Here is a 288358-nt window from a genome sequence, read left to right as displayed (position 1 = left end):
GTCAGTTTCACTATTCAGTTACCTGATGATTCAGAAGTCTGTTGCACATTGTTAATAAAAGAGAATCATGTGACACATTTCTCCAAAGAAGACATACGGATGGCCAGTAGGCACCTGAAAAGATGTTTAATATCACTAATTATTAGAGAAATGAAAATCAGAACTACAGTCAGATACCACCTCACACCAGTCAGAATGGCCATCATTAAATAGTCTACAGGGACTTCCCTGGTGGCGCAATGATGAAGAACCCACCTGCCAATGCAGGGGACACGGGTTTGATCCCTGGTCCAGGAAGATCCCACATGCCACAGACCAACTAAGCCCGTGCGTCACAACTACTGAGCCCACACACCACAACTTCTGAAGCCCACGCACGTAGAGCCCGTGCTCCACAATAAGAGGAACCACCACAATGAGAAGCCTACGCATCACAACGAAGAGTAGCCCCCACTCTCCACAGCTAAAGAAAGCTTACGTGCAGCAACGAAGACGCAATGCAGCCAAAAAAAAAATAAATAAAAAAAAAAGTCTACAAATAACAAATGCTGGAGAGGGTGTGGAGAAAAGGGAACCCTCTTGCACTGTTGGTGGGAATCTAAATTGGTACAGCCACTATGGAGAACAGTATGGAGGTTCCTTAAAAATCTAAAAATAGAACTACCATACGATCCTGTGAGCCCACTCCTGGGCATATAACTGGAGAAAACTACAATTCGAGAATATACATGCACCCCAATGTTCATAGCAGCACTATTCACAATAGCCAAGACATGGAAGCAACCTAAGTGTCCATTGACAGATGAATGGATAAAGAAGATGTGCTACATACACAATGGAATATTACTCAGCCATAAAAAAGAATGAAATAATGCCATTTGCAGCAACATGGATGGACCTAGAAATTGTCATATTGAGTGAAGTAAGTCAGACAGAGAAGGACAAATATCATATGATATCGCTTAACTGTGGAATCTAAAAAAATGGTACAAATGAACCTATTTACAAAATAGAAGTAGAGGGCTTCCCTGGTGGCGCAGTGGTTGAGAGTCCGCCTGCCGATGCAGGGGACACGGGTTCGTGCCCCGGTCTGGGAGGATCCCACATGCCGCGGAGCGGCTGGGCCTGTGAGCCATGGCCGCTGGGCCTGTGCGTCCGGAGCCTGTGCTCCACAACAGTGAGAGGCCCGCGTACCGCAAAAAAAAAAAAAAAAAAGAAGAAGTAGAGTCACAGATGTAGAAAACAAACTTATGGTTACCAAAGGGGAGGGGGTGGGTAAATTAGGAGTTTGGGATTAACAGATACACACTTCTATGTATAAAATAGATAACCAACAAGGACCTGTACTATATAGCACAGGGAACTATATTCAATATCTTGTAATAACCTGTAATGGAAAAGAATCTGAAAAAGAACAGTTTTATATATATACATACATATATAACTGAATCACTGTTCTGTATACCTGAAACTAACACAATATTGTAAATAAACTATACTTAAATAAAAATTTAAAAAAATTAAAAATAAAACAGAATCATGCGAACATCGTAATGTTAATGTCTGCCAACATTTCCTCATTCTCCAGGAAGCAACCCCTGGTCAGGGCAGTTAAATGACAAGGACAGTTCTACTCATTAACCACGAGGTGGCATATGTATTATTTAGATTTGTGTGTGTGTGCAGAGATTTATGTGCATATATATATATTCAGATATATACACATGTATAATGTGATCTTGAGGAAATACTGAGACAACCTCTAAGAAAAATATATTTTCCTATTACGTCCCCGTAGCCAAGGGGTGGTTCTTACGAGGAAGAGAGGCTGATGTAAAGGGGCAGGAGACGGGTGCCCAGGAGCAGAGACATCGTGCTGGGAAAAAGAGCAGGAAGGACGGAATTCCGCGTGGAGAACGAAGCCATTAAATCTCGCCCCAGATTCCAGAGACACATGGCGAGGGCTGACACCGATCCTGTGTTTTTAGAGGGTCCTGGAAGAAGAGGGTCAGAGGCGCTCACCCCTGTGGGCAGCTGAGAGGGGCTCCTGCAACACCCACCTGCTCCAGCTGCCGGGGGAGAACCGCTGCTACCCAGCCAGGCTGGGCTCCCGGCAGAAAGCATGCGGAGTCATGAAAAGCACATGCTCTCAGCTTCTGTCAAAGCAGCTCTGCTATCCAGCCGTTGGGAGTTAACCACCCCTCACACTGTTTTCCTCATTATTTCTAAAATGGAGCAACTATTTGACCTCATGTTGAGAGAATTAAGGAACAGAATGCACTCAATGTAGTGCCTGCCACAGAGAAAGAAAAGTGATGCATGGTCATTCTTACTAGAAGTTATCATTTCAGGGGAGAGGCTGGATTCTCACTGGAAACAGCTGAGATGGGGGTAGGCCTGGGTCAGCCACGAAATTTCAGGAGACGTTTTACACTTCTTCGCATTCAAAGACTCCTGGGAAGGATAACATTCTCTGCTTCGTACGTTGGTTGGGAAGAACTTGTCCTGACAGCTGGACTTTTTGTATTTTTTTTTTTTAAATTGAAGTACAGTTGATTTACAGTGTTGTGTTAGTTTCTGCTGTACAGCAAAATGACTCAGTTATACATATATATATTCTTTTTTATATTGTTGTCCATTATGGTTTATCCCAGGACATTGAATATAGTTCCCTGCGCTACACCATAAGGCCTTGTTGTCCATCCATTCTATAGGTGAGACGTCAAGTGTGAGAGGATACTGGCCATTGGATGGGGTGATATCACAGGAGGAGTGTTAAGGTACAGGATGTAAAGGGTTGTCAGAAGAAAAAGCAAGCGGCAGATAAGCTCCTTCTACTTGACCATTTTGCTGCTAAGAGGAGGGCCGGCCAGTACCACCCCCAGTCCCCGACCCAGCCCAGTCTGCCCAGTAGGCACGACCCAAAGCACGACTTACTCTTTCGAGGCCCGTAACAGAAATTCCTCGATGGCGTGGTTGAATCCTGCCTCTGCTGTCTCCTTTTGCTGCCCAGATGTGATGCAGAATACCTCAGTTCTCCGTAACTCTCCTTTCCCAGGCTGGAATTAGGACTGAGTAGATGGGATTCAGCCAACTTGAATCTCTGTCAACTTGGGAGTCAAATCGTATGATATTTTCTTGGAGACTATGGTGAAAAACCCAAAATACTCAAAAGACAGTTATTCTTGGGATAGTTCTGATTTATGTGGAGCCAGAAAATTAAAGACATTTATAAAAGGCAGATTTCTACAGAAAAAAAGATTTTTTTTTTTATCATGCCTTTACCTGAAAGCCAGATCGTGTTTAGAATGTGCAAATTGGAAGCAGATTGGGTAAGTGCCGCTGCTTACGGCTTGGGCCTCTTGAAGTTGAGAAAAAGCCCAAATATGAACCAATCGATTTGTCTGCTCTTAGGAGGCTTATCTGTCAGGAGCTATTATCTTATATTATAGTAATAGACACGCCTTGCCTACTGAAGAGAGAGGTGTGGAGTTGTGCAAACTTCCAAGAGGATATTCACTAAGGCAACATTTCCCACAACAGATGTGCTTAAGACGAACTGGTTCCCTGAGATGAAAGTACATTATCTGTGCTAATCAAACTTGGAAACGCACCAGATAAAACAAACGCAACTCAGTTTCTTTTCCTTGGGAAGTTTCAGTCTTTTATATAAACTTAATATATACATTTAATATTTTTAATTATGATTTTTCAAGGGTGAGAAGTCAATACTTAGCATCTCCTAAATTTATTTGACAGCAGGCTTTTTCTCTGAAAATAATTTTCACATAACAACACATGTTGGGAAATATTGCACAAAAGTCATTCATCAGTCTACTGACGGTTAATGCATGGTCAGCTCTTTAAAATAATAAATTTGCTAGCTTTCTAGAATCTTTGGGAGACAAAAGCCCATCACTAATTCTAACCAAATTAACCACCATTTGCTGGAGCTAAGGGGATATAAAACCAACATCATTTCTGCATGGAAGAGATATAAAATAAATATAAAAACTATATAAGGTATATAAAATAAAATAGAAACAACTCGTTGTTTTGGCCTGTGGATGGGGAGAGTGAACCTGGCAGTTATCAACTGAGCGATAATTTTTCTTTGTGGACGATTTCAGCCTGTAGAGACATATGACAGACATCTTGAAACCCAAAAGGCAGTGATTTCCTTTATACTGATTAACATTCATTTCAATCCAAAAGGAGAAATGCAGGGTAATGTATATCCTGATTGAACAGAGGAGTGTAGAGTCCTATAAGACTCCAAGATGATATTCATTGGAATGACGCTGCCCAAAGATATAAGTGTTCTCAGATCACCGTTATATAGTGGGAAACAATGAGCAAACACATACACGGGCATGCATACGCGCGAGTGTGCATGCACACACACACACACACACACACTCACACACATGCTCTACTCCAGGCTGAGAAAAGTAAGACCTAAATATCCTGGCCATTAGCAAGAGCTGGGATTTTAAGCTTACTACATCGGATTCTCATTCCACTGAAAGTAAGAGTTTTTTCTCTTAGAGCTAGCCATAATAAAACACGAGAAAACCAGAGTGTGTTTCTCACTTTCCTGCTCAGTGGATAACACTGCCCAGACTCAGCAGTCAGATCCCATACACAGGAGAAGCCACTGGAGGAAGAGAAGCCCGTAACGTTTGCTCTCAATGAGATCCACACCTCGAGGTAAAACTATGCAGAGGCAGGGCTGAGTGACGTCACAGAAACAAACCACTCCCCGGTCTGGAGGAGGGAGGCGCTAGGTCACACATGGACATCGTGTTTCTCTCGGAAGCCGGGGAGGATTTTAAGATGTGAAAGAAGAGGATGCTGGCTTGGCGGCCATCCAGAGGGTACAGGAATCAGAAAACGAGTGTGTCCTGCGGTAAGCACCCGGACACCGCTGGAGACTGACCAAACCAGCCTGAGGCAAAAAGGCTGCGTGTCCATTCCCAGGCATCTAACTGGGAGTTCAGAGCTAGTGGGGGAGGGAGCACACTTGGAAAGCTTGGAAGCGAATCCCAAGTTACAAACGGCTTAAGACCCAGGGGGTACAGGAGACAAGCACGTGGGGTGCTGGGGTAGCGTTGAAGAGACAAGAGAAGGAGAAGGCAGCCTCTGGCATGATTCTGTTGGATGAGCTGGGCTCCTGGCTTGTTCTTGACTCTAAGGAACTGGCCGCTCTTCCCTCTCTGCCTCTCGAAGGCACCTTCCAGGCACCCCTGGGGGAGTGCCAGGGCGAAGGGCTCAAGGAGTAACCTCTTGGGCTGTGTCCTCCTCTGCTCTGGAAAAACGCTGCATGTGCCTCTAAGAGAAAGTAGTGCAATTACAGAGCAGACCCAGCCTCTGTTGAGGGAATGACCCTCTCAGACCTCTCCAGCTCTCGGCCAGACGTCGCCAAATCCCTCTCCCAAATGAGCCTGAGCTGCCTTCAGGGGCCCCAGAATGACCTTCACACCTGGACTCTGAGTCATTTTGTTAAAGCGAACGCCGGTATTCAGGGTAAGAAGGGTGGGTCCCGCGGGAAATTAAGAAGGATTCCTTCCTCCCTCACCCTGCCCCAGGGTGCCAGAGGCCTTGAAGGACCAGCCCAGTCTGTCCCAGGTCTCATCCCTCCAAGTAGAAAAGACGTGAACAATGTCACAACATAGGAGAGCCTCCTACCAGCATTTGGTCTGGAAAGACAGCAGGAAGAATTCAAAGGATGAATTATGATAAAGGGACTTTAGGAACGTGACTTTGGGGTAGGAGAGATCTGACGGGGTGAGAGCCCTTCCAGTTGGCCGGTGGGAGCCCTGCAAGCCTCAGGACAGGTCTGCTGCCCCCAGCACTCGGATACAGGCGCCACGTGCCAGGGCCTCTGCCCACAGGCTCGGAGGGCGGGGAGGAAGTGATGATGAGCTTAGCTGATGCTGCCTTTGAGCCACTGCGGCCACTGCTGAGCTGAGTCCCAGCCCTGAAGGTGATACGGACCAGGGTTCTTGGCCTTCCCCCCTCCCCCCAGAAATTCAGAAGACAAGAAATTCAGCCAAAGCTTTATTTGCTGCAGGGGGCAGTGAGAACAAGTAAGCGTCCCTTGCTCGCTCTGAGGGGGCGTGGCGCGAGCTTGTTCCTTACAGGGGGTGCGGGTCGCCGTGCGTCCAGGGGTCGGGCCGGAGACGTGGCTTAGGTGTTTTGCCCACCCCTTAGGCGGTGTTGCGTGCAGGGGGCGTGCGCAGTGCCCTGCTTTTGCGCCCGACACCCTGTATTTGCTCCAGGCTCTTCAGAAGTGGCAGTTGGGTTTTTTTGGTCTCTTTGTATCGTTTGTCCAGAATCTGCCCATGCACGCACGCGGTTATTTTTAGCCCCTTATAGTTTCTTTGTATTTTGTTGCCGGAGGAGACGTTTGTCCAGGTGCAAGCACTGCTGGCAAAGGGTCCCAGGTCCCAGCCTAACTCAAAAGGAGCGTGCAGCTGACGGGGACACGTGGCCCCCAGGGAGGCCTGGAACGTGAGTTTCCTCTTCGCTCTGAGTGCGGATGACTTTTACCGAGTGTGTGTTTCAGGGCTCACGGAACAGCCTCGGCCCGCCCCGGTTCTGAGATGCTCCCTGGGAAGGGCCACATGGGGCTTCTTGAGGAAGGAAGTCAGGCTTAGAGGAGAACACGGGGCCCTAGACTCAGCACTCCGCCTGCCAGCCAGGAGAAGTGTGCTGGGTCTCTGGGGTCAGCTTTTCTGAGGGTTTGCATCCTACTTAGAAATGTGTTTCAGTCATGTCGTAACCAAGAGAGAGGATCATCAAAAAGACTTGCAACCAGGCCACACGGACGCTTGGTTTCCTGGAAGTTTGTTAATGAAAGAAGGGCAGGAAAGTCAGCATGGGGCAGGGACATCTGGCTGCCACTCTGGGGTCTTGAAAATGCCCACTGTGACTGGGTGTCCCCTGCAGTTAGAGTAATGTCTCTCCCAAGAAACAGCTCTCCCTTTTGGAACGTCTCATGTAAAGAGCCGTTTTCCAAGTCAGTCAAATTCTTTCTTATGAATGCTTACCAGGTGTCCTATTTGGGGGTATAGTGGCCTGGTGTTCCCATGCGGGTGCTTCAGCAGTGCCCTGATGACCTCGTATGGATTAGAAGCTCTTGTATGCACATTCACCTGTTGATTCCAGGTCATGGACCTGATGGAGACCTTCTAGGCATTATTACCAGTACGTCAGGGAATTCCTTAGAGGGGGCCCTGGAAATCCCATGGAGAGCCAATTCCCCGGAAACGGGTGTGTCCAATTCCTTCCTTCATTCACTCAACAAACATTTAGCAAGTGCCTACTGTGTGCCAGGCACTGTTCTGGGTGGTAAGAACTCAAAGATAAATAGAACATAGTCTGTCTTGAAACAGCTTACATCTGTATAGTTTAAAAAGGGAGCGGACTTCCTTGGTGGTCCAGTGGCTAAGACTCTGCCCTTCCAACACAGGGGAGTGCGGGTTCAATCCCTGGTCGCGAAACGAGGATCCCACATGCCACACGGCGCTGCCCCCCAAAATAAATAAATAAAATTAAAAGGGACCAAAGCCTTTAAAATGAAGAAGGTGGGTTTCCCTGGTGGCGCAGTGGTTAAGAATCCGCCTGCCAATCCAGGGGACATGGGTTTGATCCCTGGTCTAGGAAGATTCCCACATGCTATGAAGCAACTAAGCCTGTGTGCCACAACTGCTGAGCCTGCCTCTAGGGCCCACAAGCCACAACTACTGAGCCCACGAGCCACAACTACTGAGCCTGAGCTCTAGAGCCCGTGCTCCACAACAAGAGAAGCCACTGCAATGAGAAGCCCGCGCGCCACAACGAAGAGTAGCCCCCGCTCGCCGCAACTAGAGAAAGCCCGCGCGCAGCAATGAAGTCCCAACACAGCCAAAAATAAAATTTTTAAAAAATGAAATAAAGTAAAATGAGGAAGGTATTTGATGATACTGACCAGGGCTGCATTTAGAAAATGAGAAGCATGGTATTATTCACTCTGCGACCAGGATAAACTACAGGTATTAGGACCCAGCTTTTTCCTTTTTCAAAATAAGGGGACTGGGCTAGGTGATCTACTTCAGATCTTCTAATCTCTTGAGACCTACCCGTGCCCCTTGGGGAGTCTACTGCCAACACGGCCTTTTCATTCCCTCTAATGCCAGCCCTCTGGGACGACACTGAAGCTTCCTGTCGTCTCAGCTGTCTGGATAGGACCCTGCCCTCTCCCTATATGAAGAGAGACTTGTGGGTTCCCAGCAGGCCTCAGACAGGTGAGGGCCGGCTCCTTAGGAGAGGAAGAAGCCCCTTAGAGCCTTACTGAGCCCCTTCTATGTGCTAGACTCCTCCTTCGCTTCGCTCATTTATGTGAACATCAAAGTTAGGAACGCTGAGGCCAGAGGGGCTTAGCCGCCTGCAGAGAGTCAGGCAGAGCTGAGAAGCCCCAGAGCTGGGGATGGGCTCCACGCACCGTGAGTAAGGGAGTCAGTGAAAATACCCTGAGAAAATGAATGAGCGAGCCCTGGGTGACCGGACAGACTGTTTCCTGCCGGTCTGCACCTGCTGCCGGTCCAGTCTAGCATCGCATCTGGTCTGGGGTAGGGTAGAGATCACGGGCATTAGCATATCCGGTTGGAAAAGCAGATGAGGCTAGGCCGAGAGCACCAGGTTGGTTTTGCCTTCCTCCAGCAATCGGTGGAAGCCTGCGGAGGGTTGTGAGTGTAGGGGCAGGGGTGGTGGGTGTCACTGTGCGGTCTAGGAAGGTCGCCTGGCGGCACTGGGTCTGAGGGAGGTGGAGAGGCTGGGAGAACTCTTCTGAAAGAGGGACTGAGTCGAGGAAAGAGGAGAGACAAGCGAAGAAGCAGCCAAAGTCAGATGTATTACGGAGAATTCAGAATTCATACTTCCTGAGTGAGGAGGAAATATAGGGGAGAAAGGGACCAAATCTAGCCTGGTAGTTATTTCTTTCAGTTATGCTCATGAGCACTTGCAATGAACCAAGTGCCGTGACACCTTACTTACCCCATCTTATCTGGCCTTCCCAAGAGCCCCGTGAGACAGGATCCGGGATTATCCCCATTGTATGGATGAGAACACTGAGGCACACAGAGCTCATGTGAAATGTCTAAGTGCTGGTAGACGTCACCATCTGGAGGGCCTGCCCCTCACACTCAACAAGCTGAATTCACCATTGCCCCCGCCCCTGCTTTCCTCTAAGTTTCCCTGTTTGTTTGTTTGTTTAATATTTATTTATTTATTTGACTGCCCCAGGTCTTAGTGCAGCACGCGGGATCTTTGTTGCGGCATGTAAACTCTTAGTTGCAGCATGCATGTGGGATCTGGTTCCCTGACCAGGGATCGAACCCGGGCCCCCTTCATTGGGAGCGCGGAGTCTTAACCACTGGACCACCAGGGAAGTCCCTTCCCTGTTTTAACCAACACCGACACCATGCTTTTAGAGACTCAGGGCCAGAGCTCAGAAGAAATGTGTCATGTCTGTCCTTTCAATTGTCTGTGTCTCTTATGACTCAAGCGCTGCGTTAGGTGCTAGGGTTACAGGTATCAAAGGTGTGCTCCTGGCCCACAAGACAGGATGCTGGGGGCCAGCGGAGGAGTGTGTCAAGTCCAGGGCAGGGAAGAGAGGCAGGGAGGTTTCCAGAGGAGGCCCGGTGTTCCCCGTGCTTACTCTCTGCACACTGCCCCTTGGTCGCAGTGGTACCATGGAGAGGCCTGGCATTTTCCACCTGCCCAACTCCACCTCCAGTTTCAATTCCTGAAGTGAATACCATTAGAAGTCTCCGAAATAAAGCTATGACTTTTTAAAGTCCTGAGCAATTCAGTTTCCTGCAAGAGTGTTCAAAGAGAGCCACAAATTTGATAAATAGGCAGCCTGGGTTCTAACGCCGGCATCACTGTTGTGCCTTTGAGAAGCACTCGTTTGTTATCCATTGATACCCTGCCTAACTTCCCAAAATGTTAAAAGCCCAAGTACAATAAAACTCTTTAAATGATATGTGTAGATTAAGCTCTGAGTAATGGAGTAGGGAGCACAGGAATCCCAGAAATCTAGAACTAAGAGAAAACTATTGAGCAGAGACCTTAGCTCCAAACTTCCTGGCAGCCAAGAGAAAAATAAGACAAAGGAGCTTTTTAGAAATTAACTAATTTAAAAAAATTTTATTGTGGTAAGAATGCTTAACATGAGGTCTACCCTCCTAATTTTTTAAATGTATTTTATTGAAGTATAGTTGATTTACAATGTTGTGTGAATTTCTGCTGTACAGCAAAGTGAATCAGTTATACATATATATATTCTTTTTAAAATTCTTTTCCATTGTGGTTTATCACAGGATACTGAATATAGTTCCCTGTGCTCCACAGTCGGACCTTGTTGTTTATCTATCCTATAGATAATAGTTTGCATCTGCTAATCCCAGCCTCCCACTCCATCCCTCTCCCTCTCCCCCTCCCCCTTGGCAACCACAAGTCTGTTCTCTACGTCTGTGAGTCTGTTTCTGTTTGGTAGATAAGTTCATTTGTGTCATATTTTAGATTCCACATATAAGTGATATCATATGGTATTTGTCTTTCTCTTTCTGACTTACTTCACTTAGTATGATAATCTCTACGTCCATCCATGTTGCTGTAAATGGCATTATCTCATTCTTTTTTATGGCTGAGTAGTATTCCACCTCCTAACAAATTTTTTAATGCATAGTCCATTATTGCTGACCTCGGGTACTATGTTGTACAGCAGATCTGTAGAGCTTATTCATCTCACTTAACTGAAACTTTATGCCCATTGATCAGTAACTCCACATTTTCCCCTCCTTCCAGCCCCTGGCAATCATCATTTTACTCTTTGATTCCATGATTTTGACTATTTAAATACCTCACACAAGTGGAATCATGCAGTATTTGTCTTTCTAAGACTGGCTTATTTCACTTAGCATAAGGTCCTCAAGATTCATTCATGCTGTCATGTGTTGCTGAGTTTTCTTCTTTTTTAAGTCTGACAGTATTCCATTGTATGTATTTACCACATTTTCTTTATCCATTTATCTGTCAATAGACATTTATGTTGTGCTGCAATGAACATGGAGTAAAGATATCTCTTTGATATCCTGATTGCAATTCTTTTGGATAAATACCCAGAAGTGGCATTGCTGGATCATACGGCAGTTCTATTTTTAATATTTTGAAGAACTTCAGTACTATTTTCCATAGTGACTGCATCATTTTGCATTCCACCAACAGTGTACAAGGGTTTCAATTTCTTCACATTCTCACCAACATTTACTGTCTTTTCTTTTGTTGATAATATCCATCCTGACAGGTGTGAGGTCATATCTCATTGTGGTTTTGATTTGCATTTCCCTGAGGATTAGTGATGTTGAACCTTTTTTTCATATACCTGTTGGCCATTTGCATGTCTTCTTTGGAGACATGCCTATTCAAGTCCTTAGCCCACTTTTAAATTCGCTTATTAGATTTTTACTATTGAATTGTGGGAGCTTCTTCTTTTTTTGGATATTAACCCCTACTCAGATACATAATCTGCAAATGTTCTCTCCCATTCCTTACGTTGCCTTTTCACTCTGTTGATCATATCCTTTGCTGTGTGGAAGCTTTTTAGTTCAATGCAGTTCCACTTGTTTATCACTGGTTTTGTGGTCTGCGCTTCTGGCGTCATATTCATGAAATCATTGCCAAGACCAACGTCAAGACCAACGTTTTTTTCCCCTGTTTTCATCTAAGAGTTTCATAGTTTCAGGTGTTACGTTTAAGTCTTTAATCCATTTTGAGTTGATATTTGTGTATGATGTAAGATTAGGGTCCAATTTCATTCTTTTGCGGGGAGCTATCCAGTTTGCCCAACTGGAAACAAGTCTTAGAATTAGTAGAAGCAAACCTTTTTCCCAGCTCCGAATCTCTTAAAGAGATACGGCACTCTATCTCCTTCACTGGCTTTTTTTTTTTTTTTTGCGGTACGCGGGCCTCTCGCTCTTGTGGCCTCTCCCGTTGCGGAGCACAGGCTCCGGACGCGCAGGCTCAGTGGCCATGGCTCACGGGCCCAGCCACTCCGCGGCATGTGGGATCTTCCCGGACCAGGGCACGAACCCGCGTCCCCCGCATCGGCAGGCAGACTCTCAACCACTGCGCCACCAGGGAAGCCCTTCACTGGTTTTTACACTGACAAAGATGTGTGCGTGTGCCGTGCTCTCCCACACAGGGAGCCCCCTGCGGACAAGGACTGTGCCTTAGTCCCTTTTCTCCTCCAGGTATCAGCACATAACAGACATTTGATCAATACTCTTTGATGAATAACTGGACAAATACTTTTTTGTATGAGGGTCTCTTAACAGCAAAAGACAGAACTTTAGGTAACAAACTTTTAAAAACATAGACGTCATTAATTTGGTCATATCTGATGTGGATTCTCACTGGACAGCTGAGGGATGACATTAACTCCTAGGTCTTTAATCCCTTTCACCAAAGTCACCGAATCTGGTATGCAAAGAGTTGTGTGACTAAAGTTTAGTTATGTAACTAAAGAGTTACCTATGCCCCAGAAGCTACTTTTGCCAATTATTTTAAAGATTTTTGAGTGGCTTTCTCTTCTCCCAGTATAGTGCTTAACCCTATTTTTTCAAATGAAGAGCTGTAATATTTAGTACCATTTCTGTAGCTAACGCTAAAAAAAAATGAATGAGCAGATGAGTGAATAGGTGAACAGACTGCCTTCTCACTTCTCTGGGCTTTAAAAAAACAACAAAAACAAACTATTAAAGCTTCCTAAGTAAAGTTGTATCTCCTTTGAGGCAAGGCCAACCAGACATACACATATGAAACTGTATCCTTTCCCTATATATTTTCATACAGCTTGCAATTGCCCCAGCCTTCCAATAACCCCTTTTTCACAATCAGCCCGGCCCATCCTTTCATTCCGGAATTTTTTTTTTTTTTTTTTTTGGTGGCCGCATCTCGCAGCATGCGTGATTTTAGTTCCCCAACCAGGGATCGAACTGTGTCCCCTGCAGGGCAAGCTCAGAGTCCTAACAACTGGACTGCCAGAGAAGTCCCCATTCTTCAATAGATATATATTAAATACCTCCTATGTGCCCGGTCCTGTTCTAGACACTTGGAATCTATCAGTGAGAAAAACATGGAGCTGATCTTCTATTCTTTCTAAATATTTCCTATATGCATGACCACATCATCCTGAGTGTTTTCAACCTGATCTGTCCCTAGAAGTTGAGCACATGTTGGTCTGGTCTAGGCTTGCTCGGAGAACTACAAGATGCTCCGGCCACCTGGGGTTCCTGCAGAGCAGGGTGGCCTGGTGGAAGATGCTCTCCACTGACCATCTGCACCCCTGGATTCTGGTCCAGCCTCTGACCCCCTCACCATAACTTCGGGCAATTTACTGACCTCGGTTGGATTAGATAAGATATTTTTAACTTGGATTCGTGGTCTGTCTAAAATTATACAGGACATTTTTCTGGGGCTTTTTCTCAGCAGAATGGAGCTAATAAGGTAGGGGAGAATGAAAGGAATCCAGACTGATTTGATGTGACACACACTGAAAATGTCAAAGGGTTACGGTGGAAGAGAGTTGGATAGAGTTGAATGGAGGGTGATGGGAGCGGGAAGAAAGTCAGGGCAAACTGGATGGGTGGACGGCGAATTTGGGGAGGAATGTGAGAGACGACAGAGAGATTTTGGTTGGCATTACCGTCTGTGTGAGAAATAGAGAGAGATGGTGAAAGGAGATGGCTAGATGTTTTCCTGAGTAAAACAAATGAAATTTCCTTTAATATTTGGTGAGAAACTTCAGTAATGAATTGAATTGGTTTATAAAATCTTGGTTGTCACAGAGCTTTGGTTTCTCAGATTGAGATCTTATGTTAATACTGGCTCCATATATGGGTATCAGACAGGATTGTTGGTTGCAGGTAACAGATGGTAACTCACACGGATCAAGAACAAAAGGGGTTTAATAAGAGGATTCAGGATTCTCACAAAATTGCTGGGAAGGCCAGACAACCTGACTTGGCTAAAATTCCAGGGACAATGGCCACAATTATGCTACAGGACAGGCTTGATGAGAAATCGTTACTACTTCCACCCCACTGAACGCTAGAGGACATTACCGTCGTTTCCCACTATGCTACTCTGACGAGGGCAACCATCTCACAGATAATTTCACTTTGAAAACTGATGTCTCTGCCTCCATACATACTAATAAAACGGCTCCACAGTGCATCCTTTCTCTGGTGTCCAATAAAGTCTCACACAAGTGGGTCTGATGGGTGAAGAATAGGTGTCACACCTACACCTTAGCTTCAAAGAAGCAGGTGAGCTTTTATGATCTTCCTTAGGAGGGTCCATAAGACTGATATTCTCCAAACGTAGCTTCTAGGCAGCCTACAGATGCCAAGACCCACTAGATTCATTGATCCCCGAAGTCCGCCATGGAGAGTGGTACCCTAGGCAGATAGCACTGATGCTTCATTAGACGCACAGGTAGTGAGAGACACTTACAGCTGTGTCTGGGCTGAAAGGACACCGACCGAAAACGATTTGTGACTTGCTACGACAGGAGAAAGGGCAACTCAGTTTAGCCACTGATCTCCAAGCTTAGACCTGAGGTGAGTTCTTAAAGGAAAAGCTGTGGAGTTGGGCTGAGGTCGAAGAAAAGAAGGCTCTGGGGCAGAGGTCTGGGATCTATGGGGTTGCAGCTTTCGCTCAGAACTAACCTCACCTTTGAGAGCAGCCTGCTGGCCACACCGGGGCTCCGTCCCTGGGTGCCTTTGACATTGATGCATGCCCCTAGAACCACAGAAATGATTTTCTCATGGCACTGAGACAGCCACCTGCTCTGTTCGGTAAGTTTTTTCCCCACTACTGAAAGAAAAGGGAAAAAAGCACTTACCCTCCTGGATTTTCTCCCCAACTATTTTCTTCCCATCTTCATGTGCCCAAGAACCTCATTTTTGCTTTGCAAAACCCACTTCCTCGAAGTAAAAGTCATTGCCAACATTCAAAGCGTTTTTCAAAGGGAAACTTTTTCCTAAAAATATCTCTGATGCCTTCGGCCAGTCTTAATTACCAACCTCCTTCTGGGCCACCTCAGTTCCTTTTAACCTTCGATTATAGCACGTTCGAGAATTTTGGCGCTTACTGCAGTGTCGTAGCTCTTCTTTCTGTAACTCAGGTGTCCCAGGCTAGATAAGCACTAGGGACTGTGTTTACTAGCGACGTTACTTTGCCACTCATTAACCTGGGGTCAGAGTCTAACTCCATTATAAATGGTCAAAAGAAGGTGACATGGATTTTAATGGCCATTCCACATGAGGAGTTTCAAATTATGTTTTGAAAAAGGTCAGCATTTTGAGATTAACTGGAGAACTCCTCAAGGTGACTCTTTCGGGAGACCCAGTATTTGTCTGGATATATAAATTTTGGGCGTGTCTGTCTCAAAAGAAAGAAGTCTTCGTACCTAAGGTCCTTATTGTCTTTGGGCTCTGTCCAACTGCAAGTGTGAGGGAGGCCAAAACTGTGACTTTCCTGCCTCAACACCCCTGAGGGACCCCAGGGTGCTTTCTCCAGGCCAAGGGGAGGGTGTGGGCAGACCACATGCTGTGCGGTCTCAGAGACCTCCAGCTCTCCAAGGACTCCACGTCTGTTACCCAGGGGTGAAGCGGCAGACAGCCCTCGTATCTCTGTTTCTGCTTTCTTCTGAGATAGGGATTCTTCTTAAGCAGGGCCAGATAAAAGGGCGGGCCAGCCGGGCAGCTCCCCAGGGGCAAATCGGAAGAGAGAGAGCGCATCACTGAGATAAATTTAAACAACGGTGCTTATTAACTTGGGTTTCTCTGCACACCTTCTCCTCTAGCTGGTGAAATGGAAGTTGGTCCTTTCTAATTGAAGTCTGACAGAACCTTAAGGAAGAAAAATTTTAAAACAGCTCTTACCGATGCTACCATGACTACTAAGAATTTTGAGATGAATTCAGGACAAATCAGCTTAAGTTCCGCAGTGAACTGAAACCCTGAAACCATGTAACAGGCATTGGTACTGTCACGGGGAATGACTGTCTATATGTTCAGTCATTCATTCATTGTGTCTCCCCAAAAGTACTCAGATCAAAAGAAATCTGAGAAAAGATTTTTCAGAAAAGCGGGAAAAGACAGCCATTTTGAGATTGCTGACTTGGTTTGGGGCACTCAAAGAGTATTGATTACTAAACTAACATGTTTCTACATAAATGTTTTTTCTTTTTTTTTTGGCCACAGCACGTGGCTTGCGGGGTCTTAGTTCCCAGACCAGGGACTGAACCCGTGCCCCTTGCAGTGGAAGCGTGGAGTCCTAAACACCGGACTGCCAGGGAATTCCCTAAAAATGTTTACTAAGGGAAAATGAGCTTCTTCCTGTTTCCCATTCATGAATGTTGAACGTGACTTTTAAGAATGTCATGCTCCAAACCACATGCCCTGGTTGACGTCTCAGCACCGTTCACACCTGCAAGTAGGAAACCCCACCTCTGGCAGAGCTACAGAGCCCAACTCCATCCTGCCGGCCCATTCCTGCCCCCCACTTAAAGCCCTCGGGCCTGCCCGTCTGACACCCATGTATCTCTGGCCTCCGTCCAGTGTGGCCCTGTGGTGACTCGCTTGTGTCACCTCAGAGAACCTACAGTTGCCTGCTGTCACATGCTTGTGTCCATGTCCTGCTTTTGCCTATCTCAGCTTTTTGAGGTCAGGGAGCATTCATTCCGTTTCCTTATATTCCCAAGAGCTAGCGCAATGCCAGAAACGTGGGAGAAAAACAAAACAAAACAATGTGGTAGACACATGTCTGTTGAATGAAAAAAATACACGGATCAATTAGTTGTGCAGACTCGACCCTTTGCCTGCTGACACTTGTACCTTCTGCCAAACCCTCCTACAACTCAGTCTTTTCAGTCCCTCCAACTACCTGCCCTGCCTGGCTTCGTTGCCGTCTACGCCCTGGATAAGCCTAGTCTTCAGCCAAAGGGAGTGGTGGGTCTCTACTCATCCCTTCAAAAGTGGGGAAGATTTGGATGGGATGGGAACGTGGGGGAGGAAGAGAAGTGGGGACAAGCTTCCAGGGTCCCCGACAGGCCTTTTTGGCATCTACCGTTTCCTCTGTTTCAGATGCATTTTCCATCTCCTCCCGTTACCTCTCTGCCCGCTTCCCCACCTCAAAAAAACCCCCCAGTATGACTGTCCTTCAAAGCTTTTATCAAATGACAGCTCTTTCACGAACCTTCCCTGATGTCCCAGGCAAACTTGTAACTAACCTCCTTCCTTGGCCACCTTAGTATCTTTTCCAAACTTGCCAGTCCTTTCCAGTGCAATCCCAGGACCTTCGTTGTCTGTGTTCATGTCTCAGCTCCACAGTGAGATCACAGCCTCCCTGCAAATGGGTATTTTTTTCATCATTTTATTCCCATAATGGCCAGCACAGTTAGTGTTCAATAAATACTTCTCGGATTGAACTGATATCACCAAAGCCTTCCAGAGTGATTGCTTTAAGGGCCAGCCCTGGACTGAACCCTGATTTACGAGATGTTTGTTGAAAACCGTGCCGATCTGTATGCCACGAGCGAGCGCTGTTACCCCATCGCTGGCTTATTCATGCACTTTTAGCTTCTAGTTACCCATCTATCCAGTTTCAAAGACTCTTAAGTATTTTAATGACTTTTCACGTTGGATTAGATTTATAAACAAAGTGACTTCCTTTAAAATACCAAAATGGGTGCCTGGCAGAGCCAGGAACCCAGGAACCCTGAGTGAACTTCCAGAGCCCTCCCTGCCACGCCCCCCTACAACTGAAGCCGGACAGTAATAATAACGACCTTGCCCTGTCGGCTTTCCATGGAGTTCTATAAACAGTAATTAAGGCAGTTTAGACATTAGTCTCAACTGCTTACCCTGGCTCTCAATGAATTAGCTAACTGCCAAGCTGGGAAGACGTGGTTTGCATATAATTTTATCAGCGTGCACACGCACGCACACGGGTGACTCAGCCTTGCAGATCTGCCCTTTACTGAAGCGTGGAATACACATATGCTATGGCAACAGAAACAGTGGGAGAGCCAGCCCAGCCGCTCAGGGCCTCGGGAGGCAGGTGCTGTTCATTAAAACCTCCCCACTTCACAGAGGGCTGAATGAGTCACCCCGAGGCCAAACAGCTTTTCCAAGGTGTGAGGAGACCTCGCTCTAACTTTGTTTAAAAACGGTTGTGTTTGTTCAAACGTGTTTGAAAGTGTTCAGAGGAAAGGGCTTGTCCTCCTGAAACAACCTGTGTTAACAGAAAACAAACTGTCCCTTCTGCATCTGGCTGGACAGTGTCCATGAAGCCTCCATAAAGCAGGTGGGAGGCTCCCAGCTGAGATGCCTCAGTCTCAGGGGAGCTGAGCCTCCACGGGGTCTGAGGATGTCGGGAGGGAGGGGAGCTCGGAGGAAGCTCTCCTGCTCTGCCCTGGACGGAATGCCAACGGGAGTGCCCAATGGGCTGCAGAACTCAAGACCAGGAGGCAAAGGTCTGCCCAAGGGGTCTTCTAAAGCAGGATAGTGCTAAGAGCGTGGGACAGAGCAGAAGGCTCTGGGCAGGTTGACAGTGGGAATCTGGAGCACTGGAGTGAACATCGGGGGGAGGGTGGGGTGACTTTGAACCTTAGCAGCGCATCTGTGTTCTTTTAGCGTGTATATTCCACTCACAGCACCAAGGACTACATCAAGCTGATTTTAATGTATTTCACATTGAGCATTTTAACGCTAAGCATTATGAGAAACAAATTATAGACATAGCTGCAGATATATAAAATGAGAGGAGGTTCTGAATACTCTATTATCTTGCTAAATCCTTGATTACTGCCTTCTGCGCTTGACAACATTCTGCCTACACTTCTCATTCCATTTTATTCTGTTTCAGTTTTTAACCAAGCAGAGAGAGACCTCCCCAGCTGCTCACGCTTCTGATCTTATTTCTGAATGAATGGGAGGGACGTTGCTATGGTACGGACATGTTATTTCATAAATGTTGACGAATTGCGTAATACCCGATTGCGCCATTTTCTAGGATATTTTCGTAGCTTGGGCAAACTTGGCTGTACGTCAGGGTGAAACCTCAAAGACCTGAGTGGGTAGAGACACGGAGGGAGACAGCACCAGGACACAGCCTTGATGGCAGAGTCAATCCAGCCACGGGCCTTGTCCCTGAGCCCAGAGTCAGTCTAATCTCGATGCCTGAAGCACGGGCATTTGGGCTTGCTTAGACTGGCTCCGCATTTAAGGCGGTTCAAGATAGAGGGAGGATCCGGACAGCGCACGGGGCAAGGATGGCTCGCCATGCCAGGCAGGCGGCACTCTTAGGGTTCTGAGAGAGAAATCTGATGACAGCAGGACCGCAGCTGGTGGCCCTGGGTTAAGGGAACGGAACTAAGATGCCTGAGCCGGGAGGCTGGCAAGAACTAGGCAGACTGTTGAGAGTCTCAGCGAAACAGGTTACAGTGAGGTTCATCTGCATCAGAAACCAGGTACACATGGGCCCAAGGCTCACTTTCTGGGTCCTAGAGACGGAGACCAGGTCCCGGGCTCAGGGTCTCAACCCACCCACTTTTGTTTTGTTTTGTTTTTGGCAACATTATTGTTTTCATTTGGAAATTGATGTTCTTATGCTGCTGCATATTTGTTTTTTTATTGAAGTACAGTTGATTTACAATGTTGTGTTAGTTTCATGTGTACAGCAAAGTGATTCAGTTATGCACACCTATGTATACATATATATATTCTTTGTCAGATTCTTTTCCCTTATAGGTTATTACAAGATATTGAGTAGCGTTCCCTGTGCTATACAGTAGGTCCTTGTTGGTTACCTATTTTATATATGGTAGTGTGTATGTGTTAATCCCAAGTTACTAATTTACCAAATCCCCCCCACTTTTCCCCTTCGGTAACCATAAGTTTGTTTTCTTTTTTCAATAAATTTACTTATTTATTTATTTATTTATTTCTGGCTGCGTTGCGTCTTCACTGCTGCGCGCGGGCTTTCTCTAGCTGCGGCGAGCGGGGGCTACTCTTCGTTGCGGTGCGCGGGCTTCTCATTGCGGTGGCTTCTCTTGTTGCGGAGCACAGGCTCTAGGCATGCGGGAGTCAGTAGTTGTGGCATGCAGTCTCAGTAGTTGTGGCTCGTGGGCTCAGTAGTTGTGGCTCGTGGGCTCTAGAGCGCAGGCTCCGTAGTTGTGGTGCACGGGCTTAGCTGCTCAGCGGCATGTGGGATCTTCCCGGACGAGGGCCAGAACCCGTGTCCCCTGCATTGGCAAGCAGATAATCTTAACCACTGTGCCACCAGGGAAGTCCCCATAAGTTTGTTTTCTATGCCTGTGTTGACACACTAGCTTCTGATGCCATGGTCAGAACGGGTGAGGGCTGGGGAGGGCTGGTGGAAGCAGAGCTGGGCAGCGCAGAAGCAGAGGCCTACAGCGATTCATGTCAAGTCTAAATGCTTTGCCCTTTCACAGCCTTGAGAATCCAAACGGTATTTACCTTGCACGAAACTAATTCTCAGCTGCGTCTTTCTTTAAGTGTTGTTAGTTAAACGAGATAGCAGTTACTGCTTAACGCGATGCTGTCTTAATGAAGGGCTGTATTTGATAGAGAAAGGAACAGTGGTTGAATAGGGGACTGTTATTGCTTACCTCCACGAACCGCACACGAAGAAAACGGGTTTGCTGGACAGAGGCATCCATTAGCGTTCCCCACCGGCTGTTCACCTGGGTGACATTCTTTAGAGCTGGAATTCAAAATTAAACCCCTTTAGAGACAACAAGTCTTAGTGTCCAGCATGCCCTTCCTTCTTTCCCCCTCTTTATGTTTTCCTTCTCGCCTTTCATTTTTTCCCTCCCTCCCTCCCTCCCCCACTCCCTCCCTCCCTCCCCCTCCTCTCCCCCTCCCTCCCTTCCCCACTCCCTCCCTCCCTCCCCTCCCCCTCCCCCTCCCTCCCCCTCCCTCTCCCCTCCCTCCCCCCTTTCCTTTCATCCCTTCAGTGCCTCCTTCCTGTATGCCAGACTGTCGGGGACCAGGGTCAATGACCTGCCTGAACAGAGCTGATGGAAAGAACCACTAAGTACGATGAGAAAAAGAACAGGGATGTCTGTCCCAATCTGGAGGATCAGAGAAGACTCCCAGGAGAGTGGAATCCTTCAAGGGTGTAGGATTCGACCAGGGAGAGAAAAGCATTCTGAGTAGAGGGCATCGCAGACGCGGAGACCCAGCAGCATGAGAGAGCAGCGCACATTCGAAGACGGTCAGGTGTGGGCCTGGAACCAAACCGCAGTGAGAGGAGCTACGCCGGGCATCCAGCTTGTGGTGCAGGGGATTTCAAACCAGCGCTGGCTGGGGTCTCCTCTCTTCCTCCTAGTCTCTGAGTGCAAGCCTTTATGATAAAAAAAATCTTTTCTATGTCACATTTACTCATAAAAGACAGAATGGAAAAGCTCCCACGATGGGGTACAACTTCTCTCACATCCTGAGTTATCCTTATCTAAGCAGGGAGCTCTCTGACACCCTTGGCATGACCTGTTTATTGACTTCACGTATGATCAGGGCAGAGCGAGACGGTGGCTCCTTTCCCATGACCCGCTGGGTAGGGTGCAGGTAACATGGACACACTCCTTTTTCATGGTGACGAGTGGTTCCTGCATGTCGGGGAAGAGCAGGCATGAGCTTGAAGGGCACACTGAGCTCCGAGGTGTCAGCAGTGCCCAGCAGGAGTGGCACCTTTAGTTCTGCTGGGTGGTGGTCCTGATCTCCAGATGCCAAGGGCCCACGAGTGGATGATGGGGACCCCAAGGGGAGAGCTGAAATGAATATCGAAGTCCCATCTTCTGCCTCTGTTGACAATGGCCCCCACTCTGTAACTGGGAAAGAGATGTGCTCTTGGCCAGAAGATATGGATTGAGAGGGAACCACGGGTACTATTATAATGTGGACAAGGCTGCCATCTGTAAAATCTTTGTGAAAGTTTCCTTCTTTCAGGTGGACCTGAGCTGTTGCAGTGTCTGATGTTATCTGGCCCTTAGGATCCTTTCAGTTTCCCTTAAATTATCCCCAAGATGTAACAGAGGTCAGGACCACTGAACAGGAAGGAGATTGGCATCAGTTACAGAAGGTTTTGGGAGCAAGGGTTAGAGTGGGAATGTCTTAGGAGTTTCATTCACAGACACAGGCAAGGACCAGACCTAGAAGAAGGGCTCCAGGAGGTTTTTTTTCCCCCTTTCTTTCTTTAGTATCATCACAATTTCAGACTGCATGTAACAAGGAAGAGAATTTGGGGTAGGGAGGAAGAGGCTCATTTCTGGGATAACATTTCAAGGACAAAGAGAAAAGAGCAGTTACTGGGATTCATTCATGTATAATCCCCTCAACACTAATGGCCCATTATTTTGGCCTAACATTTCTTCAGATTATTATGCTAACTTGCTTTTCAAAAAAAAAAACCTTTAGGTTTGGGTTTAACCGTTCAATATTTTATTTGAGAAACAAGAATTTTTTAAGATTAACTAGGCCCTATTAGTCACTGTTACATTTTCTATCAATTTTTAGAGAAATGTGAAAAGAACAACATAAGATAATGCAATTTTTGACAGCTTTCTTTTGGCTCTCATACCAGGAAAGGGGTGTTATTTTTTTGTGCTAATACAGACCACAAATTTTACTGCCATTGCAAAAGTAAGGATTGGCAAGATTAGACTTCTGATACCAGGTAATAATCATCAGTGACAGAAAACAAGGTTAGCTTCCACTCCTTTCTGTTTTACTGCCTTTTTAATGATATGAAATCACCCTCAGATGAACACATACCCTCTGCCACAGAGAAATGGAGACAATATCCTCCTATCTGCTCATGGAACCACAGAAATGTGTCTCCAGGGGTTCTGAGGAGCTCTGGTTCTCAGCACAGAAAGAATTCAGCGAGAGGCAAAATGAGAGCTAAAAAGTATAGGACGCTTGTGAGTCTTACAAGTGGGCGGGCAAGAGGGTGACGTGCCCGAGAACTTAGAGGGCTACAGTTTTATAATCAAAGGAGAAGTGGGAAGGGGGAGAAGACCACATCCTTCCTCATTCTTGAGTAGACGTCACTCTTCCATCATCAGCTCAGCTTCCACATCGGGCAGGGGAGTTTTCTGGTCCCTACATGGTAAAGCTGGGACTGTCATGGCCCAACGGAGGCAGTAACATATACTAAAAATGATAAATCATTTCAGGTTTTAGTACAATGTCACCCTTTCCTTATATTTTTGCTTTTAGTGTACCCCCAGGAGCATGTCCTAGGAATCATTGATTTACTAAGCTCACTGGGCAGGATGTGGGTCTCATTCCACCATTGTTTTACTGTTTTCGGTCACGTCTCATGCTTCTGCTGCATGATTTTGTTGCTAAGCAAGCCTGCTTGGTTTTGTGATTAAGCAAACCTGCTTTCTTGAGTGATCATTAACTTACAGGGTCTCCCATACTTTTTTCTCTACTTACAATCCCCTAGCGGGATTAACTATTTAATCACTTACTTTGTCCCTTTACTCTGATTAACCAACAGCAGAAGACATGAGATTCTGGTAACTAACTTTTTCATAAAGCTGGCTTGGAACTAACCATTCTTTAAAATGATCATTATTCAGGAGAAGTTTTGAGAATTCTGTTAGTTTTAATCAAATAACTTCCTGCCACTATTGTTGGTTGGGTTACCCAGTAGCACATTTTACAGCTAATCCATGCTTATGGATTCACGACAGACGTTTCACAGAAGCATTTTAAAGATTTTCCCATATCCCTGGAGGGGACCAATGAGTACAATCCATTTTGAACATCTTCCAAGGCGATGTCATCTGAATCTTGCTTGGCACTGCAGCCCTACAGAGACACAATCAAGCTCTGGGTCATTTGCTGAAACAGACCCAAGACTGCTTCCTGAGGAAAACTGTGGCCTTACCTGCAGAAAGACAGGGTAAAGGCATTTGGGGCAGAAAACCAGAAGCTTAGAATAGATCATATATACCAGGGTTGCTAAGAAGTTTAGAGCAGTTAGAGTTTTAAGGTACATTTCTCAGAGGTCAATATTCCATACTAGGTCTAACACCTAGGAAGTTAGTCAGTCACAGGGGGTAATGGAATTCTTGGTGGTAGATGAGATCACCTGGGGCAAGACAGGCTACATAATCTGTGGGATCCAGCGCACAACGAAAAGGCAGAGGCCCTTGTTCACAAATTAGGAATTTCAAGATGGCAAGTGCAGAGCGTCCATCTAAGGGCGGGGCTCTTCTGAGCACAGGTAACTGCCCAGGTTGAATTGCCTATCAAGTGCCCGCAGGGAGGAGATTGAGTGAAAACAAGCCTTAATGATGGAATTCTAGGGAAAACCAACTGTTAAAGGGAAGGTAAAAGAGAAGCCAGCAGACCCTGAGATGGGGAGGCCAAGGAGATAGAAAACGAGCCAAAGACAGATAGACTGTCGGAAGCCAAGAGAAGTCATACTTTTAAACACAAACCACATGAAACCTCTTACTTGTCCTTGTACGTCCAGCATGCTAGCAGAGAATATGCAGCCAACGGATGCATGATGTAATCACCTGTCTAATGTTCTAAAGGCCATCTCATAAAAGGACTCAAAAGCATCCTTGGCATTTTGCATCCAAGAGGTCATCATTGATCTCTTATTGAGTAATAAAAGAGGAACAGCCAGATGCTAGATTGTGCTAATGATGGACAGGAAGGTGAGACAGTGGAGACAGCTCCAAGGACCTGTCTGATGAGCAGGAGGAGAAGGACTGAAAAGAGGGCAGTACCAAAAGGGAGACGCTGAGCTGAGAGACAGGTGGCGGTGGTGGTGGTGGTGGTGGTGGTGGTGGTGGTGGTGGTGGTGATGATGGTGGTGGAGATGGTGGTGGTGGTGATGGTGGTGGTGATGATGGTGGTGGAGATGGTGGTGGTGGTGATGGTGGTGGTGGTGGTGGTGATGGTGATGGTGGTGATGGTGGTGGTGGTGGTGAGGGTGGTGGTGATGGTGGTGGTGGTGGTGGTGGTGATGGTGGTGGTGGTGATGGTGGTGGTGGTGGTGGTGGTGGTGGTGGTGGTGGTGGTGATGGTGGTGGTGATGGTGGTGGTGGTGGTGGTGGTGATGGTGGTGGTGGTGGTAGTGATGATGGTGTGTTTTGTGTCTGTTTTGAAGATGGGAGAGACTTACACATATTTGCATACAGAAGAAAAGGAGGCAGTGGTACTAAGTGAAAAGGAGGAAGAGGGGAGAAAGGAAAAGAAGAGAAGAAAGGGAAAGACCAAAGCCAGGAGGAGAACATTCCTACGGGTTTGAATGGCATAGGATTCAGAGGTCTGAGGAAGCTGTTCACTTTGGGGAAAAAGGAAGGTGTATTGAGGAAAAGAAAGTAAGAATGGGGGTGAGTGTGTAGATACATTTTCAGGAATACGCTTACATTTGGGGGCAAGAGACTTGGGGCTCGGAACGGAACATGCTTTTGTGCTCCTTTTACCTTCTGTATGAGGTAGGAGACCAGGTCAGTAGCTGAGGTTAAATACTGAAATTCTTGCCCAGTAATAAAAAGCTGACTTTGATTTCCATAGTTCCTTCCCTGCAGACACTTCAAAGTCCTTTAGTAACTGCTACCCTCAAGGATCCTCTTCTGGTATTTTGATAGACCTTTTCATTGTGGTATTAATTTCTTTTCCAACTAATTATTCCTTTATATCAAAGAAAAACTTGGAAACTTGAAATATTTCTCCCAAGACTTATCCAATATCAAAAAGAGATTTTCTTTCTATAACATTTTATAGGGCAATCATTTCAGAACACATAGAACTTAGAACACAATGTCTGGAAATATAAGACTATTGGAGAAGGCCCCTTGCAATGCTAGTTTCCCTGAAAAAGAATATTCTGTTTGAACTAGAGCTCTGGTGGGGGAAATATTCTGTTAATTTTTCTCCCATAATACAGTGGCTTCGGTTTCTTTCTTGCAGAGGACTATAGCTTAGTCCAAATGGCAGCTCCTCCACAATGGTTTAATACGCACGACAACTAAGTAAAAATCACAGCCTGAGAGGGCTACCCTGCCAGTGTTTCATACTGAGTCTTTATTGCTCTCGTTACTATTATCTGATTGATGTAATATCTTTCCTTGGCTCCGAAATATTTGCAATTTACCAACATAATTAATTTTCATTCGTCAGCACTCCCAATTGCTTAACTGTGTTATTTTATAGACTTAACCACCTTTTAATTTATATATAGATTTAGGTCTGTGTCCTCAACACCTAGAAGGATTTCTGGCTATAATAGGTACTCAGTGAATATTTGTTGAATGAATAAATAAAAATACATGTGTAATATTTTCTATTTCAGTGTATCACATTAACTTGCATATAGATGATACATGGGATAATTTTCCATTCTGATCCCATTTTTCTTTGCGGAAGTCTATGTCAGTCAGCCTTTTAAAAAACTTTGTCTGGGCTAAGAGGTAGTTACCGCAATTGCTTTGCCCCTTCCAAATCACAAACAGTAGAGGGAAGTTCGACTTGGAAAGGGACTCTTATGTTTGTTACGTCCATTATTGTTTCTCCCAATAACTTTATGAGCTAATTATTATTTCCGTCTTATTGGAGGTAGTAACTGAAACCCTAAGAAGTTAAGTTGCCCAAAGTTAGAAAGTGAAAAAGCAAAAACCTGATTTTGAGCACAGACTTATTCCCAAACCAGAGCTCTTCCCAAAACTGTTTTGAAAATTATTCGATGACTCATGTTGTGTTCAGAAAGAAAGAACAAACAAGACGTATTTCACCTTTAAAAAAGAAAAGGAGGCGGGGGGGAGAAACTAATGCCTGCAGTTTTCATCAGTAATTCCAACCCAGAAAACAAATCTATTTCCAATTTGGGAAAGCAACCAGCTCTCTTAGAGAACTGATATCTTGGCTGGGATCTGAGAAGCTATAGAAATACAATTCAAAAATTATGAGCAATTGAGAAATCATTTCTAGATACAAAAAAGTCTGAGGCAAACGTCCATTTTTCCTCAGTACCACAAAGGTCACTCCTCTTTGTTCAGGGCTAAGTTCCAAAATTTCTGATCCCTTTAATTTCACCCCCTCATAATGATTCACACAGATTCATCCCCTGTAGGCTCTGAGGAGGTGGAGGGCGTGGGTGGGTAGCTACATCTTAAGTCCCTGCCCACTCTCTGATCCTTTCTTTCTTTTTCTTGTTTTCTATTTGGCTTTTATTTATAAACCACCAAGACATCTGGCCAATTCACTTAATATCCAGATGTTTTGGTCTAATTTACATCACTATTTTTTTTGTTTTCTTTTTTACTGAATGTATTGACTTTTGGGGTAAATATAGCCTGAGTGAAAGTGCATGAAGTTGCCAGATGATGGAAAATGGGACTAGCTGGTAATCAACAATCAACATCTGCTCCTCATTTCTCTATTTCTTCCTGGCTCAATCAAAAATAATGTGCCTAATCTTTGAAGAAATTTCTAGAGGAGAGAAAAAAAATCATTTGACAATATTTACCTTACCAGTATCGCAACCATAAAGAAGCTAGACATGGCCAGAGGCAAAAACAGGATCCCTATCTGGGAAATGGCCTGAATAGATGCACACATTGCACCATGGGATAAGATTAAGACCAGAATTCGGCTCCCAAATCGTCAGAAGCATTTGTCACACCATCCCCACCATTCATGTTTCGTTTCCGACTTATCCCAGCATGTTCATGTTAAATTTCTTTTTTTTAATATATAAATTTATTTATTTTATTTATGGCTGTGTTGGGTCTTCGTTGCTGTGTGCAGGCTTTCTCTAGTTGCGGCGAGCGGGGGCTACTCTTCATTGCAGTGCGGTGGCTTCTCTTGTTGTGGAGCATGGGCTCTAGGCGCGCGGGCTTCAGTAGTTGTGGCGCACGAGCTCAGTAGTTGTGGCTCGTGGGCTCTAGAGCGCAGGCTCAGTAGTTGTGGTGCACGGGCTTAGGTGCTCCGCGGCATGTGGGATCTTCCCAGACTGGGCTCGAACTCATATCCCTTGCATTGACAGGAGGATTCTTAACCACTGTGCCACCAGGGAAGTCCTAGATTTCTTTAAGTATCTTGGTAAAATGCTGTCCTGGAGGAACCATAGACAAATGCCTCTCCCTCCTCTTGGACTGAGAATTGAAGCATCATGTCATCCTTCTGGTGCCATGTTTTAATGAAAGTCCAGTCCTGTGTTATACAGTGGTGTTATTCCTTGACCCCAGAGCCCAGCCCAGGCATACAATATGGCAGCTGGATTGAGTACTGAGGTCTAAACTAAATCGTATTTCACGCCCTTCCACACAATTTAAAGGTGGCAATTAGATTGACATAGGTGTGGCCATTCCTATTGCCCTCAGGGTAATTGATTTCTGGTTGATAGGTCACAAGTCAAAATTCTTTTCCTATACATACAGTGTTATCATTGTAGCTCTCTTCCTAGAATCATGTTTGATGCCACAGAGACACCACAAAAAGTCAAAAAGAGAAAACACATATACATGATTTTACAACTATTTATTAATAGTATAAAACAAAGAACTTTATTTTATCTATTTACTTTTTGTGAACTTTGCATGTAAGTACATCATACAAGCAGGAAAATGCAAAAATTGTACATTGGTCACTTGAATTATCATAATTTAATACACCTGGGTCACTACCACCCAGGTCAAGAAGTATAGTATTACCAGCCCCTCAGAAGACCCCTCCCCATTGTCCACATGGTCTATTCCTCCATTTGTTCACTTCTATTTCATTTTTCTCAGTAATGTTTTATGGTTTATAGTAATGTTTTTATAGTTTTTAAAGGCCTTGCATCTCTTTCTTTTTATTCATTACTAAGCATTTGGTAGTTTTTAATGCTAATGTAAACAGTACCATTTTGTTTCATTTTTCTCCTTATTGTTGGTATAAGAAAAGCAAATTTTTATATTGAATTTAAGATCTTTGATAAATTCATTTATTAATTCCAATACTTTATCTGTAGATCCTTTGACTTTTCTTCATAACAATCTTGTCACTGGTGAATAACAAGTTGTCTTTTTTCTTTTTCCCCGCCAGTTCTTATGTCTCTTCTCTTCCTTGTCCTATTTCTCTGGCTAGCTAGAACCTTCAGGAAAAGTTTGAATAGAAGTGGCAATAGTGGGCATCTTTGTGTCTGGGGGAAAGCTTTCAACATTTAACTGCTGAGTAACATGTTTGCTCTGGGACTTTTTAATATACTCTTAGTATCATGGTTAGCCTAGTCTCATTAAAAGACATGGAAAATTTCCCTCTCTCTTCTTGGGGAAGATTTGTATGTAATAGGCATTACTGTTTCTATTTATGTCTGGACGAATTCACCAGTGAAGTCATCTGGGCGAGCAGTTTTTGTTTTGAGAAGGTTTTTAACTATGAATTTATTTTTTGTGTGTGTCAATTTTGAGAGGTTGTATTTTTCTAAGAATGTGTCCAATTCAACTAAATTGCCAAATACACTAGCATTCGGTTGTTCATTATATCCTCTTATGATTATTTCAGTATCTGTATTATAGGTGGTTTTGCCCTGATATGGTTTAGTTGTGTTTTCTTTATTCTGTTATCTATCTTTTGCCTGGGATTTATTGAATTTTGTTATCCTTTCCAAAAAATCCCACTTTGGCTTGCTGATTCTTTGTATTGTGTGTTTATTTTCTTTTTAAATTCTACCCTTATCTTTATTATTTCCTCCCTTAAACTTCTTTTGTCTTTTTCTAACTTCTCGAGATAGATGACAAATTCTTTGTTTTTAGTATTTCTTCTTTAATAATTTTAAACCATGAGTTTTCCTTGAAATGTGGCTCGAGTTCCATCCTACACGTTTTGTCAAGTAGTAATTTTTTAATCATTTTGTTCAAAATAGTAGGGACTTCCTTGGTGGTCCAGTGGTTAAGACTTCACCTTCCAACGCAGGGGGTGCGGGCTCGATCTCTGGTCAGGGAGCTAAGATCCCACATGCCGCATGGCCGAAAACACCAAAACATAAAACAGAAGCAATATTGTAACAAATTCAATAAAGACTTTAAAAATGGTCCACATAAGAAAAAAATCTTTAAAAAAGTATTATCTAATTTCCAGTGTGATTCCTTATTCTATTAATGTGCTATTTAGGCATTAACGCTTAATTTTCATACGTGTGGAGATTTCCTAATTTATTCTACAGAGATCAGAGGACAAAATCTGTAGGACAGTCCATTATAACTTGTTGAGATTGCTTTATGTCTAAACATACAGTTGATTTTGCTACGTGCTCCACGTTAACTTGAAAAGGAAGTATATTTTTCGGTTGTTGGGATCAGTGTTCTATATATGTTACAAGGCCAAGTCTGTTCATCACATTGTTCAGAGTTTCTATATCCCTACAGATTTTTGTATGTGCATTCTATCACTTACTGAGAAGTGTTAAAATCTTTTAAAATCTTCCACTATGATTTCAAATTTTCCATTTCTATTTTTAGTTCTGTCAATTTTTGCTTTATAGATTGAGTCTTATTATTAGGTAGATATGACTGTAAAACTTTTATAACTTCCACGTCATCTCTTTCCCTTTAGTAATACTTCTTTCTTTAAAGCCTGTTATGTCTGATAACTGCACCTTTCCTTTCCTTGGAGTTTGCATAGTTTATCTTTCTCCATCCTTTTACTTTCAACCTCCCTGGTCCTTATATTTAAGATGTGTCTCTTGGGCTTCCCTGGTGGTGCAGTGGTTGAGAGTCCGCCTGCCGATGCAGGGGACATGGGTTCGTGCCCCGGTCCGGGAAGATCCCACATGCCGCGGAGCGGCGAGGCCCGTGAGCTATGGCCGCTGAGCCTGCGTGTCCGGAGCCTGTGCTTCGCAACAGGAGAGGCCACAGCAGTGAGAGGCCCGCGTACCGCAAAAAAAAAAAAAAAAAAAAAAGATGTGTTTCTTGTAAGCAGAATGTAATTGTTTTTATCCAGCCTGAGTACTTTTGTTTTTCAATTGAAGCATAAGGTCTATTTACATTTATTGTGATTACTATTTGTTTCTATTTGTCCCAACATTTTTCTGTTCTTATTTCCTTCTTTCTTACCTATTTTTGGATTAAGTACTTTTATTATATCTATCCCCCATCATCTCATTGTTTTACTACTATCATGGTAATTATCTAGAGATTAGAACATCCCTCCTTGGCTTATTAAATCTAATATAAATCAGTACTTTTCCCACTTCCTGGACAATATAAAGGCCTTAGTATTCTGTAACATCTTTTACCCCATCCCATCTTATATACTATTGTTTTCAAATTCTCCATATATTTTAAACCATATGACATTATTATTGTTGAATTTTATAGCCAATATTCATTTAGATTTACCCATTTATTTACCATTTATATTGTTCTTCATTACTTCCTGAATCTCTAAGCTATCACATAAAATCATTTTCCTCATCCCAGAATTGCTTCCTTTAATGTTTACTTTATTATGGACCAACTGGTGTTGAATTCACTCAAGTTTTTGTTTATCTGAAAATATGTTATTAGATTAATTTTTGAAGACATTTTCACTGGATATTTTCTTCCAGCACTTTGAAAATACAATTATTTTCTTGGTCAAACAACTGATTGAATGAATAAATACTGAATGAATAAATAACTGAAAACAGTGAAAGGATGGGATTATATACATGACAATGAGTAATCCCATTTGGCTGGAGTATAAGGAATTCAGAGGAGGAAAAGTAGACCAAAAGCATGTGGAGATGTACACAGACACAGGCACACACACACACACACATACACACACATGCAAGAAGGTCTCATATCTAATGCATTCATCAATAAATGTTCATTAATTTATTAAATAATTCATATTTGTAATTAGAGTCTTACTATAATAGAATCTAGCAATACAAAATGCATGAAATGTTCCTTTAATTGTTCTGGGGGGTGGTAATAATCTAGTAGAGAAGTATATATTTGCTTATTTAAAAGGTAACTTTATGTTACTTTGAATCTTTCTTAAGGACCTACCATACTTTAATAACTTTAAGAAAAGTCAATATATATATTCATATAGACCCATATAGTAAATCTACAGACTAAACTAGTATAAATATTCACTTAATTGTGGAAGGAAAAAAGGAAGTAATTCAGTATTTAGCTTGCATGAGACAGTCTGATACTTGGAAAAACAGTAATACATTTTAAAAGCATGAAGGAACTAAGACAATACGAATGAAATTAAATACGTTTTAGAAATGAAAAATATAATGTGTTTATTTCATTTTTAATTTTACCATGCTTTTATTTATAACAATAGTTTTTACAAATGCTTATCTTTGGATAAAGATAAGACAATATGGAAAAAGCTAGAGTATTTCTAAGAATATCTGTGTTCAATAGCTAACTCATACTTGCTCAGATAAACTTTGAATTGGGCAAAAATGTGGGGATACATACCTGATATAGTGTACTTGTTGAGGAGACAAAGAATGAATATTCAGACAGAGTGGAAGAGAGCTAATGAGAAAAGCCCTCGTGGAGGGAATGCATCCAGGGCAGGTCTTTCTGGGAGAGAGGCACGCTGCAGGCCTAGTGGAAGATAAGAGTCTTCCAAATAGAGTGTTTCCATCCCGTTTCCTTTCCACAGGTGACTGGATGCAAGGGCAGTAATCAGCTGTCTCAAGCGTCACACAAGGTCCCTCCATTCTCACTTGCTTAAGGCATGAGTCCTTGTCTTGCTTCTCAGTGTATCTCCATCCCTTTGACTCCGTGCTCTAGCTTTTCCATACCAACGTAGGCCCTTGCTTGTTTGTTTCTCATTTGGGGCGCTGCTCTAGTGCTGACTGTTGGTATTGTCTCTTGGACACGATTGATTTGGTGTTTGTTCCCTGGCTCCATGTACTGCGGCTGCGGCTAAAGAAACACTCCTGCTTTCCCTCCTACCCACATACGCTTCACGGGGAGATGGGTTGGAGGGTGGGAATATATGTTTACGAAAGACGTTTCCTAACTCCATAGCTTGGATATGGGACAATTAACACTAATTTTATCTTTTGCTTATTTTTTCAGGTCTGTGAAATTAATATCCTTTTTCTGGGCATTGCTATCGAAAAGTATATATGTTAGACTCTTGTAGTCCCACTGTCAAAGATACGAAAACAATTGAATACAAAAAGTCTAGTTAAAAAAAAAAAGGCTTTAGCGAATTTTTATAAGTAAAAATTCATGTCAAGAAGACAGAGCAGTCTTTAATCCTCTTCTTCTTCTACCCTATATTTAGATTTTAGTGAGCTCTTTCAAAAATAAAGGATAAAGACCTACAAGCCCTACCTCACATTGTGTTAATAGCCTGGATTCTTCTGTTTCCTCTTCTCCATGGTTTTATGGCTCTCTCCAGGCCCATGAATTACATGGTAGTAATAGGCCCTTCCAGAAGAAAGTGACAAAATGAGACAATTGACATCTCCCCCAATCTTACCGCACTTGGGTTCAATTATTCTCTTCTTTAATGGACCTTTCCCCCAGTCTCCCTTCCCCTCACATAAATCAGATGCTATATGCATTTCCAATTAGCTATAGGGTGGTCAGCTTCTGGATCGAAATGAGACAGCAGCAGGAGAGCTGATTCCTAGACTGCCATTCAGAGCAGGCCTTTAACAGTTACCTAATAACCTGCTCTGTGCCCACCAGCCTCATGTCAGATGTGCTTTCTGTTCGGTGCATGTGTTGGGAAGATTCCCCCTGCACCCTGAGCAAATAGCATGGCACCTTTGATGTTGGTCCTTGATTATCTTGCCAAGCGCGAGTGCAATGGTACCCAGATGTAAAGGACTATTCATCACCAGGAACTCCACTCAGTTGTGTTGGATACTGCAGCCCAGTGATAACCAAGTGGCTTGCTCAGTTCTACATAGACTAGTTCAAAGCTCAGGTTTCTCCCCTGAGTATCTTATACTATGGTGGGAGAGGCTGGGGGAAATCCACTCTTCTGTCATTATTAATGTAATGGGACATGGCTTGTGCCTGAGCTTAGGAAGGTAAATAACTCTGACTTGAGGTCATTCATATATTAGGTGGTTCTGTCTAACATAATGAATTGTAGCTGTTGGCCAAGCAGCAGTTAGGTTATTTAAAATATTCTTCAAGTCAATAGTTGCTGTACCACAGAAACCCCTTAGGATACTTGAGGACAGGCTGAGTCAGGTAGACAATTCCTTTACAATCAATTATTAATAAGCTCATGTCAATGCAGTGGTCCCGGGGATAATGGTTTACAGCCTGCAACAGCACTGGTTGCTAAACCACCTACATTCGCCATCTGAGACCTCAGTCTAACATATGTCACCATAAAATACTGGAAATGCCCAAAGCAGAGGTCTCAAAGTCACAAAATGACAGTTAATACTTAAAAATGATAAGATTTCACCGAAAAGTTTCCACTTATAGCTTGTTTTAAAAAATGAGGAGTTCTGGGGGACTTCCCTGGTGGTCCAGTGGTTAAGACTCTGTTCTTCCAGTGAAGGGGGGATGGGTTCAATCCCTGGTCAGGGAACTGAGATCCCACATGCAGCGCAGCGCGGACAAAAAACCCAAAAAACAAACAGAAAAATGAGTTCTGGTAGCATTAGGCAGCAAAGCCTCCACCAACTGAAGGAAAGAAGACACCACCTCCTTCAGACAGGCATGGGCTCTAGGACCCATGTCTGGCTTCCCTTGACACGTGAGGCTGTGATTCCCATAACTCCCTTCCTGAAGTCCAGGTACTAAGTTTGAACTTGACTGCATAGAACTGGGGTTCCTGATAGTCTGTAGGAATGGACAGACAGAGAGACCTCAAATCTTGAACTTTGTCTCCAGCTCTACTCACAGGATCTGGCCCTTGTGACCAGTTCCTCTCATAGAATTACGGGATCACAGAGATCATTTAAATCTCCCCATCCCTCCACCGCATGTGGTGTCTAAGCTCATCTCCTTCTCTGCCATAGGGTTGGATTCTGTGACACTGCATTCCTCTCCTTATTATTCATGCATGCTAGCTTTGCCACTTTCAACATAAACACAAGATCACGAGGTAAGAGACTGTATCAGAGAGTCTCTTTGTAATTCCCATATTACTTTGTACATTTTAAACGTTCACTAGTTATTGAATGGGTTGATTTAAGACAAGTGACTTCACTTTTCAATGCCTCAATTTATTTGCTCACAAAAGAGAGTGTTCCTTTTCAGCCTCCTGAATATCATTTAAATCACTGAACCTGAGGGACACAGTGAGAGATTATTTTATAGCAATTGCTTCTTTACAGAGAGCTGCTTCATGCATGCAATGCATTGAATTAAAAATAAAATCTGATATTTCAGTAAGAGTCTCTGTTCTAAATGCTGTAGAAAGCTCTGGTGGTTAGAATGAATCTTAAATATGGGAGGACATGTGAATTTTGTGTTCATTTTGAAAAAGAGTCAATTGTCCTGGAGGAAATGAATGGAAATAATGGGGAAAAGCGCCTCCCTAGGTATGCTGATGGTTTTAAGTGTGGGTTGTAAGAAGCTTTTTGGAGGGAGAGGAATAAATGAGTGGGGTAAAAGATTTGCTAAAATTTGGTGAACAGGGATTTTGTATACCTCCTTTTTCCAAGTCTCAGTTCTTTCTGGGTCTAGCTTAGATGATGACTACGAACTTCATGGAGATTTAAATTCCTCTTATGTGTTTCAAAGCATGAGGTCCAAAACTTAGATCTGAGTGGGAAATCTCATGTCATTCAGTAGTTCTCCCCAAATATGCTGGACTGTTACCTCTGTTATTATTGTCAAGTTGATTTGAAAGCCTGTAAAAAGCAACAGTTACCACCAAGGGAAGCTGACTCACTGAGCCAGGAGCTGATTTGAAACGTTTCTCCCATGTTAAGTAAAGCCATTTTTCCTCTTTTCATTCAAAGCCTGTGGCTTTCACTGAATTAATAAATCAAAGTTTATTTCACCTGTTAACAAGATTGTAGCGGTTAGAGGTTGGGGACAAAATGGAGAAAGGATACATTTCCTCCGCTCTCATAAGAATGGACTATGGTTATCAGCCTATTGCTTGATGGCTCCCAGTTCTAGGGAGATACCTCTTTCTGCCTAAGTCACTCTCCTTTCTCTCTGAAAGTGAGCAAAGGGTCAACTCAAAGCAAAAGAGTGGGAAGGGATAAATTAGGAGTTTGGGATTAACATAGACACATTACTATGTAAAAAAAATAGATAACCAACAAGGACCTACTGTATAGCGTAGGGAACTATACTCAATATTTTGCAATAACCTATAAGGGAAAAGAATCTGGGAAAAAGTATATCTGAATAACTTTGTTGTGCACCTTAAACTAACACAAATTGTAAATCAACTATACTTCAATTTAAAAAAAAAATCGGTGTTGAATCTGTTCTGCTCAATACATATTAACTATGTGACTTATATCCCAGAAAAACTCCTTTTGAAATTGTCTTGAAGAAGACAAAAGTTCTAGTTCTATGAAGCACACACTTGGTCAGCCTAATCAAGTCCTTATCCCTGACAATAATCAACCAGAGAGAGAACCAGGGAAAACCACAAGTATTTAGCCTCACACAGAATTTTATTCTGGACTGTGTACTATACTAAAATAGTAGGACTACATGAGCTAAGTTACATAGTTATTATATGTAGGATCCTACCCATGATAAGAAATTCATATGCAAAAGCGACATTTTCAAAATAGCAATGCTAACTTAAAATTGCATTACAACTGTTGTTCCAGGGAGTTGGTTCTAGACTCAGTACCTCATAACCCCTGGATGCTGGAATGAGACCACCCTTTATTAGTTTTGCAGTTAACACTGAGACAGGTGGGACGGAGGCCTTAGAATACAGGAATTCAACGTGTGCTTGGTAAATCTGAACTGAGAAAAGTGCAGCAAGGACAGAGGAAAATGCATAAGTACAAGACAAAACAATTATGTGCATTAAAGGTGGGAAAATATTGAGAGGTTACAATAGATCCGGAGCTGACACTCTGTCAGTAGTGTAAGACGGCTGGGAGGGTCACAACGGGGAACCAGGAAGTGCTGCAGCAGAATGAGAACTAAATTCACACTTACAGAATCCTGGGACCAGGAGAAAATGAGCTAGAGAAACTGGAGGGAGCATGACACATACCTACAAGCATGATTTTAAGAAACAGAGTCTTGGCAGGATTCTGTCTCTAAAAGAGTGACCCTACAGGCTTCATGAAAACAAAGGCCATTAATCACATAGGAACTTTTTCATCTTAGGTGAGAAGAAAGAAATGGAGACAAGCCATGATGTGAAGGATTTGGATAGCACATATTTGGAATGTTGCCAAGAACCTTCCATCCTGCAACCTTCTCAACTTGTTTAACTCAGTCTATGAAAACTGAGATGTGATTCTGCTGAGAGCTAGAGCGGGGGGTGGCTGAGATGATTTTCCATGGTCCCTTTTCGAGCAATAGTTGCATATTATTTTCAGAGGCTTTGGGACGTTTAATCCTCAAAACGTCTCCGTTATGGAGGGATTGTTAGTCCCTGGGTATAAATGTGGATACCAAGTCTCAGAGAGATTAAGTTCCTTATTTGGCCTTGAACCCAAGTTTACTGAGTGCAATTCTCATGCATTTTCAACTGTGTCATGTTGCCCACAATTATGTGAAAATATATGTGCCTCTTTCTCTTTTTATAAGTTCTTTATTGCAAAGAAGCAATAAACTGTGATGTATTTCAACGGAGAAATTGCCCCCATTGGTTTCTCTCTCTATAAGGCAGGGATTGAGATAGAATGAGCGAATAGACAGCCCTCTGGTTTAGCGGAAGTGCTGGTGGAATGTGGGCTTTAGGGAATAGCCTATTTCATTTCTGTTTGTTCGTTCTCCAGCACAGTCTTTTCCTGGATCAATCATATTGTTTACTCTTGGAGGACATTCAGGGGCTGAGATATATTTGTGCCTATACCTTCCTGACATATGTCTTCACCTTCTCAGTTTGTACTGCTGGGTTTTGTTTTTATAATATTTTCCTCTATGTCTAAAATTTAGTGATCCAGATTCTGTCTAAACTATGTCACGCCCTGCATGTCACATGGCTGTGCAAATATTGCCACATCCTATTTGTTTAGTTGGAGTGGATCAGAAGATATTCAAACGGTTTTTAAAATTATCTCCACAATTATTTTATGTAGAATTCAAAGTTTTCTATTATCTATTTTGGGGAAAAATCAGTTGAAAAACAGGCTTTCATTTTTGGCAGAGAGAGCAATACAACTTGAAATGCAGTCTCATTACATTTACGGAAAGATTATATCATGGCCATTTCCCAATCTGCAATATGTAGGGCAATTTATTTTCCATCCACAGCTTTCCTTTCTAATACATACACTGCAAATATTCTAAACTGACAATAGGCTCCTCCCTTACAATTATACCTTGCATTTTTCCTACTGATATAGAACCTGTCTGAATGCTTATATTTTGCTGCTAGACTGGCTGTGTACTGCCCCTCATTTGTGCCTGAAACGTAGCCCCTGTGAATGATAATACAGTCGGCCCTCCCTCTCCCCGGGTTCTGCATCCAGGGGTTCTGCATCTGCCAATGCAACCAACCATGGATAGAAAATGCGAGGGAAAAAGAAATCCAGGAAGTTCCAAAAAGCAAAACTTAAATTTGCCCAAACCTTGAATTTGCTGCTGTGCACTGGCAACAACTTACATAGCATTTACATTGTATTAGGTATTATAAGTAATCTGGAGATGATTTAAAGTGCACGGGAGGATGTGCATGGATTATATGCAAATACTATGCCATTTTGTATTAGGGACCGGAGCATGCTGGGATTTTGGTATTCCCGGGGGTGGGGGGCGGCTGGGAGGCGGTGTGGGTCTTGGAACAACTCCTTCTCAGATACTGAGGGACAGCTGTGCTTCAGAACACTGGCAGTCATGGAGAATGAATGTCCAGAGAAGTGAGCTCTGGCTCCTAAATTCACAGCAGCTTCTTTGCACTACTTATTTTCTCCCAGGACCAACCTCTACTCTGGATCTGGGCTTGGCCTCTAGCAAGTACATAGTTGTCTATGAATTTAAAATTGGTGATTGCCGCATCCCAGTATGATACATTGTGGCTGGAGGTTTATGGGGGGAAAAAAGCCAACCAACGATGAATATGCCTTTTCAGATGTTTTCCAATTCTGAGAATATCTGATGCTTCACAGAATTTGTTAGAACAGAAAGTAGCCATAAATGGAATCACTTCCTCCAATCTTCCTCAGTTTGGGGTCAGATAAGAAACTGTCTTCTTATTTTATCTTTAGGATTTTGTTCCGTAATAACATGCATATCTCTTGAGTGATGCCATAGTTCATTTGCTTGGAGGGAGCTGGCTCAATACCACCGTTACATATTTATGTGGTTTTGTGGGGAAGTAAAGATCAATAGAGGCCTTTCCAGCCCTGTGACCACAATGATGGATTTTTTCCTGCTTTATTTATTTTTTATTAAATACCTCTTTGTGAACAACATCGTCCTCATTCTTGAATATGATTGAATGAGGGGACTGTGTACAGGCCTAACCCAGAGTAGCACTATTGCTGTGAAACTTGGGATTTTATTGAAATGTGCTTAAAATTATAGAAGCTATGCCCATTAAAAAACATTTTATCAGTCACTATCATGTTTCAAGATAATGTTGAGACACAAATTCAATGCAGTACATCTCTATTTGTTCTTTGGAAAGCTTCCAAATTTAGTTTGAAACGTTCAAGCTCTTTCTAAAGTCATGAAATTCTGACTGGCATGAGGTGGTACCCCACCGTAGTTTTGATTTGCATTTCTCTAACAATTAGTGATGTTGAGTATCTTTTCACGTGTCTCCTGGCCATCTGCATGTCTTCTTTGAAGAAGTGTCTATTAAGGTCTTCGGCCCATTTTTCGATTGGGTTGTAATTCAGCAATCCCACTCTTGGGCATATACCCGGACAAAACCATAATTCAAAAAGATACATGCACCCATATGTCCATAGCAGCACTGTTCACAATAGCGAAGACATGGAAACAACCTAGATGTCCATTAACAGCTGAATGGATAAAGAAGATGTGGTACATATATACAATGGAATACTACTCAGCTATAAAAGAAGAATGAAATAATGCCATTTGCAGCAACATAGATGCAGTTAGAGATTATCATACTAAGTGAAGTAAGTCAGAAAGAGAAAGACAGATACCATATGATGTCACTTATATGTGGAATCTAAAAGATGACACAAATGAACCTATCTACAAAACAAACAGACACACAGTCATAGAGAACAGTCTTATGGTTGCCAAGGGGGAGAGGGGGAGAGAAACGGATGGACTGGGAGTTTGGGGTTAGTAGGTGCAAACTATTATATATAGGATGGATAAACAACAAGGTCCTACTATAGAGCATAGGGAACTGCATTCTATATCCTATGATAAATCATAATAGAAAAGAATACAAAAAAAGAGTGTCTATATGTGTATAACTGAATCACTTTGCTGTACAGCAGAAATTAGCACACTGTAAATCAACTAGACTTCAATAAAAAAACAAATAAAAATTTAAAAAAGAAAAAGCACAGGCAGAGAAATAGTAAATGACCAAGACTGAGCTGAAGTGTGTCTTGCATCATTGGGCCAACCTTCTCATCAACAGTGTACACTGGGTTCATTCAGTGTAGGTTGTTCTCCAACAAGCATAAGGGAGAGAGCTGCATTTTCACCAAGTGTTGGGGAAGGAAGGGCATGGTGGTGGTCCTGACATGTGAAGGTGGGGAAGCCTAGATATACAAACATCACCAGCACAAGCACAGTGACCCGGTGTGAATCACTCACTGGGTCTGTCAGTGTTGGAGAACTAGACAGAGAAATTCAGGAACTGGTGAGTTTCTTGAAATGGCTCTGTCCTCTCCCCAAAGTAAATGGAAGTGTTTGGCATAGCAAAAGAGCCACGTGTGAAGTTAGTGTGAGGGAGGGTTTTCACCAGGTGTTGTGGGATCTCTTAAAGCCAATCTGGCTTCTCAGGGGTTGGTGCACCTCTGGGTGCAGCCTCACACCTGCCGTCGCCCTTTCACTTGCTCTTCGAGGGCAAGGAGGGAGCTTCTGATTTCATCCTTGTTGAGGTGATGAAGCCATTCATCATTGGTAGCCTGAGTCATTTCCTCTCCAGGGCTATGTGTGTAGAAGTCTCATGAAGGGCTGGACTTACCAAAACATGACATATGATGAGATCTCCAAGTCAGGGGCAACTTGTTTGGCTATATTTACACATTGTATTGGTGCTGCTGGGGGAGAAGGAAAGGAAGGGAGGGGAAGACAGTTTTACAAAGATGATCTCATCAGTCCTTGATGGCCGAAGTGGAGGCGAGTCCCGCTGATTCTGAGTTTATTCTCTCCCGGTGACAGGAACATGTCCAGCTTGCCCGCACGTCCCCGTGGAGGTGAAGCAGCCTCCCTCTCATGCAATTCGCTTGTCCCTGTGACTGTCTCCTGAAGGTCTTCCCAGGTGCCTTTGTTGCCATGGTTGTTCCCAAGCACACACAAGATGCTAAAAATAAATGCCAAGTGAAACTTTCCAGCTGCCTGGAGAAAGAGAGTTTTCTGTTCTCTCTGTATTTACATCCAATCGGCTCACAGTTGATGTGCTCTGAGAAGCTGGATCAAATACAGATGCCATGCCCAGAGTCAGCAGATGGGCTGGGGGTGGAGAGAAACTTTATGGGGTAAAGACTGCCAGGGAAGTCAAGAGCCTAGGCTCCCCGACCTTGCCTAACAGTGTGCCTCTGGGCAAATCGTGTAATTTCTCCGGGTCTCAGTTTCTTTAACTGGAAAAGACGAAGAGCATCAAAGAAGCATTCTCACTGTAAGAGGGTGCTTATGCTTTTTGATTTTGGGTTTAAAACATTTCCGTGTACCAGACCTACCTCCTACATCGACTGTGTGAGCTTTGACAGCTCATCGTCATTACCTTGAATTATTATAAATAGAACTTAAAAAGTATGCTTCATGTGACCTGATGTTAGAATTCACATGACCAAAATTACACACAAACACGTAGACTCTGGTCTTTGTTTTTCCGTCGGTGTTATCATTGCTTTTCTTTTCATTCATTCACTCCTTTCTTCATTCAACAAATCATGACTGAGTTCTCACGGGGCATCAGGCTTTAAAACAGCCAGGTTGGAGCTCACAGCTGTTAAGAAAAGGAAGTGCTGGAGACTCCCCTGGTGGTGCAGTGGTTAAGACTCCGCACTCCCAATGCAGGGGGCTCAGGTTTGATCCTTGGTCAGGGAACTAGATCCCACATGCATGACGCACCTAAGAGTTCTCATGCCGCAACTAAGGAGACCGCCTGCTGCAACTAAGACCTGGTGCAAGCAAATAAATAAATAAATATTAGGAAAAAAAGGAAGTGCTGGAGAGCCTTAGGTATCAAATTAAAAGAACAAAGAATTAGGAATGAGATGAAATTAACACAATAAGCATAAAATGCAAACATAAAATATTTCAATGTTTTCTGATTATAAAAGATGTCTGTGTCAACTCTTAACTGGAAAATATTCAATATTATTCGATTTTCTGCTGGTACTGGTTCTGACCTTATGTCGTTTAACTTCTGAGTTATAGCAATTATATTAGCCTGAGTTTAAGAAGAAAGGTAAAAAGCACAAAACAAAACAAAGTATAATGAGAAATATGTTCATGAATGAAATAGAAGTATTACAGAGGCCATGTTATGTAACTGATTAGAACCAATAATACTTAATACACACCAAACGGGAAGGATTCAACGATACAACTAAAATCAACCTTGTAATCTTTAGCAGTGCCTTTCAGGGCAGCGGCTACTAGAATTCTCTAGTTACAGAAAAGAAAAGGATAGCTATGTTTCTACCATTATCTGGTATTGTTTCCAGAAAGGTTTATGCTGTCTTTTGGTTTTATATGCTCTGTATCCTTATGTGGAGAGATGAATGCCATCTTTTTAAAGAGAGTGCAAGGGATGGTCTTCTGTTATTGGCTGTATGTAAAGTAATTTTAACCTGGTGAGCTGGCAACCTTTGTGTTTCAAAATTAACTCCTCTGGGCTTGGAAGCCCTTCCTAAATTATGAGGACTGAAGACAGTGTAAGAATCTTCATGGGAGACAGTGTGAAGACACAGACCTATAGGGGAGGCTAGAGCTTGGGGACCTCTTGGATTTGCAAGCAAATTTAGAAATAGAGAATTTCTTAAGAACTTTGAAAAATATTCCAATGGAAGGTCATGCTTTGAAACAGAGAGAAGCTGGAGTCTTCTGCTAGCTGCTGATATAAGGCAGAAAAAATGCAGAGAATGAAGGTTGGCATGTCCTAAATCTCAAACCACATTCCAGTTTGCCTAGTTGAAAACCAGAGTGGAATAAGCTGAATTAATGTGGGGGTTGTATCCACTTTAGGAACTGGCTAGTGAATCTGCTTCACTCATGGGACAAGTCAGGGCCAAGGCTGGAACTCCGAGGAGCCCCGTGTACAGGGTCCTGCATGCAGTAGACCATCTGGACATGCAGATACCTCCCCTCCAAGGTTCCTCGGAACTTGACTTCTGATGTGGTATTAGACCAAGTCCTAGAAGAGGTGCCAGGTATACCATCTGAGTATGCAGATGTATGTAGTAGTGGGGAAATGTATACCACATGAATGAGTGGCGATACATCCTGTAATGTAGAGAAATGTCAAATCACTATATTGTGCACCTGGAATTAACAGTGTTGCAGGTCAATTACATTTCCATTAAAAACTAGCATATGAATGACCCATGTTTGGTTGGTGAGTAGTTTATGTCAGTGCAAGCACTGTAAATTGTAACGCAGGACAAATGCCTGTACACAAAGTGGCAGATGGCGGCATCACTGACTATAGAGGACAATTTATTAACCGGGTCATGACTACAAGCATCTTGTAAGTTAGAACCTGTCTGTTTGGGAAATAGCTGGTAAATGAAAGAGCTTACATTCATTTTTTTTCAACAAATATTCACTGAGTACCAAATTTATGTAAGAGTGATGATAAAACTCCTATTATAAAGATGAAGAAGTGGTTTTATTCCCTTATAAATTACTTAGATAAATGAACATGGCTTCTATGACGTCACACATCTTTTGAATTGGATTTTGTTGAGGAAAGAACATGGTTGAAACAGAAGAAGCAGCTTGTGAGAACCACTGTCACACTGCCCTGGAGGTTCGAGGACAGCTGGATGGCAGAGAGGAATGGGCGTGGAGGGGCAGACCTTAGCCCATCATGGAGGGGAAGCAGAGACAGGAGAAGGAGGCGCCGTTAGATGTTTGTGAGCAGAGAGCGGGCAAGACCAGAGGTATACTCAAACTTAATCTGGGAAAGTTGTCTCTCAAGCTGCATTGCTCCAGTTCGTTCAAGTTGATAAATCTGGAGGGAAGAGGGGTAAATATGTTCCACATGTTCCCAGGCTGAAGTAGACATAAGTGTTTTTGGACCCTTCAGCTGGTGAATGCACATCTGAACAAGACTCCCCCACTAACATGACAGAAGATGATAGAGAAAAGTCAGACATTCCGTTTTTCACGTGAAAGATCATGCTATCTGTATGTATTAGCCATGATCGAATTCCCTTTCTTAGGCCCTTGGAAGTTGGGAAGGTGTTTCAGTAGTAAGATTTACTCTGTCTCTCTGCATCCATGTTTTCGAGGTATTAAAGCTGAACCCACTGTTACACCCTTAGAACCTGGCCCGAGACCCCTTGATGAGGAAATGATGTGTTTATTTACAAACGGGCAGACAATATGGCTGGAGAAGCCACTCATATAGACCACATTATCTTCCTAGGAAATTACAAAACTATATCAAACCATATAAAAGTCAACCCTAATATCCCAACTGAGTATAGGATGGATTAGAAAGGAGAGAGAAGAGGGATGACAAAGCCAATGGGTTTATTGTACTAGTTCTAGAGAAAATTAGCAGGAGCCTAAGCTAAGTTGGTGGCAGAGAGGACGGAGAAGCAGAGTTCTCTCATAAAGGTACAAGAAAGGGAAACTGAGGGGGAGAGGCTAAAAGATGGCTGAAGTTTCGCATTAATAGGGGAGACCGATGAGGAAGGCTTCAGTTGGCAGTGAGGTCAGTTAGATGCGCTGGTTCGGAAGTGGTGAGAGGCCATCTGACTTGAGACTGGGGCGAATAGGGGAACTAGAATTCAGGGAGAGGTTGGGCGGCCGACAGAAATTCGGGAAAAATCTGCAAAGAGAAATTTGGAGACCCGGAGGAAAATGCCGATTTCATATGGATATGGAATTTTACCAATTTTTGAAAATATTAAATATTTAACAACAAAACCTAAATTGTATTATTCCTTGAGTGGTAAAACTGACCTGGCTTCTCATTTCTTTTAGTTTTTGTTTCTGGAGGCTCCTCATCTCATGCTGGGACCCCTTGCAAAGTCTTGGGCAAACACTTTGTTCGGTGCTCCAGAGACCAACTCAACTCAACTCCCTTCTGCTTTGTCAGCCTCCATGTACTGAGCAGGAACTCCTTATTCCTGCATCTATTCCAGCTGGAGCTGCACCAAAATGATACAGATGAACTTATTTACAAGCAGAAATAGCCTCACAGACATAGAAAACAAACGGTGGTTACCAAGGGGGAAGGCGGGGGATAAATTAGGAGTTTGGGATTAACATATACACACCACTGTATGTAAAATAGGTAAGCAACAAGGACCTCCTGTATAGCACAGGGAACTATATTCAATACCTTGTAATATTGGAAGATATACAAGATATTCTATAATGGAAAAGAATCGAACAAAAGAATATATATATAAAATGGAATCATTTTGCTGTACACCAAAACTAACACAACATTGTAAATCAACTATATATTTCAATAAAAGTTTTAAAAAAATAGAAAAAGAAAAAGACCCATAGGCTGAGAGAGCTTGAGGAGAAGCTTGAAGTTGCAAATGGGCTGACTTGGCCTCTTTCCCTTCTGCTTCATCCTACCTTGAACACTGCACCGGAGCCAGGACTGCAGTCCTGTTACAATGAGGCAGGAGGGAAAGGATGGGGGAATTTCAGAGGCAATCACCCTGATGGAGCTGATCCTCTAAACCCATGCCAGCAGCCTTCTACTCCAGTTTTCCCGCTATGTGAGCAAAGAAAATCCCTGTCTGTGTAAGCCAGCCTAAGTCAGCGTTGCTATTCCTTCTAGCCAGGTCCATTCCTAATTGATGTACTCTACCTCGGCTTTGGGGGGATTCCCCAAAGGGTGTGCTTGGGTTTCCTACTGCTGTGTAAGAAGCCACCTCAAAGCCTAGAGGCTTAAACAGCAACAACACCGTTTATTTTGCTCACAAATCTGTAATTTGGACAAGGCTCAGTGGGGATGGTTTGTTTCTGTTCCAAGTGGCGTCAGGTGGAGAGGCTCAATGGGAGACTGGAGAATGCATTTCAAGATGGTTCACTCATGTAACTATTGGTTGGTCTTGGTTGTTGGTCTTGGTCTTGGCTGCTGTTTGGGCAAACATTGGGTTTGGAACCAGAGGCCGCTGTTCCCCCACCCTGTGAGCCTCTCTGCAGCTGCCTGGGCTTCCTTACAACATGGTGGCTAGACTCCAAGAGTGAGTGTAGCAAGAGAACAAGGTGCACGTGTGTGGTATTTTTATGATCTAGCCTTAGATGTCATGTAGTATCACTTCCACCACACCCTATTGGTTGAGGCGGTCACACACGCTGGTCCAGGTTCAAGGGGAGTAGACATAAATACCATCTCTTAATGGGGGTGTAACAAGAACTTAGAGCGTGAGAGACAAGAGCTATTGCTGCAGCCATCTTTGGAAAATGCAATCTGCTGGAAGGTGTCTTACAACATCAGAGGGCCATTGCTTATTGTTACTTTTACAGTCACAGTCTAGAGATTCATCTTTGGCTATTTATATTATAGAAAAGAGAAATAGGTCAATATCAGAGTATTGATTTATTGCAAAACTCCTGCCAAAGTTTTTGAATAAGAGAAGTCACAATGGCCTTACAGAGTCCCCGCCTTTTCTGTGAGGTATTTTTTTCTAATTGAAGCATACTTGATGTCTAATATTACATAAGTTACAGGTGTACAGTATAGTGACTCACAATTTTTAAGGTTATACTCCATTTATAGTTATTATAAAATGTTGGCTATACTCCCAGTTTTGTACAATATATCCTTGTAGCTTATCTTATACCTAATAGTTTTTATCTCTTAATCCCCTCCCGTATCATGCCCCTCGCCCCTTCCCTCTCCCGACCAGTAAACACTAGTTTGTCCTCTGCATCTGTGAGTGTGCTTTTTTGTTGTTGTATATTTTTAGATTCCACATATAAGTGATGTCATACTTATATGTGTCTGTGTCTTTGTCTGACTTATTTCACTTAGCATAATGCCCTCCAGCTTCATCCATGTTCATCCAAGTTGCTGCAAATGGCATAATTTCATTCTTTTTTATAGCTGAGTAGTATTCCATTGTGTGTATATATATATATATATATATATATATATATATATATATATATACCACAGCTTCTTTAGTCATTCCTCTGTTTCTGTGGAAGTATTAACTGGGCATCCCAAGACTTGTCTTGGTGATGAAATGCAGTCTATAGAGTCAGAGCTGGATCATATTCAGTTAAAGGTTATAATTGGGCTAGAGCAGCGCAGGCGGCAGGTATGTCCTACCTGCCCCCAGCCAGGTAAGGAAACTCCACTGAGAGGGCGAGAATGGGGGGGGGGTGCGTGCGTGTGTATGTGTGTGTGCGTGTGTATGCGTGTGTGTGTGCGTGCATGTGTGTGTGTTGGGGGTTCTTTGGTGAGTAGGAAGGTTGGAATATAGCACAGGGCCATCTCATAGGAGAGTAAAAGTAATACCCTTTGGTCCCAGAAAGAGCCATACTTACCATTAAATAGTTCTCTTTAAGATAAAAATCCCTTTGTGCAGTTTGTCTAGTTACATCAGAAAATATAAAAGCATACTATGCCGGTCAGTAACCAGTCTGATCTGAGACCCACCCCTGCCCTTGCCCTGCTCTGCTGTACGTAGAACTGCATTTCCACGGAACTGCATTTCCACGACTCTCCTGCCCGTTGGGGGCCTGTAAGAGATGAGAAGATGAGAGAAAGGAAGAGCTAGGATATTTCTCCGCCCCGCTCTGCTTCTTCTGCCGTCTTCTGCGGGGTCTGTGTCTCCCTGCGTGGTAGGCACCTTCTGCCATGGCCCCTGAGGACCCCACCCTCCTCGTATCCATGCTCCTGTATGATCCCTTCCCCTTGAGTGTGAGCTGGACATTTCTAATGAACAGAGCGTGGCAAGAATGACAGGATGTCACGTCCAAGATTAGGTGAAAATAAAAGACTGACTTCTGTCTTGTTCACACCTGTTTGCTCTGATGAAGCCGGCTGCCACGTTGTGAGTTGCCCTGTGTGGCAAGAAACTGACGGAAACCTGTGGGCAACAGCGCAGGAAGAGCTGAGCGCTGCCAACAATCACTTACATCAGGTCTTCAGATGCTGGTAGTCCTGGCCAATACCTAGGTGACAGCCTCGAGGGGGCCACAGCCTGGGGACCCCACTATGGCCAGGCCGGGATTCCTCATCCACGGGAACTATGAGATAATACATGTACTTTTAAGCCATAATGTTTGGGGTGAGTATTTCAAGTTCCCACCAGCAGCTTCTTCCTCTGTTATCGGCAGATCGGACAGGGCCTGGGCTCTGGTGGCTTTACCCATTGTCACTCCTGCCCTGGGGACAGAAGTGGTGTCTGCTCTTGCTAATTGCTATGTTGTCTCCCTGTCTTCTGTTTAGGTTTTCAGGTCCCTTATCTCCTGTATAATGTCCCACCCTGAATAGTTTTTGTTTTTCTAGGTGAATCCTGACTGAAGAGGTTACAGCTCACGATTGTGGTGAAATGCCTCTCTTTTGCATCCATGAGGCTTTTTCTATTTCCATAAAAGTCAGAGGCTTGAAGGTGCTGGGCCAGGGTTTGTATCCCAGTAGGAGTGAGTCCCATGGTATACAGCCCCAGAAGCAGGTAGGTAGTGGCAGAGAAGGGAGTACACTTTCGTACCTAATTTTGTAATATTTTTCTTAAAGGGAGCACCCACATTTATTTAAGCTTCTTTTCCCATAAACCTGTGTCTGCCCTCCTGGTTCAAGCACATTGGACACCCAAACCGTTGAAGGCCTAAAAAATCTATTTAATCCAATTAAAACAGCACTTTAATTAGAAAAAAAATCTAGAATAAATATTTTACTGTCTCTTGCCGAAAGCTTTGGCTCTTTTTTATTTTCCTCTTTTCCCCATTTGAGTTGGTCTTGAAAAGAAGCACATCACAACATAAAGATCAACAGGATTAACTTTTGTTGCAGGGGATAAACTCATAAAGTTAGGCATTTTCTTTGGATGACCAAACTTATAGCCTGTTGCTCAGAGGAGCAGGTCCACAAATCTTTTCTTACTTGTCATGTAGCAGGTCTGATTCCTAGTTAAAATCTTTGACCTTTAGGAAGAGGTTGGTAACTAATGAAAGAAGAATGAGTGAGAGTCAGTACTGCTCCCTGGGGAAACGTAGAAGTCATTCTAGAAGAAACTTCCATGTGACAATCACTTTATTAGTGACAGACAAGGCTGGGAGATACTATCTGCTGAGTCCAATACTTTGAAAGAGAAGATTCCTGCTCAGGCACAGGTGAGAGAGATTAACACCGATCAGTGCTGATGAAAAAATAATAATGAAAAGACACACAGCTACCATGTCGAAATTCTTTAAGAAAAAATAATATTTTAAAGTACTTTTAAAAACGACACCAATAAAATAACGACAGTAATGGTTCTTGTTGTCTTGGATTGATTCCTAGAGAGACCGGGAAACATTTGTAGTGTTCTTTTAGACTTTCAGATTCTGTGAGCCGACTCCACGGCTCAGAAATAATTTCCACTCCACTTAGTGGATCTCTAAAATGAAATAAAGATGATTACATATTCTAGCTGTAACTGCTTTAATTTGTAGAAAATAGCAAGTCTAAAGGAGGCCAACCCAACTCTTTTGAATCATTGGTTTTTAGAAACGTCCTGCCTTGAATATGCCTTTAGCAGAACAAATGCAGAAACACAACCGATTGTATTTAGAAAGTGGCATTGTGTTGAAGAATCAGAAATATTCCTCTTCTGTCCCTGAGCAGAAACCTCTCAGAGTACAGTAGCTTCTGCTAAGCTTGAAGGATTGCATACGCCCCATCCCTTCCTTACATATTCTTACAAGGTAAGAGCCAGGAGGAATCTTAGACATTATTAATTCCCACTCCATCACTGACAGCCAGACAAACTGAGGTGCTCAGTGATGGAGTGAAATCCCTAAACCTCATAGTTAGTCTGTGGCAGAGCCAGGCTAGACCTCAGACCTCCTGGCTCCAAGTTCAATGGGAGAAGAAATATCATTGCCTGCAAATATGGCACTTATAGGCAAGGTTGCCTCAGTACCTGTATCTTCCCTTAGAGGCAAATTCAGGACTCTACATAGGAGAGTTTCAGTTGTCACATTTGGGTAGTAGGACCTGTCTTACTTGAATGACAGAAGTTCTGTCACAAAGAGAATAATCATGGGAGTGAAAATGGTCACAGGTGAATCATTGGGTTGCAACAGAGATGAATAATACCGTCATATTCTCTGAACAATTCCCAAGCTGGAAGCCAGATTGCAGTCTCTTTCCTTGATGTGTTTATTGCCCTTTTAATTAGCCTTATCTATTTTCCTACTTATAAACGGGATAAACTTTAAAAGCAGCTGCAAAAAGGAACACGGTATCATGTTCTATGTCTTGTTTCCTTTAGAAAGAGCCAAAAAGGGTTAGTTAGCCAAGTTTTATGTACTGAAGGATGATGGAAAAGCAGGTTAAAGTTCAGTTAAGTACACAATAGTCGAACCTACACATGGCAATAGAGATAAAATCTATATTCTCTCAAACTAAAATGGAATATCCCTATAAAGTTCAATATCTCTGTTAGTACAAATCCTGACTGAAAATGTCAAGAACAAGAGGTTATGCTAAGGTTGTTATTTTTTTATTAAAAAAATACTCATTCAGATTGAAATCACTGAATGGATCATATGGTATTTAAGAATTTAAGGAGTGGGGCTTCCCTGGTGGCACAGTGGTTGAGAGTCCGCCTGCCGACGCAGGGGACGCGGGTTCGTGCCCCGGTCCGGGAGGATCCCGCGTGCCGCGGAGCGGCTGGGCCCGTGAGCCGTGGCCGCTGGGCCTGCGCGTCCGGAGCCTGTGCTCCGTAACGGGAGAGGCCACGACAGTGAGAGGCCCACGTACCGCAAAAAAAAAAAAAAAAAGAATTTAAGGAGTATTAAAAATTATGGCCATGCCACACGGATGGGTATATACAGGACTCGGAGACTTAGACTTTTACATTTCCTCATATCTGTCAATTAAATTTGATTTTTTTGCTTACCTTCCCAGCCAGAATGTAAAAATGGATGAAATGATAACACAAAAAGAGGTAACCTTAGCAAAGCAATAATTTCAGATAAAAAGACCAGCTTAAAATCTTTAGGGAGTAAATGTCAATTCAGATCCAGGAGATTTCATCTTAAAGAGTAAAAGAATTCTTTTCACATTATCTCTAAACTGGAAAATATTTCCCTGGATTTTGTTCAAAAATAACCTTGATATATTATAACCTTGAGTAGAAGCCAGTAACAAAGTTAAAATACAGGGAACTATTGCCTTGACCAGAGTTAAGGAGTGAATAGGTGAAAATCAGAGAAAAGTGATAGCTAAAAAGGAACTGGGAAAGGCATCTTAATCCAAAACAGGCTTCTTCTGCACCTGGTTAAGTATTTGGCATTTTGGGGGGCTGACTTTCACATCGTGTCTCTTCCTGACTGCTGGAGTGCATTCAAATCCTAGAAACTATCCTACTTTTTAATAAATTACTAATCTACTTATTTTCTCTTCCATAGTGACTGAGCTGTAGCTGATTTATCTTTGGAACCACAGTGCCAAACACAATGCTTGGCACACAACGGCACACAAAGGCTGTTTGATGGATGTTGAGGTGGGTGGATGAACGGAAAAACATGAATGAATAGGCATGTATTCTAGGGTGTTTTTTTTTTAATATCCTTGTCATGTGCCCTATCCTCTTTTGGAGTTTTACAGCCCCAAACTAGATATGAACCAGTTTCACCTGTGAGATGGACCTGTGGTGTAGCACCACTACCCCCAGGACGGTGCTCAGCATACGGTAAGAGCTCAATACATACTGACTTGATAAGTGCCCACGCTAAAGGGAGAGTCTCTGACCTCCAAATAGCAAGTAAGAAACCAAGGACACTGATATTTCTTTACAGGAAAGAGGGAAAACAGACTGTTTGGAATGAATGATCTCAGTGCTTTAACTATATGTTTACAATCGATACAGATGCACTTTCCTCTTTGGTGTCTTCCACTGGTACACGGTGACACCCCCCGCCTCACCGGATCCGCTCTTTATAACCATGAATTGGGCGTAAAGTGCAAGCAAATTTGATTTTATTGTTCCCCATGAATACCAGTCAATTTTCCAAGTGGGAATACTAAAGATGATAATTGTATGTTGTCTAATCTTGTTGGGATGGGTCCCCTCTAGTGGTTTCCCACTGGTAAACCACTGAAAGCATGAAAGGATCAGAACAAGAGCAAATGAAATGTAATGTGGTCTATTCTTTGAGCTAATGTGAGCCTCCTGTTTGAAGGGTATCACTAATGTGTGTACAGACATATGGAAAGGAATAGACAGAGGTATCATTTTTTCCTCTAGGGCAGGCTTTACCCAGGAAGTATACTGAGTAATAGCCAATGGAATGCATGATAATAAATGATCAGACTGCACATTTGGAGCACTTGACTGACTATCTTGACTGTTAGATGTTGTATGATGCCCTCGTTGGTGCCGCAAGTCTTGAGGAGTCCCTTCCGTTCCCTTCCTGGGGAACACAGGCTACCAGAGCTGGTCCCTGGTGGATAATTATCAGGCAATCAGAAACTGTCTTGAACAACACATTAACGTAAAAAAATCTTGTCTGAGACTTCGTTGCTTTGTGCTTTATCTCATATAACTTGTCTTTTGGGAGGAAGCAATCATCGTCTATTATTGATGACTTGTGTTATTGCACGGAGAAGAAAAGTGAATAATGAACCTAATAGGAACCCTAGCGCAATTGCTTTTTGTTAGAATAGAGTTGGAGAGAGCACTTTATCATGATTATTCGCCTACATATACCTTCTACACTCACTCTTGACACCCTTCTCCTCTAATTTCCTATGGGAAACAGCCGGGTAGATAATGGAGAGAAAAGATATAATGAAGAAATGACCATGTTTAAAACATAAGAAGATACTGAAAAAATTGGCATTCTGGCCTTACGTACTTAAGAGACAAAAGCACATTTTCAGACATACCTTGTTTTATCACGCTTCACTTTATTGTACGTCTCAAATATTGCGTTTTTGACAAACTGAAGGTTTGTGGCAGCTCTGCATCTAGCAATTCTATCAGCACCATTTTTCCAACAGCATTTGCTCACTTTGTGGTTCTGTGTCACATTTTGGTAATTATTGCACTATTTCAAACGTTTTCATTATTATTCTACTTGTTATAGTGACCTGTGATCTCTGATGTTGCTACTATGACTTGCTGAAGGCTCAGATGATGGTTAGCATTTTTTAGCAGCAAAGTATTTTTTAATTAAGGTCTGTACCTTGTTTCTTTTAGACACAATGCTACTGCACACTTTATAATAGAGTACCGTAGAGTGTAAACGTGATTTTTATATAAGGTAACTGGGAAACAAAAAAGGTCATGTGACTTGCTGTATCGGGTTATTTGGTTTATTGCCATGGTCTGGAATGGAAGCCACAGTGCCACCGAGGTAGGCCTGTACAGTTTCCAGGTTTTACACCCTTAGAGGGGCAAAAACCTATGAGTCCTGCCTCCCTCTGTATTATATTCTCGAAATAATACCATACACCCATAGCATTCCTCAAAGCTCCTTGAACAGTGGCCAAGTTACAAGACAGATTTATCTCCATCTCTTATCAAATGCGGTTAGAGAGACAAGACATAGATTGTCCCTATTACAATAATAACAAGGAGTTCGAGATAATATCTATAAAACCCAGTGACACATACACTCAGTTTGGACGTGACCGAAGACTCCCTAGTCTGGGTTCAGGTATGGAAGGGACCATATTCAGTGTAATCATTGGTCTTTCATTGGCCTTTCTGCTAATACAGAACACCACCTCTGTACAAAATCATGGGCCGGCTCACAGGTTTCTGGGCATCTTCAGGGCTGAGTCTCAAGTACACATGACTGATTCTTTCCTGTATCTTCCACCAGGTGTATTGTGGCTTCTGGGCCACTGCAGCTGGTAAGAGCTGCAGCTTCCTTTACTGGGTAAAGCCACACAGCCAGACACCACCACTTCCATGGGCTTTTTTTGTCCTCTCCCTCCTGGCCCCAGTCCCTGACACCCCGCTGCTGCTTCTGCAGGGCATTGCTTCAGATGGGAGGCCAGTGCTGTTTGGGAGGCCAGGGCTGAATCTAGGCACAAGCTCACTGTGTAGGCTCACACTGTAATAGAAGAAGACAAATGCAACTTGCTTGTGCCCTAGTGCCACGCTGGATTTCAAATGATAATTTTAAAGTGTAACCCTATTCTTCCCTAGAATGTGGCTATGGGTATATGGAGGCTGGTTCCAAGATAAATTGATATGAGTGATAGACATCATTTTGCCCTAAGAATCACACCTCCCCTTCAACTCTGAGATTCTGTAAGTGGCCAAATACGTCCTTTTCCCTTGGATGAATTGGTTCCCAGTAGGCACGTTCGAACCCCTGCAGAGGCGACAAATCACCCCTGGGCCCATTTTCCCCAGATGCACCAGCAGAGGACTGTCTGGGGTTAAGGTTGGGATCTTTGGCAACAGCGATTGGGAATTCAGATGTAGATCAGGCTGTGACAGAGTATTTCCTAGAGGAGGTGATCGAGGCCCTAGAAACTTCCTGCACTCACAGAGTTTCCATTCTAGTGGGGAAGACAAGGGCCACACACACAAGGATGCAGGGGCGGTTTGTGATGGGCCAGCTCGGGATGCCACGAGAAGACAGGGGTGACGTAACTTAGTGCAGGGTCGAGGAGGGTCCCCCCGAGGCAGTGCTTTTTGAGACCCTAAGGATGGATAGGATTTAGCCAGACAAAGGCGGGGAGAGAGGGGAGCTGGTGGCAGAGAGAAAAGTCGGCTGGGGGCTCCGAGGTCAGGTGTGAGAAGCAGAATGAACTGAAAGGTGCTTGGTAGAGAGCAAGGTGGGAGGTTGCAGAGGGCAGGGGGCCAGACCAAGGAGTTAAGGTTTTATTTTATTTTTTAAATTAAAAAAAATGTATTGGAATATAGTTGATGAACAACGTTGTGTTAGTTTCAGCTGTACAGCAAAGTGATTGAGTTTTACATATATATATGTCTATTGTCTTTTAAATTTTTTTACTTGAGAGGAGTTAAGGTTTTGTCTGGAGGGCAATAGGAAGACTCTGAAGTTATTTTTTTTAATTTTTATTTTATACTGGGGCATAGTTGGTGAACAATGTGTTAGTTTCAGGTGTACAGCAAAGTGATTCAGTTATACATATACATGTATCTGTTCTTTTTCAAATTCTTTTCCCATGTAGGTTATTACAGAATGTTGAGCAGAGTTCCCTGGGCTCTACAGTAGGTCCTTGTTGGTTATCTATGTGAAATTCAGCAGTGTGTATGAAGCAGGGAGGGGAGTGATTTGACTCATGTGGGTGAAAGACTGCTGTGGGGCAGATGGATGGGAGATAACCAGACGGGAGACAGGAATACAGATGGCTTACGAGGTTGTTGCTATTGTCTTGGCAAGATATGATGGTGCGTTAGGACAGGAGAGGCACATATATGCAGGAGAGACCTGGGGCGGGGGGGAGTTGAAGGCCGGGTCATTGACTAGATGAGTGGACGAGAAAAGAGGAGTTCTGGAGAAGCCCCAGGTTTCTGACATGAGAAATACATGGTTAGAGATGGCATTACTGAAATAGAGATCACAGGAAAAGAAGGGATTGGGGAGCTCATAGGATGGTCAAATTTGGGGGTATATTTCGTTTGCGGCATATTGAGTTGCAGCTACCTTTGAGGCATATAGGTAGAGGTAGACTCAGCCCTGAGGTTCAGGGTGAAGAGTGTGAAGATGGTGACTGTAGACACCGGACGGATGGGATTTCCTAGGGAAAGAGGAAGCGTAGGCGGTAACCCCATGGAGCACCAAGTGTGAAGTGGTAGAGGAGAACAGGAGCTTCAGAGGGTGTGGGCAGAGAGGGAGCAGGGGTTCCAGGAGAAGGCAGCATGTGGGGCAAAGGGAAGTGGGTGAGAAAACATTACCAAGAGGTCCAGGAAGCTTGTGTGGGCGCCAGATTGTGGAAGGTCTGAATGTTAGGAAGGGGAGGGGAATTTGGACAGTATCCGGTAGGCCCCAGGTAGCTCAGGAAGGACTTTGAGCCGGAACCTGTACATGTAAAGTACTGTATATCCAGTGATTTGGAAGTTGAGGGGCAGAAAACAAAGAGCTCATTTAGCAGAGTTGTCTATACTTGGGGAGAAAAGCATCTGGGGGAGGGGGTTACACTGGGGGAGGGCGTGACAAAGGAGACTGGTGTGAGCGACCTTTGGGGAAACCAGAGTACTTCCATGTTGCATCACGGAGGGCAGAGAAAGAGACACCCTGCTGTGTCCGCTGTTTAGCAGAGTGACAGCACTGTGGTCACAGAGGTCAAGGTTGACAAGAGGAGCCAGCCTTTGGGGAAACCGGTAGATTTGGCTTTAGGTGTGTGGAGATGTAGTCAGTATTGCAAAATACTGATGGAGGTTTTTTGAAGGCAAATGAAAAGGGCGTTGCTACAGGCTCTCTGCTCCATCACATCTCTGCCTTTCCAGAAAGAAGGGAGTAAAATTTCTCAGTAGTCAAAGTTCATTTTTGCAACCTCTGCACCTGCATTTACAATTTCTGCAAACACGTGATTTAGGAATACTATGGTGTTTTGATTTCGTTTTATCATCCTTTTGGCCTTACTTTTCAATCTTAACATGTGGGCTTATTCTCTCCGTATCAAAAACTGAATGTTCTGAATTTGTGGAGAGAATTTACATGGTTTATTCTTGGCCACTCTTCTCGTATTTCTCTCTCGTTGTCTCCTCGCCCATTGTTCCTTTACGTTCCTGTCTCTCTCCCTTTATTCTCTCTTAGCTTAGGTCTCCCCCAAGAATGCTCAAGTGCAACTATTCTCGGCCTAAATGCCACAGACAACCAAATGTCAGAACGAGGAAGCACAGCCTTGCTAATCCCCCTAGGAACTGGAAAGCAGAAACTCTCTGGTCCTGATCAGACATTTGGAATCCACCTCTATTTCTCCCTTGTAACTCCTCTAACAGTTTCTAAGAAACACCTGTCCTCTTATATGATTTAAATGTCGTCTTATAAACATCTGTCTCTTAATATTCTGACAGTTTTCCTTTATGGGAGAGCAAGCACCTCCTCAGAAGTGAGTCTTATTTACCACTATAACCCTGGTACAGCTCTGGAGCCCGGCCCCCAGCTGTTGAATGAATAAAGGGATGATTAATTGTGGCAGAAGGGTCCGTCTGCCTTTTTCTCTTCTCCCTAGGCTTTCAGCTTTTTCTAACTTTTTCTTTTAACCAGGGGTAAGTTGTCGCATCAACACGATAGAAAGATTTGGAGAGTCATCACCAGGTACTATGAAATGTCTTGCACATTGAGGGTGCTTAGAGTTTAACAACTAAAAATGTTATAGGAGACAAGAAAGCAAGGGTTTGCCAAACTGTTGGCAGCTCTAAATTCATAACCAATATGGAAAAGAAACCATATGTCAAGGGTAAATATATATGCATATATGTGTGTGTATATATGCTTTTTCTGTATTCATTTCTTTAGAATTATTTCCTATCAGAGTATGCGTGGTGTTTTTGGTGTTATTATTGGTAGATGCCATCTAGTGGTGTAGAATAGCATCTGTTCTTAGAGCCATTCAACTTCTAAGTTCTTATCATTATTATTATTACTTTGTTATTTCTTAAAAGTAGAACCAAAAACACTGTTTAAAGAATACTGTAAGTCCCAAGTAGGAATAAAATTTGGAGGATTAAGATATAAACTTTAGGGGGCTTCTCTGGTGGCGCAGTGGTTAAGAATCTGCCTGCCAATGCAGGGGACACAGGTTCGAGCCCTGGTCCGGGAAGATCCTGCGGAGCAACTAAGCCCGTGTGCCACAACTACTGAACCTGTGCTCTAGAGCCCGCGAGCCACAACTACTGAGCCCACATGCCACAACTACTGAAGCCCGCGTGCCTAGAGCCCGTGCTCCGCAACAAGAGAAGCCACCGCAATGAGAAGCCCATGCACTGCAATGAAGAGTAGCCCCCGCTCGCCGCAACTCGAGAAAGCCCACACAGCAATGAAGACCCAATGCAACCAAAAATAAATATGAACAAATAAATTTATATTTTTAAAAAAGATACAAACTTTAAGTCTCCTATGGCAGAAAATTGAAAAACAAGTACAGGACTTTCTCTCTCAGCGTAATCCATCCACCCGCTCTTTTGCTCATTCATCAGATATTTATCAAGCCCCTACCCTGTGCTAGGTTTGGTGTGAGGGACTTGAAATAAAATCCCAGTGCCTACCTTGAATGGTAAGAGGAAATGGTAAACGTTGGTGGCCCACCGTGTTTTTGGCACTCATGCCATGCCAGGCTCTGTGCCACACACTTCATACCCCAACCTAAATCATCTGGAATCATCACCACAGCCCTCTGAGGTATGATTGTCCCCATTTTTCAGATGAGGAAAATGGAACTTGGAGATATAACTTGTCTATAGTCCTGTATCTAAGAAGCATGCAAACCAGTTCAGAGCCAGGGTCTGACATCAAAATGTGTGAGCTCCTAAAAATCCACTCTTTGGGCTACAAAAGCAAGGGCAGAGGAGGTAGATGCTTTTCAATTACATACAGTCTAGGCCTTTTTTTTGGAAGTGAGATGAAGCGAGAGGGCAGAAGACAATTTTAAGGGTGGTTAAGTTTGCACAAGTCATTTAGCTGTGGGTCTGGACTGGAGAAGGTAAGGGGTAGAAATATGAATAGGTATGGCCAAAAGTTTGGATCATCAGAAAAGGAATAATCCATCTGTCTCGGACGATTCTTGGATTACATTGGATTGGGAACATTAGAGCAAAGACCAACATATAGGAAGCATGTTGGTCACTGATCTTTGATCACTCCATCCAATATTGCCTTTCCAGATCTCTATAGCACATGTCTATACAACAGGACATTTTTAATGTGTTGCCTTTGCACTGTTCTTCAAATTATTTCCTATGTAAAAATCCTAGCTCAGCTCTCTCATACTTCCTTGAGGATGGTCTCATTATTTCTAGGTAATAATCTTCTGTATGCTACAGGGCAGAACACAGTAGGCCTCCAAGTATACTTGCAGAATTGAGGGTTTTTAAAAAATTATTAGATGGGTTTCTTCTTAGCTCCTGTGGATAGTACGTGACATTTAGCACACTCTTTTTTTTTTTCTGCGGGATGCGGGCCTCTCACCGCTGCGGCCTCTCCTGTTGCGGAGCACAGGCTCCAGACACGCAGGCTCAGTGGCCATGGCTCACGGGCCCAGCCGCTCCGTGGCATGTGGGATCTTCCCGGACCGGGGCACAAACCCACGTCCCCTGCATCGGCAGGCGGACTCTCAACCACTGCGCCACCAGGGAAGCCCCTAGCACACTCTTTAATAACTCTGACATTATTCTACTGGGTTCCACTTGAAGAGGAACACGTGCTTTCTTTTTATCAGGAACATTTGCATATTGATATGTCGTATCACATCAATATTGTCATATTGTTGACAAGGACCGGGAACCCAGCTTTCTGAGCTTCACCATTTTCCCTTTAATTGTAGCAGAGCTTGGCGCTTCTTAGTTTGCTTCACAAGGCCATATCCTACCAAGTTTCTGTTTCCATTTTGATAGAAAAGGTGAAGGAGTGCCCGGTACTCTTCCACATGGGAGTATTTCTCCTCCAAGAAAACAGGACCTGGCATGGACAAGGCACCACATAACTGTTTGTTACATAAGTGAATAAGCCCATGCTTGACTAAAGGGCACAGCTGCTTCCCAAACATGCATCACACCGTCAGCTCCTGTGGGTTTGCCCACTGTGTTTCCTCTTGCTTGGAATGCTCTTTCCTCCTGGCTCGGCCAGTCTGATGTCCTTGGTGAAGCCTTTACCACGAGGCCCAAGCTTTTTGCCTGCAGACAGCTGGCTCTCCTACTCTCCCTGTGGGCACCACTCATTGATGGTCCTGATGCACCTTCTCATGAAATTCCCAAATGCTCCGAGTCTAACATAATGCCCTGAATGTAGCACGCGATCAATATATATTTGTGGCAGATTATGAATATTCATTTGACTTAAAAGAACTACTTTCAAAAAGTGAGTTGATAGTAGAGAAGGGAAAGAAGAAACGAGGGTGGGAATCTAAGCACTTACTTAACTTGCTCTTCAGGTTTATTACAGTAGATGCATGTCGTCTGTGAGTAGAAGCTTTCTGGAGTGTGTCTAGGAAATCAAGCTCCCGTTCTGCTCCGTTCAAAGGTAAATAGATACAAGTACGAGCCAAGGTCAGCCGACAAGCTCAGAATCTTGGAATGGGGTAGACAGCTGGTATGTCTTTGAACTTTACACCTTTTAGAGGAAGATAGGTAAGATTGATGTTGGAATTATTTCAGCGGGAGTTGATGTGATGATTCAGAAGTGTAAACAGCATTACTCCCTTGAGTTTGTTGCTTTAGGAGCTCTTAGAGCATGATGAAATTCATAGGAGGAAAAAAAGACTTGAGAGACAGAAAGTGAGGTTTAGAGAACAAGGGAGTCTTTTTTTTTCTGAATCTTATTTATTTTTTTATACAGCAGGTGCTTATTAGTTCTCTATTTTATACATATTAGTGTATATATGTCAATCCCGATCTCCCAATTCATCCCACCACCACCCCCGCTTTCCCCTCTTGGTGTCCATACGTTTGTTCGTTCTCTACATCTGTGTCTCTATTTCTGCCTGAGAACAAGAGAGTCTTGACCTGAGGGAAGGTGAAGGTGATAAAACGCAGGATCGTTCACCCTGGCTTTTAGGCAAATACATCTTCACACTTCAGAGTAATATTCTTCTTTAAAACTTTAGGGAAGTTTATAGCTTTAATAGAAAAAAGAATTTTTTTCTGTAAGATATTCTAAGGTCAAAATGATGAACTGGTATCTTAACAGATGCTGCAATTCCACAGGCTCTGGTCTAAGTTTCCCTTCTCTGAAAGAGCAGGAAACAAGAGGGCTGCAGGAAAGAAGACCAGCGAGGGAGGACACACGCATTACATCTAATAGGATTTTTCCAGAATATGTTATTTGGTGAAGAAGGTCCCAAATCATCCCTCAGCTTGGCCTCTTGAAGATCTCACAGTCTGCCAGAAGGTGGACACTTCGTAGGTCTGGCCCTGGGTCGGATCACCACCATCCAGAATTGGCCAGGCCCGGCCAAGAGAATTGGTCATGTTTGCTGAGGCCTAGAATGTTCCGGAGGGCTGCATGTAACCTGTGGTTCTGGGAACGCCAGAAACCCTCAGGGACTTTCATAAATGCACACAACTCTTTACTGTCAACTACAAGCGTTTAAAAAAATACAGCCTCAGCACCTTGGTGACAACCCAAGGACTCACATCGTCACTGCTTTAGGAGTCCAAACTCTAAGGGGGAAGTGGCTCTTTTCTTCATGGCCCTTACAGAATAGTGGAAAAGATAATGACATGTGCAGTTACATGAAGAGTGAGAAGTACTGTGACAAAGTGCTGTGAAGGGGGGCGTTTATCCTCTGTTGGCTTCTGCAGGAAGTGTCCCTCCAAGGCTGCTCCTGTGTCTATACCTCTCGTAGAGCATCTGCCAGATATGGGGATGGGCACAGGTGAGATGGAGCGATGATGAAAAGCAGGGCCCATGTCCTCTGCAGGTTTATATCCTCAGCACCTGGCACCTCTGGATCACCACAGGGTCTCCATACATGTTTGTTGAATGAATAAATGACAACCTTGGTAAATGCTGTTAATGAGGTGACAGCTGGGAGAACTCAGGAGTTTGGTCATGTCAGAACGTTGCTCTCTGATGCATTTTATTATACGCATTCCCATATCGTATGCCCCTATTTTACAGAGATAGAAAAGGCTGTACAATATTTATAGGCTTTGGATCACAAAGAAATATAACATGGGAGGGACCACCTCTAACTTATAAGAGGGTTATGTTTTAGGGCATGTTTTTGGGATAGGGAGGTACAGACAACATTATCTCTCCAGGAAGAATTCTGCTTGCAGAAAAGGAGGAACTGAAAACTCTGAAGCCAGTCTCAGGAAACACAGCCCTAGCAGCTCTCCCACAGTAAAGCCGGCTCAGGAAATCCTACGGTGGGACTGGAAGGTAAGGTAGAGTCTATTCCTGCTACTGATCCCTTAAGGCAGAGTCAACTCCTGTATAGCTTAAAAAAAGTCCTCTGATATCCTTTAATGTTTCAGCACCCAATTCAAGTGTCAAGCAATTTACATGAACAGTTTCAGGTAAAGCTTCCTCCTGGGTGATCGAGATCTCCTAGCAAAGTAGAAAAGGAGGGTAACAAAAGTTCATTTTCTTTCTCCTCGTCAAGATCAAGATCCAACAGCATTTCTCCCTTGGGTGGAGGGCTGCCTGGAGGCGGGGTGGGCGGGCCCAGGGGCTGGGCCGGGGGCGCCGGGACTGCACGCCTCTCCCAGCCTCCTTCCAGGCTCCGCAGCATTCCTGCGCGCTGGCACTACCTGACTTCTTGCGCGATGCTCCGTGCATCCTCCCACCACAGCTCCTGGGGTCAGGGGACCGCCTGGGCGATCCGGGGCGCCCTCGGGGGTCGGCACACAGTAGGGCTTGCCCCTCCCCGCTGTCTTCCTGTGAACACAGCGATGCGGCGATCTTGCGGCGTCCTGTGGCAGGTGCCTGCGCAGCGCCCGGCAGCTGTGGCGACGTTCAGGCTCTTTGCGGTGGGATGGGGGGAGGCGCGGGGACCAAGCGCCGGCGGGCGCGATTCTCTCCACTCCATAGAGTGGAGGCCGGGCAGGGACACTGGCAGGGGGGCGGCGCGGAGCCAGATTCGAGGGCGTGCGTGCGTGCGTGTGTGTTTCTCACTGCCTCTTTGATCAGGTCTTTATTCAAAGTGAGCTGTCCAAAATGATTTGACCTTCAAGGGGTACACACATCTAAGTTTATGCGGCAGGATTCTTCTCCTCTGTGGTGGGTTTTCTTTTCTGCGGGCTCCCCAGTGGCCGGTTTCTTGGTAGCTGCGGCCTCCTCCTCCAGCCCCCCACAGAAGGCTTCTTCTGCTTCTTTATGCCAACGGCTTCCTTTGCTTTCTTCCCTACAAAAGGCTTCTTGCCTGGAACCCCTCCCCATCGGATCCGGCTTCTACCGCCGCCGCTGCCCTATCCACCTGGAGTTTGTGATTCTCAGCCTGGCGAAGAATGATGCCCAGCTGCACGGTCTTTGCACGTGGGTTTAGTTATATCCAACATGACCCGCAGGTATTTCAGCGGATTCTTCTTCAGGACGCTGCGATGACTCTTCTTGTGCGGTGCTCTGGGGTTTTCCAGGGTTCTGCCGAGGTCTGTGTTGAGCATCTTGTGCATGGGAAGGTGGTAGTTACTCTTGAAGGACTCAAGTGCCCTACAGATCATCTGACTTTGCTGAAAGCAAATCAGAAACGCTGTCCACCAGGAGCAAGTTCCCAAACGTCCAGTTTTGCTTACATTAAGCAGAATCATTCCTTTTAAAGGGAGAGGAGAATTAGGGAGCCAGGGATGTTCCTCAAGGCCTCGATGCCATCGTCCCCGCGATAGATGATGCAGGGTCCCCTGCCGTGCACACCCCGTGGTGTCTCACTTTGCCCTTTGCCAGTGCGCATTTGCTCAGAGGCACAGACCTTCTTGATATTATTCCAGGCCTTCAGTTTCTTAAGAAGCGCAACAGCCCCCTTGTTCGTCTCGTAGCCTTCAACGTTACCTTCAAGCACCAAAGGAAGTCCAGGACTTCCTCCGTACAGTGACCTTTAGCCACGACCAGCGCCGGTAAGGCCGAGGCAGCCAGGGCAGAGCAGATGGCACGTCACTGCGGGGCCAACGTGCCAGGTTTGGTTGGCTCAACGTGCGAACCCAAGACACATCTATTTCCCCAGTTAAGAATCACATTTCTCAAACTGTAGGAATTAAAAAAAGATTATGTCTTGCTCAGTAAGAATTTTCGGCAACTGTGCCTGAGAACGCAGGAAGACACCAATTACGACATCCCTGAAACAGATTCGGGGTTTTTAACTTATCGGTGCCAGAGGGAGGGGTGAAAACGAGTCCCGAGGAGGACGGCGACAGCGCCGCCGGACTGCGGATTCAGGTAGGCTGCGCCCCCGCGCAGCGCCCTCCGCAGTAAGACCGCCGAGCCCCTCCCGGCCGCCCAGCTCAGCGCGCCTCGGGGCCTGGGAACCGCGCACCGGCTGCGCCCCGAGCCCCGCGGGGCGGCGGGACGGACGGCGCCCGCGCCCAATCGCGGGGCGGGGCCGAGGGGGCCGGCAGGAGGCTGCCAATGGGAGGCCGCGGGGCGGGCGGGGGGCGGTGCCGCCGGGCGGGCGGGCGGAGGTGTCGGGAGCCGGCGCGGCAGAGCGGGAGTCCGGGAGGAGCCGGCGGAGCGGGAGGAGGACGGAGGAGGAGGAGGAGCAGCGCCGCGCCCCCGCCCCGGCCGCCCGCCCGCCCGCCCGCCCGCCAGAGCGCAGGCCGACCGCTCCAGCCGCAGCCGGCGGGTCCCGGCCGCCTCCCGCCGGAGCCCGGCGCGGGCAGGGTCCGGGCCGATGGGCAGCCCCGGGCAGCGGCGGGCGGCGAGGCGGCGACCCCGGTACGCGCCGCCGCGCGCTCGCGGGCTGTAGCAGGTCCCGGCGGACTGCGTCTCCGAGGTGCGTTCGCGGCGAGGAGGGTTTGGCTCGGGAGACTCCGGGTCGTGTCCGGGGACTGTCCCGAGGTGAAGGGGTCGCCCTCGGGGGCGCCTCGGGGTTTGACGGAGGGCCGGGGCGCGGGGCGAGGGTCCGGCCGGCAGATGTGCCCGCGCTCCCGAGCCAGGGGTGGGAGAGGAGCCGCCAACGCTCGTTCTCAAACTTATCGATCGGCTGAAAGGTTATTCCCGTCTCGTAGACGCGAGCACTAAGGAGGACTCTCCGGGCGCGCAGCGACTCCTCCGTGACTAACCCGAGAGAAGAAGGTTGCCCGGCGCGGTTCCCCAGCTCGCCGGGCGGGGTCACTTGCTGAACTTGCTGCGGGGTTTATTCCCCGGTAAGGCGTGTGCCCGGGGCGCGAGCCCTCGCGGCGCCCGCCCCTCTTTGTAAGGTCCCAGCGGCCGGCGAGCGCCCTTCCTCGGGGCCCGACGGCTCCCCGGCTTCCCCGGCTCCGCGTCTCGCTCCATCCTCGGCTCGCGGTCCTGCTCGGGCCCCCGTTTCGTGGAAGCTCGTTTGGCCAGGTCCCGGGAGTATCCCCACGAGCACCTACGGATTAATTTTCAACCGCGCCACAAACCCAAAGAATCAGTCTCGGTTCATCGTCTGCCAGCGAGAGCCGATCCTTCTCGGGAAGAGAAAACAAGTTGGCATGACCCCTCTGGGAGATATTTGTCATCATTAACCTGCTTCGGTTAAATTAATTCAGCCCAGGATGACTCCAGCGTGAGTATTGGAAACATCAAGTGCATTGGTCACAGAATGGTGGTCACCAAAACCTGATTTTGGTAAAAATTGCAATTGCACAGTCTTGGGATTTTGTTTAGATTTAGACACGGTTTTTAATAAGGATGGACTTTTTTTTTTTTTTTTGTAAACAAAGAATCTTGGGGATTCTCATAGGTTTGCTCAGTAAGTTCAAAATAGTCACTTAGATGTTTCTTTTCTTTGCCTCTTTTGTCTGCAGTTTTCATTTCTAAATGTTAACACTAGATGGCTTTCTTATGACAGGCATTTAGTAAACTGCGCTTTTGAGTTGCCTGTCTGCAATCCAGGTTGTAATTTTTTCCAGTTTTCCAGTTAGTAATGGGAGAAAAAAAATATCTCCAAAACTGTTGCTTTCCTTGAAATACATTACTTCCCTATAAAACCAATATTTATGCAGGCATCAAAAGGTGGCCTATTATTTCTGGCATTCCTAAAGATGGATTTCAAGGGACAACTTGGTTACTGTTTTTAGTCAGAAATTTAAGGATGTCTGTTTTGACTTGAGTAATTCAAAGTGCTGCAGTGAGATTTGCAATTATATTTATATAACATTTCTGCTAAGGATGTTTTCTGCTTAATTTAGTAGTTCATTGCTTGATTCAGAGAAGTATAAAAGAATATTATTCATGAGAAAGTGCAGTCTTTCTTGAGTTTTTGGTACACATAACAATGATTCTTCCTAAAGCCTCTGTTGAGATGCGTTGAAGTATACATGCATGAGTCATACCAAGGATTGTGTTGGGGCCGTCTTTATTCTCCCCAATTGATATCGCGTGTTTCATTTCTAAAGTACAGTGGCCTGTAGTTGGCCATTTTGGTAGCATCAGGTTCTCAATTATGTGTTTTCAGTACTTTTTCTCTAAAACAAGATCATGGCAGCCTGTCGAAGTCTTGCCAACGTAGGCAAACTTATTTATAAGCTGGTGAAATATCTCGACATTCATTATAGCTGTTATTTATTGTGTCATGCCCAGCCTAAAATACGATATGTTAAATTTGTTGGTTCTAAATCAGAGCATATTCGCAAATAGCTGAAGGGGGAAAAAAAAAAACCACAACCTCTCTCGCAAACATCTGGGAAGTTGGGAATGAAATGAAATCAGAAACAGCTTTTATCAGTACCCATATGCTACCTATAGATGGGGTGAAATGAACTTGGGTAAGAAGCAGTGTAAGCATTTGGTCTGGAAAATAAAACAAGAGATAAATGGAAGTGGAGCTTCTGGCTTTAGAGTATGGGCTGCAGATTTTCCCTAGTTGATTTAAGTGTATATTTTCCATCACATACTTTTGATGTTTTTAAATCTTAGTCTTTCTCAAAAAGCTTTAATTTTCTGGAATGTAAGAGGGAAATTATCAGTATCAGGATTTGACTATTATGATACTTATTGTAGTTAAAGCTGTGTAACAGGGTTTGTACGTTTTGTTTTATTTTGTTTCTCTTGAGACTGGAATGGTATTTAGAAGGGTTCCCTGATACCTGAGCTTGGTAAACACCTGCGCACCTTGGGGGATCTCTTTACCTGAGGCAAAAGGGTTATTGGGTTATTCATTTTGAAAATCTGTCTCTTCTTCAAAGTGAGGAAATAATAGTGAGCTACCTTGAAAGGGCAATTGTCTGGTAATTGAAACTGGTTTGAAAGTGCTGTGTTTGGTCATCAAAACTAGTTTAAAAGGGGTTGAATTTACTGCATACTTTGCAAAGAACTGTGTTTATGTTGATACAGCCCCCAAACCCCAGTCATGATTGGTAGATGCAAAGGTGTTTTGTTTGTTTGTTTGTTTGTTTTTGGGAGATTGAGGAACGCAGTGAGCCTTTGAACTTACGATCTACTTAAGGTGACGGTTTAGGATTACAAATCCCTTCAAAGACATGCCGAATTTGAAGAAAATTCAGACTGTTATTGTTAGCTGAAAAGCAAAGGGTTTTTTGTTTTTTTTTTTAATCTGTTTTGAACTTGCATGAAATATGAAGTACAGGCCTAAAGAATATAGGGAACTGTGTTGCAGATTTTCTCCTTCTATTAATGTAATTGGTTCCCTTGCAGGGTGATGGGATAGAAAGAGCATCAGGCAGGAGAGACAGGAACCTCTAGCTTCCTGCCTCTAGTGCCTGTGGCACCAATGAGTTTGGATAAAGTTTTCTCATGATCCCTTTCAGCACCAAGATTTTAGGTTTCTTTAATGTTTCAAATAAATGTATGGATTAATGAAAATGACTGATTGGGATAGTTTATATTTTTTCACGATCGTGTCTTTTCTTTCTTTGGTTTATGATAAGTTTGTATGTGAACATTCACGAGAGTTATAGCTTACTTAGTTTACCTGGAAATCAATGACTCCGAAATTGCTTTTCTGTTGCAGTCATATCTAGCTGTGACCCCTTTTAAAAGAAGGGTTAACAGTGTGATAGGAATTTAAATGCTTCAGAACTTCAGAGGTAAATTATTTTGATCCTTTCTGAACTTGATTCATAAACTTTGGTTCCAAAGAGTGGTCCAGAGGAGCCGGATGTTACCCACAGTAGAGGTTCTGTTTCTTGGGAGATTTCACATTTAGCATAACCTAATTCCTTGAGATATGTGTATATGTACACACACACACACACACACACACACACATATATATATAGATATATAGCTATAGCTATAGATAGATTTTTTTTCTCCCTGTACAACATTGTATAGCCAACTTGGGTGATAGCAAAGAAGAAGAGATGCAGTAATTTGAGTCTAGTTGTCATAGCCTCTCTGTACCACAAAGTCCATAAGGTCCCTTTATGTCGTTCCTTTACTTTTTGTTTTTATCTACCTGTAAATTAAAAATCGGAAACAAAAATCAAATTTTAGGGATTGTCAGATGTCACTATGTTGTGGTATAGATGTATTGAAGGTTTACAACAGCGGTTACTGTCTACTATCAATGCATTTCACACTGATACACCAAAAAGAAAAGAAAAAAAAAAAAAAGGGAAGAGTATGCCTGCTGACTTAAGGAAAGTTCTTCCCAGCCAGAGAGGGCATTGGTTAAAATTACCCCCATGTGCATATATACTCACCCATACACAGACACTATTTCTTTTGCACAGACCAGTGAACACTGCTAAGAACCAGGGTTTGGAAATCAATGACCAGCTCAACTAACCCTTCTTTGATGCTTGGATCCCTTTATATACTCTGCACATGATCTAGTAAGGGGTGGAGAGTTCCACCTTTCTCATGTTTTGACCACTAGGAGGTGTTTACCTGTAGAGTCGAAATCTAATTCTACCTATTTATTTGAATTCCCCCCCCTGCTTGGTGGCCTGCAGAACTAATCCTTCTGTAGAGATGTTCCAGTTGTTCACTGGACAATACCTGTCCAAGTGGGGCTCAGAGCCAAAGTCTTCCCACTCACCTTGACCTGCGCAGAGTAGAATAGGGGTGCCCTTCCTTAAGCTTGCGTGTCCTGCCTGCACTGATACAGTCCAAGTTCACATTCACTTTCCTACCCAGACTTAGTGAGTTTCCTGTTCACTCAAGCCTCTGGGTCCTAATCACATGCTGTCTTGAAGCCACGTCTTCCCGTCCTGTCCTAATGTCACTGCAAGACCTAACATTTATCGGACTTTGTCTAACTTTATTTTAGCTTGTCCTTCCCATGACGCTTTTGGGAGTTTGATACTATTACTTAGCACCTTTGCCTGCCCTCTCGAACAAATGCTGTCTGCACATTAGATCAAATTGTTTTTTATATTTTACCTAAGTTGCTGATAGAATTGTTAAACTGGCTGAACTACGAATGGTGCCTCCGGAAGTTTCCTTCTAGGTTTGGTTATAGTTAAGTACTAATGCTCTTAATTTCTTATAACGAGCCCATTACTGAATGCCTCTTCCGCACAGATATCCCGAAAGAGCACGTCAGGCCATCTTTGCTGGTCCTACCGACCAAGGTACTCTAAGACCTGAGTTCATTTTCAGTGTGTCCCTAGTAACTTGAACTGTGCTCTACGTGGTGGGAGATTAAGAAATAGATGTTCAGTGACTGACTGAGTGACTGAGAAGCGGGGGCCACACTGTGAACTGTGACCCCTGGAGGCTTCAGGCACTAAAAAGATGGTGGGAAGAAGCAGAATGTTGTGCACTTCCCTGAACTCACCTTGCAGTTTGGTATTGTCTTCTTTTGAATTGCTTTCAGATAGTTGGGGACGAGAACCACCTTTTCCCAATTTCCCAGTGTTTTCATTAGTTGGTACTCTTTTTTTTCCTATTTCACAAATAAGCATTCAGCCATAAGGGGTGTCTTGAGTGCCACCGATTGGATTACTCCCTATTTTTCACTGTTGTGTATTGCTACATCCGCCAGAAGAAGCTCCCAGTTAGTTGAGCTGTTGAGGAAATCAGAGGAGTCCAGAGCAGGCTGTTTAGTGGTGTATTCAATTACTCTGAGGTAAAACAAAACAAAACAAAACAAAAAAATCTAGGTAAAGAGCTAGTGTTAAAAATGGTTACTGGAGGCTTCCCTGGTGGCGCAGTGGTTGGGAGTCCGCCTGCCGATGCAGGGGATGCGGGTTCATGCCCCGGTCCGGGAAGATCCCACGTGCCGCAGAGCGGCTGGGCCCGTGAGCCATGGCCGCTGAGCCTGCGCGTCCGGAGCCTGTGCTCCGCAACGGGAGAGACCACAAGAGTGAGAGGCCCGCGTACCGCAAAAAAAAAAAAAAAAAAAAGTAAGAAGTCTTGGGTGAACACAAAATTATGTATGCTGAGACAAACTATTGTGTAGACGTTAAAAAAAAAATCTCTGACTGTAGTGTTTAGGGCACAGTAGCGGGTGCAGTCTGCATAATGATTGCTTTCACTGTCTTCAGGGGGGTTTTGATAATCGTTCGGTTCCCTGTGGAACAGTGGATATTCATATGGTTCAGGAATAGGGTGGGGATACAGTCCTCTTCATAGTGAAGCTTCTAATAAGAAATTTTTTTTTTTTTTTTTTTTTTGCGTTATGCAGGCCTCTCACTGTTGTGGCCTCTCCCGCTGCGGAGCGCAGGCTCTGGACATGCAGGCTCAGCGGCCATGGCTCACGGGCCCAGCCGCTCCGCAGCATGTGGGATCTTCCCGGACCGGGGCACGAACCCGTGTCCCCTGCATCGGCAGGCGGACTCTCAACCACTGTGCCACCAGGGAAGCCCCCTAATAAGAAATTTTAGGAATCACACTTTGGATTCTGCATACAGGACACACGCTGTTGTTTGGAGTGTTTAATGCCCTAATCCAAGAACAATTATTTCTCTGTAGTAGGGTCTCTAAACTTTTTCCAGTGTGCATCGCATCTATACAGAATTTCCTGTGTTTAGTGTCCATATGTGCACATACACATGTCTGTCTATATGTGTTTGTGTGTATATGTACAGTATAGTGTGTGTGTGTGTGTGTGTGTGTGTGTATATATATATATATATATACACACGTATATGTGTAAAACTTTACCATGCTAAGATATGGACACTATAAAACATAATGATATAAATTTTAAGAAGGCTGATAATAAACAAAAATGAATGTTGGAGTATTTTCTTTTGCATCTTAAAGGCTTGCTTGTTACCCTTTGAAATGTGTGGGCCGGGTCCCGAGACCACTGCTCTCCCACCCTCTCTGGTTAGAGTTCACAGCTGTTTGGGAACAATTTCTAGGGGGCCTGAAGGGTCTTGTGAGGGAAGCTTAAGACAGATTCTACCCTTCATGGACCCTCTACTTACTGTATTTATTCTTTTTCCTGAGGACAGTTTTTACTTTGGCCAGTTTTCTTCCAGAGTTGGTTGTGGGTTGCTTAGCTTGAGGTTTGAATTTTTTGGGGGTGCGGGGAGAATGATAGTGTGATGGAGGATACCATCCTCCTTGCAATGTTTCTGCTTGACCTCAACTGTTTGGGAAGCATTGTACTATCGACACACAGCTGACACCAGACCCAGAATCAGGCTAGAAGGACGTAACTCATCATTTGCTCATCCAGAAACTTCTAAAGAGTAAGAACAACTTTGAAAGTGCAGATTAATGTTGGCTAGAACGGTAGCACACGGTCACCCCTCGTGCAAGGGAGACCAGTGTCCCAGCCTCTGGAGGGCAGGTGGGCTGGAAGGGATGATGGGAGAGCAGGGCATCCGCACGCCACCCAGCCTCCCCGTGTGCTGGGCGATTTTAATCTATAGCATTTATCATTGCCTGACATGATATTGTATATTGATTTTTCTGTTTGTCTTCTGCGTCGCCTCAATAGAATATACGTGCCATATGGGCAGGGACATTTCTGGTCATTACTGCTGTAATCCCTGTACTGCCCTGGTTTCTGCCACATAATAGGCACTTAGCAAATGTTTGATAAAGGCACGATTGAAAGCCCAGGGTTTAAGCATGAAAGAGCTGTGTGTCTTGGCTTTTGTTGAACTAAGTAAGTGTTGCCTTAAGGTTCTCATTATTTCTATTGTAAATGATCTACCGAAACAACCTTTTATGCCTCACTTTATATCTTTTCTGGGTCACTTGAAATGACCTGTAATTGAACTCTGATATCAAACTGGTAGAAATGGAGAAGTAGTTTCTGAAGAGGGTAACAGCAGAGTTCCATCTGTTATATCAGGACCTTTATTGCCCGGTTCTGAGGGCTGTGGTTTGGGGAGGGTGGGCACCCTGGGGTGAGAGGGTGTGCTTTACACCTTTCCCAGGTTTCAAAGTCTGATCCCAACTGATAAGCACACTGCCTGGCCTTATTGGAATCAGATGAAGCTGCAGTTCACTTACAAGCCTGGTTTGGACTCCTTAATAAAGATAACTGGAAAGAGAGGATTTCTGAATTGTGCAACGTTCTCTTTTCTCTCTCAATCCGTGATAATTTCTACAGGAAATAATGATTTTTTAAAACCGATCAGTAGTATATTGTATACCTTCTGTTAATTTAGTCCTTTTAATTTGAGGATTGCAGAGTATGTTGGAACATTACTTACGCCTTACGTATAGTAGGTGCTCTGTAAGCATAGCTTTAATTTTACAGGTAGAAGTCTTTTAATATCCTGACCTACTACTAATTCCTATATTGCATGAATTCAGGGGGATATCATTCTAACTCCTGCTTGTTTAAATGTGTGTATTAAGGTATGCTATGATGAGAGCTGCGGGTGAGGCTGAGACACTAGCCTAAATAATACTAAAATCACCGAATTTACCAGCCATTTTGTTTATTTGAGGGTCATCGTAAGTCATTTGCTTGGAATAATGGATCTGTTTTCCTATTTAAAAAGTCTTAAATGATGAGAGGAATGAGAGAGAGAGGCTAATGTTTTTGACTTAGGAACAGGATAAAGAACTGGGGAGAGAGATTCCTGAAGGTAGACTTCAAAACAGCAGTTGTGCTTGAACTTTCATTTATGGTCTCTTGCAGACTGAACGAGAACCTTGCAAGGCTGATGGGATTATCCCCCTGTACTGATGTGAAAACTAAGATTTAAGGCGAGAACACACATGGCTTTATGAATCTTAGTTCTTAGAGTCTAAACCCATCTCTCTGCCCACTGTGGCAGCCTAGATGCTTTGTGAGGTTCTGTTGATCTCAATAAATCATAGAAGAAATGGGGGGGTGTGGTAAAGAAAGTGCATGCAGAGGAAAATGCCAGAATTATCCCACTACTGTCCCTGCAAGCGGGAAGTGGTGGCCGGGGGGCAGGCTACTGAGCCATTGTTCTAGCCTCCAAATGCCTTGTTCTGTCAGCCAGTGGATCCTCTGTTATTCGGGAGAAATTTTGCAGTTTGCGGTGAGGTAGCAGTTCTGATGATTGAGCCGGGTTCTCTCGTCTTTGCTGGGAAGTGAGAGGGCGCTGCTGTGATCCTGCAGAGAACATTTCTTTTGCTCCCGAGTCTTCGCCAGGATGAAAAGAAAGAGCAGAGGAAACCAATTTTCGTTTTGCCTTTATACTTCGCTAGCTTTGCATCATCTTTGTTTAAGTCAGTTGAATGTGAAGCCCTAAATAAATTTCAGGCATTTAAATATTTAAAAGGATTCCTCCACCATACTTTACTCACCCAAAGAATAAGGGCTTGCAGCAAAACAATGGCTCTGCTCACCTTGTCACTGAATTATCAGACATTAATAGTGAATTGAGAATGGGAACAGCCACGGAAATGCTTGGCTGGCTCTGTTCCAAAATATTGTTTCCCTGGTAGAGAAAGCAGGACAATTTGTTGAAAACTGGCAGTCAGCCCGTCAGAAGAGCTCTGACGCCATCCGTGCAGTAACTACTCTGCTCCGACTGCTAATTTTAGGCCGGTTAAATCTGGGTGATGTCTGATGGCTGCTGTTGCTGTGCGTCTGGCTATGTGGCGCTTTCTAAATCCATCCTCCCAGCCTGGCATCACATCTCACAGTTCTTTCCCAGATGAGCTGAAGCGCACAGGGGACGTGGAGTCAGCCTAGGATACGTGGAAGGAGTGAGGAACAGGCCCCCCGGGAGGGTTTTAGGAGGCACTGCCTTTCATCTTCTTATTTTCTTTGCCACTAGGTCCACAAACACTTATCCCGCTGTACCTCCTGCCGTGGGAGGGCCTGGAGGAGGACGCAGACAGGCTCAGCCTCCAGGGAGCAGCCTCGTGACAGCATTCACTCCTTTTCCATCCATCCCTGCAAGCTTTCACCTGTTCAGAACAGACCTTCCTGGGCTTCCCTGGTGGTGCAGTGGTTGAGAATCTGCCTGCCAACGCAGGGGACACGGGTTCGAACCCTGGTCCGGGAAGATCCCTCATGCCGCGGAGCAACTAAGCCCGCGCGCCACAACCACTGAGCTTGAGCTTTAGAGCCCGCGAGCCACAACTACTGAGCCCGCGTGCCACAACTACTGAAGCCCGTGCGCCTAGAGCCCGTGCTCTGCAACAAGAGAAGCCACCGCACTGCAACGAAGAGTAGCCCCGCTCGCTGCAACTAGAGAAAGCCTGTGCGCAGCAACGAAGACCCAACACAGCCAAAAATAATAAAATAAATTTAAAAACTGACCTTCCTGGGGAGTTCCCTGGCGGTCCAGGGAATTCACTGCCGAGGGCCCCGATTTCCATCCCTGATCGGGGAAGTAAGAGCCCACAAACTACATGGCATGGCCAAACACAAAGAAACAGACAACCCAAAACTGAACTTTCTGGGAAGGTAAAAGTAAGGAGAAAGATGAGAATTTTTAAAAAAGCATTTGGAACATCCCATGGCAGAGCAAAGTAGCATTTCTTTGCTGTTGCAGAAGACGGAGGTGGGGTGAGGGCTTGCGGGGGTGCTGCGGCGTCCGTGTCTAACTTCCTTTGCTTCCAGGGCAGTGAGTAGGAGCCAGTTTTCAAGTGGGGACTCGGGGCCACACAGTCTTGAGGTCTCTTTAAACTTTGGTGTGCTAAGGTTTCCAGGTTGGCAGAGGGCGCCCTTACTTAGGGTGTGAGACCCTGGGGGCAGGGGCCTGGTCACTGTGTCCCAGTGCTCTGGCCCAGGGAAGTGTCTGACACAGTCAGCAAATGAGCCAACTCAGTGTTTCAGGCCTCAGGGGAGCCTTAGGGTGATGCTGGAATCAGTCTTCCTCTTGGTGCTGATTCATAAGTACGAGAATGTAAGAGAACGGTTTACCTCCTAGGTCTGCTGATTTTGGTAGAGTGGCTTGCCCTGGTAGTTGATGAACTGTAAGTGTCCTGGCCTAGCTGATGGCCACACATGATGTATGTTAGAAGATTCCTGTGTAAGATGGGCACTACAGCTTCTTTCAGAGGAAAGACCCTGTGGGTGGTAGAGGGCCTGCTGGGTGGGCATAGTCAGGAGAACATTCAAGGAAACGGGAGGACCCGAGTTAGGCTTTGGAAAATGCTCAGGGTTTTAATTTTTGTTGAAGGGCTCTTGTATGCAAGGCCACTCCTGGCTCTGCAGGGGACCAGCAAATACAAATCAAACTGTCTCTTAGCCCTTCGCCTGATTGCAGTACTGTCTCCATGAACTTACTCAGAGGCCTAAAACCAAACTCAGATCCTAGCCTGGTTTGGGTTTTTCAGCCTCTGAACTGAACTTTATTAACAAAAGCAACTTCAAGAGAAGTGATGGACATTATTTTTGGAATGATGATTAACTTGTTTATCACGTAAGGTAGTTCAATTTTTTCCCCATTGTAATTTGCTAAAGGTTATAGAATGTGTCTGTAAACCTAAAGGGGGAAATATTTTGGACTCATCAGAGATAGAAAGTGAACACTTTTTTGATCTGAGATGTAATTGACATATAACATTATGTTGGTTTTGGGCATACAACATAATGATTCCATACTTGTATATATTGTCAAATGATCATCACGATAAGTCTAGCTAACGAAGTCTAGTTAACACCACCACACATAGTTACAAAGTTTTGTCTTTCTCTTGTGATGAGAACTTTTTAAGATCTACTGTCTTAGCAGCTCTTTTTTTTTTTTAAATTAATTAATTAATTATTTATTTTTGGCTGCATTGGGTCTTCGTCGCTGTGCGCGGCTTTCTCTAGTTGTGGTGAGCGGGGGCTACTCGTTGCTGCGGTGCGTGGGCTTCTCATTGTGGTGGCTTCTCTTGTTGCGGAGCACGGGCTCTAGGAGCGCGGGCTTCAGTAGTTGTGGCATGCAGGCTCAGTAGTTGTGGCTCGAGGGCTTCAGAGTGCAGGCTCAGTAGTTGTGGTGCATGGGCCCAGTTGCTCTGCGGCATGGGGGATCTTCCCGGACCAGGGCTCGAACCTGTGTCCCTTGCACCGACAGGCGGATTCTCAACCACTGCACCACCAGGGAAGCCCGGCAACTTTCAAATATACCTTACGCTATTATTAATTATAGGCATCATGCTGTACATTACACCCCCAGGACTTGTTCATCTAATTAACTGGAAGTCTCTACCTTTTGACCACAATGTTTTGGTATAAAATCACTGAATCTGCTTCAGTTATTTGTCCAGAGAATACCACACAGAGTATTATATTTGGGATTCAAGGTCACATTGTTTTGTTTTAAGACTTTCTATTTAGGAATTTATAACTTTTGGTAATTGATGTACCGAAGTGATTTACTTTAAAATTATTTTGAATAATCAAAGTTTTAAACTGAGGCAGCCTTAGGAAGCATGGCTTTGGACAGTGAGAGCTTAGGTAGGCCGAGCACCTTGTCCACCACCCTGGCCTCCCTGGAACATGTGTTCATTTGCTGTCCACATGCTCTTTTTATGTCGCAGGAAGTAGTAGTAAATGCTGGGTAAGATTCACATTCTCCTTTAGATTCTAAAACAAGACATCTCAGCATATTAGCATATACTTGCCCTCAGCTTTTTATCATGCAAAATTTCACACATACAGGTAAGTTGAAAGAATTACTTAGTGTAGTGGACACCCATATACCCACTGCCTAGATTCCACAGTGTTAGCAATTTTTTTTTTTTTTTTTTTTTGTGGTACTTGGGCCTCTCACTGTTGTGGCCTCTCCTGTTGTGGAGCACAGGCTCTGGACGCGCAGGCTCAGCGGCCATGGCTCACGGGCCCAGCCGCTCTGCGGCACGTGGGATCTTCCCGGACCGGGGCACGACCCCGTGTCCCCTGCATCGGCAGGCAGACTCTCAACCACTGCGCCACCAGGGAAGCCCCACAGTGTTAGCATTTTACTGTGTTTGCCTTATACGGATCTATCCACCTCGATCTACCCATCAGTCCCTCTTTGTTTTTTTTTTTTTTTTGGAAGCATTTCAAAATAAGTACACACATCAGTACACTTCACCGCTAAGCACTTCAGCATACATACCATAAATGAGTTTAAAACTCACATTCTGTTTTGAGGCAAAGTTTGTAGAGTGAAATGTATACGTTTTAAGTGTATCATTCCATGAGCTTAGACAAATGTATACACCTATGTAACCCATACTTCTATTAAGTTATACCTGCCACCCCAGAAAGTTCTCTCAGGCCCCTTCCCAGTCTGCCACGCCAGTCTCCGTCCTAGGCAACCACTGTTCCTCCCCCCTCCAACCCCAATGGTAAGTTCTGCCAGTTCTTAAACTTCATATAAGTGGAATCCTGCAGTGTGTACTCTTTGTGTAAGGCTTCTTTCACTCACCATAGCGATTTCTGCTTTGCCATATATTTTTAAATATATTACGCCAGCCTGGCTTACCTCCACCTTGGTCACAAGCTCTTTTCAAAGATCATATTATCAAGTGATATTAGAAACAATTTTGTTTTAGGTATTTGTGTATTTTTATTAAGTCTCATCTTCCCCTTTCCCAACAGAGGTGTGATTTTCATGTTTGATTGGGCCATTTTCTGCCTGGGTTTCTCCTATGTATTCTGAAAACCAGGTGCTTCTTTTTGTTGGCAGCGGGGGGGGGGGGGGCGGCCTCGCCGTGTGGCATGTGGGATCTTAGTTCCCCAATCAGCGATCGAACCTGTGACCGCTGCATTGGGAGTGCAGAGTCTTAACCACTGGACCACCAGGGAAGTCCCACCAGGTGCTTCTTTTGTAAGTTTGCTAACACGTGCTGCAGGGCCAGCTCGGGGCATTCAGCTCAGTTCTCTTGCTCCTGAAGCGATGGATCCTGACACATTATTCACTTATTGTGTCTGCTACTTGGAAAACTTCAGGAAAAGGAAAATATATCTATTTTTGCAAAGCTTATTCTTAGCTTTGTGATTAACTTCTTAAACAAGTTTTTTTTTGTTTGTTTTTAATAAGGCATCTTTGAGGAATACAGTTGATCTTCTGTATCTGCAGGGATTGTTTCCAGGACCTCCCTCAAGATACCAAAAGCCAGGGACACTCATGTAAAATGGTGTAGTGTTTGCATATAGTCTACGCACATCCTCCCATATACTTTAAGTCATGTCTAGATTACTTATACTTCCTAATACAATGTAACTAGTTGCTGGTCCATGGCAAACTCAAGTGTTGCTTTTTTGAAACTTTTGGAGTTTAAAAAAAAATATTTTCAATCTACGGTTGGTTGAATCTGCAGATGTGGAACCTGGGGATGTACAGGGCTGACTGTAATTTCTAGTTCAAATGCAACAATTTGGAAGACTAAAATTTCCTGACTTTTGTTTTATGACACTATATGGAGACTAAGAAAATAAACCTGAACTGTTAGGAGATTTTTAAGTCACTGTGTTGAGATATTGGCTAGTAAAATAAAGTCCTCGTTGACTTAAAAAATAAAATTCTAAGAACCTCCCTGGCAGTCCAGTGGTTACGACTCTGTGCTCCCAATGCAGGGGGCCCAGGTTCGATCCATGGTCGGGGAACTAGATCCCGCATGCCGCAACTAAGAGTCCACATGCTGCAACTGAGAGTCCACATGCCGCCGCTAAGAAGTCTGCATACTGCAACTAAAAAGGAAAAAAAAAGATCCCTCGTGCCGTAACTAAGACCCGGTGCAGCCTAAAATTAAAAGAATCTAATTCTAGACTTAATTAACTGCCCCCTTTGCTATACCCACTATCACTGGAGTTCTGAGTTGCTAAACCTCTCCATCCATGATCAAAACCAGGAAAAATGTTCTCATCAGTACTAGTTTAATGTTTATATATAAGGTGCGCGCGCACACACACACACACACACACACACACACACACACACACACACACACACACGGTGTGTGAAGACTTTGCCTTAGGGCTGTATTGGCTAGGGTAGTTCTCCCTGCTCGAAAAGAGACTCCAGAGTACAGTGTCCAGACAAGAGACAGGCTGACTCCTTTCTTGTGTGACAGCCTGAGATCTGGGCAGGTGGGCTGCTGTCCTCCACCTGACACTCAGGGGCCCAGGTTCCTTCCATCTTGTTTCTCCACCACTGGGCCTGCTTGGAGGGAGCCCACTGGGCATGTCTGCGCTCTGGCTGGCTAGAAAGGGAGGGGGCACCCAAAGACCCCAGAAAGGGTCTGCATCACTTGTGCTCTCATCCTCTGGAGAACGCAATGACCTGACCACAGCTGACTTCAAGGCGGTGCTGAGCAGTGTCATGGAGCCGCCCCTCCACGTGCTTCTGTGCTTATGCTGTGGAATTGGCCTTGCCTGTGGCCATGTGGGCGCTCCGATGGAGTAGCTCGCTTGTCAAATGCTTCCTGCCTGGTCTGTCCTGCCAGGTGCCATCTCAGGGAGGGACTCAGGTTACAAGGGTCGGTAGGCAGAAAGGGGTATTGCTCTTACAGCACCTTCATTCTGGAAATAGAGTCGATCTCCTAATAATATTGTTCTCAGTGGATTTTTTTTTTTTTTAAGTGGAGGCAGTGCTGTCTTCTTAAAGTGCAGCTTAGTTCTGGGTGGTGGAAGGGAGAGTAAAGTCTAATAATAACGAGGTTGCAGGCAGACTCTGTAACTTTGAAAAAAATGTTCCTGGGGATGTGGATTAGGGAATGTAATAAAAGGACCTCGTCCCCTGTTTAAAATTCAGACTCATAATAGAAGGCTTAAGAGACACTTGATGAATGGAATCCCAGTAATCATTTATTCGGGAGCCAGAGGGTTTCTGGGGAGCAGAAACCTCCCCAGAGATGGCAGGGGCTCTGGCTTGCGTGTCATTCAGAAGGAAGTGCCCTTGGGTCCTGGGGTCTCTCCCACTCAGAGACGAGCTGTCACAGGGTCACGGGCGAAGCCTAAGGAAGCGGTTGTGCATGTGATTCCCCCTCCTCTAATGAGCTAACATTACACTGCTTTTCCCCCACAAGTAACTCTGAATAGACTGTTTGCCAGCCGCTTGAAAGGCTCGTGAAGTGATAGTCTGATCGATGGGATTGGCTGCCTGGGGGACCCAGGGGAGCAGATGTGAGTCTGTCCAGGCTTGAGGGGCCAAGGTCAGTGCCCCCTGGATGCCGAGGGTGGTGCGGCGCGGGGGAGTGGCCACCGTGCGCGGGCTCTGAGTTCTGTGTTCTCCAGTCACCCCGGGGGCTTCCAAGGATGTGCAGAGTGATCCCCAAACGTAGATGTTCCTTCCAGGTGGTCAAACTGAGTGAGAGCGTTGCCTGTGTCATTCCCCACTAACCAGTGAAAAGGGGGGAAGAGAAACTCCTGGTTGAAATAAATGACGCTTGACGTTTTTTTAAGGACGGAGAGGCCCGAGTGGTTTTTATTTCAGCAGGCGCGTCACGGCCTCTTGATAATCTGGAAGTTGCCTTGGTTTCCTCTTGCTGGCTGCTGGCTGCTCAGGAGACTATGCAGATGGGTTGTGCGGAGTTTGCTGATTTTTGTTTGTTTGTTTGTTTTTTGCGGTACGCGGGCCTCTCACTGTTGTGGCCTCTCCCGTTGCGGAGCACAGGCTCCGCGGCCATGGCTCACGGGCCCAGCCGCTCCGCGGCATGTGGGACCTTCCCGGACCGGGGCACGAACCCGCGTCCCCTGCATCGGCAGGCGGACTCTCAACCACTGCGCCACCAGGGGAGCCCCAAGGTTGCTAATTTTTGCCAATATCTTAAGCGCGGAAGGATTCAGGGAACCTCCCGAGCGATGAGAGCACAGACGCCAAGGATAACTTGGAGCGAAGAGGAGCGCGCCTTGAGCCTTTCAGTTGGTTTGGGCGCAGTAGCCGCGGCTGAGCAGCTGCCAGTGGTGTTTGCAGTTCACACTGTGGGAAGTTTGGGAGTGTTTTACATCGTTTTGTTTGTAGTGAACAAAAGAGCCGTGTGGAACCTAATCAGCTGATCACGTGTATATCAATTCCGAGGACTGTGTCTCTCTCTCAACTGAAATGTTAAACTTATCTGCAAGGGAGGAAAACTGGCCTGGTGATCGACTGGTGTCTGACTACACCCTGCATTACACGCGCCGAAGGTGTGTGCGCTTGGACTTTACATTAATGGGTCAACATTCGCATTGGACTTTGCCCTTATATCTCACTGTTCCAGCCACCCAAACCCTTTATCTTTTTCTGCCTGGGCTGTTGCACGAAGTATTTGTCAGCCTCTTCAGGGAGCGTGGGCCTGTATTTCATACATTAAGTTGCTTTGATTTGTTGGTGGAATGGTTTGAGAAGGGACTGCTTCTGGAGGGGGGACGGTTTCTCAGGGGTCATGTCTTCGTGGGGAGAGGGGGGAGGAGATGCCAGAGAAATTGCAAATATCCTAATAATCCTCACAGAAGTGGTTTTCACCCAGCACCTCCCACTCAGTGTCTCTGTTATTATTGGACTCAGAATAAAGACCTGCTGGGCCCTGCCTTGAACCCCGGGGGCGTTTCTTACGTTGTTGTGTCCAAAACCATTCCGGTGTCCAAAACCATTCCGGCGTCCTGTTGTTCAGATGCTGTGGATTGAAAAGGCACACAGCACCCGAAAGATCCTATCCTGCACTCCCTCGATCGAGATGAACTAGTGCAGTCCACATCAAGAATTTTTTCGCCATTATATCTTTTCTGTTCTCAAAACACAACTTCGTTGGAGGTTTCCAGAACCTTCTATTTTTGTCTCTAAAGTAGTATCTCTATTTTGTTCACAGTTTTTAATCCTTGTTGCTTTCTTCTGAATGTTTAGATTACAGGTAATTTCCAGAATTGTTGGGAGACAGTTGCATGTTTGACGCCTTTGGAGAATACGTAGAACCTTGTTGGTACCTGGACATAATCCCCTTGACAGCGTAATAGGATGATTGTGAGAGACCATCGATAACTTTGCTTTTTAATTCTGGTCTGGGATTTCTGCAGCTTGGCCATCAGCATACCTTTGAAAAAAAATCTAGTCTGAAGGGTCTTATAAAAATACCAATATTTTCAGTCATACCTTTTGGAATAGAAACGTGGTTGAGTTCACTGAAAAAGTCTTGCTTAGTGTCCCGCTCATTCTGGGTGAGGAGCTGAAGTTTTAGCTGAAGGTCAGAGAGCATCTGTGGCTCTCTGTGTTTTGGGCCTTATTGTTAGCACATACAGATCTTTTTTAAGCTCATTTTAGGAACATAAGTCAGAGTTCCTGCCTGGACATAGGTGCTTCGCCCTATGGTAGCGCCTTTATTTATTTCATTCTATGTATTCACTTTATTCTGCTTTTATCAGACACCTGCCCTGGTGTTCCGCCGAGTTCAAGCTCATGGAGACTGGTGTTGAAGTTCCCTCCCCTCACCACCGCATGCTGAGGGGGCCTGAGCCCTGAGCCAGTTCTGGGACCTGGATTCCCGTCCATTTGCCAGGGTTGGTCCTTGTCAGTGTTGCATGTGGAGTTGTGTTTGTAAGACTTGAAGGCAGATACTGGAGAGCTTACAAATATTTTATTGTTTATCAAGATCTCGTGGTAGAATTTCTCATATATTTCATTTAAAAAAAAAACTACAGAAATAAGCAAGGCTGTTTCCTTCCTGTTGTTTTCAGTAGTCCTTAGACAACCCAGAAGATGACACTCCTATGAATGGGATCACAACACACATAGGAAGAAAGAAAGGCATTTAAAGAATTGTGCAGTTTATTCACTAAGACTGTGCATTGAGGAGATTAATGAGTCACAATCATACACATAACATTTTCTTGTTCTGCGACTGTGACCAAACAGAAGTAATGCAAAAAGGAGCAGTTTCCCATGTTAAATGCTATTAGTTCTGAACAAATACCACGTGGATCAGTATTTAAAGGTTGACATGTAATGCTTGCTCCTTAATTTATCTAATCAGCGTCAGATTGATGACATCCTATTTGCAGGGGATAACATATAGCTAAATAATTTCTACGTTTTGTTTTAGTAACACTGGTTGTAGAGAGACCCTCTCATGGAGGACGTAAATGGATAGAAATGAAGAAGAGATTTTAAAGCACTTTCAGTGAGCGCGGTGTATTCACTTTCAACTTGTTATGTAAAAAGTAAGCAGATAATGTGTTTCACAGTTTTTTATCTTCGGTGGCCAGTTTATTCTGTAAAGTATGGTTCGTTTGTCTTTTGGTGAACAGAAGGCCTTCCAGATTTTGTGTACTTTTGTGTCACAGTTGACAAGCAGCTATAAGATATCACAGTCATAATACTCTCCTAATGGTCGTGAATAGTCCTGTGGTTCACCATACCGGTCTAACAGCTTCCAAACTGCTCTGCAGGTAGTTTGATGTGGGTGATTATCTTGAGTTGGCTTTCAGAAGAATGAGGTTAAAATTGTGGAATACAAACCATTAGAAAAGAGGTCACTTCTTAAAATCAGCTTCCCCTTTTTTAAAATGGGAGATATGGAGTAGCGTTAGGTAATGTCTAACTTTATGAAGACTGGCCTATAGTGAGGAAGTAGCTAGGGGACGGGGAAGTCTTTGGAAGAGTTCTTTCACGCTGGGAATTGAAGATGGGGTAGAGGAAGGTCATATAGCCCCTCTGACCAGGTTGGTCTACCTGGCACTTGGTGGGTATTTCTGGCCCACGTGTCTATCCTACCTGGAGTGCTGGTCACCCCCCGACTGCACACAGGCCACCTGGTGTTTGTGATATGTGCAGGGAGATATGGGTATGCGGCAGGTACAGAAAACCTTTATTAACTTGAGTCACCTAACAATAGCAAAGTGCAAAGATAATTCTTCCAGTGAGAGGAGGACCATATCATTGGCTGAGGTGTGGTGTTAAGAGGGTAGAAGAAGAGATAATATTGAAAGCAGGGCACATGCCTGTGGATTCCAACACATTTATTTGTTTTCTATTATTTCAGAGTCTTTTGTACCTGTTGCAGGCGGTCTGTGCTCTGCCCCAGTCTCTTGCTGGACATTTGCCCCCTTGTGTGAAGCTGTACCTAAGATTCTCTGTCCATTCCCCTCCAAAGGTGAAAGGTGGGGACAGGTAACCCTATTTATACCTGTGCTTGAAGATGTCAAGCAAAGCTGCTCTTCCAGGGCACTGGGTCAAAGGTTAATAGGCAGGAGGAAGGAAGGGATGGTGTAGGTTTCCTTGATGCTCTGTGCTCTGGCCACTCCAGTCTGCTAGGCCAAGCTCTGTGCAGTTTTTAGTGAAGTAGAAGGTTAATAACTGTGTAGGGATTTGGGCTGAGGAATTTACCCCATGACATAATCACAGTCCAAAAGATTTTTATATAAAGATGCTCATGCAGTATTAGTTATACTGTGAGAAACTGGAAAAATATTGGCAGTAAGACATTAAATTATGGTTCTCCATACGATCAAGTAATCTAAATCAATTAAATAGCTTGTTTTATAAGGTCTCTTAATGACATGGGAAAATGTGCACAGAATATTAAATGAAAAAATTTTCTTGCTAGGCAATATATATAATAGATCCCCATTTTACAGGAAAATTAAACACGCATATGCATTAACAGAATAGGATACATTAAAAAATTTATGGTGGTTATCACTTGTGGTTGCGTTATGTCTAATTATCGTATTCTCTTCTTTTTGCATTTGTTTTCCAGTTTTTTCTAAAATGAACATGTTAATTTTGTAACAGGAAAAAACATGATATTAAAATATTTGAGTCAGAAAAGCAGATACTGTATGCTAACACGTATATACGGAATCTAAAAAAAAAAAAAAAAAAATTGGTACTGATGAACGTAGTGGCAGGGCAGGAATAAAGAAGTAGACATAGAGAATGGACTTGAGGACCCGGGGATGGGGGGAAGCTGGGTTGAAGTGAGTAGCATCGACATATATATACTTAGGAATGTAAAATAGATAGCTAGTGGGAAGCAGCCCCATAGCACAGGGAGATCAGCTCGGTGCTTTGTGACCACCTAGAGGGGTGGGATAGGGAGGGTGGGAGGGAGGCTCAAGAGGGAGGGGATATGGGGACATATGTATGCATATGACTGATTCACTTTGTTGTACAGCAGAAACTAACACAGTATTGTGAAGCAATTATACTGCAACAAAGATCTATTTTAAAAAAATTTGAATTATATGCCGGGTATATGTATCCTTTAAAACTATTTGTTTCAATATAATTTTTTGGCTCAATATGTAAATTTGTTTTATTTTACTATAGAATCTTGCTTGATTTTTGAGTTATAAAACAAGTTTTCAAGGCAAGTAATTAGCAAGCATTTATTAGGCACCTATTATGTCTGATAAATATATTTTTGGTACATGTTCTTTACCATCAAAGTATTTATAATTTAAGTTTAATATCATGTAGGTAGATAGCCTTTGAAAATTATTTGCTGATCTTGTATGTAAGAGTTTAAGCATTATATTGTTTTAACCTTTTGACTACCTTCTTTCATTTAAGCTTGTTGCATAGCAAAAAATACATACATATATGTATACTTTTAAGGGATTAAATTTATTTTCGGGAATTTACTTTTTGCTATTAATAATGTAGTTTATTGGTAACGCATTGAATGACTTGCGTTTGAATATATTATTTCATTTAATTCTCACAGCTGTCTTTCCTTAACAGTGGGGGCATCTTTCTCAGTTGGTATTGAGAGTTAAGTTAGAGACTTTGGCATTTACTTTAAAAATACCATTAATACTCTTTGCTTATTTGTGAGAGCAGTGATACCTTGACTCAGATAATACCCGTGTCTTCTTAGCGTTATAATTGCTGACCCTTTGATACTATGCTTTTTGACATTTACATTACAAATAAAAATTAGTTAATTTGTAAGTTATAAGGTCTCAAAAAAAGAGTTCATTCTTCTTTCAGGCCTGTTAGTGCTTCTATTAAAACTCTGAAATGGCTTATTAAATTAAGTGCAGTGTCAAAGGCTAATTGTCTCTCTGTGAATTAGTCTATGTGACTTATGAAAGCATGATTTAAGGATTATGTTTGAATAGGAACTCCGAAGTCAGCTTTTAGTATCTATCAAATTGTACTGATCAGAGATGAAGAGTATTAATAGATTATGAAGTCCGTTCTCCTGCTGTTACAAAAGATGCCTCTTAAATACCTGCAGTGTTAGCGCCCTTGAACTTACTTCACTTGCGAGCCTCCCACGTCTGAGGCACAGATGTATGGTCCGAATGCACTGTGTCCCGAGCAGCCCTGCCCGATGGTCAGAAAGCTGAGAGGACAGCCAGTGCGTGTGTGTGATGTGTGTAGGAAGGGGTGGTGGATTGGTGGAGAATCAGAAATCCCATATTTTAAAAAAAATTTTTTTAGTTTTTGAAATTATATTCACAAGTCAGCGTAATTTTAGTGGCATGAATGAGAGGTTTGGAGCCACCTTTAATCAGCCTGTCTCTCGAGCACCTACCGTGGTGGTTTGGACACTTGGGCAGCCCCGGGTTTGAATCAGAGCTCACGACCACGTTGGTGAGTTGCAACTCGGTTTCCCCATCTCTTAAGTGTGATGGGACGTGATGCCGGTTGTGAAAGCTGGTTGTGAGATCTCTGAGGACGCTTGTGGAAGGGCTTTGCTCGGCACCTGGCACGCAGTGGGTACCCAGTGGCCCCAAGTTACTATTCCTCATTGGCCTTACTGAGCTGCGGGGCTCATATACCGACACCCCAGAGCACAGGAGAGGATGCGCTGGTGAGGAAACAAATACCACTGCCTGTCAGTTAAAGCCAAAACACAAAGGAAACCAAGGTTCTCTTCGAGGATCACTGTTCCTCTCATGAGTGATCGTGGAAGTCAGAGACCAAGGTGATTGGAAGAAACTTGGCTGGATTCTCGCAGGGGACTTTCCCTCAAGCTTACCAGCCTGCTGGAGCCTCTGAAGGGTCTTACCCTGGGGTGGGGAAGATCCTGCGTGCCTTGTGTTCCTCTGCTGGCTGTGATTAAGCCCCATGCGGAATCGTCAGTTTGCTTGAAGAGTACCACTCATCAGGTGTTAAAGAGTGAGCATGTAGGTGACAGACAGGTGTGGGATGACAAGACGCTTTTTGTGGATTGAGTATCATGTCCATTCCTGTTAAGCTTCCTGGTCAGTTCATTTCCTGGATGTCAAAGGATGTCTTTTTGCCAGATACCCTTTTACTTAGGCACAAATAGGTAAACTACCTACCTTTCTGATAGTTTGTGTTGGGGCCTAGAAAAAGAAACTGTCTTGGTAAGAGGGGCGACGTAGTCTTGTAGCTGGCGTTAGAGCGGGGCCCGAGGGCCCCCGCTGCATCTAAATGTCACTGTGCCCTCCCCTGTCACCCAATGAGCGGTCAGTGCCCGGGACCTGCCTGCTCACAGCATCCACCAGCGCTCCCACCCCTCTGGTGCCTCCTGGCCCACACTCATTGCTGGGCTCCTGCCCTTCGCCTGTCCTTCCGCCCATGCTGTGCAGCTCCTGGTCTCGAGAGAATATCCCCGGCTTGCCCTCAGGCCCGCCCTTCATGCTTCCACTGCTTTGACCCCAGTGAACACCCCACCCATTTCAACACCCCCGTCTCCCTCCCCTTGGCTTCCTTGGCAGCCCTCTCTTCGCCTGGTTCTCTGGGTACCTCTGGTCATTTTCTCTCTGCTGTCGCTGGACCCTCCTGCCCTCAATACCTTTGAAATGTTGGAGTTCCCTTGGTCTTCTCCCTCAGGGTGACCCTACCCTCCTAGTGGCCTCTCTCGCTACCTCTGTGATGGTGACCTGCACATCGTTACCTGTCTGACCTTTTTCTAGCCGCCTTCTTGCCGTCTTCCTTGGGTAGTCTTGATACATTTCAAAGTAAATGCGTCCATTCTGGACCTTTCATCTTCCCCCCAAATCCCTGGCACACTCTCTTCTTCCTAGTACTGTAATGTCAGGAGCCACCTAGCCTGCCAGTTACACCAGGCTTGCTGTCCTCCTTAACTCAGTCCTCACAGCGGTGTGTCCAGTTGGTCGCCATCATCTTCCAGTTCTGCTTCAGAAATGCTTTTGAGTATCTATCATCTCCACTGCCCCTGCCTCACTTCAGGAGAAATCGTGCCTCTTAGAACTTTGAAATAGCTCTTTAGCCCCTGGGTCCGATACGGTACACACAGCCACATGTGGCCATTCACGTTGAACTGAATTAGACCTGAAAACGAGCCGCACGTGGCTGGTGGCCGCCGTACTGGGGAGCACGATGCGGCACCCCCGTCCCCACAGATGGCTCTGCTCTGCTGGACGTCGCTGCCCAGCTCACCTCCCTGCTGCCAGTTTCTCACCCTCTCCTTCTCATCCTTCGTATGGCCTCCAGCGTTTTCTTCGCAGAAGCAGCGACCCAGTTATGCCACGCCCCTGCTTAAAAACTTCTGTTGGACACTGGCATGTGTTCTGTGCCCCTCAGCATGGCACACAGGTCCTTCACTGCCCATTCCGCCTGCCCTCCGAGCTCGGAGACCCCTGCCCCTCTAAGCCACACGGGCCGCTCCCCTTTGGCGCCATTCCTCTCTGCTTGCAGTGACCCTTCCTCGTCGTCTTCAGAGGAAGCTCGTCATCCGTCTCTGGTAGTGACGCTTCCCCACTGCCTTGCAACCTGGCTTCGCTCCCCTGGCCTCCCCATCTGAGGGGTGTCGCTAGGGCCTTGTCTTCCAATGTTATTGTCTCTGTACCTTCTGAAATAATCTTTTATAAACTATGTACTCCCTCCCATGGGAGTACACATATGTCTCTTACATTTTATGCAATGTAATGTCAACTTACATTTTAAGTTGACATCTGACCTTTTTTCGTTTTGTAAATCACAAGTTCAAATGATTTATTTTTGGGAAAAGGAAGTCGAAAATATTAAACATCTTATAAGATGAAAATAATACGAGGATTGACTTAGTTGGAATGAATCTTTGACAATATGATTTGAAAGAATTTTCACATTTTGATTTTAACCACGTAGTTGAGAAATGCACTTGTAAATAGTTCAAGTCCATTTGTTATCTGTGGCGTGTCTCTAGCTTGGCTTGAACATTTTGGCATCTTGGGGAAAAATTCCAGGTATATTTAAGAGAATTCATATCATTAACCTACGTCTCTTCTTCTTTCTCTTCCCCCTGAATCCAGGACGTCCCCAAATGGGCCAACTTTTACCCCTAACAGAAATATGTTTAAGACACATAAAATGAGGAATCTCTCTGAGTTCAAGGGGCCATGATTAATCATTAAAGGAAACCTCCCTGATAATCATTTTGACTTACCCCCTTTTTTTGGGGTCCCACAGCTTTCTGAACTTTGAAACAATGCACCCAGGTAAGCTTTCAGTGAGAGGGGAGCTGCTGGGAAGATAGGAGTGTCCTTGCGTTTTCAGGAAGGAGTGCAAGGGCGAGGTGGGGATCCGGAAATTGATTCCTTAAATTACCCTTCAAACGACTCCTTGAACTTTTGTCCGTGGGCTCCTGGGAGTGTTTGGGGCCCTCGGGGCTGCCTGCCTTGGTTGGACGCTGCAGCTGTGGGACGCGTTGGTCCCCATCATGCCCGGCCTGGTGTTCAGATGTGGTCTGTCTCCCGTTGTAACTGGCTACAGCCTCCCCTGGGATTTACTGCTTTCCTTAGAGGGGCGGCCGGGGACCACTGCTTCAGCCTTTTCTCTCCCTGTGGACTTGTCTCGGCCACCGCCGGCCCCAGGAAGCAGGTTCCTTGCCTTATGCTTGGGGAGGAGTGGAAGTATTTTTGTCATGAAAAACAACTGTGTTTATAGAGGCCTGCGTGATTTTGTGGAACATTACATAACCAGTGTGAGCGGCCGGGGAAGATGATCGCGTTACCCCCTGCTGGCTGCAGGGCTGCAGTGTGTCCTGAGGCTTCCGTTCCTTCCTGGAGTGGCTGCATTCCTCCGGCTCTGGAACCAGGAGTCCCGGATCCACGAGGTGGACCGGGCCGTGCCTTCCAGCAGATGCTCTCTTTAACATAGTTTGTCATCTCTTTTAGGAGATTACATAAACAGACACCCCCAGGCAGAAAAAAAGAAAGAAAAAGAAAAAGCCGGTTTCAGTTGCTGTCATCCTAGCAGCTCATCCCATCATGCCTTCACACTCAGCTCCAGCTTCACAGGGGGTCAGGAGTGGGCCCCGGTGAGGCCGTCCTGCCCTTCCAAGCTTGAAGTAACCAGAATAAGTTAGAAGTGCTTGACTGGAAGTAAAAGGGCGTGTTGATTTTGGCCCTAACTTATTAGGGAGGGTAAAGTTGATGTTATGCTTTCTGTTTTCAGAATCTGTTTTCTAATTCTGCTTAATACAGCACAGCCCAGATAGGCAAAGAAATGTTGGCTGTGTTTTGGGAGGGGAGGGATAACTGTCACCAACACTGTCCCTTCATTTGAAAACTCAAAGTGTGTTTCGTGCTTATAGCTCCTTCCAGAGCTGAGCTTAAAGTTCTCAAGCATCCCTGGCAAAAGCACCCAGCAAAGGCCAAGTCTTGCTTTCAGAGCCTGTTCAGGCCAAGGGAAGGCGATAAACTCTGACCTGGATTACTGCCCGTGGTTCTGGCAAGAGCCCTGCACATATGCGAGCAAAGCCCAAGTGTTTGCTTTCTAATCGCTAGTACAGTTCGTTGCTGAATTTTTTATCCGGTTAAGTCTAACACACCTTCAGGAAGGTGCTTCTTAATCTTGGACAGGAGATGCCAAGGTGGAGACGGGATTAACGTATGGTTTGGGGAGTACTTTTGTCTTTTGATTTTTTCATTGTTTGTTTTTGGTTTTGGCCACGCAGCATGTGGGATCTCAGTTCCCCGACCAGGGAGCAAACCCGTGCCCCCCCTGCAGTGGAAGGGCAGAGTCTTAACCACTCGACCACCAGGGAAGTCCCTGGGGAGTACCTTGGAGCAATGCGTTTCTGCAGAGCCTGCTAAGATTGTGTTGTGGCTTCCCTCTAGCCTTGCAGTGTGTGGTGACAGTCATTTTCGTGGGAGGCTCAGGCCTTGCACCAAGCCATTTACTTGGCTCTGCTGGGTGCTCCAGCAGGGCGTCCGGGAGAGAGACTGTCTCAGAGCCCAAAGGGGCCAGTGCAGCCTCCCTCGCTAAACTCTCAGAAGCCATCACGGCTGCGTCCTGCCAGCGAGTCACTCAGGGTGGGCACGCAAGGGCGCACACCATGGACTGTGGGTTTCCCCAGAATTGGTAACCCGTTGTGAACTGGTAATGTACAGCAAGCGATGCAATTTCCTGCAACAGGTAAAAATTTGCCCTTGGCCAACATTCTTCTGGCAGGGCTTCACTGAAAAGCTGCCTGCTGTTCTCTTGTCCTGAATCCTCCAGCCCAGTGGCACAGTTACCGGGAGAAACAAGATGTCAGGAGACAGCCATTGGATGAGGTCCATCGGGAGACTCGGTGCCTACTGGCTTGGGCAGAGTGGGTAGCTTCGCAGCAGCTGCTGTGTTCCAGATGACCAGCAGCAGCTCCGTGGTTTACTTAAAAAAAGAACGGATCTGTAATCCACATCTGGAACTCCCACCCCCGTTCTGTCGTGGTCCAGGTATTAAAGCCTGTGACCCAGTTCTGTTTGCCCAGTGGGTACCCCTGATTTGCTCAGGGAAGGGATGTTACTGGATCTAATGGATTTCAGGTCGTCCAGGAAATTGCTCAGTCAGCAATTGTTGAATTAAGTTTAAATGAACAGGCTAAAAATCTCAAGGTTTGGAAGCGTTTTACTCGGGGCAGGGGGTATCACATAATTCAGGGAGCAGCTTCGAGCCGGAGAATAAGCTTGTATCACGGAAGGCGTCTCAGTGACTGCCTTCACCCCATGAGGCCAGGGACGCTCTCAGAGTTGAGATGCTTCTGAGGCCTGACTGTCTTCGTTCATCTCTGAGCCTGGCTCACCAGTCTCTAAGGCCTTCTGGGTGAATCAAAGGACAACAGGTGTCTTTGAGTTGGGCACAAGCTGTCTTTTTAAAGGAACAGCGACCAAACAGAGCAAGTGTGTCTTGGAGAGCCAGGTAAGAACAATTAAGAGCTCAGGGTGGGACTTCCCTGGTGGTCCAGTGGTTAAGAGTCCGTGCTTCTGATGATGCAGGGGGCGCGGGTTTGATCCCTGGTGGGGGAGCTAAGATCCCACGTGCGGCACGGCCAAAAGATTTAAAAGAAAGAAAGAAGGAAAAGAGCTCAGGGCCAGGCTGAGGATAAAGCCACAGAGACGAGCAAGCCCTGTCAGTTTCAGGACCGGCCGCGTTGCCCATGCCGCTGTGTCTGGCTTTCAGAAGATGGAGGTGTGAAGATCTTAACTGCAGAGAACAGATTTTAAAATGAGGTGTTTATTTGCATCGCAGAGGGGTTCTTTCAGATGCCTCAGACTCATCCTGTCCAAAAGGAATTCAGTTTGGCTCTACTCTGAAATTTCTGAAGTCTTCACTGTTAACTGCAAGGCCAAGAGCTGCCTCTCTTGCCTGGATGGTTCACAGCAGTGGCCTGAGTGATTCTTCCGACTCCCAGATCAAATCTTGGAGTCCAGACCCCTAAGTGCCACCACGGAGGCTGTCGTCGCCTGGCTTCTGCTGGATTCACCATCTGTATCTGCACCTTCCCACCCAGACCCTTGGTCCTGTAGCGCTTCTTCCTGGGGACGCCGCCTCTGCCCTGTGCCCTCCTCCCAGCCCTTTCCACTCCTTGCTTGATTGGGCAGCTCTGCTCATCCTTCAGTTCTCCACTGAGACACCAGTGAAATGAATTCCAAACTTACACCGTCACTGCTGCATAGTTTGCTAAAAGCGTTCTCACCGCTGAGAACACTTTCCTGACCCGCTTGCTGGTTCTGGACTCAGCTCTGCCCGCCCCGAGCATCCTCATCTTCTCCACCTGGCACATAACTACAGCTCACGGTGTCTGCCTGGGGCTCACCTCTCTTCCCGGGCGGGCCGCACGCTCTGGGGCCAGAGACCAAGGGACCACCTTCCTGACCACTAGAGCCTCGGTTTCCAGGACAGTTCCGAGACATAACAGGCAGTCAGCAAAGTTTTGTGGAATGAATGAGGGTATAAGGCTTTCTTTTAAATTGCAAGCGTTTCTAATGTATTTTAATAGCTACCTTTCAAATAAACCAGCCATGATGCAAATTCAGGTATCCTGACTGGGGGCGGTGTGTGTGTTTATAGATACCACATTTTAATTTTAGCTGCGTTCAAAAACTCAAGGATATTAGACGGCACTGTCCTTTTGGGAAATGAAATTGATGCTGACGCCCATTCAGAGATGTCGGGGTCTCAGGCAGGCCCAATAAGTAGAGCCTTCTTTTCCTGCCCAGGCTTTGACAGAGTTGGAAACTATATAAACAAAGTAAGAGTAGAGGCCAAAATACTCATCTGTTATTGGTAGAGGTTAAGTTGGAGGGCTCAGCTTGGGGTGAAGACCAAACGCTGACAGAGTCTCAGGGTTAGGCCGTGTCTCCACCCAGGCCTGGGCAGCGCGGGGCCCACCTGGGGGCCTGGGTCCTGGGGAGCCGCTGTCCCATCAGGCCGGCCCCTCCACCTTGGGAGTGAAAGAGTTCCGGAGTTCACTAATCAAGCCCCAGCCAGGAAGACATGGGAAGAAGCCCTCCTTCCCTCCAGTGATTGTTTTAATATCCACAATTGTTCAGCTTATGTTTCTCCAAATAGGTAAGCCGTGGGGCAGGTTTCCTGGAGCCCCGTGAATGTTGGAAAACTCTTCCCATGAATGCTTTTTAGGTATGGTGCTATCTGATGAGGGAAGATGGGTGAGAGAGAGAGAGAGAGAGATTGAGAGAGAGAGAAGTGAAGTCGGAATGTGACGCTGTGTTCCAGCGTTGCCTGAATTGAATTGAACATGAGTAGCTCTACTTCCAGACTCGCCCCTTGACTTGCTGGAGTCTGGTTTTCTACCCCACCTTCCTCTGTGTGCAGCCACCATCCTCATCCCCACACCCAGCTTAACTTTTCTTTGTAAAGGTAGTATTCTGAAAGCATCATTAGGGAATCAGAGCAGTTTTGAAAACAGCGAGGGAGATCACTCAACCTCTTTCCCAACCAGTGGGACTTGCAGGTGATGGAACTTACCAGCCCCGATGGGGGGCACTGTTAATATTTACACTGACTTAGTCAACGTTTAGGATTTGTGGATCCATTCGTAATGAAACTAGGATCTTTCCTTTGAAATTTTTAAAAGAATAAAACTCAAATTTCAAATGTCTCTGAACGTCAGATGTTCCTTTTTTTTTTTTTTTTTGAGAGCATATTAATTGGGGGAAAAAAAAAGGTCATTGCTGCACAGACTCTAATCCTAAGGATGGAAATATATACGAACATAGTCCCTCCCCCCGCCCCCCACTGAAAAGTTACTTTAGACCGTTTGTATGAAAGTCAGGATTCTGAAAACCCTTATTGCGGGGGAAGCACAATAAATGTTTCTGCAGCCCTCAAGCCCAGTTTGAGCTGGAGAGAATGAGATTAGTTAGCTCGCAGGGAGAGACTGTCCAGGCCACTGGCCCTCTCTCCTTTGTGAGGAAGGTGACAGCTGAAAAGAGCCAGGATCCGCCCAGCGACAGCAGTGACAGTTGAGCACAAAGAGTGGTGTGCTCCCAATGACCTCTGCCTGTCCTTGGTCCCTGCTCCTGAAGCGACGAGTAGGGAAGGATGGAGTGGAGGGCGGTTGTTTCGGGTTGAAACTTTTCGCTAGATCTTCAGTTGTGCTTGGGGACCCAGACTTCGACATTTTCCTCTTAGATGCTTTAATGTTCTTAGCCAGTTGATAAGAGTAAGGCCCTCACTGCCCCAAGGATGTGCTCTCTGGAAATTAAATGCGATGGGGTAGTATCCTTTGTACGAATGAAAGGGAGCGCTGCCAGGAATGACCCCGAGACCCAGCTCGACCCCTCCCTAGCCGGTCAACCAGTGATTTCCACCAGCAGGTGGATTTATATGAAGTGAGAGGGCAGCTGAAAGGTGATCACTGAGGTGATGCAGCAAAGGGCAGTGTAAGTGCCCAGCAGGAACCGGCTGTTCTCAGGTCAGAATCAGGGCTTTGCTAGTGTTTCTGTAGTCTGATCGAACTTGGCTGCCCATTGGAATCACGGGTGGGTTGCTCGGGCCCCAACCCAGAGATCCTGATTGAATTGGATGGGCCCCATGCCTGCCGCATCAGGATTGCGGTCCTTCCGCTGTGAGCCTTTCAGCTCATGACTACTCTTCCTGACTCCTGGACTTGACGTTTTTCAAAAGTTAAATGGTATTAGGTAATTTCAGGAGAGATTCTGACTAGATCTAAGAGAGAGCTTATTAAACTGAGGAGACTCGGGCCATTTAGGGTCGTTGGCCTGGGAGAAACTTTGGTGAGAACATTGGAGCTACTGACGTTCCTGAAAGCTCCAAGGGGATACAGCAGGCTGAGTGTCCGCGGGTTCTGTGGACATGGAGGGCCAGCTGTGAAGGCCTTGAGCACCCGTGGATTTAGGTATCCTTGCAGGGGGGGCTCGGCCCTGGAACCGGTACCCCAATGACTAGTTAGAACAAGGCTGGGGACGGGAGAATTGAACTCCGCTCCCTTTGGCGCTGGTCCATGACGGTTCTCCCGGGAGGAGGATGAGGACGGAACTTTTGGGAAAAACAGTTAGTTATATCACACAGTCTCTCCAGACAGAGCTGTTGGGATGTGTGGCCAGGAGCCCAGAATGGAGTTACGGTAGGGATCCCTGCCCTGGTCCTTGGGGCGTTGGCCGCGTCTCCCCTGATGTTTGATCTTGGACACCAGACCCCCGGACTCAACTTCTTTGTTTTCATCCTCTTCCCAGCACCAACTACTCATTTTTATTCATTCACTTTCCCCTCCCCATAGCCTGCTTCGTGGGCCTTCGCCACTTTGGGACTCTAGCTGCGTTTTCCTTTTCCCTTTCCTCTGGTTCATGTTTTATACCCACTATTTGTGTAGTTATGTGGACGTCGTGGGAGGGGATGATGGAGTGAGGTGGTGAGGACCAGAGGGGAGCGGGCCTTGAGAAGTAATGGGACTGGGGCCAGCCCCGCTGTTGATGGGAGGTAGGAGCTAGAGGGTCAGAGGTCCCACCCTTCAGCAGGAGGTCAGGGCAGCAGCTGAGCGGGGCTGACAGAGGGGCCTGAGCTGGCCCGTGTGGGCTGGCACTGACCGTTCCCACGAGCTGGACGTGTCTGTCCAGGCAGGGTCTCTGCCCTTGACGTGTCCACGGAGAAGAGACACCCCTTAGGTCAGGTGGGCCAGATATTTGCTTGCTAAAATGCTAAAGGTCAGCATTCTAGCTCTGCGAATATTGCTTATTTCACGAGAGGGTATTTTTTTAAAAAATGGAGTATCTTTATGTTGTTCTCTGTTTGGCTGAGAATTTCTGTCTTTTCCTTTTATTTAGACAACTTGTTGGAAAACTCTTGCCACTCTGCTAACTTTCAAGATGCCTAGCAACGTTTTATAGATAGTTTGGAACGTTTCTCTCTGATCAGTTTGGTGAAACCATAATAAATGGTTTTATGAAAAGCACCCTAGAGACAGTAAATCTTTCCAAAGTGTTTTTTTCAGAATTCTTTAGTTTACAGAGCTACTTTTTAAAAAAATGTAATGTAGTCTATGGGTCAGGCCTTAGCAGGAACACCCCTAGTTAATGTCCCGCTGATGCTCAGAATATCTGGAAAGGTGAGCTAATGTTTTAGCCACAGGCTGAACGCGCGCAGCCTGGCCCAGGCCACAGCAAGGACCCCATGAACATGCCCCATCATTAGTGCTCCTGTTAAGCAAATGGATATTTCTTGACCCTCAAGAGGGGAGTTTGACCAGATAACTCAGTGTAACATTTTAAAGACGTCTTTGTGAGAGAGTAGAATATTGGATTTTGAACTTTTTAGAAAACCATCTCCTTATTTTTCTTAAACGCGTTGTTTTTGTGGTTGTTATAAGCGTGTGAGATGGAATGTGATAGTTTATGCAGCCCCAGAAGAGACATGTCTTCAGAGTCATTTCGGAGCTGGCATCTGAGTTTCCTAAGTCATTTGGATTTATTTACTTGCGTTAAGTTCAGCTCTAGGGTTGGGCCTCTTAAAACAGAGACTCTCGAGGTTAAGAATTACAAGGAACTGATTTTCTTCATTACTTGCAACTAACTTTGTCTCCTCTTCTCTTTTTCTAAGTTGTACAACAGAAAAGTCTGAAATACAGGATTTAAGGAGAGAACGGCATTTTCACTTCAGTTTTTTTTTCTTTTTCTCTGAACACATGGAAAGGATAAACTGAAGTCTGAAATATTCGTGCTCATTTTTATTTTATATAAGAAATTAGTCCTGTTGCCAATTTCCCAAGGTTCTTTAAGGAATGGTTGAAAAGGTTCTGAAAAAGAACTTTTTTTTTTCTAAATTCTAGAAGGCTTATCAGCTGACCAAGCTTTTGGTCAACAATAAACATTCCTTTCTTTGATGATTCACCAGGTTTTTCTTAGCCTTCCGATGCCTTAGGGCCAGGAGTGTACAGACAGCATGATAAATCAGCTTTTGTTTTATTTTCATGTATGAACCAGAGGCTATTTTGATTTAAGACCAGCAGTCTTGACTCATAATAGAATATGACTGTTTTTTTTTAGATGTGAGCATTTTAGGTGGCCACAATTGTTTTGGAAAATAAGTGGCAGGTGGTCCCATTCAGCTTTACCAGTTTAGATGTGGTGTTTACCTCCCGAGATGGAGTGAAAGTAATTGTATCTGGCAGAGAGCAGAGTCAGATTGTCTTCACTACTAATTATTCACTGACTTCCATCTATGCAGCTTCCCATTTTAATTCAGACAGTAAGTGTCTGCAAATGTCTGTGCTAAATATTCTCTCGCTATCAGACAGCCTCTAAGAGCGTGTGTGCGCGTCTGTGTCTAAGAATTGATAATTTCACTTCTTTCCCTTCTCTTTTCTCTGGTGGTTTATTTTCGGTAGTTAAGTTCGTGGAAACAGATAATTCCGTCATCTTTCCCCCCTGTTTCTGGTGACCCCCTTTCCAGCACTGATTAGTGGGAAAGGGCTCAGTGCACTGAATCAGGACAGTCCCTCTACAAGCACCCAGGGGAGTGGCCCTTCCTGGCAGGCGGGGCTCAGAGGCCTTGGCTGTTACCATTGCAACTGTGTTCATTTTCTTAAAGCAGAGTTTTACTTAGCATATTCTAGTAAATTAAATTCTCCATGACTTTGGAGTCAGGATCAGTTGGTTTTGTAGCCAGAGCCCATCAATCGTTTAAGGAGAAATAACCTCCGTTCACTGACTGCCTGGTAAGCTTGGAGTTTTTTGTCAGAAGCGCCCTGAAACATTTGCCTCTCTCATGTCTATCAGGGACCGTACCTTTTTGACTTGCTTAGACTCTGTCCTGTCGTGGCCTCACTGGGGAGACTAGAGGGCTGAAAGAAAGCCACGCTGGTGGATAAACTGCACTGAGAGGACTTAATGCCACAAGGCGGAGGTGCTAGACAGCCAAGCAGGGCCAGGTTAGAGGTTAAGCCCGTGTCTGCCTGAAGACCCAGCTGGAGGTGGCCACATCCCTGCGCCCCGATGAGGGGTAGCTGGTCTGGGAAGGCCTTTGTGGCAGGTCCCCGTGCTCCCTGCTGTCCTGTCTGGTCCAGTGGGAACACCTGGCCCCTCTCCAGCACCTCCCCAGCCCACCTGGTCCCCTGCACCCGGGCAGATCTGGGGGTAGAGGAGGAGGTGACAGGCAGCACAGGACCTGCTGGTCCCCGTGCTCAGGACTGATTCCAACCGCCTGCCGACCAACGTGGAAATTTTCAATACTCTTTTTTTTTAAACCACATCCCTGAAATTGTAAACAGTTGAATTATTTTCCAGTTTGGTCAGGGAAGTAGAGAATCACATGCGAAATATTTTGGTAGTAGGCAGAGTTACTCATTTTTGTTTTACTAAGTCTTTCCATTCAAATACCCTTGGCTATTTTCTCATCCTTCCTATTTGGGATGAAACCTTTACACAGGGCGCCGGAGGGTCCAGCAGGGCCGAGAGGGCGGGCGAGCTCTCTGTCCTCGTCCCCAGAAAACAACCCACTCCTCTAGGTGAACCTGACTTACCCGCTTTGCCTTTAAGTAGCCCTTCGACTTGATCAAGGGTTAGTGCCTCTTGTTTGTGCTAAACTGTATTGAGGAAACCCTTACAAAGCACAGCCGTTCCTGTTTGTGTTACTGTGTTTTCAATGGGTGGATTTCAGTTCTCTCTTTCAGGGGTTACTTCTCACTCCAGTTTGCTTCCTCTAGTGCCTGGTAATGAATTTGCTGTTTGATACTGTGACTTTGGCCTGCCGTTAGTTGGAAGAGCTCAGCCTCTTCCGCTGGAGGACCATTTTATCTTTTTTATGGTGGGGCACGTACAGGAGAAAGGCAGCAGTGACCTTGTGTGGGACAGCTTCTGTGGCCTGGGCCCGATGCTGCCAGCTCCACGGAGCCAGGCTCCTTTTCAGGAAGTAGGTAGGGCTGGGGTCTGAGTGAGCCTCCGACATCAAGTTCTTTGTGCTTTTTCTCTATACCTTCCTCTTTCCGGAAAAGAATGTGTATGAACTCAAAATGTCCCTCTTCCTCTAGCAACTGTGTTAATGTTGATGCTTTTACTGAGTTACATTTCTTTCTTCTCTTTCTCCTTCTTCAGTTTTTAAACTTCGGCTTAAATCGGTTACTTTCTCCACCCTCCAGCTGTGCACAAAAATAAATGGAGCCTTATAGAATCTCACTGCTCACACTGGTGACAGCCACATTTTAGAGAAATCCAGAAGAGTCATGGGACTTCCCTGGTGGCGCAGTGGTTAAGAATCTGCCTGCCAATGCAGGGGACATGGGTTCGAGCCCTGGTCCGGGAAGATCTCACGTGCGATGGAGCAACTAAGCCCGTGAGCCACAACTACTGAGCCCACGTGCCACAACTACTGAAGCCCTCCCACCTAGATCCTGTGCTCCGCGACAGCAGAAGCCACCGCAGTGAGAAGCCCACGCACCGCAACAAAGAGTGGCCCCCGCTCACCACAACTAGAGAAACCCGCTCACAGCAATGAAGACCCAATGCAGCCCCCCCACCCCCCACCAGAAAAGCGCGTCATGGTGGGCATTCTTAAGATAAATTCTTGAGGCTCTGAATAGCTGTCCTGATAGAACCTCCGAGATAGGGATGGGAGAGTGTGGGAATGGGGACACGAGGACGGCGTCCTGACCCATTGTGTGGTCCCGTAAGGTGTCCGGGGATCCTCTTTCCCGGGGGGATGAACAGACGATGTTCCAGGCCTGCACGGGTCTTGCGTCCCTGGACTGTGGGTACTTTCAGGCGGGCCGTAGAGGCCTGCAGAGGAAGCCATTGCTTGTGCAGAGGTGAACTTCCTCTTTTGCTTGGGGGTCCCAATCGTAGAGTAGGTGAGTTTTGAGCTGCTGCAAGAGTGTCCACTTAGCTGCGCAAGTATTGTTTCAGGAATTAGAAACTCTTTTTCCTTCTCTGAGACTCATGCTTTCCTAAGATAATGAATTTTCTGTCTTCCTATTCTGGTAACTCAAGCATTCCACTTTTATGAGTGAGAGTATATGAGCATTCTTACCAGTCTCGGGCTGGGTTCAGTAAAACTGATTTATTTTAAGATCACCTAGTGAAGTTGTGGAATTGTCAGAGAACAGAGGGAAGATCTAAGTGAAAAACAGCAAAGTCTGGAATCCAGTGGAAAATAGATCTTTGCCCCATTAAGTATCTGACAGCTGGGTTATTTGTTAGTTATGCCAAGGGTATTTTTAGAATTCAGGGTCTATCTCATCCTTAGGTTTCCAGTTATTTTGATTCCCCAACAGACGCTAAAGGATACAAGAGAAATGAGACTGGAAAAAAACAAGTTCTACAGAGATCAGCCCAACTGAATCTTACTATGGTAATTAATTGGCAGAAAATCAATAATTCAGTGAGAAGTCTCAGCCAGTGGTGGCAAAAGACAATGCAGTGAACGTTGGTGAATTTGGGAGAATGTACAAGTGTCAGCTAATTGCGTGAATTTACATACAGTGTGACTGTATTGTCACACAAGACTAGTCATTTGGGAAATTTTATAAGAGATTAACGGAGACCCAGATGTTTAAATTCCTTACCCATTTGCCTGTCTCTAAAGGGAAACCTCAATAAATATGTATTTGGCTAATGAGTTAAAACGGAACTGCTCTTTTTACATTATCATCTGATGACTAAGAAATGTTAGTTTACCTGCTTTCTTTGTTTCTCAAGTTTGTTTCCTTGTGGGAGTTGCCATCTAAAAGTTCCTTCTAAAATGGTTTACTGTCAGAACCTTTTTATACTCTTGGAAATTATTGAGGACTCCAAAGAGCTTTTATTTATGTAACTTATATCTATTGATATTTATCCCATTAGAAATAAACCCCAAGAGATTGAAAAAATCGTTATTGAATTTAAAAAATAATACATCTATTGCATGTTCATATAAATACCATGTTTATGAAAAGTATCCATTTTCCAAAACGAAAGAAACCTTATTGAGAAGAATGTTTCATAATTTTTTGCAAATACTGCTAATATCTGGCTTAGTAGAAGACAGCTGGTGTCTCATCTGGCATCTGCATTCATTCTGATATCACATTGCTTTGGTTCCCATGTATGAAGAAAGTACAGACTCACACAGATAATGTAGATGAAAGGAGGGAGTGTTTTAATTTCTTTTTAGATAAATGTGGACTCTTCTTCGATACTATGCTAAACAAGTGGTAGTTTCTTAAAGGTTGGTCGAGATGTAGATGCCAAAGCCCTAGCTATGAACTCTTAAAACTCTGTTCATGATTTTGAATATCATGCATTGGTGATTTGGAAAATCTCACAAATGTTGATACATTTCATTGTGCAATATAAAAAAAATTGTATCACCAGTGAGAAAAGTCTAAAGACCACATAGGGAAGTTGTCAGCTTCACAGTGGATGTGGACACACCAGTTTTCCAAAAGCCCAGTTTCTGCATGAAAATCTTGACTCTTATTTTATCAGTGTTTTCCTTGAAAACAGGCCCGTTTTGTTTCTTTTCTATAAAATGTCTTCCGGAGAGCCATATCTGAATAATCCCAGTTTGTATATCGTGCTTTCAAGTAAAGGGTGGTGTTTCTTGAAAAAGTGGCTCATTCACCCCACAGCTTGGTCTCGCAGGTGCTTTCCCTGGAAACCCCAGCTGCGTGCAGCGTGGGGCTTTTGCTGTGCGCTCCCCTTTCACCACACAGGATGTTGACAAGCACGCGCTCCGGGACCGTGCTTTGGTAAAATTATTTGACTTCTTCATCAAGGACATTGAGCGAGACCCTCCGTCCACCTGTTGGTTCATTTTAACGGCGGTTATGCGATATGGTTACTAGTACAGTTTGGTGCCACTGCCTTGCTCAGGTGCTCAGGTGCCAGAGGTTTTGCATGTTGTTACTTCTGTGCCACGGGTGCAAACAGGCAAATGGTGTCTTAGAGTTATTATGAAAGTTTTTTTTAATGGATTTTTATTGGAGTACAATCGCTTCACAATACCGTGTTAGTTTCTGTTGCACGGCAAAGCGAATCAGCCATAGGCATACACACGTCCCCATATCCCCTCCCTCCTGAGCCTCCCTCCCACCCTCCCTAGCCCGCCCCTCTAGGTCATCGCAAAGCACCGAGCCGATCTCCCTGTGCTATGCGGCTGCTTCCCACCAGTCAACTATTTTACTTGACACATCCCATCGAAGAGCCTTCAGGATGCCAGCAGGGCCACAGTTTACCCTTTTGAGAACCGTTGCTTTATGACCTTTGGGAAAGGTGCTGAATGCAGCAGGAGCTAGACCTGATTTGTCCTAATTGAGGAGTCCAGAAACGAGATGGATCACAGATGTCGTGCTGGGCAGTGTGCGGGTAGGCGAGGCGTTCACGTTGCTGGAGAGTGGAACTTTCACTGGGGACATCAACTCACGCATCCTGAACATCTAAATCAGTGCCTGGTACGTTACTCGAGAAATATAGGTGGTACTTGGAATAATTAGACTGAGAGTCATGGGTTTACAAATTCAGTGGAGTTTTAAAAGATCAAATTCATCAAAGTCTATTTTTTTCTCGTATTATAAAGGTAACAAAAACGTTGACAAATACCAGTTGCATAGCCCCTACCGTCCCAGGCTCTCCTGCGATACCATAGCCTTCCTTGGTCCCCTGGCCTTTGTAGGTCTGTTTCCCGTTCCATCGAGGTCCCTGTCCCAGCTGTGCAGAGTCACTCCAGCAGTAGTAATTGCAACATTTGTCAATTTTAGCTTCAAAAGCCGACAGGTGTTTTTCCTGATGGGGAGATGCACCGCAGCGTAAAGGACAGCGTCAAGTTGGTAATGAGATTAATTCTGCTGTGTGTGACAGTGTCATTCACTCCCGTGTTCCCAGTGCTTTTGCTTTGTGGCTAGTGGTTAGGCAGTTTACTCTGCTTTCTGTGTGTGAGGTTTCAGAAGTGTGTTGTTCTTGGGTGTTTCCAGAAGAGGGAGGTTCCTCTGCCTAGAAGAATACCTTGTCGTGTCGATCAGTGCTTTTCTTTGTTCTACCTTAAAAGAAATTTATCTTGGTAATAGTGAGGACTAATTTATACTTTTATGGGTTAGAATTACTGCCTTCGGACGTGTGTGTGTGTGTATACACACACACACACACACACACGCACGATATATATGTATGTATATGTATATATAAACAAATAAATTTAAGTCATTCAGGATGGCTGGTTACTTGTGAGTTTGTATTTCTCTCCGTTTTATTTTTCTCTTCCGTTCTCTGATTTTGTGTGACGATTTAGGGTGCTCTTCCTTTGAACTGGGGAGACTCAGATTGGAGTAAGTCTTTTAGAGCCTGCTGAGATGAGAACTGATTTCCTCCCCCTGCTTGTCCCATTGGGGATCCCCAGTCATAGAGGCATCGTGGAGATAAAATGATAATGTCTACATAAAATGAAAATGTCTGACGAAATATTAATAAATACCTTATTGGATGTCTGCTCCTGAAGATGTGGATGAGAGAAACCTGGACATTCTGTTTTACAACTGTCTTTTGAGTTGATTTCGCGGTGATAAAGGCAGGACCCACATGATCGAGCGAATAGCAGAGGACGGCGTGGGCGAAACTGCAGCCCCTGTCGCAGCCGCATCACTGTTCTGAGCAAACAGACAAGGTTTTGAGCAGGAACTGAGTCCTGCGTTTTGCTTTCATGTGGGATTTTTCTGGATTAGCTGATGAAGCCAAGCTCAGTAAATATTATCTTCGTTTCCTGTTGGCCTTTTGTTTTGAAATATCATTCCAGTTCTATTCCCTCCATAGTTTTCTTTTTAGTACTATTATTATTTTTGCAGAGTAGAGGTACCACCTTTTCCGATCTTCCTCACTACGTTTTTCTTACTTTGAGCCCGTGAAATATCTCATTCAGTTCAACAGGCCGGTGAGAGGTGTGTGAAAGTCAATAGCTGTCTTACTACCAAGCCCGCATCTTTGCTCTCTGCCATTTCTACAAACCCTGTGATTGGCACCGTCTGTACCAGCATCCTCTCCTCTCTGCTTTTTTCCCTTGTCAGGTTATTAAGATGAAGGGAACCTCGTGATGGAGAAAGAGTTTCCCAGGACGGGTTTTCTGCCTTTGTTCTCTTTGTGTTGTTTCACTGTAGTACTTATTTACTCTTTTATTTGTGAGCAGGGCCTCAGGTGTCAAGCTGTTGGCCCCTTTGGAGTGGAAAGCCATTTTGGAGGTGAGAGAAATAGTACGGAAGAGAGAGGAGGAGAAGGGATATGAAAGAAAAAAGATTATTCCTCTTGCATCACTTTCCATTTATGCAAAATTCTCAACCTTTGACCTGTCTCCCACCCACCCCCTCTAACCGGCGCCCCACTTTACTTAGACAGAAACTGTACCTCTTCACTTGTGCTTGTATAATACGGCCTGGGTTGTTCTGTGGCGCTATGATGACCACTTCCATAGATAAGTTTGTAAAATACCATTTTTTATTGGGGAAAGTACAGAGACTTAGCTAGAAAGTAAGCCTCAGCTTCTAGAAAAGTCTACTTTGCTGACTGTGTTTATAAGAACTGTCATCTAAAGATCCGATACATTGGACTGAGAAAATTGACACAAGTTATGTTTTCTTGAATACAGGGGATAACCTAAATGGATGGGTAGAGGGTATTCCCTTTTATTACATTTCAAATGGCTTCACTGTATTTTTTCTCCAAGTGTACCAGTTACAGGAGTTAGCTTTGTATTTTCTGTTTTTCTCTATATAAAATAAAGTGCTGCATCTCCGTTGAGTAGGTAAAGAATTGTTTAAAATCTGAACAATTTGAAGTAATGGGGCTTAAATGAAATACATCCTTACCACTTAGTAAACATTCGATACGTATCAGCCGTCATACTTTCCTTCCCCCCCAAACATGACAACACAGGTATTGTGTGGCTTTGCGCTCGCTGTCAGATTCATTTCTTTTGTTCTAGATGTGGTCAAGCCTATAATAGACAAATCTATACCGATTTATTTCCTGTCCCTCATTTTCTGCCTGGTTTGCCCAGCTCATCATAGATTTCCATCTTGTATATTGTGTTAGTAATAATTTAAGTATGATTCAAGAAATTCATCTGTCACTGGGTTCTAGCCCTTTCAGTGTAGGAAAACAGAGACAGCACTACTAGCAAAGTTATCACTTGGGGCACTTTTACCTTGTATGGACACCAGTAGTCTTTTGTTTGAATTTAGACTTTTTTTTTTTTTTGGTCACGCCACATGGCTTACGGGATCTTAGTTCCCCGATGAGGGATTGAACCCAGGCCCTCGGCAGTGAAAGCGAGGGGTCCTGGACCTCCAGGGAATTCCAGTAGACTTTCTTAGCTTATTATGATGGCTAATTGTACTTGTTTTCAAAATAGAGAAGGTACTTGAATTTCACAAATTTGTTTTATTCTTTCCTTTCTTCATTGATTTAATAACTACTATTTCATAATAAAGGATCCCCCAGTCTTAAAATGACATCATTACATCATTACATTAGAACTGTGTTCAACCTGTAGAAAGTGTAGGAAAGCACAGGACTGTGCATGGGCTCCATTTGGTCACGGGTGCTCCCAAGGTCGGATCAATGTTCAGCTCTTAAGATAACGAACATAATTCATAGCAGCACTGTTTACAATAGCCAAGACATGGAAACAACCGTAAATGTTCATCAACAGATGAATGGATAAAGAAGGTGCGGAATATATACACAATGGAATATTACTCGGACATAAAAAAGAATGAGATAGTGCCATTTGCAGCAACATGGATGGACCTGAGATTATTATACTGAGCGAAGCTAAGTCAGAAAGAGAAAGACAAATACCATATGATATCATTTATATGTGGAATCTAAAATGTGACACAAATGAACCTTATCTATGAAACAGAAACAGAATCACAGACGTAGAGAACAGACTTGTGGTTGCCGAGGGGGAGGGCGAGGGATGGATTGAGAGTTTGGGGTTAGCAGATGCAAACTCTTATATATAGAATGGATAAACAACAAGGTCCTACTGTATAGCACAGGGAACTAGATTCAATATCCTGTGATAAACTATAATGGAAAAGAGCATGTACATATATGTATAAATGAATCACTTTGCTCTACAGCAGAAATAACACAACATTGTAAATCAACTGTACTTCAATAAAGTATAAATTTTTAAAAAGATAGCGAACATAAATCACCCCTTTAAGGAATGACATTTTCTTATTTGTAATGTCTTCCTTGTCTACATGCAGATGATAAGCAAACTAGCCAGTGATATGGAAGAACCTGTGCAGGTGTGCATGCCAAGTTCAACGTCCTATTTATTTATTTTCTTGCTGGATAGGTGTGCTTGTGGGGATGCACATGCATTCATCACGTACGTCTTTCTGCCAGTAACATTGTTCCTGGCTCCCACATTAAAATTATATTATTATTCGTTACGTTTTACACACTGGGTCGAGGAGAGGGGTGTTCACCAAACCACGGCAAGACTTTTTGGTGGTCCACCATCTCCCTAAGCAATCTGAAAAACTACTCTCTGCAGGGGCGGCAGGACAGAGACCTGGAAGGATGGCTGGAGAGATTGCCGGTGGCTTGGTTGCCATGGCTGAGAGTTTGGACTCTGTGGTGTTTGTGGGGCAGGTCGAGCTTTTTAGCTTTAATGAGCACGGGTGTATTGGCTCCCAAGAACCTTCCTTATTTATCTTACTAGTGGAAAATACTGAAAGAGCCCAGAGTACTTCCTCCACCACATCAAGGCCATCCCAATAGTCATGGTAATTTAGTTATTTCCTCTTCAAAGTTCAGAGAAAAGGGCTTCCCTGGTGGCGCAGTCATTGAGAGTCTGCCTGCTGATGCAGGGGACACGGGTTCGTGTCCCGGTCCGGGAAGATCCCACATGCCGCGGAGCGGCTGGGCCCATGAGCCATGGCCGCTGAGCCTGCGCATCCGGAGCCTGTGCTCCGCAACGGGAGAGGCCACAGCAGGGAGAGGCCCGCGTACCGCAAAAAAAAAAAAAAAAAAAAAAAAGTTCAGAGAAAAATTAATGTCATAAATTTACGGGGAAGGGATACAGGCTTTGAATTAATTGTACCATCATCGCCAGCAAATGTAAGCTCTCCTGCTTGTGATTACTCGTTTCCCCAACTATTCATTGATTACCTGTTATGCCTAAGGCTTCTGCTCATTAAAAGCTCACAAGTGAATTATTTGTAAAGAAATCGCATACGAGGCGGGCTGAAAAATGTTAGTTTAGAGCAAAAGCAAAAGGTACAAGTAATGGTCTTTGGGAGGCATAGAGGGAAGGAAGATACTGCCCAGGAAGTTTTTCTCGAAAACGTTTTCCCCCTGGAAATGTCTGAGAAAGCTTCGTGACAGTGAAGGATGCTGGGTATCTTGGGTGATGGGAACATCTTGATAAAAGGGACCAAACCAGGAGACCTTGGCGGGTGGGGGGTGGTGGTGGTATATTTATTTAGGAAAGGTCATTTACTGCGTGCTGTGCTTGTCAGGTCAAACGTGCTTGTCTCCACCTTATGGACTTATTTGAAGGCTATTTCAAGATTGAAGTTATGCACGGTGCAGTTTTGAATAGGTGTATTCACCTGGGCCGTTGGTTATGCGCGACAGAAACCCAACTTAAACCTTCTTAGGCAGAAAAAGAAAGGTCCAGTGACTGGGATGTCTGGGAGTAGCATGCTTTAGACACTGTTGGACCCAGGGCCTCCAGCATTGGCCCGGAGACCCTTTCTGTCTTGTACCTTGACTCCCTTTCTCTGCTTTGCTGAGTTCTTCAGCCCTTCCCATGGGGTCAGCAGGATGACGGCCAGCAGCTTACATCCTCCTGGCCTAGCATCCTCAGCGACAACCGACTTGCATCTCCCGAGATCCCCGCATCATCCTAGAAAAGATGGAGGCGGCTCGCTTTGGTCCTGCACCCTGATCTAGCCACTGATGCGGTGGCAGGGAGGTGCCCTGAGCGGCCCAGGGGCAGGGGGTTCCGCCCAGAGCCAGAAGAGGTGGTGCTGAGCAGACAGACCCCGCGGCTCCATGGCTCAGGTGGCACAGGAGGGCACGTGAGGCAGGACGGGGCTGGTACCCAGGTTGGGAGCAGGGGTGGGCGGGGCGGATTGTGGGAAGGATGTGAACTCTCTTCTGTACGTTGAGTGAGAGGTGCCGGCGGGTCATTCACGTGGCCGTTGGCTGATGGGGCACAGAGAGATGGGTAAGGCTGGCCTTGTCCCCAAGCAAGCCATTGATGATAGAGGTAGGCGAGGAATAGGCCAGCCCACGGAGGAGGAGACGGATATTACGTTGAATCGCGAGCTGCTTTTTCAGGTCAGCGATGCAGAGTATTGGTGGTCTCCTGTGGCTCAGCCTGCGCCGTGGGACTCCGTTTGGAGACGCCCAGTGCTCCTCCTTTAGGCACGCACCCACCCCCGTTCCTGCTCTCAGCGCCTCTCAAGTCTCTGAGGACGGCTTTTTCTTTTCTTTTTCCTTGCCTAACTTTTCCCTTCTTTCCCCTCCCGCTACCCCTCCCTTCTCTCTTCTCTTTTTGGGAAATATTCTTCAGGTGCTTTTAAAGCGCAAAGCACAGTGCTTGGTACTGGCTATGCGGTCATGAACCAGACCTGGTCCCTGCCCTCCTGGAGTCTAGAGTCTAGACACAAAAGCACCGTGTTTAGGGCCTGATGGAATTCTCTCGGAGGAGCGGTGTTACAGGGCTGGTGGAGTTCTCTGTGAGGTGTGGGGAGGCATCCAATCCTAGATGCTTCCTGACTCCCCCTTGGGAGGAGAGGAAGGCCTGCCTGAGAGTTGGATAGGTTTGTACCTTCCTGACAAAATTGAGGGGTGGAGGGACAGAGCTCGCCCTGCCCGCTGACTCTCCACCCCTTGGCTGTAGTCCAGCTGCTCAGTGCTACCTGCTCTACCCTTTTCTTCCCCGTTTCTCTCCTCCCAGATACAATGTGGCCTCCTCCTTGGACTCCTCACAGTACCTACTGGAGACATCTTCCTTGATATTCTTTGGACACTTGGTCCCCATCTTCTGTGGAGAGGTTGGCTCCCTCTGTTAGGCGGAAAGCTTCAGGTGGCAGCAACTCCTACAGGGACAGCGTTTAGGGAAGGGTTGGGCGCCGGAGGTGCTAAGTAAATATTGTTAAATGTTAAAGTACCTTCGAAGGGGCTCTGTTTCCAGTTTCTTTCTCCCTTCTTACCTCTACCCAACTTAAAAAAACCACCAGAGTACACATACAGTGGAATATTATTCAGCCTTAAAAAAGTAGGGCATCCTGTCCTGTGTGACAGCGTGGATGAACTTGGAGGACATTATGCTCAGTGAAGTAAGCCAGACACAGGAGGACAAGCACTGCGTGATTCCGCTTAAAATCATCAAACTCAGAGTACAGAGTAGAATGGTGCTTACCACGGGCTGGGCAGGTGGGGAACTGGGGCACGGGGGTCACTGTCCAATGGGTATAAAGTTTCAGTTATGTACAAGGAATAAGTTCTAAAGCCTGCTTTACAGCGTCCTGCCTGTAGTTCACAGTGTTGTATTGTGCTCTTAAACATTTGTTGAGACGGTAGATCTCATGTTAAGTGGTCTTAGCACAATTAAAAAAAAAAAAAAAATATATATATATATATACACACACACAACAGCCACCAAAGAAAAAAACAATACTTGAGTGACAGCAGTGCTTTATGTTGGGCCAAACTGAAATCACAGAGGGAAATATCTCCGTGAGAGGCAGTCCCACCCATGTTGAGAGTCTCATGGCGCTGACCTGATTGGCAGTGAAAACAGACCCCTCCTAGTGGGCAGACATCAAGGTTTGTAACATAGTTTAAAGCTGAGCCGACATCTTGTCCACGATTTAGACAGCAGCGTAGAAGTAGACCTTCAAATAGATTGGACACTGCTTTCAGAGACCGCCGGGGCTCCATGTGGGGGGTGCATGTGTGTGTGTGTGTGTGTGCGCGCGCGCATCTGTCTGTCTGAGTACAACTATTTGAAGCAGTTAAGCCCGGTTACTGGCACTGCTGAGTGGCCGCTGGTGTTGAACATTGGGCGTTGACAGGTGAGCTGGTCTTCAGAATGCATTTCCTGGAGCAAATGGCACGAGCTACAGGATCCCCCGTGATTCAGAAGTTCTCTCCTGATACGATAAGCTCCTTGAATCTGGCCCTGGGCGCATATCCGCGTGGACTGTGCTTCTGGAGTGGCTGAGGTCTGGGTTCGGGTTCCTGGCCTAACGCTGATGGGGAGGTGTGACTTTGCCTCGTGGATTTGGGGGAGGTGCTCCTTCCTGCTGGCCCGGATGCGGGGAGAGGTGGTACCCCTTGTGCACGTCGCCAAAGGTCACAGGTGCACGGACAGAAATCAGCGCCGACCACTTTGGCCCCTCGGTGACATCTCATCATTTTGAAAGGAATTTTTAGGACAAAAAAACGAGACTAAAACTTCGCCTTTCTTGCCTGCCCTGAGTACTAGCAGGCCTGTCCTAAGAGTCGATGGAGAAACGGTGAGTTTTTGAGCTGGAGGGAGTATTTGTATTCTTCTCAGTGGAAAGAAGATACTTGCCTTCACCTTCTCAGAACCTGGACTCACTGGGGAAACAGCTGAAGAACCTGCTGGTCGGGACAGAGGGCCAGGCCTCTGTGTGTCTGCAGATCTGGTTTTCCCGCAGAGCTTCCTGTTGAGGTGTGAGGTGCCTCTCTGAGCAGCGGGGCGGAGGCGGGTGGAGGAGGGTGGTCCCTCTTCCTTAACACTCTGCGACGGCCCCAGCCCCAGGTCTGCTGCTCGGGAAGCCTGTTCTGCAGAAAATGCTCTCTTTTTTTCCTCCAAAGCCGAAACAATAGCTAGTTGCCTCATATAAACCACCTGCTTGGTAGGAAATGAAGCAAAACTCTGGAGTCCCCAATGCCACTCGGAGGATTTGTGGTTTCCCTTCCTGTCGATAAACAAAAGCCGTTGGTTAAAGGAGCAGGGCATTAATTGTTTCCAGGATGTTTGCTGTAACAAAGGAAGGAAAAGTGCCTTTTACAGAGTTGCATTCATTGTGTGAGGGGTATTACCACAAAAGTTAAAGCCTCTCTGCTGGAGAAGAGAAATTAACTACACGATATTTAGTCATGAAACACAGACTGTTTCATCAGTAGGATTTAAAAAAAAATTTTTTTAAATTTAATTTATTTTTTTATACAGCAGGTTCTTCTTAGTTATTCATTTTATACATATTGGTGTATATATGTCAATCCCAATCTCCCAGTTCATCCCACCCCGCCACCCCCAATCAGTAGGATTTTTAAAGACTTATTTCGTAAACTAAAGTTGAGGGTTTTATAGTAGATCAGCATAAAAAAAAACTGTAGAAAACAGCCTCTTCAGAGAAGAAAAGATGATGCCTAAAACTTTGAAAAATAGTGATGCTTAGAGGACTTGAATTTTTCTTTTTTAATTGTACAAGTGCATGCTTTGTCAGCAAGAAACATTTATCATTTGTAGTGCGGGGTTGCGTCTGCCATGTAGGCTGCCCCAGGGTGCTTTTTGGTGTATGGAGTACTATGCCTGGGTGCCCTGGTGGGTGTGCCCCAAGGTAGAGACTTGACTGTCTCCTTCACTAGCTCCTAACTCAGGAGCTAATGACCAGGACACAGTCGGTGGACATTTGCTGCATGGACGAATGCTTGGGTGGGTTTAATGCATTTAGTGAAGGTTGAAAGCGTAACATAAGATACCCATTAATATATTATTTTCTGATTGCTTGATGTTAGGAACCTTTTTGATGAATGCTAGTTTTGAATTGTGGTAAGATATATATAACATGCATTTTACCATTTTAACCATTTTAAGTGTACAGTTCAGTGGCATTAAGTTATGTTCACATTGTTGTGCAGCCGTCACCACCATCTATCTGGAGCATTTTCCTCTTCCCAAATAGAAACTTCGTATTCATTAAACAATAACTCCCCGTCCCCCCCTCCCCAGCTTCTGGCAACCACCATTCTACTTTCTGTCTCTATGAATTTGACTCCTCCGGGGACCTCATATAAGTGGAATCCTACAGTATTTGTCCTTTTGTGACTGACTTCTTTTACTTAGCATAATGTCCTCAAGGTACACCCATGTTTTAGTATGTGTCCCAATTCCCTTCCTTTAAAAAGCTTAATGATACTCTGTTGTATGGATAAACCATAATCTGATGGACACTTGGGTTGTTTTTACCTTTTAGCTATTGCAAATAGTGCTGCAATGAACAAGGGGGTACAAATATCTGTTTCAGTCCCTGCTTGCAGTTCTTTGGGGTATATATCCGGAAGCAGAATTTCTGGATCATATGGTAATTCTAGGTTTAATTTTTTATTTTTATTTTTTGAGGAACCCACCGTACCATGCTTTAGATTTTTAAGCTCAGAATGGCTTGTATTGGCTGCACAAGTTTTGTCAGTGAGAATTTCTTTCCACTCCCTCCCCCCTGCACATAATCTTAAATTCAGCTACAGTTGAAGGACTAATAATAGTACATCTTCACCCACTGTTTCAATGTTTCATAAAAATTGAGAGAGATTGCAAAAGGTGGGCTTTCTAAAGCCAAGGCCAAGTATAGCCTTGATAGGTCACCCTATGGTGTATCAGGGACACCGGTAATACTGTGAGGGGGACAAGAGAGGTAAACTGGACTTGGAGGGGTGTGTCTTTTGCAGGCAGCAGAGAAGCCCAGTCTGTGACGTTTCATCCAAACTGTGCACTAGCATCGTTGCATCCTGAGTCTATCCAGTGTCACGTGGGAGAGTGGGCCCCAGCCACTTTGCTCCAGTTTAGTTTGCAGAAATTCTCATGATTCCTATTTTAAAAAAAGAATGTAGGGCTTCCCTAGTGGCGCAGTGGTTGAGAGTCCACCTGCCGATGCAGGGGACACGGGTTCATGCCCCGGTCCGGGAAGATCCCACATGCCGCAGAGCGTCTGGGCCCGTGAGCCATGGCCGCTGAGCCTGCGCGTCCGGAGCCTGTGCTCCGCAACGGGAGAGGCCACAACAGTGAGAGGCCTGCGTACCACAAAAAAAAAAAAAGGATGTAGTGAAAGATCATGATCTTAGGAGCCAGGCCAACTTGAGTTCATGCCCCGCTCTTTGTGACTTGCTGACTTTGGGCAAGTAACCTTAGTCCTTAGAGCACCAGTCTCCACTCCAGGAGGGCAGAAAGGCTGGATTTTTTTTTCTTTCCTCTTTTTTTTTTTTATTGAAGTATAGTTGATTTACAGTGTTGTGTTAATTTCTGCTGTATGGCCACGTGACTCAGTTGTACATATATATTCATTCTTTTTTTTATGTTCTTTTCCATTATGGCTTATCACAGGATGGTGAATATAGTTCTCTTGGATTTTTTTTTTTTTAAGATGATTGTGAGTTTGGAAATGACACACGTAAAGTATTTAGTAGGGCGCCTGGCACATAGTGCTGTGTGCCTAATACTGGCCACTCCTGTTCTTCCAAGCAGATGCCGTCTAATAGAAGTTAGTACCGGAATAGCCGCCTGGAGCAGCAGTGCTCAACGTTTTGGTCTTGGGCCCCCTGGACACTTAAAAATTACTCAGGATCCCAAGGAGCTTTTGATTATGTAGCTTATCTCTACTGATACTTACAATATTAGAACTAAAATTGAGACGTTTTAAAATATTTCTTAATTCATTTAAAATGGCAATAAGCCATGTACATCTTATCATAAATAAATACCTTATGAAAATCACTGTTTCCAAAACCAGAGGAATTAATGAACAGAATGGCCTTGTTTTCCATTTTTTGCAAATCTCTTAAATATCTGGTGTCAGAGTATAAGCTAGATCCCTCTCTCTCTTTACACCATGATGTGTCAGCCTCTGGGAGACTCTGCTGCACTTGGTGTCCTGGTGAAGATGGCTTTGACCTGTGGACCCCCGGAAGGGTCTTGGGAACACCCCGGGGCCCTCAGATCATGCTCTGAAAGCCGCTGAGAAGGAGTTTTCCTGTGGGTCTGAGCTAGGTCTCTTTCCTCTCCTGTAGAATCTTGCTCTTGGCCGTGTGTGCAGGAACTTGCTGCCGCCACCGAGGTAAGCCAGCCAGGAAGGCCGGACCTGCAGAGCCATCCTTACCCCAACGCTGCCTCCAGCTTGAAAATGGGCTTATGTGTCCCGTGCATGGGCTTTTCAAAAAAGATTGTTTCTGTTCCCCTCAGCTTGCGGATTGAATGTTCTTTTTTTTTTTTTTTTAAGATTCTATAATTTATTTTTTATTTATTTATTTTCGGCTGCATTGGGTCTTCATTGCTATGCACAGGCTTTCTCTAGTTGCGGCGAGCGGCGGCTACTCTTCATTGCTGTGTGCAGGCTTCTCGCTGCGATGGCTTCTCTTGTCGCGGAGCACGGGCTCTAGGCGCGCGGGCTTCAGCAGTTGTGGCACGTGGGCTCAGTAGTTGTGGCTCGCGGGCTCTAGAGCACAGGCTCAGTAGTTGTGGCGCACTGGCTTAGTTGCTCCGCGGCATGTGGGATCTTCCTGGACCAGGGCTCCAACCCGTGTCCCCTGCATTGGCAGGCAGATTCTTAACCACTGTGCCACCAGGGAAGCCTGCAGATTGAATGTTCTGATTTGTTCCTCCTCAGCGGACAGGGGTGAGCATTGCTTTAGAAGGCCTGCTTGGCTTGGAGTTGCCTAAATTTCAGGCCTCAGAAGGGGTCGCTAGCAAGTTCCTGTGAGTGTCCCTTGATGTGTGTAAGAGGATGTGGTTTTAGAAATTGCGCTGTGCATCTCTCTCTACACGGAGTGTCCCTGAGATCAAAGGGACAGTGTGAGCTTAATGGTGGGTAGAGGGCTGCTCTCCTGGTGGAGCTGTGTGGCATATGGTGAGGGGAGGGGAGACCTGCACGGAGAAGACGGTGATGGAGGGAGAGTCCAGGAGGCGGCGGAGGGTGAGGTGAAGAGGACCAGGGCTTCCTGCCTGAGCTCCAGCTGTCTCTGCCTGGGGTCACCTAGATGCGTCCCTCAGACACAGAATAAAGGCAGAGCCGGGGCTCCCTTCCTGTGTGTGCGTGCTCACAAATACTGTGTTTTCTGTAACAGCAGGAGATAAGGTGGGTTTGTGAAAGAGCTGTCAGAAGGAACCATCCCCCGGCACATTTGGTCTCTGACCCTGGATTACCGACAGTGGATTACCGTTCTTCTCTGTCTGTCTACACGTGTGCGTACACACACACACACACGCACACACACACAGTTTTCTTCTACACTGTTTAAGACTGAGTTACATCCATCACAGCCCTTTACCCTCCAAGTACTTGTGTGTGTTTCCTAGAAATAGAGAGATTCCCTTAGTTAATAGTTCAGTGATCCACCTCGGATCATTTAATGTTGATTCGTTATTTACACCTAATCTATAATTTGTGTTCCAGGGTCGTCATCTGACGCCAGGCGTCCTGCACGGTGCTCGCCCTCCACACGGGTCCAGTCTAGGGTCAGGTCCTGCATTTAGTTGTCACATCTCTTGATCATCTTTATTTCTGCAGCCTCTGTCATTTATGTGTGGTGGTGCATTTTGAAGTCTGAGAGCCTGCATTTAAAGATGTTTTTCAGTGGATAAGTGGACAAGAACTTAAATGGTGGCAAGGTGTTATTGGAGGAGAGAGTAGATATACATCACATGCTTCCTTCTCACAGATTATAAATACGTAATATGTATGTATGTATGTATGTTGAATGGTGAAATTGTGAAAGCACTGGTAGGAGAGAGAAGAGGAGGAATCAGGGAACCGATACTAGTGCCTCTTAGCCTGAAAAGGCTGTTCCCTCTTAAATGTGGCTTCGGTGACTTTGCTGAGTGCTAATGAATGCTCTGGAGCCAGAGTAAATCCTGAGGGGGGTCAACGATAGAGGGAGATAACTTACATTTCAGCACAGGAAGTGTTACCTCGGTTTGTTTTAAGGAAAAGACCCTCCCTTTGTTCAGCTGGACTTATCCCTGCTGGTTCCTCGGTCCCTGCGGAAGCCGGTGATGAGTTCATTCTGACACCAGCCTCCCGCCAGCCAGGGGCACCTCCTGCTGCCTGGACACCGCTCTGACTCTCCTCTGTCCTTTACTGCGCTTTCCAGTACCCTGGGGAGATGGCTGCTGCCTGGAACGAACCCTTTCTAGGTTTTCTCTAGTTGGTGTGTACAGCGGCTAACCTAAAGGGCGTGGTCTCTAGGTTAATTTCTTTACGGTTAATTCTGATGAGCGATGGTGTGGGTTTATTATAGAATATGCGACCGTATAAACGTTTGTGACACATGCTCATGATATAATTTTAAGCATACTTCATTTTGTCAAAAGTTATATGCTTTAGTTTTTAGATTTATAGATGTATTCGGTTCAAACAACACAGAAATCCCCCCTGTAATCTCACTCGCCAAAGGCAGTCTCTATGGATAGACCTTTGAAATCTCCATGCACACTTTTTAAAAAACAGAAACAGAAAAACAAAAATGGGATTAGTCAATACGTACTGTTTTTCTGGTTGCTTTTGGTCACTTACCAATATTTTGTAGACATCGTTTCATTGTCAGGTAGTTCCTGCCTATTCTTTTTAATGGTGAATTGTTTTTCATTGTGTAGATAAGACTATAATTTATTTAACTAATCCCTGTTGGAGGACATTGAGGTGCTTGTTAGTTATTCCTAACAAAATGTTTGTATGTAGACTTGTACAACTATTTCTTCAGAAAATGAATGCTGAAGTTAGACACCTTTACATGTTTTTTGGCCCCTTGTATTTCATTGGCCCACTTTTGAATTATTACATGTACTGATTTTTTTTCAAACTTCTTTATTCAGATATTAGCTCTTTGTCACATAAATCAAACAACTGTTTTTGCCAATTCTTAGTTTTCTTCCTCTCCTCCCCTCCCCTCTCCTCCCCTCCCCTCTCCTCCCTTCCCCTCCCCTCCCCTCTCCTCCCCTCCCCTCCCCTCCCCTCTCCTCCCTTCCCCTCCCGTCCCCTCCCCTCCCCTCCCCTCCCCTCCCCTCTTCTTCTTTCTTTTTCTTTCAACTGTTTAGTTGTTTATGATGCAGATCCCATTAGAAAATCCTGAGTTGAAAATCCTTTTAGGGCTATTTTAACATGGTTATAATTATACCCCAGTTAAAGGTGATATCACAAATCTGTACAACATACGTGTTGTTAAAAATATATATATAAGTGGAGTTCATTTGCTTTGCTTCTTTTATTTTCCCTTTTTGCAAGGCCCTTTATTCTCGCACAAATTTATACGTAATGAGAACACTGTAATTTGTAAACTCTGTCATAGCATCAGAACAGAGGAGATGCTGTACTCCTTGCATAATCCTGTATAGATGCTTTTATCTTTCCATGTCCTCATTTCTCATTGATGAAGTTAGGACTTATTTGACCTTCATACAGGCTTAGAAGCTTGTTTATCAGATGATTAGAAGACTCAATTAAATAAGTCAGTTATTATCCTTAGGGGATTACGCAGAAAAATTGGAGCTGAGTTCCAAATTCTTACTCTTCCAAAGATGAATAAAATTTTCCAAGACAGCCGGTACCATAGTGTGATAGTGGTGTGCATTTCGTTCATCTTTCAGATTTCTGGTAAGAGTTTTTAACTCCTCCGGCATCAGAAAGCTGCTGTTTTGATGCCGGGACCATCTTGTTCTTCCCCTCTCTGCTCTCAGCTTCACCTTCAACCTTGTACCTTTCTGAAATGAAAATAAATATAGGCAGGGGGGTGCTAGGCTTCCTTGTGATCCTGTCCTTTTTCCTTCTTGGCCAATTTTGTTACGGCCAGTAGAATCCTAGGACTCTATGGACCTCTGGAGGGGCCATTGTTTATCTCCATTTACTTAAAATGTTCTCAGACTGGTAAGTTCCTCATCGTCCTGCCCAAGTTTCTAAAGAAGCATCCTGGTTTCTAGGTTAGATCTCTCTAGTAGGGGAACAGCGCTGGGGGGAGGTCATTTGCTTGCTGACAGCAGCTTTGCCATGTGATGTGTCAGGACCAGGATGTCAAGAGCGAGTTGGAACTCTGAAGTGGCTGGGACATCGAGAAATGCATTAGCCTATGCAGAAAACGTTCAGGTGGTCTCACATCTCTTCCTCAAGTTTGTCTTTTTTGCTGCTTATCTTCATAGCATTTAACGGTAGGTTAATATTTTCCAGGTTATGTTTAAAAACATTTCATTCCACATCTAAATATAGCAGCCAGATTTAGAAAGGTTTAGGCACCTCAGGCAGGCAGTCTTAAAATCTGAAGACCTCAGGGGAGAGAGACCGTGAGTTCCCCTGTCCCATGTGTCCTGGAGGGTGATTTGGTTCAGTAAATGTTTATTGGGTAATTTCTGTACGTGGAGCCCTCTGGTAGGTGCCAAGGAAAACGAGATGATTAAAATGCAGCCCTTCCCCTTCAGGAGTTTGTAATCTAATGGGAGAGGAAAAAAGTACATACAAGTAGCTCTAAGACAAGGTTCGTTTACTGTAGTACTAGTGAGCTGAGATGACTGTGGAACTCTGCCCCCTCCAGGATGCCTGGCACATTCTAGGCACTTAATACACACATTTCAGTGGATAAATGAATGCGTTTAGACATGTACATTTTGGTGTACTTTATTCATAGCAAAAAAAGATGTGTAGAAAGAGATGGTTTGTGGGATTTTATATGGCCCCAGAGGGTATGAGAATCTGTTGAGGTCACGAAGGGCTTAGGGCAGGCGGGGCAAATTCCACCACATAAACCACCCTTTCTCCTTGTGTCCCAGAGGCAGTCCTACTGGTTCCTCGGCCCCCTCCTCCTGAGCCTGGGAGAACTCTTAGTTTTCTGGTCCCCCTGAATCCATCACTTGAACCAAGTAGGATTTGGCCCTTAATTTGATGGGTCCAGCACCTTGGTTTCTTGTGGACTGATTCATGCTAGTCAGATTTAAAACACAAAACCTAACCTGCTTTGTACTTGGAATTATTTTTCTGGATGGACAAAGTGAGATATGTGTTTTTTGATAACTAGGGAATTCTTTCTTTTAATTCTCTTTTTCCAATTTCTTGTGCTTCCTGTTAGTTTCTATCTGGTTGGATACGTGACAGTGTACTTTATGCCCGTTGTATTACAAGGAATTTTTTCCCCAAAATGTAACCCTGGTCAGTCTGATCACACACGAGAGGGACCTTATGATCGAATGTGCAGACGCTTTTAGTCGCATTCACAATATATTTGCAGGCCGTTTCCTCTTTCTCCTAATAATTACGATTGTACAGTATTGCAGCTTTACTTGCTTACTCTTTACTATGTGGTAGGTACTATTTAGTACTTCACCTGTCTCATTTCATCTCCCAACAGTACTTTGAAGTAGGTATTATCATCCCCCTTTTAGAAATGAGGGGACTGGGACTTCCCTGGTGGCACAGTGGTTGAGAACCCGCCTGCCAATGCAGGGGACATGGGTTTGTTCCCTGGTCCGGGAAGATCCCACATGCCACGGAGCAACTAAGCCCGTGAGCCACAACTACTGAGCCTGCACTCTAGAGCCCGCGAGCCACAACTATTGAGTCCGTGCGCCTAGAGCCTGTGCTGCACAACGAGAGAAGCCACCGCAATGAGACGCCCGTGCACCGCAACGAAGAGTAGCCCCCGCTTGCCGCAACTAGAGAAAGCCCGTGCGCAGCAACGAAGACCCAACGCAGCCAAAAATAAATAAATTTATTAAAAAAAAAAAGATAAACATACTGATATCCTGTAAAACCAGATGGAATCCCAGCAGCGCTTTAAGGATGTGTGCTGGAATAATATGGGACAACCACTGTTGGTTCTGATAGAATAATACGAACGACCCACCCACGGCCTGAAGACCCACTTGAGGTATCAAGCCTCTCAAAGCACGCTTGTCCCTAAGGGTTATGAACGCCAGGTCGTTGACAGCTTTATTGACTCTGCAGGGGCTTCTTAGTTGAAATGATAATCCTGCGTGATTTCTGAAGGGTGAACATAACCAATAAGAAAGTCAGAGTATTTGGGGTTATCATTACGAAACGTTTAAAATGCCCTGTCAAATATCGCGTACGCCTTCTACAGCATTATTATTCGGAAAACACCCACAGTTTTGTGCTGTAAAGACAGACCTGAGAGCCAGCCTGGCTTTTTCAGAGAACACATTGGAGTTTTGTAAGTTTTCTCTCCTTTGTTTGTTTGTCTTTATTAAACATTTCTCTTTGGAGGAAAGATCAGTTTAAGATTTCATAAAGGAAGAGTTCAGTGAAGAACACTGCTTGGGGTTAAGATGTTGGTTCTGAAGTAAAATCATTGTTTTTCCTTGATAAAAGCAACTTGCCTTGGTAATTAGCAGAGTGCCGTATAGAAGCTGAGAAGAAAAGGAACTGTGTCCTCCGAGAGTCCTTCCAAACTCCGCAGTCCTTCTGCACCAGGTTTCTGTGATCTGGGAGGCTGTAGTCTCAGGGTCCTTTGGTCCCCTTCACACCTTGAGGCACAGTAGGAGTCAGGGGGCGGCAGCCTTCCCTTCTAGAAGGTTGTTTGTCTCGAGAGAGGAACAGAGTCTACCTGTTTGGTGAAGTGAACCAACTTTTTATATTTAATAACCTGCTAACAAACGTGAACATATTTCTAAGGTCAGATTCTTTGATTCCCTCTTCCCCTCAACGTAGTGGTGACACCAGCTGGTAGTTACGAGCCCTTTCTCTTCCAAGCTGTCCTTTCCTTTGGCGGGAACAGCTCCTGGGCTGTCTTCCCACCCTGAACATGAAGGCACTCCGAGGACAGAGCTGCTCCAGAGACTTCGGAAGGAGAGTTTAGCTCTTAGCTGCCTGGGCTGGCGTCGCATATATTTGCAGAGACAAACATCTAGCAAATGGGCTTGGTGGAAATAGTATGATTTAGTGACAAGAACGTGAAAGGACTTTCATTTTAAGCTTGGACAACAACAGGGTGTGCTATCCACATTGACAGATTATTAACTTAATGTCACCTTGGGCAATTTACTTAATCTTTTATGTGTCACAGTTTGGATATTGGCAAAATAGAGATGATAACCTATGGTAAGATTTTTATATGCATTCAGTGAGGTAATGCTTATTACAACTCATCTAGCTATTTTATTCGTTGGCTTTCGGTTTTATCTGATAAATATACTGAAGTCTGTTTGTAAAACACAGTTATTTTCCCATCTCAACTTTATTGTTCGCACAGTCAAAATCCATGGTAGAATCCCTTTTTTATAAATATATTGAGAAAATGGAAGGAAAAAGCAAAGGCTAAATTAAAATCGGGAATTAAGGAGTATTAAAATGTGGGTTTTCATTTTTCACTTTCTTATGATCTTATCTGACTTTTTTTCATAGCCGCCTGTTGTGACTTGATTTTTATTCCGTCCAGCGGTGGTTTCTAGAAGAGTAGCACTCGTGACCTCTGGGTGGCCCAGCCTTTGCAGGCTTTGTCCCGGGTGCTTATGTAAGCAGATAGGTTGGGCGGGGGGCGGGGGGGCCCTGGAGAAAGAGAACCAGGAATGGCTTTCTCTACATAAGAACCCATCTTGGTCTAAGCCATTTTGTGATCTAAGCCTGGCCAGAGTGCTCGCTATTGAACAGGTCTCAGTAATTAATGATCTTAAGGGAGGGGATGCAGAGACAAGGGAGGAGACTCAAGAAACACTAGTGCAGCCTTGGGACAGGTCCTGGTTCCTAAAGGGATACGTGTAATAATATACCTTTGAGTTCTGCAGAAACTAAGCGTCCCCCCCCCGCCCCCGCAGGTGGAGGATGGAATGATGACGTTGACCCTCCAGACTTCAGTCAATTAAAGCTTGGACTCTGTTGACCTTTGCCCCAATTCTGTGCTGAATTCTCCTCTGCTCAAGTCCTCATGAACATGCATGCACCCTTAGCTTAAAACTTCTCCAGTTTCGCTGTTGGGGGAGACAAGGCTTTGGGAAAGGCCCGCAGAGGTCTCCTTACTTGCCGCAAGTACTTATAAATCCTTCCTTCGCCTGCGCTTTGGCTTGGTTGTGTCTGTTGGTTCGACACCCACCGAGAGGCGAACTCAGTTTCTGGTAACACTTATCCCCGCCCTCCAGGTTTTTCTTGGCCGCCCCTCAGCTTGGGCAGTGGACCTGACTTGACCAAAAGCTCTGTTATCTTAAGCAGTGGTTCTCAGCCCTAGCCATCCCTACGAATCGCCCGAGAAGCTTTTAAAAAGTACCAAGTACGGACTTGGAAACTACATTTCTGACATCTGTATCTTTAAAAACTTCCCCAGGTGATCCTGGTACACAGTGAAGGCTGAGAACTCCTTTAAGTGTAAGGGAGCCGTGCAAAGTCAGTAACCACTAAGATGTAGTCATCACTTTCATGTCTATTTCAGTGGGGAGGAAAAAGTCTCCTAAAGGTGGTAGTGAATCGTGGCGCTCAGTCCCTGCGTCCCCACCCCGATTTTCCTGTATAGACTGTTGGGCTAAACTGGTTTGCTGTGTGTTCAGACAAGGTGAGGAGTCCAGGCGGGGAGATGACCGCAGGGGCTTGCATGCTGCCCGTGAATACATTTTGGTGTTCTTTCCATCCCTTTGTCTGTTGTTGGGAAGTTGAGTGTGTAGGGACAATTCCTTGTGTGCTCTGCCTGCGGAACTGTACTATTTTTAGGCACTAACCCACACAATAGGTTTATTAAAAGGCTATGAAACCTTTTGAGGCTGGTGGATTTTGTCTGACAAGGGCTGAGTTACAAGCAGGCTCTCCCACCTCCCAGTTCAGGCACATAGGATTTTTCTGTTTCTTCTTTAGAAAGCGTCTGAATAGCTTCAAAATACAGTGGTTTGGCAGCCTGACAGGTGATGCCAGATGTCTGCGTAGCTCTCCTCTGTATCCTGGCTCTCCAGACACAGAGCTTTGCAGGTGTATGTCGGGTTGCTAATTTTTATTTCTTCTCCATTCCCTTTTTTTTTTTTTTTAACATTTTTTAACATTTATTTATTTATTTTTGGCTGCATTGGGTCTTCGTTGCTGCGCGCGGGCTTTCTCTAGTTGCGGCGAGCGGGGGCTACCCTTCGTTGCGGTGCACCAACTTCTCATTGCGGTGGCTTCTCTTGTTGCGGAGCACGGGCTCTAGGCGCACGGGCTTTAGTAGTTGTGGCTCGCGGGCTCTAGAGCGCGGGCTCAGTCGTTGTGGCGCACGGGCTTAGTTGCTCCGTGGCATGTGGGATCTTCCCGGACCAGGGCTCGCACTCGTGTCTCCTGCATTGGCAGGCGGATTCTTAACCACTGCGCTACTAGGGAAGCCCTCCTTTCCCTTTTAAAATGTGCTAATAAAATATGTATAGTTCATAGTGCTGGGGGAAAAAAGTGAACACATGAAGCATTTTCTTGGTCTTGAATCTCTGCCCTCTGTCTAAAAAGATGTGTTTTCCTCCACTGAGGGGATCCCCTTGTCTGGGTCTGCTTAGCAAGTAGATTAAACAGATAAAGCCAGTACTGATGTTATTTTAGATTCGTTTTTAAAATGGCAGTCAGACCTTACTGGGTTCTAATCCATTCTCAGGAATATGCATCCATCCATTAGGAGGCAGAAACATGAGTTAGCAGTAGTCGCAATGGAAAAACAATCGCTCATTGTGAAATAATGTGATGCCCTTAACGTGTCCACAGGATAGACTGGATGTTATTTGTGATTCTTTTCTTTCTCTACTATATCGCCCTCCATTAAGATGCTATAACAGGCAGTGTGTATTAGAGTTACTGCTAGATAGCTTTGACTTTTTAAAGTACGAATCTTCATAACGATCACTCCCAAACTAATTTTCAACCAGGCAATTAGCCAAGTGAAGATCCCCTTCCCCGGTGCTTGGTGACGGGTAGACTCCAGCTTACCTATGACAACATGCGTGATTAATAGGGACGGTGTTAACCCCTGTGTGTTGGTGCTACAAATTTGTGATTCTCCTTGGCGTTTGAACTGCGCTATAAGGATCTGTGTCACTCTATAAGGACAAACCTGGCCTGTCTTGTTAAGGGGAACATTTTGGTTTTCCCAGCTACATGTGGGCCATTTCCCCCATTTCTTCTTCTTTTTTTTTTTTGCGGTACGCGGGCCTCTCACTGCTGTGGCCTCTCCCGTTGAGGAGCACAGACTCCGGACGCGCAGGCTCAGTGGCCATGGCTCACGGGCCCAGCCGCTCCGCGGCATGTGGGATCTTCCTGGACCGGCGCACGAACCCGTGTCCCCTGCATCGGCAGACGGACTCTCAACCACTGCGCCACCAGGGAAGCCCCCCCTGAGGTCTTTTTTGAGCTAGCCGTTTTTTGAACTGCCCTACGTCCCCGTCCCCTTCTCTCCTGCCCTGGGATCTTGATTCAGAAGGTTAAGATGGAGGCTAGTAAACGGGATTTCCATCAAGATCTGTTCTCCTGCAGTTGTCTGTGTGGACCTTTGGGAGCTGTCCCGTCGTTTAGAGGTCCATTGTATAGAGGCATTCCAAGCCCTGCAGTGATAAGGAACTTAGGCAGGGTCCCACCTAAGGCCTGCCAGTCAAAGGTAGAAGTCTGTCTCCTCCTTTTGTATCATGTCTGTAGATGAGGCAGAAACAACCAGCAGATTCCCTGGGCTGTTTCTCCTGGACGCAGGCAGACTGCTGTTCTGCTCATTTGTTTTCCATCTCCTTGTCCTGGAGACTGTGTGTGTGTGCCTGTGACAGAGAGGGACATGGACTGAGCATGTGACCTCTGCAGTCTCCCAAGCCAGGACCAAACTCAAAGGTACCTAGTATGAGATCCGGTTTGAATTCTTTTTTATTTATTTATTTATGTATTTTTGGCTGCGTTGGGTCTTGGTTGCTGTGCGCAGGCTTTCTCTAGTTGTGGCGAGTGTGGGCTTCTCATTGCAGTGGCTTCTCTTGTTACGGAGCACGGGCTCTAGGTGCACGGGCTTCAGTAGTTGTGGCATATGGGCTCTAGAGTGCAGGCTCAGTAGTGGTGGTGCACAGGGTTCATTGCTCCGTGGCACGTGGGATCTTCCCGGACCAGGGATCGAACCCGTGTCCCCTGCATTGGCAGGCGGATTCTTAACCGCTGTGCCGCCAGGGAAGCCCCTGGTTTGAACGACTTATATCGAAAAACTTATTGTTAAGTGTATTCCCTTTGCCATCCATTGTCGTGGTCTCGTGTTTGTGTCAAGTGGGGCTCTGGTTAGCTTTGCACGCTGATGGATTCATCAGCAAGTTTCAGTCGACAGAGCAGCTTCCTAACAGGGGCCCCTCGGAGTCTGGCAAGCCAAGGCCTAAGATGTAGTACTTATTCTGATCACTTAGTGACAGACCAGACATGTATTTGCAAATTCATTTAAAATAAGCGAAGCTGACTTCTTGAGATTAACGTGAAACCTCACTTTCCTTTACCCTGATAGATGATGATGTGGAGTTGGGAAGAGAATGTAGGAGAACGAGGTGGTCATTTATGTCATGGATCAGAAAGGTCCAGGAATTCATACTATTTGTCTGACTTGACCTTGGTGACGTGGAGATCGCGGTCTAGCTCCCAGGGACCTGGTCCATGTAGGGAATGTCTGTATCTGCTGACTCATCTGTGTGAACAGATGTGTAAGAGTCACGATGTACTTGTCTGACACATGGTAGGTGCTTAATAAAATACTCAGTGAATGCAAGCTTAATGCTTTAAAAAAGGTTCCTTTGACATCTATTACAATTCTAGCTCAGGATAAAGCAGTGTTTTATTTACCCGTTTTTCTCATAAATTTCTGGGCTCTAAAATCTGTTATCTTTAGTGGGATAATTTACATTTCTTATTATCCAGACTTTCTGTTTTTGGTATTTTTCCTGTAATGGTCCCTCTCATGATTCTGTTCCCTGTCAGGAATTACATCCACTTAGAAGCTTACATTCCGGCTCATTGGTAGAACTCGGCACCAACCCAAACCAGGGCCTGGGTCTGCTGTGGGAGAGGCTTGGCACAAGGGTTCCTGGCCTGATCCGCAGTCTCCCGAAGGCTGGAGGCCTCGCCCTGGCCCGAGCCCGGGCCTGCCTACTCCTCGGTGCCCTCCTGCCCACACCTGCCAGGTGCCCAGGCGGCTGAGAGTTGGAGGCCCGCCCTGCTGACCGAGTTAACCAAAAAGCAGTCACTTTGTTTCCACGAGGACTAAGCAATCATTGGAAAACCTTCCTGTATGGGAGGAATTACAACTTTATAAAGGGATCTGTGAGTACTAATTAACCCGATAGATGATCCGAGAAACAGTACTGAATTGAATTTTATATTCCCAAAGATTTTATTAGGGACCAGCGGGCACGTGATTGCCAGGGAATAGCAGCTTCTTTCGAATGTTAGGATTTGGGTAAATAAATTACCAATGACCAGATGACTGATTACCTACTGACTGCTTGATCTGGGATGAGGTTGGCTTAGGAGGTATTTAAGTGGTTCTACCTAATAGTCTGATGGGTAGGAAATTGCTGGCTTCCCTGCTGCTGCATTACCACAGGGAGAACTTTTTCTTTTTTTTTAAAAAAACTCAAACTAAGGGACTTCCCTGGTGGTGCAGTCATTAAGAATCCGCCTGCCAACGCAGGGGACGTGGGTTCGATCCCTGGTCCGGGAAGATCCCGCGTGCCGCAGAGCAACTAAGCCCACGTGCCACAACTACTGAGCCTGCGCTCTAGAGCCTGCGAGCCACAGCTACTGAGTCCACGAGCCACAACTACTGAGCCTGTGTGCTGCAACTACTGAAGCCCACGTGCCTAGAGCCCGTGCTCCACAACAAGAGAAGCCACCGCAATGAGAAGCCTGCACACCGCAACGAAGAGTAGCCCCCGCTCGCCACAACTAGAGAAACCCGCGTGCAGCAGTGAAGACCCAATGCAGCCAAAAATAAAAATAAATAAATAAGTAAATAAATTTATAAGAATAAATAAATAAATAAAAACTCAAACTAAGTTTCTTTGCTGGCAATCCAGGACCGACCAAGGGATAATTCTGTACTGAGCTAATTCTTTTGTGGGCCCTCAAAGTCCAACGGTACTTTGTGTGATAGAGATAACAGGGCTAAAAAGTCAAGAAACGAATCAGGGGGAACCAACAGGAGGACATTTTTTTCCAGAATGACTTGCCAACATGTAGGTTTTACTCTTCCTGAATCAGAGGACTTTTGTGCCCCTGATGAACAGATGCAGTCAACTTATATCTGCATCAAATTAGGCTTTAGTAGGAACACTGTCACTCACTCTGATAGAGCAATTTCCTGATTTCAGGTACTATATACAGGTGTTACTGATAAATCAGAAGACAGTTATATTTGTATCGAAAGACTTCTTTGCTTCATGGGGCTCTCCCCATTAAAAGTATGTGTACTACGTATGCAGTATTTGGGTAGAAAGAAGAAAATCAAATCAAGCGCCAAAACCCAGCTATAAAGACTGATGACATTTTTGGAGAATTTTCTTCATCTTTTTTTTTCAATGAATAGATGTGTCCATGTGTGGTTGAGTTACAGTGCTGTGAACATACTGTATATATATTTCGGGGTGCTTTTATTCATGCATTCTAACACTGCACAGCTCATGATTTCGTGGTCTTTATAAACAGTATCTTTACGCTGAGACATCGGATGTATTTATTTTACAGAACCTGGCACAGTTCCCTCAAGGACACAGACCTGGGCAGGGAGGGGTTGCACTTCTTTATTTTTTTTATTTTTTTTGGCCACGCCACTTGGCATGCAGGATCCTTAGTTCCCCAGCCGGGGATCGAACCCGTGCCTCTTGCAGCGGAAGCGCAGAGTCCTAACCACTGGACTACCAGGGAAGTCCCATGGGTTGCACTTCTTACCAGCCTTGTGCCTTTGGCTGTGGAAAGCAAAGCACTCTGTGCCCGTGGGATCCAGCTGAGCTGATTGAGTTTATCTTATTATTTGCCCATATCCACAGCATCTCTTCTGTATGAAGATGTGGAAGAAAAGTTTATCAGATGAGATGCTGGTGCCCAGTGACTGTGCTCTGCATAGTTGAAATACTTTCCTCCTCCAGGCTGATTTCCAGTGCCATCCTTCTTTCCTGTGGGCTGGCTGGGGGTGGGGGTGGTGGTGGGGGAAGCTGGGCTCTGGCTCCCCGAGGGGCTTGGAAGGCTGATGTCCAGACACTCGCCTACTTTACATACTGGAGGTCACCACCCTACTGGTGGGATGAGGACTCCCTGTGTGAAATTAACACATGAAGGGAATTTATATCACGGTAGCCTTGGGCTGGTTTTTGCAAATTAAGTTTGGCAGAAACGAGCCTCAGCCCTGTCCAGGCAGTATTAATTTCGTACTGGTGTAGCCAAGGTGTTTCCATGACGTTTCTACCCTGAGAGGTTATGAGTCTGGTTTCCATTAGGACAGTGAGTCTTGCTGAGTAAATCATTGTCTCTTTAGTAAAAACTGCTGTTGATCAAGAGCGATTACCTTCAGTAAAACTCGATTCACACAGTGTAGCAGTTGGAGGAGAACATGTGTGAATGTGAAGGATGGTGTGTCAGCCAGCAGAGGCGCCAGCCAACTCCTTCAGAAGACTTTTGCAGGTAATAGTCACTATTCGGCATTCAGGAAAGAAACTTTGTTTCTCCCAGCGCACTCTCAGACCCATGGTGTTCAGCATCTCTCAGCTAACCATGCTTACTAAGCTGAGTATGTATCAGGGACACGCAATTAGTAATTTACAAAAATAAATATAACCATCATGGGGCCCTAAATGGCGACCTCTTCTCGGCCCCCGCAGGTGGGCAGAGGTCAGAGGGTTGCTGGCGTCTCTGCAGTGGAACAAGGGAGATCGGTGAATTGAACGATTGCTAGATCTTGGTACGGACAACAGGAGTGGAGACGCCCCTTCTAGTGGCTGAGGGTCCTTCTGCTCTGGACGTCAGCATTTGCTACGGGATTCTTCTTTCTCTACATCCCCACACTCCCTGACCCAAACTCTCTCTTTAATTATATTTCGTCATGAATTAGGCCTTTAACAGTCAGATTTTACAGGCCTCTAGGCTTCTTGCTCTTTAGAATTTGAATCTCAAGGGGGTGATGGTTCCCCTTGCTTCTAAGCTCTCTGGGGAAGGTTCACTGTTCAAGACGAAGGCCTATGATGGCCAGTTTCCAGGTAGGGTTCTGTTTAAATGATGCTGTTACGACTTGTCGCTTTTTCCAGGAGGGCTGTGTCCTTGTTTTGGTTTACTCTCCATACCAACATTGCTTTGTTGCTGTGGATATAACAATTTATATAAAAACATTCTGCCTAAAGGTTTTAAACGTGGGATTTATCTGTCATCTGGTCACATAGCAGTTCGTGTCATGATGGTACAGGATGTTCGGCTTGGTGACACTCTCCAGCTCTGGGCTGCCTGGCAATGTTTCACTTAGCTGACATTTTTTGTTTGTTGGTTGGTTTTTGTTTTTGTTTTGCATTTTCACTGTGCCAGGTACCTTGTTAGGCAGAGTGAGAGAATATGAAATTGAATAGCTTTCTCTGCTTTCTAGATTCTTAGTCTAGTGGGACAGAGAAACATGTAAATAAATACGTAATGATGCTATTGAGTAATGTTTGTCAGAATACAGAAGGAGGTGAGAGCCACAGCTCCCAAAGGCGGTGAGAACACATGGAGGACTCGTTGGCTGGAAAGAAAATGTTCTTGGGGAATTTCAGGAAGTCCATAGCGCCTAGGGTTTGGGGTAACCAGGGTTCAGTGGTAGGGAATGGAAATTCTGGTGGAGGTCATCGTCTGGTAGGGCCTCTCATCCTGTGGGGTTGGGAGAGTCAATGGTATGCATATTGAAGAAACACACAAGAACATTTTTTCTAAACCTGTGACTAAAATTAAACACCTACCCCTGGAGTATGTGGCTTCCTCGGTTGAAGAGCTAACTAAACTCTGTGAGCCCCTTATCTCACATTTAATAAGGATGCTGATAATGACGTCATTGGGCATCTTACCTAAAATAGAATGCCTTCAGTGGAGCCTGGACCAAAGCTGGCATTCAACGCGTTATGTCCTCCTGTCCGTCCTATACACCTCCTGATCCTGTTCAACAGACGTTTGCACCAGCACCTCCGGTAGATTTGACAGGCACTGACCGCATGGGCCCCTCACCTCCTTCGTTCCTTTACTTTACTGAGCGGCCCTCTTTTGTGTTTGTTCCATCTTTTGCTGACGGAGCACAGGTGAAAATTTCCCTTTGCTGGGTGTAGGGTTTTCTCTCCCTTCTTGGCCATGGTCCCAGAACTGTCACAAGTGCTGGCTTGTGTCCCTCTTGGCCATCCTGATGTTCTCTTTTCTGTACTCATTGAGATTTGGGTACCTGGGTCTAAAAAAACGGAAATATGAACTTTCTACAAGAAGTGTACTTTAACTTTTTCTGGGTAAATCATCTTATCTCTTGTTTTGCAGACCTAAGCCTGACCCCAGTGTGCATTAACTTGGAGCCCTTCAGTCTTCTTCTTTTTTAAACTTGGTAGAAGAGAGGGGTAAGATGCCTAGTTTTCCAAAGCTCAAGTTCAAAGATTCTCAAGTGTGATTGAAAATAGCTCCTGATGACACATCGTTTCTTTGGACTTTATCTTGTTTCTGTCTTTGGACTACAGACTTACCTATCTGGTTTCTCCATATCTGAAGTTTATGTTCCATTAGTAACTGTCTCCTGAGTGACAGGGGTCGTATTCCTATCGGGGTCCGCAGCAGTTAAAGCACATTTACGGAATTAATTTTCACCTGGTGTGTTAAAACTGCACCGTGGCCCTACCTGCCACTTGAAGGGAGGGAAGAGAAGTTTTGGATTTCGGTCTTTCTTTTAAAACGGAAATGGCGATCACCAGTTGGGTATCTCTGCTTGAGCAACACTCCAACGAAAAGCCTGGAGCCCCCGTAGATGAAATCGATGTGGGGAAATTGGAGGCTCTCGGCTGCCAGCCCAACCCTTGATGACGGAGGCTCAGTTTAGGTGAGTTTATTCCCCTGTTAGTTTCTAGAACAGGCAGAGGTATCCTGATACAGCTGTAATCACAGTCTACACATTAAACATCTTTGAGCAGCTCAGTGGACCCTGAATTCTTGAGGCCGATATTTCAGACTGCACACTTGTGCTATCTTTGGCCGGAATGTCATGTCTAAGGAATTCTGCGTTAGCTCTTCGGGGGCTATCACCGAGTGTCGGTGATCCCTGAACTGTCGACAGTCCCCCGGGCTAACTTTGGCTTGTCTTTACTTCAAAATGCTGTTCAAGAACATTGTTGCCAGAGAAGCAGCTTTTTAGTTAACGCTCTTGTGAGTTAATACCCTTGTGATGGGTAATTCCGCCCTCCCCACCCCCCGCCCCCCCACAACCCGTACTTTTCTATAATGGAGAATTCACCAAATGGCTTGGTTTAGAAATGTGTTTTGTGTGTGTGCTTTCTAGGACTGAAAATGCAGTCCACTCTCTCCTGCTGTTCTGTCCTTTTCATCCTTTCATTTATTTGGCATTTCCAAAGACCAAGTGTGCTGGTTGGTCCTTTTTTGAATCTGCTGATTTGCTGTGAAGCTGACGTCAGGGTCTGGACCTTTACCCTTACATATGCTAATTATTAGAGTACACTGGCAGTTGGGGGCTTTGTCAGTGGGGTTGAGAAAGGTGGATCATGTATCGGCTGTCTGCTTTGTCTCGGACTTGGCGATGATATTTTGGTGAGAGCCTGTTTATGGCAGAGCAGTTTTGCAATCTGTGTTGTGTGGCACGTGGTTAGAGCCTGTCTTCAGGACTTGGGAAGAGTGGGTGTGTCCACGCTCACCCTCGTAGGGGTGTTAAGTTGAGAGGGGCTGTATGGCCTCTGTGGCCCCAGGTGAGTGTCAGGCAGTGAGTGGAGTGTGTCACCGTGGGTTGGGTTACCCCCAGACTTGCCTTCGTGAATACCTGCTTTCCCGCTCTGGCCTAAACACCCGGGAGGTGAGTCGTTGAGTCTGAAACACCTTCCCTTTTAGGTTTGGGTTGGGGGTAACACGACTGCAAGACAACAGTCTTCTCCGGGTGATTTCATCTGTTCGGGGCAAGTGTCGCCTGTCTCCTCAGTGTTGCTGCGCACATGCCCTGCCATTTAGAGCCTCGAGTTTTCGAGTGTGGGTTGTATCTGATTTTCAAGTAAGAGCCTTGGCCAGAATTGACTAATGAATGTACATCCATTTGTAAATGCAATTTCTGGTTTAACTTACTTGCTTTTCTTCCAGAGGCACTTATTATAAGGACGCAAGTCCAATACTTAATAGGGAGAAAAAAGGGGACATTTGGTTTTGTTAATTACAGACTAGGCGTATGGTGTGCAGATCGCTCACTTAGACGTTCATTGTTGGAAATTATTTTTCTGTTGTTCGTTTAATAAAAATAATTGAACCTCTTTTAGCCTGTTAGATAAAATTAAACTGACAAACTCTGTGGCATGCCTGGGAACAGTGTCCAGCTTGCCTCGACAGCTGCAGGGCCAGGGTGTACCCCAAACACGGCTGGCTGCGGATCCCATTTCTAGAAAGAAAACATCCCTGCGTGTGCCATAGCGTCAAGATCCATCTGCGTTACATAAATAGCACGCGCTGGTTAAAATAAGTCATTGTTTCATTCTTCGTTACACCGGGGTTCTTGCAAAAGCAAACTGAAGAGGAACCTAAGCGGTATCCTGAGAAAGACTAAAGGAAACTGATTTGACGGAGTCACTGTTGGAAAGGTTTTTCCTGTTGAAGCCTTCATTACTTGAGAGGTTGGAGTAAAGTAAATTCGTGAAAAACAGAACTTTGCGTGTAAATATTCTATTTCAGAATCCCCTCTTTTAGCATAGCCCCTTCCTGTATCTTCTCCTGTGTGAGCCACTCTCACTGGAACATCTCTGTCCTGTTACTGAAGTTCCAAACAGTCTTGCCACTGATGTGCTGTATCTTACATCTAACTTAGAGATCTCTCCTCCTTTCCCTTCTTTTCTGACTTTCTCTGATAACTGCACTTAAATAATTTTACCACTTGTTAACATCTATCGCTCGGAGTCACGGACAGGAGATCAAGGTAGAAATTTAAAAGAGAGGATTGACATATACACACTACTATATATAAAATAGATAACTAATAAGGACCTACTGTATAGCACAGGGAACTCTACTCAATACTCTGTAATGGCCTATATGGGAAAAGAATCTAAAAAAGAGTGGCTATATGGATATATATAACCGATTCACTGTGCTGTACACCTGAAACTAACACAACGTTGTAAATCAACTATGCTCCAATAGAACTTTAAAAACAAACAAACGAAAAAACCCCAAACAAACAAAAACAGAATGTATCCATTTTGGTCCTCAATAGTTGTTCTGTTGGAAAAAAAACCATATTCTCTTAGAGAAGAAGTTGAAAGCAGTGTCGTGGGAAGATTTCGTTTGTTCATCTTGTCTCCTTGGGTATATTGTAAGCTTCCTTAAGTCAGAGCTCTTGCCGTCGGTATCTTTCACCCCTTGCCACGGCCCATCAGTAAATGTTTAATGAACGCCCAAATGCAGGAATGAAGACGGCCTAGCAGAAGATTGATTTTTGTTGATGCCGTATCTGTTCTTAATCAGAAATTTTTTATTGGTCACTCAGCGATGGCTCCAGCTCCACAGTCGATGGAAATGTTATTTGTACTCTAGGAATTTAGAATCTGACAACAGAGAGAGGAAATATTCGCAAACTACAGAAAAGGTCAAATTTTAAAATGAGTTTTATAGTAGAAGAGGATTTAGACCTATATATTTGTAAGGGGAGTGAAACATTCCGTAGATGCCGGAGTGGGGAAGAGTGTAAACATGGTAGCAGGTGGGACACCGCCTCTGTCTGGGTCCAGGGCAGGCTTCTTGCCCTGGACACTGTGGCCACCCCCCATCTGTAGCCGGGCCAGGGGCGACGCCTTGCACTGTAGTGTCGGCTTGAGTGCGTTAATTACAGGAATCCGCTTTTCATTCCATTGGTCCTGCCTCTCTCTTCCCCTTTTCCTTCTCCCGTTTTCTTCCCGACACCGTATTTCCTGGGGTAATCCATTCACTTGTGCATTCTTTTATTCAGCAAATACTTATTGGTTACCAGCTCTGTGTCAGATACCAACTCCGTAAGTCAGCGAGAGCCACGAATCTCACGGTTTCAACTTTATACCTCAAAGAGTCCGGAAAACATGTGCCATGTGTAAGCATGTTGTTGTTATTGATACTGATGAAAGCTGTCTTTTAATCACTGATTCCTCTTTTTGAGGCACGGGGCTAAATACTGTCTGTAAATTAAACCCTTCTCTGACTTGAAAACCTCGGGCTTTCAAGATAGAGTTAACATTCCTCGGCCTGGGCTTTTCATGCTCAGCACTTCTGCTAAATAACTAGTCTTTCCAGCTGTAGCTTTTACTGTTCACGTAAACATGAATCATTTGCTCCAGCCATACCTGTTTATCCATCATCCTCCGTGAGGCTTTGCACAGCCCGGAGTGCGCTGCCCTTTTTCTCTCTTTGAAGATAGAGTGGAACCGTTCTTTGCGGCAACCCCGCCCCCGTCCCCCAGGCCCTTTTTCTCCTTCCTCTAAATTCGCGCAGCTCATGCTGTGAGGGCCGCCTGTCTGTCCCCTCTAGCACAGGGCCTCTGCTGGCGCGGACTGCTCAGATGCTGGCCGCTCGGCGCCTTCGGTCTGTGGTCCGCCCCCAGTGTCGCGTGGAGCAGTAAACGTGCTGTTTGGTACCCTCACCCAGCGTTCCTTCCAGTCTTTGGATGTTAAAGGTATAAGAATCCTTCAATTGTGTAGTGTTTCAGATCTAACCTTTTCATCTTTGTAGATGGAGAAAAAAGTTCTGGGTCACTTAAAAAACAGAACAGGGCTTCCCTGGTGGCGCAGTGGTTGAGAGTCCGCCTGACGATGCAAGGGACACGGGTTCGTGCCCCGGTCCGGGAGGATCCCACGTGCCGCGGAGCGGCTGGGCCCGTGAGCCATGGCCGCTGAGCCTGCGCGTCCGGAGCCTGTGCTCCGCAATGGGAGAGGCCACAGCAGTGAGAGGCCCGCGTACCGCAAAAAAACCCCAAAAAACCACAGAACATATTCAAGGGAAAATGAGAGAAGGCATCAGCTTCGTGTTTGTTTTTTTGGAGGGCCTAACACAAGCATCATATTATCTCATGTAATCTTCTTGCCAGTCCTACCACATACTTTATGATCTCTTTAGGGATGGGAAGCCAGCTCAAAGGGGCAGGGCCACCCAGCTAATAGGTGGAGGAAGCAGGGTTCCCCTTTTTCTCAGGCTCTTGTTCTCTGAAGTCCTTGCTGTTTCCACCTATCTTTCCCTGCCTCTCAGTTTGCTGCCTTTTTTTTTTTTTTTTTTTGTAGTACGCGGGCCTCTCGCTGCTGTGGCCTCTCCCGTTGCGGAGCACAGGCTCCGGACGCGCAGGCTCAGCAGCCATGGCTCACGGGCCCAGCCGCTCCGCGGCATGTGGGATCTTCCCGGACCGGGGCACGAACCCGTGTCCCCTGCACCGGCAGGCGGACTCGCAACCACTGCGCCACCAGGGAAGCCCCGTTTGCTGCTTTTGTTCAGCTGTTCCTCATCTGCACTTGCTGTTGACTTCAAGCTGGTACCTGGTGAATTGATTTAACAATATCCCTTCATGTTGCCCATTTCCCCCTATTTTCCCTTTCCTTCCTCTTTCCATATGCTTGAATATTTTAAATAACATTTTGAAAACAGGTGTTTGGTGTGTTTTTTTACTGGCGTTTGTATGTTTTAACCCATACACCTCTTGAGTTTTCTTGCTGTATCACTTCCCCCAGTGGAAGAGAGTTTGCCCAGCCGTGGGTTCTATTGTCTGCGTTACGAAGATGGCAGGGGTGTTGGATGCCTTGAAACGGGACCCGCGGAGCTGTTACGACAACTGATTTTTGCTCGTAGCAGCAGCAACAATGGCCACAGTCATTAATGCTCAGAAAGGCAGAATCAGCGGTTTTTCCAAATGTTTTTTCTGCTTTTGTGTAATACTGTTTAACTGCTTTTCTGGTTGAAAATTCTGCTGCTGTCAGGATTATTTCTTGTCTACATGAAGGTGCTGCACAGACGCCTGTGATTGGCCATCCTGTTGGCTTAAGTTAAAGCTATCCTTGTCATTTCTAAACTGGTTTGAAAATACAGAAGATGAAAATAGCAAAAAAGAAAGGAAAGGCATAGTAATTAAGGCTGACTTGTGGTAGACGGCTGGGTAGGAACGTTCATATTTTAAATACTGAGAAATGTAAATATTTGACTTGATATAATGTGACCATACATTCTTCACTAGATTGTGATTATTTAAACCTTCTGTTGAGCTCTTAGACAGATGGTCTTTTGAGTAATGAACACTCCTGTGAATACAGCAAGATGCCATTTGGTAAACGGGTGAAGTGGCATTATTATAAATATTTTATGCTTCAAAAGATCCAATGTGACAGTGGGTAGCTGCAGAGTCGAAAAATCCTAAACTCCGTCTTATCGATAGCTTGGAATTTGCAAGCATTTCAACAGCTATTCTCTGCTTCTGCGCAGGAATGAAGCTAGAGGATCACTGTCATAGATATTGTCATCAAACTGTGTTTAGTAAGAGTCTCTTGGCCTGTGTGTGGCTGGGCTTCACAATCTCCAAGAGTCTTCCTTCCTCCCTGCTGGGTATTATAATAAGGCAACAGGATGTAGTGAGTTAGGGACATAGAGAAACAAAATTAAAATGATCAAGAAGAAAAATAATAGTGACCGTTGTTTTTGTATATTTAACCTTAAAATGTAAGCTTGATTTTCAGTTAAAAAAAAAAAAAAAGAAGCTGAGTTTTACTCTCCATATTTGTGCCCGAGCCCCGTCCCTTAATCCCCCAGTTTTAGGCACATGCAGGACCTCAGTGATTTGTAATCATTAGGAAAAAGTGTCCCACTTAAGTGAGTTTCCCAGTTTCTCATCAAATACCACGCCCATCCTAATCACTTAGCATAGTTTTTAAATGTATATCGTCATCTTCATTATAATTCATGAATACGTTAGAAACTGACATGCATCTCTTTAATCAGACATCTTGGTTCTCAAGGGCATCTGCTTTCCACTGTCGTGCAGTTAGAAAATCCACCGCTTACTTGAGAAGGGTTAAAAAAGGCCAAGTCATATCTTAGTATCATTGTGACAAGTTTGCACCTCAGAGGAAACCTGGAAGCGTCTCTGGGCCTCCCGGGTCAAGAGACTTTACCATGTTCACAGACCTGCCCACACTCAAGTGCCATCTGGAATTCCTTATAAATTTCAGTGGGCAGCTGGCTAGCAGAACGTCCTGTTACTCTGCTGGTTTTTAAGGTGCAGTTCCAGAGTTAAACATTGCGACAAAACGTAACATTTTCAAACTGTCCAGGCTTTTCCTAAAATAGTGTGTTACTCCCTTTACCAACTCTCTCCCTGCCAAATAGAGGACCCAACGCACTAAGTGTTAACTGGAAAGAAGTTAGGTGAGGCTACTCCTCTCTCCCCACGTCGCCTTATTTGCAGTCCTCAGCAAATGCTGCAAAACAAGGCAGGTAAGAGCTCCATCCAGTAGGACAGCAGAACTGATTAAAGCACATTTTCCTTCACTTTGGACCGACCTCGATCCAGATAGGTTGCCCTAGAGATTTTTTTTTTAAGATTTTTTCCCTTTTTTTATTAATTAATTAATGAATTTTATTTTTGGCTGCATTGGGTCTTGGCTGCTGCGTGCAGGCTTTCTCTAGTGGTGGTGAGCAGGGGCTACTCTTTGTTGCGGTGCGCGGGCTGTAGGCACGCGGGCTTCAGTAGTTGTGGCCCGTGGGCTCAGTAGTTGTGGCTCACGGGCTCTAGAGCACAGGCTCAGTAGCTGTGGCGCACAGGTTTAGCTGCTCCGCAGCACGTGGGATCTTCCCAGACCGGGGATCGAACCCACAACGCCTGCATTGGCAGGTGGATTGTTAACCTCTGCGCCACCAGGGAGGTCCGGCCCTAGAGACTTTTAACTGTTTCTAAGACCAGCCATGCTCCTTCAGTCGTTCTCAGTAACCCCCTCACCGACTGCTTGTCCTCTGATGGGGTCGGCTTTAATTCCCACTTTTCCACAACCTTGAGGATTTTGGTTCCAAATCTCTCCTTTCGGGAATAATTACAAAAAGACATCGGGAAGAGGGAAAGTGGGTTAGAGAGGAGGGCAGTTTGAGACTAGAAATATTTGCAGTGGAGCTTTAATAAGAGAAAGAAAGGGAGTGGCGGGGGTTCCCCTAGGTCACTGGAGTGGGGGAGATGGGACGTGAGTCAGGCAGGCTAGAATTGGGGGCAGCGGCTCCTCTTGTCCCTTGTGATTGGGGGACGTGTGGAGTGGCTGCGTCCATCTCTGGGGGTTCGTGTGGCCTGAAGGGTGCTGGCCTTGCAGGCCCAGCCATGTTAGGCCCCTTGTTCTGTTTAGTGTGCAGATCCCGGCCAGTGAGAGCGAGCTTCTTCTGTTTCCTGTATCCTTTCTTGAAGAACCCCCTCTGGTCAGTTCTGTTCAAGCCTCTGCATACTCTGCTATTTATCCCTCTGGCCCCTTGGTATCTCCAGAGGCTTGTGCTTGTTGATACGATGGATGCATCTTTCTTCTCCTCCCCTTCATCTGCCACGTTTTCTTCCTCAGCCCTTGCGTGGACCAGGCTCTTCCTTCCTGCCTTTGCACGCACCGCTGCTTCTGCCTGTAGCCAGTGCCCTTGCTTCGCACCTGGCCCCGGGGACGTGAGTGCCCTCACCAGGACCTGGCTGGGGTGCCACCCAGACCTGTTCTGGGAGCTGGGATCCTGGGGGACAGCGTGCGTTCCCATCATCACTAGACGGGGAGGCCTGTCTGTGTCCCTCTCCTCAGTGCCCCTGCAGTGCTGAGCTACAGCCTGCCTTACACTAGATGCAGTGAGTGTTTGTATAAATACTAAATGAACGCAGTCTATTGACTGAGCTCATCACCGTTGGGGGTTATAAAGCCAATGTTTCGTCTTCTGTGAGTCTTGCTGTTGTGGAAAGGCAATCGCCCCATAATACAGATATTCTGGGTTCCATGCTGGTTATGAATCGAGGAAAGGGTACACGGGGTGGGAAGCAAATTGAGGTGGTGGGTGACGTTGTTTGTGGCGTCTCTGAGAATATCCCCTGGGGGGGCGGGGGGCTCTTTAGCTGTGTTTGCTTGGTATACCAAACCCCAACCTTGCGAGCCTGCTAGCAAGGCAGCTGCAGAAGGAAAAGCATCCCGTTCTCCAGTCTGTGGTTTATAGACTCTGTGAGAACCCCTGTGATTTGGCCTCTGCCGTCAGTGTGTGCATGGTTACTAATAGCAGTATTCATGCTGATATTTATTTTCCTTTTGCTCGAGTAATTGTCCTGCAGGAAAGCTTGTCCGTAAAAAGTAGGTTATGTGATGACTTCTCTAGAAAACTGGCTTCTTACTGACTCTTAGGAGGGTTTGAGGCGAATGGGAATCGCATTTGGGGACCGCCAGGCGTGGGTCAGGCCCTGGCCCGGGCCGTCCTGTGTGACCTTTGCACGGCACAGATGCTGACCCCGCCGGGAGCAGAGCGCCTTGTGCTTTCGGCTGATTCGCAGCCAGTCAGGGCCCCGGCAGGGGAGAGATCGCTCCCAGATCTGTAGTGTTTTGGAGAAAACTGCCTGAAGACTGAGGAGTTTGAAACTAAAACGTGTACTGTCGGTTCATCACTTATCAACAGGAATTGCTTCAGTAAACCCTGTAGAAGGCCTCCAAGACAGTCTCCAGAATCACGTGACTCGGACGATGGCGTTGCTGGTCTTCTTTCCCAGATGGGTCGTTCTCAGCGTTTCTATGTTTCATCGCTCTGCTCTGCCCACCCCCCATCAAAGGGATCCTCACACGTGACTAGAGTGAGACCTTTGTTTCTGTCCCCAGCAATGACCGATTGCCACACAGTGACCCCGCATCCAGAAAGGGCTTGCATTTCATCGGGGCCGTTGCTGTATCCCGGGCTCCCTTGGACGTGACTCAGAGGAGCTGGCCTCTTGCTCACCTGTGGGTACTAACCTCCGGCTGTTCTTTATTCCAGCAGTGGGTCCTGCATATAAAAATCCGTCTTCTTTTGGGGCAGGTGAGATTTGGGGCAAGAGTTTATTTATGACTTATTTATTCCACATTTTATTTACTTGGAGAACGGTATTCCCGTGGTCCCAAAGCATGTTTGGTGAGAAGTTTTTCTCTCACCCTTTGCCCTGCCATCCACTCCCCCCCTCACAGCATCTCGTGCATCCTTCCAGGGATGTGTTAGGCATATTCACGCAGATACCCATGTTCTTTATGCCCGGTCCTAGCCCACGTACAGATTCCTTGCATCTTTACGTATACTGTGTGAATATTTCTTAAATTCGTTAGCTTTACGTGGAAAGTAAGTAGATTTGGAATATGGCATTTGTTGGCCTTCTGCTGACGTAATTCTGGAAGGAAGGGTGGCTGCTTGCCTGGAAGAATACCCCGCACTCCTCAGGGCTTGAGACAATCTTGGAACCTGATGTGACATCAAGTGCAGGAAACCTTTTCTTTTTTTCTTTTGATAAATTTATTTATTTATTTATTTAGGCTGCGTTGGGTCTTCGTTGCTGCGCGCAGGCGTTCTCTAGTTGTGGCGAGCGGGGGCTACTCTTCGTTGTGGTGTGCGGGCTTCTCATTGCGGTGGCTCCTCTCGTTGTGAAGCACGGGCTCTAGGCGCGCGGGCTTCAGGAGTTGTGGCATGTGGGCCTCAGGAGTTGTGGCTCGCGGGCTCTAGGCACGCGGGCTCAGTAGTTGTGGCATGCGGGCTCAGTAGTTGTGTGTGGGCTCAGTAGTTGTGGCTCACGGACTCTAGAGAGCAGGCTCAGTAGTTGTGGCACACGGGCTTAGTTGCTCCATGGCATGTGGGATCTTCCCGGACCAGGGATCGAACCCGTGTCCCCTGCATGGGCAGGCGGATTCTTAACCCCTGTGCCACCAGGGAAGCCCCCAGGAAACCTTCTTGACTAACCAAAATTCTTGTTCTCTTTCTGTCCATTTCCTCAGACATTGTATGATTCACTGGCAAACTGACAGAAAGTTCCAGACTATTTTTTCTGTTGCCATTACCCCGAGGTGTGGTGAGCTAAAGCACCCTCCACTCAGTGTGTCCTTGCACCTGCCGACTGCCCACTCATCCTGTGACCACGCCGACCTTACACAGTGTGTTGGCCCAGACTTAGCATCTAACTTTGTATGGTCCTGTATTGTCATCTGACTCATCAGAACTAGACTGTGAGCTTACAGATCGAAACCCCGGCTTACACATTTTAGGGTTGGGTGATGCTAGGGTAAGTGGTAGTTTGTCAGTAAACCTGTAATGGAATCTAGTCTCCTGTCTCTAACTCCCTACGGATGACTCTTCCTGAACATTCCTCGGGTACCCGTGTGAAGGCTCCAGCCCCCTCCTTCTGTGACCCCTTCTAACCCCTAGTGCACACTTCCCTCTCCTGAGGGTCCCGGGAGGCTTCCTCTTCCCGGTCCCTTGTCTCTGGCCTCTCCTGTCTCCTTCTGTGCTTTACTCAGACACATGTTCATTCGTTCGTTCAGCAGGTAGCGCAGACCTTGCGATGGTCAGTTTTTTTTTTTTTTTTTTTAGCCTTTTTTTTTTTTTTTTTTTTTCCTGGTACGCGGGTCTCTCACTGCTGTGGCCTCTCCCGTTGCGGAGCACAGGCTCCGGATGCGCAGGCTCAGCGGCCATGGCTCACGGGCCCAGCCGCTCCGCGGCATGTGGGATCTTCCCGGACCGGGGCGCGAACCCACGTCCCCTGCCTCGGCAGGCGGACTCCCAACCACTGCGCCACCAGGGAAGCCCGCGATGGTCAGTTTTATGTGTCGCCCTGGTTAGGCTGTGATGCCCGGTTATCCAGTCAAGGGCACTGGTCCGGTGCTGCTGAGTAGCTATTCTGTACACGTGACTGACTTCTACAGTCTTAAGTCAAGGAGGTGATCTGGGTGGGCCTCGTCCCATCAGTTCAAAGGCTTTCAGAGCAAAAGTGTGGCTTCCCGGAGCAAGAATACATTGTGTGTGTGGACTACAGCCTGGGCTCTGGTCTCCAGTTTCAGCCAGTCCCAGGGATTTCACACTCACCAGCCGCCGCAGGGGTGTGAAGCAGCTCCCTTCCCCTCGCTGTGTGTGTACACCCAGGCATTGCTGGCTCTCTTTCCCTGGTGGAGCCCTGACTGATACACTGCCACAGACCTCCTTTGAGGAAATGTCCAATCCCACTATGTTCCTAACAGACTGTCTCCATTGATTCCCCACCGCCTGGGAAAGCAGAGCACCAACGTGACGTAGAGCCCTTTCCGTCCGCGTTTGATCCTCTCTCTCGAGAACCCTGGTCTTCTCGGTCGCAGCCATCCCGCAGCCCTGGCCATTCCCCTGCTGCTCTGTCCTGCCTCGGTGTGGTCAGCCGTTCCCGCCGCCCGGAAGGCCCTTCCTTTTCCTCTCCGGTCACACCTCCCTCTGGCTCGTCCTTTAGGATGTGAATGAGGTTTCATTGCTTCTGAGCAGCTTTTCTGACCAGCCCCACGTCTATTTTCTGGTGTCAGTTTTCTTCCCGATGCTCCCCTAGCGCCCTGCAGCTCGCGCTCCTAATACCTACAGCAACACGTTAAACTATTTGCGTGTCTCTTCCTTTATTAGACTGCGTACTGATTTGGGGAACTGAGTTTTGGTCTTGCAGAATGCCCACTGCCTGGAACAGTCCCTGGCACAGAGGAGATGGCACTCCGTGAGTGGAGTGACCCGTGTTCCTCAGAGTGTAATTCCACCAGGCCTTCCATTGCCCCGCGTGGAGCAGGTTGAAGCATGTGTGTGGTCGCACCTGGTCACACCTGGTCGCGCCTGCCACCCGCCTGCAGAGCCAAGCGCTGGGCTGCCTGGAGCCGTGTGACCAGTCATGTCATTGACGCTGGCTGGGCAGACTGCCCGCTAAAACTTTTACTGGACGGAAGGCAGGTTCATAAAGCGTATTGACTCTTACAAAGGAGGAGTGGGCCATAAAAACCCTTCGGTTAAAGCAGATGAAAAATAAGTCAATGAGGGAGGACATCTCAGAACAGTCGTGGCCGTTTAGACTGTGCTCTCTCCCTCTCTTCTCAGGGCAGTTGGGAAGGTCTTTCATCAAGAGCTGAGACACTTTTTGAAGTGAAAGGGCATCTTTACATGCAAAAATGGGGTTATGTTGTGCATCGGCTGACGGCCGGGAGCCTGGGGGAGGCAGCCTGCGCTTTTCTGGTCCTCAGATGGTCTACTGCATGCTGTGTGTCCAGATCCCTCCAGCTTCCGTCAGCCTCAGGATTCAGACAGGGCTCTGGGTCTGCTGGAAGATGAAAAGGGCTTTTTCACTTTGGGGATCTGAGTGTTCCTAACAGAGCTACAGTTTGCAGCATAATGACGACAAGGTTGCTGATTTTGTCTCTGTCAGTGACACCGCAAGAAGGAAGGAGGAAGGGAACTTCTGCTCGGCCTGTAAATAATTTACATTCTGAAATGTTACCTGGCAATTCGGCCTCATAACTTCAGCTCTTAAAGGAAGCCAACAATGACTTATTAAAAGGAGTAATGTAGATATTTATTGACATGGAAAGAAGTCATTGACACACGGATTGACTGTACTCAGTGCTCCGTGATGATTAAATGGGAAAGAAATCCAACAAAGAGGGGATATGTGTATACGTATAGCTGATTCACTTTGCTGTACAGCAGAAACTAACGCAACATTGTAAAGCAACTATTCCCCAATTAAGAAAAAAAAGAGAGAGAACAGTATTGTATCCATGTGCCTATATACTATTGTATCTATACTGTGGTGTAATTCCACGACTTTTACATTGTAAGTGTGTAAATAATTATATGTAAATTAGAAAACTAGAAGGATATCTTAATAAAAGTTAAGGGAAGTTTTTCTTTTTTCTGGACCGTTTAAAATTTTTTAGAAATAATTATCACGCTTTATCAGAATGAAAAGGCATTAATGGCTTTTCGATTTTTTTGGTAGGGAAGACAAGAGGTTAGAAGAAACTGGACAAAAATAAAAATAAAAAGTCACAGCTTCTGTAAGGGTGGTGATCTTGTGTATGGTTATTTATTTTTCTGTCTTTCCCCATATTTTATTAAGGTAAGCAGATTATTCACAATTAAACCAAAGCCCACTATGGTTCTCCTAGGGCACTTAGCTCCCACACGGAGGCTGTTAGATATTTGAGTCAAGTGCTTTAATTTAAAAATTTACATCACATACCAAAATCAAGCAAGAAATGTGTATGCGGAGTTGGAAATCAGTTTGTGGTCCCACATTTAAGTCCCTGTGAAAGATGCTCAGTGTTCCCCTGCAGGGAGCTTTGTAACAGTTCATGCTTCTGGAATTGCTGAGTTGTCTGATCAGAATCACTGGGCTTCAAAATTGCTGCAGGCTTCTTGTGATTTTAACACATTCTTGCAAGTGTTTTTATAAGCAGTTGGCTGCTTTGGTGCTCCTGTAACCATCTTCTTAAGTTGGGGAGATTTTTCTCTGGAAGGAAAAGGTATGAAAAGGAGCAGACAGTCTTGTGGCTGGGCCTGGCCTGTTTACAAATGTGTAAATCCTGGTAATTCCTTTAAAAAGGATGCAGGAGCTGCACACCCACATACAGGGAGTGTGTACACGACAGCCTGAGAGAAAGGGGGTGTGTTTTAGGAGCTTTTTTGATTGAGATAATGAGGATATTCCAGGCACTTGGGTGCTTGTATCTCTCTTCCTTTAAGCACCTTTATATTTAGAAAGTCTTTACAACCATTAAACCATGTAAAACATTCCCTGTGTCCCAGGATGTCCCAGAACGTGGAAGCAGTTCAATGCCTCTTCCATGTAGAAGAGGATAAAAATTTAATTTTTATATCAGAAAAAAGGAAGGTTTGTGATGGGGGCTGGGTTTCCATAAATGCATGCATATGTTTTTCTGTATCCCTATACGTGTATGGCCACGTGTAAAACATTTGTTATGAAAATATTAACGGCAAAGTTAGAAGTTCCAATCATTTGGAATGTTGATTCTCTTATATCGTGATAAAAAAATATCTTTCAGTAAACCATTCAAGTTCTGTTCGTATACGGTACATTTTGCTCTTGTTGATTAGATAGACCTCAGGTGAAAACAGAGGTTGGCTATTGTGGCTTTGCCCTGTTCCCTACATTCTGCTCACCCAGCAGCTGAACGCAGGCTCTCCTCTGGACGACAGTGGCGGTGGGCTGGTGCTGGACAGAGATCCTGCAACAGGGTTGCCAGGAGTGCAGTTAGCTTCCTGGAGGAGCATACATTTATGAAATGTACTTAAAATAGCTTCTTGCAGATTCTTGGAAAATGTAGCTGTTTTGCTGTCGCCCAGGGAATTAGTAGGTGGCAAAGCCTGATTTTTGTCGTGTGCAAATGCCAGTGTGTACAAACAAGCCTGTTCTGTTCTCAGCCCCAGGCTGTTTGCATACGCTTAGGGAGGACTGCTTTTGAGCACAAGAAAGGGGCAGTTCGTGGGGGGCTCAGCGACTTCCTGGAGATGACGTGGGTGTACCCAGACTGCTGGACACCGGCTTGATCATTTCCTAGTCATGTGATTTTTAGCTGTTTGTTCCGGGTGGTGATAGTCTGTTTCTTCCTTTGTACAAGTGATGTTAATTCTTTTTGCATTCGATTGCTGTGAGAAATAAATGAGATAATGTAAATGCAGACACCTTGATAGGACCTAAGTCTGCCACAGACGTGAGGTAACTGTGTTTTTGGTTTTTTTTTTTTTGAGACAATTTTAAATTTTTTTTTATTGAAGTAGAGTTGATTTACAATGTTGTGTTAATTTCTGCTATACAGCAAAGTGATTCAGTTATACATATATATATACATTCTTTCTCATATTCTTTTCCAGGATATCGAATCTAGTTCCCTGTGCTCTACAGTAGGACCTTATTTATCCATCCTATATATGCTAGTTTGCATCTGCTAACCCCAAACTCCTAAGCCGTCCCTCTCCCACCCCCTTCCTCCTTGGCAACCAGGAGTCTGTTGTCTATGGGGTGGAACAATTTTTTTTTAATTTAATTGCTTATTGTTTTTAAACATCTTTATTGGAGTATAATTGCTTTACAATGCTGTTTTTCTCCCCATCCCTCTGGCGGGTGTGGCCTAAGCTCCTTTGAGTGAGGCTCTGGCTTCTTGGACAGTGAGGAATGAGCTAGGGTCAGGTTGTAAAGCGGAGGGACGGCTGGAGAGCCAGGCGGAGAAATTTGCATTTAACCTGTGACAGAGGGAAACAACCGAAGGTTTTTTTTTTTTTTTTTTTTTTTTTTTTTGCGGTACGCGGGTCTCTCACTGTTGTGGCCTCTCCCGTTGCGGAGCACAGGCTCCGGATGTGCAGGCCCAGTGGCCATGGCTCACGGGCCCAGCCGCTCTGCGTCATGTGGGATCTTCCCGGACCGGGGCACGAACCCGCGTCCCCTGCATCGGCAGGCGGACTCTCAACCACTGCGCCACCAGGGAAGCCCCAACCGAAGGTTTTAAAAGGTTCTGAGGGACTGGATGTGATCAGGCATGTGCTTCATGAAGGTTATTCTGGTCCTGTGTTTAGGATTACAGGTGGATGCATTTTAGAATTTTATGACAAAATAATTATGCACCATACATACGAGAAGCTCTTTAAAGGTGCACTTTCCTTCCAAAGACTCATCATATGATGGGACCTACTAGAAATGAATAATTCCTGATGGATGAAACGCCCACATTTGCAAGCATGGCCTAGATACACCCCTGCCCGTAGGCAGGAGGTTGAATTGATAACTGCAGTATCTCTGTTTACATTGGGTATCTTTGAAATGGTTTTATTGCGGATTAACTAATTATAAAATGAAATTTGCCCTTTTCAGACAGTAGAGAGATTACTAAATAGCCCAGAGAGACTTTCCCAAGATGCTATAAGTAGGTGGTAGCAGGGCAGTGCTATTTATATATATCATAATAGATTTAAAGGATTACATCTTGGTTTTGTTTTTGTTTTTGTTTTCGGCCACACTGGGGGGCTTGTGGGATCTTAGTTCCCTGACCAGGGATCCAACCCACACCCCCTGCAGTGGAAGCGCGGAGCCGTAATCACTGGACCACCAGGGAAGTCCCAAATTACTACATCTTTAGCTACAAATGCTAAATATTCAGAGGATATTTTCTTCGATTCAGTGTGATTTTAAAAAAAGGAATGACAATATTTTGTGTCTTCTGTTATGGGTTTCGGTAGGTATTTTTTAAACAATATACAAAGAAAGAGAGATTTGAGGCTCAGCTGAAGCCTTCACATTCTTTCCCTGCCCCCATTTGCTTTTTACTTATCTATAGGATCAAGCTTGTCCTTGCCTCTAGGTCATGCAGATGTGCCCTGCTTATATAGAAAAGGCTCCCGGAGACAGCATTTTGCAAGGCTGTACTGAAAACTGGGGTTCAGATGTTACTGCGGTACAGTTGATTGACAAGGTTGTGTTCATTGCTGCCGTACGGCAAAGTGATTCAGTTATACATAGATACATATGCTTTCTTTTTTTATATTTGTTTCCATTATGGTTTATCACAGGATACTGAATGTAGTTCCCTGTGCTATCCAGTAGGATCTTGTTTATCCATCCTATATATATACTAGCATCTGCTAATCCCAAACTCCCAGTCTTTCCCTCCCCCAAACCCCTCCCCCTTGGCAACCACAAGTCTGTTCTCTATGTCTGTGAGTCTGTGTTTCGTAGATGAGTTGCTTTGTATCGTAGTTTAGATTCCACATATAAGTGATCTCATATGGTATTTGTCTTTCTCTTTCTGAGTTACTTCACTTAGTAGGATAATCTCTAGGTCCATCCATATTTTTTTTTGAGATGTTAACCAACTTTTATTATGCTAATCGCTATGCAATATATACTTGCATCCAGTCATCCCACTGTACACCTTAAACTTACACAATGTTATACATCAATTTATTTCAAAAAAAGATGTTTATAAAAACAAGCTCCAGAAGAGGAGGCTGAGTTGGAAAAGTTGAACGTGTTTTCTGAAGAGCTGCTCTGAGGTCAGACTTTTTTTTTTTTTTTTTTAATTTTAACATCTTGGTCCATCCATATTGCTGCAAATGTACGTGCCTTTTTAGACAAATAAACAATTATTTGTGAAGATTTGACAAATAAAAAGGGTTTGGGCTTGGAGTAGCAAATTAATGAAGAAGTAACACAGTTTTGTTTTTTTTGTTTTTTTTTTTGCTGCGCCGGGCGGCATGTGGGACCTTAGTTCCCAACCAGACCAGGGATTGAACCCGTGCCCCCAGCAGTGGGAGCTGGAGTCTTAACCACTGGGCCGCCAGGGAATTCCCTAACACGGTTTGTTTATACAGTTCCCTCTGCCCCGAATTCCGTCTCTCCAGCAATAAGGAAGCCCTCCATCCTCCCCGGCACAGGGAGGATGCCTTCCCATGGGAGCTTTGTTTCCTGCTTTCAGGGGAACAAAGGAGGGTCAAAGTGTCCTTCTTGCCATGGCTGTTTTTCAAGTAACTTTAATTCTAAATAATGAATATGCCAAAGTGGCGTATTTGAGGGCAGCCTGCCCTAAATTCCATCAACAGCAATAAAAATCATCAAAGGAGCAGGTAAAGTGAATGGGTGATGAAGGCTAAATCTGAACTGAGCACTTTAATCGTATAAGAGTCATTGTGTTAACTTATTATCTTAACTCATAAATGCAGATACTGGCAAGAAAATAACTTAGGACATGTGTCCACCGTCGATAAACCTGAAGCTTAGAAGGAAAAAAATCAATATTTGATTTCATTTCTTAAAGAAAATCTTTTTGGCACAGGGACCTTAGAATACAGGAAACTGTTGAGGGTCTTACATGTTCTTTATTTTCTGATGTATTTTTGTTAAGGGTACCTGGTGGCCTCCAGAGCCGTTTTCTTGGAACACTTCTGTGCGTTAGCCGGAGACACCCTGGCTGTCCTCTGTCCTCAGATTTCCTTTCCTCACTCACTTTAGGACCCTCTGCCCGTGGGTTTCTGTCGTCGGGGAGGGAATAGGTGGTGCGGGAAGCAGGCAGTGCAGGGCTGAAGCTGGGCAAATGGAGGTGTGGAAAAAGGGTCAAGCGAATTTAGACTCCAGTGTGAAGGTGCCATTGCATCGCTCCCTGGCTCTCCTGACTGGTGCTGTTGACCTGACCTTGTGAGCTACAGGGGCAACACAGGCCGACCCTGTGGAGCGCCCAGCACTGGCCTTGGCTCTGGGGCTTGTCTGGGCCTCCTCTGCCGTCTGGCATCCAGGGAAGGCACGTAGGCCCCCAGGTACACCACAGGCCTCCCGCTCCTCTTGGGGCCTTCCCCTCGGCACAAAAACAGGAATTAATAACAGAAACTGGTAGCATGAAGCCAGTTCTGGATTGCCAGGTCCCTGGGACCTTCTGATGCTTGAACACCATCCTCAGGCTCCTGGTGGACAGGCGCCGGGCCCCGCGGTGCAGCTCAGAGCCCTCCTGGCTCTGCTTCCAGAATTAGGGGGCGGGGCCTGCAGAGCCCCGGAAGAGCTGCCCCCTTCAGTCCTTTCAGCTCCTCTACTGCACATGGAACGAAGATTGTTCTACTCACTGACAGCTCAGAGCTGAGCACGGTGTTGCTGTGCACAGACTTTCTGAGGTTGTGCTTCAAGGGCAAGTCCATCTGGGCCCAGATTTCCTCTGTGGGAAGTACAGAATCAACCAACAAGTTCCTTCCGGGCTTCCCTGGTGGCGCAGTGGCTGAGAGTCCGCCTGCCGATGCAGGGGACACGGGTTCGTGCCCCGGTCCGGGAAGATCCCACATGCCGCGGAGCGGCTGGGCCCGTGAGCCATGGCCGCTGAGCCTGCGCGTCCGAAGCCTGTGCTCCGCAACGGGAGAGACCACAGCAGTGAGAGGCCCGCGTACCGTGAGGGGGGAAAAAAAAAAAAAAGTTCCTTCCTAAGAGATGCAGAAGGGGTGATCTCTTCTCAGGTCTTCACAGCTCCTTGTAACAAACAGGGCTTTCCAGGCTCAGGGTGACTAAGGAAACCACTTAGTTTCTGTTGGTCTTTCACCTCATCTGTAAAATGAGGAAGTTAGACTGAGTTTGAATATTCTGGCCTCACCTTTGACCCTCAACTTCAGCCCCTGCAAGTACTGGGAAGGACTCTTCTCACACCCTCAGGAGGCAGCTGGTCACCCAGGACGAGAGATCAGATTCACAGCTGGGACCCCAGCCCAGGGCTTCTGCTGCTTTACTTACAGTGATGAACACGGTACAGGGCTGGAGACTGCCGACGGAAGATGCCAAAGGAACGAGCTTCCTGTTTGCCCCACAGAGGAACCCAGGAGAGGTGGCTCCTTCCGGGGTACCATAGACACGACTGTGTAGCTAGTGCCTGCATCCGAGGTCAGACGCTTTTAGGATACGTTGAAAAAACAACGTAGACAAAACTTGCATCCCTGGTATATCCATCGGCTGGTCTGAGTAGGTGACAGGAGTAGGAAAAAGAACAGCGTATTATACACCCTTGCCGATTTAGATGCCGATTTAGATGACAAGGTCAGATCTTGTCTTTCTCATGACTGGTGAGTCAGCCCCCCAGCTGTCGTGTTCTTGGCGGACCGGTAGTATAAGCCGGGGGGAGGGTGACTGAGCTCTTCCCCCCAAATTTAGGCAGCACCTGGGTACCTCGCCATGGCCACAGGGATCTGGAAATAGTTTTTTCTTTTCTTCTCAGTTTTGTGCGTGTGCATGTGAGGGTATGTGTGTTTTCGTATCTTTTCGGGGGTATGTGTAGTAATAACACACTAGACGTAGGGGATTTCAAGATTATACAGAGTAGAAATTAGCACAGTGAAAGCTCTTAAAGATTTTGTAGAGTGTTTCTCTCTGTCTGGGTAGCTTGAAGCCAGCAAGATTGGATACTGAGTTTTAGGTTATGCTGTTTGAGTACCATTGGTGGAAAGTGGCTGTAGGTTCTCTGGAAAGGGAGTCTGTGCTTCCCAGAGGCTTGTTCTCCTGTAAAAAGGTGCTCTGACAGAAGCAGAAATCGCGGTGGCAGCAGGCGCTCGTGTATTGAGTCATTCTCCAGGTGTGACCCCTTACCCGGGTCGGTTCCTGCCCTCTGCCACCTTTGAGAAGGTAGCGCCAACTTGTAGGGTTCAGAGACGGTCCTAGGCCGTCCTGGTCTAGCTGTGTTAGAAACATCCAGAACCTCCTCCGAGCCCCCTCCTCTCCTTCCTCACCTGTGGAGTCTGTCCTGTCACCCCCTCAACAGACAGGTGTGCTGAGCCCTTCCTGGTGACCATGACCCGCCAGTGCTGGAATGGGGTATTTGAGCTTGCACTACTGCCCTTGACATTCCTGAGGCTTTTTTTTGGTTTCTACTTAACGAGCGTTAATGAGGCTTGAACCCAGCATTCAGTCACTGACAGGGGTATAGCACTTTTCTGGGAGACTGTCACAGATAGCTTTAGTGATATTTGTTACAAAAAAGGGTTCCACCCAGAATGCTGTCGTCATTCAAGACGACTGTAAGGAAACTACTACCTTCCTTAGAGAGAGAGCATGTTACGTGTTAGGCGGGTGTGCAAGGCTCAGGAGGCAGCAGTGATGAGAACTGTTGAACTCATTGCCCAGGGAAGCGCTGTTCTGAGCTCCACCTGCCTTACCACGTTTAATCCTCACAGCGCTCCTGCGAGGTAGGCGCTGTCATTCTCTCCGTTTTACAGATGAGAAAACTGAGGCTCAACAGCTTAGGTTACCTGCCTAAGCCACATGATCACTGAGTGGGTAGCTGGGGTTCTAACCTCTGTCCAACTCCACAGCCACCGTTACACCACATCTCCTGTCAGACAAGGATGATGGGCAGAAAATTACAGTTTTAGGAATTTTTAAGTTAGGAAAAGTAACTTCCTACTTTGTGAAGTATCCCTTTTTCCTTCATGTTTTGGACCCGTGAATGTCAGTGTGTATTTACTGTGGGAACTTTAAGGCAGGATGAATTGCTGCTTTTGTTCTTTTCAAGAAACTCAAGTGTTTTTGCTGTTTTACGATTGGTTTAGTTACGTGTTTGTATACACATGAATATTTCTTAATTCTGTTGATCAGGATTTCTTCCAAAAACCAGGACATTGTAAAATTGCAAATTGCTTGGGTACCACCAAAGCACCTTCTTTGAAACACAAGCATCTTAAGCCATTCAGTTCCTCAAAGATTTGCACACAAGAGAAATTGGTTTTTAATGTTTCCATCTATGTCACATCAGCTATTGCTGCTGTCAGTCAGCTCAAGTTTTTTTTAGGCAAAAGAGCTTTTTATTTTATTTCTTAACGTGAAATCATTCCCAGGAATACTGCAGTTATGAGAGAAGAAGGGACTTACAGACTCAGAACTTAGGTTTCGGGGTTTTGTTTTGGTAACTTTTCACCGGTCTCTGTGTACAGATCCTGTCGGTGTTGAGAGCTATCTTTTAGTGCAGTCCAATGGCTCATTTGTTTTGTAGCCCGATTCCTCTTAGGTGCAACTTCTCCTTTCAGTCCCTGGGCTTTCGTAACTGGCGTCAAATACTGTTTGAAGCAGAGTGAGAGGAGAGTGGATCTTCAGGGGCAGTGACAGACGCAAGGGGGGCCTTTGTTTTGGTCCCTTGGAATGAGTACATGGCCTTGAGCATCTGTGAATTCCTAGCTGTTTATTGGGTTCCCTTCAGTTTTCCTGAAAGAGTCTCTTTTGTATGTGAAAATCACCCATGTATGTAAGACGTTGGTAAGAATATCCTACTTCATGAGTATCGACGCAAAGCTGTGTTGCCAATGGAAAGAAGGATTGTGGGGGGATGGTGGGAAGCCTGGCGGCAGCAGCTGGACTGGTGGCACGTGGTTCCTGGGTCCTGCTGTGTGGTTTCTCCCCTTTCCAGCCCCCACCTCTCCAATGGAGGCCTGTCCTCTGGCCCTGGAGAGCACCGGCCTCCTCCACAGGTCCAGGCAGTACGTGTGTGCCCTTGGCCTTGGCTGCTGTCAGACTCTGGGTGTGAGTGTCAGAGCATCCTCTCCTGTTTGAGCTACACAGCACAGCCCGAAGGAGGAAGGCGCTCGACACGCCAGCATTTATAACTGGCTGAACGTTAAATCGCTTTTAAGTGGAGTGTGCCTCACTTATTTTTCTGTTTTAATATGTATAAAATCGGTAACCCTGATAAAAATGACTAGTAGAGTTTTTGTTGTTGTTGCTTTTCAACAGTTACAATGCACACACTACGGAGTTCTTGCTAAAAGAACTGTCACGATGCTGTGGTGCTGAATTCCTTACTACTAGGGATGTGTTTGATGTGAATATCATGATTGGCACCTGACAGCATTGGGCCACCTTTCCATGGTGCATGAAACACCAGCAGAAGTTTTGTTTTGTTTTTTGGTTTTCTTTTTTTAAGAACAAGGAGAGGGGGAGCTGGGAAAAAAAAAGAACGGGGAGAAAATGTGCAATTGAGGAATATTTTATAGAATTTTATTTTTCATTTTGCTTAGACTAACTTTCAGACTTGGCTTGCAGAAAACTGTGATTGTGGTTCTGTAGTAAAACCGTTTTGCCAATGAAGAGCATTAAAATGCAGGCTTCTGCTCGTGTCATACTTCAGGCTAAAGACATTTTACAATCAAACCAGGAAAATGTGAAAATAGAGATTTATAATGGAAATGTTGATTCGATTTGAGCCGAAGCCAAACGTTCATGAAGGAAAATTAGATTAAACAGTAGATGTTTAGAGAGACTTTAAATTATGACAGCTTTAACGAAACATATGATGTGGATATTCCCCAGGCTCTGAGTGTACTCTCCCCGGCAGATTTGGAACCTAGCTTCTTGATGTTCCAGCCATTTATTAAATTCTCTTTTATCTATCTGTGGACTAGTGGACCCAAAACTCAACAGCTTAGAGTCTGACGATTGGAACTGTATCGTACACATTCCTGTAGAATCAAAACCTGGTGTTGTCGGTGGAAGTAATTCCGTCCTGTCACATTGTATTATATTTATGAGTGTCAATTGCCATTGTAGATTGTGAGTATAAAGCTACCAGTTACAACTGATGTATTCCATTTTTCAAAGCTCAACAGATACTCTGCGCAACTAATTTATTTTCATATACTGTTCAGATAGAGGGGGAAGGACTTGAAGTTGTGAGAAGCTAGAAGCCGGGTTGGGGAGCACATAATGGGAGGGTTCATTGAATGGCTGCATGTAAATGCTGGGACAGAGGGTCTTCTTTCTGAAAGGTCCACACCCCTGGACTCTGCCCTGCCAGAAGAGCAGGACCCCTCTGTGGTGGTGACAGCAGAGCCTAACACCAGCATCTGGGGTCAGCGGGGATGCTGTGTGCTCTTGTCTCCCCCTCGTCAGATACAGGATTTGCAAATACTTTCTCCTGGGTTGCCTTTTCGCCTCACTCTATTGATAGTGTCCTTTGAGACACAAAAGCTTTTGATTTTGATGAAGTCCAACTTCATCATTTTGCTTTCATTGCCTCCGCTTTTGATGTCCTATCCAAGAAATGGCTAAATCCAGTGTCGTGAAGTTTTTGCCCCATGTTTTCTTAGAAAATTCAGTGAATTTTATAGTTATGGCTCTTACGTTTATGTCTCTGAGCCAGTTTGAGTTAATTTGGGTACATGGTGTGAGGTAAGGATGCAACTTCATTTCTTTGCATGTGGATGTCCAGTTGTCCCAGCACCGTTTGTTGAGAAGACTGTGCTTTCCCTCTTGAATAGTCTTCTTGTGGAAGATCATTTGATCACATACATGAGAGTTTATTTCTGGGCTCTGTATTCTGGTCTATGGATCCATGTGTCTGTCTTTATACCAGAACCACACTGTTTTGATTACTGTAGCTTTGTAATAAGTTTTGATATTGTATCAATACGAGAGGCCTCCAGCTTTCTTCTTTTTCAAGATTGTTTCAGCTATGCATGGTCCCTTGCTATTCCATATGAATTTTGGGGTGGATTTTTCTGTTTTCACAAGGCACGTCATTGGGATTTCAGTAGGGATTGGATTGTATCTGTAGCTGACATTGGGTAGAATTGACATTTTACCAATATTAAGTCTTCCGATTCATGAAGCATGTTTTTCCGTTTATTTGAGTCTAATACTTTTAAATATATATTCTTTATTGTCAATAGTACAGATTTGGGTGTAGCCAGGCAGACCTGATTAGGTTCTTGCTCTGCCACTTAACGCATTGTTTGACTTCAAATGAATCTCTTTGGGGTCTCCGAGCTGTGATTTCCTTTCTTTAAGTGGAGGTTGTGTAAATATTATGTATCAAGGGTCTAGCAGAGTGTGTGTGACATCTTTTTCTTCCCTTCGTGCCTTTCTGCCTACCTTGGACATCTGTATGCGCACCAGCTTTGTCCTCTGTGTTCTACCCACCACTTTGCCTGTTCCCTCTCATATTTTAGACTGAACACTGACCCCAGGACACCTACTCTGGTTTAAAACCTGTTTCCGTTTTCTTCTTTGCTTTTCTCATCTCAGAGTCTGACTCCGGCTTTCTGTAGAGATCACTGCCCTTCCATGCTCTTTGGTCTGTAAGCCTGGGCCAGCTGGGATCCAGCCCTTGGAGAAGTATGGGCTTAGGTGAATGCCGTCACCATAGGGAAGGGAATGTGGGGATGACTTTAAAGGGCAGCTGCTAGCACTGCATTTGAATTAATGGCTTAATTACACCATATGCTTGTGTCATGTTTTAGATTTTGCAAAGTACTTTCCTACCCCATGCATCTCAAAGATGAATCAACACGAGAAACACCTGAGGAACTTGTTAAAAACAGTCTGGGGGCCCACGCCCAATCTCCTGAGCCAGAATTCTGGGAGAGTGGCTAAGGAATTTGTGTTTTTAACAGACTCTCCTCAGCCACTTTTCTGGCAACTGGCCTGGCACTGGTCCGTGGACAGGCCTTTGGGAACCCCTGACCCATCCACGCTGCCAGTTCCAGAATCTCGAATTCAAAAACTGACAGGCCAGACCTGGACGCAGCTAATGGCAGAGAGGGCCCTGCGCCCAAAGGCAGGGTTGGCCTTGACTGGGCTCATCTCCTGTATTCTACTCTCGGGACCTTACTCCCAAAGTCCTCCCTAGTGTTCCCCCTGCTATGGAAACAGGAGGCCCCTGGCCTTGCTCTACCTCAGAGGTTCTTTTGTTTTGTTTGGTTTGGTTTTTTTTTGCTGTACGCGGGCCTCTCACTGTTGTGGCCTCTCCCGTTGCGGAGCACAGGCTCCGGACCCGCAGGCTCAGCGGCCATGGCTCACGGGCCCAGCCACTCTGCAGCATGTGGACCCTCCCGGACTGGGGCACGAACCTGTGTCCCCTGCATCGGCAGGTGGACTTTCAACCACTGCGCCACCAGGGAAGCCCTACCTCAGAGTTTTAACACGGACGTGAAGCCTGGGTATTTGTTCAGATTGGATCATGTAGCAGCTAAGCCTCAGAATCCTTTTTTCAAAATATACATCCCAGTTCCCTAGACATTGCAGTGCATTTTAACAAGTATTGTGGGATTGAAACTTCGGGTAAATCAAAAATGTTCATTTTTAAAAAAAAAAAAAAAAGCACCCTGAAAGAGCACGGGGACGGTTTTGGAAGCTAAATTTTCTTTTCATTCCCCTATCCCCAGGAAGACTGCACAAAAAATGCAAGGCAGGTCAGTATTTATCATGTGCCCAGATGAACGGAACACATAACTGGTTCACAGAAAGGAGGGATCAGCCTGGGCTGGGAGTTCAAGGTTCGGCCTGGAATGCTGCTGACAACCACCTGTGTATCAGGTTCTTCGTGTGTTTCAGGCCTGTACTAATAAGCGTCTTGCGCACGTGATCGCGTTTGACCCTGAAACCCCTGCTCCTCCTGTAATCTTCCCCATCTTAATAAGGGCCAACTTCAGCCTTCCTGTCAGTCAGGCCCCAATGGCAGACTCATCCTTGCTCAGCGCAGTCGTCAGCTGTGCTGCCAGTTCTACCTTCTCATCCAGATCCAGATTCTCCCTTCCGGAACCTGTCCTTCTCACCAGCCACTTCCAGCCCCCGTCACCCTCTCCTGCCTGGATGATCACACTGGCCTGACCATATCCCTTTGCCCACCTTTGCCCACTAGAGCCTACTCTCACTGCAGCAACAAGGTTATCTTCACTCCTCTGCTCAGAACCTTCTGGAATAAAAGCCCTCTGTGATCCAACCCCTTTCCTGGGATCCTTGGTCTTCTTGAATCTGCCAGGCTTGCTCCCAACTCCAGTCGTGGTTTCCCTGATAGGAGCCCCTCTCCCCAGCGTCCTCCTGTCCACCTGTGTGACCCAGGCCCTCATCCTTCCCTCCTTCCCCTTCGTCTTCCCTGTAGCCACCTGACCCTTCTGTTAACACCACACCCACGCCTAAACATCCCGACCTTTTTTGATCCTGTCTCTTTATGACACTCACCCGTGACAGCTTATGTGTTTATCTGTCCTCATTATTATGTGACTTCTTCTGCCAGGCTAGACGTTCTGTGAAAGCAGGGCCTTTTCCGGTCCATTCATTACTGGATCCTCAATCCTAGAATGGTGTCTGGAACGGGGCAGGAGCTCACGTCTCTGTGGAATACGTACAGTATTCTTTTATAGATGCTTCTAGGGGTTCAGGGAGTTTGCCCAGGGGAAACACCAAAAGTAAGTGACCAAGCCAGGTTGAACTTAGGTCTGATGTCAGCGTCTGAGTTCTTAATGTCACAGAGAAGTCGTCATGATGGAACAGAAAGGACGTTCTGGGGAGGGAACTCCAAGAAGAAAGTACAGAGGTGGGAACAGGCTGGTGTTTGAGTAGACAGCGAGGAGATACTAAGGGCTGTCTTGGTCGAATGGAACTCAGTTTGGGAAGGGCCTTAAATGCCATACTGGGGGGCTTGAGAAGTTTTGCTTTATTTATTTATTTATTTTTAAAGTTTATTTATTTTATTGATTTTTATTTTTGGCTGTGTTTTGTCTTCCTCGCTGCATGCGGGCTTCAGGAGTTGTGGCTCGCGGGCTCTAGCGCGCAGGCTCAGTAGATGTGGCGCACGGGCTTAGTTGGCTCCGCGGCATGTGGGATCTTCCCGGGCCAGGGCTCGAACCTGTGTCCTTTGCATTGGCAGGCGGATTCTTAACCACTGTGCCACCAGGGAAGCCCCAGAAGTTTTACTTTAAACTGGGGAGAGTAGTGATCCTACCACATACGGCTATTGGAGTTAATACTGGACAAGTACGTGGAAAGTGCTTGGTACTTAGAAAATGCTCGATAAATATTGCAATTGGAGTATATCTTTTTTTTAATGTTACATGATATCGTTATTATTTTTTTATTGACGTATAGTTAATTTACAATGTTGTGTTAGCTTCAAGTGTACAGCAAAGCAATTCAGTTTATATATATATATATATATATATATATATATATATATACATATATATATACACACACACTTTTTCAGGTTCTTTTCCATTATAAGTTATCACAAGATATTGAGTGCAGTTCCCTGTGCTATTCAGTGGGTCCTTGTTGTTTACCTATTTTATACATAGCAGTGTATAAAACACTCCTGTTTTATCTTTCCCCCCCATCCCCCCACCCCAAGTATATCTTGTCAGCAGAGCAAACCTGGACTCTGGTCGCCAGAGTAGAATCTTCTAGTCCTTTGGAGTCATGTAAATGGTTTCTAGAGCTTTCTCAACTTCAGATTTCATTTATCTTCCTTAAAGTTAACTAAGAAACATTGTGAATAAATAAAATTGCCAGGGATTCAGCTGTTAATCTGAGTAAGATATTTCAGTACTTGAGAAGCGGGAAAATAGGAAGATTTGAGAAGCACGCATTCAGCTTCATTTTTCACCTTTTATTGTGTTTAAACCAGTAGCTTCCGATCCCGGTTGTTCATGAGAATCACCTTTTCAAGGTACAGATTCCAGGGCTCCCCCCAGGCCCTCTGAACCTGAGTCTCAGGGCTAGGGAATCCAGGTTTCAGTATCTCTTAGGTAATTTGGAAAATTGGGAACCACTGCTCAAAACTACCCCCACCGTGTTCTTAGAGAGAAGGAATAGTTCCCTTTTTGCTTAGAAATTGGTTCTGAAGTTTGAAGATACCTTTCTAGTTACACTGTATCTTTATGGAGAGACTCGGGCCTTTGTTTAAAGAAAAAAAAAAGTCTGTGGCTAAAATAAGAAGGGAACTGTAAATGCAAGTAGAATAAATGGTGATTCATGATGAGCGTTCTGGTTAAACAGGACAGAGCGCAGGAAAAACAGGTTGGTGCCCCTTCAGTGACAAAGGGGTCAGAGGAGTTCTGCTTTCATCACCCTGGCGAGATGACTCATCCCAGCGTCTGGGAACCAGCGCTTCTCCCCCAGATCACCCCGTCTGGTAGAGCAGTGCAGCTCCTGCACGCTGCCCTGCGAGAGACAGGGCGGCCCTCAACACGTGAAACGGGCCTCTTGGGGCTCACTCTTGCCTTCTTTTGGCCAGAGAGGGCAACACCTATTCTTTCCCCATGAGAAAAGTAAAGTTTGCAGCTCTTTACTCCTTGTCTTGAGCAAAGAGACAAGTGATGCCTTACCACCATTCTGGGGTCACACCCCCGGCTGCTCCCCAGTTTTAGGGATGGGTGAGTTTTTAATCTGGAGTAAGGAAGGGAAGGTGCCCAGCTCTGAACGTGATTTGAAATCACCTGAACGAGGAACAGAAGCAGGAAGTCCTCAGCGGGGCATTCTCCTGGCTGTGCGCCTGAGCCCTGGCTCATCAGTTGCTTTGCCTGGAAGCTTTCATTTGTCTCCTCTGAGCCAAGAACCGAATCATCCATCCTTCCCTGCCCAGCTTGGCACTCAGTAGGTAGATAGATAGGTGTTTGTCACCTGATGGAGACTGGGATACAGTAAAGGAACAGAGAGTCCTGTCAAGGTAAAGTTTCAGGGTAAATAAGAGTGAGTTGCGGGGGGAGAGAGTCGTGATAGCTTTGAATGCACTAGATTTTGTTCACTTCTGATGGAAGGAGAAAGACTTTGCAAGCAAGGGGAATTTTTTTTTTTTTTTTTTTTTTTTTTTTTGTACGCGGGCCTCTCACAGTTGTGGCCTCTCCCGTTGCGGAGCACAGGCTCCGGACGCGCAGGCTCAGCGGCCATGGCTCGTGGGCCCAGCCGCTCCGCGGCATGTGGGATCTTCCCGGACTGGGGCACGAACCCGTGTCCCCTGCATTGGCAGGCGGACTCTCAACCACTGCGTCACCAGGGAAGCCCAGCAAGGGGAATCTGATAAGCAAAAGCATAGAGGCGGGAGGGTCCGGGGATGTTGTGCAGATCTTCTCAGCCGTCGTGAGATGCGTGAATCGAAATTGATGATTTCCATTAATATCACAGTCATATAAAAAAGGAAAACAAACGGTTGCTAGCAATGAGTGTTCGGGCACCCCAGTTGGAAATCCATTTTGCTCGTAACTAGTCATGTGACCTTAAGCAAATCAGTTGGCTTCAGGGTTTATGAAGCGCTGGTGTCAGAATAGTTTTTCCGTTGTGATTGTTGAGTCTGAGTGGGTAATTAATAGTGAAAACACTAGACAGTGGTCTTTAGTATGAAGGAAGAGAGGATGTTTCTTTGAAGCAAAACCAGAAGGACCAGTAAAAATGCTGCTGTTAGTGGTGTCGTGGAAGTCTTGGCGGTGTTATTCTGTGGGTAGGGATGATGTCGAATCTGCCCTGCCCAACAAACACTGAACTGGCAGGAACCAACTGGGACCACTGGCTTATGAGCTGGGCCCATGCACAGGTCTCTGTGGTACAGCTGGGCTGGGGAAGCTGCCGTCTCCCTCAGGGCCCATCCCGTGTCCCCGCACCCTCCCCCCAATACTGTACCTTTCCTTAGGCCTCAGAGCAGTGGAGATAGGCACTTTTATTTTATTTGAAGTTGGCGGATTTGCCTTAGGTTGGCTTCTTTTGGCCAGAGTAGTCATTTCGTTGTGTTTTTAGTCCTCAGTTTTAAAGGCCATGTGTAACTTTGAGACGCTACCAGCAATGGTGGGAAGCATGAAGCCACCTGGATTCCCATTCTGATCCTTTTGATTGATTCCTCTGCTGCATTTGATTGTAGCAAATTACTGACTTAGCTGCCCTAAGAGTTCCTTCCTGACCTGTGAAATGGGAGAGCAGTCTCTCTCTTTTGTCTCTTCAGAGGTCTTCCTAGGATCAAGTGAACAGAAGAGGATTTTGGAAATGGTAAATCCCCAAATAAATGTAATGCATTAATATTGACATTTTATGATAAAGGATACTGATTAGTCAAACAAGCTCTCTCGGTCTACCCATGATGCTTAGGGAGTCTCTGGTGACACATGATTTCCTTACTTGCCGACATGAGGTCAGTCTTCCTTGGCTAGCGCTCTGTTTATGTCTCGGGACAGGTAGTCATCAGAATTGCAGCATCTGCATCTCTCTCTTACTCATTACCCTAGAAATTCAGAGAAAGCAGTGATTTCCATGACCATCGTTTTTATAAGGAAATAGGGTTCTTAGAGTTCTTTTTATTTTAATAAACGGTTATATATCATGTTATTAGGTGGTCATTCTTTTTTTTAAGATATTTTATTTATTTAAATTAATTTTTCTTGGACTATAGTTGATGTACAATGCTGTGTTAGTTTCTCCTGTACCGCAAAGTGAATCAGTTATACATATACATATGTGCACTCTTTTTTTTTGATTCCATAGACCGTTACAGAATATTGAGTAGAGTTCCCTGTGCTATACTGTAGGCTCTTATTATTTATGCATTTTTTATGTAGTAGTGTGTATGTGTTAGGTGGTCATTCTTTTATTTTTCTTCTTCAGGTAAAGATCTTTGGTGTTAGGAACTTTATTAAAGAAATACTCAGCCCCAATTAATTAGTATGCATCCATAATCGAAAGTGGTTTATATAACTGGCATTCAGTTCATACTTTAAAAATTCCAAATAAAGTGTGTTGAGGAAGTGTTTCCCCCTGAGTGCACTGGAATTCATTCTCTGTGACTAGTGAAATGGAATGTGTTGCCCTGGAAGCCAGTGCCTTATTGAAGAGGTACATCATGGGGAAAACTTCCTGAAGGAGTCGTTCTGACATCACCCCTGACTTTGAGTTTGCAGGAAACTTTATTTTCTAGAGTACTGAGTGCGCTTCCTGAACGCAAGACAACGACACTAGGACACTTCGGGGTAAAATCAGGTGGTGAGGGGCGTGAACGAAGCCCCCACCGTGTCCCTCCCCTTCTCTGTTTTGCTGACATCAGTGTCTGTGCCGCAGGGTCCCAGTTTTCTCTTAGGACAGGTTTATTGCCAGATAGGGACGGAGAATTCGGACTGGACACCACGGTAGCTTTTATATTGAGTACGTGCAGTGTTTTTCCTCACCCTCTAGGTCCTGGGTTTATCGTGGCCCGGCCTTCTGAAAGCCGGGTTGTTTTCTGTCGGGGACGGTCCCCAGTAGGTGGGCCGCCTTCCTGAAGCTGGCCCTCCCTCTGCCTTTGTCAGCCCCGAGAGGCTGCCCTGCAGTAGAATCGAGCAAGCAGCATGGGCTGTCCTCCTGGTTCCTTCCCGCAAGGCGGTAACGTTCACGTTGTGCGTTAGTCTGGTTCAGCATCTTAGGTCAGCTCTCAGCTTGGTCCCCCGGCGCCTGTCTGAGGTGTACCAGCAGACTGGCTCCCCATCGTACACGCGACACTGAGTCATAGTGGATGCCTGGATGGCTGAAGAGCCCGCAGTTAATCATGTCCTCAGAGGGAGACACCGATCTGTTAATCTTGAGCCCTTTATGCTGTCTTCCACACTGCTGCCTTGTGGTGTACCCAGGGTCACAGGAAAACAGGTGCAAATGTAAGACATTATTATTCTAACCAGTGTCATTTCCAGTGCATGGGAGTGGAGGGCACCAGCTTTGTGAATACTTGCTATAAAAAACCGTATACTCTTTAAGGTGAGCAGCAATAGGTGTGGCTCATCTAACACTAGTCTCTGTTTCCCTGTTTAAGTATCTTACCGTGGGACTTGAAGGAGAGGAAGTTGACGGTCGTCTCATTTTATGTAATAAGGGTAATATGCTCTCTAAGGGAAACACGCATTGCTTTTACGGAGGATTAGTTTTTAAATTTTTCTATTTATCGAATGTAAACTATTTATATATGTATGTGCGGATTTACATGTTCATATATAGTTAGTAATTTGGAACTTTAGAGAAAAATACAAGGAAGAAAGCAAAAACTAAGTATTAGCCTTCCTGTAATAGATACTTAGTATCATAATATGGGGGTGTTTCTTTGCAATATTTCTGTGTCTATAGATTTTTTTTTTTTTTTTTTGCGGTACGCGGGCCTCTCACTGTTGCGGCCTCTCCCGTTGCGGAGCACAGGCTCCGGACGCGCAGGCTCAGCGGCCATGGCTCACGGGCCCAGCCGCTCCGCGGCATGTGGGATCTTCCCGGACCGGGGCACGAACCCGTGTCCCCTGCATCGGCAGGCGGACCCGCAACCACTGCGCCACCAGGGAAGCCCACCAAAGGGTTTTTGTATCACATAATAAACCTCATAATGCTGTTCAGCAAAACTCAGTATCCTGTAATTCAAATAAACATGAGAACAGCGCAGAGATGGCTTGGACAGTGTGCGATTAGTGAATGCGGTTTGCTGTGTGTTTGCTGCTGAAATTACTATTTTAAAAAAATCAAATACTAGACTGTTGTGTAGATTGGCAGGGTTTTCTTTTCGTGCCCTTCATGCTCAGTGGAAAGGAAGCATCTTCAGATTGACGGCTCTCCGGTCCACTCGTTGGGTTTTAACGCAGAACGCGTTGAAGGTAGCTGCTTTGTCCGTTTAGTTCAGTTTTCGATAGTATTGATCGATTTTAGTTTTGTAGAGCGAGGTGAGACAGATCCTTCACTCTGCAAGAGTTTTCGCTGTGGATTCACTGGAAGATACCAGGGGTGAGAAGAAAGTGAGAGAATTGCTTCTCTTTGAGGTAAACAACAGGAAGGACCCCTAAAAGTATTTGTTAAGGCTCCAGCCTCCCAGGTTTTTATTATAAAATGCTCAGGTTCCCTTCTTGGTCACCTAGTGTCACTCAACCTTCATTGAAAGAATAAAACAGATTATCTTCTATGGTATTTAAACACAAACAACAGAGGTACAGTCTAAATCACTTGACACCAAATAGAAGTTCTTTTTTTCTTTCGCTGTGTTTTCCTAAGACACAAATGCCTCCACTTAAATTATTAATTGGAACGTCTGATTTCCTACTGTGTCATCTGTAAGTCAGTGGCCACATGGCTGAAAAAATGCCATAACTAATAACCTCCTGAGGGAAGGAGGTGCAGGGCTCTCTCTTTTTATCTTTTTCTGATTTAAAAGATTTAACGGGAAACTGTCAATACCCACAACTGTTCTTCTGTCTCCCTGGAAAAATTCCACGATCAAAATATTCCATCTCAGAAAATGGCTCTTTGTTTATCCTCTTTGACACACACACATGTGGAAGGTAGCTGAGAGTAGCTTACTACCAGAAATGGGTTCCTGTTTTTTATGGACACACTGAAATTTCAAACTCCCAGATCATCTCGTCACAATACAGTGCAGTCCCTAAAATAACTTTAATTAGAAGTTGTAGCTGGGAAGCTGGTAGCACCTGCCTGGAGATTGGGGACTTGCCCTCACCTTCTGAAAGCGTCTGTTTGCCTCTTGGCAAATCAGCTTAGCTATTGCAGTTCGGTTACAAAGTTCAATCAGCTGTGTGTTGCTGTTAGTCTTTGTACAGAAATCCATTAGCAGTTGCCATATTAGGTTTTGTAAACATGACTGTGCTCCTTGGGTCTAGTATGTGTCTTACTCATTTTCGTTGCCCAGTTGGAAGTCAGTTTATCAATCAATATTCGTTCATATATAAATCAATGTTTCCAGCTAATTTTTTTTGAACTTTGGCTATAGGAAACATGGAGATAAGCAGTTGGCATCTGGATCTTGTCGAATCTTTAGAATAATCCTTTGACATCGATAGGATTATTCCCATTTTACAGGTAGGTCAGAGAGGATGAGTCACTTTGCTGTGGTCTCAGCAAGCATGGTCAGAGCCCGGAGGCTTGCTGAGTGCTGCGAGCAAAGCCGTGACTCTGCCTGCCCAGAACTAGAGGAGTGTAGAGGAGGTTAGCGCCATGTAAACGGGCTGGGCTAAAATAGTGTGGTGTTTAACATATGGTGAGAAAAAAGGGGCAGGATGGTAGGGGAGCCTGCATTAAGATAACGTAGAACCAGAGGTAAGATTTGAGAAGGCTTCCGGACAACCCAATCTGTGAGCTGAGGTTGCACTAATAACACCTGTTAGCAAAGTGGAAGGAAGAAGTCTTCCCTGGGGCAGGGGAGCAGCCTGTGCAGACCCCCTTGAGCAAAGGAGAATGAGGGCAGCACGTGCGGGCATGGGGTGGGGTCTGGGCCGCAGGACAAGGGGCTGGACGGCTACTCACGGACCAAACCCTGAGTGACCTGTGCCACGTAAAGCACTCAGGCTCTATTCTGGGGACATGGGGAAGTAGTGAAGGGTCTGGGGGTAATCTAGGCGAAATAGACAGTGTTCACGGCAGTCGAGACAGCAAGGTCTGCATGGATCTGAGAACATTCAGAAAGTCAAGTGGACTGGTCTCAGATTGCGCGTGGACTGTCTGTCAGGGGAGGGCAGGATGGGCCCCGGGTGCTGGGCTTGGGCGGCAGGGAGATGGGAACGCCGCTCCTGAGCTGGGCAGTGGGAGAGCAGGTGCCCAGGGCCTGGGCGGGAGGGCGTGCGCTGTCATAGCGCAGCGTGGCTGTGTGGCATGGGAGACACCTTTGGGCTCTGGGTAGATCTCAGAGTCGTCGGCGTGGAGATTCACGTGACCCTGCTAGAACTGCACAAGGAGGTAGGTGGAATTAAAAGCGAAGGCAGCCTAGAATAAGCCCCAAGGAGCACCAGCACTTAAAGAGCAGAGGAGGAGCCTGCAAAGAAACCAAAAAGAGCATCAGGAACCATCGTGTTCTGCGTGTGTCGCGATCGTATGTTGAGTCAGTGCTTTGGGGTAGTTTGGTTTGCAGCTATTTCAGTTTGGACGGATGGATGTAAGCTAACGCTGAGTGCCAACGAAGTGGCCCGCCCGACTCTAGGGGCCGGGGGGACACCAGTGAATAGGGGGCACCAGGATCCTGCTCTGGCGAAGCATATAGGCGCTTCACTTATAAAGTCACACGAGGGCTCCATCTAACAAACCTTGGCTTTGGCCCTTTTTTTCAGCACGGATTACGATTCAGGATAATGTAGAGTCATAATACAGGGTTCCAGTGGAGACTGAATCCTTTAGACACTTTTTACTGGGGTCTCTGCTTTACTTGGATGAAAAAGTCCTTAACTACACCAAGGGCATCAGGTTTTCTGGGGACATCACTTGAGAAATTCTTCCAAAGAGCAACATGGAGTGCTTTGAAAAATGGTCTAACACCAGCGTGAACATTCCACTCCCTGCAAAAAGAATTATTCTTCACAAGTCATACATTACCTCTATGTTATAAAACCTCAAGGAGACGAATTTTTCTCTCTTTTTTTAATATTCTCATGCTCCAAACATTTATCTTTGGTACCATCCCAATGTTTTTTTGGTTTTTTTTTTTTTTTTTTTTTTTTTTTTTTGCGGTGCGCGGGCCTTTCACTGCTGCGGCCTCTCCCGCTGCGGAGCGCAGGCTCCAGACGCGCAGGCTCAGCGGCCATGGCTCATGGGCTCAGCGGCCATGGCTCATGGGCCCAGCCGCTCTGCGGCATGTGGGATCTTCCCGGACCGGGGCACGAACCCGTGTCCCCTGCATCGGCAGGCGGACTCTCAACCACTGCACCACCAGGGAAGCCCCATCCCAATGTCTAATTCAAGATAAATGGCTAAGAACAAATTTTCATGTTCAGATCTACCAAAAACTTAGCAGAGTATGATTATTATGGACCATCTATATCCATTCATGACCATTATTATTGAATAATAGCCCATTTGTCAAATTGATTCTATCCTTGATGTTCATGGTCTACTATGGTAAGAAACTGAGCTACTGGATTGCTTTATAGGTCTTTAGTCATAACTTCATTGAATACCTGGCTGAATGGACCTGAACTTAGTGATGTTATGGGAAATGCACTTCAGGTGATGAGACCTTGTGCGTTGAGCACACCTCAGCTCTGTCGCCTTCCCGGCCACAGAGAGGATGAACCTGGGGAACGTTTGTTCCTCTTTTTATTCCCTGCTCAGTTATGCATGTTAGTATTTGAGCTGATGGAATATGCGTATGAAAAATAAATGTTTTTGTGGTAGTTATACTTTTATTATAAATCTGTCATGTAACTTTAACCATTTTTTCCCTTGAATGAGGCTCATAATTTGTGCATTTTGTGGTTTTCAAGCCTTTTGCTACAGCTGCAGTCCTGGTAAGTGGCTCAACTATAACTATAACATTGCTCTTGAAGACTCACTGATGTCTTATGGAAAACTTGGAAGAACATTCGATTTAAACACAATTATGCTGAAATATCACATTTTCCCCGTTTCTGTTCTGTCCTTGAGAAATTATTACCAAGACCATTAGCATGAGAACAGATCAGTCCTTCCAGCTCTGAAATTCTTGAATTTCTCTGAGGGGTCTTTCCCTGCCTCTTCCAGCCCGTCCTCTCTCAAGGCTGCCCTGCCACCCGTGAGATCACACAGGTCCACATGTAGATTTTAAAGTGCCCACCGAGTGCTGGTGACAATTTTTGATTTTTTTTTTTTAACCCCCTGGGGATTTTTTTTTTTTACCCCCTGGTGACAATTTTTGATTTTTTTTTTTTACCCCCTGGGGAGCTGTAGAATTTGATGAAATGTAAGAATACTTGGAAACTATTAGAGGGGGATGTCCTTGACATTACAGATGAACTGAAAGAAAGGGAGAACACTGTCTGGAAAAACAGGTTGGAGATCCCTTTTAATTGGTGATGATTCTAAGATGAACCCTGTGTCTTCTGTCCCAGCAGATGGTCAGTGTTCAGGTTTGGGGAGTTACCTGGAGAGGACCTATTCATGCTACTGAGGCCCTCACTGCAGCTTATCGTTCTGTTCTCTTTATAAAATCCTCAGGAAGAAATTCAGTGACTCTTCATTTTCTTTGATTAAGTTCTTTGTAGCCACACCAAGGTAGCAGTGTGAATGAATCATTTATCCATGAAGTTAAGAAAGTAGTACATTGAAGATACTCTGAGGTAGAATTAAGGCAGGAAGGAGCGGGTGGAATGGTGACCCCCATAATTGCAAGTATGAGGGTCCACTTTATTTTAATGCTTTCTTAATATTTCATGAAATAGCACTTCCGCTTTTCATGGGAAAATGCATGGCATTTCCGTTTGAGAACTCTGCATTGGCCTGTTGAAAGCTATCCTAACCAGTGTTTTGCAACCTGTTGGAATGACGGAATGGTGTCAAATCACAGAGGAAAGTCAGGAGCAGACTCACAGCTGTGCATTCAAAACGTGACGTGCGGGGCTCTTGGCTTCATACACCTTCCTCTCTAACTGGGACGTGAGGCCCAGGTACCCTTTCGACCAGGACCTCTGATTGCACGGTTTCCTCTTGCCATCCTGTTTTGGAGTGGTCCCACTCGCGGGCATACTTCCAGATCTCCAGGACGCTGCCACCAGCCACCTACAGCAAAATGGAGCTCTGCACCCCATCGGCTGCCCTGCCCGACTCAGGAGGGGACAGGATCGGTCATGCAGGCTTCCTCATGCGCTTCGTGTTTGGGGACGGGCCTTTAGCCTGAGATGCTGCTGAGATGGTTAGAAGGAGAAGTACGGCATTCTTTCTTTCTGTACAGTTGGAAGACCTGTCTGCCATCACTGCATTTGGCTGGTACAGAAGTGGGGGTGGGAAGCTCTCTCTCAGAGTGGAGCAGTTGCTGAATGTAGGTTCAAGGTAGCCTGTTGTCGTGAGGATTTGGGTATGAGTGTCCCGCAAAGCGTTAACAACTGGCCCTATTTCTATAATACTCATGTTTTTGCAAAGTGATTAAACTTCTGATTTGTAGTAAATTCTGTAACTACAAGAGCTTGCCGTTTCGATAGTAAACGTTTTATATTACGAAGGATTACTGCCTGCCGTATTTGTTTAGTAATCTGTTAATTCACTTAATAATATTTATGGACCATCAACCATGTACTGGAAACCGTGCGAGGCACTGCAGATCAAGTGGGGAACAAAACAGTCACAGCCCTGGGGCCTCGCAGAGAGCTGGAGAGAGAGAAACAGGCACACGTGGTAAGGTGGGACAGGGGTGTTTCCACGAGGAAGTAGAGGACGCCACGGAGCAGGTGGAGGGGCACCCGGGGCGGGGGGCGGGTGGGTGGAATGAACAGGATGACGATGAGGGGTTGGCAGGTAATGCTGCGTTTAGAGGAAGCAGCTCAGACGCAGGCCTGGAGAGGGCGCAGCCTGAAGACGCTGAGGACGGCTGGGCCCCAGCGTGGAGGGAGGAGAGCAGAGGCTTCCGATTGAGCCAGGGTGGTTGGGAAGAGGCTGGTGAGCCATTATGCGGGTTTTTATCTTGGGAAAGATGGTAAGTCTCAAAAGGTTGTCAGCAAAGGGTAACATGGAAGGACAGGGTCAGAAGAGGGTACATTCGTTAGGTGATGATAAGAGCTGAAAGAAATGCGTTGGCTTCTTTGTCCTCCGAGAAGTAAGAAGCTGCGGTCTCTGCTGAGATGCTGGGGCAGGAAGGTCTTTCAGTGGCTTCTGCGGGGAGCGGGGCAGGAGATGACAAGGACGGGACCGACCTGGATAATTGGCCCTTATTTCTCGGTAGTGTCACAGACTCACCAAACCCCTTCGAGACTTTGGGTAAAGAGCGTTCTGTGCTTTGCAAATTGCATTTTCCCTGTTCTGTCGGGGTGCCCACCCGTAACTGTGTGTTCTGTGCTTTGTTTGGGGGCCAGTCACAGCCCCCTAATTTCTGCAGGCTGCTCTTTCGAGATGCTTCTCTGAAATGTCATCCTTTTCCTGTCCCTTCCATCATTTTGGGACCCATGGACATCAGTCAGCTGCACGGCTCCCTGCCTGCTCTTGACGTTCATGGTGGATTTGAACATAGAAGATGTATATATACCTGATGAGTATAAAGAATAATTTGGGGGACAGGTACAATATTTGCAGATGCTTCCTAGATTACAGCTTCATTGCATGCATGTACATGCTACTAAGAGTGCAAATCCCGGTCTTTTAGAAATTTCTCAACTGAATGCTTCATGGAAACAGGCAGAACGTTAGAACTGGGGAAAAACTAAAGATAATGAGAGATACAAAGGGATCTTATGTTCCAGATGCCTGTATGCAGGCATATTTGCCCCGGATCCCCACTTTTCATCTGTGGCCCTACAGGGCAAACAGGGTTAATTACTGGTGTAGGGTGTCTCGTGTGCGCGCGTGCGTGTGTGTGCGCGCACGTGTGCCCTCACGCATGTATGTGCCTGTCTCTGTCTCTCTCTCTCTCATCCACAGTCTGACCTCTAGGTTCTGGATTGTTCCAGAGGTCATTCCAGCTCATGCTTTAGATTTTCATTCCCTCCATTGTTTCCTTTCTGCATTTCTCTCTGTTCAGAGCCTGTACCATTCCTTCTTTTTTTGTTGTTGTTTTTACGTCTTTATTGGAGTATAATTGCTTTACAATGGTGTGTTAGTTTCTGCTTTATAACAAAGTGAATCAGTTATACATGTACATATGTTCCCGTATCTCTTCCCTCTTATGTCTCCCTCCCTCCCACCCTCCCTATCCCACCCCTCTTGACATCTGCTTTTCAAAGACATTGATTTCAGTTCTTCCCCATGAACTGTAATACTTTTTAAATTGGATGATGTTATTATTTCTAATTTATCTTCCTGAGAAAACAAATGCTATAATTGTTTTGAGGTATTGTATTTTTATGACAGTGTTCAAATATATAAGTATTTTAGTAATATCTTTAAAAGGAAGGTGCCCTCTGTCATTCTGTTGTTAGAGATTTATTCGAGGAGCTACAACAAGCTAGAAAATGCGTCTAGGAGTAAAAGGTGGCCGGAAGGGATTTGCAGGAGTTCTGTTGCAACTGTAGATTGTTTATTAATCAGCTACTGTGTCAAGAATTCTTTGGCTTTGAACACTTTGAATTGTTAGTGGCACACGTAAAAGGTGTTAAAAGATATATAATTATGGAATTAGAGCAGGGATCTTGCCCAGAAGGCTCTGGTTTTGATTTGGACGCTGGTCCCAGAACTGTGGCTTTCCGTCCATTCATTCATTGGCCAGGCAGTCTGGGCAACACTGTGCACAGTAGCTGTGTTCGTCAAATTTCCTGTCTTTGATCTTTCACTGAATAGAAGCTGGGTCTCTTAGGACATTTAAAATTAGTCTGGAAAACACAGAAATCTAAGTCAAACTGAATAAACCAAAAAAGGTGATCAGTTGGCTCAAGCAGCTGGAAAATTCTGGAACTGGTTCCGGAGCCGCATCCTTAGGAGTCGTCATTTCTTTCGCTTGGCCCAGCTTCGTGCTGCTGTTTCCATTCTCAGTCACATTGGCAAGGTGAGCCCTCTGCCGCTTGGGCATTGCCAAGGGTCAGAGCACCCGTGTTGGGGTACCCTTCCTGCCTTGGCCCCTGGGCTCATCCCTGGACCAGTCACTGTGGCCTGAAGATGCAGCACTTTCATTGGTCAAACCTGGGTCACATGTTACGGGTGGAGTTAGCCCCACATAACTAAAATGGTTTTAGTTAGAGGTATGGTACCCATTACCACATGAAAGAGGAATACATCTGAGACAGGAAAAACCAGTGGCCGTCTGATACAGCTAATGTTCTTATCGCATGCACAAAATTAAAAAATCATAACTGAAGGAATATTTTCAGAAGATTTCTTTGGCAAAGGGTCTGTGTGCTCTGAGTTTGCTACAGTTTTTGTGGTTTTTGGCAAGCCTAGTAGTAAAATTCAACACTAGTTCATCTATTTTTATTTGTTGCTATTATTCATTCATGTTTTAAAGTAATAATCCTTACTTTTTGACAGTTGTCGGTGTCTTCCATTTCTTTTTTTTTTTTAATAAATTTATTTATTTATTCATGGCTGCATTGGGTCTTCGTTGCTGTGCACGGGCTTTTCTCTAGTTGCAGCACGTGGGCTTCTCATTGCAATGGCTTCTCTTGTTGTAGAGCATGGGCTCTAGGCACATGGGCTTCAGTAGCTGTGGCATGTGGGCTCAGTAGCTGTGGCTCACGGGCTCTAGGGCGCAGGGTCAGTAGTTGTGGCGCACAGGCTTAGTTGCTCCGTGGCACGTGGGATCTTCCCGGGCCAGGGCTTGAACCTGTGTCTCCTGCATTGGCAGGCGGATTCTTAACCACTGCGCCACCAGGGAAGCCCTTCCATTTCTATAATAGATCTATGGAATAAAGATTTTGTAGTTTTAATGCTGTCTGTTGCAAACAATGATGCTATTGTAAATGTAAACGGCTGTGAAAGCTTGGAAGACCAGTTTTCAGATATGAGTCCAAGCCCAGTGACCTCTGATAACTTTATGGTTAGTTTTTCCAGAACAAGTTACTCAGTGTCTGTGTTGTCCACGTTAATCCTAGTTTTCAGGTTTCTGTGTTTTACATTCCTGGCAGGTGGCTTGAACTCCGAGCATCCTTCTGGGGTGTGTGAGCGGGCTGCTGGTAAGCGGGGGTGCTGGTTTGCTGGTGGTGGAGTCGGGGAGGGGGACCAGAGTCTCACCTGTGCCCCGAGCCTTGAGCACCTTCCTGCTTTGACTGCCACGTGCTGTGGGAACATTGGTATTTCAGTGTGTGCCGCGACAGGGAAAAGGAAGAAAAGCAAGGTACAAGCTACATTTTTAGATAGCGTTTGGTCTCATAAATGAGAGGATGCAGGGGTTTCAAAGTCGTGGTTAAGGTAGCTCTTTGCATTTTGTGCATACCTCGGTCATATATTTAGTTAGGGATTGTTATATTTCTACTCTCTTCGGTGCTAATCACTCTATGTAAATTTTCCATTCTTGGATGGGTTTGGGGAGTTTGTGTTTTGCCAGGAAATCTTAGTTGCTTCTGTGTTTCTAAGTTTGTTGCTGTAGAGTTGCTTGTGGTGTAATTCTTTTACACTTATATTTATTTCAATACCTCCTATACGGGTGGTCATTTCTCCTTTCTCCTTTCCAAACTTATGTAATATTATTCTCCCTTTCTTTCTTTCTTTCCCTTTTTCAGGTTTGGGAAGGAGTGTATCTATTTTCTTACTCTTCAAAAAAAAAATCCACCTTTTGGATTTGTCTCTTCTTTTATCCCCTACCCCCTGCCGTTCCATTAATTCCAGCTTGTATCTTTCTTCATTCCTTCTTTCGTGGTTTCTTTCGGTACATTTTGTTGTTCTTTTGCTAATTCCTTGGGGTGGTGAGCACTTAGCTCCTGATTATATTTCTAGAAACGTCACAGTTCAGTGTTTGGAACTGGGTACCTGGCAGGCCATGGTGCTTTCTTCGGTAACAAGGATACAGATTAGTATTAGATAATGAAAATGCGTATCAGGTTAATGCCTCTTGAGAATTCACATAGCTCTGTACCAACCATGAGAAGCTTTTCTTACCCTTTCAAATTGTGTTGAGTGTTCTGTAAGCAAGAGACTTAATAGAATGTGTAGGTTATGCAGAAGCCTACTACAGTGAATCAAATACCATTTCAACAGAGAGCTATTAGGCAAGAAGTTGTTTTCTTTCGTATCTCGGTCGTCATTTTGTTTCAGTTTCCGGGAAAGGATTTGTTGATAACCTAACTTATAGAGGAAATCACTATGATTCAGAATCATCTCTGGTTCTTTTCAATACAATACTTCTAAGTGAAATAGATAAGATGCCGTCAGCTCTGGTCTCTCTCTGAGAACTCTGGGCATATCCTGGCCTGCCGAGTGCACGGAAGCATCTGACTGCACCTTCCCTCTCTGTTTGCCACACCCTAAAACATCATTATTTCCTCAGTTACGACAGCCATGAGTTCGGGAAATAGTAATACCTGGAAAATATTTTTGTCTAATTAAAGATAGAACAAATTGAAAAATTATTTGTAATTAAAGAGGAGAGTTGGTGAAGTCAAGTTTCTGCCAGACACAAAGGTAAATTGTGTCTTAAATCTCTAAGCTTCCCTGCACCTTTGTCAACTTGCTAGTGGTGTAATGAACTAGAAAGTTGTACTTGTTCAGATGCCAGATTCTTGAAGACTCCTTCTCACTGTCAGGGCATCTCTGTGAGTTCTTATTTGCTTGCAAGAGAGCATTCTGGAAACTCATTGTTAATGCCTTGTATTGACCTTGGTGCTGCTGGACGTTTGGAGTTAAACTGGTTTGAAAGAAAGTTTAAGAATACTCAAACAATTCCATGACCATTGTGTTACTCTTACAACTAATTGAAATGTTGCTTGATTACCTGATTTAAGCCAGGTTACATCAATAGATAATGTTGATACTGAGATGAAGGGCATAGCTCCTGGCTTAGAGGAGCTTACAGGTAGCTGGTGGTGGAGACAGATCAGTACGGCAGCAGTAAGAGTATAAGGGAAAGTGCTGTGATTGGTGTAGGTGCAGATGCCATGGAAACATAGAGGAAGCGGTCCTTGCTCAGATGTGGGCTGAGCGTGGGAGGGGACTGCTTGATTGTGTGGTGTAAATTTTAAGCAGCCAGGTACAGTGAGTAGGCAGAGTGTTCCGGAGAGAAGGAGAGTGTGAACAGGGAACCATGAAACTTCACGACAGTTTATGGGGAATTGGAGAGAAGGGCAGATGAGAAACCACGTGGGAATGTATTGACCTGGAGCTACAGTGATTGTTAATGGCTATTTTCTGTTTTTTAATTCAGGTAAAGGAACTGGCCAGATGTCTTAAGGGATGCTTTTGAAAAGGACAGAGGTGTTCAAAATTATTACAGCAACTGAGAAGCAAGTTGGTTTTGGAGGAACTGTACTCTGAGGATGTTTGCTTCTATACAAGTATAGAAGAAGCCTTTGTAAATAACAGTGTCATTGGATTTACATCAGTCTTTCCGGCGAGACTTGGAGCTTCCTGCGTCATCGGTAGACATGAGTGACCCCAGGCAGTCACAGGAAGAGCAGCAAAAGGTCGGCAGAGCCTCGTCGAAGTTCAAGGGTCCTCCCAGAATCATGCAGTCCGATGATTATTTTGCTCGAAAATTTAAAGCCATCAATGGCAACATGGGACCCACCCCTTCCTTAAATGCTTCCAGTTCCAATGAGAACGGTGGTCCGGCTAACGGTACCCCGGCCGTGCCCAAGATGGGTGTCAGAGCAAGGGTGTCTGAGTGGCCTCCTAAAAAGGACTGCTCCAAGGAGCTGACCTGCAAGGCCCTGTGGGAAAGCCGGTCACAGCCCAGCTACGAAAGTGTCACGTCCATTATGCACAACGGGCAGAACAACCAGAGCGACCGCCAGCAAGAGGAGCCGCTCGACCTCGACTTCGTGGAGGCGAAGTCTACCGTCGGAGACATCTTCGTTCACTCTCCGCAAAGAGGACTGCACCCCATAAGACAGAGGAGCAACAGTGATGTTACCATCAGTGACATCGACGCGGAAGACGTCCTAGACCAAAATGCAGTGAACCCCAATACCGGGGCCGCCCTGCACCGGGAGTACGGGAGCACGTCTTCCATCGACCGGCAGGGCCTGTCGGGGGAGAACTTCTTTGCTATGCTCCGAGGCTACCGGCTAGAGAACTACGACCACAGGGTGATGGCCCCGTTCGGGTTCCCCGAGTTCTTCCCCTGCGACCCTGCAATCTCCCCCAGCCTTCACGCCGCAGCACAGATTTCTAGAGGCGAATTCGTGCACATCTCAGGATTAGACTATATGGACAGTGCCCTCATCCTGGGGAGAGACAGGGACAAGCCTTTCCAACGGAGGTTGAAGTCGGAGTCCATGGAGACGTCCCTCTTCCGCAAGCTGCGGACCGTGAAAAGTGAGCACGAGACGTTCAAGTTCGCCTCTGAGCTGGAGGACGGGCGTCTGGAGAGGGGCGTCCGCCCTTGGAACTGCCAGCGCTGCTTTGCACATTATGACGTCCAGAGCATCTTGTTTAATATCAACGAAGCCATGGCCACGAGGGCGAACGTGGGGAAGAGGAAAAACATCACCACCGGGGCCTCGGCGGCATCCCAGACCCAGATGCCCATGGGCCCGACGGGCAGCTGTGACTCCCCGCTGGGGAGCAAAGAGGACCTCAACTCCAAAGAGAACCTGGACACGGACGACGGGGATGGGAAGAGCAACGACCTGGTCCTCAGCTGTCCCTACTTTCGGAATGAGACAGGCGGGGAGGGCGACCGGAGGATCGCGCTGTCCAGGGCCAACTCGTCCTCCTTCAGTTCCGGGGAAGGCTGCTCCTTCGAGGCCTCCCTCAGCTCTCACTGCACCAACGCGGGCGTCTCGGTCCTGGAGGTGCCCAGGGAGAACCAGCCAATCCACAGGGAGAAGGTCAGGCGCTACGTCATCGAGCACATCGACCTGGGGGCCTATTACTACCGCAGGTTCTTCTACGGCAAAGGTAAGGGGCCCTGTGTGTCCCGGGGCCGCTTCCCTGGGGCCCCTTATGGTATGCGGCTTTGGGTCGGAGCAAGTCCGAGGCCGGTGTCCGCTGGGTTGGAGCTTGTTCTGTGTCACAGAGCCTCCATTGCTGCCGGACTGATCCCTTCTTTATTTATTTTTTATTTTTTTAATTTTTTGGGCCACGCCATGCAGCACGCAGGATCTTAGTTCCCCAATCAGGGTTGGAACCCGTGCCCCCTGCGGTGGAAGCGCGGAGTCCTGGCCTCTGGACCACCAGGGAGGTCCCAGATCCCTTCTTTAGAAATCCCCAGTTCCCTGCCTTTGCTGATCCCCAGTCCCTGATGTGGAAACGTCTGCCCTTTCCTCCTCTCTGCCGACGTGTGAGTGTCACAGACGTCGGACTCCACTTAGGTTTACCCCTTTTAGGAAGTCTTCGCTGATGAACTCCATTGCTCTTTCATTGCTCTGAATAATCTCTTACACTGGGTACAGTTCTGGTTCTAGTTCTGGTTCTTTTCCCTCTCGTTTTTTCTGTACTTTTCTCCTACACCTTTGCTTCATCTTTTTAATTTTATGTCTTCACAGCTCCTTCTGCCTTGTTGTACATAGTGGAAGTGTTAAGTGAATCTTTGTGGAAAGAATGTATGAATGTATAAATTAGTAGGATAGACAAATTTAGTCTTCTTGCAGTTTTACACATAGGCTTAAAGGTTCAGATACAGATATTTCCTTGGTATTGTTATTTCAGAAATTCTTCAAGTACGCGTAGAATAAATGATGTTTATTTTATTTGTATGCTTAGCCTTGAAGGATGCATCCCTCAGAAGTCATGTAGTTGAATCCTCAGCCTTTCAATGGGTCGTTAGTCATGCCAGGGATATGAGACGCCACTCTGTCTTACAGGCCCACAGAGAAACGTGTACCATGCGCACGTCAGTAACACGCCAAATAGAACACCCAGGGACTCTCGCCCTGTCTTCTTAGTGGGTGTGACTTGCTTCCGTGGCCCCTTCCTTCTAGGACAGCATACTCTTTGGGGCTTAGTTTTCTGTTTGCAGTTTCACCTGCCACCCCCCTCCATTCCCAGGTGTCACCTCTTAGAGCACGAAGGAGGCAGAGGTGGCCCAGTCAGTCTCGGGGGGCCTCTCCTCCTTCTGTGCCTTCTGCTGTGGATAAATTCCAGCTGACTGTACTTAGAATTCATTTTAGTATTGGTTTCTGCCTTCAGAATGCTTGCCTGCAACCTTTGACTCCAGCTGTTTCTTTTTGGGGTTGGTCGGGCTGTAGCTCTAACCTCAGGAGGTCACTCCATCCACTTCAGTCCCTGGAGCCTTCTTAGTGCTTTTTCCCCTGGACTACAAGCTGGACCAAGTGCAATTATTAAATTAATCATTCCCCCCCACCTTTGCATCATTCCAGATTTAACCAGTCATCCATAATCATAATATTATGAAATCATATTAATCAATGGAATGAATAGAACGTTGATAAGCGACGTAGCTAAATAAGCAGGCGTTTGAATTGCGACTGGTCACGTAGCTTGAGTTGTCTTTCTGGTCTTCTACGGACGACATGATGGGACTGAAATAACTTTGTCAACATCTTGAGTCCCTGGCTGTGTCCCCAGCACTCCCGTCTCAGCCCTGGCTGCTGGTGGGAGTCAGCATCACCCATTGTGATGTTACTGCCTTCCAGCCAGTGAACGCACAGAATCTCGGATCTTCTATTTAATCTGTGCCGGAAATAACCCAGGACTGTTCATCCAGGGGCAGAGGATTATAAACTCTGCTCACGGATGCTCTCGAGGTGGAACTTAGTTATTTTGGGAAAGGGAGACCATGGAGAAATAGGCTTCCTGCTTAAGATACCATTTCATCGACTGAAGCCATGGCTGTCAATGCTAGCAATAAAATAGCCTGTTGGGATTGTTACGCCCCGAAATCCTTAGGCGCGATGAGTCATCCTGGCTGAGTTTTGTAAGTGGTTTGCGATTCACCCTGTAAAATACCAGAATGTAAAAATTGTATATGTGTGTGTATCTGTATACATGTGTATTTATGCAAATGCTTCATGCCAGCATCTCATTTGTTGTACTCCTTTGCATAGCTTAGTGTAGTAAGTCTACACAGTGTATATGGAATAAAGGACTGATGTTTTCTGGGCCCAGGCAGGGCTGCCGCCCTCTGATCCATTTAATGTCCTTAAGGTCTGTTCCACGAGATAGTTTTAGGTTGCTAGATTCTCTTAATTCTCTTGACTGGTTTTCGTAGTTTTTCTCCTGAACTCTGTCACTTCCTGATAATTGTAAAGAGTTGTCTGTGAGTGGTTTATTTCCTCCACTTTTCCTGATCTGCTACTGAGGATTTCCCAGGGCTTTAGAAATGACACCATCAAACTTGGTAGATTTTGGATGTGCACTAAAACATAAATAAGGAAAACCTGAGAGTAGATGCCCTGTGGTGAGCTGTAAGTGGGTGTAGACGTGTGGTTTGACAGTAGACGTGTGGTTTGACAGAGTGCTGGGCGCACTCTGGGCCTGTGAATGAGGCAGACAGCCAAATTCCAGACTCCTGCGCTAACTGCACGATGAAGGTGCGGGACAGCCGTCCCCGGGGTCCTTTGTCTTCTGTGCTGCAGTTCTGTGCTGGGCACGGTGACTGTTGTGTGGCTAATGGGACTCGGGGCCAGGACAGAGCAGGAGGAGATAGAATCAGACCCAGCCCAGCCCCGCCACTCTGCGCTCTCTCCCTGCAGCCCCGGACTATGCCTGCTTCCTCCTATATTTAGCGATTCCGCTCTTCCCCCGTGGGCCTGTGTGGCTTCAGACTGCAACTGGCTACAATGGAAGCTGCTGCTGCTTTTGCTGGTCTCTCTGTAGAGCCATTAAGGGCTAAAGGCAGAGGCAGCAGCCCGGATTCCCAGCGGCCAGGTGGCCGAGGCCTCCTCCGTGTGGGACTGGAGCCCAGCTCTTTCCCAAGGATCACAAAAGCATGTGTCTGCCAGATAAAGTGCGATGATTAAATTAATGATTTCCCCCCATTTTTCACGCCAGCTTCAACCGCTGGAGTTCATATCTGCCAACACATCACGAGTTGCAGGGACAGCATTGTGTTTAAAAACAGAGGCCCTGGGCAGACTGTCACAGAGCATTTTTGCAGATTTTTTTCTTTCCCTTTTTCTCTTTTCCCTTCACTCAGTTCTTCTCTTTGGAAGCAGGCTTTCAAGGAATCTTTTGATACTTTCCAGAATGCCTTTTCTTTTCCTCCATTCTTCATTGTTCTGTGTGAAACTTCATTTTCAAAAGAATGACACGGCTCGCAATCGCTGGGAAAGGTTTAAAAGACCCAGCTCTCTGAATCTCTTTCTCTCTTTCTTTCCCTTCTTTCAAGTGACGATGCCCTACATCGATTGTCATAGGTAAACTTTTCAGCTTTAATAAGGTGGTTGACTCTCTTTTTTTTAAATTTCATTTTATTTATTTTTTTGTACAGCAGGTTCTTATTAGTCATCAGTTTTATACACATCAGTGTATGTATACATGTCAACCCCGATCGCCCAGTTCATCACACTGGTTGACTCTTTATTGGGTAGTTAACGTGAAAGGCTGTCCTTATGTTGAGGTGTATTCCTGTGACACGTAGTCTTTGAACGGCTTTGAATAACTTTACAAAGGGATTTATGGAGGGGAGTGGCCTGCCACGGTGCCCTGTGGGCAGCGTTGCTTGTCTGGGCAAATCCCTCTGTAGCCTTCAGTGAAACGGCTTTTTAAAAGAGCCGGATTGCAGCAAGCTTAGTGAATGCTCTCAAATGTCCCTTCCTTTCGCTGGCGATGACCCTGGTGCTGTGCGCCAGGCAGCTCTGTCCCTCATGGAACTCTAGTGAAACTGCGGTTCCCTCCTGGGAGCTAGGGCCCCCTAGATGAGGATTCCACCTGTGGTCTTGGTTTGAATTGCCTTTAGCTTCCCTTGCAGCACAGCAGACCTCCTGGGGCTTACAGCCACTTAGAGCCGCTGGCCAGCAACTGACTGTCCCGAGTGTGACTGGGGCCGGAGCCACGCGGACAGCGGAGGGATGCCGTGGGTTTCGGTGTGTCTTGCACTTTTTAGGCAATAGTGTACCTGAGAGTTGCTCAGGAGTTCTAAAGCTGCCCGATGCCTTGCTTCAGGTCACGCACACAAGAATGGCTCCTGAAGACGAAGTAAGTCACTTTGGGGTAAACGGAGGTCAAACCAGAGAGAAGGATAAAGCTGCGCCTCTTTGATAACTCAGGGGGGAAGTGAAAAGTGGCTGAATTGTGTCTGAGCCTTTGGGAGCATGATGTATGCTCCTGTGGACGTGGAGAGTGGAGGGAATACTAAGATTGACAATATTTATCTTTTTTTTTTTTTTTGGTTTAGGATTTTTAAATGGCGTATAAATACTATATAATCATTATGGGAAAATAAGGAAAGGTAGGGAAGCAAAAGAAAGAGAAAGAAAACCCCTCGAATCCATAAGAAAGAGACAATTCCCATGAATAGTTTCATCGTTATCCTGCTAGACCTTCCTGATGCAGGTAAATGGATGTATGTGGAGCTTGCTCTGGGCGCTCATGCTTCCTTCATTGGTACTTCTGTCATTGTGTACACAGCTGCGTCAGCGCTCTAAGAGCCATTAGCAGTATCATCGTCCGTCGCAGGCACGTGGGGAGATGCCAGGTATTTGCCAGCCGTGATCTGGGCAGAAGAGTTAATGACTGTATTTGCTTTACTCCAAAGAAAAATCTTTCAGCTAGCTTTAGTTGTTTTTTTTAAAATTTATTTATTTTGGTTGCATTGGGTCCTTGTTGCTGTGCACGGGCTTTCTCTAGTTGCAGCGAGCAGGGGCTACTCTTCGTTGCGGTGCGCGGGCTTCTCATTGCAGTGGCTTCTCTTGTTGGGGAGCACGGGCTCTAGGCGCGTGGGCTTCAGTAGTTGTGGTATACGGGCTCAGTAGTTGTGGCTCGTGGGCTCTAGAGCGCAGGCTCAGTAGTTGTGGCGCGTGGGCTTAGTTGCTGCACGGCATGTGGGATCTTCCCAGACCGGGGCTCGAACCCATGTCCCCTGCCTTGGCAGGCAGATTCTTAACCATTGTGCCACCGGGGAAGCCCTAGAATTTACTGTTTTTGCTATCTGCATTGAAATGCACAGAGACATTCTCTTTGAATTTCCCCTGAAATCTGCAGGTTAAGGTGAGGTGGCTGTGAGGGGCTGTTTGGGATGTCCTTGGCACTCTGGGGTTGCCAAATCTTCACTGAACTCTGTGAAGGAGGCCTTTGTGCCCAGCTCATTTTTTTCTTGGAATTTTCTATGACAAGTACAACAAAAGAAGTATGTATCTAGTAGAAATCCTTTGTAAAGAGCTGAACTGGTTTTAGGGGGCAGACTCTGTAGTGTGTATGAAAGAGAGTCTTAGTTTGCCCTCTTCTCTCCCCACTGCCTGGTGCTTAGGGGCCCTAGTGTTTATAGTTCCGTCATGTGTCCATGAATAGGACAGAGAACTTCTTTGATTTCCCCTTCCCATCGTAGCTTTACAAGACTTCTTAGGTGTGGGCAGATTGGAATTCTTTTTGAAAAGGTTGGAATTTTTCAGAAAAGAGTGTTTAGCTGCTTCTGAGCAGACTGGGTGTCCAACAGAAGCCATAGCCGTACCGCAGCGTAGGGTGTAAGACTGGCCTTTCCAAGGTCTATTTCTGCCCCTATCACCAAGTCCAAGGTCAGACGGCTGACCACGTGACAAGCCAATAAATCAAGAAACAACTTGTTGGGGCAAGGAATGGCCACTTTATTTGGAAAGCCAGCAGACTGAGAAGAAGGTGGACTAGTGTCCCAAAGAACCATCTTAACTTGAGTTAGAACTGAGGCGTCTTTTATACCCGAAGGGGGAAGGGTTGTGGCTGGTTGTTGCAGACTTCTTGGTCTCGGAATCCTTTGTTCTTGCAGCTCTCCACATAGGTCAGGTCACCATGTTCCCTGGAAATCTCCAGCAAGACAATTGTTATTCTCTGTTCTGTAACTTTTTATCTCCCTATGAATAGAAAAGTGTTAGACCCTTAAAGGTCAGACCCTTGAGAACGGGCTCTCCTGTATATTTCAGGCTGCAGGCAACATTCTTAACTTGTAGCCAAAGCAATAAAATACAAAGGCTAAAGTCAAAGAAACAGATCTAATATGGAGGCAGATTTGTTCTTCCTTATTACACCAGTAGCAAAATGCAAGGAAGTTTTCCCAGTTAACTGCCACATCAGTCAAACTATACAGAAATATTAGAGTATTAATACAAAGGTGAAAGTAAAAGAAACATCCAGTATGGAGTCAGATTTGTTGTTCCCTTATTACACCCCAAGATGCCAGCCCTTAAGCCTTTGAAGGCCCTTCCTGTGTCTGGCCCAGCCCTGGCTGCTGGATATGCTGCACCTCCAGGCATTCTCTCCAGGGCCTCTTTTCTGTAAAAATCTTTAAGTTCACTAATTTTTTTAACTACTGTTACCCAGCTCTATGTAAATTTATCCTTTTCTCCAGTGGTAATCTTTGTCCTTAATATTTTAACTGAAACTTATTATTCGTACATACATCTGCTAAATTAACAAATAAAAGCAAAGAATTCTTCTAGAATATGTATAATAACTCTTGCCCCTTTTGATACCAACCAACTCTTTAGTGGCTGGGGAATCGTCTTTTTGCCAGTGGGCAGCGGTGTCTGTCCACTCATTGTAGTTGGAGGCCTGTTACTGGCAGGCAGGGCAGCGTATCTTGATGTAATGAGCATAGACTGTTCTGAAATCAGACTCTTGGGTTTACATCCCAGCTCAGTTTTGGACAACTTCTTGAACTTCTTTGTGCCTCAGTTCATCATCTAAAAATGGGATCATAATAAAAATATAAAAATATCTCCTGTAAAGGGCTTAGAACAGTGCCTGTTACATAGTATATATCCTGGTCCTCCCAGGAGTTCTTCAATAAATGTATGGGACTTCTCTCGAAAAAGAAACTAGTGTCCCCACCGCCGGTGCAGCATTTAAAGGGCAGGACTTTATCTTAATGGTTAAAAAGATGAAGAGAGAAAATAGTAGAGAGAACCATATGGCAGGGTGGGCCCCGGGGGAAAGGTGTCTGGTGAAGTCTGCCACTCCATTCCAAACACATTCACTTAAGTTTCACTAATGCGGCGGTTGTGGGCAGGAGGGTACTTTTACGTATCAAATGAACCCCATTGCTGAGCGATGCATGGCTGCATTTGCTTTGAATTTCATGCCTGGTGGCTTCTTTTTTTTTTTTCCCGCTCTGGTTTTATACAGTCACTGCAGAAAATTAATAGCGAATTGGACACTATTAAATTCACATGGGGGAACTGAGTACCACCTAACAATTGTACTGTTCTGGGATGCAAATTCTTCCTTTAGCGGACACAATCAACTCAGTTCTTAACCATAGCGCCTGGCCAGTACCTCCACAAACAGAACTCCTGTGGAGGTCCAGGGGGGCTCTTAGCACGGAGGAATCACCCAGCTGCACAGGGGGGTTCAGCCTGTGGGTTATAGTCATATGGGTTCCATGTGGCTGAGGGGGCAGAGGGTAGTGGGGGCTGGGAAACATGTATGCTGTGCTGGGGGGTCACAGTTCCCATCCCCTGCAGCATTTTAGAACTGTATGCTAGTTCATCCTATTCATCCTTTGTCCTCAGATGTGTTCTCAGTCAGTTACTGAGGAGGAACTGATGCTCTCATATTTCTCTAGGAAGAGTTATTAATACTCTAATATTTCTGCATAGTTTGACTCATACGGCAGTTAACTGGGAAAACTTCCTTGCATTTTGCTACTGGTGTAATAAGGAAGAACAAATCTGCCTCCATATTAGATCTGTTTCTTTGACTTTAGCCTTTGTATTTTATTGCTTTGGCTACAAGTTAAGAATGTTGCCTATAGCCTGAAATATACAGGAGAGCCCGTTCTCAAGGCTCTGAACTTTAAAGGTATAGCACTTTCGCATTCATATAGAGATAAAAAGTTGCAGAACAGAGAATAACATTTGTCTTGTTGGAGGTTTATGGGAACATGGTGACCTGACCTATGTGGACAGCTGCAAGAACAAAGGATTCTGACCCCAAGAAGTTTGCAACAACTAACCACACTCCTCCCTCACCTTGCCCTTAAAAGTGCTTTGCTCTGAAGCCCTTCAAGGAGTTCCGGGGCTTTTGGGGCACAAGCCACTCGTCTTCTCGCATGGTCCTGCAATAAACCTTTCTCTGCTCCAAACTCCGACGTTTGGGTCTGTTTGGCCTCACTGTGCATTGAGCACACGAACTTGGCATTTGGTAACACTGGTCCAGTGTAGCTGGAAGTCAAGGTCTCTGGAAGGTAAGGTCTCAGAGCACCTAGAACTTACTAAAACCCACCTACCCTGCATTTGTTCAGATCCAAAATTTATTTCGCTCTTTGTCTCACTTAGGAAATAAAAGGAAAGCTGGACAACTACTCGGCTCAATAATGATCTGGGCCTCTCAGCTTTTACGCAGTGAACCCTTTCTTTGCTCTCGTAGTGTTTTCTTTCTCCTTCCCATTCTTGTAGCAAAATGACGCTAAAAATTATGCATTATCAAAGGAAGTCTTTGATAGCTGCCCTACTTCTCCAGACTTGCAGTTTTTTTTTAAATAAATTTATTCATTCATTTATTTATTTTTGTTTTTGGCTGTGTTGGGTCTTCGTTGCTGTGCGCGGGCTTTCTCTAGTTGCGGTGAGCAGGGGCCACTCCTCGTGCGCGGGCTTCTCATTGTGGTGGCTTCTCTTGTTGTGGAGCACGGGCTCTAGGTGCACGGACTTCAGTGGTTGTGGCACGTGGGCTCAGTAGTTGTGGCTTGTGGGCTCTAGAGCGCAGGCTCAGTAGTTGTGGTGCATGGGCTTAGTTGATCCGCAGCATGTCGGATCTTCCCGGACCAGGGCTCAAACCCATGTCCCCTGCATTGGCAGGCAGATTCTTAACCACGGCGCCAACAGGGAAGTCCCCAGACTTGCGCTTTTTATTCAAGGTTTTCTTAAAATTGAATCTTCCAAGATACCGTCCTTATGTTCAGGACAGATTTGTTGTCTCATCTTTAAGTTGTGTTCATTTTACTGTGCATGAGTTGATTCTTATAATTTAAGTCTTCACGGTAACCTCATCACCCTTGAGTTGCTTTACATGAGAGAGCTCAAAAGCCAGACTGCCAAGGTTTGCATCCTGACTCTGTCACAGGGGCTTGTGACCTTGAGCACATCATTCACTTCTCAGCGTCAGTATTACCATCTGTGAAATGGGGATACCTGCTCATAGGTAGGGAGATGAATGAGTTAATTTACATAAGGTATGTTTAATATTGTTATTTTCACTGTAATACCTCAGATTTTTCAAGCTTAGCTAATGCTTTGGTTAAATTCTGGTCAAAGGAGAATTCACATAGCAAAAATGCATCATTTTCCCCATCAAATTAGGTAATTTAATCCATGAAACATTAGCAGGGAGTTTGAGATTCCTTGAGGTTCTCTGATGACTCTTAATGTTAGTATCTGCAAAAGCATGTCCTGTTGTTTTTTTCATTCGTCCATTTATGTATTCACCATTCCCTGTTCACATCTTTATAACTCCTGGAATGGGGGAGGTGATTTAACAGTTGTTTGGAGGAGAAAGTGACAGAAGATACATCATAGGTAGGAGCTTAGACAGCAGCCACCTGCAGCCTTGGGTTTAACCCAGCTAGGCAGTGAGCTGACAATTAAATGATCAACTGACTATTGAAAGAACAAAGAAGCATTAAAGGAAAGCTTCTGCTGTGAGTACTAACCAATGCAGGGCGATGGGGCATAGTCCACAGCTGCTAGTGGCTCTTGTGGACTTGTTGATGGTGCCGTGGCCCATATGGTGCTGACACCTCTGAGAAATCACGTGAGGCAGAGCCACGGGGCTTCTCTTTTACATACTGGCCTCGGGAGGCGTGTAGAGTTGAGATCCTCACCTGTTCATTCCCAGAGTGACGGACCCAATACCTCTCCCTTCCAAGATACGACAGTACCTGGAAACAGCCTTTGGGCTAAGGTTCAACGTACCCCTTTTCTTTCCTAAAACTCCTCTGAGTTAGAATTTTTTCTTTTCTTTACTGAGCAGCCAAAGTGCACCACAGAGATAAACTGAATCTCATTTCCTACGCTGAAATCTTGTTAACCAATTTTTTTTTTTTAATCTGGCCCTGTTGTATTTGCACAATATGTAGATTTTCATTCAGCTTTTCCAGTCTTTTCAGAGCTTCCGTTCTGCCAAGGAAGGATTTTATTTGATTCCCCCTTGAAGCAACTTTATGGAAATCAAGGGCTTGGGATAATGATGGGCTCAAGTGGGTGAGGGGCTCACTGTCCTGTGCCCACAGAGGGGAAGGCTCTTGTGATGCAGATGAACAGGCTGAGCTGTCCTGAAGGGGACCAGGTGTCATTTGAGAGGGTCCCCTAGGCTCCCTCCTGGAGGCCATAGGGAGCACCTTCCCTGCTCTAACCTCCACCGTGTGCGGAACGCCCCATATGAAAGCTAGACAGAACGTTACAGTGTGCAGCCTAAGATTGTGGTTTCTTTAGAAACACGTGCAGGTAACCTGCTGGATTTCTTGGTGAGACTGAAAGCACAGAGAGATCCCTTAGAAAATAGCTACGGGGCCTGAGAACTGGCAAGTCCAAAGGTGTGATGGTTTGTACGTAGTAGAAATGTCTTCTCTACTTGCGTTCAAAAGGTGTGTGTCTGTGTGAGAGACAGGAAAATCAAAAACAAGTGTGGGTCATGGCTTGGAGAGGTAGACACTAAGGAAAAAATTGTTTTTCTCACCAATTTGCCTGCCATCTTTGGTGGATAGGGTAATATACATATTTTGGGTTCCCCTCATTTAAAAAGAAATTCGTTACTGGTAGAAATTATTCAGTAAAATATTATATATGCCACGGCTTTCTTTAAAAGGCTACCCTGGATGCGACGTAACCTCTGATTACAGACCAACTTCTGAGATGAAAAGTATGAATCTCCTTTAGTATGACTCTTGAACTATCAGACTGTTGGGCTTAAAAGGAAAATGCCCCGTAATGCTGTTTATTTGATGTTCACTCCCTTTTTGTCTTTCATTGAGTTTTTATTGTTGTTGTTTTCATTAATATGCCTGCTGCCTTCAACTATAACGTCTCTCTCAGGTTAATGATGATAAATGTATTATATATATTTTAGGGGTGGATGAGGTGGGGATGCTGAGCTTAAGAACGGTTATGTAACTAACCCAAGGTTAAGCAGGTGGTAAGTAGGAAAGCTCAGATTCAGAAACCCATTATCAGGCTATTCGAATTATAGATATTTAGGAGTAAGTGAGTTTAGGACTGCTAGTTATATGTGACAATTTCAACACACATGTTATCTCTCCCCGTTTCAAACACCACAAGAAAATGATAATGAAGGAATACAAAAAGGGCATAAAACCACAAAGGAGCAGAAAACTAGGAAGAAGCCAAAGAAATGCCAAAGCTGATAGAGGAACGGGATGGTTCTGCAGATTAGAGGGCGCCACCCCCAGCCAGCGTTGGAGGGCGGTGTGCGGCAGGGACAGGCCATCAGAAGCTAGCCAGCCCACAACCACAGAGCAGGTACCTTTGAAGAAGGGCTGGTGGGGTGAGCTGTGGTGGAGCAGCCATCTTCAGAGATCTGGGATGCTTCTGAGATACTGCTTTTTTTTTTTTTTTTTTTTTTTCGGTACGCGGGCCTCTCACTGTTGTGGCCTGTCTCGTTGCGGAGCACGGGCTCCGGACGCGCACGCTCAGCGGCCATGGCTCACAGGCCCAGCTGCTCCACGGCATGTGGGATCTTCCCGGACCGGGGCATGAACCCACGTCCCCTGCATTGGCAGGCGGACTTTCAACCACTGCGCCACCAGGAAAGCCCCCGAGATACTGCTTTTGACTAAACGCCCACAGTGGCCGCCACCACCCCACCCAGGCTCTGCCCCAGGACTGGGTCTCCTCTGTGTCCTGTAGCTGAGTCTTCTCCCCAGTCGTGGCCACCCCACACCCACCAAAACATCTTAGAATTAATAAATGAAATCAGCAAAGTTTCAGGATACAAGATTAATATACAGAAATCAGTTGCTTTTTCATAGACTGATAATGAACTACCATAAAGGGAGACTAAAAAATAACAATCCCGTTTAAAATTGCATCTAAAAGAATAAAACATTTAGGAATAAACAGGAGGTGAAAGACCTATACTCTGAAAATTATAAAATACTGAAGAAGGAAATTGAAGATGATACAAAGAAATGGAAAGATATCCAGTGCTCTTGGATTGGAAGAATATTGTTAAAATGGTCATACTACCCAAAGCAATCTACAGATCAAATGCAGTCCTTATCAGAATACCCATGATGTTTTTCATAGAACTAGAACAAATAATCTTAAAATTCCTGTGGATCCACAGAACACCAAAATTATCAAAACAATCTTGAGAATAAAGAACAAACTTGGAGGTATCACCCTCTCAGACTTCAGACTGTGCTACAAAGCTACACTAATCAAAACAGCATGGTACTGACATGAAAACAGACATATAGATCAATGGAACAGAATAAAGAGCTGAGAAGTAAACCCGCACATTTATGGTCAATTAATTTATGACAAAAGAGACAATACACAGTGGAGAAAAGACAGTCTCTTCAATAAGTGGTGCTTGGAAAACTGGACAGCTACATGTAAAAGAGTGAGATTAGAACATTTCCTCACACTATATGCAAAAATAATGTCAAAATGGATTAAAGACCTAAATCCTGTAGACCATAAAATTCATTGAAGAGAACATAGGCAGAACACTCTTTGATGTGAGTCATAGAAATATTTTTTTTGGATCTGAGGCAAAAGAAATAAAAGCAAATATAATCAAGTGGAACCTAATTAAACTTAAAAGCTTTTGCACAGCAAAGGAAACCAGTGACAAAACAAAAAGACATTCTACCGAATGGGATAAAATATCTGCAAATGATATGACTGATGAGGGGTTAATAATGAAAACATATAAACAGCTTATCCAACTCAATATCACAAACCAAACAACCCAATTAAAAAATGGGCAGAAGACCTGAATAGACATTTTTCCAAAGAAGATATACAGATGGCTAACCAGCACATGAAAAAAATGCTCAACATCACTAATTATTAGAGAAATAGAAATCAAGACAACAACGATAGATCACCTCACACCAGTCAGGATGGCCATCACCTAAAAGTCCACAAATAACACACGTTGGCGAGGATGTGGGCAAAAAGGAACCCTCCTACGCTGTTGGTGGGAATGTAAACTGGTGCAGCTATTATGGAGAACAGTATGGAGGTTCCTAAAAAAACAAAAAATAGAACCACCATATATCATCCAGCAATTCCACTCCTGGCTGTATATCCAGAAAAAACAAAAACACTAATTAGAAAAGATACCCACACCCCAATGTGCATAACAGTGCTGTTTACAGTAGCCAAGACATGGAAGCAACCCGAGTGTCCATCAACAGATGAATGGATAAAGAATTGGTACATATATATAATGGAATATTACTCAGCCATAAAAATGAATGAAATTCTGCCATTTGCAGCAATGTGTTTGTACCTAGAGAATGTTATGCTTAATGAAATAGGTCAGACGGAGAAGGACAAATACTGTATGATATATGTGGAATCTAAAAAATAAAAGAAAAAAAGCAGACTCACTGCCATAGAAAACAAACTACTGGTAACCAGTGGGGAGAGGAAAGCAGGGAGGGTCAGAGTAGGGGATTAAGAGATACAAATTATTTTGTATGAAATAGATAAGCAACAAGGATGTATTGTACAGCAATTATATTGTACAGAAATTATAGCCATTATCTTGTAATAACTTTTAATGGAGTGAAATCTGTAAAAATACTGCATCACTATGCTGTATACCTGAAACTAATATACTGTAAATCAGCTATACTTTAAAAAAAATTTTTGAAGGACTTAGCCTCATCTGGAGAGGCGGTGAATATTCCCGCTGGGCGTGATGTTTGCATTGAGTCTGGAATGATGAATAGGAACGTCAAGCGAAGAAAAGTGGGAGAGGTGACAGGCAGAGGGGGCAAAGGCGTGTGAGTGAGGAGATTTATGAGAGAAGAGCCTAGACAGAGATTGGATGACAGCACTGAGGACTTCAAAGGAGAAGATGGTTTGATGGACGGAAGGGGAGACAGAAGGATAGGCTTTCCAACATGTAAGCATGAAGACAGAGGCAGAATCAGAGAGGACAGCCTGGCTGAGAAGACGCCGGGGAGGAGCGACACAAGAAACCCAGAAGCAAAGAGCTGGGAGATGCCTCATTCTGAATGGGGTCGTTCCAGCGGTCTAGGAAGTAGAGGGTCCCAGCCCAACGTGGGTGGCCAGTGGCGCACACATGGCGGACTGCTAAGGCAGAGACTGGAAGGTGGGTGCTGGCTTTGCCGGCAGACGCCGTGGAGTCCTGAGCAGAGTGGTAGTGTGGAAGAAACTGAGCGGTGGTTGAGGACCACTGATAGTTGAGAAAATGGGAAGAGACAGGGTGATTACTTGAGGAATAGTAATTCTCCTCCCTGGAGGCAGTGGGGTGAAACTGCTGGGGTGAGTGAAATGCTCATGACTTGTATCCGTGCCAGAGACCCGTCCACTTCCGAGGACTACCAACCCTTCCTCTCACTGACCTTCTGTTTCCTCCCCAGTTTTAAAAAAATATACTTCACATACAGTGAAATTCACCCCTTTTAAAAGGTGTGCAGTTCTCAGAGTTTTGACAAATGCGTGTGTTACGTAACCACCACCACAATCAAGATGTGGGATAGCTCCATCACCCCAGAAAACTCCCCCGTGCACCCCTGTAGACAGCCCCTGCCCCTGCCGTCACTGCTCTGTCACCTGTTCCTAGAGCACCTACTAAGTGTGAGAGCAGCACACACACACTTTGGGATTTTTAGTTGTCACGTATTAGAACTAATAATGGGGTGCACTTAATCTGGGCTCTCAGTTTTATCCTGAAAAGGGGTTTTGGTTGTTTGTTCACTATTTCTCCCTAAAATAATTTGAAGCTCTTTTGATTTATGTCACGGGTTTCATCAGATGCCTAACAAGGAACCGATTTGAGCATTTTTTTGCCAGTCACTTTTTTTTTCTTTTTAACATCTTTATTGGAGTATAATTGCTTTATAATGTTGTGTTAGTTTCTGCTGTATAACAAGGTGAATCAGCTGTACATACACATAATCCCCCTATCCCTTCCCTCTTGTGTCTCCCTCCCTCCCACCCTCCCTATCCCACCCCTCTAGGTGGTCACAAAACACCAGCTGATCTCCCTGTGCTATGCGGCTGCTTCCCACTAGCTATCTATTTTATGTTTGGTAGTGTATATATGTCCATGCCACTCTCTCACATCGTCCGGTAACTTCTTGAAGTGGGTTCTTAAATGTACCAAGCTGATGATAAATAACCCCTCGGGGTAAATAACTCTTTTTTTTCAATGTATGCTTAATTTCACTGGAGTCCTACAGGTTTGTAATAGTTAACCAGACTGTTACCAGAGTTATCCATGAAAAACAAAGGCTCGTTTCCTATCATGAGTCTAGAACTAAGTCAGTACTTCACCTTTTAGTCCCTAAAAGAGTCGACTTGCTCTTCTAGCCCTGCCTGGCCTAAAAGGGAAATTATGTCAGTATTTATCTCGTTTGGTTGCAAGAAGTAAAACGCAAATTATCTGCCTTTTAAGATGTAGCCAGTATTCATTAGCGGCTTTCGGTAATATTTCCCTTGAGTGATACAAGTGCCGTTGTTCTTTGTTGAACTTCACCTGTTTTCCACATTCTGAATAACATTCTCTATTCCTTCAGAAATTACTGTGGCAGAAAATGGTAGCATAACCCAAAGCCTTTGGAACACCTATGGCTTTTCTTTCAAGCTTACAAACGTTTGCTATAGTATGTTTCTCTTTAACTGAAAACTGTTAAGTCAGAAAGATTGGCCAGAACCACTAAGGTGACATTGAAAAGGGGTAGAAGCAGTTTTGCCTGCGGGGTGAAACAAATCAATGTTTTAAGTGTACATCTTGGAGAACGGCCCAGGAAGCAGCTCAATAGGAAATAAGTGAATACCACCAGGGGCTTTGCAGGGACCACTTGCTCTGCACGGATTACTGGTGTGAAGGGTTCGAATAAACGTTTGGCTGACTGCACCCTCTGTTCTGTATGGGTCGGACCACACCTGAGTGTTCAGTTTGGGTCCTTACAGAAGACAACACTTACAAAGTCTGGTTGCAGTGAAGCGTGTTTACTTCTTTTAGCAGCGCTCACTCACGTGTCCAGAAGGGATTCTCGCAAAGCAGTGAGCTTGCTGTCACTGGCAGCGCTCAGACTAGAACGCGTGCTTCGTGAGCGGGGAGTTTTTCTGGATTATGACCCCGCTCCTGAGACAGTGCCTGGCGCACACTTGTTGAGTGTGTAAATAAAAGTCTAATGACCGTCTCTTAGGAAGAATGTCCTCGGGGGTCCCTGTGCTAGGTGGACAGGAGGGCCCCAGAGTGCATTCCTCTGGTGAGATTGTGTGCATTTAGATCTCTATGGGACCCTGACTTTATGTGAAAGAAATGATGAGCTGATAACATAGTAAACTAAGTTGTGGTATTTTAGGAGATATAATTTGGACTCAGCAGCTTAATGACCTTTTATCGACTTTTTGTCCGCTGATCCACTTTGCTTTAGACTCTCAGGTGCTTTCATGACGTCATCGTGACAGGGTGGTCTTTGCCGCTGCCCTGTTCTCCGAGATGAATCCGGCTCTTCTGAGTGGCTGATAAGCTCACCTCCACTGCCTTTAATCAGTCAGAGGAGGTGACCTTCCCAGCTGGAGGAAAACTGTTCAGGCTCGGTTCTTCAAGTTGCCACGTTCCTTTTTTAACAGTTTCTAAGATGGCAAAACGCTTTCCAGTGATGCCAAACTCAACTTTGGGGCTCCTGAGCAGCTTATGAACTAGTGAGAAGCAGAATGGGAGGATGAAGTAGTAGAAAATGACAGGTTAAAAGTGCATCTGGGGCTTCCCCGGTGGCGCAGTGGTTGGGAGTCCGCCTGCCGATGCAGGGGACGTGGGTTCGTGCCCCGGTCTGGGAAGATCCCACATGCCGCAGAGTGGCTGGGCCCGTGAGCCACGGCCACTGGGCCTGTGCGTCCGGAGCCTGTGCTCCGCAACGGGAGAGGCCACAACAGTGAGAGGCCCGCGTACCGCAAAAAAAAAAAAAAAAGTGCATCTGATTTGGAGGCAAATAAATGGATCACATCTGGGGGAATCCTGCACCAGAGCCACTGGTACCTCTTCAAGGATTAGATACACACGCTGAAAGATACCCACCCTGTTCTTTGTTCCCTTCTCCTCATGCCACTGCTCTCTCCCATTGCAGAGCACCAGAACTACTTTGGAATCGATGAGAACCTCGGCCCTGTGGCAGTCAGCATCCGGAGGGAGAAGGTGGAAGACCCCAAGGAGAAAGAAGGGTCCCAGTTCAACTACCGGGTGGCTTTCAGGACGAGCGAGGTACTGGGCGCTCATGGGGTGTGTCCTGGGCTGGGCCTCAGGGTCACCGCTTGGTTAAGGTGTTGCTTTCATTGTCAGTGCTGTGATCCCAGCAGTTCCGGTGACCAAAAGGGCTTAGACTGTTTTGTTCAAAGTAGAAAATGTGAAGACCTGTGGTGGATGTGGCAGTGATTTGACTGCCGCCTTACATGACAGAAAGGATAAAATGATCAAAATGCAAGGTTTTCGGGCCTGGAGCAGAGGACAAACTTGAACTCTATGATTCATGTCAGAATTGAAGGACGACTTCAGCGTCGAATGCAGAAAACCAGGAGACCGCCCGTGGGGTGGGTGTTGGCTTAGCGTGTCTGTAGGTGCAGCAGCTCCGTGGCCCTGCACTTCGTCCCGCCAGCGCCCAGGCTACTTCCCCGCTGGTCTTGCTTTGGGTGAAAAGTGCGACTGTTATACACCATATGGCCGATGCGTGGAGCCCTGTAGGCGGGGATGTTGATTTATATGAAGAACTAGATCTGGCCTGCACTTCAGGTTTTATCCTCTTGACCACTGTAATTAGGTGGGAATGTGTCGTCCACACAGTCCAGAATGTGATTCCTTCTGGATCAGAGTACAGAGAGCCCCTCGCCGGCCCTGCCCAAGCCTGGCACTTTGGTGCCCACTGCCTGTGCATCGGTGCTCCCGTGAACTGGGCTCTGTGCCGTAAAGAGGGAAGGAAGCCCTCTCTGGAGGTGACATATTGTAAGTTACGGACCTGCAGCGTCCCGTTCAGTAGCCACTAACCACGTGTGACTATTTAAATTTAAGGTAATTGAATAAAATAAAAAACGTGGTTCCGCGTCACACCTGTCACCTGTGGTTCCGCGTCACACCTGTCACCTGTGGTTCCGTCACACCTGTCACCTGTGGTTCCGTCACACCTGTCACGGGTCAGGCGCTCCGCAGCCACTCGGGGCTGGTGGCTCCCGTATCAGCCAGTGCAGATGGAGGGCGGTCTCATCGCCGCAGAAAGCCCTGTTGCACAGCGGTGCCCCGGAGCTCTGTGCAAATGCTAGGCGCCGTTGTTACCACGTCACTACGGCTGCTTTGTCGGAGGGGTGGGATTAGAGCCAGACCTCTCGGCTGGCCGTGCTGGGCCTCCTCTCTCCGCGTATTTGACCTGGGCTTAGATGACACGTGTCAGAATAGTGGCTCCAGGCTTTCACGACGTGTTTGAGGACATATCACAGATCAGGAGGCAGAGTCCGGTGGTGGTCTTCCCAGCCCTGGGTCACCTGCCCACGGGGGTCACGGGATCGCCCCACTCGGCCTCGGGAATTGCCAGCCATGGAAAGTTAAATAGGAAAAGTGGAAGAAAAGAAGATGATGTAGAGAAAAATGGGAAAAAGAAAACGGAAGGATGGAGGAGGTCGTTGTGGCTAGCCCGGCCCTAGGACCCCCGGCTCGTCCTCGGCATCCCTCTGGTGTCGGTTCCGATCGTGGTGGGAGTGACTTAACGTCCCCGGGCGGGCCTTTGTCTCACTCCTCCTCGTGCTTCACGCACGTCTGGTTATATCAGCCCCGCCTGGCTCCTTCCTGACCCACAAGTCCTTCGGTTGTTTAAAGACTGACTGTTGAGTGTTGAATTTGCTTTTTCAGATCGAGAACTTTTAGCCTCTTTTGCCCAACTCCAAAAAGAGCCTTAGCTTTCTTCCTCCTTTTTTTTTTTTTTACATCTTTATTGGAGTATAATTGCTTTACAATGATGTGTTAGTTTCTGCTTTATAGCTGTGAATCAGTTATACATATACATATGTCCCCATATCTCTTCCCTCTTGCATCTCCCTCCCTCCCACCCTCCCTATCCCACCCCTCTAGGTGGTCACAAAGCACCGAGCTCTTCTCCCTGTGCTATGCGGCTGCTTCCCACTAGCTATCCATTTTACGTTTGGTAGTGTATATATGTCCATGCCACTCTGTCACTTTGTCACAGCTGACCCTTCCCCCTCCCCATATCCTCAAGTCCATTCTCTCTTCCTCTTTTTTTAAGGCAACTAAAAAGTTACGCTTTAAAGAGGTAACCAGGAATCAGTGTTGACTGGAACGTTGTATTTGCCCCTGCAGCTGACAACCCTGAGAGGAGCGATTTTGGAAGATGCCATACCCTCTACCGCCAGGCATGGGACTGCGCGGGGACTCCCTCTCAAAGAAGTCCTGGAGTGCGTCGTTCCAGAGCTGAGCATCCAGTGCCTGAGGCAGGCCTCGAGCTCGCCCAAGGTCTCGGAGCAGCTGCTCAAGCTAGATGAGCAAGGGGTGTGTATCACGTGGGAGACTGTAAGTGTGCGGGACTTTGTGTCCATGTTTCTGAATGTTTTGGAGTTTTCCCATCCATCTGCCTTTGGAGATCATTTATTTTTAATGCCTTAAAGCATTTTCCTCCAGTTTTTCTCGAATATGCCTCTATACTAGTTAAGTAACATGATGCCTTTAATAATAAGTGCAGTGCACCTCCTGCTGAGTTGTGACTTGCGTTGTTTTTACCAGGGTTTTGGTATGTCCCAGCCAGCAGGGGCAGATCTGATTCATGATGATTAGAGACTGCTGGTGTATTTTCCCAGGGTGTAAAGACCTCACGTTGGGCCTTTCCCTGAACTAACATTTATTCTTGTCTGCTATGTGCAAAGTGTCATGCTAACAGATGTCAGTGAACAGCATGTATCAGGAGGCTTGAAGCTAAGACTTGGTCCCTACCCTTGGGGCCATTAAGACGAAGAACGCCATGGCTGTTAGTGTGGTCATGGGTCGTGGAGACATAGAAATGCAGTGTGTGCTCTGGGAAAAGAGAAAGTAACATCTGAAGGAGGTGGTGTTGTAACTGGGCCTTTAGACTTGAGTAGAATTCCAACAGGGAGATACGAGCAGTTGGCTCTTTTAGAAACTATGGCCAGTTTCTTTACAAGAGAAGGGCACACGCAGGGAGGTTAGGAGTTAAAACAACAACAGTTACAAAATATGTTGAGGCTGGAGTGAATGCTGGGCTAAGGAGTTAGCACTGGATCCAGGAGGTGGTAGGGAACATTGAAGGTTTGCCGGTAGGATGTGACATGCTCGTAGCCATAATTTAGGACGATTATTCTGGTAGAAGGGTACTGGATAGGCTGGTGAAGGTAGAGCCTGATGATGGCCTGGAGCTCAATTATGTGATCATTAATAGCATCCGGGAGAGAATTAATGATGGACAGGATTTAGGTGGTGGCCCAGAAGATGGAAAGAAGCCTTTTAACTTCAGATGCAAGATAATTTGGAGGCGAAACTGAGTGGTCGGTGCCCAAGGGTATGCAATTTATTTTAAATGTGTGGATTTGTTTTTAAATACATGCTTTGCAGAAAGAAAAAGACAATTGTGATGTCTTTCCAGAATGTTCCAAGGACAATTCTTTCTCATGTTTTGGAGGGAGTATGCGGGATTTCTTGGTGGACCCAGTAACACACTCCCTGTGGTATATTGGTGGAGTATTTGATACTGAGATGGCTGGAATTCTAAGAGATGAAGTTGTAATTGCGCTAGCAAATTAACACTGCATTCTCAGCCAGAGGAAGCAGGCACTGTGACATTCAGAGTGGATAATCCTGCAGTCTGTCTTTCTCAAGAATGAAGGCTGATCTATTAAAAACAACAACTAAACCAAACCAAAACTTGAACTTGAACAATTGGCTTCTAAAATCCCACAGAAGAGTTCATCATGGTCGTCGCTGGTAAAGTGCTCTGAGAATGGTCATGTCATGAGGCAGTTGAGGAAATCCTGTTGTCATGGAGGGACAGAGCGGGTGTGTCGCTGCTGGTCCAGGGACTCAGAGTTCAGGTGGGTTTGGTGGGAAGGACAGCATTTGTCACCGAACCAAACCTGAGTCCACTCACCTGCAGGTAGGTGCAGTAAAGTCAATCTCCTGACACCGGGTTTGGGTGAAGGAAAGTGCAGCGTTTATTGTAAAGTCACCAGTCCAGGGAGAATGGGTGGCTTGTGCTCGAAAACCCCAAACTCCCCGAAGGGTTTCAGCAGAGCAATTTTTTTTTCTTTTTTAACATCTTTATTGGATTATAATTGCTTTACAGTGGTGTGTTAGTTTCTGCTGTATAACAAAGTGAATCAGCTATACGTATACATATATCCCCATATCCCCTCCCTCTTGCGTCTCCCTCCCACCCTCCCTCTCCCACTCCTCTGGATGGTCGCAGAGTACTGAGCTGATCTCCTGTGCTATGCGGCTGCTTCCCGCTAGCTATCTATTTTATATTTGGTAGTGTATATATAAGTCCATGCCCCTCTCTCACTTCGTCCCAGCTTACCCTTCCCCCTCACTGTGTCCTCAAGTCCATTCTCTACATCTGCGTCTTTATTCCTGTCCTGCCCCTAGGTTCTTCAGAAGCATTTTTTTCTAGATTCCATATATATATGTTAGCATACGGTATTTGTTTTTCTCTTTCTGACTTACTTCACTCTGTATGAAAGACGCTAGGTCCGTCCACCTCACTACAAATAACTCAGTTTTGTTTCTTTTTATGGCTGAGTAATATTCCATTGTATATATGGGCCACATCTTATTTATCCATTCGTCTGTCAGTGGACACTTAGGTTGCTTCCATGTCCTGGCTATTGTAAATAGAGCTGCAGTGAACATTGTGGTACATGACTCTTTTTGAATTATGGTTTTCTCAGGGTATATGCCCAGGAGTGGGATTGCTGGGTCTATGGTAGTTCTATTTTTAGCTTTTTAAGGAACCTCCATACTGTTCTCCAGTGGCTGTATCAGTTTACATTCCCACCAACAGTGCAAGAGGGTTCCCTTTTCTCCACACCCTCTCCAGCATTTATTGTTTGTAGATTTTTTGATGAGGGCCATTCTGACCGGTGTGAGGTGATACCTCATTGTAGTTTTGATCAGCAGAGCAATTTTAAAGGCCAGGTGAGGGAGGGGAACATCAGGGTCTGTGATCAGCTCGTGCACAGTTCTCTGACTGGTTGATGGTGGTCAGTCCTTAGGCACCAGAAGGTCTGGGAGCTACGTGCTCATGATCATCAAGTAATTTCTTCCATTTGGGAGTGGTTTTAGCATCTGAAAAACAACTCAGGAAATAGGCGTCAGATACTGTTATCTGGTCTATTATCTGGGTACTTCAGAGAGGAGCTACAGCAGAGGGTATGGGGGAGGCGTCTGTCCTGGGAAGGCCCCATAGGGTCCTGCTCTGTTACACATTCACTTCTGTGTCATGGAAGAGTCTGGAAGAGAGGTGCCGACCCCCGTGGTCTTCATCCCTTTATGTTTCTGGTGTGTGTTGCTTCTCCCTTGATTACACGTCCCTCACCTGCTGGGTAGCAGGTGCCTGGCGGATGAGGTGCTTGGTCCCTCAGCCTGCTGTGGAGGAGTCCGCAGGTGGCCCTGTGTTCCCCAGCCTGGATCCCGACGCCCAAGCCCTGAGAGACGTTACAGCAGCCGCAGGTGACTGTCTCCTCACAGAATGAAGCAGGCACTTCTTGGGATGTCCGTCCGGCAGAATAGGTCCAGGAGCTACGCCGGTGGGAGGCAGTGAAGGTCATAAAAATGGCTCTGCCAGGGAATTTCTCTTAAACTAAGCCTTCAGGTACTTTGAATGGACACCTGTTTACAATCTGACGTCAATGAATTAATTTTGAGAACTGGGTGCTTGTTTTAAGCACACCAGTGCATTTAGAGCTCTAGCTGTATTCATGTGTTTTTTCTTTTGAGATTATATTTATTTGACTCTGGTATACTTTCATAATGGTGTACAATATGACATTTTAATGCCCCCCAACTCCTAGTGGTATCTCATTTCCATATTACGTCAGCAAGAGCTACTTACTATTTATGCTCATCTCTGAAAGATAGTAGACAGCTTTTCTAACATCCTGGTTTCCAAAGGATCCTTAAAAGTTGCCCTAACCTGTCTGGGTGTTGTGAGTCACTTCTGGGTAGTGCTGTCTTTATCTACTTTCCTGATAAAAAATCTTCCCAGGGAGGGGATGGGCCAGTTTTATGTTGCTGGTCTTAAGGGGTTTTAATCTTGAAAAAATACTTTAAAGGACATATTGTCGTTTTCTGCTTTCTTGGAGTTTGGGATCCATTCCTGGTTTGACAGTCACTGTGTTTATCTGCTCTGCGCAAGACATGTTGTATCAGTGGGAGATATGGTGGGTATCGGGTCATTCATTCCGTTCTTTACATTTGGTAAGATGTTTTGAACAGGAAGACTCCATGCCATGGAGAATCATAAGGGAAGGAATTATCAATCAGGACTTTGAAAGTTTTGCTACTTTATCTACATAAATTCACCTCCCAACCTCTAAGATACCATTTTTCCTTTTTTATAGGACTATCCTAGTTTGTATAACAGGTGAATTCCCAAGATTATGTACGTTGACTTTTTTTTTTTTTAATTGAAGTGTGGTCGATCTACAATGTGTCAGTTTCAGGTGTACAGTAAAGTGATTCAGTTATACATAGATATGTATTCCTTTTCAGATTCTTTTCCATTTAGGTTATTACAGTATATTGAATATAGTTCCCTGCGTTTATTTTATATATAGTAGTGTGTATCTGTTAATCCCAAACTCCTAATTTATCTTTACCCACTAGGTTGACTTCTTAAAAAATTAATTCAGATACATTATGACAGCTCACTAACTTAGAATATTAGGGCATCTTTGGATTAATTTGTTCACAAGCCGATCACCCCTTCTGCTCTTGTCTCCTCACCCAGATGTATGTTCACTCACATACCAGGTTTACTTGACACAAAGTCAAGCGGGTCTAAATCCATGACACTACACGCTTAGAGCAGGTGGTTGAGTTGGGAGGATGCAGTGGAAGGACTTTCCTGCACACCTGAATTTATTTTCAAGGCCATTCTGAGGCTCTGTTTTTTGTCACCTTCCTTTAAATTTAAATTTTCTCGTCAATAATGACGGGGCTTCTGGCCTTTGGAACAGAGCACTCAGTTTTTATCCAGTCGCAGGAGGCAAGGGATCGTCTGCCTGTCCGTGCAGGGTCTGTGTGTCCAACTCTGGGCACGGGAGCAGTATAGAGTTTGGGCAAGTGGGTGTTTTTAGTTTTTGACCGTGGGGACGCCCAAGTGCCGGCCTCGTTCACCCCAGGACAGTGGGACTGGCTGTGATTCTCATCAGAGCAGTTAAAGGAAGGTCAGTGGGATGGGGACGTGGTTAGCCTCACTCAGCCTGAGGTGTAGAGGGCTTAGAAACAAAGCCTTGTTCCGAGAGAACTGGGGGTTTTAGTTCATGGGGACCTGGAGTCTGTCCTCCCCTTGGTACCGCGATCAGGCTGAAGAGGTGTGCAAGCTTTCTGGTGAACCACGGGCAGGAGGGGGTCAGCCTTGGTGTTGCATTTCCATTGATTTCATGCGGTTTATAAGAGATTGGAGTGAGAGAGGTCTCTTCCTTCACACCGTGTCTCATCCTCTTACTGTTTTAGTGGAATCACAGGCCTTGTAGTAAACAGGCCACAGTGGTTTATTCTCAGTCACTGGAGCAGAGCTCTAGGAGCTGGGGCAAGACACCTGGGGGCTTTGAAGTCTACTTTAGCCTCACCCCCTGATTCCCATGGGCCCAGGGCTGTTTGGGTAGAAAGCAAGTCCTGTTCCCAGCGGGGATGTAGACACAGGCTGGTCTGCGATGGCTGGAAGGAGAGGGGTGTGAGCGGATGGCACTGCGCTCAGCAGGGAAGCCCCGGGGGCTTCAGCTCTCCAGGTATTTGGCCTTTGCCTGAGTCCACAGGGAGCATCAGGTCCGCAAGAGTCAGGAATCAGAGAGAACCTGTGCTGGTCCAGGGAGGCTCTGCTCCACCCGCATGGGGCCGCCGCGGCCCCACCCCTGGGGCCCCAGACAGCTTTGCTCTGGGCCTGCTCCGCAAAGAGGCAGAGGAAGGGTTTCCTGCTGGGGATGGCGGGGCTGCCTGGGACAAGCTGCAGGTGTGGCAGGGGCGCGACGTGAGGTGGCACCAGGAGAGGTGGCAGGGCTCTGGGGGGGGGGCGGCAGGCAGGGGGACAGACAGGGTGGCAGCCCTGGGACAGTGAGCTCCCAGGATGCGGGTGGTGGTACGGCCGCCCCTGCTGGGTGCGGAGGATGTGTGGGCGGGGGCCCGTGGGGCCCTGGGTACCGGTGCCTGCTAACCACTCCACAGGATCTCTGGGGGACTGCCCACGAGGCCAGGGCCAGACAACTGGGGAGAGCGGAAATCCGCTTCTGACAGCAGGCGGGAGGTCCAAGCATCACGGTGCCGGGAGGTACAGCAGTCCCGTAGAGGTCCCGCTAGAGGATTGATCCAGTTCTGGCAGTCACCAAGGCGATCCACATCTGTGGTGACAATCGCCAATCCCAAGCGTTTCCTAAAGTACTCTAAGATCCTGGAGTGTCTTCTGGGTCCCTCAGAACAATTAGTGTTCTGAAACAATTGGTGAAATAATATGAGACATGTGTATTCTACTTCGTGTTTTTGGAGGATGATGGTCTGTTTGCAGTAAGTGTGGTGTCTCTATTTGGATAGTTGAGTTGATCAGAAATATTTATTGCTCAATCCCTGGGCAAATAGAAATGTTTTTTCTGTCTTGACGCCGCTCAAGGACTAGTACAGCACAGCTCATAACACTAACAGCTTACGGCCAGCATCTCATAGCCCCACATTCAGGGCCTGGATCCTTGTCTTCACTGTGTGATTGGGGCCTGTGCGCTCTCCACCCGCCCCCCAAACCCCTCACCGTGGGAGCCATCCCTGTAGGTAGCTTATCCGGTCCAGTTAGGAACAGGTGATTGATGTCTCATTTGGTTCCTCCCCCCTCCCCCGTAGCACTCAGGAGGTGGAGCGCGTGTAGAATGTACTGGCGGTCGGCTGCCCGCCCAGCTCTGAGCTTCCCCTAGCATCTCTGCCGAGATGCCCCAAGCAGGCGGATCCCTACCTGGCTTGGATTGTCCGTTGTCATTGGTCACCCGGATGAGACTGCTGTGATCACTTTGCCACTCAAGGGAAATGAGTACCATTTTACCGTATTGTACTGATCTAGTCAGCTATGAGTTTTGATTAAAGGCTCTGTTTTACAGCTGATAATAAGAGTGAACAGTGTTCCGGATGGATGCCTTTAGGGAATCAGAGAGGGCTGATAACCTGCCAGCCTCTGGAGGCTCAGATCGCTGCTAGGAAGATGAAGTGCCCTGATTTCCTGAGTGACAAGCTCCTCTTTAGGGAAAATACGAAAGCTGTGAAGGTGGATCCAGTTTCTCCCTGGCCTTGGGAGAAAGCAGTGTGGTAGCTTCCAGCACGGTACGGGATAGACAGGGAGATAGAGCTTCAGCAGGAAATCTTCAATTCCTATTAAAATTCTTTATGGCCTATTGTATATCTAGCAGATGTTTTCAAGCCAGTCAAAAATGTAGAAATGACTGTAATTGTTGAGTCAGAGTTACTTTTGTGGAAACAAAACATTATTCTATCACTATACGTATATCACAATTTCCTTACCAGACCTGAATTTGATTTGCTTTTTTTAACTACAGTCTTTCATAGTTCCATGAATGTTCAAATAACGACAACAGAAAAGCATGAGGAACCAGAGAGGGAAAACTTTTAAAGTGTGCAGCTTTTTTTTCTTTCTAACTTGGAAGATAATGCTCATGACTATATAGAGGGTATGAGATTAAATATTTCCACAGTTGTATTTTTAAATAAACGCTTGAACCTGGCTCTCCATTTTGGAAACCTGGCAGCTCCCACATGGGCAAGGCCATTCATTATATTTCTTAGGGTGTCTGACGTTTCTCCAGCTGTTATGTTCGGGTTTCTGGGTTTATTATGTATTTGGAGTATTGTGTACAGTGACAGCTGCTTATTCTTTTGCTTCTTAGCTTATGGGAATTGTCCTGACGTGCTTTCCTGAGAACAGAATTCTCAGCTCCTGTCATTTTAATTTTACTGGAAGTTAGCTCGTCTGATACTTTCTGTTTTCATTTTATTTTAATTTATTTTTATTTTTATTTTTATTTTTATTTTTATTTGTCTGTTGACGCGCGGGCCTCTCACTGTTGTGGCCTCTCCCGTTGCGGAGCACAGGCTCCGGACGCGCAGGCTCAGCGGCCATGGCTCACGGGCCCAGCCGCTCCGCGGCATGTGGGATCTTCCCGGACCGGGGCACGAACCCGTGTCCCCTGCATCGTCAGGCGGACTCTCAACCACTGCGCCACCAGGGAAGCCCCCATTTTATTTTTTAGTTTGATTTGTATTTTATATTGGAATAGAGTTGATATACAATGTTGCTTAGTCTCAGGCGTCCTTGTCTGTTACTCTTTGCCGAGTAATTCCCTTTCTGCCCCATTTCAGCTGAGCTTTCAGCACAAGATCGGGATCCTGTATTGCAGAGCCGGCCAGAGCACCGAGGAGGAGATGTACAACAACGAGACGGCCGGACCAGCTTTTGAAGAATTCCTCGATCTGCTGGGCCAGAGGGTGCGGCTGAAAGGATTTAGTAAATACCGGGCTCAGCTGGACAATAAAAGTAAGCTTCAGACTTGCTTGTGTGTGCACAGATTTAATGCTCCAAAGGTAGGCGCACCCCAGACATCTAAGTTAGCGATCCTGAGCCCTCCCCTTCTTGACCCCCTGCAGCGGCCGAGCTGGCTTATTTGGGATGCAGTTGAGATTTCCTCAGATGAGCAGAGGGGGCACATTTCTCAAGAGCTCTGTGTCTCTCACAAGCTCAGAGGGTCAATTCTTGTTCCCATGTAACGAGAGCAGAGATTCCCCGGTGTTTGGTGAATAATCTTTTAATATGTTCTTCTTTCTTTTCACCTCACCTGTCCGTTACACCCTGTCCCACTGCAGCAAGGATGAGTCCCGCTTCATTTCTGAAAGTCTAAACATCACCACACCCACTCAGGCTGTGCTCACGGCCTTATCTTTGCTCGTTTCCGTTTTCACGATGTTACCTGGGGAGCTGAAGCAGTGATGAAAAAGCTGACGCATCCTGCTTTCCAAGAACCTTAGTCAGGTCCCCTCCTAGGATGTGTGAATTTGTCTTGTCTCTCCACTTAGGTAACCGTGTTCCTTACGGCCCTCATAAATTCTAAGCGGTTCACCTTCGTATTTGTGTTGTCAGTTAGTTGCTCTCAGCACACCTGGTAAAAATACCAGGCAGGGTAATTTTGTGTATCTAGGGAAATTCTGCTTATTGTCAAGCAGTTAAGCGCTTGCTCTTTTAATGAAGATGAGCAGATAGATTCTGAACTTGGAGGATCTGGGGGGACATCTAGCACTAGAGGAGGGGCCGGTGGGGACTCTTCCCTGGGGGAGGGTCAACGTGTGGCCGAGCCAGGGTTGGCATGGAGGCCACCTGAGCCCCTGCGGCCCCTGGCCCGCTCACCTCGCGACCATCAGAGATACTTGCCTAGATCGCCGGTGGTACCACTCTTAGCGCGCATGGCCTGTCATCAGTTCTGGGGTTCTGATCTGTTTTTGAACCTTACACTTAGAGGATAGATCGCAAGACCTGGACACGGTGTTGGCTCACATGCGGGCCCTGTGTGTCCTCCACACACGCCAAGGTTGGAGTTTGACTATTAGGCTGAATGTGGATAGCTCATGCCTCAGAAATGTTAAGGTTAGAAAATAATTTGTGACAGCCATCGCAAGTATCCACATCTTTTAAGAAGGATCAGCGAGACCTTTTCTGATTTTCTCCTCTGTTTCCTGTGCAAACTCCCCTTACCCACAGACCGCCACATACCCCCTAGAGGTGCTGGCATGCCAGCCTTAGGGACGTCCTTCCAGGAGAACCACTGCCAACGTGGACTCATTGCTATGCATGCCTGCCGTCCCTCTGCTGTGGGATGGATTGGGGAAGCATTTTAAGAGCTTCTGAGCTGTACATTCTATAAAACTACAACAGAGGTAATGCAGATATTTTCCTATGTATAGAATTGACATCAGCTTGGAGTTTTCATGACTTAAGAGATGTCTTTAATACATTACAGAGGTAGTGCTAAGTACTTTGGTACAAGGAAATGATAACTTCAGAACAAGATTTTGATATGTTGATTCTAATAATCAGCGAGTCTTCTATTTTTATGAGCAGGACCTTCTATGAGATGCAAAGAAATCATGGCATGCCTTTAGAGAGGAGGTCTCTAAGAATTATGTTTCATGGAGTGGTCAAATAAAAAGTATGTCTTTCATGAAGTGGGCAAAAAAAAAATATCTTCCTTCTTAAATACAGGAGAGTTGTGTTGCAGTTTTCATTCCGCCTGCCCACAGGACCTTGGGCAAATCTGGGCCTCATTTTCTTCACAAAAAAGTCAGAGTTTCGGGCTAGAGTATCTGAGATGTCCCTTCCAGCTTTAAAATGGGTTGTTCCTCTCTTAAGTACAGAATGAAATGGGGTAGGAACAGAGGCGCTGTGAGCCGCTAAGGTGCTCTGCTATCCAGTAGAATATAGACCCCCAGGCCATGGCCGGCCTTTCTTTGGTTGGCTGCAGAGAATGATAAAACCGGAGACTGCCGTGATGGCCCTGTATCTCTCTCTCTCTCTCTTTTTTAATATATTTATTTATTTATTTTTGGCTGCGTTGGGTCTTCGTTGCTGCGTGCGGGCTTTCTCTAGTTGCGGTGAGCAGGGGCTACTCTTTGGTACAGTGTGCGGGCTTCTCACTGCGGTGGCTTCTCTTGTTGCAGAGCACAGGCTCTAGGTGCGCGAGATTCAGTAGTTGTGGCATGCGGGCTCAGTAGTTGCGGCTCACGGGCTCTAGAGCGCAGACTCAGTAGTTGTGGCATGCGGGTTCAGTTGCTCCACGGCATGTGGGAACTTCTCGGACCAGGGCTCGAACCCGTGTCCCCTGCATTGGCAGGCGGATTCTTAACCACTGCGCCACCAGGAAAGCCCCCCTGTATCTCCTTTTGAACAGAAATATTTGCAGCAAACCCTTGAACAAGCTTGAGCTGACCTTTTGCATTACCCTTCTGATGTTTAAAATAAAAACTTTGAAAATATTGAATACTTAATTTTAGAAATTCGTCCTTTAGCACTACTTGGGATAGACAAATTATGACCACATTTTTGAGAGTGTTTCTCCCCCTTCCCCCTAAAAGTGAATTTTTCTTTTTTCATTATGAATTCCTGAATCTGAAGCCCATTGACCAGACTGTGAAATATCTGTCAGCATTTCTCTTACTGAATTTTAAGCATCGTAGTAGCAGTGTTGTGAGGGGAGTCATTGAACCTGCAGGGTTAGTTCATCCTCTGACCTTCAGTGTTACTTCTTCGTGGGAGGAACAGTCGTCATTCCCTCACGACCGGCCTGCTCACTTCCAAAGCCACGTTTCATCCTTAAGGTCCTGAGACAAGACAGTTGAAATGGAAGATTACTCTCTAAGAAGTCCTAAGAAAAATAACAAATACGCATTTAATGAATAGCTAAAAGAGAAAATGGGGGCTGGATAATATAGAGCTTATTAGATGAATATCCTCTCTGACCGTCTGCAAGTTAATTTATCAGTATCCATAGATTAACATTGTACATACTCCCCTTATGCGTGAAATTTCCTTCTGTGAGTACCTCTCAGCGCAAAACTGTATGCAATACTTTTTTCTAGAGGATTTTCAGGACTATTTCTGAGTTGGATATAAATGTTGGAAATAAGAATATGTTGCATGATTTAGAAAGAAAATAATAAATGCCCATGAAGGTTAAGTGTTTTAATGTTCTTAAAGTAAACATTTTAATTTTCAGATTAAAAAAAGGTTAGCCCAAGATCACTACGTAGAGTTTCCCCAACAAACACAATGGAATAAACTTTGTTTTCAATAATATCGAACAGTATTGTTTACTGTTGTTTAAAAGGTAGACGATAAACCTGTATATAGATCAAGGATTGAGAAGGGCAGTCTTGAGTTCTGTTTACATCTTAATTTCTATTTATCTTTTTGTCTTTATCCATATGCAAAGTGGTTCAAACCTCCATCTTAAAATTATTACTTAAACGTTTTATAGTCACTGTTGGTTTGGGTGTCTGAAACTCTCAGTGAGGTAATCTGTCGATAATACAGATGGGTTTCGAATTTGCACAGAATCATTCTGCTTTTCAAAAGATGAATAGCTGTATGATTAACAGGGATTCAGATGTCATAGTTTTTTTAACGTGTATCAGTGCATAATATGCAGTAAGAGATCACATTCATCCTCCCTGGTCTTAATCATATGACTGCATCATCGCATTGCCTGTCAGAAAGAGAAGAAGATTACTTCCATCATTCAGGGAAGAAATCCTTAACGTCTTTCGTTCCCATTTCCATATGAAGTCAATCCTGTTTCATTTTTCTGGGTTCTGGAGGGTCAAGTGCCCAAGAATAACTGACAGTTAACTGTAGACACACGCACACGCACGCGCACACACACACGATGGGGCAAGGATAACTTCTGGTTAGCTCAGCCCCGTCTAATAATTGCACCCAGACCGGCGCCAGGCCACACCTCCTCCTGTGCTCGCCTGTGCTTCTTGTGTCAGCAGCATCTCGCCCATGTGGGTCATCTGAGTTAGCACTGCGAAGGCAGGAGTGCAGAAGAAAAGGGGGGAAACCACGCGTTCAGTAGAAAGCGCCTGGGTGAGAGCAGATGGCAAAACTCAGGCCGCAGGCGTGGGCTGGAAAGTGGGAGCAACAGGGCCTAGTGAGAGAGCGGGGCCACCCCCAAGACACTGGTCCTTTATCGTTGGGAGGTCTGTTCTTTTCGGTTGAATTGCCTTTTGTAATAATGACCTTCTAAGTGTTGAATTGCTAATCTGCAGTGGCCTAACTTGTTCTTGCAATTAATCTTTGTTTTCAGCTGATTCTACAGGAACGCATTCCCTGTACACGACGTACAAAGACTACGAGCTTATGTTCCATGTGTGCACCATGCTCCCACACACGCCCAACAACAGGCAGCAGGTACGGCCTCCTCCCACCCCCACCCCCACAACAGATGCCACCTCCGAGGGCAGCCCTTCCATGCTATCAGTGTATTTCGAATTTGCAAAGCATCAGTAGGTTTTTCTCTTTGAATGGCATTCGTAGTCTTTGACTCTTTTATCATCTGGAAGTGTTTGGGCTTTAAAGGGATTATTACGGCACACGTTTTATTGCACTCGTTTCTTACAGAACTTAGAAACTCTTCCACACTCACCTGGATTGCTTGCCAGGCAAAATCTTAATGGGAAGCAGTGTCAACTGTATTAATTACAGAAGAGGTCAACTAATGTAACCTGACCTTCGGTTTCTGCGTGTGGGTAGATAACTTCTAGAAAATATTGTAAGAAATAATCTTGTAACTCGCTCGTGGCGTTCTTTAATTTTAGGGGTTTGATTACATTTGGGGTGAGTGCAGAGTTAAAGCAAGGTTTGTTTCCACGCTTAGAAAACTTAATTTTGCTGATGTCACGTAACCGCACTCCTTTGCTCTAAGTTAAAGCATCAGGGACTACATAGTAGTTGTTCAATAAGCATTTGTCATGTGAATGAAACTTAATTGTTGCAGAGAACTTTGTCTTTCTTTTTTACGTTTTTTCCGAATGCTCATGAAATGCAATGAAGGTAGTCAAGGGGTGCATTTTCCCAGCGAGGCCACTTGCCCTGTTCCCAGGTGGGAAGAACCACCTTAGATCCCCCAGCCAAGAGGAAGAAGAGGCCCCTGACCCCCAGCCCGGCTTTGTCACATTTGGGGCTGTAGCTCCTCTGTTTATTCCTCTTCCCGTGGTAATTGCTGGATGGGTTTTTTCTACCTAATACTTAACCTCAATCCCTTGTCCTTCCTGTATTTTCTACAGGGTTTTCTAGTAATCAGAGTTCTGCCCATTACCTTCAGAGGATCTGTCTTTTGATCACGTGTCTGTATGTTTTTTATGACATGGAGTTACAATCCCTAGATCACACGTATGAATTTTACACACGTTGTAAGCTAAAGGATTTCTAGCTCTTCAAACGTTTATTTGGAATAATGCCATATAGACTCACTCAGTGTTAAGATGCTCGATTTTAGACCATGCAGTTGTCCTTGCAGATACTTTTACGATCATCCAGTAATTAAACTCTGAGTGAGTTGTTGCTGAGAAACCTGATAGGGCTGACTCAGGCCCAGAGACCCTGTCAGTAGGTTAGTGGAAACAGAACCGGTGCCTTTGGACCCCACTCATGGAGCATTCAACTCACAAGGCCCTGCCAGCTCCCCAGTTACCTGAGTCACTGGACTCCGAGTCCACTCCGTTGTTTCTCAGAGGGCAACCTCTGAAATTTCAAAGTCCCTTGACTTTGCTGTTACCAGAACTCAAAGCTGGCTTCCCCCGTGCCCTTTTTATTGAACAGTAATTAAAAGTGTGGTTTTATGAGTTCTTTGTACCAGAGTTTCTTTCACTGAAACTCTCCCCGAAAAGTCCTGCACATAAAAACGTGGATGGAAGGATGGGGGTGGGGAGTGAGGTACGTGGGTGTTTTCAACTTCCCAAATGGGAGATTAAAAAAACAAAAATCCCTGTAAGTTGAGATAGTATATTACAAACTCCGTAGCCTAAAGACTTGTTGGTTCCATTTTTGTTTTCCTTTTTTATCTTGAGTGAGAATCCGTGGCGTTGAATGTTATGCCGACGCATTAGAGGTAGAAAACTGCTTGTTTTGCTTCTTTAATTGCTCTTGCTATGTGTAGAATATATATGATCTTATATGTGTTTCATTGGGAAATCTACATACTCAACGTCAACGTAGGATGTAGGCGAGTAATCACAGTATAAAAGGGATGAGTGTAGGATGGGGGATAAGAGTCATTGGACTTGTATTCTGAACTTATTGTAGTCATTTGCCTTGTGGCCTTGGAAAAGATTTAGTCTCTCAAGAAATTTGACAATTATATAATGAGGATGTGGTCTAGGTGGCCAGCAGTGCGTGCTTGGAGCCCTGTACTGAGAAGAAAGAACTCTACGCCGCGGCTCCGGCGGGAAGAATGCTGTATTTTTGAGATACCTTCCGAGGGTTTGGAAGTGGGGAGGAGTGGCACACCCGAGCGTATTTGGACAAGATGATTGCATAGCATCTCCCTCTTAGTGTTCGAATTCCGTGATTCTAGGGCCTTCTTTGAGGCTTCCTCCTTCTAGGTTGGCAAAAAGCTTCAGCAGAAAAATGTAGTGCTTAAGAGCAAGAATTCTAGAACCTTCCTGGATGTGAATCCCAGCTACTTAGCTTTGTGACCTTGGGCACAATTGTCTGTGCTTTATTTTCCTTTATCCCTGAAGGTAGAGACTGTTACCTCTTTCTTCACGGCGTGTTGTATGCACACAGAGCCACTGCCCAGAACGTGGAGAGCAGTCAGTTAACATTTGTTGAATGAATGAAGGAACCTTTCTTAGATGGTGGTTGGAATTAGGTGCGTTAATATGTATAAAGCGCTCTAAATAGCGCTGGCATGGAGCGTGCTCAATAAGTTTTAGGTGTTACTATAAGTTAGAACTTATGAGATAGAGAGGACAGGTATTTGAGATGACTTAATTTGCATTTTATCTTCCTGTTCCCAGTGCTAAAGACCTATCATGAAAAGCTAAGGCCTGAATAGTTAAGAAAGGAAGGGACTAATTTACCAATAACTTCAGAAAATCATTTTTACTTTGACATTTAATACTTTGCTAATCACGATCAGGATATGCTGGTCATAGATCAGTGATGGCGCTGTGCAGTCTTGGAACACGGACTTTCCAGATCTGTTGCAGGCGGTGCTACTTTGCCGTCTCTCGCACCCACCCCACCCGTGCCCACAGATTATGGTAATACCAAGGGCATAAGTGTCTGAAGTGACCGTCCGGGTTCATGACTGCAGTTTGAGGCCACACAGCTTAGCGAAGTTAACTGGTCTGTACGTGAATTGCGCCTGTGACTTTGGCCTCATCAGCCCCGTGGTATTTGTGACTCTTTCACTGTTCTAGATGCATCCACATCAGATACAATTTCTTGTGTTTGTTCTTGTAATAAATCAAGCTGAAAGCTGATTCCAAGATGTATTAAAAGTCTTCACAGGGTCCATGACAGTTGCAAGAGAGTTCAATCTTTGGAATGTCTGGACTCTTACAAAGAAAACGTAGCCAGATAAGGAAGCCCGTTCTTGGAGTGTTTTCCCTTTTCAGTCAAATCCCCCAGGTCTCTCTCTGGGTCTGCTTGGCAGTCAGTCAGTCCACTTTTCCCAGGACTGTGTCCCCTGGCTGCCTCCCTCCTGCTTGTCCTATAGACAGATCGTGGTTAAGCCATCATGGGGTGTTATCAGTGGGACTTCACTTTGGCAGAGACAAACTAAGTTTATAAACAGATGAAGGTAGCATGGTTCCTGGCACACAGTAAACGTGTGTGTGTGTGTGTGTGAATGCATGTGTAATGTTAGAACTGCCCTGCTTGGAAGGGGTTTCCGAGCTCCATGGAGGTCCCTAAGGAAAAAGACAAAACCCCTGGGTTTCTGAGATTCCATCTGAAGAATCCTGGTCTTAGCCTAGGGATGGGCTTGATATCTACAGAGGAAATAGGGACAGAGCTTGTTCGGCTAGGCTGGAACCCCTTCTGCATATAATTTACACAGATGGTCAGCCCCTGCCTTAAAAGGTTTGTGTACATACTTCTGTAAGTCCCTAATTGGTACAGCTGAGGAGCCATTTAAGTATTGGAGGAATCTATCTCATTAAGTGCTCTCTCTACAGCCAGGTCCTGACTGCTCTTGGGTTCACCTATAAATAGTAATCTGGAATATTTTTGGAAGCATCAAAGGCATATCCAGCTTTTCGTGATTAGCTTTATTCCCAGGCCAGAAAGAAGAATGTGTACTTATACCAGATAATAAGAATTATGGCTTTGCAGAAGGGCTGGTATTGCCCAGTTTCAGAAGAGAAACATTTGTATCGTCATAATCTTTTCTTATCTTCACTTTGTTATTAAATCATTAAAAATCTGCATTCTTGGTTTATTTCTGTTTCTCCATTTCCAAAATATTCAGTCTTGCTTAGCTGGTTTGTGCCTCTACTCTTGCCATTGGTAAAGTATTTTATATAATATTTTTATATTGGTTATATAGAATGGTAAATCAACAATGCATCCTTGAAACGGTGATTAAATTTGAACTTTTCTTACTGATCTGAGATCACAGTGGTTAATTAGAGGTCACTTTTTTGTGGAAGCAAAGGAGGCAAGATCTTTTGTATTTATGTGGTAATGTGTGTAGGTTTTCCCCCTCTTTCTTGCTGGTCAGACTACTATTCTATGTTCACTTTTTCTGTGTCTTTATACAGGAAACTTTATAGATGTCTCTTAAAAATGAGAGCAAAATTCTGACCACTGGTACATGCTCTTCTGAGTACAGAGAATATGAGGGGGCTGTGTTGTGTGCATGCATGTGTGTTTGTGTATGTTCTGTGTGCAAGTGTGCAAAGTTAGGACGGTCCCTGAAGGAGGAGAAGCTAGCGCACCGTGTAAAGGGGAGACACTTTCTAAGCAAGGGTTGGCGAACGCAAGGCGCCTGCTGCAGAGACAGGTGGGCGTGTTGCAGGGATAGGGTGGCTGTCCAGAAGGGGAGGGGGGTGACGGGGTCAGACTCCGGGAAGGATCCGGACAGACCAGTCTTTGTCAGCCCTGCTCCTATGGACAGACCAGTCTTTGTCAGCCCTGCTCCTACTGCTGGGACTTTCCGACGATACCCCAAGGACTGAGATCCAGAATTTATGACTGTTTTTTCAAAACGGGATACATTTAATTTTTTTCCTCACTTCTGAACTCATCTCTTTGAATTTCAGAACTTGTAATCATTAAACGATGCAGTTTTCTCTTTGAAATCATGCTCATTTTCACATGTTTGCTTCTTAAGACAAGAAACTCTCTCTGGAGATCCGCCTTCTCCAGTTTCAAATTAAGCTTTCTCATCGCTGACCCTGAGAGACTTCTTCTGAACGACATCCCAGCCGCGTCACATCTTCTTGTGACGGTGCAGCCTCTTTCCCCCTCTCCTCCAGAATCAGGTGCAACATGCTTTTTTTTTTTTTTAAAAAAGAACTTCCCAGGTTTTTTTAAAAAAGAATTTAACAAGCGATCCTATTTGCATAGAGGCTGGTAGATCTAACCAAGTTCAACTTTATGCCATTTTCGATGCATATGCAGCTGCCTGGAGGTTGGTTGTTTTCACTTGCTTTTAGTTCTTGCATGAAGTTAAAACTGGACCTGTGAAACCCTGAAGTGTGTTTAAGGAATTGAAGATAAACCCACAGCTTGCTATTTCTGTAGCATCTGTATGTTTTTTGTCAGGGAATTGGGTGACGAATCACAGTTTCACTTTCCTTGTCATACCAAGAGCTTATTCCTGGCTCACAGCTTGAATCAAGTGTCGGGAAGTTAGCCGAATTGACTCTGTAAATCTAATACAATATTTATTAACTCACTCTCGCGGTTGAAGACTCTTGAGTTGGCCCCCTTGGCACTGAAGAAGTGTTAGGAGCTTCTCACGTCTGGAAGGGCCTAGAAGACGTCGTTCCTTAATCCCCGAAATAGCACCGGCGGCGTCTTGGTGACCGGGAACTTGCCTTGCTGTCTTGCTGGGCTGACCTGGTTTATGGGCTGCCGTGCCCTTTCCGCTTCCATTTCCGGAGTGGACTTCTACAGAATTTCATTGACGAGTTAGAACAAGACATAACTAACTGCTGAAGAGAACCCTAACGTTTATATAAGAAGCCCAAGAATTACTTAGGTTGTTTACTGTCTGACAATGAATGTTTCCGTGAACCTGCCAGATGCTGTATTTCTTTAGTCTCTAAAAAGATTCAGATATCCTATTGATGGGCCAGGTGTTCATTTTTCATTGTTTAGTCTCTACAGAGAGCTTGAGATTTTATTTTCCTTTTTTTTTTTTTCGGTACACAGGCCTCTCACTGTTGTGGCCTCTCCCGTTGCGGAGCACAGGCTCCAGACGCGCAGGCTCAGCGGCCATGGCTCACGGGCCCAGCCGCTCCGCGGCATGTGGGATCTTCCCGGACCGGGGCACGAACCCGTGTCCCCTGCATCGGCAGGCGGACTCTCAACCACTGCGCCACCAGGGAAGCCCTATTTTCCTCTTCTTAATGAATCTCCTTGTTCCCCGCCCTCCCCTGCACTTTTTCTACAAAGTGCATTTTGTGACTGTGGTTAAATTAACTAGAATTTGAAAACTATTTCTAGCCCATTTTACAAAGCAAAAGAATATGCTTAGAAAGGGGCAAAGGCGGGTTGGCACGTCGTCGAGGTAACTAGCCTTAAAGTTTCCTTTCACTTGCGCTTTAAATGTTCCCGTGGTGAAGTGTAGAACTGGACCCATGGTCTTCCTTCAGGAGCAAGAGAAATGGGTAGGAATAGCTGTCCACGTTTCACTGACTAATGAGGCTGGGCTGCCGTCTGAGGTTAACCCAGGAGGGTGGCCAGCGGACGCCCTAGTCACTGGGGAAGAAGGGGCCTAGAATTCCGTACGTGGCCTTGGCCCCCACAAGCTCCATCTATCTTCTCGTCAGTCTGAGAATTCCCGTGTTTCAAGGAGTTCGAGAATTCCCACGTTTCAAGGATATAGAGGAAAGTACAGTGTAGGCCACTGTGTTCGTGCTCAGCAAATACATTGAACACACTGTTAGGTAGTTCAGTTTTTCTTTCCATTTTTCATTTGTTCCTGGATTTTGTTATCCTGTTACAGTACACGTGAATCATGTATTTCAGTTATTGTGGAAACGAGGGAAGAATATATCTTAGCCTCGTACAGTTTTCAGCTTGTCATGATGCTTGTTTTATTTTTTTATTTATGTTTCTGACCGCGCTGTGCGGCTTGCCGGATCTTAGTTCCCTGACCAGGGATCAAACCCCGCCCCCCCCCCCCCCCGTAGTGGAAGCAAGGAGTCGTAACCACTGGACCGCCAGGGAAGTCCCGTGATGCTTGTTTTCGATACGTGTGCTTGCCTTGTTTTCTTTTCTTTTCATGAAATGTTTACTGTGGTTAACATCTGTGTCCACTCTAGGATGGGTAAATAGTAACACAGTGAATAGATGACTAGTTTGCTACTGATTTTTTTACGTGCATCTTAAAATATCACCTTTTACTTAAATATCTAGCGAACATTTTTAAGACGACAGCTGGCTCATTCATGGATATTAGTATAGCTTTCAAAACTTCACTCAGGCTGTAAAACGATTTTTGTGTGTTTATAACTTTAACCATCGGGAATTAAATAGCAGTTTTCCACCATATGAGTCAGCGATTTAACTGGCCCATAGTAGGGAACTCTGGAAGAAAGGACATTTCGTTCCCACTTTTCCAGGCCTTTTATCATGCTAGATCACAAGTCAGGGGCCTGACAATGAAATCCTTTTTGTATCTGGGTTTAAAAGGTTTTTAAAAGTTGAAATTAATGCTCTTTACAGTGAAGTATGTTCCGTAAGTGCCAAATAAATTTAAGCACGAGCTTGTTGCCTCTGTTATTGCTCGTAAAGAGAGATTTACTACCCGAGATTACCCCGTTCCTGCAGTGACATCACCAACTCATGTAAGGATTACCGTCTCTGTGAAAACTGAGGGTCCCAGACTCTGGGAGCACAGGTCCTGATGGCTTTAGGTGCGTAAGCTTACGCAGTGTATGGATTTGTTGGTGTGTATTCACAGTTGGTCACAATTTTTTGCGCGGTGTTACGTGGCTGTGATTGTGTGTTTGTAACGCTTGTTATTTCACTTAGCCAGTGTGTGTGTGTGTGTGTGTGTGTGTGTGTGTCTGCTGTGTCCTGGGCAGCCCATTAGAAACTGGGAAACCAAAAGTCAACGAGATACATCTCCTGCCCTCGTCATGATTATGACCTGACGCAGGAGAAGTAAACCAAGACTTAGAACAGGACACGACAGCTAATGTGGTCGCCATGGGCCTGGGGTATGGGTGCAGGGCCTGTGCAGTCCCTCCAAGGATGTTCTTTCCAGTGTGTTGGTAGCTCAGCAGAGACCTGAGTGGTCTAGGAGAGACTTGGGGTGAAGGGGGCATTCTCGGCAGAAGGAACATCGCAAGTAAAGGGGTTCAGGTGTTACTGACCTGGGGTTCCTTCTCTCCTGATGCATTTGTAATTTATTGGGTTTTCCAACTGTTAATCTGGTGGAATTCTCTGTTCCTGAAATACATTGAAAAGGCTAGATTTCAGTTAATTAGCTTGAATATACCAGCCGCCAAAATAACAGTCTTCTGTATTTTTGTTGCAGAAATGCACGTGTCATGTAAGCCCCTGACACCCTCGTGCAGGACTTTCAGCCACTGCACCTTCCCCTGGACGCTCTGCCATCTCCTCCTTTTAAGTCGAAGAGCTTAATCTACAAGATTCCTTAAAGCGATTTTAGCTCTAATGTGCTATCATTTCAGGGCAAAAAGTGATAAAGATGAAAAGGAGAGAGAACACCAGTTGCCTTTCAAAGCAAAAGATGAACTTAAATATCGAGGCTTTTCTTTCCGTAGGTCTTTGGACGCAGCCATGTCAAGGAGCCCTAGCTTCCGAAGGATGACTCTGCTTTTCTAAAAAACTCCTTGAAATTGAATGCTGAGTGAACTGTATACATTTACGTATCTTGTCTTTACAGAAACCCGTGTCTGTAACTCTGTGTGTGTGTGTGTTCACTTTCCTGACTGCAGCTCCTGAGGAAAAGGCACATAGGAAATGACATCGTGACCATTGTTTTCCAAGAGCCTGGAGCACTTCCTTTTACTCCAAAAAGCATCCGGTCCCACTTTCAACATGTCTTTGTCATAGTCAAAGTGCATAATCCGTGCACTGAAAATGTGTGTTACAGGTGAGTCCCTGGCGTTTCATGCTCCCAGGGTTGTTCCAACAGGACCTCATTCCCCAAAATGTCTTCCAATTAGTTTTCCAATTATTATTTCTATGCCCATAATTATCCTTTTTTTTTTCCTAATTATATTTCCCACAGTCTTCACTCAGGCACTTTCTTTCTTTCTTTCTTTTCTTTCTTTCTTTTCTTTTCTTTCTTTTCTTTCATTTTATTTTTGGCTGTGTTGGGTCTTGGTTGCTGTGTGCGGGCTTTCTCTGGTTGCGGCGAGCGGGGGCTACTCTCCGTTGCGGTGCGCGGGCTTCTCATTGCGGTGGCTTCTCTTGTTGTGGAGCACGGGCTCTCGGCACGCGGGCTTCAGTAGTTGTGGCACGCGGGCTCAGTAGTTGTGGCTCGCGGGCTCTAGAGCACAGACTCAGTAGTTGCGGCGCACGGGCTTAGTTGCTCTGCGGCATGTGGGATCTTCCCGGACCAGGGATCGAACCCGTGTCCCCGGCAATGGCAGGCGGATTCTTAACCACTGCGCCACCAGAGAAGTCTTACACTCAGGTACTTTCTGTAAGAAATAATTGTCTTCTTCCCATTTTGAAACAGTGAAATTCCTAGCAGTTCACAGTCCTAGGTTTCGCCTTTCCTCAATGTTAAAGACTTCCTCCAGTCCCTGCCAGACCATCGCTTGATTGATAGCAGCCTCGGAAGTGGAGGATCTGGCCATTTCAGTGCTTCCCTGAAAGAAGCGCATTCTGGTGGTAAAATGTTTCTTCCCATCTAAGAGCTTGGAAACACACACACACGGTGGTGTGGTGGTGTGTCGAGATAGGGGTTTGACACTCGCTTTGGTGATTTCAAAAGGCCATCCAGGTGCCTTGGAATCCCGAGACTGACGAGACCTGCCCTTCCTGCACCCATGCTCTTCCTTAGGAAGCAGCTGTCCCCGAAGGCTCCTGCCTTGTGGGGTGTCAGTAAAAAAGCCGGTCTCTGACCTGAGTGAGAATCCAGCTCTCCTGCCCCCTCATGGCGCTTTGTAACGAGTTAGCTTATTTTTTGGAGCCTTCATTTCCTTTTCTGAAAACTGGGGATAATAGTACGCACTTCAGTGTGTAGTTATGAGGAATGAATGGCAGGAATTATGCAAAACCCCTGTTAGCGTTCCTGGCGCTCATCTTAAAGCAGTGGTTACCGGTTGAGCAGCCTCCCGGACCTGGATGGGGCCCAGGCCTGGGTACGTGTGAGGGGCAGAGGGGCCTGTGAACTGCAGCCGTGCCCTCCTAGGGGCAAGGAGACCGGCCTGTGTGCTGGTGTCGCCAGCTTGCATCCCCACCCCACGCTCTCCCCATCGGCATGGTTTCCCCCCGTGGTGATACTTGTATGCACCTCAGTTCAAGACCCCTGGCCTGAATGCTCAGAACGACTTGTTATTGAAAAAAAAAAAAAAGTGATATTTGAAAAAAAGGACATCTAGTCTGTATAAACGATACACTTAAAACCGGTGACGTTGGTGCAAACATGCTCAGTCAGCTTATTCTTCTGGGATCTCCCCTGATGAATGGTAATTACGCAGAGTAATCTTAAAGGAGCCTTCCTGATGGATTGGAAACATAAGCCTAGGGCTTTATTGTATTTGGTGTTATTGTAGAAGCTGCTATTCTTAGGTCAGATCAAGTATTTTTAATCCCTTTCTGTCGTTAGTTTATGCTTCTATCATGAGCTGGTTGATTAGCACAAAAAAATCTTAAGGATGAGCAATACCTCTTTATTTTTATTTCTTTTAGGTTTTCTGTGTTTAATTAAATGACCGGGGAGGGATGCTTTTGATATAGATCTTACCTGTCAACAAAGTGGCTTGCATTCTGTTTCCTGTGGTAGAAACCAGCTTGTACAAATGGTTCAAAGACGGGGTCATTGCCTTTGCAGATACCACGTTGCCATCACTAAATTATCATTTACTAATGAGATTCAAATGTAAAGCAGTGGCGTGCCTCTAGGTTCTGGAAGTGCCTCATAAACATTCGTAATGATCACACTTACCACCTCATGAGTGTCCTTCAAAGAATCAATCGTGATCTTCTGGAAAACTAGTCAAATCGATTCCATGACGTTTTTATGAAGATGTGTTTACTCTGTCACAGGGAATAAGGTTACAGTGCCCAGGTTTTCCAGAAACACCTCATAGGTCTGTTTCCTATGATTTCCTCAAAACATACCAGTCACAAAATAAATTCGTTCAAATAATTTCCAAGGAAATGATAAAATATAGCCCAGGTCTGCTGTTTTCTAGGTTGCTCCGTCTGAATCACGGGTGCGTTTTATAGAAGCCTGCGTTGGTCGCACACGCTCCTGTGACCCCCGTGAGCTTTGCACAGGCGCTGAGTGGCCGTGCGTTCTGGCGGATCACGACCTGTAGTACCACGTAGCTCAGAGGCGTGGTCCCGGCAGACTGCTGGGGCGAGATGCCCTCCTCTGATAAAAGCGTGCTGCTAACCAGGGCACGCGTCCGGAGTGTGAAAGAGCAGGCTCCCACCTTCCAGAGAAGTCCGAGGCGTGCCCCCTGGATACAGCAGGGCTCTCTCTCGGGGATGCTGGGACCACTTGAACCTAGAAAGAAATAATGGGGCAACATCCACAAAGCTCCATGTTATGTAATTTTAGTCTAAAATTATTAAAAAGCAAACTTAACCGATTGCCTGTTTCTTTATGCGGGATTCTTTCACTTCAATGGTTGTAGCCATTGTAGAGCTAACTCCGAGGGATTTATGTGTTTGTGTGCTTTTCAAGATAAACTCTTTGCAAAATGCATCCTTTAATAACTGAATGAGTAAACTTCTTGCTGTCTGGAGGCTTAGTAGCTAACTGTCACTTAAAAGGGAAGTATTATCTATATAAAACGATGACTTCCATTTTAGAAAACTTACTATGTAGCCCCTTCTTACAAACATTAGATGATAGTGTTAAATCGATGATGAAAACGATAATTATTTGAGTTAATAATAGCTTAGCATGCATTATTTTGTTTAATCCTCGTAGCGTGCTTTTGAGGATGGTACTGTTTTAACCCCCGTTTTACAGACGAGGCACTGAGGGATTAAGTAACTCAGAGTCCCTCAGAAAGTGGTGGAGCTGGACTCCTACGAGGAACACCGGATCCTGGAATCTGCTGTACCCCACGTTGCTTTCCTAAAACCCTTTAACAAAGGCACATGAAGGAAGGCTCTTCTTTGTACTGTTGCCCTCAGTGGAGGGGTCTTAGGTCTAAATCATCAGTAAATGCTCTCAAGCTATTTGGGTAAAATAAGAAATTCTAAAACATACTCTTGTTTCCACCCACTGGGAATTATCCCAGTCTGGTAAAAGAATATTCCATCTTAACTCTGCTTTAAAGCATTACGGATTATATAAGCTTTGGTAACCAGGGGTTTCTAATTGATCCCCATTCTCAGACTATCATGGTGATCATGGACTAGTAATAGTAGTAATAGTGATCATAGTAACAGCTGTGCCTGGGTTCTGCTTCTTTTTTGGTACAGCTTGGATCTGAGATGCATAGGATAGTGGTTTTTCGAGCCACACTGTACCATACACTGTAGTGGAGGTGTCCAGTTAGACGTTTGGTTTAATAATTTGGGACGAGAAGAATCGCCCTGTTAACAGATGTCTCTCTCTGCCCACTCTGGAGCTCCACAGTGAGAGCCGTCTTGGAACACATTTAGATACAAAAAGTTCGCCCTGATGCTTCGACTTAAGTGCATCCAAGCTGTAGTCAGAGAGGAGCTTGAGATCCACAGAGCTAAGTGCAAAAAGTAATCCTGTAAGGTGTTAAGTGGGATTTGACCTCCTCAGCGTTCCAGGGGTAAAATACTCCCAGGAACCTGTGCTCATCACTGGAAGACAAAAACATGTTTAGGAGAGGTGATCACATGAGTTGATTATGGCCAGCGTCGGGAGGGCAGGGTCCAGTGCACTGAGAGCCCACTTGAGCTGGTTGATCGTTCTGGTGGGGAAGCAACAGGTGTGGCTACACTACCCACAGTCCAGACAGGTAGCTTTGGGACAGCTCTCTACGAAACAACACCTGAGGACAAGTTAATTCCTACTCAGTCTAGAAGGTTCTTCCTAAGGATGGTAGTGAGGGGAAGACGGGTCATATATGGTGTCAGCCCCTCAGCCATTTGGAACCTCCACGATGTTCCTAGGACCTTCCTTGAGGACATGAGTCAAGTCCCCCCACCTCCCTCTCTGGTTCAGCGCCTTTACTACCATGCACGTGAGTGAGTTTGGTCTTCTGTCCCAAAGGGAAGCAGTCCTTCCCTCCCCTTTCACGCCAGCTAAGGCCCCGCCCAGACCCTCTTCCATCTTATAGCTCTTTCCCCAGAAATGATGAACGCTGCTGAAGGGTGTGCAGGTTACAGCAACGGGGAGAGATCCCTGGGGACTGTGACCTATTTGGAGTCTAACCAGCCATATTCCAGAAAAGGAATTCACACCTAATGTTTCCATTCCTTAATCACCTCTTTCAGGACTTTCTACCATGAAGAAGATGAAACGTAGGTTGCTTCCTTTGTTTATTCCAACACAGAAAATACCAGCCTGGGCAGATGTGGGGTTGGTTCCCATTCTTGGTCTGCAGTAGCTGCTCAGTAACTGGGGAGTGCTGTGGGGTTCATTCATTCACTCACTCCAGTCCTTCACCTGCTCATTCATTAATTCACTCTTATTTCAAAAAGGATTTGAGACAACGAAAGCTTCTGTCTGATACAGGGGAGAGCATTATTGGTTTTGCCATATTAAGATGGTTATTGCCGTCACTATACGTTTGATCTTTGCAGTCTCTGGAATCTCTTAAAACTTTGTTCCTATAAAATCTTCATCTAGATTTTCAAAATGTGAGCAAGTGAGCATTTCCTTAAAGAAAGTGACATTCAAAACTTCGGGCCCTGTAAGCTTGATCATTGTGCGCAATAGCAGTGAGATCGCGAATAGCTGGCTGGGCTAACCGCACTGCTGTTGAAAGTGTCCCTGCCTCTCAGTGGTGACCGGCCACAGAGCCACAGAGCACCAGCCTGGCTACTGATCCCTCATCCCTACCTTAGTCAGCTCGCACAGCCGTGACTGGGACCACAGACCCGGTGGTTTAAACAACAGACACTTACTTCTCACAGTTCCGGAGGCTGGAGGTCCCAGACCAAGGGGTTGGCAGGTTTGGTTTTTCCTGAGGCCTCTCTCCTTGGCCTACAGATTAACTGCTGTGTCCTCACATGGTCTCTCCTCTGTGTGTGTGCATCCCTGGTATCTTCCTGTGTGTCCAGGTTTCCTTCTATAAGGACACCTGTTAGACTGGATTAAGGCCCACCCTAATGGCCTCATTTTGACTTAATCATCTCTCTGAAGACCCGATCTCCAAACACAGCCACATTCCCAGTTACTGGGGTTTTGGACTTCAGCGTACAAATTTTGGAGGGACACTACTCAGCCCCTAACACCCCCTCAACTACTGAGTTTGAAAAGTTTTGCTAAAAACAAAGAAAAACTTGATACCCAGAAATGAGCATACCAAGAGGCTACAAAGTAGCTGGCTTCAGTCGCAAGTGTGGGTGTATGTCACATTTCTGAAGCTAACTATTACGGCCTCACAGTTCATCTTGTTTCTCCTTTTCCTCCCTCAGTGTTGGAGTTTCTAGATCAAAAGATGTGCCACCGTTTGGTCCACCGATTCCCAAAGGCGTAACTTTCCCAAAGTCAGCAGTATTCCGGGACTTCCTTTTAGCGAAAGTAATCAATGCAGAAAACGCAGCCCACAAATCAGAGAAGTTTCGAGCGATGGCCACTCGGACGAGGCAGGAGTACTTGAAGGACCTGGCGGAGAACTTCGTCACGACCGCCACCGTGGATACGTCCGCGAAATTCAGCTTCATTACCCTGGGTGCCAAGAAGAAGGAGAAAGTAAAGCCCAGGAAGGACGCCCACCTCTTCAGCGTCGGAGCGATCATGTGGCACGTTGTGGCGCGGGACTTCGGCCAGTCCTCGGACATTGAGTGTCTCCTTGGGATTTCCAACGAGTTCATAATGCTGATCGAGAAGGATTCCAAGAACGTGGTCTTTAACTGTTCCTGCAGGGATGTCATTGGGTGGACATCTGGGTTAATGAGTATCAAAGTGTTTTACGAACGAGGAGAATGCATCCTTCTGTCCTCGGTGGACAACTGTGCCGAAGACGTCAGGGAAATTGTCCAGCGATTGGGGGTAAGTACAGGTTCTGTTTATCCACCATCCTTAGCTCTGCAATCCCAGATTCGTAGTAGCTTCGGCTGTGGAACTTCCACCCAATTACATCACCTAGGAAGTGAATTACTATTTCTTAGGGGTAGAGTTTGATTTAATTTTTAAATTTTTATTTTATATTGGAGTATAGTTGATTAACAGTGTTGTGTTATAGAGTTTGATTTTAAATGCTGTGTCCTTTTGAGCTGTTGCTGAATCCATGAATGGTGGCGAAACACCCATTACAAATTGATCGGAAAGGAAAAGTGAAGCCAACTTTTCAAAGGGAACATCGGGATATATTTTCATAGTGTTTCAAGGAAGGACAAGAATTCACTAGATATTATGTCTGTTTGTAGAGACTGGCACGACAGTACCTTCCCAGGGGGAAATTAATAGGCACAGAATCACCGTTGACCATACTGATGGTCAGAGTAAGCCCTCTTCGCTGTTTCACCTCTGCGTACTTACACAACAGGTATTTTTGTTTAGTCTGCCAGATTAAATATGTTATTAATCTTGCAGCCAGCCTCTTACAGAGGTTTTATAGAATTACCCATTAAGTTAGAAAGACTTTAAGAAAAAAGTCATAAAAAAGATGGTTATCTGCAGTACAAAACCATGATGTCCGTGGTATTTAACAGTTGTATTTCTCCTTCATATTTTAACAAAGGAAGATACGGATTTTAGTTTGAGTATGTACAATAGAATTTTAAGAATGAATGAAATATAAGAACAAAATGTGCTTTGACAAAAGAATTTTTCATGTGTAAATCTTCCCCCAAGGGGATGTATATTTCATTAATTAGAGAAGATTTAGTCAGTTACGGATCATGAGAAAAAGAGAAATTATACCCATTTCCTGCCCCCTTTCCTCCCACCAAATATAAACCTTTTATTATTCCAGACCACATAGATGAGACAATGCAATCATGTCAGTGTCTGCTGGCCTTGGAGGAATAATGTCATTATTTGCAGACGCTCTTTACAGGAAAGGGCCTCAGTGTGTTCAACAGTATTGAGGGCGTATGTGCGCAAGCTGAGATGTGATTCAGGGATGATTAAGTGTGTGATCAGTTTACGTATCTGGAGAATTGAGTTATCTCATGAGTGTCAGGACACATTGTGCTTTTAGTAATACTGCAAATACTTCTTTTTAGGAGACCTACTGAGTCATCATAATTTGTGCTCCGGAAAATACAACATAAACACACCCCCTTCACCAACCACCAAAATGCACGTCCCGTAGGTTCTGACACGTTCACTGTTCTGTGGACCCCATTCTACCATTTTCCTAGAAAAACTACTATATTGCTAATGTGACTAAGGTGCCTGATATCTGGAATATATTTGAGGAAGTATATCCTGTATCTTGGATGACTTGTAACAGGAGATGGAAACAAACCAACCCAAGGACTGTTGGGGGGTTAGAACAAAAGGCTGGTGCAGGACAGGAGCAACAGAAATGGAAAGGAAGAGGATGAAGCTGTCGTAGTGGAGAGATGGGGAAGGGGTGCTACTGGGCAGATGGTGAACTCTGCATTTTCTAGTGGTGGGAAGTGAAACCAAAGGTGTCTGCTATGCAGGTAAAGACACAGGTGGGGAATAAGAGCTCCCACCTAGGGCTTCCCTGGTGGCGCAGTGGTTGAGAGTCCGCCTGCCGATGCAGGGGACACGGGTTTGTGCCCTGGTCCGGGAAGATCCCACATGCCACGCATGGCTGCTGAGCCTGCGCGTCCGGGGCCTGTGCTCCGCAACGGGAGAGGCCACAACAGTGAGAGGCCCGCGTACCGCAAAAAAAAAAAAAAAAAAAAAAGAGCTCCCACCTAAAGGGACAGGTAGGGCCGGTTACTCTCAGCAGAGCCCAGACTTGGTTGAATGCTCTCCTGTTGCCATCTGGAAATTCTCAATAATTTTTGACTAAAGGGCCTGCATTTCTGTTTTGCACCAGATTCCACAGATTATGTAGCCAGTCGCGGGTACATGGATAGGAGGCCAGCATGTGATCATTGAGGCCAAGTAATTATGTGACGAACTCCAAATAAATGGAGAGCTTGATCCTTCAGCCTTTGCAAATGTTAAGAAGTAAGGAACAGAAGTGAGAAAGAAATCGTAAAAAGTAGGGGACGTGGCAGGTGGTTGGAAGAAATAAGAGACAGAACAAGTAGGTCTCGGAAAACCCTTTCACTCTTCAGTCTGATATATGGATGTTAAATTTCAGCTGAAAATTGCATCCATATTGGAGAGAAGGCTGGGCACGTGTCAGATGTAGTCTTTTGGTCAGAGAGCTCAGTTGAAACAAAGCTGAAAAAGAAGTGAAGGACAAATTTATTCAGGTTGTATATATTACAGAAGTGCCTTTTCAACAATTTTAAATCAGTTCAGTTCGTAACTTTGGAAACTTCAGTCTTTCCAAACTTCACCACTGAGACCAGCAATCCCTTTCCCCATTTTCCTAAGCCCCAACCTGTCACGTGTGCCTGATTAGCAGGGTGGGCGCCGTGGCGGTAATAACCACGGTAACGTCCGCCACACCGGTGATAACCATGAACCAGCCCCGGTCCCACAGCTGTACTTACAGTCGTAGGTCTTCTTAAATAGGAATCTGTGGATTCAGAGCGTGTTTCATGGAAATGAAGCATTTATTAAAACTGAAACTCTGTGCTTTGGGGGATACGGGTATGATACCTCCCAACTTTCAGCTGCCCACAGATAAGTGATGCCGTGGTCATCAAATGATATTCTCAATGAGCCCATGTTTTTCTTTCAGTGCATGTGGGCTATTGTCATTAAGCACTTCTGAGGGTGGCATTAACTAATTATTGGTGCTTTAGTTCACTGAGTGGGATGCTTGTCTACAGACACCAAGGAGGCCGGCTGACTGGCCACATTTGATCTGAATGGTCCTTACCACCCAAGCAAGCAAAGGGCAGGCTGTCCCCAGGAGAGGGATCCTAGGGGCTAGAACAGGATGTCCGCAGGCCTGGTGCACAGAGAGCACTTAAGGTTTTCCTGACAGTCTGACTTCCTGCTGCTGCCCATCCTGCGGGCAGGGCGCCAACTGTTAGCTTGGAAAGGCTTTGGGCCATTTTTTTCTCCCTTGTTTGTATATGGTACACTTTGCATGTCCATTCAACCATCCATGGACACTTGAGTTACTTCCACCTTTTGACTATTGTAAATAACGCTGCTAAGAATGTGGGTGTACAAATACCTGGGTGTACCTCTTTGAGACCCTGCTTTAAATTCTGTTGGGTATATACCCAGAAGTAGAATTGCTGAGTCTCGTGGTAATTCCATTTTAATTTTTTGAGGAACTGCCATGCTGCTTTCCATAGCTGCTGCACCATTGGGCCATTTTTTTAAGTTGAATAAAATTGTCTAATAGGGAATTCCCTGGCTCTCCAGTGGTTAGGACTCGGTGCTCTCGCTGGCAGGGGCCCGGGTTCCATCCCTGGTTGGGGAACTAAGATTCCACAAGCCACACCATACGGCCAAAAAAAAAAATTAATAGGTTTTATTGCTTGATGGGTGAAAGGCTTCACATGTTTTCAGTTGCTTCAGTCCATCTGGAACAATGGAATTTATATGCTTAAGAGCTGAGTCAGGTGACGTAGAAAGGAGACGGGGCGGGGCGGGGGGGGTGTTATCAGAACCCGTCTTAAGCTCACAGGCTCTGGGTCAGTGGCTTCTAGGAAAAAGCAGGACACCTGTACCTGGTTTGCCTTTGAAGAATGAAACCTTCGTTTTACTTTTGTTATTTTCATTGCGCCTGATGCCAGGGGTAATTACGGTAAAGTCTGGATTGAACCGTGTCCTTGTCTTGTCATCTTGTCCCTGGGATGTGTGCCCCCCACCCCGCAGCGCCACCCCTCACGGTCCCCTTCCCCCTTAGATCGTGACCAGGGGCTGCGAGACTGTGGAAATGACCCTGAGGAGGAACGGGCTGGGCCAGCTGGGCTTCCACGTGAACTTCGAAGGAATCGTCGCAGACGTGGAACCTTTCGGTTTTGCGTGGAAGGCCGGCCTTCGTCAGGGGAGCCGCCTCGTGGAGATCTGCAAGGTGGCCGTGGCCACGCTGACGCATGAGCAGATGATCGACCTTCTCCGGACCTCAGTGACTGTGAAGGTGGTCATCATCCAGCCCCATGACGATGGCTCGCCTCGGAGGTAGGCTCTCATCCACGCTCGCTCCTTCTTGGCCTCTGTGGCAGGTGCTATCCTGCAAGGTCCTCAGAAAGTGTGGTCACACGCACCTTCCACCTAAGTTGTCTGGACGTCAACCATTCGGGCAACTTCAAAGAGCTTTAAAAAAGTCATTAGTATATAATAAGTGATAAACTGTCATTTTCTAAGCATTTTGTTGGGACGTTGAAGTCATTGGTTAACAGGATATTTAAGAGATCTCATTGATTTAGGATATCAACGTGTGGAGGAATATTGGGACATCAGATACACTGTTTGGTGACCACTCCATTCTGGTTGAACTGGTCCAGGGCTTTCTCATAAGCTGTCATGGGACACCTAGGAAAAGAAGTGGCTGGACTTGGAAAGCTCAGAGCGGATGGGTGGGGGCTAGGGACAAGAATGGGATTAGGAAGTGATACCATTCCATCGTCAATAGAAAGTTCTCATGCTCACTATCAAGGAAGCATTAGGCCAAGGGGAGAAAGAACTCTCACTAAGAACAAGCCACCCACCTGGCCTTGGCCCCTGTTGCGCAGCAGTGTCTATAGTGGTATCTGGAGCGCATTTTCTGTGCCTCTCTCTCAAATGCAGTTCCCTACTGGCTGGCCAAGAGCCCTGGCTTTGGAGGGATGAAGCATGCTTGCAATCCAGACGTTAGCTGTGTGATCTTGGGTGGGTCACATGCTCTCTCTAAGTTTCCCTTAGTATCTGTAAGATGGCATTATAATATTGCCTGCCTCGTACTGTGTGATGAAGATTAAATAAGGTGATAATGTGTAAGGCACTTAACACCTTCTGGCATGATCAACACCTTACTCATTTTAGTTAAAAGAAAAATAAACTAAAACTTTAGGATATTCATTGGAATTTTTTCATGCTGTAAAAGAAATCCTTACTCAAAGATAGCAAGGTGACTGTGCCCACTTCTAATCTTCTGTAGTAACTCAGGTCACTCTACCCTGTCCATCTCCTTTGCCCATCCTCCAAACCAGCACTGTCCAGTCGCACTTCCTCTGATGACATGTTCCGTATCTGTACCATCCAAACAGTGGCCACTAGCCACATGGGTAGCACACACTTGAAATGTGGATAGTGTGACTGAGGAAAAGGAGTTTTCATTTTAACTAACGAATTAAGGTTCAGTTAGCCGCATCTGGCTCGTGGCTGCCATATTGGATAGAGGAGCTCTAAACCATGGTCTTTTTTAGAAAACAAACCAGTGGTATACCACCTTCCTCTCTGGTTAATGTGCAAAATTTTGCAAAAGTGTGTTTCTATTGGTTATCTAACCATTTGCCTCCTGCTTGACTTTCCATGGTCTTGTTTCCTCTATCTGCCCAGTAAGTTTACAGAATAAAAGTTAACGAGCTGAAATTCTTCTTGAGAGTAGTAGCCGCATGTCGCAGGAAATACCCAAGGTGTTTCTTGTTGCCTTGCAGGATTCTGTCCCATTAAATCCATTTGCTCCCCAAGAATCCCATGAATCACTCATGGTGGTATGCGTACAAGAAAATCAGAGACAAAAATTACTTTCTTAAAAATGAGTCTAGGAAATAACAGGAAAATCCTTTAAACTTGGAAGCTAAAATAATTTTGTAAGTGTCAGCCTTTAAAATAAATTTTAAACCCGTTATTAGAAATTTTTCCATAATATAAATTTCTTTCTTCATTGGCTAGAGGTATAGGTTTGTAAATTTTGTGGTGAGAATCAAGTCTTTTCATCTGTCTTAGAGGCTGATTACTTCTATAGAATTAGACAAAACTGTTACCATGTTCTCCCAAAATTAAAAAACAACATTTCTCTCCTATTTTTAGTTTTGGTCTACTGTTACTCAATAAGAGATTTCTTTTAAGCTTTCAAGAGATCTGCCTAATAAAAATGTTAAAGTTATCGTTATATTTGATATTTAAAACATATGATTTAGAAAAATAGAATCTCCTAAGAAATACGGAATTGTTTTTCAGCTAAAGCAAATAAACAAACAAAAACTACCATTTAAAAGTCCCGGGCTTCCCTGGAGGCTCAGTGGTTGAGAGTCCACCTGCCGATGCAGGGGACCACGGGTTCGTGCCCCGGTCCAGGAAGATCCCACATGCCGCGGAGCAGCTGGGCCCGTGAGCCATGGCCGCTGAGCCTGCGCGTCCGGAGCCTGTGCTCGCAATGGGAGAGGCCACAGCAGTGAGAGGCCAGCGTACCGCAAAAAAAAAAGTCCCGCCTGTTATTTTTTTATCCAAGGGCATGTTATCTGCTTTGGTCTGCACGTAATTAATTCTTTCTTTGTTTTAAATGCAAATTCTTTTATTGAAACTATTCAAGAGATTTTGCCTTTGTCTCCTCAGAGTATCCTTAATATCATTCCCTGAAGATGCAGATTTTTCTCCCGTTCAATCTGGAATAACCGTCTTCTATATTTTTAACCTTAGCCAGGATTAGAACTAGCTGATCGCCTGGTAGTAAACACTCCAGAATTGGCCTGCCTGTCACCCACATTTCCAGAAGCCAGGAAGCTTTTAAGCCTAGCATGTATCATTTGAAATGCTTTCGGTTCAGCCTTCCAATTTTCTGAGAATTTGAATTTGTAAATTTGCAAACCCACATTTTTGTTAGTTTTGGATCCTGGTTCTGCCTGCGACTCTCTGAGCACCCGGATAAAAGTGCTCGCTGCTGTCCGGCAGCCTCGCATCACACACAGGAAGTTATCCGTGCAGTGACAGCCGTTTGCTTTAGACTGTGATGTTGAGTATGAAACGTCATTTTTTTGGTTTTGTTTCATTATTTTTAGCATCTTTATTGGAGTATAATTGCTTTACAGTGTTGTGTTAGTTTCTGCTGTATAACAAACTGAATCAGCTATACATACACATACATCCCCATATCCCCTCCCTATTGCGTCTCCCTCCCACTCTCCGTATCCCCCCCCCCGGGTGGTCGCAAAGCACCGAGCTGATCTCCCCGTGTCATGCAGCTGCTTCCCACTAGCTATCTATCTTACATTTGGTAGTGTGTATATGTCTGTGCCACTCTCTCACTTCGTCTCAGCTTACCCTTCCCCCTCCCCGTGTCCTCAAGTCCATTCTTTACATCTGTGTCTTTATTCCTGTTCTGCCCCTAGGTTCATCAGAACCTTTTTTTTTTTTTAGGTTCCATATATATGTGTTAGCATACGGTATTTGTTTTTCTCTTTCTGACTTACTTCACTCTGTATGACAGACTCTAGGTCCATCCACCTCACTACAAATAACTCCATTTCATTTCTTTTTATGACTGAGTAATATTTCTTGTATATATGTGCCACATTTTCTTTATCCATTCATCTGTCGATGGACACTTAGGTTGCTTCCATGTCCAGGCTACTGTAAATAGTGCTGCAATGAACATTGTGGTACATGACTCTTTTTGGATTATAGTTTTCTGAGGGTATATGCCCAGTAGTGGGATTGCTGGGTCGTATGGTAGTTCTATTTTTAGTTTTTTAAGGAACCTCTGTACTGTTCTCCATAGTGGCTGTATCAATTTACATTCCCACCAGCAGTGCAGGAGGGTTCCCTTTTCTCCACACCCTCTCCAGCATTTATTGTTTGTAGATTTTTTGATGATGGCCATTCTGACGGGTGTGAGATGATATCTCATTGTAGTTTTGATTTGCATTTCTCTAATGATTAGTGATATTGAGCATCTTTTCACGTGTTTGTTGGGAGTCTGTATATCTTCTTTGGAGAAATGTCTATTTAGGTCTTCTGCCCATTTTTGGATTGGGTCGTTTGTTTTTTTGATATTGAGCTGCTTGTATATTTCGGAGATTAATCCTTTGTCCGTTGCTTCGTTTGCAAATATTTTCTCCCATTCTGAGGGTTGTCTTTTCATCTTGTGTATGCTTTCCTTTGCTGTGCAAAAGCTTTTAAGTTTCATTAGGTCCCATTTGTTTATTTTTGTTTTTATTTCCATTTCTCTGGGAGGTGGGTCAAAAAGGATCTTGCTGTGATTTACGTCATAGAGTGTTCTGCCTGTGTTTTCCTCTAAGAGTTTTATAGTGTCTGGCCTTACATTTAGGTCTTCAATCCATTTTGAGTTTATTTTTGTGTATGGTGTTAGGAAGTGTTATAATTTCATTCTTTTACATGTAGCTGTCCAGTTTTCCCAGCACCATTTATTGAAGAGGCTGTCTTTTCTCCATTGTATACTCTTGCCTCCTTTATCAAAGATAAGGTAACAATATGTGCAGGTTTATCTCTAGGCTTTCTATCCTGTTCCATTGATCTATCTTTCTGTTTTTGTGCCAGTACCATACTGTCTTGATTACTGTAGCTTTGTAGTATAGTCTGAAGTCCAGGAGCCTGATTCTTTCAGCTCTGTCTTTCTTTCTCAAGATTGTTTTGGCTTTTCGGGGTCTTTTATGTGAAATGTTGTTTTACGTTTCCTCCCCACTCTAAGCAAGTTTAGCCTTCTGCATTATTAGATTTTTTTTTTTTTTTTTTTTTTTTTGCAGTACACAGGCCTCTCACTGTTGTGGCCTCTCCCATTGCGGAGCACAGGCTCCAGATGCGCAGGCTCAGTGGCCATGGCTCACGGACCCAGCCGCTCCGCGGCATGAGAGATCTTCCCAGACTGGGGCACAAACCCGCATCCCCTGCATCGGCAGGCAGACTCTCAACCACTGCGCCACCAGGGAAGCCCTATTAGATTTTTTAAAGAAATTGTAGAGGAGGGTGTAAAAGAAGAAATGAGCAGCACTTTGCTCATTTTGAAAATTAAAGTACAGACTTTTTAAAAAAAAATTTATTTTATATTGGAGTATAGTTGATTTACAACGTTGTATTACTTTCAGGTGTACAGCAAAGTGATTCAGTTATACATATATGTATATCCATTCTTTTTCATATTCTTTTCCCATGTAGGTTATTACAGACTATTGAGTAGAGTTCCCTGTGCTATACAGTGGGTCCTTGTTGATAAAGTCCAAACCTTTTAAATGAAATATCACTTAGTACCGTGACTCCTGCAGCAACATATACAAAGGGATTCCTCCATGTAAAACTACACATTTGATTTGTGGCGTGGAAAATGACCCCATCTTTCACAAATTGGGTCTTAGGCCTTGTCAGGGAGGCAGCCAAAAGAAAACATTCATTTAAATGGACGTGTGTGTGTAATTTTTCCTTTTAAGTTGTCTTTAATAGAACAGCCATAAGGACTAGCAAAATGGCCAAGTTAATGAATTGGAAGATAATTTCAGTCTTCATAAACATTGTGAATAAAAGAGTGAAAAATGCTTCAATTCGTTTTTTCCATGATCAGCTTTTTTTTGTCCCGCAGGACATCAGGGAGAGGTAATTCTCCTCGGAGCCCGTCCGCTCCTGTCAGCAGTGGGAGAGGCCTGTCATTTAATAGACTCACTCCTAGTTGTCCACAGGTCAGAAGGTGTTTGCTTATGACTCAGAAGCTGCTGGATTAAATGAAGTCTTTAGCTGGGGAAGTATTTATGTGGAATCAAAAGGCACCCCCGCATTTTGAAGTCCCATTCTCAAGCCTCAGAGTGATGATAACTCAGCTGTCCCTTGGCTTGAAAGGAAAGCAGAGCCGTATTTCATTTTCCTTGTGGAGTCCCAGAGAACACCAAGCAGGGAGGGTTCCCGTTGGGGATGCTTATTAACTGATCTCGTGCTGGGACTGGATCCGGGAGAGGCTGCGTAGCGATTGGGAATGAGTGGCCAGAAGCAGTTAGGGAATAGCAGTCTTCAAATGGAAATGAGGTTTGAAAGGGAGCATTTCCCAGGCAGACAGTCTCTATGGCAAAGATGAAGAGCAGTTTTCAAAACTCTTAATTAAGCCTTCCTTGGTTTCGCAAGGCAGGGCATGGCCCCAGCCCCTAGCCTTCAAAGGTGACTGACATTTTATCAATGTCATTTTAAGGAAAACACATCAACTTAGAAGGCTGATACAAAGGAAATAGCAACTCACCAGAGTTATGCATGAGTTGTTATACAATGTGAGTGATTTAGTAAATACGTCCAATAAAAATGGAAATGAAATTCTGTGCTGTGGCGCATGTGTTTTGTGTGATTTTCCATACTTTGTTGACATACTGTCCAAGACATATTTTTCTATATAATGCAGAACAGTGGAAATTATCTCATGTTGTCATGACTTTAATTTCTTGTTCTCTGATCATTCTATAAAATTGAAGCTGTATGTTCTTGTCTTCTGTTTGGCTGCCGGTTGCCATGACTGTTCAACTCCCCAAAGGACACAGAGGGGACGTGGAAATAGAAATGGGAAGGAAAGTTCAATTTTGTCAGATGAGCAAGCTGATAGATAGATAGATAGACAGGTAGGTAGACAGACAGATAGATAGATAGATAGATAGTGTGTTGTAATCTGGATTAAAGTGAGCTTTTAGATGAGGGTTCCAATTTATGTGTATAGATAAGAAAAATCAGTTCCGTCTGGTATTGTCTCATGGGCCCTCAAGTTATGAATTTTAATGTGAACTGTGAAAAAAATACGGAACTTGAGGTTCCCAAAGTAACCTGAAGCACGGTCACAATTCTCAGTCCTCCAATATAATGTTTGAATTATCTTATCCCTCCTAGAATATAAACACTGAGTTACAGAACGAACGTTAGGTAGGTTGCCTTACGTTTACTATGCATTCACTTCTTTCATTCATTCCTTCACTCTGCAGTAGTTTGTACCAGAAGCTGCTGGGCACCAGGGCTGTTAAAAATGGAAAGGACAGGCATAATCTTTCCATCCATGGGCTCCTTTTTGTCTGTGTGGCATTCTAAAGTACAGGACTTCCCATTTATAGTTTTGCTACTTAAAAATGGCTTTCTCAAACAAGAGCAAGAGCTTATATCTGGAGAATAAGTATCGCAGTGCTGCAAACAGTCTCACACTCTCGCGTCAGTCATCTACACCTTAGTACCTCTGCTTTTTTGGCAGTTTGAGATGTTGTGACATTGACACAGTGACCAGGATGCCAAGGGGGACAGTAAAGCACGAGCTTTCTGTCCGTTAGGCAAGTAACTGTCTCATGCTTGACTAGTGACACTGGGCAGTGGTGATGGACAGCCAGTGAATATACGCTCTCGTGGAAATATATTCATTAAAAGTCAGGCGTCACATAGCTGTTGAGTCCTCTGTTGAACTGTGAAGTATGTAATGTAATAGAATGTTGTTCCTCAACAAACTAAGAAAAAAAGGAAGTGGTTGGCTTCACAAAGAACTGTTTGGCCCTGTTTTAAGTCGAATGCTGTGTTAGGTGCTGGGGTGCAGAGGGTGAAGACACATTCCACCCCGTGTCTGGTGAGAAGGAAAGGCCTGGAGGAGCTGATGAATTATTCAGTACCAGCCAGCCTCACTTCCCGTGTAATAGACACGCACCTTTTCAATTCAAAGACCTTTATTCAAAGGGCTTGGTCAAGTGGGTTTCTGGTCTAGATGTCTCTTTTACTATCTGTAGTCTAGGTGTCTTTTTCTATCTTAAATTAAGGAAATTGGTAGAAAAGTGAATTAATATTTCATTTAGTGCCTATTTCAGATATGACACTGCCCTTACCTTTACAGTAAGTTATCTCCCTCTTGGAAGCGTTTAATTTTTTTATGCAGCAGAAGGAGTTTGTGATGCGAGTGAATGAGCCCCAATTATCCCTGTCACCTTGTTGTATAATTTGGGAAGAGTCTTTTAGCTGTTAGCAGGCTATTAGCATAACAGACATTAAAATGATTAAAATATCGGTGATTACTTCAATCCCTAGGGCTATGAGGGCTCTTTGACAAAGTGCATAATATAAAAGAAGCAGGTAGTTCCTTTGAGGGGATCTATCTGCCTTTGTTTCCAAAGACTCCTTCAGGTCCTAGTGGAAACTGACAGGATGTGGGCCTCATTAACTGTTCTTTGATAGTTTCCTAAGGAGATGGGCATGTGTTTTGGAAAGAGTACCGAGCTAGGAGTCAGCTTCCTGGTTCCAGGGTGAAAGCTGTCTCACCTTTCCAGTCTCTGAGCCTTCTGAAAATTGGACACGTCCTTTGTACTGCCTCAGACATTTTTGTGAAATTGAAATGGTGTAGTGTAGGTGGAAACCTGTAAAGTGTCACACAAGGGAAGTGTGGGTTAGAAGTAATGGATAACATCGCAGTATGTTGGAAGACGTCACTAGATTAGTGGGTTCAGGTGAAGGTTTGCTGTGACGCCACCAAACAAAGTGAAACCAACAGGCAATTTCAGAGTAAATGCAAGTTGTAATTACATGATTAAGCTGTGCTGTGGGTCCATGGTTTACCCACTCCACGTCCTGCTAATTTATTCAACTTTTTTGAACAAAAAGAATACGTCTTGTTCCTTTAAACTTTTCTCAGTTCTCTAGGTTTGGGGGATTTTTTTTTGTTATTGTTGTTGTTACTCTTCAAAAGTATTTATCCCTATTTATTATCCCTAGGACATTTCCCCTTTCATCGTTTTTGAAAGTCACGGGTCCTGCTTTGATATAAGATGAAAGAAGAAAGTAACGGGGTAATGATGCATTCTTCTACAGATGAATGTACACGAAGGGAACTTAACAGCTCTAAACTTTTCTGTACTTCCGATTGTTACATTAAGTTAAACTTTACAATTCTATAATTCTATAAATATATATTATCTAGAAAGAACTTTCAGGAAAGCGTATGGGCCTTTTGCTGTTTTATATTGACTGTCTCTATAGAAGCAACAATTAATAGTGTCCGTTTGAAACTAACTTCTTCCTTTGAAGCTGTTGCTTTGGGAAGCTTGCGTACTTCGTATAATTTAATCTCGACACACCTTCTGCTGTCACCATTCCGCTTGCAGGAGGAGAAGCGTGGGTCCAAAGAGATTGTCCCATTTCTGAGCTACACATTGGGTTTTGAGCCCAGGGCATAGACTTCTCTCTTCAGTGGAGAACAGTTTGATTGCTGTAGAGGGTTCCTGCTGGAAGTGAATAGAGAACACTCTGCAGCTTGGCTGGGCTCAGACAGTGATGGTCCCGATGGCCAGGCTGCTGAGGTTGAATGGCTCCTTGAAAGAGCTGAGTCCACAACCTGGCCAGCCAGCAGCGATTCTGCTTCAAGCACCCATTTATTGGTGCTAAATGGAGGGTGCTTCTGGGAGACTGGAGGTGTCATTTGAAAGGAATGATGCCATCTTGGGGACCTTGCCGGTGTCTCTGAAGTTGTGCGTCTAGAGCTACAGTGCTGGGCAGTGAGCGTGGGTGCCTGTTAGCTGTGAATAGAGAGGGCACCACCTTTGCGCTGGCCGTGCCCAGAAGCCGGGATGTGGGAGCAGCCACAGACTAGAAATCTACAGGTGGGAAACCCCGGTCTCGGGAGCTTCAGGAAGCAGAGGAGAGCACAGATGCACGTGGATGTGAAGAAGTTACTGAGTGTCCCTCGTACAGGAAGGAATAAGCCGTCCTGCGGAGTCCACAGTGCCAGGTTTAGAGGGACAACGGGATTGTTTGTCAGATTAAAGCAGTCAAACGTAAGGTCCGCTGAGGGCTGCAACTCACGGAACCACTTGCTGTTCTTACAGTTTTGTAGTGTCACATTTTTAACCGGCACGTTTTTTATGATGTTCTTAGTCTACAGAATGTCTTCCCTTCCAGGATAGATGACTGAGAGAGATTATTAGCCTCAGAAAAGTTACTGGCTAGACAAGCAGTGTTAAAAATTATGTTTATTGGGCTTCCCTGGTGGCGCAGTGGTTGAGAGTCCGCCTGCCGATGCAGGGGACGCGGGTTCGTGCCCCGGTCCGGGAGGATCCCACATGCCGCGGGGCGGCTGGGCCCGTGAGCCATGGCCGCTGAGCCTGCGCGTCCGGAGCCTGTGCTCCGCAACGGGAGAGGCCACAGCAGTGAGAGGCCCGCGTGCCGCAAAAAAAAAAAAAAAACGGTGCCAGGAGCTAGCAATGCCATTCACACCCATTGGCTCGATTTGGTGTGTCGAAAGGAGGTGGAGCACGGTGATCAGTGCGGTCCGGATTTCTGCACCAGTGCGGGAAAGCAAAAGACTTAAGTCTTTACTTCAGAACATGGTTCAGTTGCACACAAGATTAGCAGCTCACGCGTTCGGAGATGACTTCTTGTGCTGTCTTTTTTGCACTTGGTCGGCTTGGGTTTGAATTGGCCTTTACTTCCCAGAAATGTGTGCCGTGTGCCCTTCACAGCAGTGCCAGGTTGGATGCTCAGATGAGCCGAGATCTTGCCTGGCGTCCTGGCCACCCCAGGGGGAGAGAGAAGTGTGCTCAAGGGCAGGTGCAGTTCCTGGCACCTGCTGGAGCGTGAGCCCCTCTGCAGGCTAATGTGTAATTCTTATTCTACACCTCTTCCCATTTCCCTAAAAATTGGTTGAATTTCCATATGTATCCTTCAAGGACTTCCTCATACTTCTGGAGCAGAGCTGAGTTTGACTAGGTTTGATGATATGTTATAATTAGTGATGTTTATTGGCCATAGGAGTAAACAAAGCAAAAATCTCTTTTGTAAGAGTAGTTACTGTAAAAGTGTCATAACAGAATTAATTTTGATTTTAAAATAAAGTCATTTTTTAAGCTGATTTTTATCAGGGCAAAAGAATGCCCGTGTTTAGTATTAAAAGATCATTTACATATGACCTTGTGCGAGAGGTTGGAAATGAAATATTCAGCCCTGACTCTCGCTTCAGCCTAATGCATGGCACAAGTTTTTGCCAGCGGTCTCTCAAATATTACTCATGATTATGCATTTATATAACACTTTTTTCATCCAAGATTGAAGCTAAATTACAGCATCTTACAAAAGACTACAATCTGTGAGCATGAATTAGACCCCGTACTACCCAGCCATCTGCCTTCTCTTTTCTCATTCTTTCTTTTAATTTTTTAATTTTTTTTAATACATTTATTTGGTTTTTTTATTTTTGGCCGCATTGGGTCTTCGTTGCTATGTGGGGGCTACTTTTTGTTGTGGTGTGTGGGCTTCTCATTGCGGTGGCTTCTCTTATTGCAGACCACGGGCTCTAGGCGCGCGGGCTCCAGTAGTTGTGGCTCACAGGCTCTAGAGCGCAGGCGCAGTAGTTGTGGCGCACGGGCCCAGTTGCTCTGCAGCATGTGGGATCTTCCTGGACCAGGGCTCGAACCCGTGTCCCCTGCATTGGCAGGTGGATTCTTAACCACTGCGCCACCAGGGAAGCCCCTCATTCTTTCTTTTTAAACCAAACCCAATCAACTGGGAACCCAAGCAAACACTGGAAATGCAAGGTGCCCTTTAGTCCCTAGGATTCAAGGTTCACTTGCCTTTCATTCAAAACATAACTCCGGGACCTGTCACTTTGGTTGGTCTCTGTTAGAGATTCCTTGACTTGGACGATTCAGACAGCTTCAGCCTTTGAGACACCAAAGCCTGAGGCTCACCTGAACATCCAGTGACTTGCTTACAGCATCAGTTCCGGGAGACTACAAGAGTCGGTTTTCTTGATGTTTTGATGTATACTAATATCCCACCTTTATGATTTCTGATTACGTCATTGGCCATATGCACGAGTCAGTAGTCCCAGGGGATGTGGTATCTAGTTAAATAGAAAAACACTTGGAAACAATATGTCCGTGAGCAAAAAATTGTAGCGTCTTGGCATTTTATTTAAAAAAATGCAATCCAATGTAAATCTCGACTTAATTAAATTTGACCAGTAACTTAGCACATTCAGTAAATCAAGAGTAATTTAAACTTGCTTAGATAAAGAGAGGTGAATTTTGCTTTGGGGGAAGGAGGGTTAAAATAAAAGATAGGAAGTCAAGCTTACTGGTAAAGAGATAACCCTTGCCCCATTCTGTGTAACAGGCATGCGTATCTCCTTAGGATGCTTTATTCAGCTCATTTCTTCTGTTCTCAAAGCGTGGCACCACCATCCATTCGGTTTCCCAAGCCAAAAGGCAGAGCATCGTTTTTGGTTTCTATCCCTCTCTCCGTCCCAAGCTGCAAGTACTGTTGATTTGACAGGTGAGAACCTTTCACCCAGCATTGCTGTTGAGAAGAACGGACCGTTCAGTGACCCAGGCCTTTGTGTGGGCTCTGCACCAGACACTTAGGCTCTCTGCTTTAACCCAGGACTCTGAATTCCACAATAATACATCTTGATACGGACCTTTCTTCCATTCATTCTACTAGAGACCGTCAAATCTGGTTTTACCTATCTTTTAGTTCTGGAAATTTTCTTGTATTATTTCTTTATTTTTTTTTTTGCGGTACGCGGGCCTCTCACTGTTGTGGCCTCTGCCGTTGCGGAGCACAGGCTCCGGACACGCAGGCTCAGCGGCCATGGCTCACGGGCCCAGCCGCTCCGCGGCATGAGGGATCTTCCCGGACCGGGGCACGAACCAGTGTGCCCTGCATCGGCAGGCGGACTCTCAACCACTGCGCCACCAGGGAAGCCCTCTTGTATTATTTCTTAATCATTTCTTCCGACCTTTTTCTCTCTCTTCTCTTTCTCTGTTAGGTGGATGTTAGACTTCTGGGATTGAACTTGAATTTTCTTGCATTTGCTCTCCTGTAACGTGTTGGGCGAGTTCCTCAGTTTACCTTCCACCTGTCTTACTGGATTTTTTATTTTGAATTTTAGCCGTCCACTTTTTAAATTTCAAAAGTTCCTTCTCTTTCTCTGAGGGTGGCGAGCCTCATGGCAGGCTGATCAGGTGGTGTACACCTGCTTGTCTTTACTCTGGAGAAAGATGCCTATTATTTGAGGCGTGACCCTGAAGCTGGGTTTGGAGGAAGGAGCAACTCGGGGTCTCGTTTCCAGTGAAGCTTTTGTTTCACCTTTTGTTTTCAGCTGTGCTCTTCTGGATACCTCGTGACCTTGAGTCCCTCCTTTCAGGTTGGGTTCTCGAGACCGTTGCTCCTGCCCTCTAGAGGCGGGGGTGGGTATTGCCAGGCGGGGCCCAGTGCCGCCTGGACCCCAGTGTCACACTTTTCTCTGCTCACTCCTTCCCTTCCCCTTCCGCTCTCTGTGGCATCTCTGTTCCTGCACCTGTTTAAGTGTGCAAGGGGATGGTCGTGCTTCTCTTTGTCTTTCCCTCTGGACACCCTTGGGTTTGCCTTTCTCTGCTCCACCATTGACGTTCTCCCATTTGCCTTGCATCTTTTTTTTTTAATTCATGAAATTTATTAAAATCTAATTAACACACCGTAGCATTTACCCATTTTTAGAATATTTTCAGAGTTGTGCAACCATCACCCCATTCTAATTTTAGAAAATCCTAATCATCTGAAAAAGAAACCTTGTTCTGCTTTACAGACACTCTCTATTCCCATCCCCAGTCCTAGGTGACAGCTTATCTACTGTCCTTCTCTATAGATTTTCCAGTCTCGATATTGCCTTCCATCTTTACATACTGTGTTTTGGTGTCTCCAAGTTTTGTTGATGGTCCACTTTGGTTTTGGTTTTTGTTCTCTTTGTTCTTTTGTAATGATTCTGAAAAGTTGTACTCCACCACCTTGAGGATGAAAGTCTCCTGTTTAAAGAGCGATACCTTATCGCCTTAATAGATTTCTTAGAGTGAATATGAGAAAGTTTTTCCGCTGACTCCGGAACGTCTAGGTAGAGGCATGGCTTCATTCATGTGGTAACTTGGGATGATTTACCCTGACACTCAAATCTGAGACTCACCGAGGCTTCCTGTGTCCTGGCCAAACAGCACCAGTTGGCTTTGCAGGTCACTTTGGTCACGTCAGTAGCACTATGTGCACGGTGTAACTTGAGGGATGTCTGAGATCACATTTTTCAGGCTAAAGGGTCTTACATCCCTGACTGATCATTTGAGCCCACAGGAGATGACCTTGGGGGGACCCGTGGGAGTGACCGTGTAACTAAGACCACACGTGACTTCGGCAGGATGGACACTCCGGCTTTCCCTTGACTGTGACAGCTTTTGCGAAGTTTGTTTTTCACTTTTCTCAGACTTGGTATAACATGTGGCTCTGATCCCCGATGATACAACTGTACTTGCAGCTATCTGTTTAGATTATGTATGAGGCGTTTTTCATCGATTAAAGTTTATCTATCACCCATGTTCAATGCAGATGATTCAGTGTATGCAAAGTGGTTAAAGGTATATGGCAGTCTGTCCACGAAGTTTGCAGGCTACCTGGAGAGACAGAGCCTATGAATGAAACACCTGACAGGTGTATCTGTCGGTTAATCAGAGCCACGGGCGCGAGACTGCCTCCTCCTGACCCGTGCTGGGGGGTGAACAGACACGGTCGCCGTCGCCAGGGCTGCTCCTGAGGGCGATGGCTCTGCATCACTGTCCGGTGCGCCCCAAGAAGCACGTGTGCGGTTGCGAGTGACGGTGCTGAGGGCTCGGCGCTGAGCACCCCCCCGACCATCTCTTCTTGGCTTCACAGAGGGTGTTCGGAGCTCTGCCGGATCCCCATGGTGGAGTACAAGCTCGACAGCGAGGGCACGCCCTGTGAGTACAAGACCCCCTTCCGGAGGAACACCACATGGCACCGAGTGCCCACGCCCGCCCTGCAGCCCCTGCCCAGGGCCTCCCCGGTGCCCGGCACGCCTGACAGGCTGCAGTGCCAGCCGCTGCTCCCACAGACCCAGGCCGCCATCCCACGCAGCACCTCCTTTGACCGGAAGCTGCCCGACGGCACCAGGTAAGGCTGGTACCGTTTCCTCATGGGCGGCCCTTGTGAAGCTCTTGCAGCTAGAACGTCAGAGGGTCCGGGGGACTTTTATGTGGCTTAATCATTTCTGAGTTTGCTTGTTCTGACCAAGTGGGCAGGCAGGGTGGCCAGGCGGGCCCCAGATGCTGGGGTGCTTGGGTTCCTGGCCCAGCAATGATGCTGATGGCGTGCAGGTCCTCCCCACGGACGCTGCCCCCCAGGGCCACGGCCATCCCTCTCCACCGCGATCCTCCTATCAGCCCGCTCTCCACACCGTCTCGGGAAAGATATCCGAGAAGCCATTTTGCAGGAGCGTCTAGATAAATATGGACGGTTTGAGTATAAAGAAAGCCGCAGAATCGGCGATGAAATCCCGTCACCCTCCTGGGTGTAGTATTTTCAGAGGTCCTAGGATCATCAGCATCTGTTTGTTTTTCTCTCTCATTTTAAGCAAAGGGAGTTGAGTTTAAAATTAAGTTTTTCCCTGAGAGAATGCACTCGTTTAAAAGTTAAATCCAACAGCATTAGAAGCTCGTGAGAATTTTCGGGGGTTGCATAATTCGCAAAGGTAGTTTTAAGTGAACAACGTAGTAAATTTGTTTTGTTGTGGTTGTTGATTCCTCCTCCTTTTGTTTTAACTTTCGCATATCTTATGGGCCATGGAGACACCGTGAGTTTCCTGCGAATGTCTTGTCAGGCTCTCGTCTAATAGAGCGTATGCCGTAAGCAGACGCTGGGCCAGGCTGTTTGCTTGACGGGTCATCACCTTGGCCTGTTACTCGGCCTCTCCCAGTCTCCAGTTTCCTCGTCTGAAAAATCAAGTTAGCAATAATAGAGGCCTCCACAGGGCATTAGGACAATTGAGTCAATCAAGAGAGGTAAACTGCTTAGAACCATTCCTGGCACATAGGGAGCCTATACAGGCATTAATAATAATTACTAAGATGAGAACATGTGGTCTTCCTCTGCTTCCTCCAGTCTGTTCTTCTAAGAGTGAGTGCAGGAATGGTGTTACTTCAACTTGACACTAAGTCATCTGGGCTCTTGGTCTCTTCTCAAAGGTCTGCTGAGTTTATAAACTTCCCATATTCAGAGAAATGCACATAGTACATAGCCCAGGTGAAAAGGGGGACATCGGGAAGGAAAGGGGTCTGCAGAACGTCCCTTATTAACATAGAAGTTAGTAAATTATAAGGAAGGGTTCTAATAGCAACAGGGAAGTTGGCGAGCACATCTTCATCAAGTGAATTCTCACGACGATCATTCATTTTTGTGTGTCTGAAATAAATAGGATGGCATTCAATCGATGTGTGGAGATACATGGCTTTGCCAGAAATTTAGGGTTTTCTCTCTGTATGGATTTTAAATATAGAACCACAACGTGCCTTGCATTAAGTCTCACAGACCAAGTAGTAGTGATGTTTTCATAATTCTGTGCTCTTGGGGGTTCCGCGTGTTTCACTGGCATCATTAGCTGCGCTTGAATTCTTTAGATGGTGAAGCCTTGTTTCCGCCACATCTCTTTCTTATAATAAATTACCAACCATAAGCCACCTGAAATCTCATGGCATCACCAATTCTTAGTTCATTTGTCCACGACTGCGATGCGTGTTTCTCCTTTTCTTCATCACTGAAAAATGAATTCACTTGTAAAACAAAACAAGCCAGGTCAGGAAGTTGGCAGCCTGCAGACCCCTCAGGGCCCGGTTACTGATTCTAGTCAACCTTTCAGAAGTTCACCCAGCAACCAGTCCTCCTCCAGTGATCCCGGACCCGGCGGGAGCGGACCCTGGAGACCACAAGCTGGATACGACGGGTACCGCTCACTTTCACCTTTCTGCGGGCCCCTGGGGGGCACTGGTTTGCGGGGCACATTCAGAAGCGCTTACTGTGCACGAGGCCACTGGGGGACAGAGAAATGAAGACAGACCTTTGATAGGACGGGTGCATCCAGGCTGGACAGCTCACCATTTCTGTGGAGGTGGCACTCATTTGTCTGTATTCTGAGCTTGTCTGATTTTTTTTTTTTAAATAAGGGAGAGTCTTTCTGAATATGTAAAAGTTAAGGATTTGGAGACCCTGTGGGCGATGGCCCTTGGGAGTTTCCCTTCACTTGAACTGCTGACGAGGAATAAATTCACAGCCTCTCTTGCAAGCGTTTTCTCTCCCAAACCCAGCCCAGAATCAGAGAAGGCAGATTTAGCAGGTCCCTTGTAGTGTGTGAGCAGAGCATCTAGGACCCTGAGGGCACCTGTGAACAGGACACAGAATTTACTGATACAGTCAGTCAGGGGAAACAGCGGGGCGGGTGTGCTTTCCCATGGAGATGCGGGCCTGGCTCAGGGCAGCAGTGTTTCTGTGTGCTGCTGGGGCCCAGTGTTGTCTCTGCTGCTCAAAGGAGCTGGCTGTACTGATTAGACAAGAGAACGGCCAGGTCCGCCGGGGAGGCTTTTCACCGGACCAGAGAACCTTCCATTACTGCTCTCGCACGTGCCCAGGGAAACGTCTCTCCCCAGCATGCTCCTTCCTTCTGGTTTGGGCTGAGAAGTAGAGCTTTGCGGTCCGAGTTCCATGCATTCCCTACCTTAGATCCTAGAGGGGGTTCTTAAAAGTGGTACTTCAAGAAATGTTTCTCTGTTGAGTTGCATTTTTAAAGTAGAGGGGAGTCTTTTCTGTCAATGGAAAAACCACTTCTGGCTTTTTCTGCAAACTGGGGTCTGTAACTAGGATTCTGTAAGTAAGTGTCCCTTTGTAACGTGAATAAGTTTTCTGCAGTTTCTTTTGGAAGAGTGAATTGTCTTCTTTGGGGGTTTTCATAAAATAAAGCCCACCTGGATGTAGTCTAGCGCCAATCAACCTGATTTTCTTTTTCCTTAAAAACTTTGATATGAGAAAGTATCAGTGCACAAGAGAAACAGCGACAGCAAAAGCAGTGAGCCCCTCCTCAGCCCATCAGGGACGAGCCGTCTGACCCCAGACAGTCCTTCCATCCCCTGGCGTCGGCCGCCTCCTTTATCTGTAAACAGTGTCATCCAGGTGCCTCTGTGGACCCAGTGGTGAAACAAGAGCCCCCAGTTCCAGATGCTCGAAGTCTCTCAGGCAGGGCTGGGCTGGCAGACTGCATTTCCATCTGCCAGAGACAGCCTCTGTTTAGGGGTCCCTGGGATCGCCCCTCGGGGAGCCAGCACACACGCGGGACAGTGGTGGGATGACGGGGGGCAAGGCGGGCTCAGCTCTGTGTTCTTTCCAGGTGCCAGTCTCCCCTGCTGCTTGAGCACCAGGGCTCCGGCCCTTTGGAATGTGAAGGGGCCAGGGAGCGGGAGGACGCCATGGAAGGAAGCAGACACCCCGGTAACAAGGACCCCTGCCCCGAGGCGCCCCTCCCTCCTGCCCCCTCCCTCCCCCGTCACTCGTTCCTTCAGCCGTGCACGTCTGGTCAGCTGCATCCCGCCCTGTGCGAGTTGGCCGCTGGACCTCGCGACGTCGTCTGGGACGTGGTCACGGCGGGTGGTGCCTGGGGAACAGACCATGAGCGTTGTGGGCAGTTCTGCCTGCTCCAGGGTGTCTCCATCGGCAGGACCGGGAGAAGGTCCTAGAACCACAGTCCTCTTCGCGGTCACTGAACCAGTCGTTCGGCTCCTGCATTTCTTCGCTCCTTCGCTAACACGAGAAATGAAATGTTAAGTCTTCTCTCTCTTTGTGACAGAAACCAAATGGCACGGCCCGCCTCCCAAAGTCCTGAGCTCCTATAAAGAAAGAGGCCTGCAGAACGATGGAGGCTGCAAGGATTCCCCCAATAAGCTTTCTCACGTGAGTCCTTTCCTCGTGCACTGGCGTTCCTTCGGCCCTTGTGATCGTCTCAGCACACGCGGTTTAGTACCGCTGTTGCCAGGGGTTCTCAGGGGTGTCTTTTACCTCACAAGGCTCTTGGGTGGAAGGGAAAAAAAAAACGAAATGAAAAGCTAAGGGTTTTTTTGTTTCTTTTTTCCTCCTTGAGTTACAAAGAACCACAAAGAAAGGTCATACCGTAAATTATCGGCAGAGCCAAGATCATAGACTCAGCCTTTGATCCTTGGTATTTTTAATCTGTTAACTCTGACCCACTTGTGGGCACAGCACAGAAGCGGAACCTGTGGAGCGGGGTGTGTGGGGGGCGCCACTCTGCCCGGGGCTCAGTGGACAGCCGCAGATGGTGCGCAGTAATGCCAGCCCCAGCCAACTGACAGGCAGCCGGCGTTCCCACAGTGCCCGCGTGGTTTGGTTTACTTTCCGCAAAAATGAAAAAGCGGGCCATGTCGGTGACTGTAGCTCAGTGAAATAAAACTTCCAGTTAAACGTGAAAACAGGAACTGTAGTTGTTGCCAAATGAGGCCAACCTTACAAAGCAGCTGATTTTTCAGAACCTGTGGGCGTTTGACCAGGCCTTGAGCTGAGTTGTTCCTTTCCGTCTCCGTGCGTCACCGGCCAGCTGTAGAGCTGGCCGAGTGTTACCTGCGAACACGTGGCCTCCGTCTCTCAGCTGTATCCCCACCTCGTCTCGAGCCTCGTGGAGCCGCTCAGTGCCGCCTGCACAGGAGATCCCTGTGTGATAACAGAGGGCAAGAGGGGTTGCTTAAGGATGTGACAGGAAGGGAGGAAAGGCCAAACCACTCGAAAACAGATCGGGGCTCGGCTGGGTCTCACGACTGACGATTTGGGCCTCGTTAGTTTTCCCAGCCTGAGGAGAGGGGCCATGTCTGTACCAGGACATCCTCAGACGGGGACATTCACCCTGTTCTCTTGGGATCTCAGAGCACTCCCGAGAGCACCCCATCTCGTCAGCCCCCCGGGGCTGCCCTGACTTGGGCCCTGGGGCACGTGGCTCGCGCTTACGCCGTGCTTCTGCACGTGAGCTGGTTGGGTCCTTGCAGTGATCGCTGGGCTTAGAGTAATAAGCAGAGGGAGGGATCGAGCGGCTGTCCAAAGCCCCATCGCTGTGATTCAGACCTGGGTCTTCAGCCCCAAACGCAGGGCTGGCCCTGTCATTCGTCGTAGGAGCATCTTCTGGAGGAAAGGCTGCTGTCCTCCTTTTATTGATTCCCCACGTGCTTTCTCAGCTTCTGTAACCTGCGTTGATTACTTTCTGGTTAGCGACACCCTGGCAATACTTTGGCGTTTCATGCACAAGTAATTGAACAAAGACGTGAGAAGATACCCATTTAGATTAAGATGAATGATGGGAGGAATTATGACTCAGGGCGACTTGTGCATGAAACCAGGATATTTTTTAAAAGGAAGTTCTTTCCTTGCCTCTCACTGACAAGTGAGCAGAAGGGGTTCGGGTGAAATCATCTGGTTTGTAGCTTCCTGAGCCTGGTGGGGGAGGGGAATGACCTCTTCACGAAGAAGCAAAGTGTGGGATTTGTTGGAAGCCTTTCCGTTTCTCTTTCTTCTCAAGATTGGGGAGAAAAGCTGCCCCAGCCATTCCAGCAGCAACACACTCTCCAGCGACACCTCTGGCAACAGCGATGACAAGCACTTTGGGTCCGGGGACCTGATGGACCCCGAGTTGCCGGGGCTTACGTACATCAAGGGCGCCTCCACGGACAGTGGCATCGACACGGCCCCGTGCATGCCCGCCACGGTCCTCGGCCCCGTGCACCTGGCGGGCAGCAGGTCCCTGGTCCACGGGCAGGCGGAGCAGTGGGCTGACTCGGACATCCCGGGGCCCGACGACGAGCAGGCCAAGATGTACGCGGTCCACGGCTATGCGCCCAGCATCTCCGCCGGCCATGCTGCCGACGGCAGCCTGGGCGACCTCAGCGAGATCTCATCCCACTCCAGGTAAGTCCCCGCGCCGCCACCGGCGCCCGCTCCGGGCACCCTGGGCGCCGTCACCTGCGCTGGGGTGGGAGAGGGGCCCGCAGTAGGACCAGCAGGCGCCTGAGGTCATTGCCACCTGTGTGCCACGCGGCCTGACTTCAGAGGAAATGCTTGCTTCCAGAGTCTCCTTTGAAATGTGCACACGGATACGTTTGTGATTCTATCTTCCTTTCTCTTGAAAGTTGAGAGAAAACTAAACAGAGATGCTCATGGCCCTTATCAGACCACTCATCTCTCTCTCCCAGTTCAACCTGTGGTCCCTGATTTTCAGGAGACGGCAAGCTGGACAGCGCTCAGGGGATAGTGGACAGTGACGGGGGCCGGGGTGGCCTCTCGTCGTCCCTCCGAAGGCCCGTGCCCCGCTCTCCCCTGGTCCGCGGGCCCCCTCTCACCAGCGTGTGCACCAATGGAAGTATGTTCACAGTGACAGTCCAATTAAAAAAAAAAAGACTAGCTAAATGTAAAGGAATTGTATTCTAACTACGAATGTGCAGTATACAGCTATGAGTAGTTTTAAACTCCTGTTTGACATATGTCTGTTCAGAGACTTTAAAACTCATAATTGGTGATTCCTCCCTTCAAAGACCAGGCAGAGAAACGCTTTCATTCAGGTTTGGCCGTGCGTAGAATTTACTGCACACCGACGACCGCTCTCGTTTTCCTTGCTGTCTCCCTGCTTCAGCTCTGAGTGACTGTCTGACTTTTCCTCAGAACTCTTCTAGCTGCCGGAGGGCAGTCAGATGAACACTGATGGGATTATCCTTCCAGGTCCCTAAGGCCGTGGCAGAGACACTTCTCCAGCGATGGTGCTTGAGGCTGGCCGTGGGGTTCCCAGCGCCGGCCTCTGTTCTCCTCGGCCGCCTTCACCCAGGCCGAGCCCGTTGCCCTCTGACCTTCTGCCCGTCCTCACGCGGCCACTGCCGAGCCGGGAGGGACGAACCGCCGGGCAGAAGGGAGGGTAGCTGTGACCACAGAGCAGACACAGGCATCGCTCCGGCTTTCCTCTCAGTCGAGGCCGAGACCTCATCAGCGGTGCGGTTATTTTCATGACTGATGTCACGTGATGTCTGATCTTGTTTGAAAAAACGTTTTAAACTTCTAAGTCCCGGAAAATTAACCGTAGATTAATTTTTCTTACGCAAACCTAAAACACGAGGGCGCCTGTACACACGCGCCCACTGCCGCCTTGCTGCTTTCCCTCTCCTGTCGCTGTCGTCGTCTGTGTCTTACATGTACATCATTTGTGTCATTCGAGGGCATTTACGTGACAAGTTAAAGAAAACTGCACACGCATTAGCTCACACAGCGAAGGTAGTATTTTGGCTTATGGAACCCCACGGGCCAGAACTGTGAAGGTTCTGCTTTGACACAGCAGCTCACATGATGTCACCTGAGACCAGGTCCCCCCGGTCCGTGGGCTCGGCAGGACGGCCCTGAAATCTCAGCGGTGAGAATGGCTGTGTCACCTGCTGTGTCACCTGCAGGCCTCCCGTGCTACTGCTCCCCGTCACAGGAAGAGAGTGCGGATCTTTTCAAGTTTCTGCAGACATGCCCCCCTGCCCTGCCACCAGTGGCCTTAATCACTGTGCTCTGGGGCCCTGGGGGTCAGTCTGCCAAACCACGCAGCTGGAGACTGGGGAAGAGAGCCACTTCCTCAGAAGAAAATCAGAGGGTCGTGTCCCTGGGAGAAGGGGGAGAAGACGCAGACAGGGCGCCCTGAGCACCCACCATAGGCTCTGTCTTCTTCCCCTGGACAGACGGAGTGCAGGATATGGAAACTATTTCAAAGTAGAGACACCTATTACTTTTGACCAGTTCTCTTTAATAATTTGACTTTAAATAGGTTTAGTACTAACTAAAATAATATTTAAGTGTTATCAGTGGCTTTGGTTACCTGAATTATTCCTGTCTTACTTTCAGAGACAGTTTTGAATTGGCCAGGCTGTAAAAACCATCTTGGGATTTTATAATCTTCTGGTGTCTTGTTCAGAGTGTAGAAGATTTTGTAAAATGGCTGATTTCCTGATACCTCGTTAGAGAGATGTAATTGGCATCACAAACAGAATTTTGTATTACCGTTGAGGAAAATTTCAGTGGAAACCGCTTTCAGAGCACCTTCTTTTATGAATAGAGTCAGGATATTTATAGGGATTTGAAGTCAATTTTCTGGAACACCTTAAGCATTCATTAATGTAATGGGTCAGACTCGTAGAAAGCACAGGAAACTGCTAGATTGCATTTCTGGTCGACGTTCCTTCTTTCCACCCCTTTACGCTGGACATGTGCACAGCGGTTGCAGAAGGGCCATGTGCTGAGTGAGGGGCTCCTTTCCCATCCAGGTGCCTTTTTCTTGCCCTTCTTAGTTGACAGTGACTTTAAAGCCACATTTCAACTCCAGTTGCAGGCTTTTGCTCATGTGGAATTCATCATTAAAGTAACTCTTTTGAACACTTTCTCCTGTCTGTCCCCTCACCCATATGGGAGAGCTAGAGAAAATAAGATTTCAAATATTTTTAAGTTTTTTTTAAATTTTAAAATATTCAAGTATTTTTAAGTGTTATCTATTAATAGTTTTACATTTAAAATAAGACTTGAAATGTCAGTGTGTTGAGGTAAAAGGAACTTGGCTCATTAGTGGACAAGGACTCACCTACCACAGTGGTGCCGAGACTCTGCAGATCCTGAAATGCCAGGACCCAGACCGGGACGCACACTCCCTGTGCTGATGAGTACCGTTGGCCTCTGAGTGTGCGGTCAGCTCGGAGCTGAGGCCCGCTGCCCAGGGGCTCAGTTGTGACTGGGCGCAGTCCAGGGAACAGGAGAGCAGGAGAGCCTCTTGGGGGCTGGCATCAGCGCTGAGCACCCTGCCTAGTCACCCCTCCAGCCCACGCACTCCTGTATCCCACCATGTCTTAGCTGCTTCTCAGCGCTCAACCCTGGTTGACCTGATTTGTACTCAGTGTGGATCTCACCCCAGGCTGCTGCCTCCTCTCATCTAGAGAGCCTGGGCCTGTCTCCTTCACTCGGTAGCCACAGCACTTGGTACATACAGGTCCTTGAACTTGACAAGCATTGGAATGTTTGTTGAGTGAAGGAGGGAAGTCTAAGAAGGCTGTTGATAAATGCTTGTTGATTGAGTTAGTAACCCAGTGCCTTGGGTCGCCTAAGGAAACGGGAGGCACCAGGGTCGGCTGTTCGCAGCTCCCAGACCATCTATGACACATTCTTAATACTCTGATTCTGGTTTTCCACCACCAGCATCACTGCCACCCCCACCAGCTCCGCCACACACGCGCACGTTCCCAACAGCCATCCAGGAGTAGAGCAAGCGTCCATTATGTATGTGGTGCGATTCCGGGATTGCACTGAGAACTGGGAACGGGGACATACGACCCCTGAAGACAAGCTGCACTGGTGCGAGGCGAGAACGGGGCTGGAGGGAGGGGTGTGCAGGAATCACCACCCATTAAGACGGCGCCCCTGCCGCTCCATGCTTTTAATTCAGCAAACCCGTTTTGGTTGGTTGGTTGTTTTTTTTTTCTCCTACAAGGGCAGGGCACTTAGATAAGAGCTCAGAATACAAAGCAGTATTCATAGGAGGCTAACCAAGCTTTTGCAAAGTGAAACAAGTCAACTGCCAAAAAAACAAAGCAGAAAAACCCATGTTCTGGCTTCTCCTGTAAATGGCTCATGTGATTATCTGGTGTTTACACTTATTCATGTCATCATACTCTACTCTTTGTAAAGGATTGAGAGTTGGCAGTGAAACTCTAAAATAAGAACGTGAGTCTAGAAGGAAAGGATTCATGAAAACCTTATTGCCAACATTCTAGAATGTTCATCTGCTTCAGAGGAAACCTTTAGAGCCACGTTACTGCTGCTAGACACGGGTTTTTGCCACGTTGCTCGTGAAATGGATTCCATGCATTTGTTCTTAGAGTTTAACTTTAAAATATTTTACTATTGGGGTCAAAGACATTTTTAATCAAGCCTGAATGAGGAAAATGGAAAAGCACATCGGGCTTGTGACCATTGCCCCAGGTGCTGGTAACACTGGACTCTCATCATAAGAGGCTCCCATTTTTGCCAGTCTGGTGAGCGTGCCCTGATATCCTGCAGTGGTTTGCACTGGTTTCCTTGGGGATGGCGGAGGTTGAGCCCTTCCTCTTATGTTTATTCACCATTTGAGTTTCTTTTCTTCTGAGGCATCACTGTGGTGCCCATTTTTCTATTAGATTTCCCCTGACTGGGCTTTGAACATCCTTCTGGCCACAGGCATACAGCTTTGCACATGAACACCCTTGGCCTGTGGGAAGCAGAGCATTCCAAAGGCACGTGGCAGAGAGGCGGCCACATCTGCCCCCCCGCTGCCCGATTTTGCTCACAGAGAAGGACAGGAGTCGTGCGTGGTGGCTCTGAGTTTGGCAACGTGCCCGCACCACTGAGATCTGATTGTATCGCGGCTTCTGTCTTTTTCTCCCCAGTGGTTCACGCCATTCAGGAAGCCCCTCAGCTCACGGTTCCAAAATTAGTGGGTCTCTGGATACGTCCAAAGTGTACATCGTGTCTCACAGCAGCAGTCAACAGGCCCCGGGGTCCGTGTCCAAGGCCTACCACCGGCAAGGGGCCATGAACAAATATGTCATCGGCTGGAAGAAATCGGAAGATAGCCCACCACCCGAGGAAGCCGAAGTGGCTGAGTGTCAGGGGTAAGGTGTCCGGGGGGCTCTTCTCTAGGCAAACCTTGGGCATCTGGGGCATGGACCAAGCTAATGTATTTTTCCCCCCAGTAGAAACAGATTTTCTAAAAAAGAATAATCGAGAAACATCTTGGTAAAGCTCTTTAAATGTTGGCATTTATATTTCTCTTTGAAAGTCTTCCCTTTCCTTGATGTTCTCATATAAAATTAAAACAAATTTCTTTTTTTTTAATAAATTTCTTTATTTTATTTATTTTTGGCTGCATTGGGTCTTCTTTGCTGCACGTGGGCTTTCTCTAGATGTGGCGAGCAGGGGCTACTCTTTGTTGCAGTGTGCGGGCTTCTCATTGCGGTGGCTTCTCTTGTCATGGAGCATGGGCTCTAGGCACACGGGCTTTAGTAGTTGCGGCTCGTGGGCTCAGTAGTTGTGGCTCGTGGGCTCTAGAGCGCAGGCTCCGTAGTTGTGGCACACGGGCTTAGTTGCTCCGCGGCATATGGGATCTTTTCTGACCAGGGCTCGAACCCGTGTCCCCTGCGTTGGCAGGCAGATTCTTAACCACTGCACCACCAGCGAAGTCCCTAAAACAAATTTCTGTTCCTTGCTTTTATATTCACGTACCATGTCCTCCTCACCTCTGTACGTCCTCGTGACACACGTAGTAGACCCTCGGAGCATACTTATTGACGTATCATTTGTCAATTTTAATAAAGTCACTAAGTTAGCAGGAAAAAAGGCTAGCAATTTTTACTTAAACACATAGGGAACTGGAATAGTGCATTTTATTAGTGATTTTCGGTGTTACCTTATTATCCCAGCAGTTACTGATGAGACCTGGGTTTGTTTTTTTCTTCCCTACGTCTTTCCCAAAGCAGATAGGGCCTGGAGCTCTTGAGCACGTCCACCCCCGAATCTCAGGGCCCACAGCTGGGCACGTGTGACGGCCTCGTCACAAACCCTCCATGGTGTGTCTTCCCACGGGGGTTCCGTGCACAGCCCCCATCCCCCGGGTCTTGGGTTCTTTTTTAGCTCCCAAGCCAACCACATCTTCAGTCACATTTAAAAGTTTTGAAAGCTTCTTCCCCAGTCACTGCTTTCATGTCGTTACCGCTGCTGCTGCTTACAGAGCCGAAAAGTTCGGGAAACCTGACCTACCTCAGGAACAAAGCAAGAGACGTAGCGAGTTCCGATAAATCGTTCTTAATTTTGAGCATGTTCATGTGAGTTTCATATCCTGATAATTCCCCAGTGAGCCGTCACCCTGCAACACAGTAGCCTGGCTTTAGAGATGGGGTCATCTCGGTGATGCAGGACAGTCACACACAGGTCATCCTCGGCAAGCTGCCGCCCTGGGCCGTGGTTCCTGGAGCATCACGTTTCAGGTTGTGCGGCCCGTCCGCCTCGGCTGACAGTACAGCCCCTGGTTCCTCACCCACCGTGTCTTCAGGAACGTTCCGTGGCTCAGATTACATTTGCAGACCAAACCTTTTAAAAACGACTCCCCAGTTTTCTCCCTGGAAAAGAGCTGAAAACAGTAATTCGGCTAGGCAGTCTTCTGTTGTCCATAAATACATTTCTATATACTGATAATCAAGGGGGATAGCTGCTTCATTTATTCAAACGGCTTTGCGAAATGGCTGATAATAAAAATGCTTGGCATGCACCCGGATGGATTACTGTTCAACATCAGGTTCCCCGGGGTCTGGCTCTCCGTGTTGCAGGGTGGACGGTGCGTGGGGTTGCCCAGCCACAAGAGAAGGGCTTTCTCAAATTCCGGACAGGCACCAGGCTTCCTTCGAAGAACACGAGATAATCTCCGATGAATTATTGAAACTGTGTTTTCTGACACAGGTTAGGAAAGGGAAGACACAGCCTTATTTGAAAATTTGGCTCTATGTTTTTCTCATTCAGGGCTTTGGGGATCTGATTTGTTCTGCATTATTCAGAAACCTAAGTTTGCACTCGTTTCACAAACGTAGGATGGCACGGGGATCTGGGAGAAATGCAGCAGAAGTGAGTCAGCGAGTTTCTGTGTGTATGAACGTGGTGGGTGAAGCTGGTGACTGGATTTTAATTCATAAGGCTACCGGCGTTTTACAGATAGGCTGATGACTCACCTTCATTTTCCTTCTGCCTTGTTTCACCAGGCTGTATGGTGAGATGGGTCTGCTGTCCGCCTCAGCTCAGCAGCAGGCAGTGGTGGGAGATGATGTCTCAGAAACTCAGCACGTGCTCTCCAAAGAAGACTTTCTGAAATTGATGCTTCCCGACAGCCCCTCAGTGGAGGAGGGGAGGAGAAAGGTTAGTGACTTTTGTGTAGCTTTGAAGTGACCGGAAACACTAAGGAAAAGCGTAAAGAGGCGCCGGGGCTTCCAGAGTTCTCCCACATGTGGCCTCTCTCGTGATCCTACCTACAGCTCTGTGCCCGGTTGGCCATTTTCACTGTTATTCCCCCAGGAAGCAGAGTGAGCCTGGGAGAGGTCAGGAAGGGCAGCTTTCTAGACGGACAGAGGAAGCTAGAGGCAGGCGGGCCTGGCCTCAGTTCTCGGCTGCAGTGACCATCGGCCGTGTGATTTTGTTCATGTGACTTAATCTCTTGGCCCAGCGTCGTCCTCTGAAAAAAGGAAGCAATGATAAATGTATACAGAGTTACAGCAAAGATAAGAACCAACTTCACAGAGGACCCGGATATAACAGGTCATCAGAAATAGTAGCTGTTAAAATTCACACCGCCTGGCTTTTGCTCCGGAACTTGTACCAAGGATAGAGTTCTCCAAGCCATCCTGCTTGGGTGTAATCCTGTTCCAGAAATGGGCTGGACTTAGGTACTCTACTGCCTGGCATCGTAAATCAGATGGCACCTGCCCCGTGCTTGTAAACTGTGCCCACCCACAAGGAAAGGCCACGCGTCAGTCTCACAAACCAACCTCACGTTCAAGGGCATGGCTTCATGACCAGGGCGCAGACCCTCGCTACCGTTAGATGACTTCACTGTCCTTATTAGTTTTCGTTTTATTATGTGTCATTACGGTCTCTTAAACCACTTTGTTAAGTAATGGAAAGTATGAAAAAGGACCCCCAGGTAATCCTGCCCAATCTCCTCTTCTGGCAAGTAACTGAGGCCCCAACTGATGAAGTGTGACGTTCGCATAAATACTTGGTGGCAGAGTCAGCCGTGGAATGCAGGCCTTTCTCCCTTCTAATTCAGCGCTCTCTTGTCCAAATGAAAAGAAAAAAGTCAAGCATGGCCATCTTGACTGTGATCAAGATAAACGGCAAGGCTTTGTGCTACCGTCTTCCCTGTAATAAAACGATGCTGCAATTAACCTAATTGTGTTCTTAGAATAACACTCTCATGAGATGCTACCTCAAAGCCGCTTTAATCTAATGGGCCTGTAATCATGTTCTGAACAGCCTGCTGGTTGTGTGTGAAGAGGGAATCTCGGAAGAGCTCAACAGAATGAGTCTTTTTTTTTTTTCTTTAACTCGTATCAAATCATGTATATGGTACTGTACAAGCTTGGGTGCGGGCTATTGTACCGAAAGTGCAAATAGCTTTTCTTTTAATAGGAACAAACTTCTCCTTGACATGTGTTTTTTTTTTTTCTTCTAAGACAAATCGCCTTCTTTTCGTAGTGCAAACGTAACTTTGCAGTTCGCACACACTCTGGTTCCCATTCATCAGCTGGACAGACTTGACAGGATGAAAGGGACACATAAAATAGAAACACTTTACATTCACAAACGTAAATAACCGTTTCTGTATTTGCTTGATGCAAACGTTCTGGCTTTTACTATTATTGATGTAAAAGGAACGTGGTTCAGGATATAGAAGAAGTTGGAAATTCAGATTTGATTTAATTTTTCTTGAGTTTTTGACTACTTGCTTCTTTAGTATGAACTTTCCCTACCCTATCTGTGATTTAACACAATAATTTTAATGGTTTCTTTAAACCTGGTTACGATTGATTACTATAACTCAATTCTCAACAACTGTACTAGACTTCTGTGAGTGAAACTTTAAAGTGTGTAGACAGTAAGACTTTCCTGGACCAATACTGTCTTTCTTGAACCTGTGTGTGGCTTAGAAAGCTGCAGTGCTCAAAAATTAGTATTATTATTGTGACCTAGATTAGGTTGAACCTCGCATGTAGTTGATTGGTACAGAAATCACCTAATATTAACATGTAGTCATTTCCGATGAAAATCAAGCCAGCACTAGGTGTGGTTTTGAATAACTGTTGCCTGAAATGGCAGCGTTCTGTATTTCCAGAAGCTGCCACAGCTAAAAGGTTATGGAACCTCCATTTAACATTTCAGAACAGAGCTGTGCCTGTCTAACTCGTGGTGATATTTCACAGAACGTCCAAGGAGGAAAAGAGCCAGACCCAGGAACTGCAGGAAGCCCTTGTGCTTTGCCTCGGTGACCTGCGTGCCTGGTTGTAGCATCCCTAGGCTGCGGCTTTGCGCGCACCTGCTGCTCGGAGATGCTCCCACGGTGGTCCGGGACCCACCCCCCCCCCAAGGTAGTCAGATGAGTTTCACGCTGCCAGCTTTCTGACATCTGTTTTCCCTTCCCTCCTCCTGTCTCAACCCCTAGTTTTCGTTCTATGGGAACCTGTCCCCGCGCCGCTCGCTGCCCCGCACGCTCTCGGACGAGAGCGTTTGCGGCCACCGCAGGGGGTCTTCCTTCGGAAGCTCCCGAAGTTCCATCCTTGACCAGGCCCTGCCCAGCGACATCCTGTTCAGCACCACCCCGCCCTACCACAGCACCCTGCCACCCCGGACCCAGCCGGCGCCCAGCATGGGAAGCCTGCGGAGTAAGTGCCCGGGGTGGCCCGAGCTGTCCTCGTGGGCGCTCTGGGGTGGGTCTCCTACCGGGGTTGGAGGGACTTGTTTATTCTTTAAACTATATATCATTTGGTGGTGTGTTTTCTCTCTTAGTGATTTTTGAAGGTGGTAAAAGCCCCAAAGGGGACATTTTTTAAAAGTTGAACACTACTGCCAATTTTTCAGAAAATCGAAAAACCCGTATTAAACGTTTTTAGCAGGTGAAATAGTGACCTTTATACTCAGCTCAGCTGTTACATCCGTAAAGAAAGCAGTGTCTAAACCTGATAAAGAGAAAAGGGCGCCACGGTGGTAGATTTTCCGGTGGGCAGCACGCGGGGAGGAAGGTTGGTTTTCTTGCCTCCTGTGTCTGTTTCTTCTTGATCTTCCAGATCTGGTGAAGGCGAAGGTGGCAGGTGGGCATCGGGACACCTGCGTCCCAGCCCTGGCTCTTCCCACGTGGTACCATGTCCCATCACTTAGATCCTGTGTCCAGTTCACTCCGATTTATTGGCCACAGGTTGACTAGATAATTTCCAGATGATTTTCCTTCAAATCCTAAAATCTTTCCTTTTTACATAGTGTTAGTTTCCTATTAACATGTCGGTGTTGAAGCGTGATTTTTTTTTAACATTAGTTAGCTTTATTTCCTTTTTTCATAGTTAATTTCTATTGTACAGGAAGAATGAGGATTAAATCAGAAATATGTTCCTTGTCAGGGTTTTCTTAAATTTCATGGTAGAAAGCATTATCTTTAGAACCAATTTGAACTTCATAATACACATATAAGTACCAGGCTAAATGAAATAAAAGTTCTAATAATCTTTCTAATGTTTAACATTATTGGAAATGAACCTTGTCTCATAAAATTCTTAATCCATTTCTTTTTTTTTTTTTTTTTTTTTTTTTTTTTTTTGCGGTACGCGGGCCTCTCACTGTTGTGGCCTCTCCCGTTGCGGAGCACAGGCTCCGGACGCGCAGGCCCAGAGGTCATGGCTCACGGGCCCAGCCGCTCTGCAGCATGTGGGATCTTCCCGAACCGGGGCACGAACCCATGTCTTCTGCATCGGCAGGCGGACTCCCAACCACTGCGCCACCAGGGAAGCCCATCTATTTCTTTAAGTAACATAATATCCTGCCTGTTATGAAAAGTCCATTTGCCTAAATTGGAGAAATACTCCCTCTTGATAAAGGTATGAAGGTCAGACAGACATATTCTAATATCCTAATATTTCTCCAAATGTTTGTCCTTTTTTGTAAATAGGTAACTTTAATGGCCTCTTAAAGCTTTCCTAAAGCCAGTAAAACTCTATTTTCTTGCAGATGTCATATCTTCCACTTAAAAATGCTTGAGGTATGATTGTGAAATCTACAGTATAGATGTTACTGTAGTTCTTACATTCTACCTTTCATTTGCTTCCATGTGGAAGACGCACAATTGACCCTTGAACAGCAGGGATTTGAACTGTGCAGATCGACTTACACACAGAATTTTTTCCACGTAAATATCACAGTACTACATGCTCCACGGTTGGTTGGATCAGGGGATGTGGCACCTCGGATACGGGGGCCAACTGTAAAGTACATGCAGATTTTCCACTGTGTGGGTGGTCCACGCCCCTAACAGCCACGTTGCTTAAGGGTAAACTCTCTATCCTTTTCTTAGCTTCACTTTTTTTTTCTTAATAAACATCATTTACTTAGAGCAGTCTTAGGTTCCCAGCAAAAGTGAGCAGGAGGTATGCAGACTTCCCGGGTACACACCCACTGCCCCTGCAGGTGCTCAGTCTGCCCCCGACCACAGGGAACATTTGTTAGAGGATACTAACACATCTTCATCACCCAAAGTGCGTAGTTTGCGTTGGGGTTCACCCCCCCGGCGTCGTACATTCTATGTGTTTGGGCAAATGCATGGTGACGTACCTACCATTGTAGTATTTTACAGAGTATTTTCATCTCCCTAAAGAGCCTCTGTGCCCCACCTGTTCATCCCTCTCTGCCCCTCACCCCTGGTAAATCAGTGGTTCTTTTTTTACTGTCTCCATAGTTTTGTCCTTTCCAGGTGTCATATAGTTGGAGTCATACAGGGTGTAGCCTTTCCAGAAATACATTTAATTTTCCTCCACGGCTTGATAGCTCACTTCTTTTTAGTGTTGACTTCTGTTCTATTGTCTGGGTATGCCGAGTTACCCTTTTTTAAATATTTATTTATCTTTGGCTGCGTCGGGTCTTCGTTGCTGCGCACGGGCTTTCTCTAGTTGCGGTGAGCAGGGGCTACTCTTCATTGCAGTGCGCGGGCTTCTCATTGCAGTGGCTTCTCTCGTTGTGGAGCACGGGCTCTAGGCACTCAGGCTTCAGTAGCTGTGGAACGCAGGCTCAGTAGTTGTGGCTTGCGGGCTCTAGAGTGCAGTCTCAGTAGTTTTGGCACCCGGGCTTAGTTGCTCCGCGGCATGTGGGATCTTCCCGGACCAGGGCTCGAACCCGTGTCCCCTGCATTGGCAGGCGGATTCTTAACCACTGCGCCACCAGGGACGTCCCTGTGTCCTTGCTTAGTATGTTCAGAGGTACAATGGAAACAGGCAGGATACACTCTCCACTATCCGGGTTAAAAACTGCCTGACTTGCCTTCATTGTCTCTTCTCCTGGGAAAAGCAGTAAGAGTGGTCCTTGCTGTTTGCGCTTCTCAGATGAAACCTTCTTATTTGGCCACGTGACTCCTCCAATTTCTAAACTTCACAACCTACTCAGAAAAAAAAATTCTCTAGGTTTGGTGGATCAAATGACAAAATATAAATAAGGGAGCTGGGAGTAATTTGAATTAATGCGTCTCCCCCAAGACACTTCTGATTCCCTCCTCCCTCCCCACCAAGAGGCTCAACTGTAAGGATCTGGTTGTCCCTGGGAGGATGCTCGCCCCTGGGACCCCTGACGCCCACGCTCACCTGTGTGGTTATTATTCCTGTATCTGCTCAAGGCAGATTTCAGTCATCTTTTGCTTTCTGTGGTTTCTGGTCACTCAGCAGAGCCCCTGTGAGCAGATCTCGCTCGGAGAGTAGCTGCAACAGTCTGACCCTGGAACAAGCCAGAGAGTTGACAGGTGGGAGCTTGTGGCCAGCAGATGCCCGCGAGCGAGAAATGAGGACTATTTGGGGTCGCCCAGGGGTTTCTCTTAGTTTCTCAGAGACTTAGCTTCACGAGAACTTGCAGTGGCAGTTAGGTTAGTTCTGCCAGAGCGTGTAACCCTGGATGGTTCGTTAGCTACAGAGGTTGAGCAAGGATATGCTGAGGCACACGTATCCTCCTAAAGTTTCCCAGGAAGCATCTGACCTTCCGCTCATAGACACTCATTTGGATCTTGTTCCTAATCTGCAGCAAGGACAGCACAGGGGAGGGTTGGCAAGTCCATCTCTTCACAGTGAGCCTCTGGAGACCTCATCGCCGCACCTTTTCTCCATGTAATTACCAGTCACAGGCTGCTCGTTCAGACAGTTTTAGCTTTTCCAAGTCTCAAACTTGGGCCCATCTCAGAATCTCTCTTCTCCTGAGACCAGGATCTTAATCCAGCCTTGGAAGACAGATGACACTTAACAAACACATTTTAGATGTGACTCACGTCGTGATTCATATATATTTCCTGGGGGCGGTTTGGGGATCCCTGAATGTGCTGTATCATTATGTCTTCAACTTGGAGGTATAAAAATAAGACCAGCTCGAACAATTGAAACAATTCTGAGATCTTTCTGCCTTGCATTTAGGGCCTTTGTTTCCATCATTGGTGGATTTCAGAGTAAAATTTCTTTTGAGGCCCAGGTAGAAAAAAAGAATAGGGAGTGGCCATTTTGACACACAGTTCACAGGCCCGAAAACCAGTGATATTGAAAAGCTCTCATAGTATCCTTGTCTGCTTGGGCATGGGGTTACCTGGCTTTGTTCAGTGCAGTCACAAGCATTCGCAGGTTTAAAGCATGTTTAAAGAGAATTACTGATTTTTTACGAAATGGAGTTTTATGAAACACTCCAAGGAATGGTAGAAATCTTCCTATGTGGGTAGACTTTTAGAACAAGAGTTCTTAAATTTTGAAAAATAAAACAGGGTATTAGGACTACCCTGGTGGTGGCAGTGGTTAAGAATCCGCCTGCCAGTGCAGAGGACACGGGTTCGAGCCCTGATCCAGGAAGATCCCGCATGCCGTGGAATAACTAAGCCCGCGAGCCACAACTACTGAGCCCACGTGCCACAACTTCTGAAGCCCACGCGCCTAGAGAGAAAGCCCGCGCACAGCGATGAAGACCCAACGCAACCAAAAATAAATAATAAAAGAAAATTAATTAATTAAAAATGCCCAACAAGGTGTTAGGTTCTATATGTTCCCAAATCCTATAGTTGTGACCTAGGCCCCCCGCAAAGGATGCTCCTTGAAGTTTAAAAGCGAGTTTTAGCAGAAATAAAAGAAATTAGTGTTTTCCTTATAATTTAGTACCCACCCAAGATGCCACAGACCCCAGGTGCAGACGTAGTGGTGTGCGGCCTGCAGTAGAGCTGCCCTTGCTTCCGCCGGCCTCGCAGACAGCATCCGTGGCCGTCGGAGGAAGAGCATATTCTCCGACTCTATGTGGCACTTCTTTCTCTTTTTTTCAAATGTTCTCAGTCTCCTCTGTAATAAACATCCCTTGGTTCCTGGAGAGTAATTGTGAAACCACAGCTATCTGACCACCAGGAAATGCTAACAGGAAGGCTCGTCCGCATTTAGAACAACAGCGAGAAAGTCAGACTCAATAAAGCTGGTCCCCGCGATTTCAGGGTCGGGATAAACAAACAGGAAGCCCCAAGATCGATGTCCAGGCCAGAGAGCAGAGACCCCGGCAGCGGTGCCTGGACACCGGCTGCCCTTCAGAAGCCGCGAGTCGCTTTCTTTCCTGGGTTGGCCGGAGGAGCAGCGTGGGCTCTGGAACAGCAGTGGCTCGAGAGGACTGGCCTTGAAATAACAGGCTCTGGTACCTAAGTCGCGCCTTTTCCTCCCCATCTGGAAGGCTCAGGGAACAGCCCAGTTACAGCTGCTGTGGTCACGCCAAGCGCAGGGGCTGGTTCCTGTACGCACTTTCCCAGACCCCAGAGCGGCACCAGCAGGACTCACCTGCTCCTGTCGGCCCCTCAAGGGCAGAACCTGCGCCTGTGGTCGTCCCATCCCCAGGTACCGATACGGTACCTGGTGGGACCCAGAATACAGCAGGTGCAGGGTGAACGTCAGCTGGGTGAGACCTGATGTCAGTTATAAGTATTATAAAGAATTTTTGGTGGTTTGGAGTCTTGGACCCCAAAATTTAAAAAAACGTAATTTTTTTTCCCGATTATACGATTTTCCAAGCATTGCAAAAATTTTAGGTGCTTTTTAAAAAAAAAAATTATTTTTTAATTTTTTTTTTTTACAGTAGGTCCTTGTTGATTATTTATTTTAAATATAGCAGTGTGTACGGTGCTTTTCATTTTGATAATTCAGAGAGAAACTTAGGGGAATTCCCTGATGGTCCAGGGGTTAGGACTCTGCTCTCTCACTGCCGAGGGCCCAGGTTCCATCCCTGGTCAGGGAACTAAGGTCCCGCAAACTGCATGGTGCAGCCAAAAGAAACAATACAGGGAGGAACTTAGGCGGCTCCTACTTCATTTCAGGTGACACTCCCTGGGGCTTCCCTGGTGGCGCAGTGGTTCAGAGTCTGCCTGCCGATGCAGGGGACGCGGGTTCGTGCCCCGGTCTGGGAGGATCCCACATGCCGCGGAGCGGCTGGGCCCGTGAGCCATGGCCGCAGAGCCTGCGCGTCCGGAGCCTGTGCTCCGCAACGGGAGAGGCCACAGCAGTGAGAGGCCCGCGTACCGCAAAAAAACAAAAAACAAAAAACAAAAAAAAAAACCATATATATATATATGGTGACACTCCTTGACACTGGTGTCATCCTGCTTACTGAGCGGCAATGCATTTGGACCTCAATCCGTGCTTTCTCGGAGCTCTCCTCCCGGAACTTCTCTTCCCCAGGCAGCTGCTGCTGGGCTATGTCTTGGTGACTGTCACCTCCTCGGACAGGCCTCCCTCCGACATGCCGCGGCTTGTTTCTTCCCTCTCCCCGTGTCACTTGCCGTGTAAGCTCTGTGGGAGGGTGGCCTTGCCTGTCTTCCCCACTGCTCCACCCCATCCTTAGGCATACAGTAGGCATTTAACAAACACACCGTAGATGGTGGAGTGGAGGGAATCTTCTCCAATTTACTGAGCAGCTTTGCCAGTTCTGTAGTGTCAAATAAACACGCAAGTCCCATTGACAACTCGGGGAGAGGAGTGACTGTTTACAGTAAAGAAGAAATATCCCTCCTTTTCCTTCCTGGTTCTCCATAGAAGTTGGAGGAGGTTAGAAGGATGCCCTGGGTTTGCCTCTGACTGTGACACACCCCTGCTCTGTGGGTCGCTAGGCCCACTCACTCCACACACACTCACTCTGGGCAGGAGCTTCCCGGCCACCAAACTTCAGGTTGGTCCCACACAGAGTGAGAGCTCCGATTTTTTTTTTTTTTTTTTTTTTTTTTTTTTTGCGGTACACAGGCCTCTCACTGCTGTGGCCTCTCCCATTGCGGAGCACAGGCTCCAGATGCGCAGGCTCAGCGGCCATGGCTCACGGGCCCAGCCGCTCTGTGGCACGTGGGATCCTCCCGGACCAGGGCACAAACCCGTGTTCCCTGCATCAGCAGGCGGACTCTCAACCCCTGCGCCACCAGGGAAGCCCGAGAGCTCCGATCTTTAACCCAAAATGGTCAGGGCTCCTTTGTCAGTCCCCCATTGGGTGTTTGGGGAAGATGCTCTTTGAGCTCACGAACGCAGGAGGGACAGGAAGAGGGGACAAGGGGCTGTAGCCCAGCCCTCCTCTCTCGCTGCCTCCTCCCCTCTTGCCCTCTATTATTTTGCTGTCTGCCTTGACTCCTGTTAGAGCCAGTCAGGGCGTCGTCTGCTGGTGCTGGGGAGAAAGCAGACAGCGCACGGAATGCGTACCGGGTTTGACTTTAGGCGATACCAGAAGCTCAGGTGAAGGGTTATTTCTTTATAAACGCAAAGAAAATCCTCAGGTTCACATTTCTTAGTGATACGTGACCAAGAGACTGTACTTTCGGTAAAAATGTTCATTCAGCTGAACAATTTTTCACTCCATGATGTTTTCCTCTCCAGTGAGGGAAGGAGAGGCAGGGGGTGAGGGACATGCCCCGTGCACACCGGCTTCCAGCTGGCCCGGGGCACCCTTCCCAGAGCTGCAACACGCACACCCCTATTCCTGACCAACTCAGCCGCAGGGAAATCAGTGGCAAAAGTAATTCCCACCTAGTCAAATAGTTTCTTTTCACTTGGTGCAGAAAACCTGCTTTAAGCAAAGCAGCTGATGTGTTTGAGAGACGGGAAGTGATTGAGGGTCCCTGGGCTTCCTGACCTTTCTCTCTGGGGCGGGGCGGGGGTGGTTGAACCTTAAATTCTGGGTGAAGATGGGACCCGGGCGGGGTCAGCCCAGCCTCTGCCCTTCGGTGCCTCCCTGGGTTCAGAGGGGTCCATCAGGAGAGAAGCAGACAAGGACAGAGGACATCACACATAGAACATGCTGGAGCACTTGGAGAGGGAGGGTGGTGGGAACGGCATTGATAAAATACCCGTTACTGGTTTCCCTTCAAGATGGAGGGGGCGACGGTTCCACCTTTAAGCAGGTTAATGTTAAAAACAGAGTGGCTTCATCGTTAGCTCTAGCCGCTGTTAGAGGTAGACTAAGAGCTGCATGTGGAAGGTGCTGGGAAACAGAGCATTAGGGTCCTTCAAGGCCAGATCACAGGCATCCTCTGTCCTGGTCCAGGTGCGAGCATTTCACAGTTTCCCCAAAGGATGTGGGCGCTAAAATTACAGGTGCACTGGGTTAATTACGTCCCCTCCTTAATTGCGGGCTCAGACGGCCAGGTGGTCATTATTTTGATTGGTCTAATTAGTCAGATGTGTCCACGAGCAGCTGCATACCACATTCTGGGCAGGGCCAGGAGAGGCACCTTAGAGAAGGTCCAGCCTTTGGGAAATTTGTCCACAGATGCATAATGAGTTCCTAGCAACCAGTATGGCTAGTGACGAAAACGCTTCAAGTCCTGTGATGAGAGTTTAAAGAGAAGAAATGTAAAAGGTCTGTTTGCACAGAGAAAGGAAGACTAGCAAACATTCGGTGCCAGTCAGGGAGAGGGGTTTGGTTTAGCCAGTGATCGAGCTGCCTCATTAAGTCACAAGAGTCATCCAACCACCATCTTTGTACGTAGCGAAATGTACAGAAGAGATCGCACCCAACCGTGTTTACAGTAGAGGCTTCAACGCTCTTCCCACAGGGGGAAGTCACCCCAAGGGAAACAGGAAGAGATCCTGAGGGTGGTCAGACTGGGGTGGTGTCCTCGGGAGAAGCCCACCCGGGAGAAGCTCACCTCTGCTTTTCTGATTCGTGGGAAGGCTCAGTCCAGATCTTGCATCCGGCCCCTGCCGGCTGGCGACCTCTCAGTGAGCCTGGAGGTCGCGGCTTTTTCACAAAGCCCCTCCTCTCGAGCGCTGTGTCTCTTGGGTGACTGCGGTGGGATGTCTGTTTCTTTACTGGGACAGGAGATCTTTTACAGAAAGCTCCCTGGGCCCCTCTGAGGGCCCGGCCGGTACCCGTGCTGTGTGATCTGACTGACACTCTGGTTTTGTTTCTGTCTAGATGAGTTCTGGTTCTCCGATGGGTCCTTATCAGATAAGTCCAAGTGCGCAGATCCCGGCCTGATGCCCCTCCCGGACACGGCCACGGGGTTAGATTGGTCCCACCTCGTGGATGCTGCCCGGGCGTTTGAAGGTAACGACTCACAGCCTCTGGGGCCGGGGCAGCAACACAGGGATCGTCCGGGTTAACGTCTGGATGCTCTGAGCATCTTCCAAGAGGAAAACCAGGGGATGGCTCGGGCTGAGCCTGAGGGCCTTTCCTTAGGGAGAACCGGGCACGCAGGGAAGTAGCACCGGGCAGAGGGCCCTAAGCCTGCTTCCAGGTCAGGCGCCAGCTGCGACCTGGCAGGTGTCACTTGTCCTCTGACACCTGTGTTTTCTTACCTGGAATGTAGAGGTGGGGATCTAGGACACAGACTCTGTCTTTCCTCCCAGCGTGACGAGGTGAGACAGGAGGAGAAAGCCTTTCAGAGGTCCACCCAGACAAGCACAGGCCTAGGCCTCTGGTGGCTTGGGGTCCCTGCAGACTCTGATGTGGCCTCCTTGACCCAGCGGGTCACCCTGCACGGGCCCCGGCTTCCTCCTCTAACCATGTGGTCAGGATGGCGCTGGGCTGGCTGATCTCTGGGGCCCTCTGGCTGTCACACTGCCCTCCACCATCTCTGGAGAATGTTTCTGTGAATTTAGGAGGGAAAGCTGCACCTTTTCTCCAGGCTGCAGGTAAAGGGGGCCACGGACAAGGGAGGTGCTTGCCTCCCAGGCACCCTCTGCACCTTACGCGTGGGTCCAGGGACCCCGGCGACCCGGATTCAGACTTTCTGCCATTTGTTGCTACATTCTCTCCATGACCACAGCCTCTGCACCTGGGTGACCTGTCTGAGACTCCCCTGTGTGTCTGCGTCTTCACTGCCGCCCCCCAGGGATGGCCACGGCCACCTGAGTGGCCCTTTTCTCTCCCTCTCCTTTGACTCGCCTGCTCTGGTCATCGGTTCCCGTCACCTGTGACGTGCAGGCTTCAGGAAAGGGATTCGGATTCCTTTCCCAGGAGGGGCAGGCGCACTTTGCAGTCAGGCTGCTGCAGGCTGTGGAGGTCAGCTGCCCTGACTGCCTGTCTAACGAGCTGCCCTGCTAGGCCGTTTCTCTCATCAGTTGGGATCAGTGCCTCTGGTCCTAAGCACCATTTGGGGGGGAGTCTGGGGGAGGGGGGAGTCGAAAGCTCCTCTCAAGCTAATTCAGGGACACGTTAATTCAGTACAGGGACGTTTAGCTCTGGTAGATGGGGGGCGGGGAAAGTGTTGGGAAGAAACTCCTGCAACAGGCACGGGCTGTTTCTGCTCCCTTACTAGACAGAGTACAACGGTTTGGGGTTTGCTGCTTTACAGTACTCGTCCCGTGTGGAAACTTGAGAATGCCCCCGTCTGCTTGGTAACGCAGCCTTCATTCCTCTCAACCAGAAGATGGTTAGGGTGCGTTATAACAGCCCTCCGAACACTGGCCCGACGTGACCGAGCCCCAGAGGGCACGAACACAGTCTCCCCTCTGTCCAGAGCGGCCCAGGCAAGACGGAGCAGCATTGTCTCTGGCCTGTTCCATGCACACTGTTGTCTTACTGCCCGAGGAGAGTGTAAGAACTTCCATTCCGTCTTCTCCGTTCCCCCACTGCATAGATATTAGTGTAGTGCTTACCACACTGAATTCTGCATATTCACCTCTCTGTCTCTTCCTATTAGATGATGAGTTTCTCAAGGGAAGCCTGCTTCTTCAATTTATCTTATCTCTGTTGAGCAAGTGCAGATCAAGAAAACCGAATGAGGAGAGCTCGTACAAAGGAGCCAGTAGGTCCAGAATGCACAGGGCCCTGTGCACCCTTGGGCTGTCTCAGCTCACAGCATAATTTGTAACCTCTGAGGTCCTTCTGCGTTTTGTGTCCATTTTTCTGATTTAAAACAACACATATCCCTTTGTCTCCACCCTCATTTGTGTCTTTGCCTGGCTCCCTTCCACCCCTTCCGAATAAAATCACTGCTGTGAAGTGGAGTTTTTCAGGGAGCTGGGCTGCAGGTGGGAGGGCGAGAAAGCAAAATGGTGCAGACAGCAGTGACCGAATTGTCCATCCTGGGGGGCTGTGGTTGTGATCGCAGCCCTACGGCTGGGCTGCTGGCCTTTGGACAAGTCGTTTAGCTACACGCCTTGTGCCGACACTGAGTGTTGGACACCAGTCCTCTAAGGTACATGCTTGTGTTGGGTTTCAGCCTGCTTGTCTATGAAATGAATTCCTTTCCAGAGAACCTGGAAGGCTTCTCCCAGCCCTACCCTCCAGTTCTGCAGTTCCATTCTTCAGGGTATTTCTGAGCTGGAGTTAGAGGCTAGCTGGGAGTTGGCATTGTCAGACAAAGGAGGAAGAAGCACAGACATCCCAGCTAGCCAGTGCCTCGGGGGCAGGGGTACCTAAGTTCAACCGAAAGCATGTGGGATTCTGTTTGCAGGGGGGGAGGACTTTGGTTACCTGACCTTTCTGAACTTTCCAATCAACATTTTATACAAAATATGGAAGGAGTTGAGGTCATGTTTAAAAATTGCAGTTGTTTTCTGTTCTACTCCGTAGGGTAGCATGCCACCTTGAGACATTAGTCAGCTCAGGAAAATTCAAGAATCTGCAACTCCAGACCTTTGACTAATCAGATTCTTTTGTATCGGTGTCAGCTCCGCTGTGACGCAAGTTGGTATGGTGGTGAACAGGCGTGATCCATCCCCTTAGCACTTTTTTAAAAAATTTATTTTATTGAAGTATAGTTGATATAGAATGTTGTGTTAATCTCTGCTGTACAGCAAAGTGATTCAGTTATACATATATACACGTTTTTCTATATTCTTCTCCATTATGGTTTATCACAGAATATTGAATATAGTTCTTTGTGCTGTACATTAGGACCTTGTTGTTTATCCACTCTATATATAATAGTTTGCATCTGCTGATCCCAAACTCCCTGTCCATCCCTCCTACCCCCGCCCCTTGACAACCACAAGTCTGTTCTCTCTGTCTGTCTGTTTCTGTTCCGTAGATATGTTCATTTGTGTCCTATTTTATTTTTGTTTTTGTTTTTTTGCGGTACGCGGGCCTCTCACTGCCGTGGCCTCTCCCGCCGCGGAGCACAGGCTCCGGACGCGCAGGCCCAGTGGCCACGGCCCACGGGCCCAGCCGCCCCGCGGCACGCGGGATCCCCCAGGACCGGGGCACGAACCCACGTCCCCCGCACCGGCAGGCGGACCCCCAACCACTGCACCACCAGGGAAGCCCTGTGTCCTATTTTAGATTCAACATATAAGTTATATGATACACTATTTGTCCTTCTCTGTCTGTCTTACTCCACTGAGTATGATAATCTCTACTTGCATCCGTGTTGCTGCAAATGGCATTATTTCATTCTTTTTATGGCTGAGTAATATTCCATTGTATATATGTACCACATCTTCTTTATCCATTCACCTGTCGGTGGACATTTAGGTTGCTTCCATCTTGGCTATTGTGAATAGTACTGCTCTGTGAGCATAGACATCCCCTTAGCACTTTAAAGAGAAAGGTCTTCACCCAGATGACCCAGTTGCCCTGCCTGTGACATTGATCTTTTTGTACCAATTCTCAAAGCCATTTCTGAGCTAGACTCAACATCATGAAGAAAAGATAGTCCAGAAAATCCCCATGTGCCTGTTAACTCATTGCAAACTAATAAAGGCGGTTCAAGATGCCTTACTGAGCTCAGGGCCCTCTGGAAGAAGGCTGTGCCCATACTTTGACATGAGTAGTTAGCACATGTGAAAACAGGCTTTTAAAAAGTGGAATGTGTCTGCCTGTTTGATTGAGATACCACATATAAGTGATATCACTTAATTAGAATAAGTTATAGTAGATGGAGTCATTAAAACTTGTCATACCGATTTCCCTAAAAGGGTGTATATATATATATATATATAAAATTAGGACCTATTCCTAATAAAAATTAAGATTTGAGAGATACCTTCAAAGCTTAACAAAGAATATCTACTTTATTCCAAATAGTTGCATAATACTTTTTTTTTAATTGAAGTATAATTGATAGTTGATTTACAATGTTGTGTTAGGTTTAGGTATACAGCAAAGTGATTCAGTTACGTGTGTATAGAGATAGATAGGTAGATAGATAGATAGATTCTTTTTCAGATTCCTTTCCCTTATAGATTATTACAAGATATATAGTTACATAATACTATACCAAATAGTTACATAATACTTAATGGAAAAAAATGTTTTTAATGTTTTAAGTAGATCCCTTAAGAACAGAAACTAAACAAGGGTATCCTTTGAGACCGTGTTCTCTGATTTCGTATTGGAATCCTTGACATTTAAACAAGCAATGAAAAGAAAAAGGGAATAAATTTTGGAAGTAAAGAAATATTTATAGATATGATTCTATATCTAGGAAATATTTTAAAAATCAAAAAGAAATTATTAGAGATTATAAAAGAGTAGGTAAGATATTTTAAAATATATTTCATATTTTTATAAGCCTCATTTCAAAGCATTGTTAATTTTTTCAGTTATCTATTTCTGTATAACAAACCACGCAGAAATTTATGGCTGAAGACAGCAATGGTTTGTTATGACTGATGATTCCATGGGTTGGCTAGGCTCAGCTGAGTGATTCCTCTGCTTCCTATGGTTTCAGCTGAGGTCACACATGTGGGTGTATTCAGCTGGAGCTCAACTGGGTCTGGAGCCTTAAGGGACTCCACTCATGTGTCTGTACCTGGAACAGCTGGGGTCTAGCCGGACCCTTGTCTCCAGCGGGTAATTATAGTTCTTCACATGTGGCTTAAGGAATCAGGAGGCCATAAGCAGGAGATACACGGTGTATCAAGACCCAGAACATTATATTCACCCCATGCCATTGGGCAGAGAAAGTCCCAAGGCCAGCCCAAATCCCAGGATGGAAGTAGGCTCTTCCTTCTGGTACGAGGGGTGGCATGTGCGCACAGCCAGCTTTGCAGACAGCCTTCCACTCAGCAGTCATAAAGAACACCTTAGGTACGTCAGCAAGATCAAATTATAAATTCCTTGGGAGTTAGCCGTCATTAGAATTATAATGAGAGAAAAGCCCTGGACACTTTGATACCTGAAAAGTCGTAATATATGAAAGGACAGGAATGGATAGAAAGCACATGGGAAAGAGGAGAGCCCTTCCTGAGTTAATTCACAGACTTCGTACCATTTCAGTTCACATATCTAAAGGATATTTGCTTCCATTTGGAAAACAGATGAACAGTGGTCAACAAAAAAGTTTATTATAAATCAATAGCAATACAGCAGCATGACAACGATTCAGAAGATAGAAATGAGTCCTTTTGAAGGGAAAAAAAAGAGCCTAGGCTGAAATCTGCGTATATTTAAGAGTGAAATGGGAGTGGAATTTATGTACTCCATTTGGATTGAGGAATTAGAAAAGTCAATTCTAGAAAAAGTAAAGACAGAAAGATTAATGTTTTGGAAGCATGCCAGTGCCGTAATTATGGAGTAATGAGAGAACATACAAAACGTCATATGACCAGATAAAAGTATTTAAATATTTAGATCTTTTATGAACCTGGACGAGAACATTAACATAAAAGGGGAAGTAGGGGAACATGGGAAAGATTTGTAATAAATGTGATGGATGAAACCGGAGTATCTCCAGTGAATGAAGGAACATGACCCCCCAGAAATGCCAAACGCCCGATAAGCAAACGGTCAAGTCCTGTGTCGCACAGTCCAAAAGATGGATTATACGGTAGATAAGGACTTGAAAAGTGTTCAACCACACATGTAAATGGAAACAGTAACGAGGTACCAGCTCACATCTCTTGAGTATGAAAAACGATGCAGCAGCTCTGGAGAGCGATGAAGAATGCTCACAGCTGGTATCGTTATAAAGATTATAAAAGGATCCGTCTTTGCGTTCAAGCGATATGACAGTACGTAACTAGAGCCAGAAAATGTACCCCCCCTTTGACCAGCAATCTCATTCCTGAGAATTTGCTTGCTGCCAGTCATTGAAAAGAATAGAAAAGCTTCCAACAGAGAAATGCTATGCAGCATTGTTCAAAATTAATTAGTAAGTGAATAGATAGGTCATGCAGCTCTACTCCAAAAACCAGTGTCTAAACATTGAGAACTCCTTCACACGCTTGGGAGAGAGAAGGTGACTCAAGTGCCAAGTGCGATTCCCACCACAGCCCGCGCCCCTCACTGCCCTCTCCTGTGACAGGTTGGAAAACTGGCCGAGTCCCAGTTCTGGCTTGTCGTCACGTGGGCAGTTGTTATGTTTAGGGGGGAAGGGTGAGATGTGACCTTCGGCCCATCAGAACTCCTACACAACACCTGTCATCAATGTTAGGCACTGAGACCATCATCTGTCACTTCCCTCATGACATAAAATAATGTGAAGTATAGAGGGACCGAATGACAGAGAGCGGTCCCATGCCCCCAGTATGGTCAAGTGAACAAACCCAACTAGCAAAGCTAGCTTTGGGGCGGACAGTGAAGCCGGGGAAGGGAAGAGTGGAGTGTCTTTTAAAGTTCCAGGATTTAAAGTAGTTCTCTTATCAAAATATCAGAGGTTGCCAGTTGGTGTGTTCTCCGGCATTTGTTGAGTGGATGATGTTGTCTTAAGTGGAAACAGGTGTCAAAGGCAACGTTATAAACTGGTGATTGGAGACTCTCTGCGTGTCAGCGTCCCGCATGCGTCCCCACAGGCCTTTCCTCCCCTCGGGATTTCAGCTCTTTCCCACTGGTGGTAACTGTTGCAAGTGGATGTGTGTGCTCCTGACACATGCAGAATTAACTCATTTGTCAGGCACTGCCATGGGAATGAAATATTCCACATAAGTGCGTTTTCTGAAAAAATGGAAGTTTACACTGCCCTTGGTTTCTTAAACAGAGCTCAATAAGCTTACATGTTTATGGTGAGAACTTTTTCGGTTCTGAAGCTTCAGCTTAAATTTGATGAAGTTGTTAGTTACTGTTATTTAATCACTGCATGCATATAAGCATAAACAAAATGGTGCATACGGTAAGACTCCTAAGGTTTAAAAAAACAGGAAAGAAAAGAAAAATGACAGCTACTTAGATGAAAAATGCACCGTTAATTTACTATAGTAAATTGACTTAAATTCTCTCAAAAGTAGGAAAATTGTTGCGGACCAGACAACAGTACTTGTATCTTAAAGAATAAATCCAGAGCTTTTCTTTGTTCATTACTCAGATTCTAGACCATTACCTTGCGTCGTTCATCAGTAGACTGCAAAAGGCTAAACCAAGGTACTTTATGTTTAAAAATGTTTTTTTTTCCTGGCGGTCAGTTAAATAAGCTACAATTGGATAAGCCCAGTTGTCAGAAACAGAACCTGTGATTTTCTACCTGTAGCTAGAGAGCTCCAGCTTTTCTGTAATTTGTAGCTGTAGCAAAGACATAATAGAACAGCTTCATTTGTGGAAATGGGTTTAGTTTAATTTAGCCTCACACCCGCGTGTCTCGTATGGCATACATCTGGCATACATGCTCCTGTCCTACACCCTCGGCAGACATGGCTAGCTGATCAGAGCACCCGTCCCTCCCGATTCAGGCCTGGACTTACGGGTCTCTGACATTGCTCCACGCAGCTTGCCTGGAGTCGAAGGGGTTATTTGCAGGCCACTGTTGTGCCCTGTCAGCTCTGGATTGATACGGAATAGTCTGCTGACTGTTCACCCTCTTGTTTAGCGCTAAATGCACTAAAATAAGAAGCCGACAGTAAACAGCAAGGTCCTGCTGTGTAGCACAGGGAACTATATTCAACGTCCTGTAATCAGCCATAATGGAAAAGAATATGTATATAAAACTGAATCACTCTGGTACACAGCATTGTAAATCAACTATACTAATCAAAAAAATAAATTTTAAAAAAGAAACGGACATTGAAATCAGGTTTTTGGAAGATTCTTTCAAGGGAAGGATTGTTTCACGTGTAAGCCATGCCCTTATGGCCCCTCTTAGCCAGATTTGCTTGCACGGGAAAGAACAGAAAGGGAAAAAGTCAAGCAGTGTGGGTGACTGGAAACTGCTCACCAGTTACATGGAGTTCATACTCCGAGCCTCCCTTTTCTTACAGTTTTGTCTGTGCCTTTCGGTTCCATGTCAGTGATCACTTTGGTTACTGAATATTTATCATTACAGAAGTAAGCTGTGGAGGAAGAAAGCGCCCACTGGAAACTTGTCACTAAGATTAGCTCCTTGACAAAGGAGTCTAGTGTCTGTACTTAATCAAGTAGCTTTCTGGTTGCATTTCAACCTCCCAGGCTTTTCAGATTCCAAGTGAAATCCTCTTTGTGGAATTACATTGTTGGCAAAACTATTTCTGGCTTCTTGCCTCCTGACCGGTGGGACCTTGTTTCTCCCCAAAGAATGTTTGAATTACTGCCAGTAGCAAGTTCTGTTGCTTCAAATATGTGGGTACTTTGTCAATTAAGGTAAAAATAGATGAAGCGAGCTAAGACGTTTTCATTGAGATATTTAGACTTGACCATCAGAACCAAGTATATTAAGAAAGATACAAGCTAACCAGATTATTACTGGGTTGCATAAAATGTGGATGAGTCAGTGAGACTCTTTTAAAAAGTGAGAAGAATAAGTTCTTTTCTTTCACTCCTTTTGGTCCGTAGTTAAATTCACTGTGGAATAAAAAATGCCTCTGCTGTTGATTTTTTTTTTTTTTAACTGGGAAGCATTCCCTGCTTTGGGGCCATCACAGAACAGAGGGTTATCTTGGACACTCCGGTAGACCAGACCCTCTACCCCTCCCCAGGGCCACTCACCCCCGGCCTGTGTGCCCCGTCCTTCCTGCCCACCTCTGCTGGTCACTTGCCATCAGGTGTAAAAGTAGGCAGTGCCCGAGTTAGGCTGTTCATCTTAATTAAATTACAAATTGTTTCATCAGATGCAAAACCCCTACTAGTCTGTACCAAGTTGGGAGCTTGGTTGTGTCTCAGGAATGTATAGTGACAGAAGGTCTCTCATCCTGTAGAAGGTGCGAAGCGTGGAGAAGGGCCCCTTAAAGTTACAGGAATGTCGGTTGAGGACACCTGCGTACCTGTCACGGGTGTTGAGGTGTCACGACAGAGGAAAGGGACACATGGCTGGGGAGCGTGCTGTACGGTCGATCAGGCGGGGTGCTCAGCACGGCTCTGAGAGGGCCCGGACTCTGTGGGTGCCCCCAGCCCCTCCGCCATCCTCTCTGATTAACGGGATGTGCGTGACCCTCCAGAATCCAGACGAGCAGGTAGCCTCATTAGGAGAGGCGTCCAGCAGCCAGCGGGAGACAGAGGGGGATAAATTAAGATCAGAGCGCCCCTGACACGGCCCCCGGTGCGATCTCCCAGCCATTAATCAAATCACGTGAAAAAGACACTGCAGCACTAACGCACCTGCCGTATCCCTCGGATCCCAAGTGTGGCTGTGCTCGGGTACCAGGGGGCGGGGGGTGGGGGGTGGATGACTAGATGTGTCCCTGGTCCTCCCCTGTACCTTTTGCTTGAAAGCAGGATTTCTCTGCATGCCATTCAGCGTTTCTGGGCCAGCGTTCTTGTGTCAGAGCTCAGCGTCCAGAGCTGGGCCAGTCTGGCTCCCGTTCTGAAGAACATCGCATTCCCTTTCCTGCCTAGCTCTTGGGACACGGGATGTGAAGTCACTGGTGCCAGGAACAGAAATGGCCCCGTGCTAAGGAGGGCTCGTCGAGCCGGTCGTGGCTCTTGCTGCTGTAAACCCTGCAGGTCTTCCTCTAAGGGTTTTAGTGAGAATGTGCAGCTAATCTCTCTCACCACCACTATCTTACCTTCAGGGAGCTGGACATTTAAGCAAACCCCAAATGGTCACGCCTTCCTGCGGCTGGATTGGCACGTGTGTGGCACGCCACTTACCGTTGTTGTGTCACGGCAGCCGTGCGTCCGGCCAGGACCAGGACACGTGAAACGTACCACCTCTCCACACTCTTTGGCGATGCGTAGTACTGTGCTGTCTCTTGGGGCAGTTCCTGGCTTGGTACAACACGTGCACACAGGCAGATATGTACACACACTTACACACGCAGATGTGCACACTAGCACACGTGTACACACGTGCCCCTCACACACACACACACACACACACACAGCTGTATTTCCATCACCTGAGCCTGATGTGGGCCCCCAGAGGCTCTCAAGTGACGAGAGATACCACTGTTCAAAAGAAAATTCTAAATCTTATTTCAGGTCTTGACTCAGATGAAGAACCTGGGCTACTCTGTCACCACACGTCCTATCTAGGTGATTGTCTGGGGCTGTTCGTGGGGTCTCCATCCTCCGTAACCTTTTCTTTCTGTTTCATTGTCTGCACGTCTGCATGGTTATGGAAGCACGGAGGGTCGGGGACGCACAGGGTGACGTGTCCGGGCCATTGTGTCTCGAGGAAGCTCTCCGGCTTCGGGGAGAGCTGGAGGAGAGGTCCCTATCCTTGGTTCTGTGAATCAGTCATGTCGTCCCCCGACGCCGTTCTTTCACGCCCAGCCAGCAGCTTGGGCATTTCTTGGGACGTGGACAGAAGAAAGACTGGCTCTAGCCAATCCAGTGTCTGCTCCTTGCTCCCCCGGCTGTGACGTGAGTGTGCCGTGCAGCCCAGAAGGACGGCCGGTCTGAATGCTTTCCGACTGTCAGCAGCTTGCCTGAGTTTGTTCTTCTTTGTTTTGTTTCACACAGGGCAGTAACTGACTGGGGGGAGGGGAAGGTTTTATTTAGCAACTATTCATTTCCACGAAGAAACGGTGCCTGGCGGCTATTACTAATGCTTCTTTCTGTGTGTGTCTCCCATCCCCAGACCAGAGAGTGGCGTCCTTCTGCACCCTGACAGATATGCACCCCGAGCAGGACCTGGAAGGGGCCCAGGAGCTGCCTTTATGTGTCGATCCTGGCAGTGGCAAAGATTTCATGGACGCCGCTGGGTATGTGACTCCTGTGGGCCGCCTCCCTCCCGTGTCCCGGGCCCCAGTTGTTAACAGGGATTCAGCTCAGCCCCGGCCACAGCCAGGAAACCATTTCCACCTGCCTTCCCCAGCCCTTCAGGACCCAGAGAAGGGACCGAGCGGGCGCTGCCGGGTGGATGGAGCTTGGCAGCATAACTGCTGTGCTCCGCGGGAGGGTCCTGCCAAGACGTGTGGTCAGTGCCCTTGGCGGTGAGGCTCTCGGGCCGGGTGGGAGGGTCTGACGCCCGGTCAGCATCTGCTGCCTGATCACTGCAGCGGCATCAGACGGGGGTACCTCGCTGACCGTCCTCCATCTGCCGAGGGCACGGTCCCGCCCACCAACCCCGGTCCCGCCCCCAGCCCCACGGCTCCCACTGAGGGGTGCCGAGAGCGAGCCGTCTCTACCCCTGTGTTCTCGGCGTGCTCGTCACCCACGGAGCGTATGTTCTTTCAGTGTCACCCACGCCTAATTCCACCTTCTCTGTCAGCTCGAGTTATCAACAACTTGCATGTTCATCTCGGTGATGAGCCTCTTGATACTTCCTTGACAGAGAAAGGCAGACTTGGGGAAACTGAGTCTATATTCGGTTCTCAGGACGTCGTTCTGGTCTGCCTAATCTCAGCTGCTAACTGCATGTCGATCACCCATCTTTTGCTTTCTTACCAACGCGTATGCCTGTAGAGATTCTGAATCCCCTTTTAAATCAAAAGCGACCCAGGAGGGATTTTTCCACCAAAGCAGCAGTGCGTTCACTTTCGACATCCGACATAATCTTATTTATTTCCTTGCGGGGCTCTAAGCGCACCATAGAATGTTTTACGTGAAAACCTTACCAACGAAAACTCTCGACTGCGGTGTGGACTTCAGCGCGCTTGAGCCTTTCTAAGTCTTTCCTTCCTTGCTAGAGGGCGGCCTCCATCCACACTGACCGGGAAAGTGAACCAGCTGGAGCTGATTCTTCGGCAGCTGCAGACCGACCTTCGGAAGGTAAAGCAATCGATTGGAAGCCCGTGCTCCGAACTCTTTCTCTCACACAATCAACCATTTTTAACTAATTAGGAATAAAAAAAAAAAAAAAAGACACTCAAGAAAGATAACTGCCCTAGTCAAAACCCAACAGTAAATGGAAACGGAGACTCCTGAGGTCTGATTCCATCTTCCTGCCCACAGCTACTGTATTTCATTGTAGGGGACACAAGGTCCTGTAGATTGGACTGAATGAGGTTGAGCCCTGGATGGCCAGTCTTCAGGATGAGGCAGAAATGCAGCAGGCGAGCGTTTTTCAGTTCAGTGAGTTTCAGTTGCACCAGCATTTATGAGCTGACCTAAGAAGAGTTAGTAGCTGTCAGGAAGCCTGGTCTCCCCAAGCTGCTTCCTCCTACTGAGTCAGCGTCCGCTCTGCCCATCACCCTGTGCGAGCTTGGTCCTCAAAAGATGTGAAGTCATTCATTCCACAGACATTTGCTGAGCTCTTTCTGGATCATCAGCACCGTGTTATCAGTAGCCGCTTTGCTATCCGGGGAAATGGAATGGAGTGCTGTAGCTGGAGGGTGATGGTGAGGCCGGGAGGGGCCGTGGGGAGGGTTTTGTTGGTGGAAGAAGGGAGAGGTGACAGCTGGCATGAACGCCGGTGGAGATGATCCATTTGGGAGGGAAATAATGTCCTGAGCCTAACAAGGAGGGAGCTGGCCTGGATGGGAGTAAGGACTGTCCACACATAGTTACCAGAGCAGAGTGTGTGTGTGTGTCTGTGTGTGTGTGTCCGTGTGCATGCGTGCACACATGCATTCATACACGAGTACAGGCCTACCTCAGAGAGATTGCAGGTTTGGTTCCAGACCCCTGCAATAAAGTGAATATCACAATAAATTGGATCACATGAATATTTTGGGCATATAAAAATTATGTCTGTGGTATACTGTAGTCTGTTATGTGTGCAATAACATTATGTCTATAAGAACAATGCACATACCTTAATTAAAAAATTCTTTTTATGCTAAACAATGCCAAAACAATTACAGCACGTTGAAGATCACAGATCGCCATAACAAATGTAATAATAATGAAAAAGTCTGGGATATTGGGAGAATTACCAAGCGTGACACAGAAACATGAAGTGAGCAAATGCAGTTGGCAAAATGGCGCCGACGGACTTGCTCGGTGCAGGGTTGCCACAAACCTTCAATTTGTAAAACACTGGTATCTGCAAAGCAAGGTATGGCTGCAGTCCAAACAGAGACAGGTTGGCAAAGTTCCCCTCTGGTTGTTTCTTTATTCCAGAGCTGAGGGTGAGCGATGGGAAGGAGGGTGAGAGATTTAGGGATGGAGGGTAAGGTGTAGAGTGGAGGATAATTGGACCAGATGTATTTGGTAAGACTGCAGCATAAGTTAGGTATTTTCCTCCAGTGTGGGTGACCAGCTGTCCCAGCTTGCTTGGCGTGGAGCGTTTCCCAGGACACAGAACTTTCAAAGCTGGCACTAAGCACGTCCCAGACCAGCTAGGCCAGCTGGTCACCCTGTCTCCAGATGCAGGTGTAGAAAAGTTAGAGGGTTGAACTTAACCAATATTCGATTTCAGACAAGAATTCAGTGTGTATAGGATGTGATTAAACTGAGGGACTCAGAGTCTAAGGTGGGTGAGAAGGAATAATGTCATCACAGGGGGTGTCAGTGGACGCTGACAATAAGGTGAGATTGGTAGATTAGATCATTTTTGGAGGGGTGGATACTGGAGAAATTATTTTAGAAAGACAAGAGGTGGTGGTCAGGCAGTGGGAGCTTGAAGCATTTAGGAAGATGTGCGGTTATCAGTAACAGCTTCAAGATACAGGAAATGGCCCCAGGAGGGGGAGTGAGGAGGGCAGTCTTCGAGGTCACAAAGAGACTGAATCAGGTGGAACATCTACGGTGTCTTAAGATCATCAATAAGCGTGAGGGATGGAGGAGGAAAGAAGAAAGGTGAACCACATTCTAGAATCTTCCATGATGGGAGGGAGTGGAGATATAGTCAACCATGGCAAAGAGCAGGGGTGGCAGGTCTTACAGCCCATGTCAGGCTTCTCACGGGAGCTGGGATTTTAGGGGAGAGCAGTTACCTGCACCGGGCAGCTGGGGCGAGGTGTTGACCTGGCAGCCTCCAGGCCCTGTGCTCTTCAGAACAAGCCCTTGTCCCCAGGAGAGAGTCAAGACTCATGTCTAGCTGAAGATAAAGGGAATATCCAGGGAAAAGCTTGAGAGTTTAGCAGGTTTCGGTGACACAGGATGCATTCCATGGGTGGAGTTAAAGGGTCAAGGGGTCAGGAGAGGTGGGCAGCTGAGCCGCAGCAGGGCCCTGGGGATGTCTGAGCCATGTTGGGAATGAGAGCCCTGGGGCCTGGGGCGGCCAGGAGCTTGAAACTCTTGTGACTGAGGGAAGTGGGCTGAGTCAGCAATGAGTTCTAACACCAGCCTCCACTTGGAACCGGTGTCTTTGGTCGAGAAGTGAGAAGGGACAGGAAATAGCAGCAAAGCTCGAGGGCAGGGCCAGACATGCCGAGGGGGCCAGTCTCCTGAAGAGTCTTAGCCCCCGGCTCACCCGCACGGCCGTGGGCACAGGGCTGCAGGTGCATCTGTGGAGTTAGCCATCAAGTCATCTCCCACCGCCACTGTGGCAGTGACCCCCCTCTCTCTGTCTGGGGCAAGACATCCCTTTCAGCGTCTGGGAGCTCAAACTTGTGTTGTACGTTTTCTGTTACTGTCTATTGGAAACTCCAGGTCTGATTCTTATGAAAAATCTTTTTTTTTTCTTAATACTATTTATTTTCGGCTGTGTTGGGTCTTCATTGCTGAGTGCGGGCTTTTTCTAGTTGCGGCGAGCGGGGGCTACTCTTCGTTGTAGAGCACGGGCTCTAGGCACGTGGGCTTCAGTAGTTGTGGCACGTGGGCTCAGTAGTTGTGGCTCGCGGGCTCTAGAGCGCAGGCTCAGTAGTTGTGGCGCACGGGCTTAGTTGCTCCGAGGCATGAGGGATCTTCCCGGACCAGGGCTCGAACCCGTGTACCCTGCGTTGGCAGGTGGATTCTTAATCACTGCGCCACCAGGGAAGCCCCTGAAACATCTTGATAATTTGTACATGGTTTTTAGTGGCACCCTTTGAAGGTCATTAGGGAACTACACTGTCCCAGGAACGCTTTAAGGTGAGATGAGCTCATGATAAACAAGCCCAGGATCAGCGGCTATGCTGATTCCGACTTGTCCAGTAAGGAGGTGCACCCGGGAAGCTCTGCCCTCCTGTCCAAGGCTATACCTTTTCCCAGGCCCCCTTTTTCAGAGAGAGGATAGTATAGACTGTGGTTAATCACCTTCCCGTATAACAGCTGTCTCGCTTCCTGCTGGGAGCAAAGTGGGATGAAAGGAAAGAATATTCTGAGTTACTCGTCCCCACCCCCCTGTTTTTGGCAGAAACTAGAGCGGGCAATCAGATTCCCTCTCGCCTCAAGAAATAAATAAGTAAATCAGTAAAAAAAAAAAAAAAAAAAAAAAAAAGGGTAGAAGCGTTCAGACCGCAGCTGGGAGGAGAGAGCGTGTCCGGCAGATGCATGACCATCTGTTTCCACCCCCTTCCCCCAGGAAAAGCAGGACAAGGCCGTGCTGCAGGCCGAGGTGCAGCATCTGAGGCAGGACAACCTGCGGCTTCAGGAGGAGTCGCAGACGGCCACGGCCCAGCTGCGCAAGTTCACGGAGTGGTTCTTCAACACCATTGACAAGAAGCCGTAACCTGAGCGCCGCCCAACCAGGGGCCCCGGGGAAGCCCGGGGTCCCTTCACAGTCGCCAACATGTGGTTTCTCGCTGTGCTTCCAGCCCACCGTAGCTGTGCTTGCTGTCCCACTCTGTCTAGCACCACGCCCCCAGCAGCACAGGGAGCCGCCGTGTGACCGCGGAGAGCAACGCTCGTGAAGATGAATGTAACGCTGGTGTCGAGATGAATGTAAACTCTGGTGTCAGTGTGGCCCTCTGAGGCTCTGCTGAAACGGAGCTCTGCGTGGGCTTCCCTCCTGAGGGACGAGGGTTGGGTTTTATGTCCTATATATCAGGTGACTTGGTAGAGATATTAAAACAATTGACCATAGCTTGGGCTTTAGAATTGTAAAATAAACATGAGAACAAATAATCAGACATATACTTTAATGTTAAAGGTGCTCTATTTTTTTGGATGTACAGTAGTTTTTATTTCTACAGCCACATTATCATAGCAATAAGAAAGAGGCAGGGGAAATAGTTGGAAAAGCCGTGTCGGGAGGGGGACAGAAAAAGCACTGATGTGTCTAACACGAGTTCAAATGCAGTTCCTTTAGAGACTTATTTATTTGCAGGAGCAAACGGTGCCTGAATATTAACAGTGTTCTGAGTAAAAAAAAAGAAAAGAAAAGAAAAGATACATATGCCTTGTAAATGGCTCACTGAGTAGTTACTCCAACTCTTAGTTCACTTTTGTATAGTTAATGCTCTGTTGAAAAAGAAGAGTCAACCTGCTTACTTACGAGAGCTCCCCTGTGTGCCATGAGCCAGCAGAATCGCTTGTACGATGCCAAATTTGTTTTATCTTTGTACAGAAGCTTTGATGAAGTGTCTTGTATTTAACACCCTTATTTAAGCTTATTTAACCTTAAATTGTTAATTTTATAAACGTTGGTTTCACCTGCACTACTCTGGAGGGCGGTGTAGGTAGCAGCGGGCTCAGCAAAGGCTGAGCTTGCCCAAGCAGAGTGAGGAGTGGGGCAGGACCTTCCTTCTAACAACTGGATGCTGCTAGTAACAAGTTGTTTGTATTGCTTTACCATTTTTAACTGTTCTATTTGAGATGAACGTACATTTTGCTTTTTTAATAAATGTTTAAAAGAGTCCACACAAGGAACAGTGTTGTCAGGTGAATGTAGACTTCGGGGTTCTCATATGTCCACCATCTGAGTGTATGAGTATTTATTCCTGGTAATTTAGGACCTTAATCTGTACTGAGTACTACTGAGCCTTCTTAAAGAATCTCAACCTGATTTAAAGTAAAAAGTTACTAGTACTGATTAACGGCTGCCACATGCCAGACACTGTCCTCTGCTCTTCTCATAGATCTCATTGAATCCTAACAGTGTCCTTACTAGGTGGGTGCCGGGATTCCCATTTTACAGCTCAGTAAACGGAGGCTAAAGTCAAGTGATTTACCCAAGATTGCCTTTCATTTTGATTGTTTTTTAAATTTTTAATTCAGCAAAGCATTTGGTCTTGCTTACAAGAAAATAAATGCAATAAAGTAATAGGGATTTGAAAAATAATCAGGAAGGAGTAAACTGCAAACTTGAATCAAAGGTGAGACAGAAAGAAGACAGAACGTGAGCCAGAGTGGGAAGGGAACCACAGTAATCACGGTACAAAGTTCTCCACCTTCCGAGAACAGAAACCGTATCAAGGATTTGGAGGCAGCAGAGCGATTCCTAGAATTTAGCTTTCAGAGGGATTTCTCACGTGGGCGTGAGAAATGAGCGGCGTATTGAAAACTAAACGGTCCTGCAGCGGATAGAGCGGGAGGCTTCCTAAGGCTGTTTCCTGAAGCCACCCCTGCAGAAGATACAGGCGCACCTCCAGGACACGTCCAGGGACTGCGGGTTCTCAGGAAGCCAGGGCTTCGTGGGCCAGGTAGGCATCTTCCTCCCTCCTCGCTCTCCCTCTCACCGTGAACCAGGCATTTGCCAGGAGTGGAAGAGCCATCAGTGATCAAGACCAGCTGGGCCCTGTCTTTGCAGGGCATACAGTCTAATAAGGGGAGACAGGCGTCCGATTATTTGAAACTCAAAGAAATAAACAGTGCCTGGGATGGGCTCCCTTAATTATTATTAAAATTATACTGTAGTAACTATAGTAATAACTGACATTGTTTGACTCGTTACCGTGTGCCAGGCCCTGTTCTGTGTCCCTTGTGTCTATATGGCAACCCTGAAGGACAGCTACCTAGATCATCCCCTCTCTACAGGTGAGGAACAGAGGTGTAGACAGTGTGCTTGGGAAGACCTCCGTGGGTAGGAAACTTCTGAAGGTGGGGAAGGAGCAGGCCAGAGGGAGCTGGGGGGAGTTTTCCAGGCAGAGGGAACACAAGTTCAAAGGCCCCGAGTCTGTAGAAAGGATATAGGGAAAATAGGTAGTGATGGGGAAAGAAGGAGACGTTAGAAAAGACAGGTAAAAGCCAGATCATTAACTCTAGGCCATAGTAGAGTCTGGATTTTATTCTAAGTCAAAAGGAAGCTGTTGAAGCAGGAAAGCACCGTAATGTGTCCTGTGTTTTATTTTTGTTTGTTTTGTTTATTTTATTATACGTCCTGTGTTTTAAAGGCTTACTCTGACTCCGAAAGCAGAAGGAGTTACATGGAACAGGGGCCTGCAGACTTTCTGTATGAGGCATACAGTCGATATTTTAGACTTTGAGAGTCACATACTGTCTGTTGCCTGTTTAGTTCTCATTTACTGCCCTTTAAAGGTGGAAGAGCCATTTTAGCTTGCAGGCCACTCACTAGCATCGTTGACCAACGCCTGGGATAAGGGAAAGAGTAGAGAAGGAAGACCCATGTAGGTGAGAGATGATGCGAGCAGATGAGATGGGGGCAAGAAGTTGGGTCACACTTGAAAATGTCTTCGCAGGTAGAACCCACAGAGCTGCTGCTGAGTGGGAGACTGGAGGGAAAGGTTTGGTTCAGGGATAAGCCCTAAACTTCAGAGGAATCTGGACTGCATGTTCACCAGACAGTTTGCCATAAACATCTCTTGCCTTCAGTAAAAGCTGAACGACGGACAGTTGTGTGTCCTGGCCAGGGCCTGCGGGCAGCTCTGCGTCCCTGGGCAGGGATGGAAGCATTTGCTTCAGAGGACAACCAAGCGGATACCAAGGTTGACGTCGCTTCGAGAAAACAAAGGAACCTGGCCCAAACCTAGCTGAATGGAGAGTCATCCCACCTCCCTAGGGCACACCTACAGACCGGAAGGGTTTTTTTTTGAAGAAATACTTCTCAGTCTGTACCAGCAGAGAATGAATCATCTCTCAAGTCTGCCAGGTGGCCATGCCAGAGAGCATGGCCGCATGACTTTTGGCCTGCTCGACTTTTTTCAAACGTATGTTTCCAGTGAACAGCCAACCTGTAGAAAATCCCTGTGTCGTGTTCCCCTTAGTGCGTGTGGTTTTGAGCAACTTGGCGTCCTCGTAGACACTGTTAATCACAAAAGGTACCCCCCTTAGCAGCTAAACATGTTGACTTTCTGCAAGGACTTCCTGGGTACAAGCTAATTAAATATTAGAATGTATCTACTAGAAATCATTTTTATTTTATAATAAGTGATATCAAGCAGGTTTTTTCTAACCATCGGCAGTGATCTATTATGTATTCAGGCCATTCTCATATGTGACAAAGTTAATTCGTATTTCAGAGGCTTTATCCTGCTCTTCTCAGTCTCCAGGAGCAGGTTT

General features: G+C 45.9%; 1 protein-coding gene and 1 pseudogene across 4 annotated transcripts; one reads left to right on the top strand and one right to left on the bottom strand.

Moving 5' to 3' along the window:
* Nucleotides 1–49064: 49064 nt before the first annotated feature.
* Nucleotides 49065–285765, top strand: SIPA1L2 (signal induced proliferation associated 1 like 2). Of its 4 annotated transcripts, XM_060127134.1 has the most exons (26): nucleotides 49065–49221; nucleotides 52163–52257; nucleotides 52362–52446; nucleotides 62665–62785; nucleotides 74653–75287; nucleotides 176422–178118; nucleotides 195604–195737; nucleotides 197835–198023; nucleotides 206112–206286; nucleotides 210605–210708; nucleotides 219444–219601; nucleotides 225259–225835; nucleotides 229749–230023; nucleotides 244436–244693; nucleotides 246435–246518; nucleotides 247953–248053; nucleotides 248409–248512; nucleotides 250140–250525; nucleotides 255049–255273; nucleotides 257410–257563; nucleotides 259863–260082; nucleotides 268838–268969; nucleotides 279131–279184; nucleotides 279732–279855; nucleotides 280783–280864; nucleotides 284484–285765. In XM_060127134.1, exons 6-26 carry the CDS (start codon nucleotides 176642–176644, stop codon nucleotides 284628–284630), a joined length of 5160 nt encoding a protein of 1719 aa, XP_059983117.1. In that variant the 5' UTR covers nucleotides 49065–49221; nucleotides 52163–52257; nucleotides 52362–52446; nucleotides 62665–62785; nucleotides 74653–75287; nucleotides 176422–176641; the 3' UTR covers nucleotides 284631–285765. The 4 variants fall into 4 exon arrangements, with proteins under 4 accessions (XP_059983117.1, XP_059983119.1, XP_059983120.1 ...); XM_060127136.1 differs by lacking the exons at nucleotides 49065–49221; nucleotides 52163–52257; nucleotides 52362–52446; nucleotides 62665–62785; nucleotides 279131–279184 and adding an exon at nucleotides 65188–65327; XM_060127135.1 differs by lacking the exons at nucleotides 49065–49221; nucleotides 52163–52257; nucleotides 52362–52446; nucleotides 62665–62785; nucleotides 74653–75287 and adding an exon at nucleotides 65600–66086.
* Nucleotides 63512–88331, bottom strand: LOC132507483 (uncharacterized; annotated as a pseudogene).
* Nucleotides 285766–288358: the final 2593 nt, after the last annotated feature.

Source organism: Lagenorhynchus albirostris, chromosome 16 (genome assembly GCF_949774975.1).
Source record: "Lagenorhynchus albirostris chromosome 16, mLagAlb1.1, whole genome shotgun sequence".
Taxonomy (NCBI): domain Eukaryota; kingdom Metazoa; phylum Chordata; class Mammalia; order Artiodactyla; family Delphinidae; genus Lagenorhynchus; species Lagenorhynchus albirostris.
This window is presented reverse-complemented; position numbering and strand designations above follow the sequence as displayed.

Bases quoted from the DNA above. Each gene is read 5' to 3' on its own strand.
- SIPA1L2 (XM_060127134.1), top strand. From the start codon at position 176,642: ATGAGTGACCCCAGGCAGTCACAGGAAGAGCAGCAAAAGGTCGGCAGA. The intron at 219,602-225,258 runs GTGAGTCCCTGG...TTCCTCCCTCAG, and splicing joins ACTGAAAATGTGTGTTACAG to TGTTGGAGTTTCTAGATCAA. The intron at 248,054-248,408 runs GTAACAAGGACC...TCTTTGTGACAG, and splicing joins GGAAGGAAGCAGACACCCCG to AAACCAAATGGCACGGCCCG.